This window comes from Acinonyx jubatus, chromosome B1 (assembly GCF_027475565.1).
Source record: "Acinonyx jubatus isolate Ajub_Pintada_27869175 chromosome B1, VMU_Ajub_asm_v1.0, whole genome shotgun sequence".
Lineage (NCBI taxonomy): Eukaryota > Metazoa > Chordata > Mammalia > Carnivora > Felidae > Acinonyx > Acinonyx jubatus.
In genome coordinates this window covers 134,918,269-135,171,285 of record NC_069382.1, presented here as the reverse complement: position 1 = coordinate 135,171,285, position 253,017 = coordinate 134,918,269, and the positions used below count along the sequence as shown (strand labels likewise).

General features: G+C 41.0%; 5 protein-coding genes and 2 pseudogenes across 19 annotated transcripts in view; 3 read left to right on the top strand and 4 right to left on the bottom strand.

Moving 5' to 3' along the window:
- Positions 1 to 15,999, bottom strand: part of HNRNPD (heterogeneous nuclear ribonucleoprotein D) — an 18,447-nt gene extending 2,448 nt beyond the window's left edge. The window contains exons 1-7 of one of the 6 annotated variants that reach the window (XR_003420210.2): positions 15,448 to 15,999; positions 13,556 to 13,612; positions 2,834 to 3,002; positions 2,096 to 2,257; positions 917 to 1,048; positions 358 to 457; positions 103 to 249 (exon numbers count right to left, since the gene is read on the bottom strand). Coding sequence is in view for 4 of the 6 variants with exons in the window: in XM_027059322.2 (XP_026915123.1) it covers positions 103 to 249; positions 358 to 457; positions 917 to 1,048; positions 2,096 to 2,257; positions 2,834 to 3,002; positions 13,556 to 13,612; positions 15,448 to 15,680 (1,000 nt within the window). In the remaining 2 variants the exon portion in view is untranslated. The remainder of the gene's footprint in view (positions 1 to 102; positions 250 to 357; positions 458 to 916; positions 1,049 to 2,095; positions 2,258 to 2,833; positions 3,003 to 13,555; positions 13,613 to 15,447) is intronic. The other 5 variants (XM_027059322.2, XR_003420212.2, XM_027059331.2 and 2 more) reach the window with 5 other exon arrangements.
- A 29,786-nt stretch (positions 16,000 to 45,785) lies between these two features.
- Positions 45,786 to 46,513, top strand: LOC106971286 (ferritin light chain-like). Its single transcript, XM_053216154.1, has one exon. It carries the CDS (start codon positions 45,808 to 45,810, stop codon positions 46,330 to 46,332), a length of 525 nt encoding a protein of 174 aa, XP_053072129.1. The 5' UTR covers positions 45,786 to 45,807; the 3' UTR covers positions 46,333 to 46,513.
- An 18,311-nt stretch (positions 46,514 to 64,824) lies between these two features.
- HNRNPDL (heterogeneous nuclear ribonucleoprotein D like) lies at positions 64,825 to 70,251 on the bottom strand. 8 transcript variants are annotated; one of them, XR_008296260.1, is made up of 9 exons: positions 69,611 to 70,251; positions 68,654 to 68,822; positions 68,394 to 68,555; positions 67,811 to 67,942; positions 67,556 to 67,670; positions 66,667 to 66,837; positions 66,237 to 66,329; positions 65,760 to 65,864; positions 65,072 to 65,089 (listed from the first exon to the last, which is right to left on the bottom strand). XR_008296260.1 is itself a non-coding variant. In XM_053217205.1 (8 exons), exons 1-7 carry the CDS (start codon positions 70,051 to 70,053, stop codon positions 66,259 to 66,261), a joined length of 1,263 nt encoding a protein of 420 aa, XP_053073180.1. In that variant the 5' UTR covers positions 70,054 to 70,251; the 3' UTR covers positions 64,825 to 65,864; positions 66,237 to 66,258. The 8 variants fall into 8 exon arrangements, 6 of the variants coding, with proteins under 6 accessions (XP_053073180.1, XP_014923561.2, XP_053073178.1 ...); XM_053217205.1 differs by having other exon boundaries at positions 64,825 to 65,864; XM_015068075.3 differs by lacking the exon at positions 65,760 to 65,864 and having other exon boundaries at positions 64,825 to 65,089.
- Positions 70,252 to 70,934: 683 nt separating this feature from the next.
- On the top strand, positions 70,935 to 107,735 carry ENOPH1 (enolase-phosphatase 1). Of its 2 annotated transcripts, XM_015068078.3 has the most exons (6): positions 70,946 to 71,310; positions 92,871 to 92,972; positions 96,246 to 96,448; positions 98,778 to 98,910; positions 100,772 to 100,895; positions 106,616 to 107,735. In XM_015068078.3, exons 1-6 carry the CDS (start codon positions 71,227 to 71,229, stop codon positions 106,753 to 106,755), a joined length of 786 nt encoding a protein of 261 aa, XP_014923564.1. In that variant the 5' UTR covers positions 70,946 to 71,226; the 3' UTR covers positions 106,756 to 107,735. The 2 variants fall into 2 exon arrangements, with proteins under 2 accessions (XP_026915215.1, XP_014923564.1); XM_027059414.2 differs by lacking the exon at positions 92,871 to 92,972 and having other exon boundaries at positions 70,935 to 71,310.
- On the bottom strand, positions 92,217 to 95,139 carry LOC106971288 (heterogeneous nuclear ribonucleoprotein A3-like; annotated as a pseudogene).
- A 13,572-nt stretch (positions 107,736 to 121,307) lies between the features above and the next one.
- TMEM150C (transmembrane protein 150C) lies at positions 121,308 to 198,391 on the bottom strand. 2 transcript variants are annotated; one of them, XM_015068081.3, is made up of 8 exons: positions 198,338 to 198,391; positions 138,700 to 138,789; positions 137,743 to 137,796; positions 137,594 to 137,626; positions 136,831 to 136,898; positions 129,727 to 129,854; positions 126,340 to 126,517; positions 121,308 to 123,556 (listed from the first exon to the last, which is right to left on the bottom strand). In XM_015068081.3, exons 2-8 carry the CDS (start codon positions 138,777 to 138,779, stop codon positions 123,348 to 123,350), a joined length of 750 nt encoding a protein of 249 aa, XP_014923567.1. In that variant the 5' UTR covers positions 138,780 to 138,789; positions 198,338 to 198,391; the 3' UTR covers positions 121,308 to 123,347. The 2 variants fall into 2 exon arrangements, with proteins under 2 accessions (XP_014923567.1, XP_026915247.1); XM_027059446.2 differs by lacking the exon at positions 198,338 to 198,391 and adding an exon at positions 198,064 to 198,216.
- Positions 198,392 to 247,912: 49,521 nt separating this feature from the next.
- On the top strand, positions 247,913 to 248,811 carry LOC113599397 (oligosaccharyltransferase complex subunit OSTC-like; annotated as a pseudogene).
- The last annotated feature ends 4,206 nt before the right edge of the window (positions 248,812 to 253,017 follow it).

Sequence of the window (253,017 nt, the reverse complement as noted above, 5' to 3'; positions counted from 1 at the left end):
AGGCAGTTTGCACTTGGCAAAGCTACACTAACCTTTCTACCTATCCAAATTTGTACAAAATAAATGTCAAATAGCAGTTAATATAAAAAGTATAGTACTTACTGCTATAATCACCATATCCATAGTAGTTGTTGTAACCAGTGTAGTCATATCCTCCATAACCACCGTAACCTTGGCTGTTATATCCATAGTTGCCATAGCCTTGATTCCAATAGTTACTATATCCCTGGTTCCAGTTTTGACTGGGGCCTGCAGCACATTAATAGGTTCACTAAAGTCAGAAGATCAGCAAAGATCTTTACTTCAGGATAATTAAAAAGCAGAAAAGCTTAAGAGTAAACTTAGACTCTAGCTTACCACCACCTCTTCCACGAGCTCTTCCTGCAAATCCTCCTCTAGATCCCCACTGTTGCTGTTGCTGATACTGTTCCTTCGACATGGCTACTTTTATTTCACACTAAAAGAGAAAATGTATGTTATTATACGGACTCACAAAGATACACCAAAATGTATAATAACCAGGAGAGCCAATAATGTCCAAAATACAGAGTTGACTAATTTGATATTTTCCTCAAAGTCAGTTTATCAAACCAATCATCAGTACTTTTAAAGAAATAATCTCCTCTAATGACATCCAAGAAGTTATTTGCTTAATATAGGTTGCTACATTCTACTCGTCGGGCCCTCAAACAGCATCTTTTGGTAAAGCCTAGACAAAAATACACTTAAAAACAAATGTTTTCCTACTGCTTCCCAGTGAAAGCAAAAAAATAGTGATCAATGACTTTGATAAGTAAGAAGCCCATGAGACATCTTTAAAGCACAAGCATGCAAACTGAAGCCTTTCAGAAAGCTAGATGATGAAACCCTCTATAAAAGCTAGTATTCTCTACAAGTAAATGGATGCTTAACTTACTTTACTAAGACCAACATTGTGGTATTTCTTTTCCATTATCTTCTTCACTGGTTCCTCTTCCTTAAAGGTAATAAAGCAGAATCCACGCCTCTTATTGGTCTTGTTGTCCATAGGGAGCTCTATGGATTCCACCTGAGATCAAAAATAAGTTTTAATACCTTAGTTTGCATGTGACTGACAATAAAAGCACAAGTTTAGTGGGGAAAAATGCACAGAAAAACATGTTTGGCCCTCAAATTCTATTCTGCAGTCTCTTTCCCTGTTTATTCTAATCTTTTGAAAGAATTCTTCCAATAAAAATATCCAGTCCACCGAAGTCTTCAAATCTATTTATAAAAATAAGCTTCCCAGGATACTGACATTTGCTACCTCATTCAAGGGTCACATATTCAAATACCAACCAAGAACAGAAGGCAACAGTCAATTTTAAGAAAAACAGAATAAAGATGACTGCATTTGGGAGAAAATGGGAAGTGGGGAGGACCACATATGACTAACCAAAGGGGGAGGCTACTACTCTCATCTTAGATGGCTGCTGCCCATATAAGAAGGCAATTCCAATGTTGCTTGCTCTTGCAAATATGTAAGAAATGCTACATATCCAGGTATTTGTGGGAAATATCTCAACCTAAATATTAACAAAACATCTTCTGTTTAAAATCAAGCAAAAGAAGTGTCTGCAGGCTGTATCTGGCAGGCAAGGCCACAAACTTCTCATCTTAGCTTTAACCCATTACTTCACAAAAGGAACTTCAGTTTCTCTAAGTCTGTAATTAGACATAAAAATTGCACATGTACGTTTTTAAATTGAGAAGGCACTACACCTTATTCTTAAGAATTCATTTCTTTCCTAGTCTCAACTGAACCATTTCCTTCTATTATCTCAGGTAATCCAACCTGGATTTCTTCCTCATGTTTATATTTTGATTTCTACTACTCATCTGGTAAGTTCCTCAAGGTAAGAACGTGTTACATCTTTGCGTACTCTGTACCTTCAATATATGAAAAAAATACAATCATCTAACCTTCAAAGATGTGCTAATGGAAGTATTTACAATATCCTGCTTTCAAAACAAATCACATAATCAGCCCAAACTTCAAAACAACTTTGAAAATATAATGTGACAATTATATTCACATTAATTTTGAAAACAATTGGGTCAAAACATGATCACATACCTCACCAAAACCACCAAAGTACTCCCTTATTTTCTCTTCAGGTGTATCTGGAGAAAGGCCACCAACAAAAATTTTTTTAACAGGCTCTTTTGTTTTCATGGCTTTGGCCCTTTTAGGATCAATCACCTTCCCATTCAATTTATGTTCTTTCTGATCCATGACCTAGGGAAATTGAAGTTTTTCATTTTAAGTATGTACCTTAATTTAAGTTCAGATTATTAACTTAACTTAATAATTATAGTTAAATAAATATAGCTAATGCCAGGTATATGCTGACTTGCTTATGATTAAAGAAGTCAAACTGTGGTGATGTGACATCAGCTAATATAGAACTGTTCAAACCTAAATGCCAGTTAAGAATGGGGAGGAGGGGAAACATTTAATTACTAGAAAACCAACTCTCCATTAACTGTCAGCAATATCAACGTGATTGCTATTTCCCCTTAGCCCAAGAAATTTCAAAATCTATACTTTTGTGAACTTGTCACAGATCATCCCTTTAATTAGGTGTCTTTAAGTCTCAGTATTCTTAAAGTTAATTTTTTCAATTTAGTAGAGCCTGGCATACAGAAGGTATTCAGTAAACAATTAAAGAGGACTCTTCATAAAATATATTGGTTAAGAACTATAGCTCTAGCTTCATATACTGCAAAAGGGGAAATCACAAATGGGCAAATTAGTGTTATCAAACTATCCACATATTATATTATTAACTGATCAGAACACGTAACACACTACCTTATCTACACTCTCCGACTCTTTAAATAGCACAAAGCCAAAACCCCTTGATCGCCCTGTGATAGGATCTAACTTCAGAGTGCAGTCTACAACTTCACCAAATTTGGAGAAGTAGTCCTTCAGATCTTTCTTTGTAGTGTCCCAGCTAAGGCCTCCTATAAACATTTTCCTGTAAAGACAAAAAGTAATATTAAAATGCTAAAAACAAATAAACTTTTCCACAACAGTAATACCTTTCCCAAACTGCACCAATTTATTGGGCAGTGTATTAAATAATGTCCTTCCTACATAATCATGTATCAAGAACACCCCATTCCAGTTGTTAGGTTTTGCTTATTACTGCTGCTATCTGCCTAATTACAAAAATAGTGAGCAAGCAGCCAATTCTTTTGACTTGCCAAAAAGATAAATGTAATCCCAAAGTAAAAATACTGTACATCTAAGTCTTCCTTAAATTACAGGTTAAGTATTGGTAAAAGCAAAACACAGAATTTTAGCTTCAAATTTCCCTTCCAATCATTAAACTTGTAAAAAGGCTACGTAGTCCCCACTGATCACAGCAACCAGCATATTTCTATGCTGAAGCTCCTTTCTATTTAACAGTAATTCTCTCTCATTAACAAAACTCTTAGCACATGAAATGGAAAATTCTAAGTCTCACAATTAGGTTTTAAGTTTTTGGATTGCTAAGAGTCTTTAATAAAGACAAAAATAACGTGAACAATTTAGTGAACAAGAATTACCCACTGAAGCACAATCCACTAATCAACTTATATGATTTATTTACAGTAGAACCTCAGTTAACCAGCAATAAAATATTTAAACCTTGAAGATGCTAAAAGTGACAGGTGGTAAGTGGAAACCACCAAAACACTTTAAGACTAAAAATACATACTCAAAAAAATTTTTCTCAGGTGAAGTATTATTTTTATTACAGCAAAATGCCATAATGCTCAGACTTGGCAGCTCTGATTCCTTTGACATCTGCCCCCTTTGCCACCCCCTAGCCTGCCCCAAAGAGCTTACACATACCACCTACCCTTTAAAGAGACAGGACTGGAGATTTTTTAAGGGTAAACTGTCAGAATTTGTTATGTGAAGGCTAAAACTTTTAAGGGAATAAAATCATGCTTGCTCAACAATTTCTCATCTTTGTAATTGGGGTGAGGATAGGGAAGTGATACTAACTTTTGGCTCCAGGTAGAAATTAAAGCAGGAAACATCTCCATCTTGTGGGCATTTAGGACATTGCCACTAAAGCCAATTCCTGCAACAAGAGGCCAATTGTGTCCCTGGAAGGAGATCTTGTTCAGCTTCTCCCCTAAAGATGCCAGATTAACTGAGGTGTTACTGATCTTACTTTCTCACCATAGACTTGTTTTTAACTTCTTACAACAAAGTTTAACTTTCAGTGCACAAGAAGCCCTTAAGTATATACTTTGTTTCCCATTTCAGATTAAGTTTTCAAACTAGTACATGTATTATAATGCGAAGCTGGGTCATTTATATGCTTAACTTTTAGGACTTCCTTTAATAAAATCTTCATGCTTGAAGTAACATTAACCCTTTTTATATTTATAATCAAATGAACATAAGAAAACACCCATAATATACAGATAATTTTTAATTATTGCAAATTTCACGGGAAAAAAGTTTTCTCAATACATTTTCTTTCATTAAAATAATGCATCTTTTAAAATCCAATCCTTGTCACTTAAATTTATGCCTTAAACACTTTACTTTTAATTTTAACCTAAAGAACCAGAGCACTTCCTTCAGAGATGAAAGTTCATTAGCAACATTTATCCTTTCAAGGTAGGGACACTGATATATTTTTATAAATGAGAAATAACAAACTATAATGCAATGACCTCTTGCTCAGGTATCAATGGCAATTCTAGAACAGAAACAACTTCAATTTGAAATTTAACTAATGAATTACCACCTTCTGGGATTAAAGAATTTTCCATCAATAATTTAACAATTTGAGATTTCAGCCTGAAGAGAATAAATAAATAACAAAAGCCTTTTTTAAAAAAACCAAAGTTGAGGGGTGCCTGGGTGGCTCAGACAGTTAAGCACCCAACTCTTAATTTCGGCTCAGGTCAGGATCTAGGTGATAGGGCCCCCTGTCTGCTTGGGATTCTCTCTCCCTCTGGCTCTGCCCCTGTCCCACTCATGCTCAAGTACTCTGCCCCTGTCCCACTCATGCTCAAGTACTCTCTCTCATAATAAATGTTAAAAAATAAAATAAAATAAATAAAAAGCTAAAGTTGAAAGGCATGAATATTGTCTCATCTGTTCCTCTGATATTAAGACAGAACTAAGTTTGACTTTAATTTCCAAGGCAAAGTTTACATAAGTGTTCTTGATTTAAAACTATTTAAGGGGCGCCTGGGTGGCTCAGTTGGTTAAGCATCAGACTCTTGATTCCAGCTCAGGTCAAGATCTCATGGTGAGATCAACCCCCAAGTTGGGTTCTGTGCTGTTGGCACGGAGCCTGCTTGGGATTCTCGTTTTCTGTGCCTCCTCTGCTTGCATGCTTATGCATGCTCTCTCTCAAAATAAAAAAACATACGTTAAAAAAACAAATTTAAAAAATTATAAAAAAAATAAAATTATTTCAGGGGTGCCTGAGTGGCTCAGTTAAATGTCCAATTCTTGATTTCAGCTGAGGTCATGATCCCAGGTTCATGGGACAGAGCCCCAAGTCGGGCTTAGTGCAAATCATGAAGCCTGTTTAAGATTCTGTCTGTCTCTCTTCCCCTCTGTCCCTCTCCCCAACTCATACTGAGGAAAAAACAAAGAAAAAGAAAAATTATTAAAAAAACAGAAAATTACAAAAAAATAAATTATAACCCTATGAATGAGACTGAGGCATGTTCCATTACTATTCACAAGCCCCAAATGTTTTTCACAGCATAGGAAGTCAGTTTTCTTAAATAGATAAGCATCCTAACCCATCAACTGGCCCAATAAAGAACTCTCTAAAGAAACTTCTCACCTTTAATACAATTGTTAGTTCGGGCTGTTCAATGTGTCTACCTTAAAGCTAAAAGGCCACTTGAAGATGTTGTTTTTCCTCAACAATCAAATCCCAAAATTTTTGGCCAACTATAATTTAAACATATTCCATAGGAGGATTATTTCCCCAAAAACTACAATGAAACACACAGTAAAACTTCAGCTATCCAGCACCTTTAGAGAATGAGCCAAATATTCCACCTTCTTTAAAACACTGCCTGCCTTCCAATTTCTACATTACTTGGGATGAGTATTTTTTCTACAACACACACTTCTGCCTTCTTAAATACAGTAATCATGATTTAACACTGTATGGGTCAGTCACCACTAATTCATATTAAGCTACTGTTAGCATGCCCAAAGGCTCTTCTGAAATGAGAGAACAATTAATACACTAAGTGCATCTCATTTCTTACTTCTTTTAACAAGTTCTATAATTCATTTTTGCCAGATTAATCACCTGTTGCTGTTAAATCCGCCCCCCACCACCACTTTGTAGGGTGGCTAGGTAGCCAGCACTTGAACTTTGCGAATTTTGTGTAAAGTAAAAAAAGTAAACAGTCTCTGAGCCTACATGACTCTTCTTTGAGACAAATGCATTACCATTTTGGCAGCCCAAAGCACTTTTTTTCCCCTACTCTAACAAGGAAGGCTGCTGCACAACTGATAACCAGACAGGTAAATACACTACAATGAACACAAACTGTTCCAGATGCATTCCATGTTAAATATAGCACATTCATAGGCACACCAGAATAGTACAGTAAGAAGGAGCCGATTATCTTAATTTTGGATAAATGGGAATTATTTTAGCCTCTCAGAACACTAGCATTCTGACAAGCTCTCCCTCAAATTATGAGATGGCAGAAGATACAATTTAAATTCTCTTTTACTTTTCTGTATTTTGCTTAAAGCACACCTACTGTTAGTCCAGATTATCTCTGCTGCCTTGGTTCAAGACTAAGTTTCAGGTTACTGTCACTCCTACAGAGCTGTGCAAACACTTACAATGAGATAGACTGAACTTCAGAAAAATCCTAAACAGCCAAGTTAAAATGTCACAAGACTTGTTCAAATAGCAACAAAAATGGGCCCCTAATCCTACAAGTTTAAAATTTGATCCTTAGTTGTAAGTGAATTGACAATCCTAATTAAAACAGGCCTTCATCTACAGAATGTTAACTCATCATTTAATTTTGTATTCCTATCTATAAATTACTGAGCACCCAAGAGGCAATACAGTATTCAATTTAAAACACCTACTCAATGAGGCACCTGGGTTACTCAATCAGTCAAGCGTCCAGCTCTCAATTTCGGCTCAGGTTATGATTTCATGGTTTGTAAGACTGAGCCAGGCTGAGCTCTGAGCTGGGCTCTAAGCTGGGCTCTGAGCTGACAGCAGACAGCCTGCTTGAGATTCTCTCTCCCTCTCCCTCATACTTTCTCTTTCAAAATAAACTTTAAATAATAAGTAAACAAGTAAATAAATATAAAAAAACACCAACTCAACAACTGAAAGCTTGCTTTTTACAGATACTGATATTACACCATGTTATAATATTAAATAACAGACATAAAGTTATACAACTCAGTGCAGATGACTCTCCAAATGCTATGCAATGTCATTTAGGAATTTAAGATTGCTTAGCGAGACATCCTCTTCTAGAGTAAGTAAATTTAGAGGTAGTAAGCCAAATCGCCTGAATTTATATACTACCCCCGCCACTTACTAAATATATGTATGACCCTCAGGAAAACAAATACCCATGACTGTTTCCACATCTGTAAACGAGAGGACTAAAAGTCTATTTCATGAATCTTCAATAAGGATAAAATGAACAAGTACAGGGGCACCTGGCTGGCTCAGTCCCCACAGCATGCCAATCAATCTTGACCTCAGGGTTATGAGTTCAAACTCCATGTCGCGTGTAGAGCTTACTTAAAAAGAAAAACAGCATTGGGGCACCTGGGTGGCTCAGTTGGTTAAACATCCAACTTTGGCTCAGGAATCTCAGTTTGTGAGTTTGAGCCCCACGTCAGGCTCTGTGCTGACAGCTCAGAGCCTGGAGCCTACTTTTGGATTCTGTGTCTCCCTCTCTCTCTGCCCTCCCCCCACTCATGCTCTCTCTCAAAAATATAAACGTTAAAACAAAACAAAACAAAACAACTACAAAAGGAAAAAATAGTATTAATAAACAAGCAAGTACACTTCAAGGGCACAGAACGTAGTCTGAAACATCCCACGTATTCAATATAAAGTTGTTATTTAAAAGGGGCAGAGCACAATTTAAAGTAACTTAATAAAGCAATGTTTTCATTTACTCACAGGCTTAATTTTTTTAAATCTGCATGAGCTATATGAAGTTGCCAACATTAACAGGAAAAGGCCAGAATGAGGTTTCATATAAATGGATCCTAAGGTTATTTTCAATATTAAATACTTAAAGTAATCCAGAGATGTTTAAATAGCCCATGTAAAAAATACAGACTAGAAATTAGATTGTCTAAAAAACTCAAAATGTAGTTAAAAAATCATCTTGAGGACTTGTCTGTACTCCACATAAACACCAAGTTTAGTAAGGAATTAATTTCAAATTATAAAAGAGGTAATACATATGCAACAGGGCTGATAGAAATATTGATTTAATACTGTTTTTCACACCCAAAAAAACATTCTCTGTACTGAGATCACTAGGTTTAACACTCCAAAGTCAATAGTTACTTTATTTAAAGTCCTTCTCCTAAGAAGTTGAAACACCTTTTTCAAGGTAAAATGATAAACACCATTACACTCCCAATTTTGAAATAGGGTCAAAAAAAATATTCTGTAATTTTCAAACACTTCCTAACAACTCCTGTATGTGGTTTCATAACAAGTTCTGACAGTTTAAAAAACACAACAGAAATGTCAAGTACATAACATGACTGGCCAATCACTGTCACCTTTCAGAATATTACTCAAGTAAGCCACCAATTCTTATTTATATTTTCTAGTGTGTTATCATTAAAATTATTCATTTAAAATCCTAAAATGACAAAATATAATGAAATCCCACCAACATGAGTAAAATCAGTATTTTTCCTTAGAAAGTATACATTTAAAGTTAAGTAACTAGTTACCTATAACAGGGGGCAGGGGTTACTTTTTACAACCAGATGACACCATATGGTAGGGTAATCATTTTACAATCTGTATAAAAAATACCTTTGGAAACAGACTGACAAACTTTTAATAAGTCAGTAAAGATTAACTCCTCTAGCCTAGTATATGAAGTCTCAGCGCTACTTCATCCTTTAGAATGAACTTATATGACTAAAAAAGAGAATTAAGTTGAAAACATAACTAATAAAATGACAGTTTTTAAATGTTCAACCCAAAAATCTCCCCTTTTTCCTTTCATTCCAAGAAAAGAATGACTTCCTGTAATTTTGCTTTTAAAATAATCTCTCGATCAGCTTTAAAAGGTAAACTCCCATCTACCTGAAGGTTAAGGAATGGGGTTTCCTTAACCTAGAGGTTAAAGTTCTGGTTAACTGAGATTACTACACACTCACAATTCTGTAGTTTTCCATTGGAAATCAATTTAGACATCAACACTGAACTCAGAAAATGATTTTTGCCTTTCTTGATGAAATTTTAAGACTCTTGCAATGCTTTAAAATCACATTACTTTTTAACAGTAGAAAAGAAAAATTATAGAAGATTGCTTCCATGACAATGCCTATTGGTTGCTTTTTGAGTACATTTGCTAGTAATTTTTCATTTGTGTTTCTTACAAGACTAAAGGGGGAGAGGGAGAATTTCCTAGCTTGAACTGTGTGGTATTTCAAATCCAGATAAGCAGGAGTTTACAAGACATGACCAATACTTAAACTATCACCTTGATTATTGGCCAAACACTACCAGTAATAAAATCTCCCCACCCCCAAATAGTCTTGAATATCTAGCTCCAATATACAATTTAATACTCCAGAAACTAAAACATGCTTACCTTTACTCCACAGGAGTAAATCACTGGCAGTATCAACTATTAAGGCACCGGATAAACACACACAAGCTATGAAAGCAGGCTATGTGGTCAATCTTCCTGTGATGAGCATTGTTTCCAACACATAGATCAGCAAACCAAGTAACAAACAGGTTATATTACCTGAAACCACACTGTTTGAAGTGAAGTAACAGAAAAAGATCCCACGCTTCCAGCATCCAGTTCAGTGCCCTATCTACTAAAATGTTGAAGCAGAACTAAAGTCAAATAAAACTTGGACTAACAGTTATATTTCATTCCATTTGTCAATCTGCACACACACTTGAAGTGCACAGCTTTGAGTGGAATAGGAAAAAAGTTATTATTCTACTCCTTTTAAAATGCTTTCAAGCGTAACACATTATCACCTGAAGACTAAAACTAATTCTCCATATTGGCCATAAACACAAATCCCAATAGTGGATTCAAAACTTTCTTATATTAGAGCAGCCTTACAGGGAACAGAAGAGCCAGACAATATTAAAAATACACAGTAAAGGGGCGCCTGGGTGGCTTAGTCGGTTGAGCATCCACTCTTGACAGCGGCTCAGGTCATGAGCTCGCGGTTGCAAGATCGTGAGATGGGCCTGCTTGGGATTCTCTGCCCTTCCTCCACTCACACGCTCTTTCACTCACTCTCAAACAGAAAACAGTAAAAAAAAAAAAAATACACAGTAAATATACTTATAGAAGAGATCACATGATTTGAGGGAAAAACCCAGGCCTAAGGCCAAGTATTTATCTCAAAAGGCAGCACTGAAAATCCTCAATGATTTTCTCTAATTCCAAACCCTAAAGGTCAGTGGATTTTTAGTATTTTCCATATTAAAGATTTTGAAATGAAAAGAATTTAATACTCCTCCTTTACATGTTCACCATCTTGAGACTTGGGAGCATTAATTTCTGCAATTTTAACACTAGAAACTTATCAAAGGTCCCAAAGAACACTAAAATGCAGACCATCTACTCAGGGTCTCAACTTTTACAGTAAACCCAAATTGACTGAATTAAAGGCCAGTAAATTAGGTATGAGATTGCTCTAAAAGTGTTTTAGAAAGCAACGTTCAGAATGCCCCAAAAGCAATAGGGTATAGATAATAATCTCAAATATTTAAAACAAAAACATGTATGACCATTTCTTAAAAATCAGACAGCAGTCAACCAACAGTAAAATTCACAAAATTCCCAAACAAAAAAAATCACACTTTAGTTTATATGCTAATGGTTATAGGACTAGATCTACTGCCCTGTTGTTAGAAAAGTACTGCTGTATTTTGGCTGATAACCAAATGGAACTATTTTTGCTCTCTGTCCAGTCCAATGCGGGCAAGTCAATGTACCTACCTTATAAAACTGTCTGAAAGCTAACACAGTATTATAGTTTCCCACTGATCTTGAAACAAACTCTCCTCCAGTAGCTTACTATATGACGTGTATATTTTGACCAACACAAAATTTTGTTACCTACTCTAAAAGAACTGAAGCCCAGTAAAGAACATGAGCCCACACCAAAATGGGAAATTCCAGTGCAATTGCTTAAAAGTAAAAACTAGGAATATTGAGTTGGAAAGATAAAAATACGGTGAACTGAGAAAAGCATTTTATTACAGAAATAATTACTCTAAAGGTCTTAAGTGTGGAAACATCCACAAGAAGTGTAACAGGCATGCCCTCCTAAGAACAACTGTTTATTCTTATCCTCAACATTAAAAAAAAAAAAAACTTTGGGGTATCTGGGTGGCTTAGTTAAGTGTATGACTCTTGAATTTGGCTCAGGTCATGGTCTCACTGTGGGATCAGGTCTCACTGTGGGATCAAGCCCCACGTGGGGCTCCACGCTGACAGGACAGAGCCTGCTCAGAGCCTGCTTGGGATTCTCTCTCCCCCTCTCTGCTCATCCCCCCACTCATGCTCTCTCAAAATTAAAACTTTAAAAAAACAAACTTTAAGTCCACAACAAACTCGTTTTTTAAATATTTTTAGGATTGAAATGTAATCACTTTATTCAAGTTAAAATTATAAAAACTAATGCAAACCAAATGTGTTTAAGAAACTAAATTCAGATGATTTTATATCTAGTAGACCCAGTCTTATCCTCACTCCTCAGACTATTATGAAACTGCTGCACGATATCCCTCAAACTGGGAGACAGAAAGGAACAGAGAGTGGGCAAGTACACAAACCAAAAAGAAAAACAATAGTATCTGAAACAGGATGAGGCTGGCTGATCAGGCAGTAACTTTAAAAAGTCAAATACTAAACTCTAAAACAAAGATTATTTGTTAAATATAAACTTGCTTAACTTAGAATGAAACTCTGTTAAATCCTACTTGCAGAAAATTAAGAGGTCATAATCTAAAACTTTCACTATCAATATTTAATTGTCCATTTTTCCTTAAGAGGTTGTTCAAAAAACTTGTAAAGTTACATTATTGGGTAGCAGGGCAAGAGTAATTCTTCCAAGAATCGTAACAATGATCTCAGACCTAAGTTTATGGTCCTTTCTAATCACTGAACTGCTTATGTAAGATTTAAAATATGTAATAGAGTAAAAAAGTCAAGAGTAACAGTTTAATCTTACTTAATTTGACACAATTAACAGTGAAAATGAACAATCACAGTGCCAAGTGGATTATTTTCATCAAAAGTGTCTTATTTTGTATGTCAAACTAACCCCAGTCTTTTTACTTTTCCCTTTTGCCTATTTCCAGTCTGCTTTATCTGCAATGTAAAACTGGACAGATTTCAGTAGATGAGAATATAGTAAGTAAAGCTCGTGTAAAATTTAAATGTTATCCCAATTGGATTCTTCAAATAGAATGTAGTTTGTACAGCTCTAAGTCAACTATCTACAAATTACTGGTCCTCTAAACTCCAGTGGTGGTGGATACAAACTCCTGGAAAACTCAAATATAATCAATCCTAAAAGCAGAAAGATGGACATTTAGGGGAAACGAGGGATAAAAAGAACAATAATCTACCAGCCTTCCAAGAAAAAGTCATGCAATTTCAGCTACATGTGAACCAACCAACTGTAATTAACATTCCAACCAAATCACACTGAAAATAAAAAATCTCGTAAGAGCTGAATGTAGTGAAAAGCCACATCAGCCCGCCTCTGATTAGTACATATCCAATCGTTATTCAAGTTCTACTTACAAATATGGCTGGAGATAAATAAATAAATTTTTGCACAATACATACACACGCTACTTTAAAAATTGTTTTACTTTTCACATATCCAAAATATTTCAGTAGAACATGCAAGACATTTTAAACACACAAGATTTTGTATCAAGTAACCTTCCCATTTAACATTAAACTTAGACATCCAACAAAAATATCTGTCCTAAAAAAAGAAATAAAATTTAAAATTACTGTACTATATTTTCTTGTTCAAATATAAAAATATTACTAATTATATTAAGTTTTATTTAACCAAACCACAATTACATGCATTACCACAGACCAAAAACCATGTAATGGCATTAATTTTGCCCAAAGATCACACACGATGCCTAAAAAGGTTTTATATCCCAGGCACAAGATATCCTACTGTACTATGTCTAGAATTTCCTGGGGATCAATGGGCAACTAACCAATACACAGCCTCTGCATGTTATGACTACTGAAACCTTTATAATACAGAAATAAAATTTAAAAGTTTTACCATTCTTCCCGCTGTGCCGTCGCTGCTTCAGAGTGTCGTGGGGAGGAGTTTGAATGGCTAGGGAATTAACAACCGGTACAGCAACCAATCAAAATTCTAGTTTTAGTTTTTGACATTGTTAGGGCTAAAAACTTTAATTCATTTACACTTCAGTTCAACAGTAGGAAACTACAAAGGCAGCTGCTTTGTGATTTGAAAAATCAGGGCTAAAGCCTGCCCCAAACAGCACGTTATACAATTAATCATTTTGGTGCCTCTGTCCAAAGAACAGAATTCAGAAATAAAAACCAAAATGTTAAAGGTTTAAGTTTCCAAATATTTAACATATTCCTTTCTTAAACCATATGCAATTCAACATTAACTAAGAAAAGCTAGTTTCCCATCCCACCTCCATTCTCCCAAAGCCAGCACAATCAGCCTGACAAGTCTGCCTAGGCTGAGATTAAACTCAACATTCTAAGGTGCTTCTCTTTCCCACCCTCCAAATCTAGTGTTCTTTCCCAATAAAGAAAATCATGTTTTCTAATACTGGATCAAAACGACATCTTACTGCTTTTACTTTCCACACCGTTCTCCTTGTTATAGTGAAGGAAAAAAAAAAAAAAAAACAGAATGACACACATAACCCATTACAAAAAGGAATGGAAGCGTTAACCCAAGAACAGCGGTCGGTAACGGGAGTAAGAAAACCTAACCAAGAACCCCGATTTAGTCCCTCCTGCTAACTCCTGTATTATGCTTCCGCTCCCAAATGCTGCACTCTAGTAGATCAAATGCAGCTTTAAATAGTATATACAACTTATTCCGAATGGAGGGAGGCAAGTCAGTACTTAAACCTGCAAAAAAAAAAAAAATCATGCCACAGCACAATAAAGAGTTCATTTTTATGAAAGAAGGCTGGTAGGCCTCCTTTAACAGTGGGTAAGAGAGCGGGAAGGAGAAATCAAGAGAGACCAAAAAAGGATCCTGGCCACGGGGATGGGGTTAAAAAAAAAAAAAATGGAAACTGCACATGAAAAGTAAGGTTACGATCAGTAAGAACAGTTAGGGAATCCAATAGCTGAGGGCGCGAAAAGGGTGCGCGGTTAGAATAACTCCGCGGGGTGGGGGAAGGGCAGCCAGCTAGCCGAGCTAGAAAGAGCTCCAGTCAAGTGCAGGCCCCGCCGGCAAGGAACTTAACCAAAGCCCATAAAGCAAAAGCCAACGTACCAACAAGCGATTCAGGGAATCTCACCAGGCCCAATATGTTCCGTAGGCTGAAAAGTAGGGCCTATGTACTCAAGCTGTAGTTCCATAACGTATTGTGGAAAATCGAAGAGACTGAAACCAAACTTATCCAAAATACTAAGAAAACATTCGGCCTGAAGCCGAGGCGGGAGGAGCTGAGTGGGCAGCTTACACGTTCCCCAAAGCATGCGCTTATAAACGAATCGCAACGTCTGGGGATGCTAAAGTGGACGCACCAAATAAACCTTAGATCCCGGCATAAAAGCTTCCGAGTCTACCTTTATGGTTGGGACTTTATAAAACAAGGAAGAAATGGGACAGTGGGGCAAGAAAAAAGGTACCCCTCGACAGGCGGGAAAAAATCCTGGCGGCTAAGTCAGTGGGAGGAGACCCAAGGCGAGGGAGGGAAGGAGGGCGGGCCAGGGAGCAGCATGGTGACGGCTAAAGGTGGAAACGTGTGTGATGGGGGAGGGGGCGATAAGCAGGCAGGGGGAGAAGGAAACGAAAGCCCCGGGGAACCCAGCATAGAGAAGAGAACTGTGCAAGAAGACTGCACGGAGGGCTGGAGGGCGGGCAGAGAGCGGGAACGAGGCCTAATGGCGGGGGGATAAGGAGGGGGAGGGGGACTAGTTGGGCCTGACTATCCCGGGTCGCCCCTTACTCACCCTTCATCCTCCTCGTTCTTACTGGCATCGATCTTCGCCCCTTCCGACTCGGCGCTGCCCCCTTCGGTGCCTCCAGCCGCGGTTCCGCCCCCGGTCCCGGCTCCACTTCCCGCCGCCGCCGCTGCCCCCTGCGCCGCCGCCACCATGGCTCCCTCTTGCTCGCCCGCCGAGCCGCCTACCGCCGCCGTTGCCGCCGCCGCCGCCCCGTCCCCGCCGAACTGCTCCTCCGACATAGTGCTTACTGCCTCCGCCGCCGCCGAGACTACACCCGCCGCTGCCGCGAACCGAAACTAGCAGCAAAGTAATCCCCGCCGCTGCCGCGCGCCCGCTCTACCGCGCGAGGCACACAACAAGACAGAGAAGGCGCGCGCGGCTGCAAAGGCTCCTGCGCCTCTCCCTGGCCTGCCCCCCTCGCCTCCCACACTCGCGCAGCGCGCACTCCCGCTCTCTCTAGCTGCACTAAAAAAGAATAAGCAGCAGCGGCGGCCGCTCTTGCCTCCTCCTCGCTTTAATGGCGCCGCCGCGGACCACCTAAAATGGCCGACGGAAGAACGGCGCGTCCCGGTCACGTGACGCGAGAGCGCGCCCTTTGCGCCTCCCCGCCCCCTCTACCGCTAGCTTTTTTTCCTCTTCCTTTTCGGTCCCGCCCTCTCGTTCCCTTTTATACCTTCCCCTCACGCGCCGCGCCGCACAGCTTGGGGCCTTTAAAAGGAACCGGAAGTTGCGTTCCATAAGACCGCTGCGCGGGGACCATCGAGAACAAGGAACGCTGTTTCGAAGACGCAGCTAGAGGGGCCCGCTCCCTCGCCCCCGCCCTTGCAAGGGTTCCTGGAGTCGGCCCACCCACCCCCCCCGGCTGCGAGCCGGAGTCGCGGCGTCGGGGTGGGGTGTGGCAGCACTTCCCAGTAGGCGACTGTGCCCCGTGCGCCTGTGGCGTAGGGGTGGGGGGGAGGGGAGGCGCACACCCGGCGGCTCCTGTCTCGTAGTGCCTAGCTGGAGGAAGGAGGCTACCTTGAGCTGGTGGCCCCGTGACTCTGGCTCTGTCCACCGCGGCACCTGGAGACGCTCGCCGTGCGCCAAGCGGCGGGCGTGCACGGACTGCCGCAGCTCCTCCGCCAGCGGTAGTTGCCCGCGACCGGGTGACATTGAGGTTTCCCCGGCTGCCGCCGCTGAGCTTCCCGACCTCAGGCGGGCCTCAGGACTGAAGCCGCTGAGGATTAGGGCTCCTTTTTCTTTTAAGTTTACTTTACAAGTAAGATTTTTGCTTGCCTGTTTTTCTCCTGAAATTTTTCGTCAAAAGAAGCAGGTAACTGGCATATTTCAAAGATCAGGGATTGTTTTGCTCGATTTACTTGAAGATCCTAAAAGCTCAATTCTTTGAAAAATACGGAATTAGGAAGTGTGTGAGGTCAACCAGGGGTTCATTTCATTTAATGTTTTTTTAGTCCTTATACTAATTAGAATATATAAATGCTGTGAGTCTTTACAAGGTTTCTGAGCTTCTTGTCTTGTGGGATCTGGTTTTTAAAAGAACCGCTAAGCGTTTCTTGCAGGATAACAGTAAAGTTCTTTAATAGACCTATTAAAAATCCCAGATGTGGTGGCTGGAAACTAGCTTATTTGGGCTTTCAGATTTGCAGCTTCCTCGATACAACTAGAAGAAAATTAAGTTTTTAGGTACTTCTTTAGTCAACAGTAATTATTTGCCGATTTCGTATGTGCCCAGGCTCTGGAGAGACAGAGTAGTGTAAAATACAGTAAAGAACTCTGAAAACATAAGTATTTTTTCCACTATGTAATTAAATAAATGTGTATTAATTGGACACTACCCAAAAATCTCAAGATGTTTAAAAATACCTATTTTTTGTTATTAATCAAGCTAGCCGAATTTACAGAATAATTAAAATTCAAAAATACAGATGAAATTCTGAAAATGTCTTAAAAATACAATCTTGGGGTGCTTGGGTGGTTCAGCTGGTTGAGCTTCTGACTCTTGGTTTCAGCTCAGGTAATGAGCACAAGGTTGGTAGGATTGAGCCCTGGGTGAGGCTCTGCACTCACAGCAGGGAACTGGCTTAAGAGTTTCTCTTCTCTCCCTCCTTCCCTCCCCCTCACATGCACACTCTCTCCTCTCTCTCTCTCTCTCTCAAAATAAATAAGCTATATACTCCTATATTCTCTTTTTGTTGTTGTTGTTTTAATGTTTATTCATTTTTGAGACCCCGCATGAGCAGGGGTAGTGGCAGAGAGAGAGGAAGTCACAGAATTGGAAGCAGGCTCCAGGCTCCAAGCTGTCAGCACAGAGCCCACCACAGGGCTCGAACTGGAACTCACGTACCTCAAGATCATGACCTGAGCCAAAGTCTGAGGCTTAACTGACTGAGCCACGCAGGCACCCCTATATTTTATTTATATATATACGTAACTGTATTAAGCAAATCATACACAGGCGATATAAAGAACGTATCTTAGATCAAGTGGTAGTGACTTCAGGTATGTCTCCACTTGTCAAAATAATAATAGCCTAGGAGAAAGTGGGTATTGAGCTCAAACCAAATACTTAAATTTAGAGACAACTAGGAGGTCTCTGGATATTTTCTGTCTTCAAGAGAGTATTTTGATTTTTTTTTTGTTTGTTTGTTTTTTTAAAAATAGCTCAAGCAGGGGAGAGGGGCAGAGGGAGAGAAAAATCTCAAGCAGGCTCCATGCTCAGCATGGAGCCTGATGGAGGGCTCAATCTCAAGACCCTGGGACCTGAGCTGGGATCAGGAGTTGGATGCTCAACTGACTGGGCCACCCAGGCACCCCAGAAGATTCTTTGGCTTTTAAGACAGCTTTAGACATGCCCACCTTTTAGTAATAAGACTTTTCCAAAAAGGTTCATTTTAATTCACAAGTAGTCCAGTAGCTTCTGGACTTCCTGGAAATTGTATTGAAAATTCCAGAAAACCTAGGAGTGATTTTAAAGCTAATACCTTTACCATATGCTATGTAAGTCTGGATAATGCCATATCAGTTATGTCCCTACTTATTATGGCCCAGATCTCTCTATTCTGTGCTCCTTCATTCACCTACATTCCTCTTAGAACTCATTTTACTTCATCCTTTGTTCTTTTCACGTTCTTCATCTGCCTAGTAAACTTCTATTCCTATTTTTAAAACCCAGTCAAATGTTACTACTTCTGTGAAACCTTCCCAGACTCCCTGAGGCAGATTTAATCAGCCAGTCCCACAGCCTTTTAGCCTTACTTAAGGTCTTCTAAATATGCAATTGTACTAGACCATGAGTTCCACGAGAGCAAAGATAATGTGTTTGGTGTATCCTCCCTACCTACACATACACACACACACACATAACAGACTCAGTTGCTAGTAGAATTACTGAATGACAAAATACTGGATTATTTCCAACTAGCTAGGTTCAGAGCCTCTTAGGCAAACTAAGTGTGCTTGCAGTGACTTAAAAGTCTTCTCTGCCCACCATCCCACTTCATCTCAGGCATAAAACCACTTGCTGATGCATGAAATTCCTTAAAAAGGAAAAATACAAACTCACTCCACATCACAAGAATGTAGTGTTTAAGAAGCTAAAGACTGTAGGGATGCTTGGGTTGCTCAGTTGGCTAAGCGTACAACTCTATTTTTTTTATGTTTGTTTATTTTTGAGAGAGCGCACGCATGCAAGCATAGGAGGGGTAGAAAGAAAGACCGAAGATCCGAAGAAGGCTCTACACTGAGAGCGGAGAGCCCGATGTGGGGTTTAAACTGTGAGATCATGGGGTGCCTGGGTGGCTCAGTTGGTTGGGCATCTGACTTCAGCTCAGATCATGATCTCATGGTTTGTGAGTTCAAGCCCCATATCAGGCTCTGTGCTGACAGCTCAGAGCCTGCTTGAGATTCTCTCTCTCTCTCTCTCTCTCTCTCTCTCTCTCTCTCTCTCTCTCTCCCCATCCCCATCTTATTCTCTTTCTGTCTCTCAAAATAAATAAATAAAACCGGAATCACTTTTATCCAGAACAAGATACACATAGAAGAGTCACAGTTTTAATCTGCTAAATACAAATGGCGTGAGCAAATCCTATGCTCATATTTTTATTTTAAGTGTAACATGCATTCCATTCAGCAACCTAGAATAAACTGTCCAGAAAAAAAACAGGAAGAAACCATTTCCTAAACAAGGTACACGTACTTAAGCCTCTTTACAACCATGTTAAACATTTACTCACTTGCAGAACACCCTCAGTAAGATTCAAGCATTTGGTTGAAGAATTATCTTGTGATTTTAGGTGAAGTAACCAATTGCCCAAACTGAACATTCTCATTTATCATCAGTCCTGGTTGTCAGGAAGCTCTCCCTTCACTTAGAGAAAATAGAGGCTCCACCACTGTGAATTTTCAGATTTTCAGCAAATCGGTTGTGGGATCTCGAGTTATGCTTAACCACAGAAGGGTCAATAGGGTGCCCTCAGACTCAACTGGAAAAAACCTAGATCAAAAAGGATTCAAACAATAAGGAAATTTAACCATCTCACTCCAGGTCTACATATTCAGCTGCCTACATAATGTCTCCACTGGGATATTCCACAGGTATCTCAAGCTTTAGATGTCCAAAACTGAACTCCACCTTCCCTACAAATCAGCTTCTTTAGTCTTCGTCTTCTCGTTAAATGACATCTCCACCCACCTCTGTGCTCCTGGCAGATATCAGGGAGTCATTGGTATCACCCAAACCACTCACATCCAATCAATTAACCAACTCCTACTTCCAAAATATGTCTTGATTCATCTAAATGCTTCTTAGAACATAAATAGCGGAGAGGCGCCTGGGTGGCTCAGTCATTTGAACGTCCAACTCTTGATTTTGGGTTAGGTCTTGATCTTACAGTTTGTGAAATCGAGCCCCATAACTGCCTCTGTACTGACAACGTGGAGCCTGCTTGGAACTCTCTTGTGCACTCTCCCTGTCCCTCCCCTGCTTGCTCTGTCTCTCTCTCTCTATGAATAAACTATGAATAAATAAACATTAAAAAAAACATAAATAGTGATGTTATTCCTAGTTTTATTCACATTCAACCATGCAACCCATGAAACAGTTACATTTCTGGTGCTGAGAATATAACTGACCAAAACAGCAAAGACTTTGATCTCACGGAGCTGACATTCTAGTAGGAGAAAGAAACAACAGACTAATATACAATAGGTAGTGATTGGAAGGAAGATAATGAGTAAGGTGCCAGAGATAGAGTTATGTACTATTTCAGGTAGGTTACTCTGAGAAGACTTAAAGGAGGTAAGTTTTGAGTAGAACTCTCAAGTAAAAGAGAAAGCCATAAACATAGGGAAGACTGTACAAGGCAAAGACAGGAGTGTGCTTGACACTTTCAATGAATGATAGAGGCCAGTGTAGCTGAATAGAGTGAAGGAGAGAAAGTGTAATAGATCATACCTACAAAGTATCCAGGAACAAGGTTACCCAGGGCCTTGTAAGCTGCGGTTAGCATTTTACTTTTATTTTAAATGTGACAAGAAACTATGGGAGGTTTTGAGCCAGGGAAGGATATGACCTGACTTAAATGTTAAGTGGCCAGAATAATCCAGATTATTCCAGATGTATGGACAGTGGACTGAGGTAGGGTATCAGGAAGATGAATTAGAAGGCTACTGTCATGAGGCCTTTCATGATTGATTTCTTCTGACAAGAGGCAAATCTACAAGTAGGGTGTTATTTCTATGTGGTCATATGACTTTATTTTCTTTAAAAGAAAAAGATTCTCGACATCACTCATCAGGGAAATGCAAATCAAAACCACACAGACACCATCTCACACCTGTCAGAATGGCTAAACTGAAAAACATAAAAGGGGTATCTGGGTGGCTCAGTCACTTGAACGTCTGACTCTTGATTTCACCTCAGGTCATGATCACAGGGTCATGGAATCAAGCCCCATGTCAAGCTCCATGCTGAGCATGGAGCCTGCTTAAGATTCTCTATCTCTGCCCTTCTCCCCGCTTTGTATGCTCTCTCTCTAAAATATAAATCAATCAATGAAATGTAAGAAACAACCAGTTATGGTGAGGATGTGGAGAAAAAGGAATCCTTGTGCACTGTTGGTGGAAATGCAAACTAGTGCAGCCCCTGTGGGAAACAGTATGGAGGTTCTTCAAAAAGCTAATAATTCTATTTACCATATGATCCAGTAATTCCACTGCTATTTACCCAAAGATTATGAAAAAAACTAATTTGAAAAGATAAAGGCACCCCTATGTTTATTGCAGCATTATATACAATAGCCAAAATATGGAAGCAGACCAAGTGTCCATCAACAGACGAATGGATAAAGAAGATGTGGTACATACACACACACACACACACATGCACACACACACACACACATACACTGGAATATTAGTCATAAAAAAAGGATGAAATCTTGTCATTTGCAACATGGATGGAGCTGGGGACTATGATGCTAAGCTAAATAAGAGAAAGAAAAATACCACATGATTTCACTCATGTGGAATATATGAAAAAAATGAACAAAGGGAAAAAAGACAAATTAAAAACCAGACTTAACTATAGAGAACAAAGTGATGGTTACCAGAGAGGAGATGGTTAGGGAGATAGGTGATATAGATGAAGAGGACTAAGAGTACACTAATCTTGATGAGCACTGAATAATATATAAAATTGTTGAATCACTGTGCTGTATACCTGAAACTAACACTGTGTGTTAACTATACTGGATTCAAAATAAAATTTAAAAATCAAAAGAAAGAAAAACATGCTCTAATGACAAGAGATCATTAAAAATGAAGTAAGAATTAGATTAATACTACTGATAACATTTGCAATAGAGAATAAGACCAACATTTTCATTAAATTCAGTACTTTTTTCCTTCTTTTTCTTCCTCATTCTGCAGCTCTAGAATAAAATTTTGGTTAAGTGCTGCAGTTAGGTTTTATCCAGAGCCTTTTCATAATCCTGCCTCAGGCATTACAATAAGTACAATATTTTTTAACTCTTTTTTTTTTCTTTTTAAGTAATCTCTACACCCAACATGGGGCTTGAACTCATTACCTTGAGATCAAGAGTCACATATTCTGACTGAGCCCACCAGATGCCTCAATAAGCACAATATTTTGACTTGAACTGAGTTCTGGAGTCTTGGATTCTCCAGACTTCTTTTTTTTCCCAGGGACCAAGGCTGAAGCCAAATAGTATCAGGTTTTGCTTCATAACATACTTTTACAGTTGTTTTAGCTGCTAATTTTAAAATTGTCCTACTTTGTAGAAGCTACAGTTCAAGAGAATACTTAGTGAAAAAGAACATAATCAGAAAAATTGGGATTTTCAGATTAAGGTTAACTAAGAACTATTGAAAACCTCTTTAAAAAAAGTTTAAGAACATGTATTTTGTCTTGGAGCTCTTTGGAACCTTTCCCTTTGTTGTAGTGGCTCTGAGTTATTCAATATTCCTTATTCCATACAACCTGCAGGAGAATAATCATTTCCTTACACCAAGGCTGAGAGTTTTCAGGTGCTCAGACGCAGTACAGTTGCTCAAAATTCACACTTTAAAAGTAGTGACACATAATGAAAAGTCCCTCTGGCCACAGTAGGAGGGGTTTATTCTGTTTAACTGGTTCGTGTCCTCCATGTTTTGGCTCCTGCAGTAGACATTTGAGGTTGGAGCCCCCTGACATCAGTTTTCCTTTCTGGAGTTGGCTAATAAGACCAAGGGTGACCATCACCCTTGGTCACATTGTTTGGTTTGGGGAGGGGACAGAGCCTAAGTCATCCAATTACATTGAGGAACTTCTTTTTGATGTTTGAGTGAAGAAATACTCTCCTACCCCCTGCTCATTCATAAACCGAGAAGCATGTAGCTGAGGGAACCACTGACATCCATTATGCAACAAAAAGATTCCCGTGAAGATAGGAATCAAAGAGCAATGAAGAGTTGTCAAGACTCAGGGGATGGGATACCAGGTCTTGGTTACATTCTTTGAGCTACCAGCTCAATTTCCCCCTACAGTTATCTCTACCTCTAGACGTAGTCACATGACTTAATAAATTCCCTTTATAATTTAAGCCAGTTTAAGTTGCCAGTTTATTTCTAAAAATTCAAAGTATTCTAACTATGCTGAATTGTAGGTTGTCAACTTTGCATTACTACCACCCACTTGTACCATCTCTGCTTTGCAAAGAAGCTAGAAACATTTTCCAGAATCCCCTGCCCTCTATGGTTCTGAGTTAAAGTTTGCCAGCGAGAGGTACTCACAGTAGATAGGAAAGGCAGAGAAAAGAAGCTTTCATTCTCAGGAGGCTGTGGCAGCTTCACAGACTTCTCTTCTCCCAGGAAACTGGCAGTTTCCAGCTTCTCAGATCTCACCACGAGCACGTGCTTTGCACTTATGGCAGCAAAACACAGTGCCTTCTCAGACTTCTGTGCAAACTCTTGCTTTGTAGTCAAGGGGCCATAAATGGCAGCTTCTTAGAGTACTCTACAAGTCCTGGCATCTTCTATTTCTCCATGAATTCTGGTTTCTTCATCTGCTCCAAAGCTTCAATCCGTCAAGTGAATGTTCTCTAATCCTTTGACTGCGGCTCCCAGACCTTCACACTTCCAGCTTTTGCTGCATTCACCTAACCTGCAGTTCCTATATTAAATCTCTTTGTGCCAGAATACTTGCAGTGGCTTTGCTCTCCTCACTACATTTAGTTATTAGTAACAGAAATGGTTTCCAAGAGGCACAGAACTTTAGGGACCAGAATTGATTCTCAGATCCCACTAGATTTAAAGGACCCCATTGCCAGTAAAAATAGCATTTTTAGTTCACAGCATATAGTGGCAAATGGCTAATTTATTATCACCTTGGATGACTAAGAAATTGCTGAAACAGGATAACGTAGTGGGAATAAAGGCTACAAGGACTGTGGAGTGGGTTGGTTATATCAAATTATACTGGGGAACTTAGAGAAGGAAAATGATAAACTCAAGGTTTGAAATTCCCACTTCAAGATCTGGTTAAGAAACCAGAAAGTTTCTTACCTTCCCTGGGGGAAAAAAATAATCCTTACTTGAAAAAGCTACAGGGTCAAGATTTCTGGGGGGAAAAACAACAATCCAAAATCTGACCATGAAGATGGATGAATTACCAAGAAAATTGAATTAATTTACGTTATCTTATGTTAAAGTATTGGTCAGGAAAGAATGGAACTGAACATTAGATGGGGACATTTGGACAAATTTAATTGAAACTGAAGACCTTGAACCCCGAAATATTGTGGAGGCTTCCTTGCCAGCAAAAAAACAGATTTTCCTCTAATGTGGTAGGCAGCATAATAGCCCCCACAGATGTCCATATCCTAATCCCCCAAACCTGTGAATGTGTTACCTCACATAGCAAAGGGATTGTTGACATGTGTTTGAGACTCTTGGGATGGAGAAATTATCCTGGACGATCTGGGAGGGTGCAATGTAATCACAAGAGTCCTTATAAGAGGGAGGTAGGAGGGCCAAAGTCAGAGAGATCTGAAGATGATATATTGCTGGCTTTGGGGATGAAGGAAGGAAGGAGGGTGGAGAGGGACATGCCCAGGAATGCATGTGGCCTCTAGAGGCTGGAAAAGGCAAGGAAAGAAATTCTCCCCTGATGCCTCTAGAAGGAATGCAGTCCTGCTGATACCTTAATTTAGCCCAATGAGACCTCCAGAACTGTAAGATAATAAATTTGTGTTGTTTTAAGCCTCTAAACTTGTGGTTATTTGTTAAGCAGCAACAGGAATCTGGTCTATCTACTGTCTGGAGATTAGCCTCTCCTCTTGCCTAAAGAACTTGTAATGACCTATCCTGAAATGGTTGCTTTGCAGAGGAATGCTGATTTTCTTCAAGACTCATTGCATTGCTTGTAGATGAATAACTAGACTCGAATCTTGGAAGACCCCGGTGGAGCAAGTACATTGCATAATATTCTATTGAGTTGACCAAAGTTTAACAAATTTGGAAAGCTATTTGTAAAGTTACTAAAACATTCCTCAAAGCAGATATAACATTTGTTCAAAAGGACTAGAACAAAGAATTTTTTGGTCTGCTGATACTTTATAGCTAACTGTCAGTCTAGGTGACATATAGCTCTATGTGTGGGGGCTGATATTTTTCTTTAGTATTGCACCATGACTGTATGATGATGGTAATGATCTAGTAGAAAGACAAAAACTGGTGATGTGGGGTAGCAGTGGGGAGAAAATTGCAGAAGGCAAGTTCTTTTTATTATTATTATTCCAGTATAGTTAACATACAGTGTTGTGTTAGCTTCAGGTGTGCAGTATAGTAAGTCAACAATTCCATACCTCACCCAGTGCTCATTGGAACTCCTTAATCCCCATCTCCTATTTCACCCATGCCCCCCCCCCACCTCCCCTTTGGTAACCATCACTTTGTTCTCTATAGTTAAGAGTATTTCTTGGTTTTCCTCCCTCTCTCTTTTTTTTCCCCTTTGCTAGTTTTTTTTTCTAAATTCCATGTATGAGTGAAATCATATAGTATTTGTCCTTCTCTGAATGACTTATTTTATTTTACTTAGCATTATACTCTCAACTCCATCCATGCTATTGCAAATGTCAAGATTTCATTCTTTTTATGGCTGAAAAATATTCCAGTGTGTGTGTGTGTGTGTGTGTGTGTGTGTGTGTGTGTGTGAGTGTGTGTACCACATCTTCTTTATCCATTCATCTATTGATGGACATTTGGGCTGCTTCCATTATTTGGCTATTGTAAATAATGCTGCTATAAACAGGGGAGTGCATTTATCCCTTTGAATTAGTGTTTTTGTATTTTGGGGTAAATACCCAGTAGTGCAATTGCTGGATTGTAGGGTAGTTCTATTTTTAATTCTTTGAGGAACTTCCATACTGTTTGCTACAGAGATTGCACCAGTTTGCATTCCCACCAAACTGCACAAGAGTTCCTTTTTTCCACATCCTCACCAACACTTGTTTTTTCTTATTTTTTTGATTTTAGCCATTCTGACAGGTGTGAGGTGATATCTCATTGTAGTTTTGATTTGCATTTTCTGATGATGAGTGATGTTGAGCATCTTTTCATGTGTCTGTTGGCCATCTAGATGTCTTCTTTAGAGAAATGTCTGTTCACTTTTTCTGCCATGTTTTTTGGGTGTTGAACAGCTATCAGTTCTTTATATATTTTGAATACTAACCTTTTATCTGATATGTCATTTGCAAATATCTTCTCCCATTCAGTAGGTTGTCTTTTAGTTTTGTTGATTGTTTCCTTCACTGTGCAGAAGCTTTTTGTTTTATTTTACTGGAGTCCCAAAAGTTTATTTTTACTTTTATTGCCCTTGACTCAGGAGACATACCTAGAAAAATTTGCTATGGCCAATGTCAGAGGCATTGCTGGCTGTGTTCTCTTCTAGGACTTTCCTGGTTTTATGTCTCACATTTAGGTTTTTAATCCATTTTGAACTTATTTTTGTGTATGGTGTCAGAAAGTGGTCCAGCTTCATTCGTTTGCATGTAGCTGTCCAGTTTTCCCAACACCATTTGTTGAAAAGACTTTTTCCCATTGCCTATTCTTTACTGCTTTGTCAAAGATTAATTGACCATACACTTGTAGGTTTATTTCTGAGTTTTCCATTCTGTTCCATTGATCTATGTGTCTGTTTTTGTTCCATTACCATGCTGTTTTGATTACTACAGCTTTGTACTTGAACTTGAAGTCAGGAATTGTGGTACCTCCAGTTATGCTTTTCTTTTTCAAGATAGCTTTGGCCATCTTTTTGGGTCTTTTGTGGTTCTACACAAATTTGAAGATTGTTAGTTTTAGTTCTGTGAAAAATGCTTTGGTATTTTGATAGGGATTGAATTAAATCTGTAGATTGGTTTAGGAAGTATAGACATTTTGACAATATTTGTTGTTTTAATCCATGAGCATGGAATACCTTTCCATTTCTTTGTGTTGTCAGAAGGCGAGTTCTTAAGTAAATGAGAGGAAATGGGATCTGATGCACAATATGGAGAAGAGACAGTTCATCTGATGTATAAGAGGAAAAGAAAATTATGAGCCAAATGTAGGTCAGTAGATAGGTTTGGTGATAAACATATAATTAGTTCTAAATCTTTCTTTTTTCTCAGCCAGTTATGATGTCTGTCATTAGCTGAGAGTGTAGATGGGGTGGAAACAGAGAGGACTTAGGACGTTAGGGAAAGTGGAAGCACAAATTCACTAGGCCCAGAGAAGCCAAGACTTTAATAAAAAGTGCTGATCAGGACAGAGCCCCCACAGAGACTTACTGGATGCTACTGGAGATCTACTTATAAGATCTGAAAGTCACTCTCTCCAGAAACTTCTGGCAGGACGTCACTGGTTTATTATCTTCTCTGGGTATGGTCATTTAACCAGTTACAATCTACCTCCTCATCTATTCAACCAACTCCTGTTTTTCCATCTGGATCCTCAGGACTTATGAGAAACTCAGGTAGTAAATAGCTTATGAGTTGTTTGCCAAGCCATGGCTCCCTTCTCTGAACTCTCCCCCATACCAAGGGTGGCCTGTATACAGCCAAATTTACATGACCCCACTTCCATTGCTGTAGCCAAGTCCTGGGTGGATACCTGACCCAAGCTGATCTATTGGATTTTCCCTCCTGGGATTGAAAATTGGAATACTGGGTCTCTGAGAGGTTAGCCAGAGGGCTGGAACTAGGGGGAAATTTGATTATAAGACTGAGCAGTTTTTTTGCGCCATATAGATCAGAGAACACAAGAACATGGATTTGAGTGTGAAAGGGGAGAGAGAGAATGAAGCAGACGTGTTGAAAGAACCAGGGACCAGAGGCCACATGGTCTTGACAAGCTATAGATGGTATCTGCCTTGGTCCTTGATGACAAAGCAGTTACTGACTTCTGTCCTCAGCTGAACTTCCTCCCTTGGGTTATAGACAGTGCTCCTGGTCCCCACTAGATTCACGTTTTACATGAACAAATCTGTGTAGATTTCTGTTACTGTGTAATCCAAACAACCATGATCAAGAGCAAAGATACATCGAATGCTATATCACTTCACTAATATAGGACAGTAACCAGTTCTGTCAGAAGGGGAAAAAAAGTGCCATGAGGCTGGATGATTATGTAGTGACTCCACGCAGACTCTTGGGAGACTTGGGAAGAGAAAAGCAGTAGCCATTATACACTATCTAGCTGTATTTTTTTTAAGTCATTACAAAAACTTCTTCAACTTGAAAAGCAATGGAAATAAATACAGATTACTCATAAGACTACCCTCCTAGTACAACCATTCAGAGCATTTTGACACTTTTAATTTATGTCAGTTTTCCCTTTTATGTTGTTTGCTTTTAAACAGTGAAATTAGAGTATAATATATGATTGCATTTCCTACTTTCTTCATGCTATGTTTCCTATGTTGTATAATCTCCATAGCTAAAGTTGTAATGGCTGCCTAATAATCTACTGAATAAATACACTATAAAAATAACGTGGTGGTGATAAGCTAGTGCCCTCTGGCCAGAAATTCCTAACTTAGTGAATATAGTTATTTTTATCAGGCAAGAAGTTCTCTTTTGTAAGGTTACAAATAATTAATCAGACTTTACCTCTTCCTGCCTACCTCAAGATTAATGTTTACCTTTTTCTTGGACCTATTCTGGATCAATCACACTTTGCTTAATAATTCAGCCTCCTAGTTACCAAGGATAGTTATATGGGGAAGGTGTTATCTTTTATGGTAGTCATAAATGTTCAGGCCACTGGAAAAGAAGCCTTTTATTGTTCCTAAAATGTTATATTAATAAATTAATAACTTGGTGTTTGGGTTTTTACAATGGCATCTGATGTGTTTGATTGTACCAGTGGCATAATCTATACCTATAAGCCTGAGAATAGACCTTGGTCTAGGGCAGTCATACTTAAGTACTTCCACCCTGAGGGCCCTTTTTGGGAAGTTTGCCAGCCCCCTTCATTCCAATCTCTGTATTCTGAGCTTTGCCTCATTGATTATGGAAGACATCAAACCTGAAACCACAATAACCAGCTAAGCAATTGTAATTTGCAAGAAGTACCCAAGAAGAGGATAGAGTGATGTAATCTCACTCATAGCTTCAGACACCATCTCATTTTGATAACTTTAAGACTTTGGACTTCTGGGGTGCCTTGGTGGCTCAGTTGGTTAAGCATCTGACTTTGGCTCAGGTCACGATCTCACGGCTCGTGAGTTTGAGCCCCACGTCGGGCTCTGTGCTGACAGCTCAGAGCCTGGAGTCTGCTTCGGATTCTGTGTACCTCTCTGGCCGTGCCCCTCCCTCACTCATGCTCTGTCTCTCTCCCTCTCTCAAGAATAAATAAAACATTTTTTAAAAATTAAAAAAAAAAAGACTTTGGATTTCTGTTCATTGTTATTTAATGTTAATTTAGGTACCTTCTGTCATATATAGATTTAACATTATCTAGATTTTTACCCCTGTCCTTCAATATTTCACTTAAAGCCCTCTTGATCAGTTAGGCATATTTCTAGGAAAATTCGTGTTCTTCAGTCCTTTAGGGATATGCTCTATCCCTAGGCAAGATACCAGTTTTCATTATCCAAAGATATGATTAATTCTATGCACCTAAATCTCTGCATGCCGTATCATTCTTCTTCTTTCCCATTGCCAACCTTCCATTGAAAACACTGGTGATAATGCTGTTTGTATTCCTAAGTACTTCACCTTTTGGTCCAGCACTTCAAGATATACATCCTAGGTTTCTTCTGCAGGGATGGATGACCTTCTCCACATAGAGTAAAAGCAGATAGTGACTGTCAAGTCTGATGAGACTGTAGACCATATATCACTTTTCTGCAAGATACTCCAGGAAGACAGCATACCTCCACATGGGCCATGGCAGGGAACAAGGCTGCCTCTGTCCTCTTAGGAAGTTGCCAAATGCTATTCAGTTAGCAAACAGTTCATTGTGGACTGTTGTGTGGCAAGCAGCCTGATAGGCCTAGCACAGAGTCATCTAACAATCTAACAGATCTAGTAACCATGTCCTTATACTGTCCACCACTTGTGAGGTTTCATTATTTCATTTTGTCCTATATTCTTATTTCTAAAGTAATATTAAAGTGCACAAATAATTCATAGATACAGTTTTACTAAACATCCAGACAAACAGAAATTTATAAAGAAAGTCCTTGGGGCACCTGATTGGCTCAATCTGCAGAACATGCTACTCTTGATCTCTAGGTCTTGATCTAGGTCTTGAGTTGGAGTCACATGTTGGGCATGGAGCCAACTTAAAAAAGAAAAAAAAATCCTGGAGTGCCCAGGTGGCTCACGTGGTTAAGCAAGCAACTCTTGGTTTTGGCTCAGGTAATGATCCCAGGGTCGTGGGGTCAAGCCTAGCCTTGAGCTCTGCCCTAAGCATGGAGCCTACTTAAGATTCAATCTCTCTCTCTCTCTCTCTCTCCCTTACTCTCTCTCTGAAAAAAAAAAAAAAGATATTCTGATCTACTCCTCTGTTTAAACTGTGTTATTCTCCAAGATTTTGTCCTTAGTCCTTTTCTTACTACAAACTCTGAGTGACCTCATATATAGATGAAGTATACTCATAACTTCAAACACTATCTCATTTTGATAACTTAAAAAAAATCAGTGTCACTTGTACTCACTCAGTGCAGTATATGATCTGAATTTCACAGTGGTTACTAACTGCCAGGCTATTAGTCTCTAGAAGCAAACATCTAAATTGATCAGGAAAAAAATATAGGTTTTAATTTTTAAAAATTACACCCTCCTTTACTTATACTAGAAAAGTTTCTTCACTGACTTCTTAATCTTTTTGACAGAGAATGTTCTAGGATTATTTTGTAAATTTTCCTATAATCACAACTCTGAGCTCAGATGACTGATTGAACATCTAACATCACATAAAGAATTAAAAGCTAAGAGGTTGATTATACAACATAAATTTGTTTGCCATATAAGAAATAGTAGATTTTTTTTAGCTTAATAATCAATTTCAAAAAGCTTTGTACAAGGAGAATTGTGATAACAATTCCACCAAATTTTCTTCTTCACTTGAATTTTTAATTGAGATAATTGTAGATTCACACGCAGTTGTAAGAAGTAACATAGAGAGATCTCATGTTCTCTATGTTCTCTCATTTTACCTGGTTTCCCCCAGTGGTAGCATTTTGTAAAACTAGTATAAATCACAACCAGGAAATTGACATTAATGTAATCCAAAGATCTTATTCACATTTCCCCAATTTTACTTTGTGTACATTATACAATTTTACCACATATGCAAGTTCATGTACCCATAACCATAGTCCAGACTCTATAAACAGTTCCAGGACCTTGTGCAACTCTCTTATAATTTACTCACCTTCTACCCTAACCCCTGGACTGCTAAGCAGCATTCCTTTTCTAAAATTTTGTCATTTCAAAATATTATATAAAAGAATCACATTGTAACCTTTTGGGATTGATTTTTTTCACTCAACATAATTCTCTGAAAATCTATCCCCGGGTTGTTACATGTATCAGTAGTTTGTTCCTTTTATTTTATTTTGTTTAATTTTATTTTATTTTGTGTTGTTTTATTTTATTTTACCTTATTTTATTTTGAGAGACAAAGAGAAAGCACAAGCTGGGGGAGGAGCAGAGGGAGAGAGAGAGAGAAAGAGAGAGAGGGAGAGAGACTCCCAAGCAGGCCCTATGCTCAGTGTGGAGCCATATGCTGGGCTTGATCTCACTACCCTTGGGATCATGACCTGAGCTGAAATCAAGAGTCGGAAGCTCAACCAACTGAGCCACCCAGGCACTTCTTTACTCTCCTTTTTAAAATTTTATTTGTTTGTTTACTGTCTTTGCATTATATTTTGGCTCTGAAGCATGGAGGTTAGTTTTTGATAACACAACCAGAAAGTTTGAGATCAAAACGGAGGCAGCTGAAGAGCTCTTTCAGAGGCCGCTTATCTAAATTATTTTAGGCAGAAGGGCGCCTTGATTTCGGCTCAGGTCATGATCTCATGGTTCATGAGTTTGAGCCCCATCTTGGGTTCTGTGCTGACAGTGCAGAGGCTGCATGGGAGTCTCTCTCTCTCTCTGCTCCTACCCCTTGCTCACTCTCTCACTTTCTCTCTCTCTCTCTCTCTCAAAAATAAATAAACATTAAAGAAAAAAAGTTCTTCCTGAGCCTGCTGGGCCTTGATTGTCTTCAGCTCAAAATAATCCACATGCCAAAGTGGCATATTTTGGGGTGGCAAGCCCTGAGCCCCCTCATATGGTTCTTTTTTTATCTCCTGAAGTCTACTGTTATCAGATATTAATGTGGTTAACTCAGCTAAATGAAGAAGAAACTTGAACACCAAAAATATATAATTTTTATTAATACAGTTCATATTTCCAAGTATTGAATCAGTGGTTTCTTTTAAGGAATGTGTGTCACAGCTGCTAAGTTGACGAGTTCCCTCTATGCTAGAGGAGAGAAACACATACATATGTGTGTTAATGTTTTTTAATGCATGCTTCTCTCCCTTTTTCTCTACATTATACCACTATCTGAGATCAAAAGGCTTCCTTTAGAATAAAAAATTGTACATTAAAAAGCCCCAGAGACTTCAGTGATGTTAAGCACATCACTCTTCTAAATTCAAAATAAAAGTGGAAATTTGAGGGGCTCCTGGGTGGCTCAGTCAGTGGAGCATGTGACTCTTGACCTTGGGGTTGTGAGATCAAGCCCCATGTTGGGCATAGAGCCTACTTAAAAAAAAAAAAAAAAGTGGAAATCTGATTTCTGTAAAGGCAAAATCATCTGTTGACATTCCAGTCCAAAATGCTCACTCTCCACTTCATAAAGAAAAACCTAGCCATCCCTGTGAGCACACCCAGTAAAAGAGCAGGGTAAGTTATCTTACACACCAACTTCCAGACATTCTTCTTGTCTTCCCTCGCATGCCAGACGCACTGTATCATTCACTTGCTCTGTGGTATATCCAAAGCAGTTTTTTCTCATTCATTTGCCTGTCAAAAATTAAGTTTCCCTAGAGTTTTTCCTAACATCCTCTACCTTCCACAGCCCAGAGTCCTCTTTACAACTGCAGATTCCCACAGGGCTTCCTTGCTCCTGTCATTCCTCCACAGTCCAAAAATTATCCCTATTAACTCTCATTTTCTTACTGGGTGTCTCCCAACTGTTGGCGTACCGAGACAGACTCAGACAAAGCAATTTAAATTAAATATGTGTTTGACTCATAGTCTCTTTAACTTTCTAATTGAAAGGGTAATACATACCTCTTTTAAAATTACTTCTTTTTACAATAAAAATAATATGAAATAAATTAACTTAAAAAATTAAAGCCCAGGGCACCTGGGGGCTCAGTCAGTTAAGCGTCTGACTTCAGCTCAGGTCATGCTCTGGAGGTTCACGAGTTCAAGCCCCACATCGGACTCTGCGCCGACAGCTCAGAGCCTGGAGCCTACTTGGGATTCTATGTCCCCTCTCTCTCTGCCCCTCCCCCAGTCACGCTCTGTCTCTGTCTCTCTCTGTCTCTCTCTCTCTCAAATAAAAAAAAAAAAAAAAGAATAAACATTAAAAATTTTTTTTAAATAAATAAAGCCTGGGTGGCTCAGTTGGTTAAGCGTCTGACTCTTGATTTCAGTTCAGGTCATGATGTCACAGTTCATTAGTTCCAGCCAGGTGTTGGGCCCCAGGCTGACAGTGTGGAGCCTGCTTGGGATTCTCTCTTTTCTTGTCTCTCTCTGCCCCTCCCCCACTTGCACTTACTTGCTCGCTTCTCTGTCTCTCAAAATAACATAAATAAATAAGCTTAAAAAATAAAAATAATATGTACACATTATAGAAAACTGAGAGTATATGGAATATATATATATAAAATCAAATATTATTCAGCCAAAGAAAAGAATAAAGTCTTGTCATTGCAACAACATGGATGGAGCTAGAGAGTAAAATGCTAAGTGAAATAAATCATTCAGAGAAAAGACAAATACCATATGACTTCACTCATATGTGGCGTTTAGGAAACAAAACAAATGAGCAAAGGGGGAAAAAAGAGAGGTAAACCAAGAAATAGACTATTAACCATATAGAACAAACTGATGGTTACCAGGGGGAGAGAGGGTAGAGGGGTTAAACAGGTGATGGGGAGTAAGGAGTGCACTTGTTGTCATGAGCACTGGGGTGTTGTAGGGAAGTGCTGAACCATTATATAATATGCCTGAAAGTAATATTACGCTGTATGTTAACTAACTAGAATTTATTTTATTTTTCATTTTATTTAAAAATTTTTTTATTTATTTTGAGAGAGAAAGAGAGCAGGGAGGGGCAGAAAGAGAGGCAGAGAGAATCTCAAGCAGGCTCTACGCTGCCAGCACAGAGCCCGATACGGGGCTCGAATCTACCAATTGTGAGGTCATGACCTGAGCGGGAATCAAGAGTTGGACACTTAACCAACTGAGCCACCCAGGTGCCCCTAACTAACTGGGATTTAAATTTAACTCAGAAAAAAGAAAATTCCAGTTAAAAAAAAAAGAAAATATTGGTAGCATACAAGGATAAAAAATATAAAGAGTATGGATTTTTCCCTTTTTTCTTGTTTTTTGTTTGTATTATTATTAATATTAGTCTTTGCTATTTGTGCAGGAAAAAGCTTTCACATAGTTTAAGGAAATTTTGAAGAATACAAAACAACCTAAATTATTTCCAGTTTGTCTTCCTTTTTGTAAGGTGAAGGAGCAAATTTTTGTGTTACCTGATGGACATTCCAAGAACCCTCAAAATATTTTAAGCACAAAAGACATCTTAATATTTTTTACTATTCCTTTGGGGGGGGTAGGCAGAGGGAGAGGAAGAGAGAATCTTAAGACTCTGTGCCCAGCTTGGAGCCTGACTTGGGGCTCAATCTCTCGACCGTGATGAGATCATGAGATCATGACCTGAGCCAAAATCAATAGTTGGATGCTTAACCCACTTAGTCACCCAGGTTCCCCAGTATTTTTACTATTCTGAGTATACAGTTTAAAACGGGAAAGAAAAGATCAAGAAGAATTATCAGAGGTGGCAATATATGAACAGAAGTCATAATTCCTAAAACTCAAGATATACTTATTATAAATACTTAAAAGCCACAGCAATAAAGAACAGCGAGTGCTAGGAATTTATTTTTTTTATTGTTAAAAAATTTTTACTGTTTATTTATTTTTGAGAGTGAGAGAGAGAAACAGAGTGTGACTGGGGAAGGGGCAGACAGAGGGAGACACAGAATCTGTGGCAGGATCCAGGCTCTGAGCTGTCAGCATAGAGCCTGATGCAGGACTCGAACTCAAGTACCGTGAGATCATGACCTGAGCTGAAGTCGGACGCTTAACAACTGAGCTACCCAGGCGCCTGGGAACTTAATTTAAAAGTAAAGTATTTTTGGTCAAAATTATTCAAGAGCATTCCAGAAGTCCAAAGAATTAGTAGGATATTTTGGTGATTAAAAAGAACATCTGAATCTATGCACGTATTAACTTGGTCATTTTCCGAAAAGAAAATCCAAATTCTAGTTTGACTCTTTTTTAAAAAAGAATATATCCAAAAAATAATACTAAAAATAAAAATAATGTTTTAAACAATATATCCATATTTATTGAAGCTTTGTTTACAATAGCCAAGATATGGAAGCAACCTAGTGTCCGCTGATAGATGTGTGTATACATACAATGAAATATTGCTCAGCCATTAAAAGAATGAGATTTTTAAAAAATTTTTAGTGACTAAATTTGTTTCCCACATACAAAACAAAATGTGTGCAGTGGTTACTTGTTTTTGTTTTGTTTTTTTAAATTTTTTTTTCCAACGTTTACTTATTTTTTTGGGGACAGAGAGAGACAGAGCATGAACGCGGGAGGGGCAGAGAGTGAGGGAGACACAGAATCGGAAACAGGCTCCAGGCTCTGAGCCATCAGCCCAGAGCCTGACGCGGGGCTTGAACTCACGGACTGCAAAATCGTGACCTGGCTGAAGTCGGACGCTTAACCAACTGCGCCACCCAGGGGCCCCTGTTTTGTTTTGTTTTAAAGAATGAGACCTTGCTATTTGCAATAACATGGATGGACCTAGAGGGTATTATGCTGCATGAAATAAATAAGATAGAGAAAGGCAAATACCATATGATTTCACTCAGATGTGGAATCTAAAAAACAAAATGAACAAACAAAAAAGGCAGAAACAGCCTACAAATACAGAGAACAAACTAATGGTTGCCAGAGAGAAAGAGGGTGGGGGAATGTGCAAAATGGGTGAAGAGGAGTGGGAGATACAGGCTTCCGGTTACGGAATGAAGAGAGCATAGGGAATACAGTCAATAGTATTGCAATGTGTTGTATATGGTGACAGATGGTAGCTTTACTTGTTGTAAACATAGTATAGTATATAGACTTGTCCAATCACTATGTTGTACACCTGAAACTCATGTTTTAACATTGTGTGTCAACTATAATTAAAAAAAAAAAGATTGGAAAAAAAAAGAAAAATAGAAAGATTATCATCCATGTAACAATTTGTAGTAAAGAAATTGTAGCAAGATGGCATCACAGGAAGTTCCTGAACTCACTTCTTCCATAGACACGAAGTCTACAGATATGTATGAAATAATTCCCCGTGAAAAGGACTTGAAAACTAGCTAAATAGCTTCTTTACAACAGATAGTAAAAAGGCCACATCGAGAGGGAGTAAGAGAGGCAGTCTTGCCAAAAGCCTCAACCCCCACAGTAGGGACGGATCTCACAAACCTGGAGATTCGGAGAAGGAGTTTATGTCCTATGTCAGGCACCCCAAACCTTGAAACCTGCAATAGAGAGCAAAATCCCCAATATGTCTGGCTTTGAAAACCAACAGGGTTCATATCCAGGAGACTCAAATATATGGAACTGAGATTCTTCTCTTATAGGGCTTGTGCACAAACTCACCTGACCCAAGGATAAACACTAAAGCAGTAGTGTGAAAAGCACCTAGACTATATGTGAAGGAGATTCATTTGCTAATCTTAAAGCATCTGCCAGAGGGGCAGAATTCTGTTGGGACTCTCTCTGGGGACTTACGTGCTGACAGGCACCATTTTTGTGCTCTCTCTCTATCTTGATAGTGCTTGTGGTCATGCCCCAGCCGTGTGCTCCTCCAGGCACCTGTGAAAACTGGCAGGCACATGCAATCCACACGGGGATGTTCCTTGATCACCTAGCTCTGATGGCTGTGGTTGGGGACAGGGCATGCATTCCTGGATCCCACAGGACTATAATAATCAAAGACAGTTCTTGACAGGATGCCACCCGTAGGGTATTACCCAGACAGCAGACTGAAACACATCCCCAGTATCCCTGTAAAAAAGGCCTATTTATGGGCTGCCTGGCTGGCTCAATCAGTGGAATACTCAACTCTTGTTCTTAGGGTTGTGAGTTCAAGCCCCACATTGGGTTAGAAATTACTTTAAAAAATAAAAGAACTTTTATTAAGAACTAAAAGGAGAAATCAAAAAATATTTGAGACAAATGAAATGGAAATGTAACTTACCAAATACAAAGGCTCATAAGAGGGGTACCTGAGTGGCCCAGTCGGTTAAGTGTCCAACTTCGACTCAGGTCATGATCTCCTGGCTCAGGGGTTCAAGCCCCATGTCAGGCTCTGTGCCAACAGCTCAAAGCCTGAAGCCTGCTTCAGATTCTGTGTCTCCTTCACTCTGCCCCTCCCCCGTTCAAGCTCTGTTTCTCAAAAATAAGCATTAAAATTTTTTTAATTTAAAATTTTAAAAAAAGCTCATAAGAAGCCACTGTGAACAATTTTACTAGCCTACTATCTTCCATCCTACACAAAAATTAACTCAAATTGGATTAAAGGCATGAATATACAATCTAAAACCATAAAATGTCTAGGAAAAAAAAGAAAACATAGGCAGTAAACTCCTTGAAATTGGCCTTGGCAATGATTTTTGGATCTCACACCAAAATCAAAGGCAACAAAAGAAAAAATAAACGAGTAGAACTACATCAAACTGAAAAGCTTCTGCACAGCAAACAAAACCATGAGCAAAATGAAATGGTGACCTACTGAATGGGAGAAAATATTTGCAAATCATCTATCTGATAAGGGGCTAATATTCAAAATATATAAAGAAGTCATATAACTCAATAGCCAAAAAAAAAAAAAAAAAAGCAATCTGATTAAAAAATATGCAGAGGATCAGAATAGACATTTCGCCAAGGAAGACACATAGATGGCCAACAGACACATGAAAGGATGCTCAATGTCACTAATCATCAGAGAAATGCATATCAAAATTACAATAAGATATCACCTCACACCTGTTAGAATGACCATTATCAAAAAGACAAGAGGGGTGCCTGGCTGGCTCAGTCAGTAGAGCATGTGAGACTTGATTTTGGGGTCATGAATTCAAACCCCACGTTCGGTGTAGAGATTACTTAAAAAAATAAATTAAAATAAATAAAAATTAAATTTTAAAAAAGTTGCTGTTGAAGCACTAATTTTTAAAAAATGGGGGCGCCTGGCTGGCCCAGTCATTGGAGTATGTGACTCTTGATCTCCGTGTCGTGAGTTCAAACCCCACATTGGCCACAGAGCTTACTTAAAAATAAAAAGGAAAAAAGAGAGAGAAAAGACAAGAAATAACAAGTATTGGTGAGAATGTGGAGAAGAGGGAACACTTGTGCACTGTGGGTGGCAATGTAAACTGCTGCAGCAGAACAATATGGAGGTTTCTCAAAAAATTAAAAACAGGGGCACCTGAGTGGCTTGGTGTGTTAGGCGTTCAACTTCAGTTCAGGTCATGATGTCAGGGTTCGTGAGTTTGAACGCTGCGTGGGGCTCTGTGCTGAGTTAGTGGGGCTGGATCCCACTAACCCTGAGGTCATGAACTGAGCCAAAATCAAGAGTTGAACATTTAACCAGCTGAGTCCCCTAGCCCCACACATTACTATTTTTTTGTTTTACATTTATTTATTTTTGAGAGACAGTGAGACAGAGCATGAGCAGAGGAGGGGCAGAGAGAGAATCTGAAGCAGGCTCCAGGCTCTGAGCAAGCATTTCGCACAAAGCTCCAGGTTCTGAGCAAGCATTCAGCACAGAGCCTGATGCAGGGCTCAAACCTACGAATCGTGAGATTATGACCTGAGCCAAAGTCAGACACTTAACCAACTGAGCCACCCAGGCACCACACACATTACTACCTTTAACCAAAGTAGCCAACTTTTGTTTTGTCCCGACATAGAGAAGCCTAGAAGACAGTAAACTAAGAAATATCTACCTAATTTTTGAGCACACATTTTAGATAATCTTTACAAATTTTAAGCTGATAAAACAAACCCAGGGATGCCTGGCTAGCTCATTTGGTGGAGTATGTGACTCTTGATCTTTGAGTTTGAGCCTCATATTGGATATAGAGATTACTTAAAAATTAAAAAAAAAATCTTTAGGGCACATACACCCCAATATTTATAGCAGCGCTATCAACAATAGCCAAATTATGGAAAGAGCCCAAATGTCCATCGACTGATGAATGGATAAGGAAGATATGGTATATATACACAATGGACTACTACGTGGCAATGAAAAAGAATGAAATCTTGCCATTTGCAACAATGTGGATGGAACTAGAGTGTATTATGCTAAGCGAAGTAAATCCGAGAAAGACAAGTATCATATGATTTCACTCGTATGTGGAATTTAAGAAACACAACAAATGAACTCATAGGGGAAGAGAAAGAAAAATAAGATGAAAAGAGAGTGGGAGGCAACCATAAAAGACTCTTAAATATACAGAATAAGCTGAGGGTTGCTGGAGGGGAGGTAGGTGGGGGGGATGAGTTAAATGGATCATGGGCATTAAGGAGAGCACTTTTCGGGATGCACACTGGGTGTTATAGGCAAGTGATGAATCACTAAATTCTACTCCTGAAACCACGACTACACCATATGTTAACTAACTTGAATTTAAATTTTAAAAAAATCTTTAAAAAAAATTTTTTAAATAAAAACCATTTTATATTTTTAATCTTAAACAATTATTAGAAAGGATAACTTACTTAACTTATAAGGTCAATATAAAAATTTATATAAATTAAAGCATGAGAATTTTAATTTTAGTCCTATAAAAGTTAAAATATAGTGTTAGCATTAATTTTATACAATAAAACACAGTTTACTTTTTCTTTCTTTTAGAGATGTTTGATTATTTACATGGACTAGGTATTCCTAAACTGCATAGATGGCAACAGAATTATTTTTTTTCTAGTCAATCCACCTTTAAAATTTCTCAAGTGAGGGGAAGAGGGATAGGACAGAAGGGGGAAAAAGTGAGTGGGAACAAGCTTTAGACAAATACAAAATTATCATTGGAGAAAGGCTAATAATCTTTCTGTTGCAAGGTGAGAAAAAAGTTTAGATTTAGAAAAACTCATTTCAACACACACACATACACACACACACACACACACACACACACACACACACGAGTCGTTAACAACTGGTTTAAACAGTAACTTGGGCTCTTGGCAATTTTATCAAGTCAAAGAATAAGAATGAAAATGAAGGATGTTTATGGAAGGAGGGAGTCTTCCTTAAAAGAAATCTCTTTTAGACAGATAAGATAGACAGTCCCAGGGTACCTGGGTGGCTCATTTGGTTAAGCTTCTTGATTTTGGCTCAGGTCATGATCCCAGAGTGGAGCACTGTGTTGGGCTCCATGCTGAGCATGGAGATTGAGATTCTCTCTCTCTCCCTCACTCTGCCCCTCTCCCTAGCTTGGGCTCCAAAGAAAGAAAGAAAGAAAGAAAGAAAGAAAGAAAGAAAGAAAGAAAAAAGTAAAGAAACAAAGAAAGAAAAAAACAAAGAAACAAAGAAACAAAGAAAAAAGAAAAGGTAGACAATCCCCTTACAAGAGGTTCTTTCCCCTTTTCATTCTAAGGCATCTCCAAAATGAAAAATATAATTTATGTCAAAATTCTTCAGAGTAGCCACTACAACTCCAAGCCATCCTCTGTGAAGTTATGTCAGCGAGCAGTGCAAATTCATTAGTAGGCAACCCATTAGAAGTTGGTTGACAGCTGGTCAAAAATAAAAGTATCACAGAGTTTTGGACCCTAACCCCAAGGATAAGTTGCCCTGCCTACTTACTCAAGAAATCAGCATGACCCTGAAGAGCCACAGAGATCATAAAAGTCCAGATATAGCACAAAATCCATGCAATCAAGGACAGAGAGCCCTCGAGCAGGGGTAACTCAAATGGTCTCAGATGTGCATGTTCTTACTGAATGGAGGTCCGAGTCATAGCAGGAGGGTCTTAGCCATCCGTGGTAGTAATTGTTCTGGCCCAATCAGCCAAAGACCATCTGGGACAAACCTGTAGTCAAACAAAGTGAGATTCACTCATTTGTTGCAATGAGAGACACTGCACATGGAGAAACTATGGGATGTCCCACTAAACAAAGGAGAAGATGAGTTATAGGATTTGGGGGAAGAGTGACATTTAGGCGAAATTTAAATGAAGTAGTGTTTTGATAGGATCAAAGCAAAGCAAGGTCATATATAAAGGAGGCAAGGTCAGATCTGGACTGCAAAATTGAACAGGCACCTGTTTCTTTGAAAATTGCAAAGTTGAAGTAAGGGTGGAATATTGTCTTCAGAAACCTCTCCTCTGAAGTTCCACACCTGGACTGCAAATCAGTTTTGCTTCTGTGGGCCTTAGATTCTCTGAGAAAGAGTGGGATATTTCATTCTTCTTGATGTTATTTCAAACAGCAAAGTTTCTAGTCTATGATTTCAAGGATCAAGTCACTCAGCATAGGGGGCTGTTTTGATACTTTACCACTGCACCATGTCTCTGGGGGGAACATTATTATTCCTTGTTAAATTTATGCTAACTTTATCTGTATCTGTCCTCCTAGACTGACACATAGCAGGGCATATTTTTACTTTGCCAGCTCCAGCCAATTTAATACTTTCTCAAGTTTAAAGCCTGCCAAAAAGTGATGCTCTTTCTAACACTATTCAGGACAGAAAAAAAATAGGATTGAGATATTCTAAATCAATTCTTACTGGTTGAATATACTTAAGGGGTATATACTGGTATATAGATGATCTTTTTTTTAAGTTTATTTATTTATTTTGAGGAAGAGAGAGTGTGGGTCTACAGGGGAAAGGCAGAGAGAGAGGGAGAAAGAATCCCAAGTGGGTTCCACGCTGTCAGCACGGAGCCTGATGTGGGGCTCTATCCCACAAACCATGAGATCATGGCCTGAGCTGAAATCAAGAGTTGGAGGCTCAACCAACTGAGCCACCCAGACGCCACTAGAGCATCTTGATAAACATTTCCATAAGGATCCAAGCTAGGGAAAACAACTCTGAATACAAAACTGCAATGTTGCACACATAAAAGGGCACAGGTTTCTACACATCCATGTTTGAAATCCTGGCTGTAAAAGGATGAGACATTGGACAAATTAGATGCCTTTGCTGAAGTTTTCATCAACTTGTACTCAGCAAGTTACTTCACACTCTAAGCTGGATTTCTCTCATCAGGTTAGTGTGAGAATTAAATAGGTTAACAGCTAAATATATCTAGCATTGTTCCTTGAAATGTAAAAGAAAGTGTGGAGGAGGGGACCCTAGAATTACAGATGTATTCCTCCTAGCAGATGGGGGGGGGAGAGAAATAATTGTAGCTTGCACAGGGGGAGCAGGGGTCTAAAAAGATAGTCTCTATGGTGTGTTGTCTTTTCTAAAATGATCTTTTTCACATTAAAACATTTTTTAAATGTTTATCTATTTTTGAGAGAGAGGGAGACTGAGCACGAGCGAGGGAGGGGCAAGGAGGGAGACACAGAAACTGAAGCAGGCTCCAGACTCTGAGCTGTCAGCACAGAGCCCGACGCAGGGTTCGACCTGGGGCTCGAACTCACAGTGTGAGATCATGACCTGAGCCAGAGTCAAATGCTTAACTGATTGAGCCACCCAGGCATCCCGATCTTTTTCATATTAAAACATTTTTAAAGTTAAGTTACAGGTTAAAGGCTGTATATACATTTAATACAGTATTTCTTAATTTCAACATGTTTGGATTTCTTAATGACTTATTTTCGTTTAATTTTATTGCATTGACGTTAGTGAAACTGGCCTGATTTCTGTGTTTTGAATTGTGTTTGGTTCATAAAGGCTCAAAACTAGTATATCTTCCTTGCGTTTTATACTTTTATTAATATGAGATATTTCACATTACCTTCTTTGCTTTTTACCTTGAATTCACTTTTCCCTTATACCAGTATTGTTAGTATATTGTTGTAATGCTGTATATTTTCTGATGTCAACATATATTTTTTAAGTTTACTTATTTATTTGAGAGATAGAGCAAGAGATCACAAGCAGGGGAGGGCAGAGAGAAAAGGGAGAGAGACAGAATCCCAAGCAGGCTCTGCATTGTCAGCGTGAAGCCCGCCATGGGGCTGAACCCAGGAACCCACAAGATCATGACTTGAGCCAAAGTCAAGAGTTAGACCCTTAACTGACTGAGCCACCCAGGCGCCTCCCCCCCCCCCCACCGATGTCACAATCTTTAATCTTCTTGCATCATTTTCTTTTGGATATATCTCTTATAAATGGCATCTAACGTGTCTTTATTTTACCCATTCTGTCTTATATCATTTGAATTTAATTCATCCATGCCATGGTTTCTGTTATGATTGGATTTACTTACTCCAGCCACCTGAATTTGTGCCTCGAATTTATCATTTTTTCTTCTAAGTATATTATCTTTCTTTTTAACTTTCTTTCTTTCCAACTATGTAGATAAACTCTAAGGTGGCAAACACCCCGTTATCCCCTCTTCCTCATATGCACGCTTTTTTGTTAACGATCTACCCTTGACTGTGGATGGGATTTCTTAATTGCTTCTAATGAACAGAATACGGCAAAGGTGGTGAGATATCACCCCCATGATTACCTTACCTTGCATAAGACTCTGTTTTGCTATCTGACTCACTCCAGAGACTCTTAATACGGGCTTAATGAATCTGAATGGATCATTTAGACAAAGCTTATCCTGGATTGGATATTTAATAATTTTCTTTCCCACTAAAGCAGAGGGAGGGTAGATTAATTTTAGGTTAAAAAAAATTGTGGTTGAGTGCCTGGCTAGCTCAGTTGGAAAAGCATGTGACTCTTGATCTCGGAGTTGTCAGTTCAAGCTCCATGGTGGGTGTGGAGATTACTTAAAAGTAAAATCTTAAAAAAAAAAATCCCAAACAAACACACAATTGTATTGTGCCCTACAGTGTTGTTTTATTGGTGGGAAATTGGCCAGACTTCAATATACATCAGTGGGGGTAACAAATGCATTATGGTACAGCCTTATGATGATTTATTACATAGCCATGAATTCTTATTTGGAACAAACAAATCACAGAATCCCAGAATATCAGGATTGACTAGAATGTCATATTTCCACTGAATAAAAGGTCCAGTGTAAGAGGAAAACAAAAAAACAACTTCTGTTTTTTACCCTGTACATCTGAATTGTAGTAGGAAATAAAATTTTGAAGTTATTTCACAAGGCTGTCATCAGGAAATGAAGACAAAAGAAAAAAATCAACAAATAAAAATAATATTTTTAACCCATTCACGCCCCAATCTAATATGAAATTAAGAGTTTGTTTTTTTTTTTAACGTTTATTTATTTTTGAGACAGAGAGAGACAGAGCATGAACAGGGGAGGGTCAGAGAGAGGGAGACACAGAATCTGAAACAGGCTCCAGGCTCTGAGCTGTGAGCACAGAGCCCAACACGGGGCTCGAACTCACGTACTGTAAGATCATGACCTGAGCTGAAGTTGGCCGTTTAACCGACTGAGCCACCCAGGCGCCCCAAAATTAAGAGTTTTTATACCATCTATAGACCAACTTCCCTGATGAACATGGATGCAAAAAATCTTCAACAAGATACTAGCCAACTGGATCCAACAACACATTAAAAACGATTATTCACCAGGATCAAGTGGGATTTATACCTGGGATACAGGGCTGGTTCAATATCCGCAAAACAATCAGTGTGATTCATCACATCAATAGAAGAAAGGACAAGAACCACATGATCCTCTCAATAGATGCAGAGAAAGCATTTGACAAAATACAGCATCCTTTCTTGATAAAAACTCTTAAGAAAGTAGGGATAGAAGGATCATACCTCGAGATCATAAAAGCCATATATGAAGACCCTCATTACCTCAGTGGGTAATGAGGAGACTTAGCTCCTCATTACCAACCAACCATGAGCTCCCAGATTCGTCAGAATTATTCCACCGAGGTGGAGGCCTCCGTCAATCGCCTGGTCAACATGCATCTGTGGGCCTCCTACACCTACCTCTCTCTGGGCTTCTATTTCGACCGTGACGATGTGGCTCTGGAGGGCGTGGGCCACTTCTTCCTCGAGTTGGCTGAGGAGAAGCAGGAGGGCGCGGAGTGCCTCTTGAAGATGCAAAACCAGCGCAGCGGCCGCGCCCTCTTCCTGGACATGCAGAAGCCCTCCCAAGATGAGTGGGGTAAAACCCTGGACGCCATGGAAGCCGCCCTGCTTCTGGAGAACTTGAACCAGGGCCTTTTGGATCTGCATGCCCTGGGTTCTGCCCGCGCAGACCCCCATCTCTGTGACTTCCTGGAGAATCACTTTCTAGATGAGGAGGTGAAACTCATTAAGAAGATGGGCGACCATCTAACTAATCTCCCCAGGCTATCCGGCCCCCAGGCCGACCTGGGCGAGTATCTCTTCGAAAGACTCACCCTCAAGCACGACTAGAAGTCTCTGGAGCCCAGCAGCCTTTGAGAGGGTCCCTCTGGCATTCCCCCCAGATGTCAGGGCTTGTGCCTGAGTCTCTCCTTGCAGCCACTAGGCAGCTTTTTAACCAACCTAGAGCCCTCTCCCAAGCCATGAACCAAATGAAAACAATAAAGCTTTTTTGCAGGAAAAAAAAAAAAAAGACCCAATGTTATTATCCTCAGTGGGGAAAAACTGACAGCTTTCCCCCTAAGGTCAGGGACAAGACAGGGATGTCCACTCTCACCACTGTTATTCAACATAGTATTGGAAGTCAGCCTCAGCCATCACACAGCACAAAGAAATAAAAGGCATCCAAATTGTCCAGGAGGAGGTCAAACTTTCATTCTTCGCAGATGATGTGATAGTCTATATGGAAAACCCAGAAGATTCCATCCAAAAACTACCAGAACTAATCCATGAATTCAGCAAAGTCGCAGGATATAAAATAAATGCACAGAAACTGGTTGCATTCCTATACACCAACAATGAAGCGACAGAGAAATCAAGGAATCGATCCCATTTACAATTGCACCAAAAACCATAAAATACCTAGGAATAAATCTAACCAAAGAAGTGAAAAATCTATACAATGAAAACTATAGAAAGCTTATGAAAGAAATTGAAGACACACAAAAAAATGGAATAAGATTCCATGCTCCTGGATAGGAAGAACAAATATTGTTAAAATGTCGACACTACCCAAAGCAATCTACATATTCAATGCAATCCCTATCAAAATAACACCAGCATTCTTCACAGAGCTAGAACAAACAATCCTAAAATTTGTATGGAACCAGAAAAGACCCTGAATAGCCAAAGCAATCTTGAAAAAGAAAACCAAAGCGGGAGGCATCACAATCCCAGACTTCAAGCTATACTTCAAAGCTGTAATCATCACGACTGTATGGTACTGGCACAAGAACATACACTCAGGTCAATGGAACAGAATAGAGTACCCAGAAATGGACCCACAAACATATGGCCAAATAATCTTTGACAAAGCAGGAAAGAATATTCAGTGGAATAAAGACAGTCTCTTCAGCAAGTGGTGCTGGAAAAACTGGACAGAGACATGCAGAAGAATGAACCTGGACCACTTTCTTACACCATTCACAAAAATACACTCAAAAAGAATGAAAGACTTAAATGTAAGACAGGAAGCCATCAAAATCCTCGAGGAGAAAACAGGCAAAAACCTCTTGGATCTTGACCACAGCAACTTCTTACTCAACACGTCTCCAGAGGCAAGGGAAACAAAAGCAAAAATGAACTACTGGGCCATCAAGATAAAAAGCTTCTGCACAACGAAGGAGACAATCAGCAAAACTAAAAGACAACTGACGGAATGGAAGAAGATATTTGCAAACGACATATCAAATAAAGGGTTAGTATCCAAAATCTATAAAGAACTTATCAAACTCAACACCCAAAAAGCAAATAGTCCAGTGAAAAAATGAGCCAAAGACATGAATAGACACTTCTCCAAAGAAGACATCCAGATGGCCAACTGACACATGAAAAAATGCTCAACATCACTCATCATCAGGGAAATACAAATCAAAACCACAATGAGATACCACCTCACACCTGTCAGAATGTCTAACATTAATAACTCAGGCAATACAGATGTTGGCGAGGATGCAAAGAGGATCTCTTTTGCACTGCTGGGGTGGGAATGCAAACTGGTGCAGCCAATATGGGAAACAGTCTGGAGGTTCTTTAAAAAATTAAAAATAGAACTACCGTACGACCCAGCAATTGCACTGCTAGGTATTTATCCAAGGGATACAGATATGCTGTTCTGAAGGGGCACATGCGCCCCAATGTTTATAGCAGCACTATCAATAATAGCCCAAGTATGGAAAGAGCTCGAATGTCCATTGATGGATGAATGGACAAAGAAGATGTGGGGTGTATATACATATATATACACACACATTGTATATATATACATTGTATATATATATATACATTGTGTATATACATTGTATATATACACATTGTATATAATGTATATACAATGTATATATACACAGTGTATATATACACAATGTATATATACACAATGTATATATATATATACACAATGTATATATCTTTGTATTTACACAATGTATTTATCTTTGTATATGTATATATATACAAAGATAAAGATAAAGAAGATGTGGGGTATGTATATATATATATATATATATACACATTGTGTGTATATATATATATATACACATTGTATACAATGTATATATGTATATATATACACACAATGTGTATATATACAAATATATATAATGGAGTATTACTCGGCAATCAAAAAGAATGAAGTCTTGCCATTTGCAACTAAAGGGTATTATGCTAAGCAAAATTAATCAGAGAAAGACAAATATCATAAGACTTCACTCATATGAGGACTTTAAGATACAAAACAGGTGAACATGAAGGGAAGCAAAAGTAATATAAAAACAGGGAGGAGAACAAAAATAAAAGAGACTTTTAAATATGGAGAACAAACAGAGGTTTGCAGGACAGGTTTCGGGAGGGGGGATGGGCCAAATGGGCACTAAGGAATTTACTCCTGAAATAATTGTTGCACTATATGCTAACTTGGATGTAAATTTTAAAAAATAAATTAAATTTTAAAAAAGTGTTTATACCACTATTTTGAAATTAGAAAAATTTTTATCATATATTTTTTATTAAAAATATTTCAATAGAGGGGCGCCTGGGTGGCGCAGTCGGTTAAGCGTCCGACTTCAGCCAGGTCACGATCTCGCGGTCCGTGAGTTTGAGCCCCGCGTCGGGCTCTGGGCTGATGGCTCGGAGTCTGGAGCCTGTTTCCGATTCTGTGTCTCCCTCTCTCTCTGCCCCTCCCCCGTTCATGCTCTGTCTCTCTCTGTCCCAAAAATAAATAAAAAACGTTGAAAAAAAATTAAAAAAAAAAATTTCAATAGAATGTTAATTTGATCAATTATCAAATCTCTAGGTGAATATAAAGTAAATTTAAATTTTTAATTTCATATGTAGAGCAGTAAAAACATTTCTAATGTTTTTCATTTTCTTTTTATGTCTCTGAAATTATTTAATCAGAATCAATTCTTTATTTTGAAGATTCAGTCATGTTTTGCCCATGTCTAATTTTATCATTGAAGATTTTGCTACTAAAATTTCTTTTCTTTTCTTCTTTCTTCTCTTTTATTTTCTTTTGTAAGTAAGCCCTACACCCAGTGTGGAACTTGAACTCATGACTCTGAGGTCAAGAGTTGCATATTCTATCAACTGAGCCAGCCAGGCACCCCACTATCATTTCTTTTTATGACCATAATGTCTACCAAATCACATTTTCCCAGCTCTAATATTCACATCTAAATTTTGTCAAAAAAAGATTTTGTTCTTCAAGTTTTAGTTAATAAAGGTTTTTCTTCTTTCAGTTGAAAGTTTTTAAAATAAAATTTTAAGTTTATTTATTTATTTTCAAGTGGGAAAGTGCAGAGAAAAAGAGAGAGAGATTCTTAAGCAGGCTCCCCAGTGTCAGCGCAGAGCCCCATGCAGGCCTCAAACCCACAAACCATGAGATCTTGAGCTGAGCTAAAATCAAGAGAAGGACCCTTAACTGACTGAACCATTCAGGTACCTTGAAAGTATTGTCTTTTAGTTCAATATTTCTTTTTTAACGTTTATTTATTTTTGAGACAGAGAGAGACAGAGCATGAACGGGGGAGGGTCAGAGAGAGAGAGGGAGACACAGAATCTGAAACAGGCTCCAGGCTCTGAGCGGTCAGCACAGAACCTGACGCGGGGCTTGAAATCATGGACCGCAAGATCATGACCTGAGCCGAAGTCGGACGCTTAACCGATTGAGCCACCCAGGCGCCCCGTAGTTCAATATTTCTAAGGTTTCCTGGGTCAATATGTAAAACTTTCCATGATATGAAAAGAGATGTGATTTTTAGAAATAAAATTCACATCATTAATTTCACCATATGCAGTTTTAGGTGAAATTATTTTTATTTTATGTCATTCATACCAGTAATATTCATTTTGGATTTAACAAAAGACTGATAATTTGTATTTCTCTCTTAGAAAATCCATGAGAATATTACACACTTTTTGTGTGTAATTACTCAAGCTTCCTCCATTGTACTGGATGGTCTAATATTTGGCCAGTCTAATTTCTCCACATACTTAGGTCAGTTTCTATATGATGTAACAACTTTCCACACTATGGCTAATACAAAGAATAAATATTGGTATATGAAAATATTCTGAATGTCCAAAATGACAGAGTCAAAGTATCCTACTTCAGTAACACAATTATAAGGTGGATAATAAAATTTATTTGCATTTTAGGAACTAACTAGTTCAGTCATATTAAGATATAATGAAAGCAAACTAAAAGGGCTTAAGCTAACATTGTATCTCTCTTAAACTAGAAAAAACAAGTAAAGACCAATGTTGGCACACACACAAGAATAAAATGAATTAGTACAAATATGTTATAAGTAGCCCTGTAGATTATTCAGCCTTTTTGGAGAGCACAATAGATATACAGTTATACTACTTTGAGAAATGTACAAGAATTACTCAAATCCAAAGGAATAAAAAATATTATGCAAAGCTATTTATAGCCTTCTTCATACCAACTGAATTCTGAAAACCCCAAATTGTAACCATGATCTTATAAAAATGGTGGAATGTATACAAGAACACATACCTCTTTATGAACATTTACTTTTCCTTTAAAAAAAATTTTTTTAATGTTTATCTATTTTTGACAGAGAGGGAGAGACAGAGTGTGAGCAGGGAAGGTTCAGAGCAAGGGGGAGACACAGAATCTGAAGCAGGCTCCAGGCTCTAAGCTGTCAGCACTGAGCCCAACTTGGGGCTTGAACCCACAAACTGGGAGATCATGACCTGAGCTGAAGTTGGACGCTTAGCCGACTGAGCCACCCAGGTGCCCCTATTTTTTCACAGTGAAAATTCATTTACATTTCCCCACATTTACACTAACTCTTTTCCGTTTCTTTTTGTATCTCAGGACTTTTCTCTGGGATTCACTTATTTTCTATATTTACTTAGGCTTTAACATTTCCTTTAGTGAAAACTTCCTCATGGTGAAGTGTTAATTTTTTTTCCAGAAAATATCTTAATTTCACCTCCAATCTTGAAAAAGGTTTGGCTGATAGAGAATTCTTGGTCACAGCCTATTTCAGCATAGTAAATATATCATTCCACTGTCGACTGGCTTCCATACTTTCCACTCACAAGTCAGCTATAAGCCTTACTGCTGCTCCTTTGGAAATAATACTTCTCTCCCTAGTTGCTTGTTATTTTACTCCCTTATTTATAGTTTTTTCATATTTTTAAAGGGAAACTTCCAAGAATACACTAGACTAGAAATAATCATATAAAGGACTCATGTACCCATCACCCATTTAAAAAAATTATCAGTGTTATTCCTATCTTTTTTTTTCTGTGTTTTTCTTCTTATGCTGTAAATACCATATACCATATACCATACCATGTTAGCACAAATGTTTTTTGTATGTATCTCTAACAGGTAAGAACTTTCTAAAAAATAACTATGTACTATTGTGATGTCCGTATTTTAACTTAATGTGTTTTAAAACTGTCTTGTCATAGTTGATTGAATCTGTTTCAAATAAAGGCATATAATTTGTACTGGATGGATTTGTATTTTTTTAGTAATAACTTGAAGGAGATATAACTCATATAGTTAAAAAATTCATCTTTTTTAAATGTACAATTTAATGGTTTGCAGTTCACAGAGTTATGCAACCATCACCACTTTACAACTTTTTCTTCACCCAAAAAGAATCTCATACATAAAAGCAATAATTTTCTACATCTTCTTCTAGCCCCTGGGCAACTGTTAATCTTTTTTAGGTCTTTATGGATTTACATAAATGGAACCACATAGTATGCGACCTTTTGTGTCCAGCTACTTTCAGTTAGCATGATGTTTTCAAGTTTCATCCATGTCGTAGTATGTACCAGTGCTCTATGATATTTTACAGCCAAATAATATTCTATCATATGGATATACCCCACTTTGTTTATCCATTCTTTAATTGATGAACATTTGGATTGTTTCTATTTTTTGGCTATTATGAATAATGTTACTATGAATACTTAACTACCAGTTTTTGTGTGGATATGTTTACATTTTTTTGGTATATATTTAAGAATGCAATTGCTGGGGGGTGGGAGGGAGAGGAGGGTGGGTGATGGGTATTGAGGAGGGCACCTTTTGGGATGAGCATTGGGTGTTGTATGGAAACCAATTTGACAATAAATTTCATATATTGAAAAAAAAAAGAATGAAATTGCTGGGCCCTATGATAATTCTACATGTAACTTTTTGAGGACTATGTCACATTGTTTTCCAAAGTTGCTCCTATTTCACATTCCAACCAATGATATATGAGGGTTCTAATTTCTCCATATTCTCACCAAAACTTGTTATTGTCTGTTTTTTTTATTTAGTTATCCTAGGGTGTGTGAAGCAGTATCTCATTGTGGTTTTGATATTTTCGTTTCCCTAATGACTAATGATGTTCAATATCTTTTCATGTACTTTTTGACCATTTGCATATCTTCTCTGGAGAAATGTCTATTTGGATGTTTTTGCACATTTAACAATTGGGTTTTTTTTTTTTCTGAGTTGTAAGTGTTCCTTATATATTCTAGATACAAGTCTTTTTATCACATATATGTTTTTGCAATATGCTCTCCCATTCTATGTGCTGCCTTTTTACTTACTTGATGTTGTCCTTTGAAGTACATGTTTTTAATTTTGATGAAATCCACTTTATCTATTTTTTTCTTTTGCATTTTTTCTTTCAGAAAGTGTTGCCTAAACACAAAGATTTACTCCTATGCCTCTACATTTTCTTCTAAGAATATTATAGTTTTAGCTATTGTATTTAGATGTTATATCTATCTGCAGTTAATGTTCGTATATGTTATGAAGTATGGGTCCAAATGCAATTTTTTTGCATGTTGATATCAAATTGCCCAATACTGTTTGTTTAATTTTTAAAAAATGTTTTATTTACTTTTGAGAGAGAGACAGAGAGACAGAGTGTGAGCGGGGTAGGGTCAGAGAGAGAGGGAGACACAGAATCAAAAGCAAGGTGCAGTCTCTGAGTTGTCAGCACAGAGCCTGATGCAGGGCTCAAACTTGTGAACCTCAAGGTCATGACCTGAGACAAAGTTGGACGGACGCTTAATATACTGAGCCACCCAGGCGCTCCAATGCTGTTTGTTTAAAATATTATGCTTCCTCCATTGAATTGTGTTGGTAACATTGTCAAAATTCAATTAATTATAAACATAATGATTTATTTCTGTACCCTCAACTCTATCTCATTGATCTATACGTCTACCTTTATGCCAGTACAACACTGTCTTGATTAATATAGTAGGAAGTTTTTGAAGGAAGTTTTGTAGGAAGTTTTGAAATCAGGAAGGGTGAGTCCTCCAACTTTGTTCTTTTTTTCCCCTAAGATTGTTTGGCTATTCTGGGTCATGTAAATTTACACAAGAATTTTAAGGTTAGCTTGTCAATATCTGCAGAATATGCAGCTGAGGTTTTGATAGTGATTGCATTGAATCTATAGATCAAGTTAGGGAACACTGTCATTTTAACAACATTAAGCCTAGTCCCTGAGCACAGGATTTCCATTTAACAATGTCTTCTTTCATTTCTTTCAGCAATATTTTATAGTCAGATATTTACAAGTCTTACACTTATTTTGTTAAATATATTCCTAAGCCTTTCACTCTTTTTGATGCTATTATAAAAATTATTGTTTTCTTAATTTTATTTTTGGATTGTTCATTGCTAATGTATAGAAATAAAGCTGATTTTCGTGTATTTATCTTGTACCCTGCAACCTTGCTGAGCTCATTCATTACTTCTAATATTTTGTGGAGTCTTTAGGATTTTCTATATACAAGATTATGTCATTTGCAAATAGAGATCGTTTTACTTCTTTTTCAATCTGGAAACCTTTTATTTTTCAATCTTGCCTAACCAGTTTGATTAGAAACTTCAGTACAATAGAAGCATCAAGAGTTGACATCTTTGTGTAGTTACTCATTTTAGGGAGAAAGCATTCAGTGTTTTTGTTTTTGTTTTCTTTTTTGCATCCAGTCTTTCTTAAGCATGATATTAGCTGTGGCGTTGTCTAGATAGTTTTTATCAGGTTGAGGAAGTTCCCTTCTATATGTCTGCTCAGGCTGCCATAACAAAATATTACAAACTGGCTGATTTAAACAGTAGGCATTTATTTTCTCACAGTTGTGGAGGGTAGAAGGCCAAAATCAAGGTGCCAGCAGGGATGAATTCTGGTGAGGCATTTTTTACTGGCTTACATATGTCCTCCTTCTTGCTGTGTCCTAGCGTGGCCTTTTCTGTGTATGTGTGTTGAGGAAGAGATTGATCTCAGGTGTTTCTTCCCTTTCATATAAGGATACCAGGTCTATCAGATTAGGATCATACCCTTATGACTTCATTTAACCTTAATTACCTCCTTAAAGGTCCTATTTCCAAATACAGTTGGGGGTTAGGGACTTAACATATGAATTTTAGCAAGGGAACACAATTTAGTTCATAACACTTTGTATTCCTAGTTTGTTGAATTTTTTTTTTTTATCATGGAAGGGCATTGGATTTTGTCAAATGCTTTTCTGCAACTGTTGAGGTTATCATATAGTTTTTGTTCTTTCATATATTAATACGGTATGTTATGTGGCATTGATTTTTTAAATGTTAAGCCAACCTTGCATTCCTGCGATAAATTCCACTTGGTCATAGTGTGTAATTGTTTTTATATGTTGCTGGATTCTCTTTACTAGAATTTTCCTAGAATTCCTAGAATTTTTTTAAGACTTTAGGTGTATAAATATTCATAAGAGATATTAATCTGTAGTGTTCTTGTTATATCTTTGCCAGGTTTTGATATTAGGGTAATACTGGCCTCATAGAATAAGTCAGGAAGTGTTCTCTCCTCTTTTGTTTTTTGGAAGAGTTCATGAAGGATTGGTTTTAATTATTGGGGGGGGGGCTGTCTGTTAATTCTTTAAACATTTTGGTAAAATTCACCAGTGAAGCATCAGGTTCTTCATAGAAAGTTTTTTTTTTAACTTAAAATTTTTATTTTTTAATTTTGTACTTTTTATGTTTAAAAAATTTTTATTTGGGGGCACCTGGGTGGCTCAGTTGGTTAAGTGTCCAACTCTTAATTTCAGCTCAGGTCATGATCTCATGGTTCATGGGTTCAAGCCCTGTGTTGGGATCCACACTGACAGTGGGAAGCCTGCTTGAGATTCTCTCTCTCTCCCTCTCTCTCTGTCCCTCCCCTGCTCATGTGCTCTCTCTCTCAAAATAAATAAACTTAAAAAATATTTTCTTCAATTTTTTTTAAGTTTTAAAGTAATCTCTATCCTCAATGTGGGCTTGAACTCACAACCCCAAGATCAAGAGTTGCATGCTCTACCAACTGAGCCAGCCAGGCACCCCTCTTCATAGAAAGTTTTAAAAAAACTATTAATTCAATCTCTTGTTCAATTTGTCTATTTCTTCTTATATAGTTTCAGTAGTTCTTATCTTTCTAGGAATGTGTTCACTTCACCTGGGTAGCTAATTTGTTGGTATACAATTGTTCATTATATTCCCTTAAAGGGGAGTTACAACACCATAAAGTTCTGAGTCAGTCATTAAAAAAAAAAAAAAAAAAAAAGAATCTTGGATTGTTGCAAGACTATTTCCAGAGACCTAAAAAAAAGTTGATTTTGACAGTTTTTTGCCACTGCCCTCGTTGCTTTTATAGTGAAATGAAATTTTGGATGTCCTCACTGCTGTTCTGTAAGTGCTTCTGATTACTGTCTGTTGTATATCTACTCCATATACACATACACATATATATTTAATAATGACTAATAAATTTAGTAATTTAATAATGACTATTTTAGTATCTCACACCCTCTAGGAGAGTTGGAAAGCCACACTTTGAAACTCTCATCCAGGAACAATTTCCAAATCATACCACAGAATTGGTTCCATAAGGATTCCTCTGTTTCTACTGCTGCTCCTGTTGCACACAGATGCTGCCACCTGAACCTTTAGGAAATTAGCTCCTTTAAGAAAGTACCTGCAACCATGGCTGCCACCTGTCCTAGCACTGACTCCACTAAATCACTTTGATTCACTAGCTCCCTGTCTCCAAGTCTAATGTAGGAGGATTTTGATTGATAGGTCACAAATCTGTGCTCTGGCTGTGAGCCTGGGAAGGTGATTATTAAATTACTATTTTAGGGACATCTGGGTGGCTCAGTCAGTTAAGTGTCTGATTCTGGATTTCAGCTCAGGTCATGATCTCACAATTCATGACCTCAAGCCCCACGTCTGCCTCTATGCTGACAGCGCAGAGCCTGCTTGGGATTCTCTCTCTCTCTCTCTCTCTCTCTCTCTCTCTCTCTCTCTTTCTCTCTCTCTCTCTCTCTCTCAAAATAAACCAAACCAACCAACAAACAAAAATCTTTAGTATTTGTTTAATATTTATTTATTTTTGAGAGAGAAAGACAGAGAATGAGTAGGGAAGGGGCAGAGATAGGGGGAGACACAGAATCTGAAGCAGGCTCCAGGCTCTGAGCCATCAGCATAGTGCCTGATGCAGGCTGGAACTCACAAACCATGCTCCTCTCTCACAAACCATGAGCACAAACCATGAGAGGAGCCGAAGTCATATGCTTAACTGACTGAGCCACACAGGTGCCCCCCAAAAATGTCTTAAAAAATTTTTTTTGAGTGTTTCTCCTTACTTCTTGCCAGGCCTCCTATGATAAGAATTCTCCAGACATGGGGAAGTTCTCTCCATTTTGCATATAATCCATACAATGTCATAATTAAGGCATAATGATTTGTACATTAAATGGTTGCTTGCGATAATAATTTTGCTTTCCATAAGTCTTCTTTACTCTTGGAACCACCTCACTGCACACTTTTTTCAAGTCACTTATTTGTTGAAGAAATGGAACATTCTAATTGTTGAATTTTCCATATTCCAGATTTAGATGGTTGCATTCTCATGGTAATTTAACATGTGTCTCCATTTCTTGTATTTCCTTGTTACTGGTGGTTGGATCTAGATTTAGCTGCCTTTAAGGTTTTTCTCTTTGTTGTTAAATATTTTGGCTTCACCAAGATGTATCTCTGTATAGATTTCACTGTATTTTTCCTACTTGCAATTTGTTGGTATATTGAATCTGTAGATTGTCTTTCATCAATTCTGGAAAAAATTCAGCCATTTTCTCTTCATATATTGCCTCTTATTCTGTCTCTTTTTCGGGGGAGGGGGGCAGGCCTCCCTGCAGGAAGACCTTAGTGCTCCTCTCCCATCCCTCAGCCATGCACCTTGCTCACCTTTTCAGCGGGCTGCTATATCCTTTATGTCATTTGTTTTCCATGGCAATTTTCATGTGTTTGTCTTTCCATGCTACATTTTAGATAGTTTCTTCTCATCTGTCCTTCAGTTTACTAATTTTAAGTTGCATCTACTCTTGTTTTCAGACTCATCCATTCTTGGTTTTTAATTTCATTTATTGTATTGTTTTATTTGTATAAGTTCTGATACTTTATCAGATCTACTATTGCTTTAAAAAAAAAAAATGTATTTAAAAAGAGGGGCAGGGGGAGAGAGAGAATCCCAAGCAAGCTCCAAGCTCAGTGTGGAGCCAACACCAGGCTTGATCCCGTGACCCTGGGATCATGACCTGAGCCAAAATTAAGAGTTGGACACTCAACCAACTGAGCCACCCAGGTGCCACTACTATGTTGCTTTAATAGCTTCCTCTTCTTTGGAGATATTTTCAAGCTTATATTTTATTTCAATGTAATAAGCATGGGGGTGCCTAATATCTGCTAGGTTTGTTCACTGTGTTCTCACTCATGGTGGATTTTATTATGTATTGGTTATTATGTTTGAAAAAACATTCATAGAAACAATCAGAAATCAAGGATGAAGAAATTATTTTCATTTGCTTTTCCAGGCACTTGAGGCCCCTTACTTTACTAGAACTATCTTAATCTGAATTCTGAGATTAAAGTTCCCTTAACTGCCCAGGTAAGGAAACTGGGTTCTCTTGTCTTTTGTAAGCCTTTAATTTGACTAATTGGGGTATCAGAGTCTCCCCTTGGGGGTGGCCTAGGGTTTTGACTTCTGTGCCCATTGGTAAGGCCATCAAACCCAACTTTGAGTGCTAGGCTTATTCTCCTGGTTTTAACATTCTCTTAGATTAGATTTTAGCCAGGTGAATTATTCATGATCTTTTTGGCTCTTTTAAGGATATTTAAAAATATTTTGCATCCTGCTGGTCTTCCAAAGGATTGGTTTGAATTACTTAGGCCATAATTGCTGAAAACAGAAGTATGGAATACTTTTTGAAAAAATTATGTCTGATAATTCTAATATAGTTATAGACATACACTTGAGTACATATTATTACCCTATATGGAGGAATGTGCTAATGCATGGAAATGTATGTACTACTAAATAAAAAAATAGAATATGATCTTAGGAGCATTTTATGGAATAATTTTAAGAACCTTTGACATCTTCATGTAATGCTTTTTCTTTTCTCATGGCAACAAATGTAGTTAATAAATTGTGACCACTGTTCCTAAATTGTACTAAAAATTTGCATACCTTTTCCAGAATTGCCAAGAGAACAGTAATTAATGCCTAATGCCTATGTATTTCCTGGTTAAGAGTATCTGATTGATTCTATTAAAAGGCAAAGGAGAGAAATTTGTCCCCTGTGTCTCTAAATGAAGAGAGGGATGATTTCATCAAGGGGCAAATATTTATACCCAGGAGAATTTAAATAGAAAGATTTAAACAACAGTAACACTAGTCTAGTAGTATTGTGGAACTTGGCTATGGGTCATTGGTAAATCTCTGTACCTGCCACTAACACCAAGACCCTCCTCTCTTGGGGTTGAAGATTTAAAAAAAAGGAAAGAATCCCACTGTCAGCAGAGAACTGAAAGTGATATGATACGGTGTGACTGAACGTCACTGTGTTGGTTGGGGAACAACAACAAAAAAACCCTTTTGTTGATGTATCTTCGTGTTCTAAAACATCATGCTAATAGTAATTAAAATAGCTTTTAATTAAACGAATAAGGTAAGACCTAGGCCAGGGTGAACTTATTCTCGGTTTTGACAGGCTCTAAGTCCTATGTTTACATGGATTATAACTAAAGAATAAATACATGAAAAACATAGAAGTGTATTTTAAAATTTTTTTTGCGTTTTTATTTTATTTTTGAGAGAGAGACAGACCACTAGTGGAGAAGGGGCAGAGAGGGAGACACAGAATCTGAAACAGGCTCCAGGATCTGAGGTGTCGGCACAGAGTATGACATGGGGCTCAAACTCACGGATGGTGAGATCATGACCTGAGACGAAGTCGGACGCTTAACCAACAGAGACACTCAGGTGCCACAGAAGTATGTTTTAAATAAGATCAAAAGTAAAATTGGGGAGTCTTTTTGTTTCTGATGCAGTCGTTCAAATGTATAATTTAAAAGAACTTGAATTGTATCCATACTGCATGTATTTTAAAATCACTTTTCATCCAGAATATGAAGTAATGCGTACTTGAAAATGCCTTTTCCTTTTCCTTATTTCCAATATGTTAAGTGCTGTGCTACAGTCCTAGAAAGTAGTAATGAAAATTCTTAGACTTATTTTCAGTATTTAAAAAAAAATTTTTTTAACGTTTATTTTTGAGACAGAGAGAGAGCACGAACAGGGGAGGGGCAGAGAGAGAGGGAGACACAGAATCTGAAACAGGCTCCAGGCTCTGAGCTGTCAGCACAGAGCCCGACGCGGGGCTCAAATTCACGGACTGTGAGATCATAACCTGAGCCAAAGTCGGACGCTTAACCGACCAAGCCTCCCAGGCGCCCCTATTTTCAGTATTTTAAAAGTCTGATAGAAATCACAGATTTTAAAAAATCTGCACAAGCCAATGAAAATATTATTGCTTTGATTTTGACTGGCAATAAATTTGGTGGTATGATGCTGATTATCACACTATGGAAATTCTGATTGGCTCAGTTGTTTAAGCATTGGACTTTTGATTTTGGCTCAGGTCATGATCTCACAGGTTCATGGGATTGAGCCCTGCAGCAGTCTCGGGATCTGCCAACAGCAGAGAGCCTACTTGGGATTCTCTCTCTCTCTCTCTCTCTCTCTCTGCCCCTCTCCCCAGCTTGTGCGAGCACTCGCTCTCTAAAAAAAAAAAAAAAGTATCATCACATGAGAGCAATATACTTGATAACATGTATTCAAAACATATAGTCCATGGAAGAATATATTTAAAAGACTTGTCCTGGTAATGGAAAATGTTGGAACTATCCTAAAATACCACTTAGCCCCCACTATCACATCATTCTTTCATCCTTTCACTTACATGGTCTATGAGAAACTTATGTCCCAAATGTCTCCTGGTTCAAGAGACAACCTAAATAATCACTGTCAATCCCATTGGACAGATCTGTCATGAGAATAAGGAGTTTGCTACAGATTATCAAGGCTTCAGTGTAATCAGAGGAAAAAGAATCAATCAACTGTACTAAAATCTTATTTTCCTACAAAAGATCTCAGTACTTACAAATTAATTGTATTAAAGACTGCTGACCAATCTTAATGCTAACAGATCATTCCCATAGGTGGCAAAAGCTTGTTCAAAATCTAGGACTCAAGAGATGCTTAAGGGAATAGAAATCTAAGATTCCAAAATGTAGTGCATTTTTTTTCTTTAAAGATTGTTTGAGAGAAAGTGCAGGCACACATGAGTGGCAAAGGGGTAGAGAGAGAGACAGCAAGTGAGAATTCCAAGCAGGCTCTGTGCTGTCAGCCCAGACGTCTGCACAGGGCTTGAACTGTGATATCACAACCTGAGCTGAAACCATGAGTTGGATGCTTAACTGAGACACGCAGGTGCCCTGTGAGTTGATATTTTTAATTAGCTAACTTCTACAATTGTAAAATCAGGAGATTAACCAAAATTTTGCATAGGGCCTTTTGTGGGGTTGGCAGCTCCTGTCTTTTAATAAAACTATCACCCTATGTAAGTGTTGACAACCCAAGACACAAATACCGGAGAACATCTGAAGACACCCCTTGTGCAACCTCATCAATGATAGCAAATTCAGTAAATTTTAGTCAGTTACCATAAAAGCCACCAACTGCAAGAGCCTTTTAAAGTAGATAGCTTTCAAAGAATTTCTCTGAATCCACCCTTAAAATATTTATGTATGGATAGGCATTTTTCTGTCAGAAGAGAATTCATTTTTGGTCAGATTCTCGAAAGGACATAACCACTGGAACAGCATAAGGAAAATTTTTTTTTTTTAGAGAGAGCACGTGCGAGCAAGCACATGAGCAGGGAGGGGCAGAGAGAGGGAGAGAATCCCAAGCAGCTCCACACTGTCAGTGCAGAGTCTGTTAGGGGACTTTATCTCACAAACCCTGACATCCTGTCCTGAACTGAAAATTGAGTAGGACGCTTAACCAACTGAGCCACCCAAGCACCCCTGCAAGACACTTTCTTACATATTTCTAATTTGTGTTGGCCTTTGATAAACTCTAACCATTCTGTTATTCAACATTTCTAGGTTTTAAGTAAATCTGAAATTATACTGAATATCCTTTTTAAAACTACAACTCCAGGCACCTGGATGGCTCGATCGGTCGAGTGTCTGACTCTGGATTTTGGCTCAGGTAATGACCTCACGGTTTGTGGGACTCTCTTCCCCTCTCTCAAAACAAACTTAAAAGAACAAACACCCTACAACTTACTCCCAACACCCTCTGACAATATACCTCCCCCCAAATGGGGGTACACCTTTTTAATAAGATTTTTAAGTTTTCTCTACCCCCAACATGGCACTCAAACTTACAACCCTGGGATAAACACACATGCTCCACTGCCTAAGCCAGACAGCAACCCAAAGGGGTGCACCTCTTAAATGACTCCTAAAAGAATAAAACCAGGGGTCAAACTGCCACATAAACACAAATCTTCAGAATGTTTATTTTCCTATAATCCCCAGGACAGCACTATATTCTATCCTAGTTTATAAAAAGCAGTGAAGTGTTATAGGTGGTTTCTTACCATTTCAACCAAAATTTGTTGCAATTCCACATCCAACCCAAGACAAAAATACGAAACCCCATCTAATCCTAACAGACCATATTTTATGAATGACTTCATAGAAAAGGCAATAAAAAATAGTATACAACTGCAGCATCCTTAAAAGTGATTCAGTGAAATTTCGCATCCCGTGGTTGACATCTTAACAAATCTTGGTATTGGGTAGTGAAGTTTTCATATATTAAAAAATTATTAAAGTGTAAGATTATCAAGAAGTCCAGTCCCTATCACCATTTTGAATGATGCATCAGAGAATGGAATAAAAGCTCTGCTTATCCACATTAGTACCCCAACACACATCTTAATTCTTAATATCCCCAATTATATAAATTTAACTGAAACTAATGAAATCAAGTTTCTATTAGGATGAGAAACACCACACAGAACTTGGTCAAAACCATTCAGATAGCATACTTAACAAAATACACAGGCTACTTGAATGTTTGTCATAGGCTTTCAGAATTTCCATCCTCACCCCTTCAATTAACTTATCAAATTAGTTCTAAATGAATACTTCAGGGTATCTTGGTAACTTTCATTCATCAAAATCAAGTGCCTAGAGCACTTTTCTTGGCTTATTTAAAATTTACATCATTTGGCACTTAAAGAGCCTAAATTCTTAATGAGTCCAAAGCCTCTTGAGGGGGTAAAAAACCAAGCACATTGTTTTTTGTAAACCTCAGACAATAATCTCTAGATGTAGTGTATTTTTTCAAAGCCATATATACCAAGACTTGATTGAAGAGTTTGGATTTTGTTTAAAAAGCCTTTATTCATTTTTGATCAGGGAAAGGACAATCTCAATGTCAACTTGTCACCTAATCATAAATTTGAACTTAACAGGATTCACTGCCCTAGACACTGCACCTACAGACTTTGACAACGTAACTTAAAATGAAAATCTCCCTTGTTCCCTAAGGTTGCATGTTGAAAGAATAAACAGTCCCTTGCAATAACCAACATTGGTACTTGGCCTAGGTTTAAGGTCAAATAGCAAAACAGGAGCAGAACAAGGCCAAGTGCATTGTAACTTGATAGCCAGCGAGTACAAACATCATTAAACACAGAAAGCTGCAGGCACCAAATAAAACAAAAGGCAGGTTCATCAGCATAAAAAATTTACATTTGGTTGAAGGTGAGGTCAACTGCTCTGCATATGAACACGTATGCCAATCCTAAAGGCTAATGTAGAACCACAGAAACAAAACTTAAAAAAAACCCTTAAATCCAACTACACTGAATGTAAAATTTGAAGCTTAGATTTACCCAGGAATTTCTCCAAAACCTAGAGCTAAAACTGCTTGATTCACCAGGAAAATCTGTTGTAATGACTCAGTCACCTTAGATTTGCATTGACATACATAAAATTTAAATTATACTTTTCCTCACTACTATGTCTGAATATGGAATGCTTAACTATGCAGCTCATGCACTAATGCATTAAAAATGATGGAATCTACTAGCATGACTTTTTCTAAAAACTCACACCACATTAACAGTTAACACCCAATATAGCTTCCTAAAAGAAAACATTTTGTTCAGTTTGGTGCTTGCTGTGACAATACCAATAGAATACAACTGACTTCCTCAAGTCACTACTTCAAATATCTGCATCTAACTTTTGCTCAAATTTTAACCACCTCATACCTATCTGCCAAAATCCTTGTAACGATTTCGGATACTCAAACTGTAGCTCCAACACACTGTTTAACAGTGCCTTTTCCCTGGGTATATCTGGATGTTTTAATCAAGAAAACAAGTAAAGTCATGGTATTACAATTAGCCAAAGCTCTAACAGACCAGATTCTGAATGAGCTTACCCTAATCAATGGCTTTCCAGAGACAGGAACAAAGCACAATCACTTCTATTTACGAAAAGGAACTACCAACATGCTTTGTGCTAAAAAGGTACAGTTCTTCAAAATATAATCCAGAAGACTGATGGTCTGCTAGAAAGCTTCCACTAATGACAACACTATGACAAGGTCTCCAAATACACAGAGAAACGTTACAGGTGTGGTGGAAACCTCAGCAGGGAAATGAAGCCTTAGAGCATAGACTACATCTAACAAAAAGGGGGAACAGGGGCACACTGTAGCTGGCTATTCGTAAAAGGACCACAGTTTCTCCCTATGGACCAATATTCCCTACAAAATAAACTGTGCCTCAATTATTGCTTATTTTAAATTACACTTTTACAGAGCTATTTAGTACCTGACGCAGAAAAACAATCACGTAAGGAAGCATTTATTTGAGGTTTAACATGAAATCATACAAATAAAATTTGTATAAACACAAATCCACATTGAGTCATAACACAGATAGCAAAAGACAAAGTAAAAACAAAGAAAACTAATTGGCGGCTATATACAGTTGGACACAGTTGTATCTTGTACACTAGAAAGTCTTTTACAAAATAATCATCTTAGATCAACAGAAGACCAATCTTCAATGTCGTCCTGCAAGATGGGTTAACTTTAGCAATCTCCTCCTAAAAACAAAAACAAAATAGCAATTAGATTTGTGTAACTCTGAAAGCTTTCAAAGGTCCACTTTCATGAATTGTTTTAAGTCCTCAATTTATTCTTTTCTTCAATAATTAAAGATCACATGCATATTCAATTGCAAAATGTAGATTGGGTAATTAATATTCACCCTGCAGTTTCCAAATGATAGTGAATTTAAATTTAGTAAGGAATCAGGGAATGCAATGTTCCCATATTCAGACTGAAGTATACTAGATTTAGGTCTACTAGAAGCATCTCTAGTAAGCCAAAAAATGCTCTTACAAAAATGAATTCCTAATAGGCTTATTATAAGACCACGAATTGCTGTGTGCATATGATCTTTAATTTATATCCCAGATTTTAAAGTTCTTGTTTTGGTTTGTAGATTTCACTATTAGCTATAAAAAGAAAAAGCAAGCATTAAATCTTAAAGAATGAACACTTAAAATGAGGCTCCACAATTGAAATACAACACTAAACAGAAGACCAAAATGATTAAGCTGTAAAAAGGCATTTATGTACTTTAACTCCTGTAAAAAACCATTTAAGTTAAGTTTAGACACTTAATCTTCAAAAAGATTAAAAAAGAAGCCAAAGTCTGAAGTTTTCCACTTTAATCTTTACGCTGGTACATGAAGTTGGAAGAGACCATACCACAGGACAGCGTTTTCTGGTGTATGCCTTGCGCTCTGCCCGCAACGTGCGACCCCCAGAGATAGACGTGGTCAGGGTGACACACGGCCTGCAATGAAGTTCCCGCTGGCGGGTACAAACAAGGTATAATGTCAGAGTTAGAAGACAACATTCTTGTTTTCCTTAAGTTGTACCCATTTCAGTACTTTACCTGTTAATAGTTCTAAAATGTTTAATTATTCCTCTAGACCACCTGGTACACAAAGCAAACAGAAAAACTCTTAAGTTTTTCTGTAATACTAAAGAAGGTGAGATAAGACTTTAAAGTTAAAGATCTATAGACACTTTAGGCAAAACAGGCTCATAAAGCAATTAAAAAATTAACAATTTAGTAAAAACAGACTACATAATATTTTGTTTTTACTTATTTTTCATTTGTCTATTGATCTTTAAATTAAATTAGACATTTCCACTGGTTTCTTGTACTCTTATACACACCTGCTTTCTCCAACGTCCTCCTTTAGTATGGCTGGTAATTGTTTTGGTGATTGCCACCCCCTCGAGACGCCTTGCCGTAAGTGCTCTGTTGGCCTATTTTGAAAACACAAAAAAATTACATTAAGAATGCTTTCTATAAAAGTTTCATCATAAATATTAATAGAAAACTATTAAATGTGTAATACTCTGCATGCCAAAACATCAAACCATGTATTTTAAATAGCTATTATAAACTAGTCATGTATCACATACTCCACAACATTTCTAACCAAAGTCTTTGTCAGTAACCATCCTATGACTATCAAATGCTCCAAAAACTCCCAAACACTTCAAAAAACGGAAAACCCACACACAATTGCAGAATGGGATTGCACTTTTAACACTGAATTTTAATACCATTGGTTTATGAAATTAAGTTAAATATTCTTACCACTGTAGTCTGCATATCCCTGTCCATATCCATAGTTCCCATAGTTATACCCAGTATAATCATAGCCGCCATAGCCACTATAGTTTTGATCACCACCATAGGCACTATTGTAATTTCCATATCCTTGATCATAATAGTTATTAAATCCTTGGTTCCAGTTTTGGCCCTGACCTGAAACAATGCACAATGATTGTTAGGAGACAACTTCTGACCCCCAATCCTAACATAAAATGTTGTGTTCCTGTCTCTCACTCCACAAATCTTAAACAAGCAGAATGTACATCTATATTGCTATCTGACTAGAGAAAATTATTATTTTAATTATCATAAAAGGGGGCAGAAAGTCCAATTGTGCCAGTTATCAAGCTTCCTACATGTAATGGAAAATCAGGACAGGGGCACCTGGGTGGCTCAGTTGGTTAAGCAACAGACTTGATTTCAGCTCAGGTCATGATCTCAAGGTTTGTTGAGTTCAAGCAGAGCCTGCCTTTGATTATCTCTTTCTGCCCCTCCGCCATGCGCACAGGGGCGCACTGTCCTTCAAAATAAATAAACTTTAACAGGAAGGAAAATCAGGAGAAGGTGAAAACAGGTAGATTGTTTAGCTTTAAAACAAGGACTCCTGCCCAAAAAAACCCCTATCATGCCATGATGTACCATGTAATCTTAACCACATTAAGTGGTATTATTTCTCCATTCGTAATGGCCCTGTCAGGCTGGCCATTCTTTGAAGAGGTGAAACCAGTAAACTAACAAAAACCCACCCACTAACCTGAAAATTTTTCATATTCAAACAGTTTAAAACTAGCTTTAGTTTCTTATGGGCTTATTCCTATTTAGCAATTTGCAGCCTAAACCACTGAGCCATCTTCAAAGAATTAAGTCTCACCTCGTCCACGACCCCTAGTACCACCTCGTCCACCAGCTGCAGCACCTCTTCCTCCTTTTTGTTGTTGCTGTTGCTGCCTATAGACCTCTTTGGGTTGTGCAACTTTGATTTCACACTATAAACACATTAAAAAAACAAATAGAATTTTTACTATGTCAAGCCCTTTTATTCTTCTCAAAACAAATTGAGAAATTCACCAGAAGAAACAAAAACCACCCTCAACATTTTCACTTAATAGAATCAAGATGGCTTTACCTTCCCAGAACCAATTTGATGATATCTGCTTTCTAACAATTTCTTTACTGGCTCTTCATCTGTATATGTAATAAAGCAAAATCCTCTTCTTTCATTTGTTTTTGTATCCATGGGAAGTTCAATATTTTCAATCTGAAATCAAGAAGCACACTCACGATCATCCAGTAATGATAAAAGCTACCAAAAGGTTTTAGAACACCCCAGGTCCTTTCCAAGTTTCAAACACATATTGCATGTTACTCTAGTCACATTACATCTGTATAAAAGCTCCTACTTTACTGTCAACTCAAACTGCAAAGATTCGTCTGTGAAGCATTTAGAAAGGAGAGCAAAACTTCATTTATTATTTTGTACCCAATAGATGCCATTGGTAGAAGTCCAAACACTGACCACACCAAAGCACCTGTGATTTGGCCAAAACAAATTCAGTATCGGTTTCCATCATAGCACAGTAAACAGTGATTAAGGTAGTGACTAAAAAGGACCTGAGTAGTTAGTTTAATCTCTTCCACATCGGATAATGTTCTTTTCTGTAAAAAGCCGGGATTACATAAACATACACAAAAGTAGTCATAAAGCGCACCTCTCCGAAGGCTCCAAAATATTCTTTAATTTGTTCTTCAGAAGTATCTGGGCTCAATCCACCCACAAAAACCTTTTTGGGAGGTTCTTTCCCTTTTAAAGCTTTGGCCCTTTTGGGGTCTATCAATTTGCCATCCAGTTTGTGTTCTTTCAGTTCCAAAACCTACAAGACAAATTTAATCTGACAACGCTATGCAAGGAAAATCCCCAGACAATTTGCAAAAATACACAGAAGGACTACAATGCAAAACCTGCTCCTACCTTATCAACACTAGCAGCATCTTTGAAAAGCACAAATCCAAATCCTCTTGATCTTCCAGTCACTGGATCTGTTTTTATTGTACAGTCTACAACTTCCCCAAATCGAGACAAATATTCAGTCAGATCTTTCTTGCTTGTATCCCAGCTCAAGCCTCCAATAAACATTTTACTAGAAATAAAGTTATTTTTTTAAAAAAGATTAGCAGCGCCTCACACGATTACTTCAGTTCTGGAGTTATGTTAACTACGAACCAAGCACGGGGAAGTTTAACTGTATATGCAAGGAATTCAATCCGGGTCTACAGATCAAGTATTAAAACAAAAAACACAAACCCTCTCCCCAATTCTATCGAGGTCGCTTATTCGAAACAGTGGACAGCGTGCTCGCCATGCTTCATGATACGAAGTTTAAACAAGATCAGCAAAGTATGTTCGATTGCTTTAAGATTTAAAAACCCCAACTTCCTAAGCTGATCCCTCACAACTTAGGTTCATCCTCTTTCACAGATGTCAAGCCAACATGCCACCTAAAGAACTCTTAACACGTCCTGGGGATCCAAGTACCACTCACACACCGATTCCAAACGAGTAATGCCGTAACACCGCCCAGGAAAACTGCGCGAGGCCCTAGCACAGACACAATGAAAAGGCGGCAGCAGCTGCAGCATGTGGCGCAGCGAGGCCGGCCCCTCCCCCTCGGGCCCCACGCGGCGCCTGCGCACTCGGGGCACAGACGACGCCGCCGCCGCCCTCCTCCTCCAACTCCTCCGCCCTTCCCCCACCCTCCGCTGGAGTCACCCCTCCGTTTCCTACTTTCCTCTTTCCTCTAAGCTAGTGGGGCCCGGCGGGCACGCGAGGAATCGACTCGGGGCAAGAACCGGGATAGCGCGCGGCTCCCGAAGGATGAAGGGCGCGTGCGGCGCGCTGGGGGAGGGGGAAGAGAGAAGCGTGCGGTACCCGTCATCCTGCTGATTCTTGCTCGCGTTGATCTTGGATCCCTCTGCGAATTCCTCTATGTTGCTGTACTCGTTCATGTCCTCCATGGTGGCAGAGCTGTCGGCCGGGGGATGCTGGCGCGCAGTCCGGGTCGCGGCAGCAGCGGCGGCGGAGCGTTGTATGGAGCTGGATTTAAAATGGCGGCGGAAGAGATCCGGGCGCCGCCTGCGCCCTCCCTTTATAGCCGCCCCTCCCGCCAATCGGGAGGGCTGCTGGGCGGTGACGTGGCGCTGGGCCCGGCGCGCCCCCTGCCGGGCGGAGCTGGGAGCGAGCGAAGGGAGGAGCGGGGCGAGCTGCCGAGGCGCCCGCGGCCGCCAATGGGAAAGGCTGCGGGAGGCTAAAGTAGCGGGAGCAGAGGGGAACAATGGCGGCGGCACATGGGAGAGCCGGGGCGGGACCTCCATCGCGGCCCTCCCGGTGAGGAGCGAGGTCGCGGGTGAGGGGACGCGGGCTTAAGATGAGAGAAGCGTCAGAAGAGAAAAACGAAGGGGCGAAAAGTCCTGGGGTCAAAAATCCCGAGCAGTGCCGTCGCAGGGCCACAGTCCCTCTTGTCTTGAGAGCCTTTGTCTCTGGCGTCCGGTCCAGCCCACTCCTAGTACAGAGCCATCAACCCCGCCTTTTTCCAAAGCCCTCGGTCCCCCAGTGCGGACTGCTGCGGTGGCGGCTGCTGCTATCGATTAGCACCGTGGCCGGGTCGCTCCAGAAAAAGGCGGACTGCGCCCGGCGCCGGCGGCTGAGACAGCGAGCGCGCTCCGCCGCGCGCACGCGTGTTTTGTCCTCGAGCTGGCTGGAACCAGCCGAACAGGAAGCGGGCGCGCGGTGGCCCCTCCGGACAGCGGCGCGGCGCGGGCGCCTCTTCCGCTACCGCCACAGGCGCGCGGGCCGAGGAAGCGCGGCGGGCCTCCCTAACCGATCGGCGGGAGCCCGGGCCGACGTAGTCAGGCAAACCAGTCCCGGTACGGCCTCTTTTGCTGGCTGAGGACGGGAGGAGGGGCGCAAGCCCGGTCAGGTTACTGTAAATATGCAAAAGCGGAGGCAGTGGGCGGGGAGGGGGCTAGGTGCCGTAGAGGGCAAGGGGCACTCACATCCCCGGCGCGCCACTCGCGGGGCTCCCGTCTGCACGTGCCCCGGGCCTCTCCCGCTCGCTCAACCAGTCTGCGGAGAGCGCGCGCGCGCCCGCGGACCCGGCTCCCGCGTTCGCTTCTTTGTTCCCGCCCACGCGAGGCCCATTTTGACGGATCGGGTTCGAGGCCCTCTGGCGGCCAATCGGCATCGACGCATTTACCTCCCCCCACCCCTTCGGAACCCTGCGAGGACCGCCCCCTTTCCCTGCCCACGTGGTCTCGTCCTCTGGCCCTTGGCAGCTCTGTACTTCTGGGCCCCTGTACGGCCGTGTGATCCACCTTTAGGGGCGTGGAAGTGGTCCTGTACCTTAAGCTTCGGGCCGCACGCGATTGCCGGGTGGGCGATTCTTGCGGGGCTGTCGGAAGCCCAGAACGGTGCTGAGGGCGCAGCCGGCGCCGCCCTCTGCCCTACCTACCAGTAGGCCGATTCTGGTAGTTGCATCCGGTAGGGAAATGGTCGTGCTTTGCGTGCCCGCCGAAGTCACTGTGATCCTGTTAGATATCGAAGGTACCACAACCCCGATTGCTTTCGTGAAGGTGAGGGGCGGAAGGGAGCGGGGAAGTGACTTGTGCTTAAAAGCATTAAAAACATTTTTTTTAGGTATTGCAGGCCTTGTACTACAGACGCGAGGCGTAGGAAAGGTGGTGTGGCTTTGCGCCGCTCTAGATGGGAGGAAGTAGAAAGGCTGCGGCAGGTTGCGGGGATCTTTTCGTCACCGCACCCTGTTCATCATCCTCGCCATTCCCTGTCCTTGGTTAGATGCTGATGGGTGGGGAATGGGTGGAGATGGTGGCGAAAAAGGGTGGAGGAGGGCAGATGCGCTCGGACTGGGAGAGGCGAGGTGGGCGCCCCCCGCCGGCCAGGTGTGCGCCCTGTCGCCCCGCAGGTGAGCGCCTGCTTGGCTCTCGGTTGGGCCTGGCTAGGCGGTGGCTGCCATGGAGTGGTCCTGGAGACGTCTAGTCGCGCAAAACGTAGGGTGAAGTGTCAAGATAACTTTTCAGGTAACCCTGGTATCTTGGACCATGGTGGTTATTCTTCGCCCCTTCCCACTCTTGCAACATTAGTGGCCAACTGCATGCTTCGTGTTACTGGATTGGGCAAGGTGGAATGTAGCGCTGATTTATTAAGCTATAGATCAAACATGTCTAGATTCCGTTCATTTTCCTCTGAACACCATGGAAACTTGGAGGTCTTACACAGAGCCTTTCTTCTAGGGTGTCATTATTAACCAAACACTTGCCTACACGTAATTCATAAGCATATAGCTCTGCTTTTAGCAGAGTTTTAAAAAATACATACGTTCTATCAGAGTAAGTAGCAAGCATTTGTGTAATTTGTAAAAGAATTCCTTGGTCTAGTCTACCCTTTATTTGATTTCTAGAGGTTTAAGATAAAAGCATTAACTAGAAGCGTTTACATACAGTAATAGGTTACTTACAATGTAGGAAAAACCCATCTTTCAACAAACAAAGCGATCTGAGTTTTAAATATTTTTACGTTTATTTGTTTATTTTGAGAGACAGAGAGAGTAGGGAAGGCGCAGAGAGAAAGAGGGAGAGAATCCCAGCAGGCTCAGTGCTGTCAGCACAGAGATCATGATCTGAGCTGAAATCCAGTCGGTGACTTAACTGACTGAGCTACCCAGGCACCCTGAGTTAAAAATTTATTTTATTTTATTTTATTTTTTTATTTTTGAGAGAGAGAGAGAGAAAGCACAAGCAGGGGAGGGACAGAGAGAGAATCTGAAGCAGGCTCCAGCTCCAAGGTGTCAGCTCAGAGTCCTAGGGTCCTAGGCGGGACTTGAACCCACAAACCGAGAGATCATGACCTGAGCTGAAGTTGTCCGCTTCACCAACTAAGCCACCCAGGCACCCCGTGAGTTTTAAAATTTTTTGTTAGTTTTATTTATTTATTTTTTTATTTTAAAATGCTTATTGGGGCACCTGGGTGGCTCAGTCCGTTAAGCAACTGACTTTGAGCCCTGCGTCAGGCTCTGTGCTGACAGCTCAGAGCCTGGAACCTGCTTCGGATTTTGTGTCTCTGTCTGCTTCTTCCTCGCTCATACTCTCTCAAATAAACATTAAAATTGTTTTTAAAAAATGTTGATTTATTTTGAGAGAGAAAGAGGAGCAGAGGGAGAGGGAATCCTCAGCGCGCTCCACGTTCAGCACAGAGCTGGAAATGGGACTTCATCTCACAACCTTGAGATTGTGCATGACCTGAGCCAAACAGGAGTCCCACTCAACTGACTGAGCCACCCAGGCACCCAAGTTAGTTTTATTTTGAAAATTACCTGTGAAGAATGATTTTCTTGATGTCAATCAAATAAACATTTTAGGACTTCAATATAGAACCACTTGCAAATTTTTTAGAAGAATCACAATACCATCTTAGCACATGTTCCTAAGAAATCTAATTTGACATTTTTTCTCAGTTTTTAATCATGTCAGAGGCCTCTGCAGAAATGTTCAGGATTGACCAAATGCTGTTAATGGAGTTGACTTTCTTTTTCCTACTGATTGTGACAGAACCATTGCTTTCTTAGAGTTTTCAGAGAAAAAATGATTCCTCATATTTGTGGTTTGTAGTTCACAGCTTATTATCTCCACCAAGGGTAATCACAGGAGAGGTAGTGATGTGGCATAAGATATATACATCCCATTCTTGGAAAGTTGGTTAGGGAATAGGATACTTCATGCAAATCAGTTTTTTTAATGCTTATTTTGAGAGAGAGAGCAAGAGCAAGGAATAGGCAGAGAGTGAGGGAGAGAGAGAGACTCCCAATCAGGTTCTGTGCTGCCAGTACAGAGCCCAATGTGGGACTTGAACCCACAAACTATGAGTTCGTGGCCTGAGCTGAAACCAGGAGTCAGATGCTTAACCTACTGAGCCACCAGGTAGCCCCATGCAAATCAGTTTTATAACAAAATATAGGTGCCTCTCCCACCTCTTCCCAATCCTGTCTTCTGCCAGATGACATTATGAGCCACTTCTTGAAATCTTTGTTTATGGTAGACTAATTCTGACATCTTCCTGAGAGTTAAAATGCCTTCATGGCCTAAATAGATTTTTCTTTTTTTTAAGTTTGACACTGATCTATAGGTAAAGTCAAGGCAGGCTACAAAAATGATTTGGGGATTTTATTCAAAGGATAGTTTCTTGTGCTTTGTCCTATAATCTATTATTATTTTTTCATAATGATTATCGATCTATTGTAGTCTAATAACCTGTTATTAATTTGTTACACATTACTTTATCGAAACTGGTGTTTCTAAAAGTATGTTCATCACTTCTCTGCCTTTTGGCTAAGATCAAGTATAAAAGTATGTTGTGTTTTTTTTATTTAAAAAAAATTTTTTTTAACATTTATTATTGAGAGATGGAGAGACACAGAACATGGGCAGGAGAGGGGCTGAGAGATGGAGAGACACAGAATCTGAAGCAGGCTCCAGGCTCTGAGCTGTCAGCACAGAGCCTGACACGGGGCTCGAACTCACAAACCGCAAGATCATGACCTGAACCGAAGTCAGACGCTTAACCGACTGAGCCACCCAGGTGCCCCAAGTATAAAAGTATGTTAAGAAGAGCATTAAGTCTGTGTGGATATTTATAGTAACTATGCAAAAAGGATTCCATTATTAAATGCACTTTTGGGAAATGTTAGGCTATACATATTCAACTAGGTTTCTTCATTGCACAGCTTCTCTGAGCTTTTCTATCATACGTACACACACACACACACACACACACACACACACACACACACACACACGTTTTATAAGTCTTCAAGAGAGTGGCATTTCACAAATTTACTTGAACAAAAAACTTTGAAGACTATGTCAGAGACTAACTTTTGGACATCTTTTATTTATTTATTTTTGTTTGTTTTTGAACATCTTTTAAAGAGGTACTAAATTATGTCCTTCTTGAATCTCTGAGGATGGAGGTGGGAATCGGACTTTATTTACTTTGGACTTTATTAGTCACATTAGGTGTATGGAACATGTAGCCCCACTTCCTATGGAAACAAACATTGAGTATTGTATATAGGTGACTTGTATACTTGACTCATTCTCAGAAACTCTGAGGTGTGTGCACTGTCTGAATTTTACTGATAGGAAATTAAGGTTCTTAAAAGTTGAACTATTATACCTAGGATTTGAACCCAGATTGTCTGTCTGAGAAACTCTTACATTTTACATTATTGCACTTGATCTCTAAAATGGAAACCACAGTGCTTGTTCCGTGACTTTGCTTGGCTTCTGTGTATGTTAAATGACACAGTTGATATGATAACACTTCAATCAACACGAAGTATCGTAAAAGGATATGGTAACAAATTTTAATTTATACTACCTCTTGGAGGGACGCCTGGGTGGCTCAATTGGTTGAGCGACCGACTTCAGCTCACGTCATGATCTCATGGTTTGTGAGTTCGAGCCCCATGTCGGTCTCTGTGCTGACAGCTCAGAGCCTGGAGCCTGCTTCTGATTCTGTGTCTCCCTCTCTCTCTGCCCCTCCCCCACTCATGCTTTGTCTCTCTCTGTCTCAGAAATAAATAAGCATTTAAAAAAATATATATACTGCCTCTTGGTGATAGGTTTAGGAGTGAACCCTTGAACCATAATAACTATAGTTGAGTCTTTATTTGCAGATTTGGTTCTGTAGTTGAATATACTATGAAAATTGAGTATTGTCAAAAATTGCTCTTGAAGCAATTAGGAATTAGGAAGCAATTTAAGAAGTCATTCCTCTTTATAGGCTGATTTCCATTTTCAGTAAGTCATGCATTCAGTTTTCCTTTAGGGTGGAAACATATCCCTGCTTCTTCCCTTTAGCATCAGAGGAAGTAGTTGGTTTGGGATTAGGTGATATAAATGAAAAATATGTTGTGTCAAACATTGGCCTCATACTGAGCCACTCACACTGTAAGAGACAGTGGGAAACTGAGACTGTTTCATTGGGCAACAGAACACCCCCATTAAGTGGAATAACAGATTGCCAGCACTGGCTCTGGTTATTTTTTCCTCCTTTTTTTTTTTTTTTTTTTTTTTGGGCTGAACACTTACAGTTAAATGTGTATATGATGTACCTTAACTATATAAGATAGCACTTTTTAAAAATAAATTTTATTAATGTTTATTTTTGAGAGAAAGACAGTGTGAGAGAGGGAAGGGCAGAGAGAGAGGGAGACACAGAATCTGAAGCAGGCTCTAGACTCTGAGCGACATGTCAGCACAGAGCCCGATGTGGGGCTCGAACTCAAAATCCGCAAGATCATGACCTGAGCCAAAGTTGGATGTTTAACCAACTGAGCCGCCCAGGCGCTCCTATGTAAGATAAAACTTAACAGTTTGCAATAGCTCATGGGATTCCCTAGACTCCTCCCAGTCTGGGAAATGGTGTTCTCTGGACAGCCTGCTGCTCTATTACGACATGCCTCAGCCCTTAGGTGTCAGACAACAAAAACAATGGTTTTATTTACCAGCTAGTGTATCTTATTTTCTCTTGAGTCATAGCATTGTCTAATTTTTAGAACAGGAGGGGCTCCTCGATGGAATCATGCAGTGAATGTTCAACCGACTAATTAATTTCTCATGAGTTGATGCCTGGAGGGATGTCCTGTGTGAAGATCATTACAATTTGTTGGAGGCAGAGCAGCGGTAGAGCCCAGCTTTCCTTAGATATTCACAGTGCATCTGAATTCTCAAAGCCTCTAGCCCCGCCCCTCACTGCAGGCAATATGCCTCTGGAGTTTGTTTTCTTTTCGGGTGCTGATTCTGATCCTTTACAGTGCTGATCTCCTAACATTTTTTGGTCATATACACCATCAGCAGAATTGGAGCATGCATTGCCAGTAGAATTTATAAATTGTGAACACATTTTATGGTCTAATTTGAAGTTATAAAACACAGTGGAATTTGAAGATGAGATTAAAGTAATAAATGTAAACAAAGGTTGTTACACTCTGTTCCCTTACCCTGTTGAATCATCTTGCATGGCCGTGGAGCCACCACTTGATTTTTGTCCATGTGTTGTAATACTCACTTTCTGACTTTGCATGGTGTATTATTCCAGTGTTTTTAATCTATAAGCCTGAGAAATAACACCATCACCTGTCTCTGTGGTTATCCTGTCAAGAGCCTTCAACTATTGTTTCTGGGTTTGGAGACAATTATCCTCTTGTTTCTGAAAATACTCTTTAATTTGGTGGGTTTCCTGTTGTTACGTGCTGAATCTGTACACCTAACAGTTGACGTAGTTATGTTCTATAAAGTCACCGAGAATCTTATATTAGCAAATAATGAATCATTGCCCCTAGAGAAAATACAGGGTTAGGTTCCTGTGAGCCTCTGGTCATAGCGTTTCTGTGAGCTGATCAGTAGTAACCTTGTCTTATGTGTGTTTCTGTTTCCCTTAATATATGTTACTGATAGATTAACATTGAACTCACAGCCAGTGGCACTGTAACTCATGCTGTAGTGTAGCCTATCTAAACACCTGTATTTTCTCCCTAAGGCACATCACAGTTTCTTGGGCTTAGGAACATTAGGCAGCACTTAGGCACTTTGCTTGGGAGCCCTTTTGAAGTGCAAGGTCACCAACAAAAAGCACAAAATGCAAAAAATATGTCAGTAAATCGACTCTGAAAAGGACACTGGTTTAAACTATGAGAGGTGAAACAAGTCAAATCGTCACTTTGTGTGGGGGAATGTGTACATCAAGTGTTTACAGATTTTTGCCACTTTGCACGTGTACCTGTTTCTGAATGATCAGGAAAGTGCAGCAAGTATTGATTTTGGGGTTACAAATAAACTTTAGTGAGTAGGAGAATTTGTAAGTATGGAACCGACAAATAATGAGGATTGACAGTACAGAGTAGTAGTTACAGGGATAGGTTTGGAGACTATACAGGTCTGGAGTAGCATTCTGGCTTCTCCCAAATGTTTTATGACAAGTTAGTTAATGTCTCTGAGTGTAGGTACATATTTCCTCAGCTATATTGTGTCGATCTCTACCTCATAAGGCTACTGACAACATTTAATGAATGCTTAACCCTTGAAAAAACTTTGTAAAATAAATGAGTATGTTTACATCAATATTTCATCCTGCCCCTCCAACAAATTGTAGTAGTGAATAGTGGGCAGGGAGCATGTTTTTCATTTATGCCTTAAGAAAACTTTGTGCTTGAAAAGAAAATCTTGGTAATTAAGATTCCATTAACTGAAAATAAGAACCTGATTGGGATTTTTGTCCCTAAAACATATTAAGTGGGGCATGGTGGGTACCCTTGCCAGAGGCTCTTTGTATTTGTGCTTCTCAGACTTGAATGTGTATACAAATAATTTAGGGACCTTGCTAAAATGTAGTTGGCTCTTTTTTTCTTTCTGAAGATTTATTTATTTATTTAAAAAACATTTTTTTTTTCCAGTTTATTTTGAGAGAACACACAAGCAGGGCAGGGGCAGAGAGAGAGGGAGAGAGAGAATCCCAAGCAGTCTCTGCACATCAGTGCAGAGCCTGATTTGGGGACCGAACTCATGAACCTATAGATCATGACTTGAACTGAAACCAAGAGTCGCATGCTTAACCGACTGAGCCACCCAGGTGCCCCCCCCCTTTTTTAAATTAAAGTTGTTTTTTATTTTTATTTAGAGTGAGAGAGAGAGAGCATGAGTGGGGTTAGGGCAGAGAGGGAGACAGAGAATCCCAAGCAGGCTCTGTGCTGTCAGCGCAGAGCCTGACATGGGGCTTGAACTTGCAGACGGTGAGATCATCACCTGGAGCCGAAATCAAGAGTTGGACACTTAACTGACTGAACCACCCAGGCACCCCCCTTTCTAAAAAATTTTTAAAAGATTTATTTATTTAGAGAGAGCATGAGTGGGGTTAGGGTGGAGAGGGAGAGAGAGAATCCCAAGCAGGCTCCACACTGTCAGTGCAGAGCCCGGTGTGGGGGAACTCATGAGCCGTGAGATCATGACCTGAGCCGAAATCAAGAGTTGGACACTTAACTGACTGAGCCACCCAGGTGCCCCTAAAATGGAGTTTCTGGTATAAAGATCTGGAACGGGACTTGATGCTGAGTTTCTCACAGATGCCCAGGTGATGCCACTGCTGCCGTTCTATGTACCACACTTTTAAGGATTTAGGTGTCATAGAAATTTGCAGGTTATACCTATGTGTAGGCCTGTTAGCACTGCTCTTTTCTGATGGCCCATTTGATATGGTAAAGCAGACCAAGAAAGAGTATAGATGAATTAGAGATCTATCACCATTAACAGAACCACAACCTCTGAGAGAGAGGTTAAGTAAATTGATTATGAATCAGTAAGGCTGTATACAAGGGAACAAGGTCATGCAGTAAGCCTGGTAGACACCAAGGATTAATAGCAGGTCGCCACTTCCCCAGCTTTTTTTGCAAATCGCCTTCCAAAACTGAACTGTAAAGCAAAAGCCCCTTTCTTAAAGGACAAATAGAATTGTTAGCAAGGAGTTATGTGTACTTACAGGAGTAACTAGATAGTACACTTAAGTGTTTATTTAGTTGAATGTGTATGTATAATAGGGACTTGCGTATAATAAGCCTTTGGATATCCTGGCAGAGGGGCAGGTAAATAGTGCCTTGCTAAACCTGTTGTATTATTTTCCTCTGGTCGCTGTAACAGAATTACCACACACATAGTGGTTTAAGACAATACAGATTTATCATGTTATACTTCTAGAGGCTCAACTGAAGTGGATCTCACGGAGTTAAAAAAGGTATTGGCAGGGTTGTGTCCCTTCTGACGATTTTAGAAAATTCTAGAAAAATTTCTTTGCCATTCCCAGTTTCTAGAGGCTGCCCACATTTCCTGGTTCTTGGGCCTTTCCTCTGTCTTCAGAATCAACAGTATGGCATCTTCAGACCAGCCTTTCAGTCTCTGACTTTGACCTTCCTACTTCCTTTTACCTGTAAGGACCCTTGGGATTGCATCAGGCCCAACCACATAATCCAAAGATAATCTTGCCATCTTGAGAATCTTAATTTATTATATCTACAGTCCCTTTGCCATATAAAGTAACATATTCATAGGTTTTGAGGTTTAGGATATGGACATCTGAGGGTGGGGGAATTTTCCCCTCTACCATGCTTGGTTAGCACAAACATCTCTAATAGATGCCTTTAGAGGATCTAGGCTATAAAGGAATTAGAATTTATATTTGCTCCACTTGTCAAATTTATCATTAATGGTGTTGGATACAATCTATAATGTTTTCTTTAAGATTTGACAGTTTTTTTCTTATTTTTATTAATATTTATATTTGAGAGAGAGAGTGTGCACGAGCAGGGGAAAGACAGAGAGAGAGAGAGATGGAGACAGAATCTGAGCAGGCTTCAGGCTCTGTGCTGACAGCTCGGCCTGAGCTCAGTTCAACGTGGGGCTCAAACTCATGAGCCATGAGATCATGACCTGAGCCGAAGTCGCACACTCAACCGCCTGAGCCACCCAAGTGTCCCTGACAGTTTTTGTTTTAAAGATTGTGTTGATATTTAAGGATTGTGCTGGTATGGAGGTTGGTAAAGACATTGTTTAAGGGCTAGAGTTTTACCTTAGAGAATGAGGTATTTGGCAAGGTTTTGAGTTAGATTAAGGGGAAAAAAAGATCTCAAACTAAACCTTCTATGTTTTAGAAAATACGAATTAAACAGACAAATCCTTGATCCTATAAATATTTGTTTGAGGTAGTGGATACCCGTTTTTTTGTTTTTTGTTTTTCCAGTTTATTTTTGAGAGAGCATGTGCACACGCTAGCAGGGGAGAAGGAGAGAGAGACACACACATACACACACAATCCCAAGCAGGCTGTGTGCTTTCAGTGCAGAGCCTGACTCGGGGCTCAAACCCATGAGCTGTGATATCATGACCTGAGCCAAAATCAAGAGTCAGACACTAAACTGACTGAGCCACCCAGGCACCCCAGCAGATACCCATTGAGAGCAAATGATTGAGATCAAAATGATACAGGTTTTGATTCTATTTACTTATTTATTATTTATTTTTAAAGATTTTATTTTTAAGCAATCTCAGCACCCCATGTGGGGCTTGAGCTCACAACCCCAAGATCAAGAATAGAACAATCCACCGACTGAGTCAGCCAGGTGCTTCTTGATTCCCTTTAGAAACATAATCCTGCTTATATACTTTTCTAGTGTTAGTTTAATATGTATATTTTTGAAATATATTTTAGGTTAAAACACTTTTAGAAATGACTGATGTATTCTTGATTGTTTACCGATGCTTGTAATTTACTCTTATATGTTCTTTTATATTTCAGCAGTGTATTTTAAAAGATAATAATTGAGAAATGTTGAGGTTGACATTTCTTTCTCATGAAAGCTGCTATGTTACTTTTTTTTAAATTTTTTTTTTTTTAACGTTTATTTATTTTTGAGACAGAGACAGAGCATGAACAGGGGAGGGGCAGAGAGAGAGGGAGACACAGAATCGGAAGCAGGCTCCAGGCTCTGAGCCATCAGCCCAGAGCCCGACGTGGGGCTCGAACTCACAGACTGCGAGATCGTGACCAGAGTTGAAGTCGGACGCTTAACCGACTGAGCCACCCAGGCGCCCCAACTGCTATGTTAATTTTATGGTTTTTCTGGGAAGAGAGCTTGTGTTGTCTGACAGTATATCCCAACTTTGGTTAAACATCCAAATGATAAGTATTGTCACTTCTACCGTTTTTAGCACTGAGAAATATATGATGCCCATTCTGCCCTCAATATGAAACCGGCTAGAAGACAGCCCTCAAGGGACAGCAAACTAGAAAATTCCTTCTACCTATACTGTTTATTATTGACACCAGTAACTGCAATTGAGTTACGTTCCCCATCTTCATTGAATCTCTGAATTTAGGCTTTTTCATCTGCAAGGATGAGATAGTAGGATCTGGTGTGCTTATCAGGTGGTGATGAAGACTGAATGGAATAGAACGCAGAACACTTTGAAAAATTATAAAGCTCTGTAGAAACACTGATGATAATGCAAGAAGTATCAGACTAAGGGATACAGAGAGTGCTTGTGAAGATTCAGTAAGGAAAAGGGGCAACTAACATTTACTGACACCTGCTCCACATATTTTCCCCACCATGATTACCTCCACCTCTACTCCTTATGGCTCTAGTCAAAAATACAGTAAGAATGAGACCAGTGTATCTACTTTCAAAGAATTTGTGGAAGCACTAGAATGGCAGGACCGTCTTGATAAGTAGCTGTTGGGTGGTTTACTTAACATTCTCCCAAACCTTCCCCATTCCTTCATTCTGTTTCCGAAAGGGACATATACCCATGTTTGGTACATGAGAGGATTTTTGTTGACTCAACCAGAAACAAAGGGAAGAGGCTTTGGAGAATCACTGTATTAGGTCTGAGTATATCAAGAAGTGGATGGAAAGCACCCCTGGCTTGACTTTCTGGTCTCTTACTCTAGAACCTTTTGTGTCACTGCACTTGTATGATCTTTCCTTCCTTTCTCTCACATTTATTTAAATACCAATCATGTGCCAGGCTCTTCTAGGATCCAGAATCCTTAAGACCCAGCCGTCACCCTCACGGAACCTGGTAAGGAGGACAGGTACATACATAGGTTGTCTTTACACCATGGAAATCCTTTCTGGTTTCCTGTTGGCTGAGAGATAAAGTTTCAACTTCTGCACTTCAGTGAACAGGATTTTCCAATTTCCTGTCCCTTTATTCTGTTACACGTTTTATAGCTGAAAATGCCCATTCAGGTCATGCCCTTTCATGCCACCACTGTTTCTTCAGCTTAGAATGTAATACTTTTTCCTCTCCAAGTGCAGGTTGGTTCCATGTACTCATTAACTTAAAAAATATTTATTGTGCTAGGCTATGGAAATGCAGAAGTAAGATCTGCTTCTGCTCTCAAAGGAGTTTTGTTTGAGCAGGAATTTCAGAATCCTCTCCCTCCTTTGTAGGGCCGTATATTTGCCACTGCAGCACATGCTGCCTCTGGTGTTAAATTTGTGTCCTGTCTCCCAGCAATGTTGAGAGCTCCTCATGGACAGAGACTGAAGCCTTTCTTTCCTTTTTTTTTTTTTTTTTTTTTTTTAATTTTGATAGCAACTGTTTACTTATTTCTTAGATGGAAAACCTGGTAGGTTATTTGGGTAATGGTCGACAATTACATAGCGTAACTTTGTATGTATGAATTGATTGGGGCCCAATACAATCTAAAACAAGAATTTTTAAAAAAGGCGCATAAGGCATTCAGTAAATGCTCTGTGATGGTGGTATGATGTGTTCCAGAATGGTCATGGGCAGGGTTGGGACTGAGTTTTTCCCCACCTTGTCTGTCCTTGCTATTTCACATTTCCTCAAGGTAGTACTTTATCTCATTTGAACAACATATAACTTATCTGAAGTGTTTCTAGAGTGACATTAGAATTTTCATTGATCAGCATTTCTAAAACCTATAAGTCCGAAGGAAGAAATCAGCAAAAAATGGACCTTAAAAACTATGAAAGAGGGGCGCCTGGTGGGCTCAGTTGGGGAGCATGTGACTCTTGATTTCGGTGTAATGAGTTGGTGTCATGAGTTCGAGCCCCGTCTTGGGGATAGAGTTTACCTAAAAAAAAAAATGAAAGGTAGAAATTTTATTAACAATTAAAATTAAGTTAAAAGGCTGTGGGGTTGGGGCACCTGGGTGGCTCAATCGGTTAAGCATCCTACTTCAGCTCAGGTCACGATCTCATGGTTCCTGAGTTTAAGCCCTGCAATGGGCTCACTGCTGTCAGCACAGAGCTGGCTTGAGATCTTCTGTCTGCCGCTCCCCCACTGGTTTTCTTTCCCTCTCCCCCCCCCCCCCAATAAATAAATAAACTTAAAAAAAATTGGAGGAAAAAAAGCTATGGGGCACCTGGGTGGCACAGTTGGTTGAGCATCCTATTCTTTTTTTTTTTTTAATTTTTTTTTTCAACGTTTATTTATTTTTGGGACAGAGAGAGACAGAGCATGAACGGGGGAGGGGCAGAGAGAGAGGGAGAGACAGAATCAGAAACAGGCTCCAGGCTCGGAGCCGTCAGCCCAGAGCCTGACTCGGGGCTCAAACTCACGGACGGTGAGATCGTGACCTGGCTGAAGTCGGACGCTTAACCGACTGCGCCACTCAGGCGCCCCGAGCATCCTATTCTTAATCTCGGCTCAGGTCATGATCTCACGGTTCATGAGTTCAAGCCCCACATCTGCACTGGGGGTGTGGAGCCTGCTTGGGACTCTCTCTCTGCCCCTCCTCAGCTCTTGTGCTCTCTCTCTCTCTCTCTCTCTCAAAATAAATAAGTAAAAATTTAAAAAATTAAGTTTAAAAGTTAAATATATTCTCCTATGGAAACTTGTATCTGTTATTGTGAGAATAGAGGAAAGTCTTTTCCCCCCAAGTTTTTCTCAAAGTAATTCATGCTTGTTATAAATTGCACACATCATGGAAGAGTATAATATAGTAACAGAGAGAGTGAATGTCTCCTTTTGCTCCTGCCACCCAGAGATGACCGTTAAGAATTTGGTGACTATTCCTTCTGGTTTTTTTCCTTTGCGTAGAGCAGTTGAGATTATTGAAATAAATGTAGTCTGATCTACTCCAAAAAAAGGCACCAATTATAATATCTAACTCCCACTTTTTAAATATGTAGGTAGGCCTCTATCTTGCCCAGATAAACTTTTTAAGTATATCCTGTATTTAGCTTTGAGAAGTCCTTCTCTGTTTGATGATTCTTTTAAATTTTATTTTTTATGTTTATTTTTGAGACAGAGACAGAGCATGAACAGGGGAGGGGCAGAGAGAGAGGGAGACACGGAATCGGAAACAGGCTCCAGGCTCTGAGCTGTCAGCACAGAGCCTGATGCGGGACTCGAACCCTTGAACTGTGAGATCATGACCTGAGCCGAAGTTGGATGCTAAACCGACTGAGCCACCCAGGCGCCCTCCCGTGTTTGATGATTCTTAACATTTTCCATTCTTACAGCTTACCCCCACGTTACTCCTTTACTAAAGAAAAAAAGGTATTCTTTTTATAGTAAAAAAAAACAAACTTATTTTTGTATCATACTTTTGATTTTCATAATTAATTGCTCATTTAATTTTCAAAATTGGCTTTGGTGTATGTAGGGGTCAGAGAGGGGTGGAAGGCAACCCCCGGTGAGCCTGTTGTACCCAGTTTTCCATCACTCCTCTACAGAATGTGAACATAGTCAATAGCTCTGTCCTTAGAGGCCCAACTGGAACCTTTTGGGACCTCTTCCCAGGGGATTCTATTTCAGAAACACAGATTTCTTTTTAAAGACAGAAGTCTTAAATACAGAAAAAGGTTCTTTGTCTTCTGGGTGTGTATATGAGGGGTTCATTAACTTGATTTTTTCCCCAGTGATTCATTATTGTGACCTTTGAACAAATTCCTTTTCTTAAGTCTAAAAAGTGTGGAGCTAACACCCTTCACTGAGGAAAGAGACTAAGACACATAGTTTGGAAACTAGTGGTAATCCCGAGAGTGGGACCTGGGTGGGACTTTGAAGAGGAGCCGTGGTCAGGCCAGTGTTCGCAGTTCTCTTGGTATGCTCCAAGAGGCTGGCTGACTCCTGGGCTGGACCTTGTGTGGGTCTAAGTCACTGTAGGTTCAGTTAAGCTCATTAGATCCCTGCAGCCAGGGTGATGAAGCTCTGGGATCTGGTTCTTCAAACAAAACAGAACAAGACCTGATTGGTAAACTGTTACCATAGTCTATTAACTTGTACTTAACCTTTATGTGTTTGTGTAAAATGGGAGAAATAATAATACTTGTGTCATTAGGGTTATTAAGAGAATTGAAATGAGATCATTCAGACCGTTCATTAACCCATTGAATAAATTTGGAGTGCTTGGTAGTTCAGGGAGAAGTTATGTGGTAAAGCTGTGGATTTGAGGGTCAGTAGCAAGAGATGGTATTTGAAATCATGAAATTAGATAAGAGGTCACTAAAGATTGACTATAGATAGAGAGTGCCTGGAATAATAAGGACTTAGTAAATGTTGGCAGTTACTCCCACTATTATAAAACTTACTTATATTATTACTACTGTTTATTGGAAATGTTATAGAACTGCCAGGTGAACTCACATCTCTCATTTTCTTTTTCTTTTTTTTTCTATTTTTTCTATTTTGTTATTTTCTTAATGTTTATTTATTTTTGAGAGAGAGAGAAAGAGCGCAAGCAGGGGAGGGCAGAGAGAGAGGGAGACACAAAATCTGAAGTGGGCTCCAGGCTCTGAGCTGTCCACACACAGCCCAATGTGGGGCTTGAACTCACATGATCTTAAACTGCAAGATCGTGACCTGAGCCCAAGTCAGACGTTCAACCGACTGAGCCACCCAGGTGCCCCTCAAATCTCTCATTTGCTTTGTACAAATGTCTTTGAGAAACCAAAGGTATATTAGAATTATCTGTAGAGAATATCACGATCCCCAGGGTGTTGGGTGATCCCAAGAGTAGTGCTCCCCAACGTCATCTACCCACAGAGCTGGATAGACTCAGGCATTGGGATTTCATAGGCCTGGGTTTGAGTTGTGCCTTTACTTTGTACCAGCAATGAAACCTTTTAGAACCCAGGCTTCATCATGTGTTCAGAGGGGTCGCCATCAGGGATGGTAGGTGGATTCAAAAAGCTAATTGTCAATTCCTTTCCTTTCCCTTCTACTGTTTGGGGCTAGGACTCCAGGCCAATCTGGTTTCCTTCTCTGAAATTCATGAGATACTGATAATTCTGTCTCTGTGCGTCTTTTTTAAACCTTATCCCAGCTACTAGCCCCTTGTAATGACAACTTTCCCTTGTGTGATGTGATTCATTGCAATTAATTAAATTATAGTTTATCTTTAATTACAGTTTAATCTCCTTAACGGGATTTAGAAGACACTTTTTTTTTTTTATCAGCAACATATTTAATCATTTTGAATTCAGGTGATGAAATCTAATGTTTATTCCCAAAGTCTTCTGCTTTCAAAGAGGAATGGTTACATCCCTTCCTACCTCACTGAAGATAGGGACACCAAAGTCATAATTTCTGAGCTCCTGTGGCCCCATGTAGCAGCCAGAGCACCAAACTTTTGGTAGCTCCTAGTAGGGTCTTCAGGAAGGATATTGAAGGAGCAATTTTAATACCACCACTGCTGAAGCTGTCTTAACAGGTGGCATGGACCACTCCAAGAAGTAGTAAATTCCCAACATTGGAAGTGTTCAAGCAGGTACAAACTTAGAGTTATAAAATAAGTAAGTTCTGGAATATAATGTACAGCATGGTGACTGTATTGTATATTTTGAAAGTTGCCAAGAAAAAATCTTAAAAGTTCTCATCACAAGATAAAGTTTATAACTGTGTGGTGATGGATGTTAACTAGGCTTATTGTGGTGACCATTTTGCAGTATTATATACATGTATCTCCAAACTAATATATGTGTTGTACACTCCAAACTAATATATGTCAATTATACCTCAATTTTAAAAAAAGATTATATACTGTCATTGTAGAAAATGACCTCCTGACCCAGTGAGAATGTAATGTAGTGTAAATGTCCATGTTCCCCTCAATTTTGTTCTGTGCATTAGATATTCCCCAGAATGGGATTATGTTCTTTATTTTTAACCTGTTTTATTTGTTATTTAGAGAATGTGATTTGCTTAGAGAATTAAGACCCTACTTAATTTTCCTTTGCTTTTTATCTTCTGAGATTAATAGAAAAATAGTAGCCTAAAAGTATTGCCTTCGTGTTTAATTTTCTGGCCGAAAAAGTTCTAAGTTCTCAAATACTTTGAATCATTTGTCGTACTATGTGGTTCATTGGAAGGCTTTTAAAATAGTTTCTTTAAATAGCTGTACTCTAAGTATTACCCATTACCTTTTTATTACCCATTTTCCTCAGAGGAGTCTTGAGTAAACATTATAGCAACTATTTTATTTTTATTGATTCTATGACCTTTTTATTAAAACGACCAGACCACTTGACTGTAAAGCAAATCCATATTTGGACTTCTAGACATTAATGAGGCAACTTCTTTAATTAGATGTTCAGAAATTTTGTGGCCCTTCAGGAGCCTTAATGGAGCTCTTTCAGAAAGCTACCATTGAGCTGTGCAGAGTAATGTAAATTGCTGCTTGCATAGTATCCCCTCCAGCATTTAGTGGAATTTAATCATAGTCGCCTGAAAGACAAATACTCTCATTTAGTTCTATGGCCTTTTGTTATATGTACTACTAAAGCATAACAGCCCCTTCGGTGCCTGGTGGACTAAAAACATTCACACACTTGTAGAATCCTGGGTTTACTGCAGCATTGTTTTCATGCTATAATATTCTGAAATTATCCATAAATGGATTATGACTGAAGTTAAAGCGTTTATCGTTACAGTTCTTTCTGGAATTACTTTTAAAGCCTGAAAATGTTCAATGGGCAGGGTTGGGCAAGAAGCACTAGCTCTTTGAAGTCTATTTTTAGAGCTTTCTTATATGTTATCATAGCATATATAATCGATATCGTTACTGACTTTAAAAATAAGCAACTTGAAGGCATTTTATTTGTCTCACAGAATAGATTGCTCAGAAAGTATGTTGAAAGAACAGGATAAAATCTTCACAATTTAGTTATGTGCCCCATGTACTTTTATACGATGCAGTAACACTTTTGCACTAAAATAGAAGTCTGCTAACATGTCAGCCCCAGGTGGTCTTGTTGTTCCATGTGTCATACTAAGTTCTGCTTTCATTGCCTAGCTTTGCGTGTGTACTTAGTGCAGAAGGGAGTTTTATGTCTAGAGGAAAGGGGCAAATTGGATGAACAGGAATTCCAAAGTAATGTTTAACTTTTAAAGCTTTTCCTAAAAGTTCAAAATTGTTTGAAACCTTGCACCTGTGAGTTCGCTGAGGCGAGGCTGTGGTTCGTAACTCTGTTATCAGCGGCGTCTGTCACTCAGTAGGTCCTCAGTAAAACTTGAATGTATGACTTGATTGTGCTTGTGATTTATCCTCTGGGAATTTCTCTGCTATTATTTGTCACTCAGTTTGGGTCAAAGGTGATCCTTGTCCAGTTTAAATGTTTGTCTGTGCTGGAGAATATGATAAGTGGTAAGGTCTAGGTGCTTTCTAGCTAATTATCTCTAATTTCTGCAGTGACTGCTTGGTATTATCATTCCCATTTAACAGGTGAGAAAACTGAGGCTCAGAGGGGGTAAGTTGAATATGGCAGTAAAAAGCAGAGGTAGGACCCCCTGGCCTGGCATACTGCCTATAGTCTATTTCTTCTCTTCTGCCAGAGAGGTTAAAGACTTGGGCTCTCAGGATTCACAATTCAAGAATTGTTCTTGGGGTCAGTAAAGCTGGATATGGGAAATTGGGCTTTGTGAAACACAAAGTACTATAGCATTGTATCTGTTTTTATACCTTTCAAGTACTTCAACTTTTCAGTTACTGAGAGGCCATGAATCTAACCCAATAGTTTTTCCCCAGGAATGTTTCCAGTTGCTTGGGAGTTGAGGAATAATGGAGATAGGACATTGGAGGAGGATGACCAAGTGAGAAAGAAGCAGGTAGAGGATGAGGGATCAAAGTTGCCTTGTGTTTTAATTGTAAAACATTATTTAAATAAGCAAGAATACGGATTAATATAATGACCATGCATCCACCACAAAGCTTTTTAAATTTGAGACTATTTTGTTTTAGATCCTAAAGAAATAAAACATTATAAATATAAGTGAGACTCTTGAGTACCTCTCATTTTGTATGAATTTTATTTATACATTAGGGTTTATATTCACGTTTATAATCATAATTTCAGTACATTGATGTTTTTTCAAGTATTTTATTTTTTTTATTTAAGTAATCTCTACACCCAACGTGGGGCTCAAACTTACCCAAGATCAGGAGTCATATGCTTCTCCGACTGAGCCTGCCGGGTGCCTGCCGGGTGCCTGCCGGGTGCCGGGTACATTGAGTTTTTAACTGCTGTATGTTGTTGTATTTTTTATTTTTATTATTTATTTATTTATTTATTTACTTACTTATATGTTGTTTTAGAGAATGAAAGAATATACTGGACTTTATTCTCTAGCTAATAAAGATTTAGATTGTTTCCATTGATTTTGTTATTACACCCAGTACTAAAATAAACATTTTTTTTACTTCTCTCTTTGTGTACCTGTGTTAGAGTTTGTCTATGATATATGCTTAGGAGAGGACTGGCTGTGTGTGTACCTTCAGTTTTTGTGTATCTTCTCAGCATTCTTGAGTAGGGGGCCAGCTTGCAGTCCTGCTACAGTATATGAATCGGGGAGAAATTAGTAGGTGAAAGGAAGGATAAGGAGGGGCACGATGTAGGGCATGATGGGAAAACCAAGTATTTAAAGAACAGAAGCCTATCAGTATGGTAAAAGGAGTCTCTTGCGGAAAAAGCAAGCTGTCAATCTCAGCTCTTCATTTTCCTTCTTTTAGATCAGGATTGAGTTTTTATTGAGTTTAAACAAGGCTGTTCTGTCAAGTATGCTGAACAATTTGCTTGATTACACTGTACACTTTTGAATCTGCTGCATGATCCATTACTTACTGGAACGCCATGTGGGAACAAGCAAAATTGAATGACTTTATTTTTACTAGGCCAGGTGAAATTTGAATAATGTGTTATGAAGAGAGGTACACACATCAGCCCTACTCTTCATTTATTTTTCTGTTGAAATGCATGCAGTTGACATGCAATATTATATTAGTTTCAGGTGTGCAATGTAGTGATTGGACATTTTTTTACATGAGGAAACCCTCACCATAATAAGTTTAATTACCATCCATAACCATATAAAGTTACTACAGTATTATCGAGTATATTCCCCATGCTGTACTTTATATCCCTGTGACTTACTTATTTTGTAACTGGAAGTTATAAGGGCATTCTGTAAATATTTGAGTAAAGAAATAAGTGAGTGAGGGGTGCCTGGGGGGCTCAGTTGGTTGAGCATCCAACTTCGGCTCAGGTCATGATCTCGTGGATCATAGGTTTGAACCCCACATAGGACTCGCTGCTATTGGTGCAGAACCCCCTTCGGATCCTCTACCCCCACTTTGCCCCTTCCCTACTTGCGCTGTCTCAAAAATAAATAATAAAAACATTAAAAAAATAAGTGGATGAGTTTAGATAAACAGACTTCTTTTTAAAAAACTTTATTTTTTTTAGAGAGAGACAGAGAGAGCATGCGAGCAATAGAGAGGAGCACGGAAAGAGAGAGAAATTCAAGCAGGCTCCATGCTCTGCACAGAGCCTGATGGAGGACTTTATCTCACAACCCTGGGATCGTGACCTGAGCCAAAATCAAGAGTTGGATGCTCAACCAACTGAGCCACTTAGGTGCCCCTAAATAAACTGACTTCTTTTTTAATGTTTATTTATTTTTGAGACAGAGACAGGGACAAAGAGAGAGAGGCACAGAATCCAAAGTAGGCTCTAGGCTCTGAGCTGTCAGCACAGAGCCTGATATGGGACTTGAACCCATGGACCCTGAGTTCATCACCTGAGCCGAAGTTGGATGCTTAACCAACTGAGCCACCCAGGCACCCCAATAAACTGACTTATTGAGTTCAACTTGATTATACAGTTTCCTTAAAGTATGAGACCTTCTCTGAATTGTATACTTGGGGTGTACATCATAGTGTATATTAAATTTTCTGTATTTTTTAGAAAAATACAATATTTAGAAAATACTGGTAATTGCTAAGACTCTTGCAGGTTATCATACTCTGGATTTGTACAGCATTCTGCTTATACTCTGCTTGTCTCACCCTTTGCCCCATATCACAAGTTTTTGTTTGCTTGCCATCCTCCTGTCCCCCCACTAAATTCTTAAGCTTTTGGAGAAAAGGGACTCTGATTTATTTTATCTTTTCAATTCCCTTTTCTGTGCCCCACTAGTAGACACTAAAAAAACAAAAAAACAAAAAAAACTTATTGAATGTACCACATTTACTTTGAAAAGATACATAGACTTGGAACATCTGGGTGGCTCAGTAGGTTAAATGTCAACTCTTGATTTCGGCTCCAGGTCATGATCTCATAGTTTATGGGGTTAAGCCCCGAGTTGGGCTCTGCACTGACAGCATGGAGCCTGCTTAGGATTCTCTCTCTCCCTATCTCTCTGTCCCTCCTCCCATTTGCTCACTCTACTTCTCTCTCAAAATAAATAAACAAAAAAAAAAAAAAAAAAAGAAAAGATACATAAGCTCAGTGGTAAGTAAATAAAAATTTTGACCTAAGAGAAATCATGGTCCTAGTGTATGGATTACCGACAGGGTATTTATTTTTGAATTATTTTGCCCATCGCTGTCTTACAGGGTATTCTATAGGTAGTCTGATTACCAAGAAAAAATCATGGTGATCAAATTGTCTTTTTTTTTTTTGAATATTTGTCATCCATGGACATGGGCCAAATAGTGTGTGTGTATTGATGATAACAGCTGTGAGCAAAGTATATTTGATCCCTACCCTCAAGGACCTATGGTCAACAATCTAGTTTAGGAGTCAGTGGACTTTTTCTGTAAAGGGCTGAACAGTAAATGTTTAGACTTTGCGGACCATATGGTCTTGGTTACAGATATTCAACTCTGCTATTGTGGCCCCAAAGTAGCCACTGACAATGCAAGCAAGCGAGAGTGGCTGTGTTCCAATAAAACTTGCTTTACAGGAGCGCCTGGCTGGCTCAGTTGGTAGAACATATGACTGTTGATCTTGGGATTGTGAGTTCAAGACCCATGTTGGACATAGAGCTTACTTTAAAAAAAAACAAAAACAAAACTTCATTTACAAAAACAGAAGGTAGACTGGATTTGGCCCATGGGGTATAGTTTGCTGACTCGATCTAATTCATTTGTTTCTTGGTCTCTGTTTCTGTTTCACACCTATATCCACAGCAGTAATTTTCATATTTTCAATGGCTTACATGCCACAACTAGCAAAGTGAGATTGTTGAAGAACTTGATCTCATACAAATGACTGAAGCTAATTCTTTTTTTTTTTTTTTTTAACTCATTTACCCAGGACATTTTATTTCCTTACATCAAAGAAAATGTTAAAGAGTATCTGCAGACACATTGGGAAGAAGAGGAGTGCCAGCAGGATGTCAATCTTCTGAGGAAACAGGTTGGGACACTTCTCTTCCATTGCTTCCACATTCCCAAGTGTCAGAATTGAGGATGCCTGGAGACTTAGAATGCGCTCTGAGCATGTTGTAAAAGAAGCTCTCTGGGCTCGCAGGGCATGGCAGTTGCAGTGACTTGCCTGCTTAGGAATTCACAGTACATAAACGGGCAGATCATGGCAGTTCATTGTCTCTACAGTTGCTTCTCTCTGGAGCTATTCCAGAAGCATAAAAATGTCATGTATTTTTAAAACGAAGCTTTTTCTGGGTAGTGTGTAAAAGGTTTTGTGCTGTCTTGTCACATTTTTCATCAATGTCTCCCAGTGACAGCACCTCAGCACCTCATTCTCCACTCTCTTCTGCCTCTTGGTAGGAGCTGTGCCGCCCCCGCTCAGTCCTCCTCGGGCTTCACATCCACACAGCCCTCTAGACCTGTCTCCCTGCTCATGGGCCAGCGTCTGTCTCTTGTGGTGCTCTGCTCTGTTCTCCCTCCGGTTTACTGTCCGTTTTTCCCTTCCACATTGTGGAACTGGGAAAGAACTGATTTTTTCCTTTCTTTCTTTCTCTCTTTTTATTTTATTTATTTATTTTTATTTTATTTTTATTGTTTTGAAAAGTTAAAAATTCCTTAATTTTTTTTTTCCTGGTACCAGTACCACAATTTACAGAGCAACATACCTGATATAATGAAAAGAAAAAGACAAAGCTACAACAGAAAGAAGACCTCAGGAATACACATCTAATTGACACTACATTGCATTAATCAATAGCTGCACTTTTTGCCAACTGTGGCTATGACCGTCCTGAACAAGAAGGGTTTCCTGTTGAAGCTGCAGGAACTTTTCTGACTATGGAGCGTCGTTCCTTCTGTGGCAGATTTTTACAGTTCTTCTAATGCAGTTGGGACGACTGTCTCAAAGTAACCTGAAGCTTTCCTGACAACTCCTCGCTCTCCTGCTGAGAACTGTAGCCTTTCTGAAAATTTTTAGAACCTTCTGCTACCGCATCCACCACTTCCACTACCAGATCCATAACCACCACCTTAGGGACTGCCCGAGCTTCTTCCACCAAAACCGCCCCCCTTCATGGGTCCGTAATTTGATTGCTGTTGTCCCCTATAATTTCCAAAATTGTTAGTTCCCACCACCACCATACTTAACCACCTCCAAAATTTCCTCCTTCATTGTAACCATCGTATCCGCCACCACCGCCACCATATCCACCTCCTTGGTTTCCATATCCTGGTCCACCACCACCGTAGCCTCCTCCACCTCTAGAACCAGGACCACCACCATAGTTGCCACCATCACCTCCAAATCCATTATATCCACCATCACCTCCTCCATAACTACCCCTGCTGCCACCACCTCCACCACCATAGCCTCCTCTTCCACAAGAGTTTCCACCACGGCCAAAGTTACCACCACCTCCCAAGTTTCCTCCACAACCCATAAAGTTGCCAGATCCACCTCCACGACCTCTTTGCGATCCAGCAGACCGCATTTCTTGTTTGGAAAGGGCCTTTTCCACTTCACAGTTATGCCCATTAATTGTGTGGTATTTTTGAACAACAGTTGTATCAATTGTATCAGAAGTTACAAAAGCAAATCCTCTCTGTTCCACTCTGCCTGTCCTCCATAACTTCTGTGGTTTCCATCTTGCCATAGTTTTCAAAGTAGTCTCTCAAATTATATTCTTCTGTATCTTCTTTAATACCACCAACGAAAATTTTCTTCACAGTTAGATGGGTGCCAGGCTTTACAGAATCCTCTTTAGAAACAGCTCTCTTTGGTTCCACTACATGCCCATCAACCTTATGTGGTCGAGCACACATTGCTACATCCACCTTCTCCACACAAGAGTAAGTCACAAAACCGAAACCTCTGGAACATTTTGTTTGGGGGTCTCTCATCACCACACAGTCTGTAAGTGTGCCCCATTTTTCACAATGTTCTCTTAAACTATCATCTGTAGTTTCAAAGCTGAAACCACCAATAAACAGTTTTCTCAACTGCTCTGGTTCCTTTGGATCATGGCCTTCCTCCTCCCGGTGGTAGCGGCGACGGACAGAGTTGGGCTGGGGGCGACTGGGCGGCAGTTTTACCTCCATTTTGAGACCGGACTCGCCTCTTCCAACTTAAGTTCAATATGGGACTCTTTCTTTCTCTTTCAAACGTTTATTTATTTGAGAGAGTGAGAGAGAGTACACGCACATGCACACGAGTGGGGGGCAGGGGGAGCAAAATGAGGGAGACCGAGGATCCAAAGTGGGCCCTGCATTGAGAGCAGAGAGCCCGATGCGGGGCTCTAACACAAACTGTGAGATCATGACCTGAGCTGAAAGCAAACGTTTAACCTCCTGAGCCACCCAGCCACCCCTCTGTTGTTGCTGCTTTTTTTTTTTTCCTTATTAAAATTGCCTCAGTGGCAAAGATCTTATATGCTGTGCAGGGTGAACTCTGGCAGTTACTTTCTAGTTAGTTTTCTACATCGGACAATGTGGAACGCTCTGGAAATGTTTTAATGGTTGAATTTGGGATTGGACGTACAGTCCCTTCCTTTGGGCCGCGGAGTATTTGGGTTTGTTAAATATTCTAGATAACTCAGGGTTCGTCTGAAACTCCCCTCCCTCAGCTTTGTCTTCTCTTACAACTCTTGTTGTTGAAACATACATACATATTCCCCCATTGTAGTGTATAAATCATTGGAATATGCTTACTCACAGTCATTGTTCTAAATAGCTGTTAGGGTTTTGTTTTGTTTTTTTTGCAAAGAAAAAATTCCTTTCATATTGACAGATACTGAAAAAGAACCAACCCCAGACATTGCTTTGCTAGCTTCTTTTCATTGAATTCCAGGCAGAAACGGATTTTGTTGAGATTTTGTTTCTTCCTCAGTTCATTATAGTGCAAAAAAAATGATCAGATGTAATTAAAGTCCTGGTTTGTTGATCTCAGTAAGTGAATCAACACACTGGGTCTTACTATATCATTTTACCATTATATGCTGTGTCTTTTCTCATGTACAACATGCCTCTTGATTTAAATTTCAGCTTTAGCAATATAGGAAAGGTAATGTAAATTCATTAATTAGAATCCACTTTTCCTTTAGGAATCGTTCACTATCCTCCTCCAAAGTGTAAGACACTTTAATTTGTCACAGTGCTAGGTGCTGATGATAGTTGGAGAAAATTGTTCAGCTTGGTTTTCAGGTCTCATTTTAAGTGATCTTTTTAAAAATAAGTCCGAACCAAACGTCTTGTTTACGACTTCAAGGCTGAAGAGGATTCCCACCTGGATGGGGCTGTTCCCATCCCTGCTGCGTCTGGGAATGGAGCGGATGACCTGCAGCAGATGATCCAGGCCGTGGTGGATAACGTGCGCTGGCAGATGTCTCTGGATCGAAAGACCACGGCGCTGAAACAGCTGCAGGGCCACATGTGGAGGGCGGCTTTTGCAGCTGGGCGCATGAAAGCAGAGTATGTAACTCAAAACATTTCACCAGCCCCAAAACCGAATGCGTTTTCCACTAGTCCTCTCTGTCCAGTGTTCGTTGTGTGATTCATAAAATAGATAAAGTCAACATTCTTTTTATTTTAACAAGTGAGGGTTTGTTTTGTTTGTTTCAGAGCCAGGGGAAAGCGTTCCATCCGGCTAAATTCCCCAGACCAGTATGCCTGGCTTTGTGGGATGGCTGAAGGACTTTTTATCCCAGTGTAAAACAGCTTCCTAGAAGATGGTGACTTCCTTGAACTAAGTCCTGTTTGATCCTTAGCATACGAGTGGCGGCACTGTCGGGCTATGTCTCAGGACCGTTCAATCACTTGCTTTCTGCTCTGTTAGAGGAGAAAGATGGGTGCCATTATTTACGTGTTACTTTGGGGTTACTCAGGGTGTTAGGAGTACCACCCTGACTGGAGTCTTGGCTGTGGTGTTCTGGGAGCGCTCCTGCCAAAGGAGACAGGGAGTCCTGTATTGCTCAGAAATTCTTTTTTTTTTTTTTTTCAATATTTTATTTTTAAGTAATCTCTACATCCGATGTAGGGCTGAAACTTAGAACCTTAAGAGCAAGAAGCTCATGCTCTACTGACTGAACCAGCCAGGCACCCTGCTAAGAAATTCTTTTTTAAGTTTATTTATTTTGAGAGACAGCGAGAACGGGGGAGGGGCAAAGAGAGGGAGAGAAAGAATCCCAGGCAGGCTCCACACTGTCAGTATGGAGGCAGATTTGGGGCTTGAACCCACGAACCATGAGATCATGAGTTGAACTGAAATCAAGAGTCAGACGCTCAACTGACTGAGCTACCCAGGCGCCCAAGAAATTCTTAGACACTGCCAATTAAGGGTTTTAGGCCATTGCCTGATGTAAACCCTAAGATCCAAGTCTACTTCTAGCTGTTGTATTTCTTTTGTTTTTCTGTCAAATGAGATACAATTCCTTTATGTACTTTACAAGGGGCTTCCACTTTTTAAAGGCTGCATTAGAATTTCCAGATAGGCCGGGGAGCCTGGGTGGCTCAGTCGGTTAAAGGGTCCAACTTCGGCTCAGGTCATGATCTCACAGTTCGTGGGTTTGAGCCCCGCGTCGGGCTCTGTGCTGACAGCTCAGAGCCTGGAGCCTGCTTCTGATTCTCTGTCTCCCTCTCTGTCTGCCTCTCCCCTGCTCATGCTGTCTCTTTCTGTCTCTCAAAAACAAATGTAAAGAAAAAAATTTTTTTTTTAAATAAAAAATAAAAAAAAAAGAATTTCCAGATCGGCCAATGATCTGGGAATGTCTGCTGGTTCACTTTGTAAAACACAAGAGTGGAGCCAGGAGAGAATGCTTGAAGTAGTTAGTCCTTTCTTCTCTTGGTCTGGTTTACTTAATTATAAGAACCAGAGACGTGAAATAAGTTCTCTTAGACTTCTAAGCCCTGCATTGGCAACGTGGAAGAAATCCTGTCTCTAGGAGTATAAAGTAATGCACAAAGTAACCCATAATTATGTATACTGGTTTTGAACTAGTTGATCTCTTTCCTTCAATTAGTATTACATATTAAGCTGTTTTATCCAGTAGGAGACTTCTCTGACATTTTCCAGTTAATCTTTTAGAGATGACTGGTTCCACATTCCAAGTTCCTTGTGCTTCTCTTTGCACCTATTTCCTGCGATATTATTTCCACCACCGGATAGGGAAGACCTTGTGGAACGGGTAAGCAGGACTTAGTGTCAGGAATCAAAAGCTAGACACTGCTGACCTGCTAATGTGAGATGGTACAAGTCTCTTAACTGGTTTATTTTGTAATTTTTTTTCTATAGAGTAAAACTTTAGGTTTTCTTAGTTCTCAAGAAGTGAAGTTCCATTTTCTAGCTGATCAGATATTAATAGCTATGAACCCGCAAATGTTTTTCTTTTAATTGTTTGGAAGCACATCTTTTTAAAGGCATTGCCATGCTTTGTGAAGACACACTGGACATAATTTAACCTTTCTTGTCATGGATTACATCAAAGATTCCATGATTGTTATTTGCTTTTTGGAGTTCCTTGGGAACTTTAAAAAACACTGTTATTTCATCCCTTATTTGTAATCACTATTTACTGTCATTAGTGTGGCTGTCTGCCCAAAACTGTCCTCTCCACCTAAGTTGTTGCTTCTAATCCACTGTGATCCTGAATCTCTAGTGATAGGCTTATCAGACCGGACTCGAAGTCTCTTGGAGGTGCTTCTCATGGGCACAAATAGAGAAACTTGTTCCAACTATTTTGCCTGGTTTTCATCTGGTTGAATAATGTGTTCCCTCACTTGACCTTGGTGGTCTTCCCTCCAGGTTCTTTGAAGATGTAGTTCCAGCAGTCAGGAAATGGAGAGAGGCTGGAATGAAGGTGTATATCTATTCTTCAGGGAGTGTAGAGGCCCAGAAGCTATTATTTGGGCATTCTACAGAGGGAGATATTCTTGAGGTAGGTTAACTGAGGTAGGTTACTTTGTTTTTTGACACTATCAAAGCATGAAATAAAGAATCTTAAAGGAATATTCTACAGTTATAAGCTAAATCAACAATCAGATCATTGCATGCATATATGCTAAGCAGGTGGTAAAGAGACGTGGATAAACTGGAGAATACATTCGAAGGAAGGATAAACTGTTTCTGTGGAGCCAGTCTTGGCATTGGAGGTTCTTAAGCTATTGTGAATAGCGATCACCTGGGAGTCTGTTAAAAGTGTAGATCCCTGGGCCATGCTTCCTAGCAGATCTGAATTGGCAGGTCTGGGATGGGGTCAGGAATATATAAATGTATATTATATATAGATGTATATGTAATACAGCTAATAAGATAGGAGCTGGCTTATAAATCAGCTACCTTGCCAACATCAGAAAATTGTCAACTCAGAGGACACTAATGGCCCGCTTCTTTTGGTTGTTTAAAGTCAGGTAAGTGGTCCATAGTGGCACATACCCCATCCAAACACATGCACACATAAACTTCTTTCATGAAGCAGAGTGCAGTGTGGGTTCATTTGTTTCTGGCGATTTGGAGAGACATTTCAGAAATTTCATTCTCTGTAAGAGAGAACTGGGCATGTTATTGAAGAGTGATACGTGCAGGCCACCTATTACGTTTCTTGTAGATGAGACAATTCCTGCCGGCTCCTCTGTCCCACCATCCCTACACCTTCTGGAGGATATGGTGGTCAGTGGAAGAAGGCAGGGCGTTTAGGACCTGAAAAAGAAATGCCAGCTAACCAAATACAGGCCGAATGTAGTGAAATATAGTAGGTCATTCAGCCAGCTATCTTTTAAACAAGTATTCATTGAGTCTGTACTGTGCACAGAGAATACTTTGGCTTTGGAGATTGTCATATTCTCATTTTAGTACTTCCCTGTGTTTTAGTTTAAATCAAATATTAAGTCAGGAATAAAACCCTTGCATTATTGGTGTACAGATATCTGTATCTCTGAATACAGATGTAAACTACCGTTTTGCTCTCTCTAGTGGAACAGACATTAAGGTGATAGTAGATAAGACACAGTAATTACTGAATTCAATAATAAAAAAGTACTAAGTGAGGCAGACTTGAGAAAGAAAGAAAATCTATAAAACCGATCTTAACTTTTTAAAAGTTTTAAAAAATCATTAAGGTAATTAATATTACCTTAATTTGTCTTTGAGTGTTGTTAGGCTTGTTTTTAGTTTGTGAAAAGTTCTGACAATATTCAAAGTATCACATAATAGCTGATCCTAAATGTGGACTTATTTTGGTTCATGTTAGTTAAATAAGCAAGTTACATATTTTGATCCCAGTTATCTTTAAGACAGGAAGGATATATATACTAGCTCTTGGGTAGAATTTCAAAATGTAAAAAATGAAAGTTTCTTGAAAGTTAAGTAACAGCTTATTAGTGAGACAGGTTAGAGAGATCTATTCATTCTGGGATCAGAGGACAATGTTCAGGACCTGTCATCAGGAGTGAAACCCAGTCCAATAAGTAGTTTTTGAGTATAAATGGGGTTTTAAGGATAGAAAGTAGGGCATGTGTGTTTTAAAAGATTTTGGATATAAAATTAATGCTTCTCAAAGAAAACTAAGTAAATTAAAACATGATCTTATATACATTGAATTGTTTACTTCTTCCAAATGTTTATTTCTATAAAATCTTACCTTATGTTTTCTTTCTGTAGCCTCCATAAGGCTTTCAGGGATTATTTACTGAGGGGACGAAATCGCTATGATTGTTATGTATCTCCGAGAAAATGGAAAGACAAAGGAGTTGGGTTGCAAGTGTATTTATGACGTCAGTCTTTACTTTCCCTTTGTGCAGCTTGTTGATGGTCACTTTGATACCAAGATTGGACACAAAGTGGAGAGTGAGAGTTACCGAAAGATTGCAAACAGCATTGGGTGCTCAACCAACAACATCTTGTTTTTGACAGATGTTACTCTAGGTGAGTGATTGGACTCCTTTTTTTTTTTTTTTTGACAGAGAGAGAGAAAGCACATGCATGCATGAGACAGGGGGGCAGGGCTGTGGTTAGGAGAGGGGGAGAAAGAGAATCCCAAGCAGGCTTCTCACTGTCAGCGCAGAGCCTGATGTGGGGCTCGAACTGTCAAACCGTGAGAGATCATGACCTGAGCCAAAATCAAGAGTTAAGACACTTAACCGGCTGAACTCCCCAGGTGCCCCGAGTAATCTGACTTCTTCTGTTGTATACTCCAGGGTAAGTGCTGGGTCTGGCGCTGTAAACACGTGGCCTCTGTAAAGAAAGTTTGTGTGGATCCTCGAAAAATGAAACAGGTTTATAAAAGGGAGCAGTGAATCAAATGACCCATGTTTCTCTCCATTTACCCTTCCTTGGGGGTTATGCGTGGGCAAGTGGTACTGGAAAGATTAGATCTTCTCACTGTAACTCTTATCCATGGTCTCCTACCCATCCTTCTGTATGTACACACACATGGATGAAATGGCAAAATAACAAAGGACAACTTAAGGGGTGTCACTGGGTGATGGAGCATGCAGACACGAGTATGAGGGTAGGTGCGTGGTGAGGGACATCAGCTTACAGTAGACGTGATCATATGTATTTAACAGCACTGAGATGAGCTATGCACACTCAGAAAAATACCAAAAAAGAAACAAAAAGCTAGAGGGGAGGAGAACTCTGAATGGTTTGAGAGCTTTTGTGTCATTCTTGTTCCAGTTGATAAGCACTCTCCCCTGGTGACTAGGAGCCTCCTCTCCACCTTCCCTCAGGTGACCCCAGTCCCCAGGCACCCGTCATGCTCTGAACCTCAGGACTTTCTTGGCATGATCCACCTGTTTAAAGATACACATCTTTTTTACCCATTATAATAGTACTTTATTATATGGGGTACGTTAGCCAGATGCATTATTATTTTAAGGATTAAATCCACGTAACAGTATATACTGTACCGTACTGGTAATATAAGTGACTTCAAGAGTACTTTGGGTCAGAATAGAAAGCTCACACTCCAGTTTCTGTGTACGAATGTAGATCCTCTAGAGATTTACAGAAGGAAACGGTAGTGAATGAGGAAACAAGCAGTGGCAGGTGAAGAGATAGTGGGTGCTGGGGGAAGGTTGGTCTCTGGTTGTTCTGTGAAAGCCTCTGCTTGGTAAGACTTGCCAGACGCCTTCACCTGGTGCCAGCTGTTGATTGCATGCTCATTGTCCTTAGAGTTTGTGCGTCTTCCAGGGGGCCTAATTTTGGTGTGTTTATAATTGCACCTGTATTTGAGGGCAGTTTTTTTTTTTTTTTTTTAAGATTTATTTATTTTTGAGAGAGAGCGTACAAGTGGGGAAGGGGAAAGAGAGAGGGAGGACAGGATCCAAAGCGGGCTCCGCACTGACAGCAGTGAGCCAGATGCGGGGCTCGAACTCATGAGCCGCAAGATAGTGACCTGAGGTGAAGTTGGACGCTCAACTGACTGAGCCACCCAGGTGCCCCATCTTTTTTTTTTTTTTTAATTTTTTTTTATCTTAGAGAGAGACAGCCTGAGCGGGGGGCGGGGGGCGGGGGGGACAGAAGATCTGAAACAGGCTCCCTCGCTGATAGCTGTGAGTCTGATGCAGAACTTGAAACTCATGAGCCTTGAGATGATCTGAGCTGAAGTCAGATGCTCAACCGACTGAGACACCCAGGTGCCCCAAGGGCAGTTCTTTATATTTGTTTCTTCTGTTTACCTTGGATTGGAAGTTTCATCTTTCGTTTATCCCCAGAACAAGACTTTGTGTATTGTATGGCTGCCCTGACACACTGTTCCCCAGCAGGCTGGGAAGGGCGTCAGAGAGAAGAGGTGCAGGGCTGGGTGCTCTCTTGCCTAGTTGGCTCCGTGTGACTCCAGAGCCCTTCGGCGGCAGCTACAATAGTCTGCAGGCCAAATCTCGCTCTCTAGTCCTTCAAGAAACCCCCACCCACTAGGACTTTCAGAGATAGGGCCCAAAGGCAAACCCAAGCTGCTGACAGAGGTATCTTAGCAGAAGAAGTGTGTATGAACTATATTCTCTCTCAGCTGCTGACCCTCCAGCTTTTGGTCTGTTCTGTTAGGCAAGAGTTACAGGTATCTAAGCAAGTACTAATTTGCTAAGCGGTTTAAAAAAGATCCTAACCAGTGTAGATCACATATAATGCCTTCCAAAAGTTATAATAATGCTTTCTAGAGAAAGAGGAACTTAATTTTACTTAACATGCAGTAGACATTTAGTAATTGTTAATATTTCTGTTAAATTTTAAGCCTTGGTGAATGTAGACTGAAATTTTGATCCAGGTGGATGGTACCAGATCACAGCCATTTGTTATCTCGAGTTTGAAAACTCAGCAGATGTCGTGGGGATCAGCCCCTGTCTTGCATATCCTGGCTTGGGTCAGTTCAAAGTCCAAGGGTTCCTACAAACTGTTGTCTTGTTTTTCCCTATCCTGGAAAACTTTACATTTACTGCTTGACTGCACCGAGGGAGAACAGAGACAGATGTTTCAACGTTTGCTGTGTAACTAGGTGGCCAGGCCACATAAATGTACCGTCGACAAGTATCAACCTTGATAACAGCCATTTTATCCGGTTTCTCCCCCCGGACTATAAATATACTATAAATATTCGCCTATCTTATTTCTGTACAGAAACTTCTTCCAATTTAAAGTTATGATTTACCTTCTTTTAAGAATGGCTTTTGGGGACTTAGAGTGGTGGGGTGGGGAGGTTGCTCTACTGTCTACACGGGTTAAGGGTATGAAAGCCAGCAGTTTCTGTGAGGATGATAATTTGAATACCTTTTATTTTGCTTTGTTCCTTATGGAAAGGAGATAGGCCCTGCTCTGCTGAGGTTAGCTGGTTTAATTTGTGAATTCCTTTTCTGTCATTCATATAAATGAATGGTTTGCCTTCTATTTAATTTCCTAGCAGTTTGGATGATAAGTTTCTGCCGGCTTAGCATCAGAGATCTGCTTTGTGGCTGGAGCTCTGCATGGAGTCTGTCTCGAGCATTCTGGGATTGAATGTGTTATGATCCCCAGACTTTGCCCCCTCCCTCACTTTATGGTTACTATTAATAATTATAATCCTTGCCCTAGTAAGATTGCATACAGGTTCTTCATAGTCTTGTCTGTAGCCACATTTTTTTTCTAGTTGTTATCATAGTACATCTATAATTTTATGTCTTTTCTCTTTTCACTGAAGCGATTTCCTTAGGCTGCAGTCCCAGAAACTATTCTTAACTTTAGCGAATAGAGATAATCCCCAAGTTGGCCTCAAAACAAAATTGACTTTCTCCAAGGCCTCCGCACGGAGGTTTTGTTCTTGTCCCTCATCTTCTGCCAGCTCCACACCCAGTGAAGCAGTAGGGCCAGAACTGGGCTCATGTGTAGCTGGGATGCGGCCAGGCAGCTGGCTGCTTGCCTTGTTCTTTTTTATGTTATTTCTGATCCTGTGTTTTTGGTACCACATGCCCAGACTCCACTGCCAAGACAGAATGGAAGACTAACTATTTGGTATCCCAAATAACATCCAAGTATGAAAAAGAGACCCTGAAGGGCTTTTTCCTCTTGGAGGAAAGGAAGGAGGCCCAGGGTTTCAAGTCAATATTGTGCCAACAGGGCAAACAGATGCACAAGGACAACACTTGCCCCGTGGTGATGCCGGTAAGAGGCTGAATGTGCAAAAGTCATTGGCTAGTGTCAGGTCCCACGTGGATCGTGGATTGTGATGGCTCAACTCAGTTGAGATCCTGGGTTGCTAGTCAAGAGGAAAGCTTTGCTTGAAGCAGTCAGGCTGGGAACTGGGGGTGAAGGGGTCTGCAGAGTTTGCCTGAGGATGGGATTTCCACACGAAGAGGGGATTGTTGAGCACTTTGTTTGCTCTGGGAAGTGACAGCCCTTTCACAGGAAGAGCAGAAGGTGGACATGGAAGAGATGGCTCTGCCCCATTCACTCCCTCTGGGAGCTTCTTTCTCGCTCTGCACTGTTGCCCTGTAACCCATTTTGATGGTGCAACTGTTTTCCAAATGATAGGAAATGACTGTGGTTTCGTATTACATCAAGTCTAAACTCCATAGAATGTGTTTCAGATTCTTCACCAGTTTTGCTCTGTCTGACCTGTGTGCTGTCTCCCACACTCATTCGCTCTATTCTTCCAATATTTATACATGGCTTTATGTCTGCCCAGAATGCCTCCTCTCTTGCCAGTTTTCTTTCCTTGAGACTTCTGATCAAAACTTACCCTGTGTGCTCAGAAGTCAGTCATTTGTTAAATTGCAGATCCTAATTCAGTAGTTCCATGTTGGGGACTTGAGATTCTGCATTTCTAACAAGCTTCCAGGTGGTTGCCCCACTCTAAGTACATAGACCACACTTGGAGTAGTATTGCTCTAGAGCAGGAGTTGGCAAGCTTGCTCCGTAAAGGGCCAGTAGTGTATTTTAGGCTTTGCAGGCCCTACAGCCTTTGTTTCTACTCTTAAAACTCTGTCCTGGGAGTGGAAAAGCAGCCATAGACAATGCACGAATGAATGGGCATGGCTGTGTTCTAATAAAACTTTATTTACAGAAGCAGGTGGTAGGTCATAATTTTTTCACCCTTGTTCTAGAGCAGAGACCATAGAGTCAGGTTGACACTTTGAAACGTTAGCTCTGCCACTTGCTAGCTCTCACTTTCCATGTCTGTAGAATAGGGATAGTAATACTAACTACCTCAGGGTTGTTGTGAAGATTTAAATGAGAATGGGAGCTCCATGAAGACAGGAGCTTTGTTTTGTTCATATGTCTGTTCCTAGAATAGTACTTGGCACATAGTAGGTGCTAAACTAATATAAGGTATTAGCTGTTATCTTTCACATGGAAACAATGGAGAGAGGACTGTAACCCAAGGCATATTAGAGATGTTTCCTGCTATACCTAGCTTACCTAGTTTCATTTTACTAGTCCTATTTTCACTTCTGTCCACATGCAGTCACTGATCGTAAGGTACTCACTAAGTCTAATGAGAAGAGAGACAACAGATAATAACATGTCAATTCATATAGTCATGAGAGAGCTAAATACAAGGTGTTAAAGGAGCACATGGGATGCTCTAATACACATGGTAGGAATCTTATCTGGAAGATATCTTATCTGGAAGATAAGATATTTGAGCTGAATTTTGAAGAGTAGGACTTTTCCAGGCCAGTGACAGCAGGAATTTTGGCCTGATTGAATCATGGGCTTCCATTTGTCCCATCTCTGCCTAACTGGTATTATTACGGACAGCCTGCCTTTTGGGAAACCCTCAGTTTTATGTGGGACTGATGAGAGGGAATGGAGGAGAGTCGTGGACAGAACATGGCCTTTACCTTCTGCATTCATAAGTACTTAATAAAAGCTCGGAAGTCTAGGGTATGCTATACACTATACACTGGGACAGGGAAGTCTAAACCATTCTAGTCTGTCAGGTATAGTTTTATAGTAAGAATAAAAAAAAAAGCAACTCTATTATGGAAACATTAAAAGTTACATAAAAGAGAATAATGTGGCCAGACCCCCATGTTGCCAACTTCTAGCTTCAACAATGATCAAATCAGGGCCAAACCTGTTTCCTAGTTTTCCACATCCCCCTAATTACTTTGAAGCACATCTCAGACATCATATTGTGATGTCTCTGACACATACTTTGATTTTCACAGAGGCCAGTGCTGCTGAGGAAGCAGATGTTCATGTCGCTGTGGTGGTGAGACCCGGCAATGCGGGACTGACGGATGATGAAAAGACTTACTACAGCCTCATCACATCCTTCAGCGAACTGTACCTGCCTTCCTCAACCTAGAGGACGACTCATAGGGAAGACCAGCCTGTCTTCACAGAGTCGTCCCTGTAGTCTAGTTGTATTCCAATGGTAAAAGTAACTTACTTAAAAAAGACATATATACACACACGCGCGCGTGTATATATGTGTATGTTTAAATTGCCTTCCACGGGCACATAAGTGAAAAACAAGTCTCAGTTCAGTGAAAAGGAAACTTATTTAAAGATGCTTTCTATGTAGAAATTGTTTGAAACGACAACCCTAACCCCAACTGAAAGCAAACTATAGCTGATAGAAGAATTACTGCAGTGTAGATCACACGTGTTAGGTTTATCAAGTCGTGTACCAACACGGAAAGGTAGGGTTGAGAAGTTATTCAGAAGCCTTGTTATTTTAAAAACTGGAAGTGTTTCACAGACTTACTCCTAATAATAATTCATTCCCCTTTCGAATTATAAGTTAGAAGATTGCGGCAGCTAAATTTCAAAGTATTAGCCTCCTTCTCTACAGAAGTCAAAGCCATTTGTTTCGGCTTCAAAAGACAGCAAACCTGGGAAAGGAAACTCATTTGAGTCTTGATGACGCAAGCATCCATTACCAAGGAAACTTGCTCATCATTGTGGCGGCCCCAGCAAACGGTTGCCTTACCAATGATAAAGGTGCATTGATGTAACAGCTAAAATAGGAATGTGGTTCTTAATGTTTAACAGAATAGCACTAATCCTGCCGGTTGTTACCATCATACGTTTTCTGGTTGCCTTTCTAACTACTTTTTAGCAGTTTGAGAATATATGTTGCTATTTACTATTGAAAAGCAAAAGGTTTACTGAAATCATTCTGTAAGACCCTTCTAGAAGAGCCCTAATAATGTAATATTTTCCTCTGAAATGGATATGAAGAGTGTAAATTTTATAACAGCATTATTTATCCTGGTTCAATCCTAATGGGATGTCATGTCAATTTCATGTTGTGATTAATAAAAACATTTTCTTCTTCACTCAGTTTTGTGTAGGTTCCTGAACCATGCCACCTATTGCCGTAAGCAAAAGAGAAACTGAAGAGAGATTGAAAAAATAAGAGCTTCTGGTTTTTGCCTGAATCTTGTGGATGGGAGGTGTGTGTGTGTTGTGTGTGTATTTTAATGCATCGCCCGTGAAAAGTCATTGACTACTATTTGAGTTATATACACATACATGACCTCACTGGTTATTATTCCATTTGGATACTAAGCATTCATGTTATGAGTGGGGTTTCTTAGATTTTTGAGACTCTTACGTTTGAGGTATATAAAATAATGTTAGAAGGAGGCAAGTATTCTCTTAATTAAGAAAAGCTGTAATGAATCCTGGAGGAATAATTTTGGAAATGCTTTGAATAAGAAAAAGATTACAAATATGAGAGGACAGGGAATATAAAAGATTTTATGTTGATATTTTTTATCTTACAGTAACTAATTAAAGAAGTCTAAGGACTATGAAAATATAGAAGGGTAATAAAAGGGAAATGAGTTTAAGTAAATTTTAGAAATGGTAGTAATTTGTAAATGATAAAGCTACAAATGACAATAAAAGGATGAACTTCCTACAGTTTTTGAAAAAGCTCATGAGAAGATGACAGGTAAGATGTCTCTTAATGCCAGTAAAGGAATAATTGGAAAAGTAAGGAAGAAATGAGAGAAAATTATGCACCAGAGTCTAGATGACAAAGGAATTAAAGGAAAAGGGTGTTCACTATGTAGCTGACAGAGAGTTGGGGTGGAGAGATTAGTCTGTTTGGACTGCTCTAACAAAATCCCAGGACTTGGGTGGCTTACAAACAAAATTTTATTTCTCACAGTTCTGGAGGCTGAGAAGTCTAAGATCCCAGTGCTGGCAAATTCCTTGTCTGGTGAGAGCCCATTTCCTCACAGACCAAGGTCATTTTCCTGTAACCTCATGTGGTGGAAGGGCAAAGGGGCATTCTTGGGCTACTTTTTTTTTTTTTTTTTTAACTGTTTACTTACTTATTTTGAGAGAGAGAGTGTGAGCAGAGAAGGGGCAGAGAGAGAGAGGGAGAGAGAGAATCCCTAATAGGCTTCAAGCTGTCAGCACAAAGCCCGATGTGGGGCTCGATCCCACAAACCGTGAGATCATGACTTGAACTGGAATCAAGACTTGGACGCTTAACCGACTGAGCCACCCAGGTACCTTGGGGTACTTTTAAAAGGGCGCTAATCTGGGCTGCCACGCTGGCTCAGTTGGTAGAGCATGAGACTCGATCTCAGGGTGGTGTATGGGAGCCCCACGTTGGGCATAGAGATTGCTTTAAGATATATACATACATAAGGGTGCAAATTCTATCCTTGGGCTCCACCAAAGGCCCCACCTCCAAATACCATCAATTTGGAGGTTAGATTTCAACATACAGATTTTGAGGGGGACACAGATATTCAGTCTACAGCAAGAAGCATTTCTTGTCCATGATGAAAAGGGTATCAGAAAAACTATAATTCATTTTGAGTAATTGAGGGTGGAAATAGATTCAGGAATAAAGAGAAAGTTCCAATATTAGATTGAGTTTGTCAAAAGAGCAAGTGAAAGGAAGGGAAAAAGATGAGTGGAATATTTCTTAGACCCTAAGAAACTCATTCACAGTTAAATGTGATGGAAAAAAGATCTTAGGAAGAACTTGAGGTATAAAGTAGATAGGTCGTGAGGGAGGAAACTGCCTAGGAAGAAGATAGTCAGGTAGATGGTGCATCCGTAAAAATTCATGGTCCTTAGTAAGGGAAGGAGGAAAAATATCACCTCTGGAATATCCAAGAAGAGAACAAATGCACTAAATTTTGTCAACATTTTGTTTGCGGAGAATGTAGGGAACAAAGACCTCTTAAAACTGTGGCCCTTTTTATTCCTGTTAATCCACATCTACCTCAGTCGTGCTCTTTCTCACAATGGCACTGATTTCCAGTCTTGGATCAAAACTCAAGTTGATTTCCTAAAGTTGTTTTTGTTTTTTTTTTAAGATTTTCTTTTCAAAGTTTATTTTGAGAGAGAGTGAGAGAGCGAGAGAGTGCAAGTGGGGGAGGGGCAGAGAGAGAGAGAGAGAGAGAGGAGAGAGAGAGAGAGAATCCCAAGCAGGCTCTGCACTGCCATTGCAGAGCCTGATGGGGCTCCAACTATGAGATATGACCTGAGCCGAAATCAAGAGTCTGACGCTTAACTGACTGAGCCTCCCAGGTGCCCCTAAAGATTTTAAAGTACTCCGCAGCCAGCGTAGGGCTTGAACTCAACCCGGAGATGGAGTCGCAAGCTCTACTGACTAAGCCAACCAGGCATCCCAAAAACCTAAATTGATTTCTTAGAAGGGAATCCTCAAAGGGGCTTCTCTAATCTTATCAGCATTTCTGGAGTATCAGGGCTTCTTGGCTTGGCTTCCTGGAAGACTAGCCTTAGTTGCTAACTCTAACTGATGTCCAGTTTAGAATTGCACAAAGATTGAGAGCCACTGGCATAATGCAGAGAAAAATGCACAGCAGCCTTTGCCCAGCAGATGGTGCTGTTGACCCAGAGACCCTGTCAAGTGTGAGGCCACCAGATAGATACAGCAGATGGAGCTAAGAGGTGGCATTTAGAGAGAATAACGAGTATAGTTCATTATCTTTAAAAGCCTGTAGCATGATGTTGCAAGAGTCAGAATAGTTTGGAAAAAATGGCAATAATCCTGAATGAAATCCACCCACTAACATTCCTCTTCTCCTTTTATTCCGCAAGTCACATAAAAAAACAAAAGCCCAAAATGGTCATTTTTGGATAGCTAGTTTTTCCAGTGGTAGTGTTAAAAAGAACTTGTTTTCAGGTTTTTAAAATTCCTATCAGAGTACCAAGTTGAATATAATATGTGCCCAATTTATTATCCCACCACTTGAGCCCCAGATGGGGAAGAATAATTTGCAGTTTTTGCTAACACATCAGAGTAACCAAGAGAAGTAGAATTCACCTTCCTTGCCCAAGTTACTTAGATTTAGGCCAAGTTATTCATTCAGATATTGATAGGTATGTGTTAAAAAATATATAAATATGTGTGTGTGTTGGGGGGGTGGTGAATGCATGCATAAAAGAAATCCTGGGGGAGAAATGCATGAACTGTTAACATTTGTTCGATTTAAGGGCATCTATATTGTGCCCTGGAGCTGCTGTCAGGGGTCAAAGTCCTGTCCTACTCTGCAGGTACATCCGTCCTTGGGGGAGGCAGTCTATAAACAGTGAGCAAAAACAAAGCCACGAGATGTGGCCACATAAGAAGAGTCTGTTGATAGAGAGCCTAGGCAGAGCTCTTGGTTTCCAGTATTAGGGAACAAGTTAAGGAGAGAAGCCTTAGGAGATATGAGGAGAGAAGCAAAGGAGATATGAAAGGATTGGGCATCAAGGAACGGAAACCAAGAGAGTGCCAGGACAGTCCAACGAAGAAGGCAGTGCTCAGGTGCTCAAATGCTGGTAAGAGTTCAAGTAAGTTGTGAACAGCAGTGGTCCTTGGATGAGACAGGTGCAGTCTCGAGTGGTGGGAACAAAAATTAAGTTGAGAAGGGAATGTGAGGCCAAAGGTTTATCCATTTTGTTTGTATCAGTTCTGTTTTCAAAGAACCAACTTTCGGTTTTATTGAGTCTCTATTTTATTTATCTCCACTCTAATCTTTCTTTCCTTCTGCTTGTTTAGCATTTAGTTTGCTCTTGGCCGTTTCCTTCAGGTGGGAGATTAGGTTATTGCTTTGAGATCTTTCTTCTTTTTCAAAGTAGTCCTAGCTTTATATTTGTCTCCCAGCACTGCTTTCACCCGCCTCCCATAGGTTTGGTATGTTGTGTTTTGGTTTTCATTGTCTCAACGTGTTTTCTAGTTTTTTTCTTTAGGTTTTTTTATTTATTTTGAGAGAGAGAGCAAAAGAGTGCGTGCATACACAGTGTGTATAAGGGAGGAGCAGAGAGGGAGAGAATCCCAGGCAGGCTCCTCTCTGTCAGTGCAGAGCCAGACGTGGGGCTGTCTCACAAACCATGAGATCGTGACCTGAGTTGAGATCAAAAGTTGGACACATACCCAACTGAGCTACCCAGGCACCCCTCAAAGTGTTTTCTTTCTTTTTTAAAAAATGAATATATATATTTAAAGTTAGAGAGAGAGAGGGAGGGGCACAGAGAGAGGGAGACACAGAATCCAAAGCAGGCTCCAGGCTCCGAGCTGTCAGCACAGAGCCCAAGTCGGGGCTCGAACTCACCAACTGTGAGATCATCACCTGAGCCCGTCAGATGCTCAAATGACTGAGCTACCCAGGTGCCCCCCTCAAAGTGTTTTCTAATTTCCCTTGTGATTTCATCTTTGACCCATTAGTTATTGAAGAGTGTGTTGTCTAAGTTCCACGTATTTCTGAATTTTCTAAATTTCCTTCTGTTATTGATTTCTCATTTCATGCCACTTAGTGAACGTACTTTGTGTGATTTTGATCGTTTAAAATGTATTGAGATTTGTTTTGTGGCCTAACATATGGTCTGTACTGGAGAATGTTCTTTCTGCACTGAAGAAAAATGTGTGTTGTGCCGCTGTTGGGTAGAGTGTTCTCTGGTGTTTGTCAGAACTGGTTGGTTTATAGTGGAGCTTCAGTCTTCTGTTTCCTTACTGATCTTCTATGGAGTTTTTTTGTCCAGCATTGAGTGTGGAATACTGGATTCTCCATCTCTTATTGTTGACATATTTCTCCCTTCAGTATTGTCTGGTAACAAGATACAGAAGTTTGCTCCCATCCAACTTTACTCACCCCCTGCTTATGTGGTGTTCCAGGTGACATCTTTGAAATTTTTTAAGCTTTATTTATTTTGAGAGAGAGAAAGAACATGAGCAGGGGAGGGGTAGAGGGAGAGAGAGAATCCCTCACAGGCTCCATGCTGCCAGTGACACAGGGCTCGAACTCACGAACCATGAGATCATGACCTGAACCAAAATCAAGAGGTGGACGCTTATCCGACTGAGCCACCCGGGTGCCTCGCTACATCTTTGTACATTGTGTGCCCGTCGCCAGATTTATAATTACTGGTCTGGGTAGTGTCTTAAATCTGAAGAAAAAAAGGAGTTACAAGCAACAAATACATTTATACTTTCTTTTAATATTGACCTATTAGTTTCTTGGAGCTTCGAAGTACTACTAATAGGGTGGTTTAAAGAGGCAGAAATGTATTCTCTCACAGTTCTGGATCCCAAAAGTCTAAAATAAAGGTGTTGGCAGGGTCAGTTCCTTCTGGAAGCAATGAAGGAGAATCTGTGCCATGCCTCCGAGCTTCTGGTGACAGCTAGAATCCTTAGCATTACTTGGCTCGGAGAGGCATCGCTCCTGTCTCCACCTCCATCATCATGAGGCATTCTCCCCGTTTCTCTGCATCTTTGCATGGCTGTCCTGTAAGCACTCGGGTAGTATTGGATTAGTGGCTCACCCTAACCTTCCAGCATGACCTCATCTTAACTAATTACGTCTGCGATGATTCTGTTTCCAAATAAGGACACATTCAGAAGTTTTGGGGATTAGGACCTCAGCTTGTCTTTTTGGGGTGACACAATTCAACCCGTAACACCAGAGATATGTCAGAGCTTTCCAAAGCCATTACTTGCCAAAGCATCTCATCTTCTGCTCTTTCCTCTCATGCTTTTTGATTAGTCCGTTGTTTGCCCCAACTGCTATCCATTGTTCTGGGTAGCTGTGACTAGCACATCTGCCTTTAAATGTTTTTGACAAATGTCTGAGGGTAGCTGCCTCAGCACTGGGAGAATTTTTAGTCACCTAAGATAGAAGGTAAACCCTTTGAGCCTGTCCTCCAAGGTGCCACCGAACAGGCCGCTATGGACTGAACTGGGTTTCTCATGCCCCCCCACCTTCACCCTTCTCAAATTTGTGTGTTGGGAAGCCCTAACCTCCAATGTGACTATTTGGAGATAGGGCTTTTAGGTGGTAGTTTAAGTTAAGCGAAGTTATAAGGGTGGGGCCCAAATCGAATGGGACTGAAGTCTTTAAAAGAGGAAGAAGAGATACCAGGGAGCTCTCACCAAAAATCAAATCAGCCAGAACTTTGATCCTGGACTTCTCAGCCTGCAGAAGTGTGAGATAACACATTTCTGTTGTTTAAAACACCCTGTTTGTGGTTTTTTGTTATAGCAGCTCAACCTAACACACACAGTTCAAAACCACAATTCCTAGTGAATATGGTCCATTTCTCTCCTGGTACTCTTTTCTAATTTTTTTTTTTTAATGTTTATTTATTTTTGAGAGAGACAGAGACGGAGTGAGAATGGGTTGGGGGCAGAGAGAGAGGGAGACACAGAATCTGAAGCAGGCTCCAGGCTCCGAGTTGTCAGCACAGAGCCCAAAGCAGAGCTTGAAGTCACAAACTATGAGATCATGACCTGAGCTGAAATGGGATGTTTAACTGACTGAGCCACCCAGTAGCCCCTCCTGGTACTCTTTTCTGTGTTAGAAATACAGACTGTTACTTTTGAGGCCACCACTGAGCTGGGGGCCTGGAATGGGACCAGGGTAAGTTAAAACACCACAAAGCTATTTTTACTGAGATTCAGCTAGCTTTTTTTTTTTTTTTTAATGTATTTTGAGAGAGTGAGAGAGCACACACAAGTGGGGAAGGAGCAGAGAGAGGGGGAGAGAGAGAATCTCAAGCAGGCTCTGTACCACTGGCTCAGAGCCCAATGTGGGGCTCAAACTCCCAAACCACATGATCATTACCTGAGCCAAAGTTGGATGCTCAACCAACTGAGCCACCCAGGTGCCCCCAGCTAGCTTTTCTTGATTAAGCATGCTCCTGGTTCCTGCGAGCTTTTACTTAGTTTGCAGAATTCTGAAAGCGTTGATTTTGGTGGTTTTTGCCAGTGTATATATTGGTGTTTTGGAGGGCAGGACTTTGGTGTTCCTTAATCCTCTATTTTCACTGCTGTCCTCCCACATGTTCTTTTCACGTTGACTTTGACACTCCTCCCACCAAGAGGTGGGGGTTTGTCTCCTGCCGCCTTGAGTCTGGGTGGGGGCTTAGGACTGCTCCAACCAAAAGAGGACAACTGAGGTGATGCTTTGTGACTTTCCAGGCGGGGTTATAAAAAGGCTACAGCTCCCATATGCCTTTCTGAGGAGCCAGGGTTGGAACACTTGCTCTGGGGAAGCCAGGTACCATGCTGTGAGGGAGCCCAAGTTCACTCACTTGGAGAGACCAGGTCAACAGGAACCAGGGCCCCAAGCTGATGGCCAGACTCAGTCTTTAGACAGGAGTAAATTAGCCTTCAGACACTTCCAGCCTCCAGCCCTCAAGTCTTCCAGCTGAGACCCAGACATCATGGAGCAGAAATGAGCTGTCCCCGCTGTGCCCTGTCTGAATTTCTGACCCACAGCATCTGTGAGCATAATAAATAGTTATTTTATGCTGTTGCATTTTCTGGTAATTTGTTCAGCAATCAACAGTAACTGGAACAGTCGCCAAGTGAATTAAATGGTACCAGGCAGCGGACAGCCTTTTTCATCCCTTTCAGTGTAGCTGGGCTGTGAAAATGCTGTGCTCAAGTTGCGGTTAGGAGCATCGAGATGATCTCATTAGTCACCCTTCCCTCCCTCCACACAGTGGCGTCTCTTGTTCTAGATTTTACAAGTGTCGCCATCTTCCCAACCATCCGGGACTGGAACTGCAGAGTGTCTGATTTTTCCTTTCCCTTCCCCCTTCTGACAAAGGCAACAAGTGATGCCCATTGTCTTTTTGCTAGTGCCTCACAAATGTGTTCCTTCCATCCCGTTCCTAACAGAATTATAGACAGGATACAAAAGTCCCCTGTATTTAGAGACCACTGTCTCCTCCCAGGGCAATGCAATACATGAATTGCCCGGTCTCTCTCTCTGAAATACTGCTAGCCCATCAATCGACTGTCCCTGTGTTCAGTCCAAGCCCTTTTCCTCCGGCTCCTCTTAAGTCTCCCTGCCTGCAAATCTAAATTTGGCTTACAGAAATTGAGTGGTGTTAGACAGTATTCTAATTGTGACTGTTAAATAAATCCCTCTGTTCTGCTTTCTATGGAAATACTCATTCAACGACTCACAGCTTTTTCTTTGTCCTGACTCAAACAGCATTTGGAGGGAGGGTTTTTGATGAGTTCAATTCAAAAATCTGGGTAGAGCCTACAGGGTCAGCTCAGCGTCTTGTCTTAAAAACATGAAATACATGCAGTTTTCATTAGGCACGAACCAAGCTAGCCCCACTGTTTTTTTGTGAAGCTGCACGAGAGGAAGTCCAGTACTCACACAGAGTTGTGTAAGGATTATTTCAGGCCCTCTTAAGAACGTAGGTATTTAACATGTGCTAGTTACTACAGACATTATAAGAAATAACCCTTTTTATAATCTAGAACTTCCTCCTTACGACACAGAAAGCTGTTTCCTATAAGAAGCCAGAGGATAATTGCATCCTCTGAAATCTGACCACATTACCATTGTCTCCTAAATGCCTTGTTGAACAGCCCATATTTAAGAGATTAAATCTTTAAAAAAGAGAGCGAGAAAAGGAAAAGAGGAGGGCAGCTACTGTCATTCATTTATTTTGCAAGTATTTATTAAGCACTTAACTCTGTGCCAGGCACTCTTTTAGTTACTAGGTGTGTGACAGACTCGGGTCCCGGGGCTCGCTAAAGCAGCAGAAATTGACAAGAGGCCAAAAGGGAATTCCAGGCAAGGCTTGTATTAGGGCTCATGCATGAGGGAAATGGCACAAAGGGAAAGTGTCCTTCAGGCTGACTCTCAGAACAAAGGCCGGGGAAAGTTTTCCAAGGGACTGAGGTGGGAAAGGGGTAACATCAAAACATGTTGGGGTGGGGAGGTATAGGAGGTTGGGTGGGCAGGCACAGTGGACAGAACGTTTCTACATGCGGCTTATGTCTCATTAGCATGTTAGATCTGGGCATGATATTTAGTATTACAATGAGGGAGAAAGTAGGTAAAAGTTCAGTACTGGGGTCCATCTTGGCACAGACTGGTTTGGTCCGGTCTGGGTTTGGTTTTTTGTTTTTTGTGTTTTTTTGCCCAATTTTTTTTTTTAATTTACTTATTTTTGAGAGAGAGAGAGTGCACGCGAGAGAGAGCTTGAGTGGGGGAGGGGCAGAAAGAGCCACAGACACAGAATTGGAAGCAGGCTCCAGGCTCTGAGCCATCAGCACAGAGCCTGATGCAGGGCCTGAACCCACGAACTGTGAGATCATGACCTGAGCCGAAGTCAGATGCTCAACAGACTGAGCCACCCGGGCACCCCTAGTTTGGTCCAGTCTTGACGAGTCTCCATAGTGAGCATTCCTGCAAGATATTACTGATCAAGGGGCATAGAGTTTTAGCTATCCTAGAGGATGTACTACTCAAGGGGCATCGCTGTGCAGGAATGCTGGATTTTGGTGGTTAGGGTTGAGGGGATCTGAGTCCAGGCCCTGCTCTACCTCAGGTACATGACAGGTAAAAATCTGTGCCCTCAAAACAAACAAACACAACCCCTGCCCTCATGGAGCTTACATTTTAGGGGTAGAGAAAATGACATAATAAAATAAGTAAAATGTGTTAAACAGTGTTATGCATGTTAGAATTTTAACTAACCCAGGACCATGTTTAGAAAATGCTAGCAAGCAAAATAAAGCTGGAAAGAGTAGTAGTGCTGGTTTGGGCTTGAGTTTTAGAGGTCAGGTAGGCCTCAGTGAGAGGATAACATTGGAGGAGGTGAAGAGGGTGAGAGATTTCATCAAGTGCAAAAGTCCTGAGGTCAGAGCATGCCTGGCTATTGGAGAAACATAAGAAGGTTGAGGGACTGGAACAGAGGGAATGAAAGGTGGAAAGGTGGGTCTTACTGGCCCTTGCAGGGCATTTTAATGATTGGGGTTTTTAGTCTAAGCACAAGAGAAGCCATTGGAAGGTTGTAAGCAAGGGAGTGATGATCTCAGCTTTTAAGAAGACCATTTTGTGGTGTTGAGGACAGTCTGAAGGGGACAAATGATGGAAGCAGACAGACCAGTTTTTGTGGGCTATTATAAGAGCCCATGAGAGATGGGAGGTTCCTGGACCACAGGATAGCAGTGCATGGATTCTAGAATAATGTGAAGATTGAGCAGACTGGATTTGCTGACAGACGTGGGGTCTGAGAGAATGAAGAGCTACTTTAAGATTACCTATTTAAGGTTTCACTCTGACAACTAAAAGATGTGCTGTCCTTAACTTAGATGGGAAGATCCTGGGAGGAATGAGGTTAAGGGGAGAAGATCAGGGCTTATTAAACTCTAGATGACAAGTGGAGATGTCACACAGGTAGGTGAATATACAGGAGAGAAGTCTGGGCTGGCGAAGTTGGGAGAGGTCAGCATCTGGTGATATTTAAAACAAGAAGACTGGATGAAGTCACCAGCACAATGAATATAGAAAGGAAGGGAAGAGTTCCAAGGACTGGGGCATGGGACACTCCAGTGTGAGGGTGTCAGGGAGAAGGCCCGGCAAAGGAGGTGGTGGTGTGAACAGTGAAGCGGGAGGCAAATTAAGAGGCAACGATTTCTGGAAGCCAAGTGAAGAACATGTTTTAAGCAGAGAAGGGAGGTAGGGATTGATCAAATTGTAAAGTATTGCTTATGGGTCTAGATAAGGTAGTAAAAGAACTAATCATCGTATGTAACATCACAAGATCTCTGGAGAACTTGAGTAAAGCAGTTCCGTGAAGTGATAGAAGCAAGCTCCAAAGACTGGAGTGGGTTCAAGAGAGAACTGGGATGGAGGGCCTAGAGACAACAAATAGGGACTTTTTTTTTTTTTTAAGTAATCTCTATGCCCAAAGTGGGGCTCAAACTCATGACCCTGAGATCAAGAGTTGCATGGTCTACCGACTGAGCCAGCCAGGCTCCCAGGGACTTTTTTTTTTTTTTTTAAGTTTTATTATTTAAGTAATCTCTACACCCAACGTGGGGCTTAAACTCATGACCCCGAAATTAAGAGTAGCACGCTCCACCGACCGAGCCAGCCAGGCGCCCTGGGGATTTTTTTTATCTTTAAAGATAGGAGAAATAAAAGCATATTTTATGCTGATGAAAAGATCTTTGCTTTTCCAGTGAGAGACCTAGCCTTCTCACCCACACTCCCTTCTTTGGACTTCATATTTGGATATTTGCTATTTCTTGGAAGAGTATAATTGGAATCTGAACTGATATGAAGCTGAGGATTGTGAAATCCAACTTATTTCATATGCAGAATTCTTCTCTCCCCCCAACTCTTGATTCCCATTGTTCGGGAGAAACACAACGTAGATGGGGTCAAGACTGTCCTTAGGTTCAGTGGAATTGCTTTTCTCTCATTTATTATTTGGATGGTTCTTCATATTTGTAATTTGGTGCTCTATGTCAACTCCATAGATAGGGCCTTTCCCCTATTTCTGTATGATGATGGTTCTTTACTGATTCTTTGTTACTCCTGCTTCAAGGGAATGACAATGACCAAAGAAGTCTTAAAAACGTAAGGTGAACCCTGTGGCAGTCACTGGGCTGTTCACAGAAATTCCTCCCATCTGGACACATGGGAGAGCGACTCTCAGATACGACTGTGCAATTTGCCCTAACCAATGAAATGTAAGCTAAGTGATGTCACTTGGTAGCAGAATCTTAAGAACCAGTGAGCAGTCTGCCACATTTTCTTGGTTGTTGGCAATTGTGGAAGCACATGTTGAGATACAGCCCCTATCAGCCAGGGTCTGAGTCCTAGCCATGGGCTCCCTTGCTAACCCCGGAAACACATCTAGTAGGAGAAATGAACCTTAGTTTTATTCGTTTTATTTTGGGACAGCAAAACCCAACCTATCCGGACTGACACAACGTCTAAGCAAAAATAAACGTTGGTGTTCCACTCTCCATTACAACCAACAGACTACAAAATCCAGGATATGAAAGTTTTACTTTCCCATCCCAGCAGCAAAGAAAACCCAGGAAATAACACAGGTGGTAAAACTTCATCTCGCTGTCAGTTCCCCATTAAATAAAAAACAACTGAACCTTTAAAACGTTAACATTGTTTCAAAAATATTTCTCTCCTGGGGCGCCTGGGTGGCTCAGTCAGTTAAGCATTGGACTCTTGGTTTCGGCTCAGGTCATGATCTCATGATTCATGAGATCGAGCCCTGAGTTGGGCTCTGGGCTGACAGCATGGAGCTTGCTTGGGATTCTCTCTCTCCCACTCTCTCTACCCCTTCCCTGCTCATGCTCTCTCTCTCTCTCTCAAATCAATAAAAAAAAAAATTTAGGAGAGAACTTTTCTTCAAGAGACCTAGTCAGACTACCAAAACGAAGTTCAGTGTATTTCAAAGTTTGTTCTCCAGGCCATCTGTGTTAGATACTCCAGGGGTGCTCATTCCAAATGCAGATTCCCTGGTCTTGGCCTCCAAGAGGAGTCCTGTGGTTCTTAATTCCTAGAAGGTTCTGTAATCTTGATCTGTATTTATATGTGTGGTATAACACAAAAATATATTTGGTGTTTGTCCTAGGTTCCTGCCCTAGAGCTGCTAAAACTTGAAATCTCCTGATAGCAGTGACTTTTGTTTCATAAGGAGCCTGAGTTTATGCCAATGAGGTCACTTATCGTGGGGCCCCCAAACAGCTCTACAATAAGGGTTGAGCTGGTCACCAGAAAGACCAAGTGATTAGACCTCCTGACCGGCCTCTAGGAGCAGATGGAAGGAGGGTGTTGGAAACTGAGCTCTATAAACTCTTTTTCAAATTTTTAAAAATGTTTATTTTTGAGAGAGAGAGCATGAACAGGGGAGGGGCAGAGAGAGAGGGGGAGACACAGAATCCAAAGCAGGCTCCAGGCTCCCAGCTGTCCACACAGAGCCCAACGCGGGGCTCCAACCCAGGAACCACAAAATCATTATCTCAGCTGAAGTCGGACGCTCAACCAACTGAGCCAGCCAGGCACCCGAGCTCTATAAACTCTTGAACAGAGTTTAGAGGATTTAGAGATTTAGAGGGCTTCCGGGTCAGTGAACACATCCTAATGCTGGGAAGATGGCAGGCCCCGCATCCCTCCCCTTACTTGCCCTATTTGTCCCTTTCATTTGGTTGTTCTTGGGTTATAGCCTCTACAATAAGCAGGCAGATAGATGTAGCATTTTCTGGAGTTCTGGGAGCCATTCTAGCAAATTATCCAACTTAAAAGAGAAGGGAGTAGCGGGAACCCCCCTAATTTTACAGTTAAGTTGGACAGAAGTGTGGGTAGCCTGGGACCTAATACTTGTGACTGGCATCTGAAGTGAGTGAGGGCAGTCTTGTGGAACGGAGCCCTTAAACCTGAAGGGTCTAACAATAACCCTGGGTTGTGTCAGAATTGAACTGAACTGTAGGACATCCAGTTGATGTCTAAAGAATCAGAGAATTGATTTTTGGTGTTGGAAAACACCTTAGAAATAGGCTACCAACGTAACACTGAAGTATATTTTCAACAGACTGTCTGATGGAGTTTACACATGCTTCGACATTACAGAAGAAATGCTGGTGTACGAGACAAATCATACTTCTGCATAAAAGAATTTTATTTAGTGGTCAGATCCCGATGAATAATGCCAGTCACTGCTTGATTCTGCTAAAATGTGCTATTAGATATACTCTTAAGAAAATGTACAGTGCATCACCAAAAGCTGTTTAATTTGGATTGTGTAGAGTGAAAGAAAACTTCAGAAATCTTTGTTTTCTGGTAAAATCTTTGAGATACAAAAATGAAAAAAACAAACCCAAAAGCAGTATTCCAAAATAATAAATGTCACCTTGGACTATTTACAGTAAGATGCCTTTTTCCCAGGAGGATGCTCTCTGCTTGATTCTTTTCCTCACGTGTTACCCGTCTCTTGTAGGTATTCTCACCCCCGCCTGCCCCTTCTCGAGGATTTCTTCCACTCCTGTCTCGCTTGAAGCAGCCATCTGTTCTTTCATCTTTGAATCTTTCTCGGATACTCCTTTTTCCCACGCTTGGATGACCAGTAATTCTACTGAACAGATGTTTGCTGAGCACCTATATGTGCTAGGCACAGGGCTAGGAGGCAGAGAGACATTACAGAGATGCAAAGTCATGGACCCCTTCCTCAAGAATCTGAGTTCGGGTTGAATTAAAAAAGTTTTGTTTTGTGTTGTTTTTTTTTCACATTATATTCCACGAGATTCCAGCCCCCGGTGAAGTAAATGTGGGGACTTCTTGAAACAAAGCGCACTCACACAGGGTCCGCCAACTTGGCCCATTCCAAGACATTTTGAACTAAGAATTCTGCTCTTTGTGAAGCCCAGGCCTACAGTCTGCATTCTAAACTCTTAGCAGGTAGAAAGCAGGTGTGCTGGGCAGTAGAGCATCAGCTATGCCAGTCTGTTTGGGGGGGGGAAGGGTAATCTTTTAATTGGTTTCTACAAATTCCAAGTATGAAAAAGCCCTTAACTCCCCCACCCCCCACCAAAACACTAAATCGTAGCTATAGATACATATTAAGCTCTTCCTTGATCTTGACTTGTAACAAGTGTTCTAAGACTCTTTTTATAATGTCCAGCAGGAGCTCTTTTTATTACCTCCACAAATACTTCTTTGTGCTTTTCTGTGAACATTTTCTTAGCTTCAAACATAAAAGCAGCGAAGTAAGCCTGCAGGTGACCTTTTTTTTTTTTCCTTTCATCATGGTTAACCTGAAACAAATTCAGCTCTTGCATTTGGCCTACATCGTCTCTGTCCACAAGGCCTTGAGAGACCCATGGTAGTTACTTAAAGAAAAAAGAAGACAAACCATGAAATATAAAACAAAAGCTGTGCCTAGCATACTATGGAAGCAAAAACAAAACCATGCCCTCGCTGCCCCCCATCTTGTTCCGTGCCTGGCAGACCATGTCCCTACAAATATTCACATTTGGAAATATTTCTCAGTCACAATAAAGTCCAAATCGTGGTAGTGGGCTTGCAGCCTATTCCTTTCATTGACTCTGCACAGCCAACCACCGAACGATGATGAAGGGAGTTTTCGTGGGGAAGTTCTTGACCCCATGCCATTCAACAGGTTACACGGGGTCACGTCTCTGTACAGTTTCCATCCAATTAGATGATACTCAATCTATTCAAGCGCCAGATGCAGAACTTCCTCATGAGCTGGTTCCAAGCCCTTTGGATCTGAAGGCAACTTTGGGAGTTGGCATTATTCCCATGTTACATTTGGCCTGCCCTACCCTGTGGTAGGGGGAACACAATGCCTGAAATGTGTGAAGAGAATGAGAAGAGCAGGGAGAACTGGGAGAGAGAGGGAAAAGAGAAGTGATCATGCACAAGCTTCTTGCTCTGTCGTGCATATATTTTCAGTGTAACAGCGTGTATTTCGACACATAAGGGCTTGTGCTTTTTCGTTAAAGAAACAACTTGCCCTGAAAAGCTCATTTGGCAAATGTGGCCAAGAACGTGTGTGTGTGTGTGTGTGTGTGTGTGTGTGTAAAATGTGTTATGAGGCTCTGTACCAAGTCCTGCGGGTGTATCTTGCTGGCCCCTCCCTCCACCACACCCACCTCGCTGGCAAGGAAAAACTGGTGGGTTACACCTGGTCGGTTTGATATTCAGAGGCTTCGGACAGGCTTTCTGAGAAGCTCAGGAAATTCTCCTGGTATTCGGAACAAACAATCTCATAGCGGTAATGCCGGAACTCTACAGCAAAGGTGCCAAAATAAGACAGGAAGCACATGACCAGACCCCACTGGACCCTGGCTGCATACATGTGGATGCCTTGGGCCATGAGGATGAAATCTGGGGAGGAGCAGTCAAGGAAAGTACCCCCATAAGCCACATTCAAACCGGGCTCTTTTCTGGACAAGGACAGGTTACAAGAAAAGTCTTACTCTCCGCCCCCTCATCAGCAAAACTTAGCTTGACAGCTTCCTGAACGCAACACTTGCATGAATAATACGAAATAACATTGCTGAGCTCTTCGTTTGTGCCAGACGTGCTTCTAGGTGCTTTCACAGAAAATCTAAATCCTCACAACAATCCTATTGTTATCAGTTCATTTAAAAATAGGGGAATTGGGGCGCCTGGGTGGCTCAGTCGGTTAGGCGTCCGACTTCGGCTCAGGTCATGATCTCATGGTCCGTGAGTCGAGCCACACGTCGGGCTCTGTGCTGACAGCTCGGAGCCTGGAGCCTGTTTCAGATTCTGTGTCTCCCTCTTTTTCTGCCCCTCCCCCCTCATGCTCTGTCTCTCTCTGTCTCAAAAATAAATAAACATTAAAAAAATTTTTTAAAAAATAGGGAAACTGAGGCCAAATGGTTAAGTAACTTGCCTGAGGTCACAAAGATGTTCACTGGGACAGCTGGGATTCGAATACAAGGACTCTGGCTGCCAGGCCAGGCATTCAACTCTACAGCTACCTTCTCAACTGTGAGATTAGCAAGAGGATTAAAATTCCAAAGAAATTAGTTGGCCAGAAGAATAAATTTCTCATTTAAAAAAAAATCACTGCAAATGACTATGGCTTTATAGTCATCATTTTATCTGCAGAAATAATTTTGAACATATCAAATCACCAATTACCTACATATAAGCTTTACCTCTGCAGTGCTACTAATGTGTAAGTGGCTCCTTTTCCTCTTCTGTCTCGTTTTCACTATTAAAACAAACAAAAGAGACTCCTATGCCTGAATATATATCGAGTGTATACACACACACACACACACACACACACACACAGCATACATGAGGTTGGAGCTAGGAAGGAAAATGTTTCAAAGCATGTTTCAGCGAAAAGCCAAGAGGCCAAAGACTAAATACATTTTTAAAGAAAAATCAGAAATGCTCCCTTAGAATTAGTGCTATCTCCAGACTTAAAATCTTGGGAAATTTTCAGAGAGCAAAAGAATATGGTGAAACTACTTCAGCCAAACTTTGTTCTCCTGACGAGGCCTGGATCCATTCACCTGGGAACCTAGACAGGGTTCCAAATGTTCAGAAACAACATGGATCAGAATTGTTTGGTATAAGCTGTAAACTCAAAATAATTTAAAGTCTGTACATTCTCTTCCCACTGAGGGCTCAAAGTACTGGCAAAGCAATATTATTACTTAATGAGGAAAGGATAGATCTTCAAATCTCACCCTGGCAGAATTCTGACCTTTTTACTCATAAAATATTTCATCACGTGCTTAGCAGTCAGCAAAATTTTTGGCTTGATTTTCCAGCCCTTAAATGTTCTCTAATGTGCTGAAGAACTTGAAAACAAACAAACAATTAAATGTTTGGCAGTTAGTGAGGGAAGAAGAAATAAAGATCCCCAATACTCCAGTAACTACAGGATGTCTCTGAACAATAAATATTTTCATATTTTAAAGCCACTTTCCCTAAGGCAAGAGGGTTTGGGGTTGAGTTCAAGAACTGTGCCTGAGTTTAAGTCGAGATCACTGCATACAGAGTGTGATCTTGGATAAATTAATCTCTGTTCTTACTATCATACTTGTTAAATGAGGATTAAAAGGGTTGATACATTTAATGTATTAATGTGCTTAGAACAATGCCTAGCACATTATAAGTGCCCAATAATGTTAGCTATTACTTGACCGAAGATGTGTAATTGGGTTAGCTACACATTCTACCACCTAGGAACCTTATTCCCTTCCTCTCTGGTTTCCTGAGGAGACCCTATTGGAGTGAACACTTGAGATCATGCCTCCCAGCGGAACGATCGGCTGATCTGACTGCACTGGAATTGGCCAGCTTCTTCTTTTTTTTTTTTTTTAATTTTTTTTTTAACGTTTATTTATTTTTGAGACAGAGAGAGACAGAGCATGAACGGGGGAGGGGCAGAGAGAGAGGGAGACACAGAATCGGAAAGCAGGCTCCAGGCTCTGGGCCATCAGCCCAAAGCCCGACGCGGTGCTCGAACCCATGGACCGTGAGATCATGACCTGAGCTGAAGTTGGACGCTTAACGGACTGAGCCACCCAGGCGCCCCGGAACTGGCCAGCTTCTATTGGGCCATGTTACCAGTAGGTGGGGTCACTGAGCTCCCTCCAGGACTAGTCTCTCTGGGATCTGTTTGGGGTTAAGCAGAAGCGCTCTCCTCTGCCTGTTTTTGGTTTCTTTCCTTGTTACTTAATGGGTAAGTTGAATTCCAGAGTGTGAGATCAGAGGCCTGACACTTTCTCCTTCACAAATTAAATTAAATGAAATAAAAGGGCCATTAATAAAGTCACAAATCAACTTTTTTTAAGACGGAAGGGGAAAAAAAATCACAATTCCCATTACGCATTCTGTGTTTTTCAGACAGGGAATCTTTTCCATCACTAATGACAAGGAGAATGCATGACACCATTCCTACAGATAGAAACAAATTTTGAGAAGGCAGAGCTTGTTTTAATTTTAGTTCTCTATCTCTTCACGTCTGAGAGTTTTTGTTTTTATATCCATTTACCTATTTTGTCTAAGATTTTGAGATAATCTGACAGTACATGCTAACTAATCGGAAATGGCAGTTTTCTCATCTACATATGTGTGTTTTAATCTCCCTACCAAAGAATCTTTTCACATTCAAAGGATACAGAGGACCACACACAGAGTGATAGATGCTGAGAGAATAACTCGTGGAATCCCAACTTTCCGCCCTTCATTCTTGATGTTGACTTTGAGTGTCAATGCAGCCTGGATCCAGCAGGTCAATGTGCCAAATCCAAAGGTCAAGGAAGTTCCGACATTATGGATTTCTTCATCATTCGTGAGCTAAGGGATGAACAGATAATGACAAGGAGGCCTATTTAGAAAAGACATGATGGGAGAAAAAATAGGTGAAGTGGTATCTCCATAACGGGATGGTGGGTTTTGGAAAGAGTAGAATCATTCATCTGTGCTGGCTCTTTGTGTTTGTTCTCAAATGGTTTGAACTCTGAGGGGGAAAGGGAGATAAACAGCACTTCCAAACCTCAAAACATTTCTTTAGAATAACCACTCAGGCAGTGGTAATCTATTCCTTGAATTTAATTTCCAGAAAAGCGTGGAGAAGTCAAAGAAAAAAGCAGGAGAGTTACACAAAAAAGAGAAATGTCAGTTTCTACAAACATACGCTGCAAACTTTGTTTTCCAGACTGAGAAATGAGACTTGGGATCTGGCTGTGTATTTAATGATTGAAGAGGACCAATTCTAAGAAGGTCAAGATTTTACTGTCATAGACAGCTAATAACATTTATTCCCACGTAATGTGATCAATTCATTGTTAATGGGATTTTGTTTTATTTTCCTCTTATAAGAAAATTGCCACCTAATAGCTTTTGCCGTATTTGTAGACCCATTAAACGACATTAGTGTTTGACGATTCCTGGTCAAGGCTTTTATAGAATTAATAGGTTAAAGGAGACCCATTCGGGTTATTTCATTTGAAGGTTAAAAATGTAAACTCTCCATTACCTACTGATTTAAAAAAATATGTTGGTCACTGGGGTGCCTGGGTGGCTCAGTTGATTAAGACCTGACTTCAGCTCAGGTCATGATCTCACGGTTCTTGGGTTTGAGCCCTGCATCGGGCTCTGTGCTGACAGCTCTGGCTGGAGCCGGCTTCAGCTCCTCTGTCTCCCTCTCTCCATTTGCTCTCTCTCCCTCTCTCTCAAAAATAAATAAACACTAAAAAATACACTGGCCACTTAAAACACTTTTAGCAATGATCTATGTCTATATAATCTCTCTATCATCTGTATGTTTTTTTCAATGCTGGGCTTGAACTCATGACCTTGAGATCATGACCTGTGCTGAGTTTAAGAGACAAACACTTAACTGACTGAGCCACTCAGGCACCTTGTTTTATATATATATTTTTAATTACACGTGGGAAAATAAAATCTATAGTTGAAGAGATGGTTCTTACAACATGGTAAAATATTGTTTTGAATTGCCATTACCTTCAGATGTTTTATTGTTTGACATTTCTGGGAATAATGGTTGCCTCAAGTCAATACTGCTTTCCTTTGACAACTTTTTCTATTGTTTTTGGCTGTAGTATTTTTTCCTCTTCTTTGGAAGAAGCCACTTTTTTCTTTCTTATTCGGAAGGCATATTTTCAAAACTCATTTTAAATAACGATTCCTCAAATTAAATTTTACTTTTAGGAAATTGGTTGTCCACACTAGACACAGTCTATTCACTTATTAGTTTAAACTTGATTTTAAAAATAGATAATATAATTACCTGGTTCAAACTTTAAAAAATTATAAAAAGAGTATGGATGGAAAAGTCTGTCTACACCATAGACTAGCCACCTGGCTTCTTCACAAGCAACTAACTTGTGCTTTCCTATGTATTCTCTGTAGATATTCTAGAAAGCGTTCTTCATAAGCGGTGTTGAGCATCTGTGGTTCACCAAAACACTTCAAGTTTCTGAGCTTTAGGAAAGAACAAAATGTCTACTCAGTAACTTCCATCCAAGCCCTGGTTGAGAGAATGGAGAGTGAGCACTTTACAACATCCAGAACCGGCAGCACAGAGCAGAGCAATAGCTCAGTCAGTCTGGCTTGATACGGGATGAGACCTAGAACAGAACGAGTGGGATGGCCTGTCAAAGAAGCCATCAAGTCAAAAATACTCATTCAGTTGCTACTGTGTGCCTGGAGAAGTGCTGGGGAATGAGCTTTCCTGGTTTAATCAATTATCAGGACTGAGGGTTCGAACAAGAGACAGTCTTAGAAAATCCACTAGCATATTTTCTTGAATGCCTGTGCCAGCTGGATTTCACTCCACAGACAGGGAGAGAAGTGTCAGGATTCATGTTTGACTGCAGGGAAGAGGTTTCTAAACACAGTACAAAGCACAGGCTGGAGGACTTTGGGAAGAGAATGCAGGCAGGGAAACCAGACAAGTACTCTTCCAGTTGGTTGTCTATCTCACAAGTGGAGTCATTCGAGTCAAGAGCTGGATAATGGTATTGGCAAGGGAAATTATTCTTAAATGTAGTGACCTTGGGCTTCTGAATTTCTGGGAAGAAGACTTAGTGTGTCTTTACACAAGTCATAGATGTTCTAGAGAAATTCTAGGCTTTCTTTTTTTTTTTTAAATTTTTTTAAAGTTTATGTATTTTGAAACAGAGAGAGAGAGAGAGAGAGAGAGAGAGAGGCAGAGAGAGCACAAGCAGGGGAGGGGCAGAGAGAAAGGGAGACACAGAATCCAAAGCAGGCTCCAGGCTCTGAGCTGTCAACACAGAGCCTGACGTGGGGCTCAAAGCCACGAACCGCAAGATCATGACCTGAGCTGAAGTCAGAAGCTCAACCGACTGAACCACCCAGACACCCCAAAATTCTGGGTTTTCAAACTTGATTCCCACACGAGCTTGCTAATATGAAATGCAAGCTTTCATCCAAAAAGGATGTTCAGTGTTTAATTTTAGAAAGGCAATGATCCTATTAGTTTTCTAGAAAGTTACATTAGGAGACAATTTGTTATGAAAAAAAAGCATAAAGCACTTTGAAATCCTTTGTATAAAATACACAGCTATTTAAAAAATTTTTTTAAGTGTTTATTTTTGAGAGAGAGACAGAGAGACAGAGTGCGAGTGGGGGAGGGGCAGAGAGAGAGGGAGACACAAAATGCAAAGCAGGCTCCAGGCTCCGAGCTGTCAGCACAGAACCCGAGGCGGGGGGCTTGAACCCACAAACCCCGAGATCACGACCTGAGCCGAAGTCGGAAGCCCAACCAACTGAGCCACCCAGGTGCCCCTGCACAGCTATTTTAGTAGCTCCTTTTCCCGTAGCCATGCGGCAAGCACCCTCACATACGCAGTTCGAATGCAGGCAGGCCAGGCTGAACACCAGAAGGGCTGACTGCTGGAGAACCTGTGCTTATCAGGAACCACCGTTAGCACTTTTGAAAAGATCTGTGCAGAATCCGCGGCTATGATACCCATACAGGTGAAGGGTAAGAAAGAGGTGAAGAAGGCCAAAGGAAGTACCTGAAAATTACCAAGTAAGGTCATTCCAAAGGAAGCCAGACACAGCGCCACCAATCCACTAATATTCAGCCATGGATTTAAAACCTTTGGTTTCAGTTGTATGAAGCGCAGAACAGCTACCACAAGTGCTGGGGACAAAACAAAATGTTAAAGTTTAAAAATCTCAGTCACACAGCCAGACTGTGAGGCAGAGTTCTTCTAAAGCCACAATGTGCAAGATTAAAGTTTTTGCCATGGTGCATTTTTATTTTGTATTTATTTTTTAAGATGTTTATTTAGTTTGAGAGAGAGAAAAAGCATGAGCAGGGGAGGGGTAGAGAGACGGCAGAGAATCCCCAGCAGGCTCCACACTCTTTACAGAGCCTGACATGGAGCTCGATCCCACCAACTGTGAGATCATGACCTGAACCAAAACCAAGAGTCGGATGCTTAACCAACTTGAGTCACCCGGGCACCCCTCGTTAAGGTACTTTTTCAAGTCTCTGAAGTGACAATTAAAAACAAATTTTTTTAAAACTTTATTCATTTTTGAGAGACAGAGAGAGACAGAGCATGAGCGGGGAAGGGCTAGAGAGAGAGGGAGACCCAGAATCCGAAGCAGGCTCCAGGCTCTGAGCTGTCCGCACAGAGCCCGACGCGGGGCTCGAACCCACGAACTGTGAGATCATGACCTGAGCCGAAGTCAGACGCTCAACCGACTGAGCCACCCAGGCGCCCCGACAGGCAATTGTTAAAAGAAATTTTTCATGCAATGCTTATGATTATTTGGATGTTTTATCATGCCTAACAAGAGGGAAGGAGAGAGGGGCTGAAGCCGCTGGGGCTGTATGTTATCGGGCGGTGCAAGGGTGACGAGCTACTATTAGCGTTGTCCTCGGGGTTTTCAACACCAGGTCAGTACAGGACACACTGGCTTAGGAGAACATCGCAGAGGCCTGACACAACAAATAAGACAGGGATAAAGACAGCTGGCACGAGAATTCACTAATTCAACCACCCTTAAGTTTAACCGTGTCAGAACAGACATGGCAGGAAAGCAGAGGAAAGAAGACACGGTTCCACCTCTAGACAAACCTGCTGGTCCCTGCACCAGAAATCATTCTCAGGGACAGGAAGGAAGACAAGGCAAGTGTACAGCTCCCTTCATTACTGCTTTACCCCTTCTTCCCTCTAATTCTACTGGAGGTATCCATTGTCAAAGGACAAAGATAGTTGACCTAAATTAGAGCAGTTACAGTAACCAAATTACGAAATGTGAATTTTAACATGGCCGATTTGGGAGTTTGGTATGTACTAAAAATCACACTGATTATACTAATAAAGCTCAATTCTTCTATGATGGTAATTACTCATTTAAAAAGACCACCCCATCTTTTGAAGCATATTGTTATGAGGGAATCTGAGAGAGAATGAAGGAAGTTACCTAAATTTCAAGCCTGACTTCTAATAGTAACCCTGAGGGCAGCCCATACTCAAGCCACTCATGTAAGAATCCCCTTTTATTAATTGCTTAGTGCAGAGATACTTTCATGTTTGTACAAAGTGCTGGGAGAGGTTAGTCTACAAACAAGACAAAAAATACTTGCAGTTAATATAAATTATATCTACATATAAGGAAATGAACTTACTACTTCCTAAGGCAATTTATTTTGACATTAAAGTTTAGCAGGGAAGACAATTAGAAATCCAAGAATTACCCTATTGATACAGCAATTAAGTAAGTAATTATTTGCTAAATGTTTTATCTTCATTATAGGCCCTTATTAATAGTCATTAATAAAGAAAACCCATCCATAAATTTGCATTTCCTAAATCTACTGAATTTCATAGTTTCAAGCTACAAAGTTAAGCTCAGCAAGTTGATTTTCAGTTCCAGGTACCTCGATCAAAGAGTGGTATGCAACTTGGTTAATATTTGGATTTTAGAGGGGCGCCTGGGTGGCTCAGTTAGTTAAGCATCCGACTCTTAATTTCAGCTCAGGTCATGATCTCCTGGTTCATGAGACAGAGCCCTGCATCAGGCTCTGTGCTGACAGCATGGTACCTGCTTGGGATTTTCTCTCCCTCTCTCTTTGCCCCTGTCCTGCTCACTCTTTCTCTCTCAAAATAAATAAATAAACATTCTAAAAAATACTTGGACTTTAGAAACAAAATAACAATAAACCATAATTTATTAAATGTCAAATTGTTCAGCTCTGATTTAGCTTTTAGTATATTCACATTTTATCTAATTCCCACTAGTGGTCATAGAATTAGTAAATGATACACTTGAGTTGACAATAGTCCAACCCTAATGGTTTGAGTGACCTAGTTAGAAGTTATATCTGAAGTCTATTAATAGTGGCAAGTATCCTAGAGGATGAAAAAAATCAGCACAACGTCTTGCTACTTTTGAGGATGGGAATCGGAGGAGGAAGTAAGGAGAGGAGAAATTCCATGTAAGCCCTCTGACACAAAGTGATCATCAGATAAAGAGGTCACTAGATTAAGACCAGAAGCCTCAACACAGGGCACCATGGGAGACACTTGCTATTAATTGTGTATGGATATTAGGGCCTAATGACAAAATACCAAGGCAGCACATTTCATTTCTTTTAAAAATGACTAGTGAAAAGTTTTGCTCTGGCAACCATCTTGATGTCATTCAGTTTGGGGAGATAGGATTGTACTAGAATTTGGCTTAAGCCCTAAAACATGGCTGAAGCAGACACAGAAGGCTCTTCATGTTGACCCATCCAGTCAATTTGGTCCACTGTGCCCAGATGATGAGGGTCAGGCCATTCTCTGTTAGTCATTTCCGCCCAGGAAACACAGGACATGTATCATCTTTTGGTCCCAGCACTGGTAGCCTTCCCATTTGTAATATGATGATAAATCATTTTATCATGAACAGATGATGAAATTAAGCAGGAAACAGAAACCTACTTGGAGACATGAATTTGAGTCAACACTCTTAACTTCCAGAACAACAGTCCCAACACCACACTCTGCCCTCTCTACCTATTAACCCCATTATTAATCACCTTGGACTAGGCAAAATTTCCTTTAAAAATAGATTCTGTGGGTGCCTGGGTGGCTCCGTCAGGACAGCATATGACTCTTGACCTCAGGATTGTGAGTTCCAACTCCATAAAGGGCATAGAGGGTTACATTAAAAAAAAAACAAAAAAAAAGATTCTAGGTGAAGGTTTAAGGTGCTGGAATTAGTAAGATTCTGGTCCTTTAACAGTTTTATTAACAGGTTTAATGGAGGCAGATTCAGATTATTGGTTACAAAGTCTTTTTTTCAACCAAGTAGTGATTTATACACCCTTGAAAAAGACTTATTGGCAGTGGGGTGATTTCAAAGCCGTCTTTATATATGATGACTTTTTTTTTTTATAACTACATTGATGTTCTAATCAGAAGATACATCTTTCAGTTTCATTAAACATTTTAGATTTCATGAATAGTTTTAGAAAAGATTTTTTTAAATTTTTAAAGTTTTTTAGTTTTTATTTTTTTACTTTGAGAGAGACAGAACACTAGCAGGGGAGGGGCAGAGAGGCAGGGAATCCCAAGCAGGCTCTACACCATTGGTGCAGAGCCAGACGTGGGGCCTGAACTCACAAACCGTGAGATCATGACCTGAGCCGAAATCAAGTCTGACGCTCAATTGAATGAGCCACCTAGGCGCCCCAGAAAAGATTTTTAAAACCCACCTTTCTGTTGTTTATGGTATTTAGAACAGTCTTTTGCTGTATGTGTCCCCTGTTTATCTATTTAAAAAAAACACAGATATTAGAATAATTGCTTATTTTCTTTACTAACCTTTTTCTTTTGAGGCTAACTGGGTTTTATTTATTTATTTATTTATTTATTTATTTATTCATTTATTTATTTATTTATTTGGCTCCACACCCAATGTGGGGCTTGAACTCACAACCCTGAGATCGAGAATTGCATGATTCACCAACTGAGCCAGCCAGGGGCCCTTTGTTGGGCTTTTAAAGTTCAAACTCAAAATAGCAGCTCTTCATTGCAGTTCTAAACTGGTGTCTGGCCAAATTCTTTTCTGATTTGTTTAGTTTTATTGTTTATGCATCAATAATTCCTATTTATGACCGCAATAGAACACGGGAATCAATGTGCTTCGGCTGAAGGAGGGGGAACAGCTGCTGTTGGGTGACCGAAATCATTCAGCTCTCAGCTTTATCCTCACAACCTCTCCCGGGCAGAAAAGAATATTCCTTTCAAGAAATTTGTCTCAGGTCTCTTTTCTCCCCAGGAGAGATCGAAAGCGTGGATTCAGGACAAAGTGCAAAACTAATTGCGTAGAGAAAACAACTGAGTTTGATCTTTGATTAGTACATCAAAAAGACAGAAGATCTTTGCTAACAGATTTTAATAAATGCTACACTGGCTCATTTGTAGACTGTAAATTATAATCCATACGGCTGCCAAAAAAGCAATGATTTATAGGCAGTCCAGGTTGTTTCTTAAAGTCAGTTATGCCGTCTAAAGTAATAGTCCGAGGTCTGGCAGGGACAGGCCTGGGGAGATGGAAGGCCTCCGCCATTTCGAGCAAGAATCATTCGTAAATGGATTCCTCCTCACTCCCAGAGTTGATAAATAAATGATTGTTGGTTTCCTCCCACTGCACACTAATCTTCATCAGTTTTGTGTCTACCAGATGGCACTACAAATGATGGAAGATAATAAAGAATAAACCCTGGATACTGCAATACCTCAGAGCAAGAGCTAGTAAAGGCTTATTAAGTGCTTCTTGCTGGAACAGGGGAGGACCAGGGAATAAGATGATGACGAATGTCATCTGGAAGAGGGGAACTTGTTTTCATTACTCTGTCTTTGGAAATGCTTTTACAATTAGTTAATCATAAGCTTTATAACTGGATAAATGTGCGAGCTGTGCAAATTGACATTTTTAAGATTACACACTAAAGACAACTGGGAAGTATCAATTTGTCTTAAGCATATGAGGGAAGCAATATGTAGCTTCCAACATGTTCATTGGTTTCTTTAAAGCCCAAATGGAGGACAAACAGCTTGTGACAGCTTTTTAATAAGGACAGTCTCCTGTGTATCGTGATTAGATGAGGTAGTATTTGCAAAGCACTTAGCACTGTGCCTGGAATATAAATGACTGCTATTAATTACTGGTATTATTGCACCCCATGGGGAAGACCATATGACTAGGTACCAACCTGCAGGCCTGTGTGGTGTGACTGCAGACTGGCTGGGAAAGGTCCCTGACCCTGCAATTCAAGATCCTCTCTCAGGGCTTTGCGTTCTGTTAAATGCAGAGATCTCCTCAGCAGTCACTTATGCTTTGGTATGATTAGGTCTTTTCAGAAAAGTGGTGTCAAGGGTAGAAAAAAAAGAGTGAGTGTTAAAGCTCATGGTAGCTGAGGCTGAAGGCAGTGAAGACAAAACTCGCCTGACTGGGGCAGGCACTGGTGCCCACATGGGCACCAGCTGCGGTAAGAACTGCCCTTTGAAGAGTTGGGGAATAGCTGGGACATGAAAATCCTATTAAAGCTAAAATCCTGTTAATGCTGCCTATTGAGGGCATGAAGAGAAGAGCTTCTTCAAAGACTCAGCAATGTCAGCATTAGGGTTATATCTAACCTCCTTAGTGGTGGCATAGCAGCCCATGCCTGACAGACACTTCCTGCTTAGACAAATGGGCTATATGTTTTGGGGAGGCTGGGTGGTGAAAGGCTTTGACCCAAATAGAGTTAGGTCCAGGGAGGAATCTTATTAACTGCAGGAAAGCTCTGCAGTGTGCTTCTCGTCGAACTCTGCAGGTTCCAGAGAGGCCTCTTGGGCCTCACTGGGAACATTCTCCATGTGTCTCATGTCTTGAGCCTTCTAAACTAAGATTGTGCCTGTGTTGCATGTTGGACCAACTATCTCCCTTGATTTTCCAGGGGGTTTTATAGGACTTTCGTTTCCCAAAGCAAACATTTAAAAATAGCATCTTAAGGGGCACTTGGGTGGCTCAGTTGGTTAAGCATCCAACTTCAGCTCAGGTCATGATCTCACAGTTCATGAGTTCGAGCTCTGCGCAGGGCTCTGTGCTGACAGCTCAGAGTCTGGAGCCTGCTTCGGATTCTGTGTCTCCCTCTCTCTCTCCCCCTCCCTCGCTCATGCTCTGTCTCTCTCTCTCTCAAAAATGAATAAACATTAAAAAAATTAAAAAATAAAAATAGCATCTTAAGAATGAGTGGAACTCTTTGCAGGTGGAGTTCTACATAAATTAAATAACGGGTCACCTTTTGGGGGAGAGATGCCACAAACGCCGATGATTCCCTCAGGAGTAACATCATCTTTCTTTCTTACTTGGAGTGAAACTCTCCCCATCCAAAAGAACCATTTCCAGAAAACTTTTGTTGAAAATTTCACTGGCCCATCACCCACAGTATGCCAATGATGATAGTTAGCTGACGCTTTGAAAGACACTGAGGAGACTGGCCTTGGGGAGATGGTATACAAGGTCAACATGGACAAGGACAGAGAGCATGGCTGGTTCCCTCGACCCTCAGGGAAGCACTCACAGAACAAAGGGGCCAGGATATGAAATGACGGTCTTGGGCCCTGAAGAAAAGGTGTGGAACTGGGACCAGACATAAGTACTAAAGGTTTCTTCCTTTTTTTTTAAACCTACATCTCCATTTGCCATCTTGGTATGCATTTGTGTACGGAAGACTGAGTCACCCATGTTAATGCTGACCTTTAGATTTAAAGACCATATCTACACACATCAAGATTTATCACAAAGCCTATGCATTTGTCATCCTTGCCAGTGAAGAAATAAGTGTGGCATTCTTTTTAATGCAAATGTATTATACAATATTATATTCTTCTCATGCTGGATTTTATGGCACGTGAAATATATTATTTCATGCGGCAAAAGAAGTAAAGTCGAGAATACACTGAAACGATGAAGATGGTGAAAATGTAAGGTAAAACAAAAAGCCAGCTTCAGCATGTTGACATGATACCCAATTATCAACTAAGCTAACCATGCTTTTGATATAGGTTTGGGAGAAATAAAGAAGAAATGTACCAAAGCATATAAAGCATTCTTTACTTTCTTCTTACCTAGGAATGCTGCCATGTTCATAACTTGACTAAACACACAGCTTGCAGGAGGTTCATCACCTGCAATACTTAAAAATTATGACATGTTTTATTATTACTGTATTAAAATCTGTCACCTACAATATACTGAATGTCTGTGTGTCCCTTCAAAATTCATATGTTGAAATCCTAACTCCCAATGTGATACTATTAGGAGGTGGGGACTTTGGGAGTTACTTAGGTCATGAGGGTAGAAGCCGTTCCCAGCGGGATTAGTGCCCTTGTAAAATAGATTCCAGGGGCACCTGCGTGGCTCAGTCGGTTAAGTGTCCGATTTCAGCTCAGGTCATGATCTCACAGCTCATGAGTTCGAGCCCCACATCAGGCTCTGTGCTGACAGTTCAGAGCCTGGAGCCTGCTTCAGATTCTGTGTCTACCTCTCTCTCTGCCCCTCTCCTTCTCATGCTCTGTCGCTCTGTGCCTCAGTCTCTCAAAAATAAATAAATGTTAAAAAAATTTTTTTTAAAGAGAATCCAGAGGACTGTCTCATCCTCCTTCTGCTGCATGAGGACATGATGAGAAGATGGCCATCTGCAACCCAGAAGAGGGCCCTCATCGACACTTGACTGCTGGTACCCTGATGGACCTCCAGTGTCTACAGCTGGGAGACATAACTTTTTGTGGACAAGCCTCCCGGTCTATGCTACTTTGTTACAGTAGCCCAAACTAAGACACTCTCTCAACCTGTAAGATCCAACAGATCGGAGGAAAGCTATCCAGTTACCTTATATATGGTGCGTGCTTCACACCAGGTTTCCTGGAAAACAAAAAACACAAGTTAAAGTACAGTCTGTGCACAGTCTAACCTCACCAGCGGCAAAATTTTTGTTAAGTCTATTAATAAATAATCAATTACCCAGAGATCAACTTTACCTTTCAGCTGAATTTAATGGGAAAATTTTGTCATCTTCCACAGCTATAAAGTATCTGTGAAGAAAAAACAACCTAAGTTTATAAAACAAAGACATTTTTTTTAAAAAAGACTTGTTTCCCAGAATGACTAGACTAACCACATTAAATCATATTCATTGTTTTTTTTTTTTAACTGGGAAAAATCTCTTTTACTATGTTTACCTATACTCTGGTTTCTCTTCAGATCGCATGACTCTTTCACCTTTTACTATGTTTACTTATAGATCACTTAGCTCTTTAAAGTTCAAATGTGATTACTAACACTATTTCTTTAATTTTTAAAACACTCCCCAAATTAATGGTAATCATTATAATCTGGAAACTGGAAAACAAAGAAATGAGACCTTATAACCTTGGGCAAACTGAAGTACAATTAGAATTCAAATTTTCTAATTTCTCAGGAGTATGTGTTCACCTCTATTAGTGAACTTCAAGGAACCAAAATAATTTGCCGGAAGGGAAATAGTACTTGAAATAATAAGCAAGTGTAGGAGTGTTCTGTGATAAGCCAAGACTTATAATGTAATGATACCCATTTTATAAACATACCAAGCCCAGTCACACACAATAACTGGACTATGAACTGGACTGTGAGTGGAATCTTTGGCATGTTAGTATAATGAGCAAATCTTGCAAATAATGAATCCGTATCATCAGTTTATAGAATGTTCGTTACTGAAAGAACACAGGAACACAAAATAAGACCAGCAGTCTTCACTACCTGCTTTGCATTATTTATTACTCACTCTAGCTATTTACTTTGAGTAACAGAAGGAGGGAAGAGAAATGGAGACTTTAGCAAGGTTGAATTAGTAAACATTATTTTAAAGTATTTCTAAACACGTTTCTACATCAAAACTACCTTCCTATCTACATTGCAACCCAAGTCCTTAAATAATGAATGAAGAGAATACTCACACTATCCATAATCCAGCTGAAGTAAACAAAGTAAATACAAGAGGTAAAAACATCCATACGCTGCATTTCTTCCCATCCATGCCTGTACCACTGAAATGAAATCAACAGGTATTAATAACCAAGGCAAAAATTTATCTCAATCGTTCAGGACTGAAAGGAAGTTCACTCTAACTGAAAAGAATTTATGAATAAAAACTGAAAGTACTTTATGAAATCATGATCCAAATCAATTACTGCCACTTACTCATGTGGAAATCCCTTGAGCAGTTAATGTGGATGATTGTTATCTAGAATTGGCTTAAATATTCCAGAGCCTTAGTTGAGAAACAAAGGGGAAATTTCTCACAAACACATTTATCCTTATACAAGCATCAATGTTTTTTAAAAAGGACAAAAGGGCTTGGGTTAGGACTTTCAGAAGGGCTAGGTACCAAAGGCTTATTCCAATCTACTTTTAGTGCTGTTATTAACATTTATGGATTTATGGCTCTATGGATCTGGCATGTACATATGCCTACAGCTTGGCAGACAAGAGTCCTGGAAACAAATGGTTACTAAATAAATTAGCAGTTCAGGAGGAAATGACAAATGCTTTGCAAATCTGAACTTTTCTCATGATATGTTATTGAGCAACTATCTCAGAAGACTCTAAAGATGAATGTTCTGGAAAACAGTGCATTGTGTATAATTTTAAATGAACTCCAACGAACACAGTGGGGAAAAAGAGCAGATGCCAGGCATTCTGGATGTTATATTTGAAAGCAAAAATAAATGAATAAAAAAATTCCCCACAAAAATGAAGTAAGAGAAGCTAAGCTGTAAGAGTGTCTATGAGAAAGCGACCTGGCACACAGACCCGACACACAGAAGAATAATGTAATTAATAGGTTTCTCTAAAGAGGTATCACTGCTCATTATTTTGGGTGATTATTATAGGGAACTACAACTTGTAACATATTGTTACAAGTTTGAACCAGCACTGCCACATATCTGAGCGCCTCCATTTGCTTTTGCATGCTGACACTCCCTGGACCTTCCAAATACTGAGGTCAGAGAAAAAACATGGCCCTCCCTTGAGGATGGCCATGAGGTGTCAGAAAGGTCTTGGTTATCAGAACTGACCTACCTGATAAGGCAGATCTTTCAGGTGAGGGGACAGGCACCTGACCCTAATAATATGCCTTTGAACAGTCACGCTGTAGCCTAAACAGCTATCTGGGTAGGGATGTTAAATAAATGACAGAATCTAGGAGTTGAAAGACATTAGAGCCACTTTCAATCAATTTAATCCAGTCTAATCCAATCCAATCCAATTCACGAGTATTGACATTCTGCGTGTGCCAGGTACGACACCAGGTGGTGGACATGACTGAGGTAAAGTCTAATGAATATAACTATACACAACAGTCTATACAATATATAAAAGCTATTGTATGAACTGATGATGCATGGCTACCCAGTTTATATAATGTAGAAGGATGATGAACATTTTAAGTATACCCACTATGGCTAGTCAAGTCAGTATCTATTCATTTATTTATGTCCAGAAAATCGTGGGTTTATAACAAAGCTATCAATTTTGCTAACAAAAATAATTTAATCATTAGCCAAGAAGTAGAGTGAGTACAGAAAATGGGAATGTTGACTGAGCATGTAAACCAACTATTCTAGATCTGCCCCTAATAGGATGCTCTGACAGGATGAGTGCAGATGAAATGGTTACACTGGAATAAGAGTCAAGAGACCTAGTTTTCAACGTTAGCTTTGCCCATAATCAACTCTATGGGCCTTGGCTAGTTACTTAAATCTGTAATACCATCTCCCCATCTTGCTGCATGAAGACCGAATTTTAAAAGAGGCATCAAAGACTGAGGCCTCACAGGGTGGTAGTACTCTGGAGGTAACCCATGCCCAATATTTTTGCTGTAACAGAATGCTCCAATGTACCCAGAATCATCAGCCCATGAGGAACTCACCCCTCTTAACCATTTTGACAACAGACTGGTAAATAAACCAAAGCCAACTGGTTAATTACAGTGAAAAATACAACTGCCAAATGGACAGATACTCACACTGGTTTCCCTTATAGGAACAGCTATATGGGAAATCAAAACTTGGAAGCAGAAAAGTAGAATGAAGAGAGTTATCGAGATAATTCTAAGACCGTGGCATCAAGCTCCAATAGTTTTATGCGCTCATTTCCTTTAAAGGGAAGCAGTTTAGTGGAACGGAAACGGTATGGCAGTGCATTGGACTGAAATCCACCTCTGTCGCTCAGTACTTGTGTGATCTCTGGCAAGTTATGTCATCTCTTAAGCCTTTGTAATTGTGGTGATGACTTCTATTTGGTAGGGTTGTGCTGAAGATTAATGACGACACAGGTAGAGCACCGCACACATAATACATGCTCTGTAAGGGGCAGCCCGGCCAACTAGACCTGATATCTTTCAATATGCATTGCTCTTCTTATTTTATCGTGAAAGCATCTAAGGTGGCTAGTGGCTACCCTCCTAAATTATTTTATCTTTACTAGTTTAATTCTCATACAGCAAACTTGCATCCAAATTCCAGGAAAACCATACTGTATTGCTTGCCTAATGATAGATGAAATTGCCCTTTCTTAACTTAAAGGGATGCGTTGGAGGTGAAAAGAGTAAGTCGATGGATAATTGTATTATTACCTTCCAGTGGAACTACTTAGGAGCTTCTTCAGAATTTTCACATTAGTTATGCCTTTTTGGGGGGCAGGTGGTGGTAATGGCAAACTCACATGCTGTTGTAAGAAATAACACGCAGAGATCCCGTATATCCTTCACTTTATCTCTCCAATGGTAACATCCAGTATAACTACAGTACAACAACCAAGATATTGACATTGATACAATCCTTGACTTCATCCATATTTCACCAGTTTTATATGTACTCCTTTCTGTGTGTGTATTTAGTGTTATGCAATTTTTCATGAGTAGATATGTACGATCACCACCACGTACGATCACCACCACAGTCAACTTATAAAACATACAGTTGTTCCTAAAAGGGGAGCAAATATGACATGAGTTACATCACCTCAAAAATTGCTTTTGTTGCCCTTTTATAACCACACACACTTTCCTCTCCCACACCCTTCTTTCTAATCTCTGGCAACCACTAATCTTTTCTCCATTTATATAATTTTATCATTTCAAAATGTTATACAAATGGAATCATATAATATGCAACCTTTGGGACTGGCTTTTGTCACGCAACATAATTCCCTGGAGATTCATCAAAGGTTTGTGTTCATTAGTAGTTTGGTACCTTTTATCATTGGGTACTATTCTATGGTATGGATCTACAAATTTGTTTATTCATCCATTACAGGACATCTGGATTGTTTCAAGTTTTGTTTGTTTATTTGTTATTAAAAAAATTTTTTTAACGTTTTTTCATTTTTGAGACAGAGAGAGACAAAGCATGAATGGGGGAGGGTCAGAGAGAGAGGGAGACACAAAATCTGAAACAGGCTCCAGGCTCTGAGCTGTCAGCACAGAGCCCGACGCGAGGCTTGAACTCACGGACCGCGAGATCATGACCTGAGCCGAAGTCGGATGCCTAACCGACTGAGCCACCCAGGCGCCCCATGTTATTTTAGAGAAAGAGGGAGAGAGCACGCATGAGTGGGGCAGATGGGCAGAAGGAAAGAGAATCTCAAGCAGACTCCATGCTCAGCACGAAGCCCAACATGGGGCTGGATCCCATGACTCTGGTATTATGACCTGAGCTGAAATCAAGAGTCAGACGTTCAACTGACTGAGGCACTCAGGCACCCCTCAAGTTTTGGGTTATTGCAAATACAGAAGCTATAGAACATTAGTGTATGGGTGTTTGTGCCAATGTAAGTTTTTATTTCTCTGGACTAAATGCCCACGATTGCCAAGTACTGGGTTGTATAACTGCATGTTTAGTTTTAAAGAATCTGTCAAACTTTTTCCAGAATTGTTGCATCATTTTACAATGCATATGGACTCCAATTTCTCCACACCCTCAGCAATATTTATTTTCTGTTTATTTAGTAGTAGCCGCCCCAATGGGTATGAAGGGGTATCTCATTGTGAATTTGATTTCCATTTCCCTAATGATTAGTGATGCTGATTATATTTTCATGTGCTTATTGGCCATTTATATTTCTTCTTTGGAAAAATGTCAACTCATACCTTTTGCACATTTGTATTAAAATTTTTTTTCATGTTTGTGTGTGTGTGAGAGAGAGAGAGAGAGAGAGCAAGCTGGAGAGGGGCAGAGAGAGAGGGAGACACAGAGTTGGAAGCAGGCTCCAGGCTCTGAGTTGTCAGCACAGAGCCTGATGCGGGGCTCAAACTCACAAGCCATGAGATCATGACCTGAGGTGAAGTCAGACACTTAACCGACTGAGCCCCCCGCCAGGCGCCCCTGCACATTTTTAAATTGGGTTGTTTGGTTTTACTGTTGTTGAGTGGTGGGAGATCTTTATATATTAATATATATTCATTAATTCCTGGATATTAATCCCTTATCAGATATATGATTTACAAATTCTTCTCCCATTATGTGAGTTGCCTTTCACTCTATTGATAGTGTCCCTTGATGCACCAAAGTTTTAAATTTTGATGAAGTCCACTGTATCTATTTTTTCTTTTGTTGTCTGTGCTTTTGGTATTCTACCCAAGAAATTATTGTCAAATCCAACATAACTTCCCCCTATGTTTTATTGTAAGTGTTTTATAGTTTTAGCTCTTCCTATTTAGGTATTTGATCCATTTTGAGTTAATTTTTTGCATATGGTGCAAGTAACTTCATTCATTTGCATTTCCAGAGCCATTTGTTTAAAAGACTCATTTCCCCCATTGAATGGTCTTAGCACTTAACAGGGTCTTTTGCAGAGCAAAAGTTTACATTTTTTTTAAATTTCATTTTTTAAAATTTACATCCAAATTAGTTAGCATATAGTGCAACAATGATTTCAGGAGTAGATTCCTTAGTGCCCCTTACCCATTTAGCCCATTCCCCCCTCCCACACCCCCTCCAGTAACCCTCTGTTTGTTCTCCATATTTGTGAGTCTCTTCTGTTTTGTCCCCCTCCCTGTTTTTATATTATTTTTGTTTTCCTTCCCTTATGTTCATCTGTTTTGTCTCTGAAAGTCCTCATATGACTGAAGTCATATTTGTCTTTCTCTAATTTCGCTTAGCACAATACCCTTCAGTTCCATCCATGTAGTTGCAAATGGCAAGATTTCATTCTTTTTGATTGCCTAGTAATACTCCATTGTATATATATATACCACATCTTCTTTATCCATTCATCCATCGATGGCCATTTGGGCTCTTTCCATTCTTTGGCTATTGTTGATAGTTCTGCTATAAACATGGGGGTGCATGTGTCCCTTCGAAACAGCACACCTGTATCCTGTGGATAAATGCCTAGTAGTACAATTGCTGGGTCATAGGGTAGTTTTATTTTTAGTTTTTTGAGGAACCTCCATACTGTTTTCCAGAGCGGCTGCACCAGCTTGCATTCCCATACATTTTTTTTTTAATTTTTTTTTTCAACGTTTATTTATTTTTGGGACAGAGAGAGACAGAGCATGAACGGGCGAGGGGCAGAGAGAGAGGGAGACACAGAATCGGAAACAGGCTCCAGGCTCTGAGCCATCAGCCCAGAGCCCGACGCGGGGCTCGAACTCACGGACCGCGAGATCGTGACCTGGCTGAAGTCGGACGCTTAACCGACTGTGCCACCCAGGCGCCCCATACATTTTTTTTTTAAGTAAGCTCTATGCCCAACATGGGGCTTGAACTCATGACCCTGAGATCAAGAGCCACATGGTCTATTGCCTGAGCCAGCCAGGTACCATTAGCTGTGTCTTTTTAAACTATAGATCTCTACTGTCTTACTGAAGTGGGTTAGACCCTAGGCAGTTTACAAATGACTTTGACAAGGATTAGGAAATATGTGATGATCCAAGTCAGTTTTCTGAAATAAGTAAAGGAAGATTCTTGTAATGAAGAACATATACTTTAGTCATATACACTCTACTATGCCAGGTTCTTTTGGCAACTGACAAATATGAGCTTAAGAACAGAACAATGAAGTGTGTATGTGAAGGTGGGGAAAGTTCTCTTCCCTATATCTCCTTCCTATCCATCTTTGTGTTATCATGGAGACCAGAAGATGAGAGTAAAAAGCTTTCTGGACCAGTTTCTGGTATTGTTAACCTATCAGTGCCCCATCTGACATATCTTGGTCCCGTTACTTCTTTCTCCCTCCCTGGTAGGGCTGTATTAACCGAAGAAGAGGACTCTGTTACATATATTTTTCCTTTCTTGTCCAAAATAATTTGTTTGTCCTTCCTTAGCCCATACACAGCTTATAATGTGACCAAAGAATCTGCAGTACAGAAACAACACCGACACATTCTCTACTCTCAGTGCTGGAGGAGGATTCTGGAGATGCCAGGAAATAACATTTGCTTTGGTTAGGTTTCCTAATACGTTGTGAGCTGTTCTGGATCGAAAAGTTTCGATATTTGACTGGAAGTTCCTCTGCTAAGAATAAATGAGTAGATCGATTAAATTAACTCTCTTCACTGCCTCAATCTTATCTGAGAATTAAAAGTTAAAACTGAGATGAGTCTCTTTCTTCTCTCCGTCCAGACACCATTAAAATAAACTGGTCCATTGCTTCCAGTCCCATTAGAAAATGTCACTAAACTTTACTTACGTTTCTTAGCAAGGACACATTCCACTCTTTCCCTGAGCTGTAGCAACACAGTACCTACCAGCTAAGAGAGTACATTTTACCTTGACTTTTTAAGGAAAGGGGGGAGTGTGGAAGGAATACTCCATACTCCCAAGAGAGTTTTATCTTTGCATTCTGAATTATACTTCTTTTTTATTTCTGTGTACTATTTACTCCAATGATGTTATATTCCAATAATACTTCATAGTAAAAAATTTAGGATTGTTCCCACATCCAAAATGGTAAAGTATATCTGGAACAATGGCACCTAATTAGTTTCTAATAAAAGGAGGAAAAGAGCCAAAATTGCACAAACCTTCTTGAAAGGGTTCTGGCATTTAGATTTGGTTTGGGAGGCTCTCCTCCAAATGGTATCATTTATCCAAATGATTGGCAAAGCTGTTATCCAGATGGCCAAATCCTCCTAGAGAGCCAATACTAGCTCTCTGTACTCTCTGTACATTTCTATTGTGTGTTCTTTTCTCCCAATAAATATTCCCAAAGTTTGAGTGATCTTCACTCTCTTTCACCCACTCTGTGGCAAGAGTGAGACTCTTCAACACAGAGTCAGAAGCTGCAAATCCCCATCTGCCCCCTGAAGCTTTCATTCTTCCTCAGAACCTGAACTGTATCAAACATTTGTGGTGGCTCCCACTGCTAACACTTCTGTTCTTCTGTAAGTCTTCTAGCTGTAAACTCTCAAGAGAATACCTGGCCATTTGAAAATTTACAATCTCGTGGAAGCAAACAAAGTGTTACTTTAAGCACACTTTAACTGGGACGCCTAAGACTCCGACTACTTTAACTGATTCGAAAAAGGGGTCTTGATAAAGTTGAGGTCATATAATTACGATGTACTTTTATCATCAAATTCCAAACAGATGGTTCTTACAGTAGAACCTCACGAAGCTACTGAAGTCAAAGAATATACCACTCTGTTCCCAGTGATACACCTTGAAGACAAATTTCCTATTCTATCAGGCGATGGTAAAACCCCTCCAATCCACAAACGGAAAAGTAAAGCCCAATTGGATCATCTTCATTTATACATTTTGAAACCTTACTGGTGTGAAACCACTTATAATAAAATGACCCTAAAGTTGAGATAATATTTTCTGGGGCTGGAAAGGATTTGTCTGTTATGATTCAGAAGGATTTTGCACAACCTAGGGTAAGTGAGGAGGTAGCTATAGCTCGAGGAGTCTGGAGCCAGATTCACCACATCTTTGAATTCCAGCCCTGGTGCCACCTACTGGTTGTGCGGGCTTGGTTGGTAAGCCCTCTCTTTGCCTCGGTTTCTTCATCAGTCAAGTGGGAATAATAATGGTACTTACTCATGGATTTTTATGAGGGTTGGAGATATACTTAAAGCACTGATAACTACCTAGCATTTGATGGCTTTTCAATAAATGTTAACTATATTCTGCTGCAAGTGATGTTTGGGATCTTTTTTTCACTTTGTAATTTATCAGGAAATGAGCTCCCTGCCAAAGCAATTTTTCTTTCTCTTCTCAGGGCCAGCTGGAATGGAACAGGAAAGATTAACGAGTCACCCACTAAAAACTGGGATTATCACAGTGCCTGTGAACCATGAGCATCCTTGCTTTTTTTTTTTTTTTTAACCTTCTGGGAATCTTATTTTCCAGTCGTATCATGGAGAAATGTGAAAGGCTTGTGTTATTTTGTAATTCATTTACAATTATGAGGGGTAATGACAAGAACTACTTGTTTTGTTTTGCTCAAATGTTTACAGGCTCTCAGATAGAAATCAGCATGGGCAACCAGCTCTTATGCTGAGAGTAAATTCTGCTTTCACTAAGTCCTAAGTTTGGGAAAGCGTAGTTTGAGTGACCTGGTGTCACCCTAAGATATATGACTTTCTTTAATGGGATGTACACAATATTTTTCAATCTATGAGGTCAATTTTGTCCCAAAATAATTTTCATGAGCACTGGCAAGAGACGATATATTAATTAGTAAAAGATTTCTACAAAATATTACCATCTCCAAAAGAACACGATGATTTCTTTTTTATTTTTTTCATGTTACTTTTATTTTGAGAGAAAGAGAGACAGAGCATGAGCAGGGCAGAGGCAGAAAGAGAGGGAGTACAGAATCTGAAGCAGGCTCCAGGCTCTGAGCTGTCAGCACAGAGCCTGACACGGGGCTTGAACCCACGAACCGCGAGTTCATGACCTGAGACAAAATCATACGCTCACCAGAGCTGAGCCACCCAGGTGCCCAAGAATATGATGATTTGTAAGTAAAACCATGGCAACTGGTTTTTCCCCAGTGCTCTCTTGATTTCTAAAAGCAATCACCATCATTCAACTGACAGATCACTACAGGGATCCTCTCATGCTAGTGGCCCAAAGAACTCTTTCTCTCAGAAATAGATGGTTGACACTGTCCCCACACCATTTATAGAGTAATCCCAGAAAGAATCCCCTCCTACCAGTATTTCAGTTTGATATCTTCTCAGAATTTCTATGCCAAGATTCTCCCTGGAGTTCACTTATGTCTTTAACAGTATTTCAAAATATCGCCCACGTGACAGATTTATTGCCAACCCACCAGTCATTTATCCTCTTTTTCTTAGCTAACAGAGTCTTCTTTTATTCAGGACTGCAATGTGTTCATCCCTGACTGGTGTAAGTCATAACTGGTGTAAGCCAACCATAGCTATCTCACTCCTTTGATGAGTATCTTCCCAGACCCCTTGAACCTGGCCAATAAGAGTCAAGGGGCAGTCTACTTACTGAATAGCAAATGGGAAGGGTCTGCATCCCTGACAATGAAAAGCTTCTTTTCTTCCACTCTTCTCTTTTCCTACTTGGGAGGCTGGTGTTAAAATATACCATATAGCCATTAGCCATAAGACAACAAACACGAAGATCCAAAGACGACACACTGAGGATGGCAGAGGAGAAGATGAAAAGAACTGACTCCTTGATAACAACATCGAGACATTGCCCCAAGCTCTCGATATCACCAGACACCAAAATTCTTGTAATGTGAATCAATTAAGCCTTTATTACATTATTACTGCAGGTTGGAAAGCACCAGAATCCATTCTCCCTTCTTCCATTATAACCGGGCAAGTGACTGCTCAGCTACACTCTAACGAGCAGCCTCCCTCTCAAGTAAGGGGGGGGGGTGGGGGGGTGGGGGTGCTATTTGTAGGTTCTCTCCAATGGATATGAGTGAATAGTATTCATATGATAATAGTGTAGCATCATACGATTATAGCATTGTGTTATATAGGAAAAGGTCTCTATTTTCTAGAGACGCATACCGAAGCCTTTAGGGATTGACTGTAACAATGTCTAAAATTTACTTTGAAAAACTTCACCAACTGGGTGATGAAAAACTTCTGAAATTGAGTGGTGATGGTTGCACAACTTTATGAGTGTAATTAATGCCACTGAGTTGTGTTCTTAAAAATGGTTAAAATGGCAGAATTTACGTTATATATATTTCACCATAATAAAAATAAGTATAAAAAATAGCACATCAAAAAAAGACACACATTAGGATATCTATTATCAAAAAAACCCACCAAAAAAAAAAAAACCCAGAAAATAACAAGTGGTGGCAAAGAAACTCTTGTGCACTGTTGCTGGGAAAATAAAATGGGACAGCTGCTGTGAAAAACAGCGTGGAAGTTCCTCGTGGAACTTCCTCAAAAAATTAAACATAGTATTCACATATGATCCAGTAATTTCATTTCTGGCTATATACCATAAGGATTGAAGGCAGAGACTTGAAGAGATAGCTCCACATCCATATTCACAGCAGCGTTTTTCACAAGAGCCAGAAGATGGAAGCAATCTAAATGCCCACCGATGGGCAAATGGATAAACAAAATGTGGTCTATGCATACAATATAATGTTACTCAGCCTTGGAGAGGAAGGAAATTATGCCACATGCTACAACATGTCTGACCCTTGAGGACATTATATTAAATGAAATAAGCCAGTCACAGGAGGGCAAAGAATGTATGACTGCACTTCTAGGCTACTTCCAGGGTAGTCACATTCATAGAGACAGAAAGTAGAATGGGTTGCCAAGGGCTGGGGAGAAAGGGGGAATGCGGAGTTCACGTTTAATGGGTACAGAGTTTCTAGTTTTGTAAGACGAAAAGAGTTCTGGAGACGGGTGGTGGTGATGGTTGCACAACAGTGTGAATGTACTTAATGCCACTGAGCTACGCACTTAAAATGGTTAAATTGGTAGATTTTATGTTATGATATTTTACCACAATTAAAAAAAATAGACACAAGGAAAACGTCTTGCAAAAATCTGGTCTTGGGGGCGCCTGGGTGGTTCAGTCCGTGAAGCATCTGATTCTTGATTTTGGCTCAGGTCATGCATGATCTCATGGTTTGTGAGATAAAGCCCTGTGTCAGGCTCTGTGCTGATGGCATGGAGCCTGCTTGGGATTCTCTCCTTCCTCTTTCTCTGCCCCTTCCCTGCTCACACTCTGTCTCTCTTTCAAAAATAAACAAACATTGAAAAAACCCTGATCTGAGAAAACAAAGTTTCTTGATTCTTTAAAAAGAAAAAAGAAAGAAAGAAAGAAAGAAAGAAAGAAAGAAAGAAAGGAAGGAAGGAAGGAAGGAAGGAAGGAAGGAAGGAAGGAAGGAAAAGAGAAAGAAAGAAAGAAAGAAAGAAAGAAAGAAAGAAAGAAAGAAAGAAAGAGGGAGAGAGGAAAAGAAAACAAAACTGTCACCTGGTATGTCTGACTTGGAAAGCAGATCATCTTCTTATTTTGCTTATAACTTTGTGAGAAATGGCTGAAAAGAGCCTGCATATTAATGTGAATTATCTGTTCTTGTTCTTAGTATGAATTATAAGAAAGAGACTAGCCTAGGACAGAAGAGACTGCTTTGCAGAGAGACAGATGCAAAAGAAGGAAGGAGTTTAGAAATTTGGAGCTTTGAAAGGCTGGAAAAGCCAGTGGCTTCTACACCTCAAATGGCATGAGATTAGAGATGAGAAAAAGCATGTTGCCGTCTTTCCAAAGTCTTTTGTCTCAGAGACCCCAGTACAGCTGCCATTAAATTGAAGGAAGGAAGCATGGAAGCAAAGAAATAAAGCAAGCTTGAGACCCATGACTTGGAAAGAACTTTGGGAGAGATTGCTGGTATGTGAACTGCCTGAAAATTAACAGATCAGAAGCCAGCAGAGTTTCTGAGAGAATTGTGGTATTTGTGAAGGTGCTACAGCCAAGCCAATAAAACCGTGTGACCGCTACACTCTCAGACCTCCAAATTCGCACCAGCAGGCAATTAAAGCATTGCAAAAGCTGTATAGTCACCAAAGATGGGGCATATCCCAACACCCACTTTAGATTTGGCTAAAGAGGATAGGCAGATGCTCCCCAAGGGCAAGGCCAAGGGGCACACAGAGCCATGATGAAGGGGGTCCCCCTGAAGGGCATATCTGGGGTACCATCAGGAACCATCTCCTCTGCCAGGGTGGGAAGCCTTCCCATCACCTGTTCCAGGATTCCAGCACTGCTATGGGCTGGGGGCTGCTGTGTACATTCCTTTCCCCTCTTTTGAATGGCAATTTTTAAAAATCATTTAATTGCATTTATTTAAAAAAATTTTTTTAATTTACATTTATTTATTTTTGATAGAGAGAGACAGAGCACAAGTGGGGGAGGGGCAGAAAGAGAGGGAGACACAGAATCCAAAGCAGGCTCCAGGCTCCACGCTGTCAGCACAGAGCCTGACGCGGGGCTTGAATTCACAAACCACAAGATCATGACCTGAGCCGAAGTTGGGTGCTTAACCAACTGAGCCACCCAGGAGCCCCTTGAATTTATTTTTTTTTAATTTACATCAAAGTTAGTTAGCATATAGTGCAACAATGATTTCAGGAGTAGATTCCTTAGTGCCCCTTACCCATTTAGCCCATCCCCCCTCCCCCAACCCATCCAGTAACCCTCTGTTTGTTTTCCATATTTATGAGTCTCTTATGTTTTTGTCCCCCTCCCTGTTTTTATACTATTTTTGCTTCCTTTCCCTTATGTTCATCTGTTTTGTCTCTTAAAGTCCTCACATGACTGAAGTCATAGGAGTCATTTCTCTTTCTCTAATTTCTCTTAGCATAATACCCTTCAATTCCATCCATGTAGTTGCAAGTGGCAAGATTTCATTCTTTTTGATTGCCTAGTAATACTCCATTGTATATATACCACATCTTCTTTATCCTTCATCCATTGATGGCCATTTGGGCTCTTTCCATACTTTGGCTATTGTGGATAGTACTGTTATAAACATGGGGGTGCATGTGCCCTTTCAAAACAGCACACTTGTATCCCTTGGGTAAATACCTAGTAGTGCAATTGCTGGGTCATAGGGTAGTTCTATTTTTAATTTTTTGAGGAACCTCCATACTGCTTTCCAGAGTGGCTGCACCAGTTTGCATTCCCACCAGCAGTGCAAAAGAGATCCTCTTTCTCTGCATCCTCACCAACATCTGTTGTTGCCTGAGTTGTTAATGTTAGCCATTTTGACAGGTGTGAGGTGGTATCTCATTGTGGTTCTGATGGTTTTGATTTGTATTTCCCTGATGATGAGTGATGTTTGAGCATTTTTTCATGTGTCGGTTGATCATCTGGATGTCTTCTTTGGAGAAGTGTCTATTCATGTCTTTGGCCCATTTCTTCACTGGATTATTTGCTTTTTGGGTGTTGAGTTTGTAAGTTCTTTATAGATTTTGGATACTAACCCTTTATCTGATATGTCGTTTGCAAATATCTTCTCCCTGAATGGCAATTTTAATCGTGGTTTTCTACCCCCTGTTCTACCATCGGACACGGACTGTGAGTGTGAGTGCAGAGGGGAGATAATTTGCCTTTCAGTTCACAGGTTGCCAGATCATTAGGAACCACACCCAAACCTGATGGAAAGGACAGTGCATTACCCAGAGATCATGGACTTTCAGGTGGTGCATTAATGGATGGATTTTGTTTGTCTCCCTGGGGATGAAGTGAGTGTGTTCTATATTGGGAAATAGGATATTCACTGATATTTGGTGGCCGGAGGGACTGACTGTGCCCGGACTGTCAGCTGTCTAGGAAAATCTATTCTCCCCTTCTTCCCCAGTGTTTGAAGAAGAACAAGGCCTTTGGCTGCCCCAAGCCCTCTGCCCTGTGAGGCAACCATGTGACTAAATTCGTGCCAATGGGAAGGGAGCAGAAGAGATGTGTGTCACTTCCCAGCCCGGCACACACACCTCCCAAACACTCATTTCCCTCGGGTTGAGATGGTGATGACTGCAAGAAAAAAGCTATGTTGAGCATAGCCTGGAGGTCATGAACCTCTCCTCCTCCAGTGAGAGGAGACCCTCTCACACAAAGAAAACAAACTTCATTTTTAAGCCACATTATTCTTGTTCAGCTTGTTACAACAGCTGAATCTTTTATTCCAGCTGACATTCAGATACTCTGAATACATTTACAGATGCTCTGTTTACAGGCCAAATACCTTATCCAATACTCCACATTATTCCATATAAAAATGACAAAGTCACTCTGTCCATGAGCGACTCGAGAGATACATGGATTCTCAGGCAAGAATAATTTACTAGAATTCTTCCCTGGTGAATCAGATGTTCCAAGCAAAGAGGTGGTTCCTCTAAGTCTGTGGAAGGATTAAGGAAGGGAATGGCTTCCTTACTTAGCAGTGACCTATCTTTCATATATAATTATCACAAAAGTTTTATAAATACACACATACCTTCCCCCTAAAGAGCTAGGTCTAGTTGCATTTTATAGATCTGGAATCAAATGAATAAAAAAGGCTGGGTAACATCATTAATTTTACTTCACAGATGGCAATGAGGTGTTTACTCTCAACATGCCTAATGCAGCAGCTCTAAAGACTCTTTTCTAGATCCTCCACCATATGCAATTACTTCATGTGCCTTCCCATCCCTCAGGCAAAATACAAACACACAAAAACTCTCTAAAGCGTCCGACTACATCTAATTGAAAATGAAATCTTTGTGCCTAAAAGTCCCCAGCCTACAACTTTGAAAGAGCATCACAGCAAACTTTCCTGGCCCACAGTCCCAGTTCCAAGTGCCAAAAAAACCTATGACTCCTCTCGATGCTGACTCTCTCTTGCTACTCTCTGACACTAGCGCCTCAGGCTGGTTCAATGAAGAGATGCAACTAAACACTAAACAAACCAGAGCAAACAAGAAAGCCCTAAAGGACAGATAGGTCCACAAAGTTCAAGAGATGGGGGCCTGAGAAGGAAATTCAGGCAGAATCCTATATGGCTAGTGGTACAATGCTAATGCGGAGAAACGCTAGGCTACTGCACGTGACCCTCAAATCCCAAACCCTGAACTTGGATGTCCTCGTCCAGCAGATTGGCAGCTGCTCAGTGGATGCTTTACACCAAAGGTGATGGCCCTAATGATAACTCAGCCACTCTCCAACGGAGTGGGAATGCAGAACACAGCCAGAACCGTGAACCCATGTCCTGGATCCAGATTCTCCGGTTTCAAATCCAGGCTCTGCCACTTAGTTGCGGGGGGATGTTTCGCCAATTGCTTACCCTCCCTAAGCCTCGATTTTCTCCTCTATAGGATGGGATCATAATAGTACATATTTCCTAGGGTTGTCTGCCATGAGGATTAAGGGCATTAATCCATACATATATGTTTCTTTTATAAGCCTATGGCAAGCGCTCAATAATTGGAAGTCTATTATTATAAATAGCTGTTTTAATATCACTGATGTCCAACACATTTGTGATCCAAGAGAAACAAGTAGAACTATAGATTTATTCCAGCTTCACGGTGACTAGGAATTCAGTGAGGAACTTGAAAGAGAATGTAGGAGAGGCTTTTTATGTTCTGTCGGTGACGCAGGGTACGTCCTTGTACAAAAATCCTCCAAACGGTCCCTCAGAAATTATGCTGATACTTCTTTAGAAAGACAACAACCACACGAAAGATAAGGGGCCAGAGGTTACTTTGTGGGGTCTGGACTGGTGCTGAAGAAGTTTGTACGTCGTCCCGCAGCCCTCCCACAGCCGGAAGTATGAATCAACAACTCAAGAGCCCAGACTCCCTGAAACTTCACCAGAATGAAAACCAGGGAAACCAGGGACTCGTAAAATGTAGTTAACCGCCTGATGCCTGTTCTTCCGCAGCCAGGCTGCCATCCACGCACCTTGTACAAGGTGACCTAAAGCAGTTTCTCACTTCGTACAGTTCCCTGTCCAAAAATCTACCTGGACCAGACCTCATAAATTATCTGCCTTCTCCGTCTTCCTTGACCCCTCGTGCCCACAGAGGAGGTCCCCTGACGATAACTGTAAGGCTACAGGGTATAAGTGAGGATGCATCTGCAGGATTCAGAGCAAAACGACAAAAACGACTGATAAAGGTGGCTCTTCAGTTAAGCAACGAAGTGAAGCACACAGAGCCGTAACACAAGCCAGCCAAAGGCTTGCCAGTGTGCCGCTGAGAAGACCGGCATGTTTCTCAACTGTCCAAAGCAGCGGCTGGGGGGCCCCTTGGTGGCCATCCAGTGTCCCGTCACCAGACCGACGATACCGTGGCTTTGGTCCTGCGTTAGCCATGCAGGATGCTGCTCTCCCACGGTCGCTTTGGCCACTCACATGCCAGCTCCCTTCTGTGGCACGTCTCTCCCTTCCCGTGAAGATGGGTCACGGATGAAGCCCCCCTCCTCTCCCGGGACAGGAAGTGGGGAGACACACATGCAGTCTCCCCCAAGTTCCTCCATCTGTCCCTTCACTGCACCTGGACCAACAACCTCTCCCCCACCATGGCCTGGCTGCCCGGGTGCAGGACAATGAGCACTGAAGAACACGGTTCTACCTTTCGGGACTTGCCCCCTGCCTGTGCTACTTCTCTCTTCCAGCTCTGGAACCTGTAGTTCACCTTCACCGGCTCCACAGTCCTCGGTCCCCTTGCAAAGGATGGCCTGAGGAAACAGTTTTCTTTCAGAAACAGCTCATCAGGAAATAGCCTGTTCTCTTTCCATAGAGAAGGAATTTATAGCATGTTATTCAGATTCTCACATCGGCCACACTCCCCCTAACATCGTGAATTGTTCCTTGCTCGTGTGAATGAACTCAGTGAACTTTCACTGAGAAGGTTGAACCATTAGAGTTCTCAGCGTGTCTGAACACTGCCTGACAGGGGCAAAGCTGCTCTGATTCTGAGGATGATAAACAACCTGACAGTAAGAATAACAATTCGCCAAACTAGTCTTGCTTGACAGAAATATCCTCACTTACCAATCCAAATTTACCAAGTCATCTATGGGCCTACGATATGGGTTTCTGGATGGAGTTACTGCCAAGACAGGATTTTCCTAAGCAAATAATGTTACTTTAATCCACAGTGAATACATTTCTATTCTGGTGGTTCTTGTCAGTTGGCTTCCAGGGTTTGAGCTTTCTGGTGAATGAAGAAGGAAACGTGCAAGGCTCAGAGCCGAGGCCCGGGACGGGGGCAGACTAATGGGGTGCGGTCACCCTACTTCACCCTCACCTGCTCTGCTCTCTGCCCTCTTCCTACACACACTGAGGCCCAGGCCAGTCTTACGCATCTTGCTCTCCTCAAATCACCTGGACTTGGGGATTGCATGCATGTGGAATTAAGAGTCAGAAAATGGGAAGTGTAAGTCCCCAGCAATGCCATGCCTGAAACAGTTGTTAACAGTTAAATGTACATCCTTCCAGGCTTGTTGCCCCATACCTGTACGTGTGAAATCTTGTACTTAACCAACTGTGGGCACCTTTAAGAGTCAGTAGACACAGATGTCCTTTTGATCTTGTTCCCCCAAACTTGCAGTCTCTACTTCTCCATTAATGGCGGCCCCATCCTTCCTGCTTCTCAGACCAAAAGCCGCAGGGTCACCTTAGACACTTCAATTTCTCGAACACCCACATTTAATGTGCCAGGAAATCCTGATCTAAAAGTGATCCTGAACTTGGCTACTTCTCACCACAGTGGTCAAGGAGATCCTTTTAAAACACAGATCAGGTAGATCATGACATTCTTTAGCTCAACTCCCTGTTAAGGTAAACACCCAGACCCCAACCTCAGGGTGCACTCCCCTCTGACTTCGTCCACTACTTGCCCCTGGCTCGGCTACTCTGGCCTCCATGAGGACCTTGGATATCTCTGGCACCTCCCTACACTACCTCCCACAAATGCATATGGCTGATCTCTTACCCCCACAAATCGTCATCAAGGTGGTACCTTTTTGGGGAAGGCCTTCCTGAAAACCATTTATTTTATTTTTTTAAAGTTTATTTTTTAAATTTATTTTGAGAGAGAAGTAGAGAGCAAGCGGGGGAAAGGCAGAGAGAGAGGGAGCAAAATCCCAAGCAGGCTCCGCGATGCCTGTGCAGAGCCCGATGAAGGGCTTGAACTCACAAACCACGAGCTCATGACCTGAGCCTCAACCAGGTCATGAATTTCCTTCACTGGCCTGTTATCTACCTTATTCTCTATGGCACCTGGTACTATATTTTATCTATTTATTTTATTAACAAACCTTCTTCTTTCACTAAATGTAAGCTCTGTGAGGGTAGAAATTTTATCTTCTGTTTCCTGTTTTATCCCCAGTGTCTAGAGCGAGGCCTGGCTCGTAGTAGGGTGCTCGATGAATATCTGGTGAATGAATGAGATGCGCTATGCTTGGAAATGGGAAACATCAGAATTAAAAGAGCAAACACAAAAGCAGCAATCTTGGCTCAAGGGAACATAAACATGGACACAAATAACTACAGGATAAGGAGCAACCTGATCATTGCTATGCATACACTGAAAACAAAGATCTATGTCTAGACTACAGTAAGAGTGATTAATTCTGACTATGGGGATTTGGACAGGGTCTGTGGAGAGAGTGGCATCTGAACTGGGTCTTGGACAAACAGAATTGCAACATACTGAGAGGGAATGAAAGGCTCTTAACAGAGAAACTGCCTGAAAGGGAACAGAAAATATTTGTGAAGAAGAGTCTGTGGGGCAGCAGGACTGATGTGAGGAGCATCTGATTGAGGAGATGTGAGGTGGGAGGCAGGGCTGGGGCGGGGGGGGGGGGGGGGGGGGGGAGGGGGGGAGGGAGGCGTCTGTAGTCAAGCTGTGTGGAGCCCGGCACCTTAGGAAGGGGGTTGTGGGGAATACATTCTCAGGTAAGGTGGGCGTGGGAGGGGATGGGCATCACTTTATTGAGCAAGAAGGTGAAAACAGTGTTTCAGGAGCATTAACTTCACTGTATGTTCACAGTATTGTCCAGAAACATAAAGACATGGCAGGTAGAGAAAGAGGTGAGGAGGCCACAGGAAGGATTCCCATGCCTGTGTGTAAGACACTTCTCTTTGGGAGTTCTCTGCTTGGGAATGGTGAGCTAGCCATGGTGTGCCCGGTCCTTGTTACCTCACCAAAATCCACAACTGACCAAAGGTGAGACAAGGTAGAGAGACCACAACACTGAAGATTCTTGGAATGGTTGACATGATGGGAGTAAGCTCCAATAAAACACCACATGTTCTGGAACCAAATAAAACACCAAATATGTTCTGGAAATCAGTTAGGGGTCCCTAACATGCACAATTTTCTTTCCTGATGAGTATTAAACGGAAGATTTACAAAGATAAGGAGATGGTTTACATTGAGTTGGGGTACAAAGAAATTTTGGCATCTTAATGCATAGAATCAATATGTGTACTGTCTTGAGAGGCCATTGGATCCCCAACTACCTGGTCCTGAAGCATTCTACATGATGTTAAAAGAATGAGGGGAAAGGGGAACCTGGGTGGCTCAGTCAGTTAAGCTACCCACTCTTGATTTCGGCTTAGGTCACCATTTCATGGTTTGTGAATTGAAGCCCCACGTCCCAGGTTCCATGTTTACAGTGTGAAGCTTGCTTGGAATTCTCTCTCTCTCTCCCTCTCTCTCTGCTCCTCCCCTGCTTATGCTCTCTCCCTCTCTAAAAAAAAAAAAAAAAAAAAAGAAAAAACCTTAAAAAAAAATGAGGGGAAACAATGTGTGGGACTCCTGCTGGTGGCAAGCGAAGAATCTGCTTGGGATTCTCTCTGCCCCTCCCCGACTCACGCTCTCTCTCTGTCTCTCTCTCTCTCTTAAAAATAGACTAAAAAAAAGAAAGAAAGAAAAAGAATGAGGGCAAAGAGTGTGTTGGGTCAAAATGACCTATTTTATTAAAACACAATAACTAAACCATGGCGGTAACTTAAAATTAGGTTGCAGAAGCTAAGATTTTCTCTGAAGTACCATTTTATTCTTTGATTTTCTTTTTTGGGGACAGCAAAAAAAAAAAAAATTTTTTTTTTTTTTTTTTTACTTTCTTCAAGACATTCATTATACATTTAGGTAGGCAGTATACATTTGCAAAGAGAGAAGCGTGTCTTGGGAGCCCTGAATTTCATCCTCTAGCTGTGAACGAATAGCTCATTTCTTTTAAATTGCAAACGAATTACTTGCAGCTTTCTCTAGTTCCTTCAGAAAAATATCTAAGTCATTGTCTTCTTTATTATGTCTTTCCTTCTTATTTACATACCTACCTAAAAAAAGGAGACTGTATTTACATCCACCCAACAATTATTTACCAAGTGCCTCCCTGCGTCAGAGAAGGCCCTGGGTAGTGACTGGAGAAGGTACAATTATGAAGGCAAGGATTCTGCCCAAGGCATCGAGAGAAGACAGACACAATTAAATAATTACAAATGCAAATGTAACAATGTCTATAATCCAAACAAGCTACCAGGCGCAAAGTAAGGCTGCATACTCCCAACTGAAAAAGCTGGAAAGAGATTAGAGGAGGAGGTGACATTTAAGATGGTCTTCGAGGAATTCACCAAGCAGACAAAGCTGAAAGGGCATTCTGGGCAGAGGGAGAGCTTGAACAAAGCCATGGAAACACAATTCAGTTATGAACCTATTTTGCCAGTGAGGAGGATTTCAGTTATACTTCAGGATTTCAGAAATACTTTGGGGGGAGGGGTGGGTCTAGAGGCAAAAGCAGAAAGCATGCTTGATGTGTTTCATTCATAAACACATATCCGAGGTAAGATGAACAGAAACCTGTTAATTTATTTCCACTGAGGGGATTTTTGCATTTGGAGTAAAGTCAGCTTGGGCTTGGTAAAGGAGAAAAAGTTGTCACATTGATGGGATCCATAGATTTTGTTCTAAAAGAGAGGTATGTAAATCAAAGTATGTTCTGGGGATCCAATCAATACTGAAACTGAGTGATAAAACCAGAAGGGACTATCATTTCCAAATTATACTTCAGTGATTTCTCTACAATTAAAATGGTCACAAACCAGAAAACCTAATTAAGATGGGGGTGGGGGAAGAAAATGAGACTGTAGATTCATTCATAGGAGATAAAGATTTATGAAGACTCATGATAGGGTAAGGAAAGGGGTTAGAATAGCTCTTTAATTAAAGGATAACATTCCATTCTTTGTTTTTTATTGTTCAACAAAGATAAAGAGCTATCCAGTTCTCTCTCTCAGGCAGAGAAGTGCTTAACAGCTCCTGTTTACTGTGATAAAATGACACCCAGGGCTGTGGGTGGACACCAGTCTGTTTTTCTGTGGCCTCACAAGTCCCCAAACTCTGCTACAGGGTGGCCATCGATCATCACTTCAACCTCATCTCATTCCTTCCAGCTGGGACCTGACAGTGGGTCAGGTGACTGCAGCGACCGCGCACACAGCTGCCCACGTCGTGAACTGGCAAGGTGGCTGTGGCTCCAGCCCTTACACTCTGGGTCCTGAAACCATCCTTGCTCAACGTCTGGTAAAAGCAGGTGGTACAGAAAAGCTGCAAAGCCCGTTTCTTAGACAAGGGAAAGAGAACTTTCACAGGCAAGTGGAGGAATGCATTTGGGGGTTGGGGCTGAGGAGACAAGGGCAACTATATTTGAATCTAAAGGAACCATAAAAATACAGCAAATTTCTTCTAATGGTCCTATCTGCTAATTTGGCCTGCCACTTTTGAGTGATCAAAGGTATCAGTGAGATTTTGGAATCAACCTGCCTGGGAAGTATTTCCTAAGTAAATAATAAAATAACAATAGCAACAACAATGATGATAAGATATTGGCAGCAGTTAATATATATGCACCTAATATTCTGCTAAGCCTTTTATGTGAATTCACAAGTCCTCATAAGAACTCTACGAGGTAGAGACCATTACTATTGCCAATTTACAAATGAGAATACAAAGGCTTGCAAAGGTTTAATATCTTGTTCAGGGTCACACAGCCAGTAAGTAGTTGAGTTCCAGGACTTGCCCACCACATCCTACTAAACTCACTCACCACTTACCGAAAACACTCCATGAACTATCATGTGTGGATGATGTTCTGATCAATTAATTTTGATGGTTTTGCTTTTAAATCTTACTGATAATCTTTCAAAAATCTATCTTACCTCAGAAAAGACAATATACTCAGCAAAATAATGCCTTTTACTGGTGACTGAGGGTCTTCTGTTGAGGATCATGATTTGTCTCCTCTGGGATGTCTTAGCCTTCCCCCATGTAATTCTTAACCCATCTTTCTGGAACCAGCCAATCGGCAAAAGGTTTTCCCTCACCACCAGCTCACAGTGGATTTTGGGGAAAAATATTGCCCATATTTCAGGTTTTTCAGTTCAGGGAGTAAAGCTCAGGTATTTCAGAATCAGACACGTGGATATTGTGGTGGCTTTAGGTTTTCCAGAATTCCCTTCCCTGCAGGTTTCTGGGTAAGAGTGGGCCACAAGAGATATTTTCACAAGATTTAGAGGTGAAAGTGAAGCAGTAGTTATCAGAAAAAAAACAAAAACAAACAAAAAAAAAACAACCAAACTTTATTCTGGGATAATTTTAGATGCACAGAGCCTTTCTGTTTTTATGTTGGAAGGTTGGGACAGGTGCGTTTGTAGCTCCCACACATGGTTGTTCATCTGTGGCTCCCTTCTTGCTGCAGGACAGCCGCTGGGCCTGCAGCTACTCCCGTTTGCCCAGATCCCCCTTCAACTCTTCCAACTGCTGGGTCAGTAGTGTGTTACTCCCATGATGGAGTCACCGGCTTCTCTGGTGGGACAGCCACTTCATCAAGGTTGGAGTCACGAGAAGTGACCCGGTCCCCAGTCCGTCCTCATGAGTTCCACGGTGCACCTCTGGGATCAAGTTTTCCTTTGACTTCCCCAACACCCCCTCTTCATGAATCTTTCCCTTCACAGTGTCTACCCAGTGGACGTCACGCTCCAGCATGGAAGTGAAGACAATAGCTTTGCACAGACAGTTCAACCAGTTCTACAGTTGTGCAAGTTTAAATCCTTGTAATCGATCTTAATATATCTCTGTATAAATCCCTGTTAATCAATCTTAATATATCTCTGTACCCATACATCTCCATTTCTGGTTTTGCTTCTCTCTTCGAACCCTCCCTGACAGACATGAAGGGGTTGAAACCTTGAATCCAATGAAAACTTTGCTTCTGGATGGAAGGATCTCATACTGATGATTTATTCATACCCAGAAGCCAAGATCAAGGAAGAGAAAGAACAGGTAAAAGAGAGTGAAAAGGGGTCATGGAAGCAGAAAAAATAAAAGTTATTGGTGATACTGTAACATATGTCAACTTCATGCCAGGCACTGTGCTTGCTGCAAGAAAATAAAAAGATCAATAATAACCCTAGAATTTATAATCTGTGGAGGAGGAGAGACTCTTAGCTAGCTATAAAGAAATAAGTGCTATATAATTGGCATGAATAAAGTACTATGGGCAAACAGAAGAGGAAGTCATTAATTTTGTCTGAGAGGATCAGGGAGGGTTCTGCACATGAGGTAACACTGACGCTGGGCCATGAAGAATGAATAAGAAACTCACTAGTTCCAGGATTCTCAAATTTTAGCAGGCATCAGAATCAAATGGACTAAATTCAGGAAGAAACTGAAAAATTACTTGGCACTAGATACACATGCAAACTTTTGTTGAATGAATGATTTCCTTAGCTGTGCTAATGTGTCATTTTTGTAGGAAAACAAATTGTGTTCAGTGGAAAACCATGCATCATCTAGAGAAGAGCTCCCCTTGTTATCTGATTCTACGGGAGCTATCTTACAACTGTAAATTCTAAGTAACTGAGAGCAAGGCAAAATAATTCTTATCTATAGACATGCAGATTATGTTCTGTCTGGTAGAAGTTCAATTGATTCCCTTGTGACAAAACCACTTTTGTGTCCATGTGCACATTTACTCATTCATTTCAATATTGCTTATCTATAATTCAACATTGTTGGTCTATATAAATTTTTAAAAATTCTCTTTGAGCTGGTTATAACACCTGCCTGGTTCCATTACTGATTAATGACTGCAATAAAGTCTGTAACACGTGTTCCTTTTTGTATCTTTAAGAGAGTCATGAATTTACTAAACTCTAAATATTACCCTTTAACAGTTTCAAACTTTTAAGGAAAAAGCCAATTTTAAGGCTAAATATATTACACTAGAACATGGAAAAATATGAGAAGCTGCCCAGATTTTTTTGAAAATAGAATACTTCTGATACCAAAAACTGTGAGTACATCTCCAAAAAAAAAAAAACAAAACTATAGACTAATTTTATTTTTGAATAAGAAGATACTAAATCACTCTCACATTTTTGGATAAGTATTTGAATAAGTATTTTTGATATAAAAATTCATAAAGTTTTGTAATTCTTTGCTAAAACTGACAAATTTTTTTATTTTTTTAACATATCCACAGTTTACGCCCTTAAGCAAACAAACAAAAACTAGACAACAACAACTGTTGTTTTTTGATCTTATAGGTACGTCTATTGAGTGGATCAGAAAGATCTCTTCACTCCATCTTCTCTATACATGGATCATTCATCAGGCAGTCTCTGCAAAATATGCCAGTAAGTTTTTCACTAATTTTCTTAAATGGCCATAGTTTAAGGAATATTTAGCCAAACTTGTAAAAACAAACAAGGGAGATTTCAAAGCATGTGCAGTTTCTCGGTGAATTATGAAATCACAAAAATGTTTTCTGAACAATTAGAGAACATGAATCAGGAAGAAAGTTACCTATCAGCACAGGTTTTATTTATTTATTTTTAATTTTTATTAACTAATTTTATTTTTAAAATTTTATTTATTTATTTATTTATTTACATCCCAGTTAGTTAGCATATAGTGCAATGATTTCAGGAGTAGGTTCCAGTGATTCATCCCCTATGAATAACACCCAGTGCTCATCCCAACAAGTGTCTTCCTTAATGCCCCTTACCCATTTAGCCCATCCCCCCCCCACAACCCCTCTAGTAACCCTCAGTTTGTTCTCTGTATTTAAGAGTCTCTTACGTTTTGTCCTCCTCGTTTTTATATTACTTTTGCTTCCCTTCCCTTACGTTCATCTGTTTTGTATCTTAAATTCCACATGAGTGAAGTCATATGATTTTTGTCTTTCTGTGACTAATTTCACTTAACATGATACCCTCCAGTTCCATCCATGCAGTTGCAAATGGCAGGATTTCATTCTTTTTGATTGCCGAGTAATACTCCATTGTATATATACCACATCTTCTTTATCCATTCATCCATTGATGGCCATTTGGGCTCTTTCCATACTTTGGCTCTTGTCGACAGCACTGCTATAAACACTGGGGTGCATTTGTCCCTTTGAAACAGCATACCTGCATCTCTTGGATAAATGCCTAGTAGTGCAATTGCTGAGTCATAGGGTAGTTCTATTTTTAATTTTTTGAGGAACCTCCAGACTGTTTTCCAGAGTGGCTGCACCAGTTTGCATTCCCACCAGCAATGCAAAAGAGATCCTCTTTCTCTGCATCCTCGCCAACATCTGTTGTTGGCTGAGTTGTTAATTTTAGCCATTCTATCAGCACAGGTTTTAATATCACCAAATTTGGTTTGTTTGGGAAGAGCTTGCCACCTAGAACTTTCCCTTTACTGAATTTAGTTCATATTCAAAACTGAAGCCAGTGCCTTACTCTAATCTTTAAAACCTAGGTTTTGACAACTGTAGTTTGGCAGGCAAGCTACTTTTTAGAATGAAAATATCTCACAGTTAGAGACTGCAGCTGTAGGGAATAAAATTCAGAATAAATGAAAAGAATGAGCCACAACTAAGTATGAGTTATTTCAGAAGGGTGAAGATGGGTTAAGAATTTTATTAATATCCTTAACAAAAAAAAAAAAAGAAAAACAGTATTATTCCTTAGACACTGAAAGGCACTAAGTAGCAAGACTTGAAGGGGATCAGGATATGCCACCTCAAACCATGACTGTTTTACATAAGAATTGTTTCAAGGTGAAGGCATTGGACTTCCTGAAATCCTATCTGCCTACAAGAAGAGCCTCCCCAAAGAACTCAATTGTCATATAAATCCCCTACCAGGAGTGACTCTACACCCAGACACTGTCACACATTAGCAGGACTCCTGTCTATTCTCCCCAGGGCCCCCTGGTCTTCCCAAAAAGTTGTTTGCTTTTCTGGAAATGCCCCTTCTTCCCCTCTTCTAGGAGGTTAGATATATAGACCCCGAATTTGTTTTTCTTACTGAGGTATACATGACATACAATGTTATATTAGACGTCAAGCTCTCACCACCCTTTCAAGTTACTCATCTCTGCGACCTCCCAAGGGTAAGTGGGATTCACATGCTAATAAACTGGTTTGTTTTCTTTTGTTCATCAACCTTTTGTCATCCCAATTTATAGGGCCCAGGAAAAGAACCCAAGAGGGGAAAAGGAGAAGGAAAAGAAGACAGAGGAGAAGCAGCAGCAGCATTAAGATCAGGAATAGTAAGCTATTTCCTTAACATAAATTTTAAAAGATCTTTCTAAAATCAATAGCCAGAGCCATTCTTAACCATGGAACCATAATAAGGCATTGCCTTAAAAATCAGGAACAAACTAAGGGTGGACTCTGAGTGTTTATTTAGCAATGTTCTGGAAGCTCTGGACAATGCAGTGACACATAAACTAGATATAATAGGTATAATGTTATAAAGGAGGAGGCAAAATCAAGTGTTCCCTGATGCTGGGCTGGTTTACCATTCTCACCCTCACCTCACCCACGCATAAGGTATAACTGAAAAACTATTAGATTTAACAAGAGAAGTGAACAAAATGGCTGGATAAAAAACAAACATCTAAAAATCAATAGCTTTCCTGTGTACTAGCAATAACAATTACAAGATATAATAGAAAAAAACCCCACATTCACAGTGTGCAAGATGTTAACATTTGAAGGAAAAACTTTGCTAAAAGGTAAAAGGAAGACCCAAATACATGAAGAGACGGTAAAAAGTTGTCAATTCTGTGCAAATTACTCGCAGCAGTTTGTCTCTAAATGGGGTTGTAGGGATGACTGTTTTAAAATCCCTTGATGCTTATTAAAATGCAGATTCTTGGGCTGAACCCAGACTTAAGAGAATCACAAGAGGAGGAAGGGTAGGTTTTCAAGAAAACTGTCTTCTTACCAAGCTCCCCAAGTGATTCTAGTACACATTAAAGCTTAGCAACCACAGCTTTATGTAGGTGTCGTAAAATTTCAATAAGATTCAAACTTCATCTAGAATGAAAGCCAATAAGGGGGCTGCCCTAACATATGTCAAGTAGATCATAAACTTAAAGTACATATATAAGGTACATCATAAACCTCAGTAATAAAAATAATGTGGTCTTTTGTAAAAAACAAACAAACTTAACAGAGGAGTCCCAAGACAGATTTCTGCATTAAGTTACAGAAGTCAAATTGTTTCCATGTGTCAATTACTGCATCTCCAGAAAATGGCTGCGTCTTTTTAAACGCAATATGGAGGATATGTTTGGAATAATCTGATGCTACGTGAAATAAAAACAACTTGGCTGGGGAGACCACAGGTACATGTGTGTAAGGAGTAACTATATCACTTAAATGGTTTTTGTTTTGTTTAATCAGTCAAGTGCGGACCCAGAATAATACCATGGAGAGAAGAATGGAAATGAAAGAAACTGATTATACTCACAGGTCCCAGAAAACCGAGGTATGGCACTCCAACAGGAGGCCACATGGGAGGATGCCCAGGGAGTTGGCTCAACCAAGCAGGTGGGGAGCAGGGAGAAGAAGCGGGGAGAGGGAGAACCCATAGGCAAGTGCCTTAATTGGGGGTCAGAGGGGTGATCAAAAGCAAAAGGAGTGAGGGAATTTCACTGGTGCATTTGAATGTCACTAGGTCACAGTCGGGAGGGTGAGAAGGGACTAGCTTTATCACACATGTGTACCTGGCTGCCTGGGCACGGTACTCATAGCCTGTTGGTAGGGATGTTGAGGCATCAGGAAAATATGAAGTTTTTAAAAGTTATAATGCAATTGATCTTATGATGCCTTAACATCATTAACAATAGTAGCTGGGATGGATAACACTTGCATCTGGGTTGTGGAGATGTTAAGTAAGTGGGACAGCTTGACTTAGCCACTGGAAGACACACTTTGATAAAGGTGACAGCTAGGAAAAGTCCTATGAGGCATATGATGAAAATATGTGCCACCCCACTCTATGGGCAATAGCCAAGAGAACAGTCATCTCTGATTTTAAGAGAATCTCTTGGAAGATGTTGGTTACATTATGAGGGATCTTAACCTCTTGGCCCATTTCTCATAATTTGGCCTGTACTGCCCAGAGTTAATAATGTCCTATAGCAAGAGGTTCCCCGAATGGACAAACTCTTCCTTCCCTAGCTAGTAGATAGTCTAGGGCCAGTCTGTTACCATTTGGGTTAGAGACTCATGGAATTGTTGCATAAGGGACAAAGTGTTGTGTAGCCTTTAAAGGATTTGAAAAGACTGGTGAAAGGTGTTGGTTGGCAGTTATAATCTGATTTTGTTTGAGAAAGGCTGCTATACTGGTGCTAATGTTGGCTGCTCCTGTGGTTATGACAAGTCCTAATACGATGGGAATAAACATCATCTGTTTTGCCTGGCATTCTTGGGTTGATGGAAATGGGGAAGTACCTGGTAGTTAAAGAACTATGGGAATACCCAGTGAAACCACTGCACCCTGGGGTATGGTGGTCACGGCTGGAGACACAAGGCAAGAGATTGTGGTGGAAAGCTAGGGCAGGGGTGGATAGAAAAGGAAAAGGCATCAGGGAGTGGGTGGTCCTCTCCCCAGGGAGTCAAGGGGGGAGTGACTGATATCTGGCAGGTGCCTCTGAGGGAAGCAGGATCTCCATCAATTTTAGTAACCTCTGCCAAATTTTCCTTTAGGCATGGAAATGCAGGGTGTACATTTTAGGAGAGAGCAAGGAGTAAACTAGAATCATGGGCCAACGGAGACAGCAAACTCAGGAAGAAAAGCAAAAAATATCCTGTGTCCACGTTGTGCCATAGGAGAGGTGGGCCGTAGGTGTCCCCGGGGTGGAGATTTTAGTGTAAGAAATGAAATCACTTCTAATGGTGAGGTCTTGGATTGGAGCAATGTCACCTGGGGCCATGTCGTCTCTAGCTGTGAGATTCTGGGCCAGGGCAATGATGTCTGGCATGTGGGATTGGGCTCTCTTTTCCAAGGGAGTATCCACTGGAATCACTGTGAGTCTCCAGTCTGTAAACCACTGAACCACTGAAAGCACCCAGACCAGCAGTAATCAGACCAACAGTCAACAGGATGGGGGTACAGCTGCACTTGGCAGGGATTTTGTTTTACTTTTTGGTCGAAGTTCAGATTGAAATGGGTCCCCTATCAGAGGAACCAGCTGTCTGGCCAGTGGGACAATCTATGGTTAATGAGTCCCAGGAGAGTATGTGCCTTTGATCTGGCCTCCAACCCTATAAGATGGGGGTGAGATTGAACATTCATAAAATTAAATTAAGGTCTGGGGCAAGATAGAGAACTTTAGAGTTTGTTGTATTTGAGAAGGAGCTGAGAAGACCATATGCCTCTCAATTAAACCAATTATCTGGCACCTATCATGAAATTCTATTGACTGCCCTCTTTCAAGAGTTCAGCATTATGTATTTTGAAAAGTGAAAATATGTGTCTTAGTTACTACCAGTAACGTCTGTAACTCTGAAGGGAAAAAGGAGTGTCCTGGCAAAGCTGTGTACTGTGGCCTTAATATATGCAGAGACACGAGTTTTTAGGTTTATATTTTGGCTATCTGTGAGGCAAGAGATTTCTAAAATATTTTCCTTGAAGGAGATAATTTTTAGGCAAAGGTCCAACAGCTCATAATAAATGTGGAGATGGGGCCATAATTGGTCAGGGCATTCAGCGCTAAGATGACTACCTGAAGTTTGGCTCAGTATGTTGTTCCTTGGGTCCCATTCTTCATCAGGGACATTCTGACTAAGGGATAGAAAGCATCAACATTCCACTGACATCCAGCATGTGTGATGGCTGGCAGTTCCATTTGCATAGGACATGAACTCTCACTGCTGTTCACTCAGTTAATCCCAAGAGGCTCTCCAGGTAGCCAAGGGGTTTGGGGAATGGTGCCCTCCTCTAGCACCCTGGCATCTGGCAAGAAACTGAGGTCAGGGGCCGCCCCCTCCTGCAGGTGGAATATGCTAGAGGGTCCAGGTTTGGCTCCATCTTGTCTTAAGGAGGCCTCAGTAGACATGGCAAGCTTGTGGAGTGTTGTTTTAATCCAAAGCATAAGATGCCGCTGAGTATGGTGGGGCACAGGCTCAGGGTCTGTGGCAGTCTCTATTTCCAGGACAGCCCAGTAGGTAGCCAGTCATTTGTGTACAACACGAGACTGAGAGGAGCAGTTTCTTTCATCAGAAACCCTGGGTCAAGCAGCGGCCATCATAAATGGTCCGGAGACTCCAGGAGGTGTGAAAAGAGCCTCCTGGAGCCTCTACAGTGAAGGAGTTTTTGAAGGCACTAACAGAAGTGCCTGCTGATTTTTTTTTTAAGCTTTTAAAGTTTATTTATTTAAATAATGTCTACACCCAACATGGGGCTCACACTCATGTCCCCCAGAACAAGAGTCACATGCTTTTCCAACTGAGCCAGGCAGGCATCCCCCTGTTGAGTTTAATTAAGGGAATACGTTGTTACCAGAACCCCAAAAGTACTAAATGATATTAGACCTAAGTGTCGTTAATATTTGTATCAAATGAATGAATCTTCTTGAAAAAGGATGTTATCTGGAGCACCTGGGTGGCTCAGCTGGTTAAACGACTGACTTTGGCTCAGGTCATGATCTCACGGTCTGTGACTTCGAGCCCCGAGTAGAGCTCTGTGCTGACAGCTCAAAGCCTGGAACCTGCTTCGGATTCTGTGTCTCCCCCTCTCTCTGCCCCTCCCCCACTCATGCTCTGTCTCTCTCTGTCTCAAAAATAAATAAACGTTTTAAAAAATAAATAAATAAAAGAAAAAAAGAAAAAGGATGTTATTGATTTAATGTCCTGGAGAAAGGTGGATGTAGTTAAGGTCTGCAAAGACTGTGTGATAGCAAAGCTGTTAAATTACCCCACAGGCAACCCAGAAAAGGTATATTGTGTCCCTTCTGAGGTGGACACAAACTGCCACTGGGAGACTGTTGAACAGGCACTGAATAAAACACGTTAGCCCATCTGTAAGAGCAAAATATTTACTAATTGTTGATTAAATAGAATAAGTAATGTTTTTCTTTTATTTGAGAGAGAGAGAGAGAGAGAGAGAGAGAGAGAGAGAGAATCTCAAGCAGGCTCCACACAGAGCTCAATCCCATGACCCTGGGATCATGACCTGAGCTGAAATCAAGAGTTGGATGCTCAACCCACTGAGCCACCCAGGTGTCTCTAGAATCAGTAATTTCAATAATATTGGGTAATATTGGCTTTGGTGGATGGGACCACAGCACTAAGGTTACAGTAATCCATCAGAAGGCACCATTAGTTATTTTTCAGATTTAAGAACAGGCAAAATTAGATTGTCAAATGGAGAAGCTGTGGGGATAATCACTCCTTTATTTATTAAGATTTATATAATAAGTTTTCATCTTTGAAGGTCCTATTTTAATTTATTTTGGGCTATATTAACTCTCCTAACGGTGATCCATGGAGCTCCATTTATCAAGCCAATTTTTTTTAATTTTATTTTTTAAAATTTACATCCAAATTAGCATATAGTGCAATGATTTCAAGAGTAGATTCCTTAGTGCCCCTTACCCATTTAGCCCATCCCCCCTTCCACAACCCCTCCAGTAACCCTCAGTTTGTTCTCCATATTTATGAGTCTCTTCTGTTTTGTACCCCTCCCTGTTTTTATACTATTTTTGTTTTCCTTCCCTTATGTTCATCTCTTTTGTCTCTTAAAGTCCTCATATGACTGAAGTCGTATGATTTTTGTTTTTCTCTGACTAGTTCACTTAACATAATACCCTCCAGTTCCATCCACATAGTTGCGAATGGCAAGATTTCATTCTTTTTGATTGCCGAGTAATACTCCATTGTATATATATACCGCATCTTCTTTATCCATTCATCCATTGATGGACATTGGGCTCTTTCCATTCTTTGGCTATTGTTGATAGTGCTGCTATAAACATGGGGGTGCATGTATCCCTTTGAAACAGCACACATGTATCCTGTGGATAAATGCCTAGTAGTGCAATTGCTGGGTTGTAGGGTAGTTCTGTTTTTAGTTTTTTGAGGAAGCTCCATACTGTTTTCCAGAGTGGCTGCATCAGCTTGCATTCCCATATCAAGCCAATTTGTAAAGGGACAAAAACTTATGTTAATTTTATTATTCATTATATTAGAGCATCTGTGTCTAACATGGAATATTTTAGGGCATTGAGTACTATGAGTATGGGAAATTTAGTCAAGGCTACAGCTAAAGTGTTGCATCCTTATTTTTTCCTCTATTTTATCTTTAGTTACCTATTTTATTTATTACCTTTTAAAAATTATCAGGGAATATATTTAAATTCAGCAGGATGCCCAGGTATAACTCTAACTTGAGCCCCAGTATTAAGCCCAAGAAGTTTGTCAACTGGTGCATTTTAGTAAATGTTAAAGTTAATGAAAAACGTAGGTTATAGATACATGAAAGCCAATCAGCACCCTTTTTATCTTTCTGTTACAGAGAATTTTCTGTATATAGAAACTATATACAAATTTTGGATTTCCAATTGCATCAAATTATAGAAACTTGTTTTAAGTTAGTTATACACACACATACACATTATTTATTATAATACTTTAAATTTATTTTTTTCCCTGTATTTAGGGTTTTTTTGTTCTTGTTTGTTTGTTTTTTAAATAAGTAATCCAGGACTAGCACTGTTTGCTAGACCTGGCATTTGCTCAGTACAAAAGGTTTAAAGTTCCTGTTTTTCTTTTCTTTTTCTCCCTTGGGCTTGTAGCTACCTTAAGGGTGCAGTTTCTTCCCCTCTCCCCCCACCTCTGCTTGCCCCCTTCTCCCCCTCCCTCATTTTAGGCTTTTAGCCACCTGAAAGCCTAGGTCTTTAGTTTCTATCTCTGGTTGATAACAATAAGAGGAAAGAGAGAGAGGGAAGTGGTGTCTCCAGGCAGTACCCTCTCTCTAGGACAGCGCACTCCAACCACAGGATAATCAGCCTTTGCATGCCACCCCCTTCTGTTTTGTTAAACAAAATCTCCCTATCTCTAGGTAGCTCAAACTTTTTACGCTATTTTTGGTCGTTTACCTGACAAGTTCCAGGTGGTCCCCAGTGAACCCTGCTGTCACGATCTCCCGCAGGGGGTCCCAATCAACTTCGGAGGGGCTAGGATCCACGAGTAGTCATGGCCTCAACTTGGTCTTTTAAATGCTTTGTGTTGTGATCATTCTAAGGACACTTTCAGCAGGTCAACTGGTAGCAGCACTTGAAAGTGCCCAGGCACTGAGATTTGTAATTTCACGTGGGCTGAGACACCTCCTCCTCCGGTGTTTTTGGGGCACAGGATCAAAGCGCTCCTTCCCCTCCTCCACCTCCTTTCTTTTTTTACATTGAACCACCAGTTTGCGAGGATGGGATCCCTGATACCCTGTGGCTGAGGCCGGAAAGGACAGCTGCGTGGGACGCAGCCGAGAAGGGGTTGCCAAGCCCAGAGGCGTGGACTCTCCCGGGGGGGGGGGGGTCGTCTGACACCCAAAGGAAAGGGAGCAGCACTCTCCCTTCAGGAGTGTCACTCAAAGACACACTAGACGGCGCGGACGCGGTCACCAGCTCGCACTCTAGACACACCAACACTCCACACTCCCGCCACTCCGCAGGGGCCTAACCAAGACACGTGCAGGGGCTTTTCGCTAACAAGTCCAAGCTCGGGAACTGCAAGCGATCTGCTCTGCGGCTTTGAGTCCCGGAGCCGCAAGATGACTCCACCCCCCCCCCCCCCCCCCCCCCCCGCCTCCCTTCCCTCGCCTTGCCCGGGCTCAGGCTGGAAAGCGGGATCCTGGGACGTTCCTCTGGGGCTGGGGCAGAATCCGCACCTTAGGAGGACGGGGGCAGCGGGCAGCACTGCCCCGGGCGACACCAGGCAGCGCACGGGAGCTCAAAAACACCCACAGTCTTCCCAAAAGGTGGGGCCCAGACGCCACAGCCACGTCTTCAGCCGCGAGCATCCAAGGGCATCTCCGTGGGGTTTTCCGTCCTTACTCAGAACGGCCCATCCTCCTCGCCAACTGTGTTGTAAGGAATTATTATTGTTACTGAAATCTCCCCCCCCCCCACCCCCGGGACGGGGGACGATCAACCTGGTACGGACGTGGAATAACACCACGAAGAGGCGTATGAAAGTTGAAAGAGATTGATAACATGCGCAAATCCTAGAAGAGGGAGGCGGCAGGACCTGCGGGTGTCCGCGTGGGAAGGGAGCCCAGGGAGCGGCTCCACCACCCCAGGGGTGCAGAGGGAGCGAGGACCTGCGGGCTGGTGCCGCTATTAGGGGTTAGACGGAAGGGCACAAGCAAAAGGCGGGAGGGAACTTCGCTGAGCGTCTGGTTGTGCTAGGTCACAGTCAGGGGAGGTCCTGAGAAAAGAACGTGTGGCAGGGACCCAGCCCACAGCACTAAGCCACTAAGCCGGTCGCCTTAGCAGGGTTCCTACTGCCTGTCTGTGGGAATGCTGGGCACCAGGAAAATAGGAAGATGAAAACATTCACAATATGGTACACATTAAAACCAGAATGCAGAGACAGGCCATGAAATTTCCAGGCAGGAGATGTGTTGTATATGTAAAAAGATGTAATGAAACATCAAAAAGGGGATCCAATTTGGAAAAAAGAAAGAAAGGCGGGAGGAAATGTAAGCACTGATCGGGGACTGAGTTGTTTATTATTTTTGTTTATTTGAGAGAGAGAGAGAGAGAGAGAGAGAGAGAGAGAGAGAGAGAGAGACACAGCTCCAGCAGGGGATGGGCAGAGCGAGAGAGGGAGAAAGAGAATCCTAAGCAGGCTCCACACTGTCATCCCAGAGCCCCATGAACAGTGAGATGACCTGAGCTGAAATCAAAAGTCAGATGCTCAATCGACTGAGCTACCCAGGCACCCCAACATCTAATATCTAATATGGTGACAGCCTGCTTGTCTAAGATAAGCTTTAAAATAGGGGTTTCTTGGGGCACCTGGGTGGCTCAGTCGGTTAAGCGTAGGATTTGGGCTCAGGTCACGATCTTGCAGTTTGTGAGTTCGAACCCTGCTTGCAGGCTCTGGGCTGACAGTTCAGAGCCTACTTCACATGCTGTGTCTCCACTGTCTCTGCCCCTCCCCCCCCCTCTTTCTCTCAAAAATAAATAAAAATAAGCATATTGACATTTTGAGCTGGATAATTCTTTGCCGTGGGGGGCAGATGGATGCATCTGTAAGACGTTCAGCATCATCCCTGCCTCTAGCTATTAGATGCTCACAGCATTCCTATCCCTGTTATGACAACCAGAAAGGTCTCTTCACATTGTCAAATGTCCCTGAGAGGCAAAGATCACTTCTGCTTGAGAAGCACTGCTTTAAAGGAATTAGTGAGGAATACGGGAATTATTTAATAAATGTGCTGGGAAAAATCAATTTTAAAATGGGGCAAAGAGGGGCACCTGGGTGGCGCAATCAGTTAAGCATCCAACTTTGGCTCAGGTCATGCTCTCACACTTCATGAGTTCAGAGCCTGCTTCAGATCCTCTGTCTCCCTCTCTCTCTGGACCTCCCACGCTCATGCTCTCAATCTCTCTCAAAAACAAACATTAAAAAAAAATTAAAGATAAAAATAAATAAAATGGGGGCAACACCCACATATCTAGATCCAGGTGAAATAAATCAATTCCAGGTGAAATAAAGAGTAAAATATAAAACTTGAAACTACAGCATAGTTAGGAAATTTAGGTTAATATTTAGCCAATGTCTGGATAGGGAAGCATTTTCTTTTCTCTTTTTTTTTAGTTTTTTTTAATGTTTATTCATTTTTGAGAGAGACAGATCGTGGGGGGGGGGGGGGGAACACAGAGAGGAGACACAGAATCTGAAGCAGGCTCCAGGCTCCAGGCTCTGAGCTGTCAGCACAGAGCCTGACACAGGGCACAAACCCAAGTGGTGAGATCATGACCTGAGCTGAAGTCAGTCGCTCAACTGACTGAGCTACCCAGGTGCCCCAGCATTTTCTGAAGTTTAGAAACAAAAGAAGAAATCACAAGAGAAATACTGATATCCATGACCCTACATAAGGCTAAACTTTTGTAAAATTAAAAGGTAAGTGACAAACTGGGAAAATATTTACAAGCAATATGACAAAGGGCTAATACTCTTCATATATGATGACAGTATCAATAAGAAAGCAACTAATGTGTCAGAAGGAAAATGGGCAAAAGGCTTGAAGAAAGATTTTATAGGAGAATAATTACAAATATCCATATTAAGTACATAAAAATTTTGTCAACTTCCCCAACAATTAATGTAATAAAACTTAAAAACAGCGAGTTTCCATTTTTACTCTATCCAAGAGGCAATTTTATTTTAAAAAATGTTAATACTTAATGCAGACGTAGATGTAGATAAATGAGTACTCCCTATACCACTGATGATAAATGAACAAAGCCCTCTTACACATTCTGGAAAACAATTTGGTCGTAAGTATTAAGAGGCTTCAGAAGGTTCCTATCCTTTCACTTTGTATTTCTACTCACAGATTGTATATGGAGTTGAAATGTGTCTTCCTCAAAAAAGACATGTCCAAGTCCTAACCCGTCGCCTTATCTGGCAATAGGGACTTTGTAGATGTAATCAAGTACCTTAAGAAGAAATCATCATGGATTTAGGGTGGGTCCTAAGTCCAATGACTGGTGTCCTTATAAGAAAAGGAGGGGACACAGGGAGACACACACAGGAAAGAAGTCCACATGAAGACAAAGGCAGAGAATGGAGTGATGCTACCACAGACCAAGGAATGCCAGGAGCCACCAGAAGCTGCAAGAGGCAAGGAGAGATTCTCTCGCTTGGGCCTTCAAAGGGAGCATGACCTTGCCGACACCTTGGTTTTGGATTTTTGGCCTCTGGGACGATGTGAGAGTACATTTCTGCTCTCCTAAGCCACTAAGATTGTGGTGGCACTTGGAAACAAATATACGATGGAAACAATCATTAATATGAATGAAGGCTTATATATAAAGATCTTCATCTCTGCAGTATTTACAATAGCAAAAATTAGGAAAAACTTAAAGCAATAAAAAACAAAGAAAGGGTTAAATAAGCCATATCTGTAATATATTGTCCAGGCATTAAAATGTTTTGAAGAATTGATTTTTTTTTAAGACTACAGCATTTTATTTTATTTTATTTTTGAGAGAGAGAGAGAGCAAGCAAGCACACATGAGCAGGGGAGAGGGGCAGAGGGAAAGGGAGAATTCCAAGGAGGCTCCATGCTCAGCCTAGAGCCTGACACGAGACTTGGTCCCATGACCCCATGAGTTGAGCCAAAATCAAGAGTCAGACCCTCAACCGATGGAGCCACCCAGGCACCCATTTTGAAAAATTTCTACCGTGACAGGAAAATGGTTACAGTACATAAACAGACAATTCAGAATACAAAAATATATATACAATGTGACCCCCAAATACAAATGTGTTATAATATGCATACTTAGGTGTATGAATAATCCTGATGGATAATGTGAGCAAAAAGTCCCAAATGGAAAACACCACATAAAACCCACAATGTACTAAAAGAAAAATAAACCATAACTTAGGAGAGTCTATCCCAGGATATATTGGTATTATTGATGTAATACAAATGTTAATAAATCAACTAAGAAAAATCCTAAGAGGATCCTGAAAAGACGCCTGATAAAATCTGGTGCCCATCCCTTACAAAATATCTAGGAAAATTAGGAATAGAAGGATTCTATAATGAGTATCTCTTACAAACCATCAGCCAATATCGTTCTTGGGTGTTAAAAGAAAGCCTTCCTATTAAGCAAAACTAGCATGAATGAATACTGTTACCATGATTATTAACAATGTTTTGGCAGTTCTTACCAATTCAGTAAGAGAAGAAAGAAATAAGGGGTCTAGTTATAAGAAATATAGAAATAGAGTTATTTTCTGTAATAAAATTAGTACAGGATCAGAGAATTAATTAAAATATTATTGGAATTAATGAGTGTTCATATAAAGGGTTGGATAAAAGATGAAAATTAAAACAGCTTTTAATTATACAGGAAAATGGAAACAAAAGATTTATAATAGCATTAAAAAACCATAAAATATCTAAGACTATCTATAATAAGAGATGGACATGGAAAACCCCACAAAACTCTGAGACACACAAAAACTTAAATAAATGTTCCTGGAGGGTTAATTAGAAAACTGTGAAGAAAGTCATTCTCGCCACATTAATTTAGAGATATCCAGAATTCAATTAAAAAAGAAAACTCAAGGGAATTAATTTGGAATTTGACAGTGTTTCTAAAGTTCATCTGGAATAGCTGTTGAAACACAACTACGTATAGAAATTTGTGTCTATGACCCTCTTTAAAATCTACTTAATAATCCTGAGGAAACTCGTTTTATTTGGAGATTTACAAAACAAGTCATTCAGTGTCTCTGCCTGCTCTTTCAGCTATTAAATTAATAAAGAAGAGATTAGCATTCATTACTTTGGAGGCTTCAAAACTGAAGGATATTTTCTTTAAAAAGTTGTTTTTTTCTGCCTGTTATTTCTTTGCATTTTATTCCTTTTTAATCCTAATTTCCCCTAGGGCAATGTAAGCCCCTGCAAGGCTTTGTGGCTACTTAAAAGTACCCCTTGAAAGCTTTCAATTTACTAGAATTCAATCCCAGCTGTGCCTCTTTTGCAGTCCGTTCCAGCTTATTTTTGAAAAGTAGATTAATATACTTACCTCCAATATTTGCTGTGAGGATACAGCCACAAATTATTAACTAGCACAGAGGTTGGCACATACCAGAAACTTAGTAAGTATGATTTGTTGTAAATTATATACTTTCCAGGCTTCCCTTTCTCTCTGTTTTCCCTGGTTTGTGTATGTAACTATTTACTTTTATTTAATTCAACCTCATATTCCGGTTAGAACACAGTTGTTCACATGTGTGTCTCCTGTGCTAGGCTGTGATTTCTTAGAGCGAGAAGGCACTATTTTACTCCTCCACACATCCACACAGCTCCTAGCCCACAACTCTGCATTTCAGATGCCCACTGATGAGAAAGAGAGGAAGAAAAAGAATAGACCGCGGTGTGTGTGTGTGTGTGTGTGTGTGTGTGTGTGTGTGTGTGTGTGTGGTGGGGGGGAGGGGGTAGAAAGGAGAGGAAGAAGATGTTGATTTTTCATGATTCACGGAATATGTATGTACTCTAGCAATACAATTTTTTTGATGTTTATTTATTTTGAGAGGGGGAGAGAGAGAGCATGTGCACGCGCAGTGGGGGGCAGAGAGAGAATCCCAAGCAGCCTCTGCACTGTCACGGCAGAGCCTTACTTAGCGGCTCAAAGTCACAAACCGTGAGATCATGACTTGAGCCGAAATCAAGAGTGAGATGCTTAACCGGCTGAGTCACCCAGGTGCTCCTCTAGCAATACAATTTTATTTCATTGTATCTTAAGTTTAATAAAATATCGGTATTGTGGAAGATGTACTATATTAGTACAGAGAAGTGAATGGACACATATAAATCAGACTCCATCAGTGAGGACCCAAAAATAAACCACAGACTAACATGTTCACAACATTTACTGGATTCCCACTATGTACTTAAATGATCTCAGGGTTCTGGCTCTTAATTCTATACTCTATCCATGGCTTAATAGAGAAGAAATGTTGATATACTGAAGCAGCCATAGTCTCATGTATTATAAAAGTCAGGAAGTAGTGACTTATGAGTCCCATAATAGCAATAGTAGCCCTGCTTGCTCTACAATATTATTTTGTTTTACTGCATATGGTCTGGGCTCCAGGGCTTTATTTATGTGCAATGGGGTGGAGTTATAGCTGCCAAAAGGAAAATGTTAATTTATTATTTTTTTTTACTTATGCATATAAAACAAGTACAATTTTCCTCAATGCTTAACTGGTAACCTTATAATATTATTAAGTTAATAATCTGAGTCATCAATGAGAATTTTTAAACAGCACCTAATAAAGCTCTAAATTAAATATAAGCAAATGCAAAAATATAGGAAGAAGCCAATCAATGTTCAAGAAGAGGTAGGATTGGGGCACCTGGGTGGCTCAGTCAGTTAAGTGCCTGACTCTTGACTTCGGCTCAGGTCATGATTTCATGGTTCTTGAGATCCAGGCTCCGTGTTGGGTTCTGCACTGACAGCATGGAGCCTGCTTGGGATTCTCTCTCTCCCTCTCTCTACCCCTCCCCTGCTTATGCTAACTCTTTCTCAATAAAAATAAATAAAAAGCAAGAGGTAGGATTGAAAAAGCAGGTAGGCCTTAACAGAACGGGTCAGGTAGGGCATTTTGCAGTGAGAACCAGGAAAATGAAAGTAAGAAGACTGTGTTCAGGAAAGTGGGCAGAAAAAATCTATAGTAGAGAGGAATGGGAAGAAAAACAACAGATAAAACAATGGATAGATAGCATGAGTTCCGATTATGCATGGCCTTGAATGTCAACACGAGTACTTGGGTTTGGTCATATAAATAAGATACTTTCTCAGGAAGGTTCCTGGGTGGGTGAGACCATTATGAAAATGAAATGCTGGGAAGATGAGCAGACAGCACTGTGCACAAGAGACTCAAGGAAGCAGGGAAACCAGTGTGGAAAGTACTGCAGTGTGTTCACATATGAAATCATTGCTATTTAACATAATTTTAAAAATGTGTAGTGCCTGGGATTTGGCCACAGTTATTTCTGTATAACAGACAATGGAAAAAGAGAGCAAACATCAGTTCTAGGTCAAGGCAGCCTTTCTTTGAACCTTATATTTTATATCAGGGTGATCATGGGTGTCATTAAAAGGGTCCACGTGAGGGTTGCCTGGGTGGCTCAGTCGGTTAAGCTTCCGACTCATGGTTTTGACTCAGGTCATGATCTCATGGTTCCTACGTTTGAGCCCCCATGTCGGGCTTTGCACTGAGCATGGAGCCGGCCTAAGATTCTCTCTCCTTCTGCCCCTCTCCCCCACTCGTGCACACTCTTTCTCTCCAAATAAATAAATGAATTTAAAAAAGAAGGGTCCACATGAAAGACACCCTACTTGGGATATAGAAAATGTGAAATAGGGGTGTCTGGGTGGCTCAGTCGGTTAAGCGTCCTATTTCGGCTCAGGTCATGATCTCGTGGTTCGTGAGTTCAAGCTCCACATTGGGCTCTGTACTGATAGCTCAGAGCCTGGAGACTGCTTCAGATTCTGTGTCTCCCTCTCTCTCTGCCCCTACCCTTCTCGCGTGCTTTCTCTCTCTCTCTCTCTCAAAAATAAATAAATGTTAAAAAAAAAAAAAAAAGAAAATGTGAACGTAATGGAATCACCACTAGATAAGATAGGGAAAGACACACTACTGAAAGTATTTCAGAGCGTCCAATACGTGGCAAGACCTCATTGAACAAATATCACCTTTATATGAACAGCAATTTGAAAAGCCTTTCACATGTCATATCAATAGCTGGTATGTATGGAGCATTTGCTCAGTGCTTACCAGCCACAACTCTAGGAGGCAGGTACCATCACAGATGTACAGAGGACAGTAACCTGCCCAACATCATGTTCCTGGGAATGCTGGAGCCAGGATGGGGATGCAGGGGACTAGCTCCAGAGCCTGTGCTGTCAACACTACACTAAATTGCTGTTCATCCCACCTGCTCTTCAAAACAACCTATGAAGTAAGTAAGATGAATCTGATTTGCTCGACAAATATTTGCAGAATTCTTACCTTAGCAGGTAAGTACCTGTACTGATTTGCTAAGGATGTTATGAGCCACAACCCCTACTGTGAAGAAGCTTACAGTCTATTCGGCAAGGCAGACAAATAAATCCACATTTTACATGGATGAACAACAGAAACTCTAAGTTGTTCTGATGAACAACAGAAACTCTAAGTTTCCATACATTAAATAACCTATTCAAGCATGCAGCTGGTATAGAGGGCAGTTAGGCTTGGACTTAAAGGCTGCCATTAACATCTCCAAGTCTAACGCTTCATCTGAGTCATGTTACTTCCTTTAGTTGCCTACTGGGCAAAAAGAAAAGAAAACAATACAACAATATCATAACCAGGGCTATCTAGTCTGGCCAAGCTTCTCTAAAAGAGCCTGATTTGGATGAGATGGAAACACGAAAGGACCCTATTGTGATTCTGATGCAAACAGCACAGGCCAGTGAACCACATATTGGTTCAACAGCTGAAACATGTATCATTTCAAACACTAAATGTCCTATCATTAATAATTTTTGCTAAAATTATTTCAGATGCTTTGGTGAATCACTCACATTGGGCCATTTTCCTTAAGAAAACCCAATATAAATCCTTGTGGGTTGAGAAGCTGAAGGTGGCCCCAACTGATTAAGTTCCCCAGTAATTATAACTATTGTTCACTTTCCTTCTGCCCCTTTCATGCCCCCTAACAGAGGCCTACAATCCCCCTTTTATATGTAAGAGAGCTATCCAAAACTACTTAACTTTACCAGCCTGTGAAATGTGTTTTACCAAATTTGTGTGGCCCATTAAGGTTTCTTACTGTGAACAGCTGCTGCTTACAATACGATGTTAGCTGCCAGTCCAGTGTAGCTGGCAAGATCAAGGGTAGCAAGCATTCATTCGCTGTCTCTACTCACCAGGGTGTTCAAAGCCATGCCAGGTGTACATCTTTTTACTTCTTCATGTCTCCTAAGGGTCCTGATCGGGATCAGTCACACATGTAGTGTAGGCAGCGAGTCACTATTATATAACATGGGGGATGAGGATAAAGGCCTCCCATGCCCCCAAATAACTCCTGTTCCAGCCCGTCAAAGTAGCTGAATTTAAGGAACAGAGGTTTGATCATAGGGAGCTAGGAGGGTTATCAAGGAGGTTAACAGGTATTTACCAAACACACGTTTATAAGCCCAACACTATAGGAGATCGGGCATGGTCGATGTGACCAAGGACAGGGGCCAGAGTTCACCAGTATCATTAAGATAAAAATGTAGTCTTTTACAATGATATTAAAATCAAATTTATTTTTAGGAAAATGTAAAGTATTTTTAAATCTTTACATTGTTTATCCAAGGGGCAGCAGTGTGTACTGGAGAAAGGGCCAGTCTTTCATCTACTTTTCCAACCTCATTTCTGAGCATCCTGTGATCCAGCCCCTCTGAATGACCAGTAGCCCCCTAAGCTGCTCAGCTTGTTTGCCAGGCTCACTGCTGAGCATACACAGATAAATGCAGAGTCCCGGCCCCTAAGCAGCTCATAGTTAATCAGGAAAGAACCACAGCACCAGAGATTGGTATGGGGAATTAGGGAGCTCCAAAGGGGGAAAGTGACCCAGCACTGAGGGCAGGGGGTAGGCAAGCAAGGAGTAAATGATCTTGGGCTGAGTCTTCAGAGATGTGGAAGTCTCCTATGCAGCTGCAGTGAGTTGCATGGGCAGGGGCTCCCAGGCATCCGACCACTGTGTATGCAGGAAGCAGGGGTTTGTGGTGCTCAGATCGGAGTGGTGGAAGATGAGCTGGGGCAGGGGAGCAGGGCAGGTACCCATCATGGGGGTGACTCCACTGTAGCTGATGAAGGTCTGTCTCTTTGGCTCACTATAAATACTTTAGAAGGTACAGATCAAGAAAAAGATGAAAAGTTTCCAAACTTCCAGGATTTAGAGTTAACCACTATTAACATTTTGATACAGTCACTCTTCCCAACCCCAGTGCAGCTCTTTCTGCCCTTGGGTCCTGTCCCCATTCTTTAATAAAGTCATCTTTCTGCACCAAAAAACTTTGATATATAATGTTTATTATATTGATATTTATTGATATTATAAATATTTATTGATATAATATTGATTTATTATATTGATATTTAATGTTTATTATTTTGAGAGAGAGACAGAGCGTGAGCAGGGGAGAAGCAGAGAGAGAGGGAGACACAGAATCTGGAGCAGGCTTTAGGCTCTGAGTTGTCAGCACAGAGCCCGACGCGGGGCCCAAACCCACAGACCACGAGATCATGACCTGAGCCGAAGTCAGACACTCAACTGACTGAGCCACCCAGGCGCTATATATATATGATATATAATGTTTTATATATATGTGTTTATACTACTACTAATTTCAAAAATGGAATCATTTAAAAGTGTGGCATATACATACAATGTAATACTATTGAACCTTAAAAAGGGAATTCTAATACACCCAACATGGAGAAACCTTCAGGACATCATGCTACATGAAATAAGTCACTCATAAAAAGATAAATACTGCATGATTCTACTTATATGAGGTACCTAGACTAGACAAATTCGCAGAGAAAGCATAATGGTGGATGCCAGGGAGTGAGGAAGGAAGAGGAAGGAGGAAGTTGTTTGATGGGTACAGAATTTCAATTTTGCAAGATAAAAAGAACTTTGGAGGGCTAGTATCCAAAATCTATAAAGAGCTCACCAAACTCCACACCTGAAAAACAAATAATCCAGTGAAGAAATGGGCAGAAAACATGAATAGACGCTTCTCTAAAGAAGACATCCAGATGGCTAACAGGCACATGAAAAGATGCTCAACGTCGCTCCTCATCAGGGAAATAGAAATCAAAACCACACTCAGATATCACCGCACGCCAGTCAGAGTGGCCAAAATGAACAAATCAGGAGACTATAGATGCTGGAGAGGATGTGGAGAAATGGGAACCCTCTTGCACTGTTAGTGGGAATGCAAACTGGTGCAGCCACTCTGGAAAACAGTGTGGAGGTTCCTCAGAAAATTAAAAATAGACCTACCCTATGACCCAGCAGTAGCACTGCTAGGAATTTACCCAAGAGATACAGGAGTACTGATGCATAGGGGCACTTGTACCCCAATGTTTATAGCAGCACTCTCAACAATAGCCAAATTGTGGAAAGAGCCTAAATGTCCATCAACTGATGAATGGATAAAGAAATTGTGGTTTATATACACAATGGAGTACTATGTGGCAATGAGAAAGAATGAAATATGGCCCTTTGTAGCAACATGGATGGAACTGGAGAGTGTGATGCTAAGTGAAATAAGCCATACAGAGAAAGACAGATACCATATGTTTTCACTCTTAGGTGGATCCTGAGAAACTTAACAGAAACCCATGGGGGAGGGGAAGAAAAAAAAAAAAGAGGTTAGAGTGGAAGAGAGCCAAAGCATAAGAGACTCTTAAAAACTGAGAACAAACTGAGGGTTGATGGGGAGTGGGAGGGAGGGGAGGGGAGGGGAGATGATGGGTATTGAAGAGGGCATCTTTTGGGATGAGCACTGGGTGTTGTATGGAAACCAATTTGACAATAAATTTCATATATTAAAAAAACCAAAAAACAAAACAAACAAAAAAGAAAATAGGGTTGAATCTTGGCACTATCGTGTACTAGCTCTGCAAATTTTGGAAAATTTCTTACATTTGCTAAAACTCTGTGTAGTCATCTGTTAAATGGGATTAAGAGTTCCCACTTCATTAGGTTGTTTTTAGAATCCATAGCTAATGCATCCTGTTCATGATTTAAATATATACCACCTTCCTGGTCTAAAAAAAAAAAAAAAAAAAAAAAAGAACTTTGGAGATTGAGTGTGAAACAATGTGAATACAGTTAACACCACTGACTGTATACTTAAAATTGGTTAAAATAGTAATTTTATTTATATGTTATATTATACATATTATATTATATTATATTATATTATATTATATTATATTATATTATATTTTGAGAGAGAAAGAGAGAGAGTAGGGGAGAGGGAGAGAGAGAATCCCAAGCAGGTTCCGGGCTGTCAGCACAGAATGCGACACAGGGCTCAGTCTCAAACCGTGAGATAATGACCTAAGCCGAAATCAACAGTTGGGTGTTCAACCAACTGAGCCACCCAGGTGCCCCTGTAATTTTATATTGAGTATTTTACTACAAAAATAAAAAAAAATTAAAACAAAATCAATAAATCTGTCTTAATACTTTTTTAAAAATGTTTTATTTATTTTCAAGAGAGAGAGAGAGAGAGAGAGACAGAGCGCAAGCTGGGGAGGGGCACAGAGAGGGTGACACAGAATCCGAAGCAGGCTCCAGGCTCTGAGCTGTCCGCACAGAGCCCGACGCAGGGCTCAAACTCACGAACGGTGAGATCATGACCCAAGCCGAAGTCAGACGCTCAACCGACTGAGCCACCCAGGCGCCCCTGTCTTAATACTTTTTAAACTTATTTTTGTGATCATTTTTCCGTGTGAGAAATACATTTATATACCTCCAACAATATTTCACAAGACTGTATAGTGTTCTTGTAGAGATGTTCTTGTAGAGATCTTAATGTACTAAACATAAGAGAATTATTTTTATGGAAGTAACCTGCGAACGCTTCGCTAACAGGAGGAGACGGTAAAGGGAAGAGATAAAAGACCACAGAAAAGAAAAGAGGAATACAGAGCAAAGGTCTTGAAGGAAGCATGAGGAGATGGTACTCAGGATTCAGGTAATGTGGTGGCCTTAAACATGCAGAAAACAGGATACCACATCCTCTGAGGAAAGGACATGAAGACAGATATGACTCTATTTGCATTTATAAGGAAGAATTAGGGCAGCTGAAGGAAGTCAAGAGACTGGATGCCTCAGTGATGTTAAAGAGGTGGAGGGAGTAGGGTATGGAACAGCTAGAAGGATGTATAGTGATGTTCAGAGAGAATGGGACACTGAGGTTGAGATTTCTGAGGGGGCGCCTGGGTGGCTCAGTCAGTTAAGCCTCCAACTCTTGATTTTGGCTCAGGTCATGATCTCAGTGTTCATGGGTTCAAGCCCCACGTCAGGCTCTGCACTGACAGCATGGAGCCTGCTTGAGATTTTCTCCTTCCTCTCTCTCTGCCCCTCCTCCACTCGCGCTCTCTCTGTAATTAAATAAACATTAAAAAAAAAGATTTCTGATGTGAAAAGTATTTTGAACAAGAATTTGTGTGGAGGGTTGGGAGTGAGCAGCTATGGTTTAACTGGAGATGAACTTATTAAAATGGTCCTGGGGATTTTGAAGCCAGATTTATGGTCAGATATTCCATGATGGTATCATTGTCAAGGGTTATGACAAGAGTTGGGGAGCCAGGGAGGCAGAGGAGACGTGGAACCTGGTCCTCAGTTCCTCAAGGAATGAATGAAGTGAGTAGGAACTGGATGGATAGGAGTGCTGAGAAGGGGTGGAAGGTGCTCTACCATGTTTGCATGACACACCTTTTCATGCAGTGGCCCATATGGAAGAGTGAGAGAGCAGTCAGCCAAAAGGTCAAGGTCATTATTAGACATGGATTCTCTTGGGGCAGAGGAAAAGAATGGGAGGAACCAACAGAGGACGAGAAAACATTAAAAGGGAGTGAAAACACAAGATGTGATATGTAGGGGAGGTGGGTGTGAAAGGTCTTGTTGACACAGTTAGGTGGTGGAAGAGGTAGGAGGTCATGGGGTTATGGACACAGGTGGATGGCCAGGCTTGAATAAAAGAAAACGATTGCAGGATCCAGGTCTAGTTTCAAAAAAGAGGTAGGAAATGCTAGTAAGTTTGTAGAGAGAGAGCATGCTACAAGACTTCTAGTTCTCAGAGCACTTTCTTGGGTATTTCCAAACTCTTTTTCTCCATAACACATTTGTCACACACTATACTATTTCCTTATTTATCTATTTCTGGTTGGTCTTCTCCAATAGATAATAAAGCCCCCTGAGGGCAGAGATGCTGTTTTGTTCACTGTTCTACCACCAGCACCTAGATGATGTCTGCATACAGTAACACCTCAATACGCCATACTTGTTGAATGAATGAATAAATGAGTGAGTGAATGAATAAATGATAAAGCCCAGTTAGGATAAGGATATCCCATGAGGTTTGCAAAACTGCAGGGAGGGTCTTCTCTATGAGGAGGGTATCTTATGGGGTTCAGTCTTAGATTTTTTTTTTACTTAAAAAAACATTTATTTATTTTTGAGAGAGAGACAGAGCATGAGTGGGGGAGGGGCAGAGAGAGAGAGAGACACAGAATCTGAAGCAGGCTCCAGGCTCTGAGCTGTCCGTACAGAGCCTGACACGGGGCTTGAACCCACTGACTGTGAGATCATGACCTGAGCTGAAGTTGGACACTTAACCAACAGGCATCCTTTAGAGGAACAGAAAATTTAAGCCAGGGCTTCCTCCCAGGCTGTATCTGCTCTATTGTTCATTTTCCCCCTTCTTCATGTGACTACTCCGTTTTATCCGTAAGACTCAGTTTGGGTGTCACTATCTCTGTCACCCTGGGTGCTCCTGGGTGCTCTCAAGGCACATAGTGATTCTTCTCTCCATATTAAGCTTACCCTGCTGTAGGATAACTGTTTACATGTCGGTGTGCCCCATGAGACTGAGCAAGCACACTTTACCTCAAACATACAGTAGGGCCTCTATAAATGTTTGCTGGATATATAAATGGAAAGAATTGCACACATGAATTGGTCAATAAGAGCCTATATTTTTCTTTCTTTGAAGCTCAATTCTGTTATGCACAAATCTGCACTTTGGCCCCACTGAGCAAGGGGACCTCTGTTGCAAGGGCAACCGGGTGGGAAACAGCTCAGCAATCAACACCAAAGATAAGTTGGAGTCTTTCTGTTTAAGATAAGGGAGGGGTCCACTGTCTTTCATGTGCCCATTTCCCTGCCCATATGACCACAGGCAAGCCTGTGATAGCGTGATGGAGCACTGAAGTGCACAGGCTGCCCAGCAGACGGAATGAAAGAGCACCCAGGGAACTTTTAAAAAATGTCTGATTTGGTCTGAAATGCAGCCTGAATTTTTACAGCTCTTCAGATGATTCTACTGCACAGCCAGGGTTGAGAATCTCTACCTACAGCTCCTTGACATTTTCTCCTGGTGTGTGGCGCTGTCCAAGGTAGCAACTCCTCAAGCACTTCTTCACCCAAATGATTGCCCAAGCCAGCCATGGGCAAGGGTCAATGGTTGTTTGAACAACCCAGTGGAAGGGTGCTGTACCCTAGGACAGTATCAGAAGCCAAACCACATTGTTAATTGTACTGGAGGAAATGACAACCTTGTGTTGTCTAAATAAAACTGTGTTGTCCAACAGCCTCACATGGCTATTTAAAGTTAAATTAATCCTAATTAAAATTTTTAGTTGGGGTGCCTGGGTGGCTCAGTTGGTTAAGCATCTGACTCTTGATTTCAGCTCAGGTCATGATCTCACGGTTCATGAGTTCGAGCCCCGCATCAGGCTCTGTGCTGACAGCATGGGGCCTGCTTGGGGTTCTCTCTGCCTCCTTCTCTCTCTGCCCCTCCCCCATTCATGGTCTTGTTCTCACTCTCTCAAAAATAAAATTTTTTTACACTTAAAAATTTTTTTAAATTTTTAGTTAAAAATTCAGTTCCTTAGTTGCACATTTCAGTGCTCAACAGATAGTGGCTACTGTACTGCACAGTGCAGAAACAGAACATTTTCATTAACATAGAAAGTTCTATTGGATAATGCTAACATAACCACAAAAACACCCTTCCTTCTGAAAATAACCTGTGGCTATATTCATTTTCTGCTATCATGGGCAAAATGAACCACATGGTTTGCAGACGGTAAACAAACTGAATTTCAGGTCATTCCTTCTCAGCAGTCACACCTAGATGAGGGAGAGTAGCCTTTTATGCCCCTTTTCCAGAATGAGAACTAAGACAGGAATTCTATGGTCTCATGAACAAAAGTTTTCTGTATAGTTCCATATATGTGTTAGGGCAGCAGTGGCTTTCCAACTTCTTTGACCACGACTGACAGTAAACAAAAATATTTTATATCACAGCCCAAAATACACACACACACACACACACACACACACACACACGTATATAACTGAAACTAAAGGTTTTACAAATCAATATTTATCCTTACTACATATTTTGCACTTGCATATTTTAATATATTCCATTGTATTGTATTTTCTGTTTCATTACAAAAATTAATCTACTTCACTGTTTTCACAGCTCTGTCGACGTACATTTTGAAAAGCCACTATCTTACGATATAAGTTGTCCACACAAAACTGGGACTCAACTTCATACCTCAGAGTTAATAACCAGCTAGAGAATAATAGCTAACATTTATTGGGCACTTACTATCTGCCAGGCACTGTGTTAAATGTCTAATATTCACTACCTTATTCAAGTCTCATAATAACCCCACAGAATAGGTGTCTGAGAATTGGAAAGGTCTGGGATTTTATGCTATTTGCACAAGTTATCTGCCACAGTTTCATGGATGCTGGCATAAGACCCAAGACTCTCAGGTCAGGGACAAAGGACTTTATTACTCTCAGCAATAGCAGTAGCTGGAGTACCTGCATTTTCTTGTACCGTTCTCCAGCTCAATTCCTGCAAGGTGCCACAAAGAGGGTCATGTGATACCTGCACACACAGTGAGCAGCATTCCTGGAGAGGAACTCTGACCTGGGGAAACTCAAATCTATTACACTAGATGTAAGCATGCCTGCCCCTTGCTTCTGAGGGCAACACTACCTCTATATCCAAGACTGTTCATTACACAAACATCCTTGAAAAGACAACCCAGGACAAAAGCACAGTTGGTGCCTCTCTTTGTAAAGACCTGTCAAAATGCACAGGACGCTCAGAGGACTATCTTCCAACAGTGGTGCCATAGTACCTATAATAGCTTAAAAAGGATTAGGTAATTTATTCAAAGTTACACAGCTAGCGACCCAGGTCTATATGATACCTAAGCCTATGGTGATGACACCTTCTTGCATAGGCAATGGACAGTGCAATAGGAAAAGAGAAGTTTTTGTCACTCATTTAGTCATTCACATGTGTAATCTGCTCCTACAGGAAGCAATTAACTGTGTATTATTAACTATATATGATAGGCCATTTTTTCCACATTTTCTTCACGGATCCCATAAGAAGAGTATCATATGAACAGGGGTTGATAAGTTTTTCCTATAAAGGGCCAGATAGTACAGATTTTCATCTTTATGGGCCAGATGGGCTGTTTCAACTACTTGACTCTGTAGCGGTAGTACAGAAAGAGTCTCAGGTAATATGCAACCAGCAGGCACGGCTGTGTTCCAATAAAACTTTATTTACAAAATAGTTTGCCAACCTCCATCCTCAGACAATTGGGTGGGATACAAAAAGATTATGTGACATAATTCCTACACAAAAGAAACAATGATTAAACTGGAAAGTCAAGGTACACATGCCACAAGCAAGGAAACCAGGAGATACGCGAAACTGAAGTCAGCCTAGGTTCAACATCAGAGTCCTGTTAAGTCAGCCTTAACAGAGACAGTATGCCAAGAACTAGTGTAAAATATGCATAGGCCGTAACAGTGAAAATAAAAAAGTTACCTGGGCCAGGGGCCACGCTAAGGATTTCACAAATGGTGACCAACAGCTAATAAAGAACACCATTTCCGAATTGCCAAATTTATGGCCCTGTAACTGTACGCTCACTTGGTTCAGTGGTCTGATCTTAAAAGATGATCATGTGGCCACCATTTGATCATAACAGTATCCCTTCTCCCAAATCAGTTAATGGAAAACTGTTGTCTTTATTTTCACACGCATACAGAGACCATCAAAATTTCGGTATGCAAATGGCAACCCTCCCCTTTTCATAGAAGTCAATTCTTATGCCACATATAAGCTCAAATGAAAATGGAAAAACACCAATCAAAATGTCATAGAAAAAATAATCTGCTCATTCAGGAACAATTCTATTAGCTGCTAAAATTACAGGGCGATAAATATTGTTCTTGTGAACACTGCTGTCATTGACAGGACTGGTAAAATTTTCAAAATGACATAAGTCTAAGATATGTGGGAACATAATACCACAAGAAAGAAAAACTGTCATCCATAAGTGAATGTTCCTGCTACTGCATGTAGGTATATCTTAGTTACTAGTGTTTCTATGTAAATATAATTTAAGTTTTAGTGAAAAGTAGAATTTAGAAATTCCAGGAGATATATTTCCCCTAGAAATTCCAGGACAATTTCATTACAGAATTCTAATTTACAAAACACTTCAGTAAAAAATAATATTTCTATTTGAAATGCTGTACAATGACATCAATATTTCTTAATTAACACCTTCCACTCATGAATCAATAGAATGAAAACTAATTTGAAAGACTGTCTTAGTAACCAGCCCCGTTTAAATAATATAATTTCCATTTTGCCTATGTACAGTTTTGTTTTTGTCTTTTTGTTAAAGTACTCTGTACCCCCAACATAGGGCTTGAAGTCACAACCCCGAGATCAAGCATTGCATGCTCTAACGACTGAACCAGCCAGGTGACCTCGGCTATGTATAGTTTTAATTTATTCTTTAAAACTTCCAATTATTACCACTTAAAATATTTCTTTGGCAGCTAAGCCATTATAAGTGTAAAAAAAAAAACCCAGGAAGAAGTCTACTTTGTTAATAAATGAAATGTTTGATGTAAGGCTATATTATTTCTGGAGACATTTATGTTTACATTCAGTTGAAAACCATTATAATTCATTATAATTATTGCAGAATTAAATAACACCATTTAAACTACAGACTAATTTCCTCTACTGCCACAGTTAATCACAATTACTTTTTTTTATTGTAAAAAATTTTTTTAATGTTTATTTATTTTTGAGGGAAAGAGAGAGAGATAGCACAAGCAGGGAAAGGGGAGAGAGAAAGGGAGACACAGAATCTGAAGCAGGCTCCAGGCTCTGAGCTGTCAGCACAGAGCCCAACGTGGGACTCGAACCCACGAACCGTGAGATCATGACCTGAGCCAAGGCTGGATGCTTAACCAACTGAGCCACCCAGGCGCCCCCACAATTACTTCTTAAGCTTTGTCTACACTTGCCTAAAAGTGTTACATGACCTTCAGTGGTTTTTCAAAGACTGAACTCCTTTGTATTCCACAGGTAGAGTCTGTATCACTGTCTTCAGAGATGGACGACTCTGCAGCCTTGAACAAATTTGAATGTCTCAAGGACATTCGGTACTTTTTAAAGAAGAAAGTAACCACAATGACAAGCCATTGCCTCTCCTATTCTACCTGACAAAGTCTACGGGCATGTGATCGCTTATATTTGGTCTGACCTTTAGGGAAAACCGAAATCTACTTCCAAAATGAAATTAGTTTTACTTTCTAGATTACACTAGGGGAGAAAAAAAAGATTTCCAGACCCAATTTTAAGACATCTCCTTTTATATAAAATTCTTAAAACAATATTGTTTTCCATTTATTATATTAAAATTTAAATCAAAAGGTACAAACTTCTAGTTATAAGTAAATATAAATCCTCAGGATATAACATATAGCATGGTGACTATAGTTAATAAAACTGTTTGTATGTATTTGAAGGTTGCCAAGAGGGTGGATCTTAAAAGTTCTCACCACAGGAAAATTTGTAACTATATGTGGCGATGGACTTTAACTAGACTTCCTTAGTCATTGTGCAATATATGCCAATATCTCATCAATATGTTGCACATCACAACCAATATAATGTTATATGCCAATTATATATAAAATATATATACACACCATGAAGCACCTACAGGCAAGAAGTGATTCTGAAAAGTTTAGAATGCAGCAAAAAGTGGGGGATTTATAGGATGGACATATCTATTTAGACCATTTGTGACTATTTGCTACAACCAGTACGCAGAAGTTAGCAAGTGGTTAGGTGGGAAGGAAGCCTGCACAATTTGTAGGCAGTCTCAGGGTCATTCGTGTTTCTTTGGTCACCAGGCTGCCTGACCAAGGGCATTAGCTTTCAGAGGCCATGGACTGGCAGCAGAGAGGTCTCCCCTAGTTTACACATAATGCAATGACCACCTCTCACTATTTAGGACTTGTCTTCCACAGAAAACACCTGTGGTCTGCTCATTTCTGTACTTGTGCAATGCTGTATAATGCTTGAGCCTCACAGGTCTGCAGATGTCCGTCTATGTATCACTGTTACACTGCAATACGGGAGGTGAGGGGGTTGAACTAAATGGGTTCTGTTACCAGACTGCCCGGGGTCCAGATTCTGCTTCTATGACATCCTGGAATATAGGTACTGTGGGATTGTGGCAGTGCTTATATATATCAAAGGACTGTTGTGAGAAACAAAATAATACATGTAAAGCATTCAGCATGGGGCCCTGTAAGTACTCAGTGATGTTGCTTGTTAAAATTGATGATCACATTTGTCTCAGATCAGTGTTTTCCAAAAGTGGGTCCCAAGCCTAGTTTCAGAGGCAGTATTTTACATCATGATCTAGGATACACACACTTATATATTAATACTACAAACACTGGGCCTGCTTATATAGTCCTTACTATATATGGATTGGGCAGTGCAGAGTCAGGATTTGAACCCAAGGGTCCTGTTAATGTAGTGCTTTTAACCACTATCCTCCTTGTGGCCTTGTATTTGCCACATGTGGGAGAACCAAAAATTTCGTTAATCACTAGCAGCTCCTACTCAGAGGGACGCATAGTGAGAATTCCTATTCTACTACTACATATTCCATTTCATTTTTTAAAAATGCTGATTCTAGGGGCGCCTGGGTGGCTCAGTCGGTTGAGCGCCCGACTTCGGCTCAGGTTATGATCTCACGGTCCGTGAGTTCAAGCCCCGCGTCGGGCTCTGTGCTGACAGCTCAGAGCCTGGAGCCTGCTTCGGATTCTGTGTCTCCCTCTCTCTCTGACCCTCTCCCGTTCATGCTCTGTCTCTCTCTGTCTCAAAAACAAACATTAAAAAAAATTTTTTTTAATAAAAAAATAAAAATGCTGATTCTAACCTTTTAAATCAATTTCATGACTTAGGACACATGATTTGAAAAATACTGTAAGTGTTATATGAAAAATTTTTGGAAACACTAATAAAAAAGTTAAATGAGTATATGTATCTCATCTTAGAGGCTTCACCATGTTATTGTGAATTGTAAATCTCAAAAAAACAAAGGATTATATGGAACATTTCCTAAGTGTATTCAAGCATCCTTAAGTGATGCTCTAGGCATTCCTTGAGGCAGGGGTACTCATTTATCAGATTTATGGGAATTTTAAAGGGGGAATGGTTGTGTGTCACTGTCTACCTCCTACCTCTCTCCAAATGTCCCTCCCCTGGAAAAATTTAAAAGTGCAGAAACTGACTTTTTTTTTTTTAATTTTAGAGAGAGCCAGAGAGCCAGAGCCAGAGTGCATGCACAGCAGAGGAGGCAGAGGGAGAGAGAAAGGGAGAGGGAAGTGGGAGGAAGGGGGGGGGGGGGAGAGGGGGAGGGGGAGAGAGAGAGAGATGGCTCCACACTCAGTGCAGAGCCCGATGTGGGGCTGGACTTCATGACCCTGGATCATGACCTGAGCAGAGATCAAAAGTCAACAGACTGACGGGGCGCCTGGGTGGCGCAGTCGGTTAAGCGTCCGACTTCAGCCAGGTCATGATCTCGCAGTCCGTGAGTTCGAGCCCCGTGTCAGGCTCTGGGCTGATGGCTCAGAGCCTGGAGCCTGTTTCTGATTCTGTGTCTCCCTCTCTCTCTGCCCCTCCCCCGTTCATGCTCTGTCTCTCTCTGTCCCAAAAATAAATAAACGTTGAAAAAATTTTTTTAAAAAGTCAACAGACTGAGCCACCCAGGCACCCCTAGAAACTGACTTTAAGAATAAGTGATTCTATAATGTGCAAGAGAGCAAATTTAAGCAAGTTCAAGAACACAGACACATGGTGCCAAGCATCCAAACAACTCTGGGTGATGCTTTTTTTGTGGCTACCAAATATCTATAAATTAAAAAGGGAAACTTTTTTTTTTTAGAGTGGAATGGAACTTCAGCAAACACATCCTTTAGAGTAGATGCTAGTGTTTTTTGTAATAACAGGATGACAGAGTGAAATCTTATTTCCTGGTTCTATCACTGCTTATTTCCACTTTCTTCTAAAGAATAATCACCATCAAATGTTATCTCTACAGGAAACAGGTAAAGACAATTCAGAGCTGGACTATCCAGTATGATAGCCACTAGCCCCGTGTGGCTATTCAAATAAAGTTAAATTAAATAAAAATTAAAATTGAGTTTCTCAATAGCACTAGACACATTTCAAGTGCTCAATAGCCACATGTAGCTCGTGGCTAGCACTTTGGACAGATTATGGAACATTTCCATCACTACAGGAAGTTTTATGGGACAGTACTGATATAGAGAAAGACCATTTACAGATGCTTAAAGAAAACTATTCATTTCTTATTTGGGAAAAGAGTTCTAAGCCCTACTCAGCAGAGGTGGCTTGACTTAAACCACTGTGGGATTAAATTTGAAGGCTACTGCCCAAAGATTCTGTTATTATCTCAAAATACCATTCCAACGGGCCTAAGATCTCTTTGCATTAAGACTTTCCATTGCTGCAAGTTATCCTTTAAAATCCAAACGTGACAGGAAATGCTGTTTGGTGACAGCAATGACTTGTTAAAGTGCTACTAACTCATAAGCGAGTTTGAAAGTACTTAGAGCAGTTTATGAAAAACCATAAAGACACACAGCACTGTCCAATCCAGGAAGAAAAGTCTGCAGTTACAATAAGTAGGGATGCACTTCTGTTGTTACCCTTAGGATAAGGAAAATATGTATTACATACCTGAGTCTGTTCCTAGACTTCTCATGAATTTAGACCCAGATTTGGTAATGGTCTTTGTATCTCATTTTGAGAACTTTAGTACATATCTTATTTGAGCCTCACAGAACCTAATTACCACTGGAGTGTGGATTCTGAGTGCTATAGATCCTTCTGGTGAAGGGGAAGACTGAGAGGTAATACATTATCTTGTCAGTGTCTGTCTTGCTTAATTGGTTACTGAAATGATCCCTAGTGGCCAGATTATAGTGAAAGCAAATGGCTAAAATTGCAGGGGCCAGCTAGCTTTTCCTCTTTCATGACTGCGGGCTGCCCTATTAATCTGGCCATTGTACTGCAGAGGTGTGCTTGGGTCACAGGGGAAACAAAGCAGGGGTGCAGACAAGAGTGTAAAGCAAAGTGCTGTCCCTGTTGGTGATCACAAAGCAGGTAAAATGAGTATAAAAAACAACAACAACCCTGCAAGGTCATTGTAAGCATGATTGTGGTCGTTCTATGACAAAGACTAAACATTAGGCATTATTATGTTCATACAAAAAATTATTCCACAGAGCAAACTATCTCCTCCACAAAGCAATCTGTGAAAGGCATTTGATGAGAAATACGTGAGTTAAACAATTGCTATAAAGACACCAACATCAGTTTAAATAATCCAAACAAATTGCCTATGGCTAAAGGCAGATTTAATAAACATGCACTTTCCAAATCCTTTAATATGTTTGTTCAATGTCATAACATCTACCAACCAGTTATTAATGGTAGCAAATTTTCTTTATCCTTTTATTTACCATGTCCAGTTTTTGAGCTTCCAAGTTGGAGAGCTTGCAAAACATTTATTAAATAACGTATAAATAAAGGATACACCATTAAAATTCCTGTGCTTATGCCTTGAAGATTAAACTCACATTTCTAGTTAAGAGATGACAGCTATAGCTAATCTTAGAAACATGGTGTCTCTAGGACACATAGAAAAAAAAAAGTTTCGGATTTAATGCATGAGCGCTAAGACAAAAATTCTTTGATCTGCAAATATCACATATATGAGCCTAACAATTTTTCCTTGAAAACTTTAAGTAGGTCAACTTATTAACTGCTACCATGGAGTTTACATATTCACATTCGCCTATCTTTATGATGAACTGCAGCCCAGAATGGAGTTACAGCCCTGCACTATAAAAAACTTGCCTTTGATTCGAGCAGAGAAATGAAGAAGCTGAAACTAATATTACCATTTGGCTTTGTTATGTTGTAATGGATCCAATACTTTTTTTTTTTTTTTTTAACATATCATTATATTTGGTTCTCAGACAAGACCTCGCATGTAGTAAGAGGGAATGGGATCATTCGAGGAGAGGCTTCCATCCCAACTGGGCTATGTTCTCCCATTTGCAGTCAAAATCCTGGCTCAGCCATGAAAGACGGTCTGGCCGGAATAAACCTGACAAAAAAATCAGTGGAGCGTTTGTGATATAATAAAGTGTTCTGGAGGGAAGAGTGGACAGAGAACGGGGATGGGTAGAGAAAAAGGGAATATGTAATTTAAAATGGGAAAAACACTCTTCTTCTCGATTTGATTCATTTATGGAGGAGGAAACCACTAAATAAGGTCTTTCTACATAATCCAAAGCTAATCACTTTTTTTATTGCAATGAATGACCAAACGGCCTCGGTAACCACCCCCCGCCCCACCGCTGCCTCCGCGAAGAAACCGAAAACCCCATTTCTTTCCAAGTGTGCACCCCGGAGAGGAAAGCCAGACTGTGCATTTAGAGTGGAGGGCGGTGCACAGGGCAAAGCAAGTTAGTGCCTTCTTCCCGGCTACCTCGCTCCCCGAGCCAGCCTGACTTGGCTAACGGTAAAGTGAACAGCGAATGGCAGAGAGACCCGGGGGCCAAATTTGGGGTCGCTTCTGACCAGAGTCCTCCCGACAACAAAAGGCCTGGGGTTCCGAAGGGGGCGGCGGGTGGGGACACCTGTCAAAGGACGGGACGGAACCGCAGCCGGCGGGCGGCGCAGGGGCTCGGCGGACAGCACTGCGGCGGCGGCGGCGGCAGGGACCGAGGCGCGTCGGCTCCGCGCTCGCGCGCGCGGGGGAGAGCCGGCGGGGACCACGCGGCGCCGCCGGACACTCGCGTCTCGCCCGCGGGGGCTCGGGCGGGCGGCTCCGCGCCCGGGGCGCTCCCGGAGGGGGCCCGAGCCGAGCAGGGCCCCCGCGGCCGGGAGGACCCCGCCGCAGCGCCCGCCGCTCCCGGGCTCCGCCTCCGGGCTGAGCGCGGAGCCGGGCCCGACGCCCCCACTGGCTGCCCGGCGGCCCGGGCGGAGGAGGGGGCGCCGCGGGCGCCGCGCCTACCTGCTCCGGTGCGGCGGGGCCGCGGTCGCCTCGCGGGGCCGTGACCTGCGGCGGAGGCAGCGGCGGCGGCGGCAGCGGCGGCGAGGAGGGCGCTTCCTTCAGGAAGGGGTGGGATCTGCTCGGCCGCCCGCCCCCGCCCGCCCGCTGCGCCGCGGCCCGCCCCCGACTTATTCTGGGGTCCCCGCCGCGAGGCTTCCCACTGAGAGCGGAGTCCCCCACACCCCCGCCCCCGCGCCTCTGGCTGCCGCCGCCCTTCGGCTCCCCTAATAGTTACCCGGGACTGGAGCTGCGTGTGGACGGCCGGACCGCTTCTTTCCAAAGCCTTTGTGGACGCGTTTGCCTGGCGCTCCTCACCCAACAAAAGGAAGGGCAGAATCTGGGATCCTCCGCCTGGTGGTTATTTATTCTTGACCTCTTGTAACCTTCTGGCTGGCTCCCTTCTGTCTACACACCTAGGGTTTTTGCACAAAGCAGCTAAAATTCATTTTCATATCCACTGGCTGAATGTAGTTCTCCGCCACTCTGCGCTCTCCCGCGGTTTTCTTTCAGCGTAAAGAACAAACACCGGGCCAACTTCTGACCCTTGCAAGGAACAGTGGACTCCAAGGCCTCCCTCCCGGCGCCAGCTTGCTCTCTTCTTTCCGGTGTCTCGTCTGCGTCTGTTATAAAACTGTATTCATCGGCATTTTAATAGTTTCCCCACCTCAGACTTCAACCTACCAGTGGTACCCTGTCAGTGACCTCCAGAAGAAGCGTGGATCAATGCCATTTTTATCGCACGCTCACCCTTAATTTCTATTCCAAACGCAGCTTTGCGGAGCTCCCACAATAGGACCTCCTTTATCAACCTGCCTTAGGATGACTGCCATTCTTTTGGGGGGACCCCCCCTTACCACGCCCGTCTTTTCATCTGTTGTTGCCTCTCAAAGCACACGGTTCAAATTCTCCAACATTCCTTGCAACTCTTGCAATCCTTGCTTACCTATGTGTACATCGATTTATTGTTACTGTTTTCTCTTGGCTGTTGGACCGTGAGCTTCTTGAGGCCAGGGACCTTACCTTAACTAATGAGAGTGTTATCTCTCCATCTTGTTAAAACAGCAAAAACAAAAACTGAAGTCTCATCTAGAAGCCCTTGAGAGTATGTGCTACATTTTTTCTGGGGTTAGCCTATGTGTATTTTTCTGAGGAGAGTAACTATATCTTTCATCAGACTCTCAAAGTGATCTGTGAGTCCTCATAGTTAAGAGTTGCCTGAGTCCTGGGGCACCTGGGTGGCTCGGTTGGTTGAGTGGCAGGCTTCAGCTCAAGTCATGATCTCCAGGTTGGTGAGTTCCAGCCCCACATCGGGCTCACAGCTGTCAGCCTCTTAGCGCAGAGCCCGCTTTGGATCCTCTGCCCCCCTCTCTCTACCCCTCCCTCACTTGCACTCTCCCCCTCCCAAATAAATAATTATTTAAAAAAAGAATTGCCTGAGTCCCATCCATGAATGAACCCCAGCTCTGATGTGAGAACCTCCCCACTCCATCCCCTCTATGCCACACATTTCTGTCTACAGTACCTGGAAGAACCCTCTAGCCAGACCTTCTTCCAGTCCATTTTTAAAAAACTTCTGGATCCATCCAAACAATTGGTGGTCCCTCTCAACAGTGTCTGCACATCAGAATCACCAGTGAGGGCTTTAAAAAAGACAAGTGCTTGATTCCACCTCAGATACACACGTCAGAACCTGGGGAGGCAGGGAGGGCTGGGAGGGGAGAGGCATGGGTATTTTTACAAAGAGCCATGGGTGATTCTGACCTGCCCATGACTAAAGTCACTGCCTTTCCTGGAAAAAGGGTCCCCAATTTATAAAATATCCTCACTTTTCCTTTCCTCCATGGAAAGATTGAGAAATCTTGCACTATGTTTAATTTATTTGAACGTTTTCATTTTCACTTCGAACCAGGCCCACTTTTGCTTAAGAAACTAACTGGAATTTGTGAGGATAGCAGGCTCAGTGCCATTTGTCAACAGCACTAAATCACTGCCACCTTCATCTCCACAATGTCCATCCAGATAAACCCAAAGCATGAAATAAATTGTATTCCTGACAGTGATATTGACAGCTGAAATATTATGTTAAAATACTGGCTGTGAAGGAGAGCTGGGTGCTATAAGTTAACGTCATGAGAGTTTTAGTGAAGCTTCGAGGGAACGGATGACAAACAAAACATAAGTTTACCTATGCTTTTATTTTTCTTTTATTGCTTTTGGAATCCTACCCATTAAAATTTGTTCTCTGTGTACTCAATATGACCTTCGATGTTTTAAATCATGTATGGGTGTAAGATCGAAATACTTTCCTAGAACTGGTTGTCTTTTTAAAAAATGTATAGAAAGATTCATCCTGTATTCTTAAATGATTTGTTGACAGTGTTCCAAAATGCTTCAGGCTTTGAGGAAAGGGCCTAAGTACAGAACAAACAGGGCTTAAGGTCTGGTGATAGACGCCAACTATAAACTCCATGGGGGTAGGATGAAGATCAAGCTGGTTGAATTGCAATATATCGTGTTATAATAAAAATCTCTGTATAACAAAGTTATTGCCAACTCTTCTCCAACCAGCGATAATTCAAGTAATCTCTGATAAACAATAGAATCATGCAAAGTTTGTTGAAACGGCATTTGATCTTTCCCAACGTCTACCTAGTAAAGAAACTTTATAGGGGTAATTAGAAAGAGAATGAGAATACATTTGGTAACAGGATGTTAAATTGGAGCTATTATTTAATTTCCATTTTGACAGAGGACCCAGATAATATCTGTCAACCCCTCTCACATTCCAAGCAGGTGCAGGACTGCTATGTAGGACTTGCAAAGGGGTATTTCCTTAATGTCTCACTTACCTGGAAAATGTGAAAAGGTTGAGGTGGATGCTGGTGAGAGTGCTTGGATCAGAGAAGGGTTTCCGTAGAGAAATTGAAGGTATTCTAAGAGATCCCTCCTATGTACCCCCAGGGGCATGTTGGAGGGAGCTCTTCTCTCACCTTAAGTCTGGTGAGAGGTACTTCAGGCAGACCTCTTGGAGAGCTTAGGACGCGTTCCCTGCAGTTTGGGGAACTGCCATGGGCTGGTGTCTGCCTAATGCTGGAGAAATCTTAAAGGGCCAGAGTTGGCAAGAGGGATCTGAACACGGGGTAGAGTCCACGGTAGGGGAAGTCATTACTCCCAAGGAAGACAAGTCTAAGAGAGTGAGGCAGACAGTGTGGGCGGGACTTTGATCCTACCCATGAGGATTGCCTAGAAAGGCAGAGATCTGAAAGAACCCAGAGGTTTGTCTCCAGATGGCCAGGGCCCAGAGGAAGAATCTGAGGCAACCAGTCACAGGCAAAATGAACTTGCTTGTGTCAAGGAAATGGGTGTTGAGAGATGCCTCTGCAGGATGGTAATGGTGAGAGTGGTTCTGACAAACCTATAAAACTGCCCACGAAAGAAAGTATCAGTTGGAAACATCTGCCATTGCTGGAGAAGCTATGCCAGTTAAAGCCCCGCCCCCCCCCCCAAGGCCTTTCTGCCTCCTTAGCTCTCTCTCTTCCCTGCTTTAACCCTGGAGGATTAGGCAGCTTCATGAGAGAAAAGGAGGGGAGAAGACCCAGGATGGGAGAAACACAGAAGAAACCTACTATTACTCCGCTTTGCCACTGAAGTTGGAGTTTTTTTATTATGACACTGTACCAGACATGTTAATTACTGATATAAGACTGTATTTTTGACTAAAATAAATCAGAAATGCTTTTTATTATTTGAGCATGACCCCAAAAGTCATAAGGCTTACACATTAATTCATCCAAGGGCAGGAGAAACATGCAGCCCCACAGAGCAGGTTTGAACAGCATGATGGAGGAGACTAAGGCTGTTTTCTGATTATACCATGAGTCCTGCTGGGTCAACATATCAGTGGTACATTCAGATATATTGTATTCCACCTCACACCTTATACCTTAAAGCTTCCGGGGCGCCTGGGTGGCTCAGTCGGTTGAGCGTCCGACTTCGGCTCAGGTCATGATCTCATGGTTTGTGAGTTGGAGCCCCTCATCGGGCTCTGTGCTGACAGCTCAGAGCCTGGAGCCTGCTTCTGCTTCTGTGTCTGCCTCTCTCTCTGCCCCTAACCCACTCGCATTCTGTCTCTGTCTCTCTCAAAAAAAAATTAATAAATAAACATTAAAAAAATTAAAAAAAAAAACTTCTGAGGATGTCTTATGTTGGCATCTTACCTAAACTACAAACAAGTGACATGTGACAAGAAATTCCTTCACATGTATATACATTATAACTTAAGCTTTCCAACAAGAAAGTTAGAAGTGAAGATACTAAATTAAAACATCCAAATGGGGGCCGCCTGGGTGGCTCAGTCAGTTAAGACTCTTGGTTTCGGCTTGGGTCATGATCTCATGGTTTCGTGAGTTCGAGCCCCACATCTGGCTCTGTGCTGACAGTGCAGAGCCTGCTTAGGATTCTCTGTCTCCTTCTCTCTCTGCCCCCCCCCCCCACTCACACTGTCTCTGTCTCTCTCAAAATAAATAAATAAATTTTAAACATTTTTAATAAACCCCCCCATCCAAATGGATCTAAATGTTGCTTTGACTTTCTATTAAATAGTTGTCTACCACACATCCCTCACCTCTATCTAAATGGCTAGAATTAGATAAAAGGCATCTCTCAGTCAGAAAAGTCGATGTTTTGAAAGGCTACAGCCACGTGCAGCACGTCCTAGATCAAGGACATATTAATTTTTCAGAGTTTACTCCACCAGGCCAGCGGCCTCAAACCAGCGTATCTGTAGTGCCCTGGAGTGATAAAGGAGAAAGATTTCCAACACATAGACTAACACATACAGGGGTGCCTTCCTGTGGGGGCTGACATGTGGCTGCTTGATATGATCACCTTGGTGACGGTTTCCATATGATGTACTTGGCAACCGTGGGAATCCCCAAGCACTTCTCTGTATTCTCTTGAGTGCTAGGCAGCATCATCTCATTCCCGTCCTCCAGTGGGAGAGCAGAGTTGCCAAGAGGTCTGTGACTGGTGCTCAGAGGGAAAGCCTCCAATAAACACCAGATTCTGGGCTCTGAAATTCACTGCGACCCCGTTTTCCCTCTGTGAACTAAGACACTGTGCTTTGTAGCAAGAGAATAAGCCAGACAGTGTGAACAGTTTTGATTTCGCTCAATCCCTTCTCTTTTAGACCTTTTGCCAACATGCATTAAGTGTATAGAAGCTATTCATTATTTATATGATAAAAAAATACTTTCTAAATCAGAGGGCTACAGATTAATCATTTTATAGCATGATATTCTTTTGTTGCAAATGACTGTTTTGAGGAATTTAGATGATTCTTAGTCAGTCTTCTAAGTTCTACCCAAGAAATGTGGCTTCAGCTCTAGAGTTGTCTTGCTCCACTCTGCTGCCTGCCCCTTAGCTGCCCCACCCTCTACCCTCAGACCTTGTCATGATCAGTAACTAGAGTTAACATGGCACAGAGTAGGTGGCCTGCTGGATGCTGCTTCAGTGCTTGTGAACTATTTTAAATATCACCCCTGGATACAGGCTCAATTTCCCTTCACCAAAAAAAAAAAAAAAAAAGTATCTTTTTATCTTCTATAATTCTTTCTTGCTCTCTCCCCACTCTTAGAATATGAAAGTTTGCATTCTGTTTCCAAGCTTAACTCTACCAGTTGTTATTCTTATTTCTGTCCTTTCCCAAGACTCTCTCTTAAAGGTATCTAATCCTCCCTTCTCAAGTGCCTATTAAACATGGGCATATTTCCTCCATCCTAAAAACGCCTTCCATAGGGGCGCCTGGGTGGCTCAGTCAGTTGAGTGTTGGACTCTTGATTTCAGCTCTGTTCGTGATCCCAGGGTTGTGGGATCAAGCCCTGCGTTGGGCTCTGTGCTGACAGCATGGAGCCTGCTTGGGATTCTCTCTCTCTCTCTCTCTCTCTCTCTCTCTCTCTCTCTCTCTCTCTCGCTCCTCCCCCCTCCCTCTCTCTCTATCTCAAGACAACAACAACAACAGCAACAACACCTTCCATAGATCCTGTTTTCTCAGTCAAATTCCTATTTCATTACTTCCTTTCCCTTTAATGAGAAATTTCTCAAAAACATTGTGTTCACTTGCTATTTCCACGTTAGTCTGGTCTTTGATGAACTCTTAGCCCCCAGAAATCTGGAATCCACACCCTCTGTTGAAAATGCTCCCTTGTAGATGCACAAAGAATGACCTTCCAGGCACCAAGAGCCACTGACTGCTGTACAAACCCCTGCTTCATCTCCCTGTCCTTTTTGAAACTAGCTGGTCTTTCCCTTCCTGGCATGTCCTCACAATCCCCTGGATTTCCTTCTTCCTCTCTGACTACTTCCTCACATATTCATTCTTCCACAGAAATGCCCATATGGAAATGTGGTCTTCAATATCCTGCCCTTGGTCTTCTCTCTTCTTGCACTGTGTAATTTTACCTCTTTCCAGATGACTCCCCCAAAGCACTCATCTATCATGGGTCTCTATCTGATGAGCCAGTCAATACTTCCAACTCAAAGCCAGTCTAGGAACATCTCCTTATTTGTAGACCAACCTGGAATCTTCAATTAGCAACAACTCATTTTCTCTTCGAGTGATCTCATCTTCACCTAGTAACTAAGTTCTATTTCTTGCTCTACGAGAAATCTACAAGATTTTACAAAATCTTAGGAATCTGTTTCCTTTTCATTTCTACTGCTTTTGGGCAAGACGTCATCACCTCCAGCAAGCCCAATTATCTTATTTCCTCCTTCTGCTTCCATTCTCTCTCCTACTCCAATTCCCTTTCTCCCTGCCTCCCAAGATCTTTTAAAATAGTTTAATTTTATTCTTTTATTTCACTTCTTTTTGATACATGATCCTATATACCCAATTAAAAAGTGAAAAGAATCCACATTTGTATAAATAAAAAGTTTATCACCTCCCATTGTCTCCAACCTCTTTCTTCCTACTCCCCAATGTTAACAGCTCAGTATATAGCTTTTGGAAATTTTTTCATGCTCATGCAAACATATTTTCACATTTTTAACCTAAAAATGGAGTCATAGTATATATATTACTTTAGAACTCTCTTCTTATTTAAAAGTGTATCAAGGTCATCTCTCCAAGTCAGTAGATATAAAGCTAACTCACTTAAAAAAGAAATCACAGCTTTATTGAGATGTCATTCACATACCATATAATTCATCCATTTGAAGTGAACAATTCAATGATTTTTAGTATATACACAGAGTTATGCACCTATTACCATAATTAATTATACAACATTTTCATCACTTCAAAAAGAAACCTCATACCCATTATCAGTCATTCCCTACTTTTCCCCAACACCTCTTCCAGCCCCTTACCATTACTAACCTACTTTCTGTCTCCATGGATTTGTCCATTCTGGATATTTTATACAAATGGAATCATATAATATGTGGTCTCTGGTGTCTAGATTCCTTCACTTAGCACGTTTTCAGGGTTCACCCACGTAGCATCTATCAGTACTTAATTCATTTTTTTTAGTCAAATAATATTCCAATGAATGGATGTACTACATTTTATTTTATTTAACCATTCATCTGTTGATAGACATTTGGATTATTTCTACCTTTTGGCTATTATGAATAATTCTGCTATGAACATTCATGTATAAGTTTTTTTAGAGATTTTGTTTTTAAGTAATCTCTACACCCAACATGGGGATCAAACCCACAGCCCCAAGATCAAGAGTTGAGCGCTCTGTGGACTGAACCAGCCAAGTGCCCTTCATGTATAAGTTTTTAAAATGTAGATATATTTTTAAATTTCTCTTGGGTGCACACCTACGAGTGAAATTTTGGGTCATGGTAACTATATTTAACCTTTTGAGGAACTGCCAGACCACTTTTCAAAGTGGCTATACCATTTCACATGACCACCAGTGGTGTGTGAGGGTCCCCATTTCTTTACATTCCCACCAGTGCTTGTTATTGTGTTTATTTTAAAAATTGTTTTTAAAATTATAGCCATGCAGTCAGTCTAATTGCTCTGATTGGACTGCTAGTACAAAGTTGAATAGAAGTGGCAAGGGCAGACATCCTTATCTTGCTCCTAATCTTAAGGGGAAAGCATTTAGTACTCCACCATTGAACATGACATTGCTGTGAGTTTTGTAGCTGGCTGCTATCAGGTTGAGAATGTTGCCTTCTATTCCTAGGTTGTTAAGTGCTTTTGTCTTGAAGGGATGTTGGATTTTGTTCAATCTTTCTTCTCTGTCTATTGAGATACTCATATAATTTTTGTCCTTTATTCTATTAATATGACATTATATTAATTGAGTTTGGGGGTACCTTGCTTGCTGGCACAAATCTCACTTGGTCATGGTAGACAGTTCTTTGAATATATTGCTGGATTCATTTTGCTAGAATATTGTTGAAGATTTTTGCATATATTCATAAGAAGAGATCCTGGTCAGCAGTTATCTTTTCTTGTGATGTCTTTGTCTGGTTTTGGTATCAAGGACCAATATTGGCCTCAAAAACTGAGTGGAGCTAAGTTATTTTTTCTAACAGTTTATAAAATATTTGTAAGTATTTCATGATTTGGGTGTATCACAATTTACTTAACCAAAGCCTTATTTATAAATATTTAGTTTGTTTCAATTTTTTTTTGTCTCCATTAACAATGTTTTGGGGAACCTGGCTGGCTCAGTCAGAAGAGCATGTGACTCTTGATCTTGGGGTTGTAAATTCAAGCCACATGTTGGCATAGAGATTACTTAAATAAATAAACTTAGAAAATAATGTGTTGGATATATATGCTTATGTACTTATGCTTTCATTCCTGAAAGAAAATCCTAAATGTGAAATTTCTGATTCAAAATGTATGTACACTTACCCTAAATAGGGCGCCTGGGTGGCTCTGTTGGTTAAGTGTACAACTTTGGCTCAGGTCATGATTTCACACTTCATGAGTTTAAGGCCCTCACTGAGCTTCGTGCTGACAGTGAGGAGTCTGCTTGGCATTCTCTCCCTCTCTCTCTCTGCCCCTCCACCACTCTCTCTCTCTCTCAAAACAAATAAACTTAAATATATATATATATATATATATATATATATATATATATACATTAATTTATAGATATTTCCAGATATATTTCCAAAAAGGTTGTAATGATATGGACCCGCCATCAATGTATGAAAATATCAGCTTCTCTACATTCCACCAAATACTGAATGTTATCACTGTTTCAAAATATTTTAAAGTTGCCAATTTTATGCTTTCTTTTCATTTTCCTCATTGATATTTTTCTGTTATGTAATTTTTAAGAAGTCTTCATACATTAGGGATAATAATGCCTTTTCTCTTACATATCTAACATTTTCCTCCTGTTTATCACTTTTCTTTTGACTTTGGTTTTGATGTTTTTAACATTAAAATATTTTTAATTTTTTAAAGTTCAAATATTCCTCTTCTTTCTTCCTAAGGTCAAAGAGAAATAGTTGACCTTAAAAAAATTCCTTCCTTCCTTCTTTCTTTTTCTTTAAAAATTTTTTTATATTTATTTATTTTTGAGAGAGAAAGACAGAGCATGAGCAGGGGAGGGGCAGAGAGAGAAGGAAGACACAGAATCTGAAGCAGGCTACCCAAAACCATAAAATACCTAGGAATAAATCTAACCAAAGAGGTGAAAAATCTATACACTGAAAACGATAGAAAGCTTATGAAAGAAATTGAAGAAGACACACAAAAAAATGGAAAAAGATTCCATGCTCCTGGGTAGAAAGAACAAGTATTGTTAAAATGTTGATACTACCCAAAGCAATCTACATATTCAATGCAATACCTATCAAAATAACACCAGCATTCTTCACAGAGCTAGAACAAATAATCCTAAAATTTGTATGGAACCAGATAAGACCCTGAATAGCCAAAGCAGTCTTGAAAAATAAAAGCAAAGCAGGAGGCATCACAATCCTGGACTTTAAGATGTATTACAAAGCTGTAATCTTCAAGACAGTATGGTACTGGCACAAGAACAGACACTCAGATCAATGGAACAGAATAGAGAACCCAGAAATGGACCCACAAATGTATGGCCAACTAATCTTTGACAGAGCAGGAAAGAATATCCAATGGAGTAAAGACAGTCTCTTCAGCAAATGGTTCTGGTAAAACTGGACAGCGACATGCAGAAGAATGATCCTGGACCACTTTCTTGCACCATACACAAAAATAAACTCAAAATGGATGAAAGACCTAAATATAAGGCAGGAAGCCATCAAAATTCTCAAGGAGAAAGGAAAAAAACCTCTTTGATCTTGGCCACAGCAACTTCTTACTCAACACGTCTCCAGAGGCAAGGGAAACAAAAGCAAAAATGAACTACTGGGACCTCATCAAAATAAAAAGCTTCTGCACAGCAAAGGAAACAATCAGCAAAACTAAAAGGCAACCGACAGAATGGGAGAAGATATTTGCAAACGACACATCCGATCAAGGGTCAGTATCCAAAATCTATAAAGAACTTATCAAACTCAACACCCAAAAAGCAAATAATCCAGTGGAAAAATGGGCCAAAGACATGAATAGACACTTCTCCAGAGAAAACATCCGGATGGCCAACTGACACATGAAAAAATGTTCAACATCACTCATCATCAGGGAAATACAAATCAAAACCACCATGAGATACCACCTTAACATTAACAACTCAGGCAACAACAGATGTTGGCAAGGATGCGGAGAAAGAGGGTCTCTTTTGCATTGTTGGTAGGAATACAAGCTGGTGCAGCCACTCTGGAAAATAGTATGGAGGTTCCTCAAAAAACTAAAAATAGAACTACCCTACGACCCAGCACTTGTCCTACTAGGTATTTATCCAAGGGATACAGGTGTGCTGTTTTGAAGGGACATATGCACCCCAATGTTTATATCAGCACTATCAACAATAGCCAAAGTATGGAAAGAGCCCAAATGTTCATCGATGGATGAATGGATAAAGAAGAGGTGGTATAGATATACAATGGAGTATTACACAGCAATCAAAAAGAATGAAATCTTGCCATTTGCAACTACATGGGTGGAACTGGAGGGTATTATGCTAAATGAAATTAGTCAGAGAAAGACAAATATCATATGACTTCACTCATATGTGGACTTTAAGAGACAAAACAGATGAACATAAGAGAAGGGAAACAAAAATAATATAAAAACAGGGAGGGGGACAAAGCATAAGAGACTCATAAATATGGAGAACAAACAGAGGGTTACTGGAGGGGGTGTAGGAGGGGGGAATGGGCTAAATAGGTAAGGGGCTTTAAGGAGTCTACTCCTGAAATCATTGTTGCACTATACGCTAACTAATTTGGATGTAAATTTAAAAAATAAAAAAATTAAAAAAAAATCTGAAGCAGGCTCCAGGCTCTGAGCTGTTAGCACAGAGCCTGACGCAGGGCTCAAACTCACTAACTGTGAGATCATGACCTGAGCCAAAGTCTGGACGTTTAACCAACTGAACTACCCAGGCACCCCTCTTTTTCTTATAGGTTTTTATAGTTTATAAGTTTCCAGTTTCACTTGGGAAGGTCTCTTCCAATCCAAGTTTACACATTTTCCCAACTTTCTGTTAATGTTTGTATTGTTTTATTTTTTTGCTTTTAAATCTCTGATACATTTGAAATTTTTTATTTATGTTGCAAGGTAAGGGTTGAATTTGGTCTCCTTCCAGTTTAATTGATAATTATGACAGTATTTTAATCAAATAAACCATCATCAAATTACCACCTTTGTCATGGACTAATTTTTTTTATTTAAAAAATGTTTTTTAATTTTTATTTATTTTTGAGAGAAAGAGAGAGAGAGACAGAGCGTGAGCAGGAGAGGGGCAGAGAGAGAGGGAGACACAGAATCCAAAGCAGGGTCCAGGCTCCAAGCTGTTCGCACAGAGCCTGACTTGGGGCTTGAACCCATGAACCGTGAGATCACGACCTGAGCTGAAGTCAGAGGCTTAACCAACTGAGCTACCCAGGCACCCCTGTCATGGACTAATTTTAATGTCAACTTGGATTTATTTCTGGGTTCTTTGTGCCAATACCGTTGCACTTTGATAATTTTAATAAAGTCAGGCAAATTGTCCCATGTCATTCCTTTTCACAAATTTCTTCCCTACTCTTAGACATTTATTTTGTTATAGTACAGTGAACGTTATTGGTTGCCTTCTCAGCTTTCCAAATACCCTTTCCTACTGGGTAGTAGCCATAATTGGGTGGACGGATCCACTCTTAGCCATAGAGGTGGCCTCGATTGGCCTAAGCCAATCAGTTTAATCCTATTTCTCTGGCTCTGGCTCAAGAATGTGTGCATGGGAGAGTGAGACCTAAATTAGTCTAATCAGAATGAAACTTTGCATTTTTCATTAAAGGCTGAGAGAAATAGCAAATAGCTCTGGTGGCAACAATCTTGCAACCATGAGACAGGCCAGTCTGAACATGATGCCAACACAACCACCAAAGTCCCTTTTGTAAGTTCATAGGAATCAGGTTTTCTGTTACTCCCAATGGAAAACCCCCTAACTGATACACATATGGGCTTTTCAAAAATTTTTCTTTCTAAAATCTAACATGAAAATGATCTTCCACTGTCCCACTTCCATCTTTCCACTGGGTACAAAACTAGATTATAGCCCTCTAGCATGGCTTTAGGGCTTGCTGCAGTCTGATTCTATCCACTTCCCAGCCTAATTTCCCATTACATTGTCCCTCCCCAAAACCGATCACCTAAATCCACCTCAAATGCATCTCCCCATCCCCGTTCCCCTACAGGCATTCTCGCATGTTCAGCCTTCTATTAAAGTTGTGTACGGGGGCACCTGAGTGACTCAGTTGGTTAAGTGTCTGTCTTCAGGTTGGTGAGTTCAAGCCCCACATGGGGCTCACTGCTGTCAGTACAGAGCCCACTTCAGACCCTCTGTGCCCCTCTCTTTCTCTGCTCCTCCCCCACTCTCTCTCGCTCTCAAAAATAAATAAACATAAAAAAATAAAGTTGTGGGACGCCTGGGTGGCTGAGTCGGTTAAGCATCCTACTTCTGCTCAGGTCACGATCTCATGGCTGGTAAGTTTGAGCCCCGCATAAGGGTCTGTGCTGACAGCTCGGAGCCTGGAGCCCGCTTCGGATTCTGTGTGTGTGTGTGTGTGTCTCTCTCTCTGCCCCTCCCCGGCTCATGTCCTGTTTCTGTCTCTCTCTCCTTCAAAATAAATAAACATTAAAAAGTTAAAAAAAAATAAAGTTGTGTATAGATTTTGACATACAATTCTCCAAACGTGTATCGAATGCTTACTCCTATGGAAATGGCCTATGCAAAGTGCTGGGGACACAGCATGAGTTACAGAAAAATGCTGCCTTCAAGGACTTACTGTGTGGTGGGGCAGTCAGACTCCTAACCAGAGGGCTTCAACGTGGTGTGGTGAGCACTCTCATAGTCAGCTATACAATGCCTTGTATATGGTAATGGTGAATCAGCATTTGTGAAACAGAATTGGATTTAAGGCCGTGTTAACACAAGCATATCCACAAAGATACATTAGTGCATTTGAAGGAACAAAACTACCGTGCAGAAAAATAAAGTAAACACATGAAATGAATAAGAACTTTTAACAAAGTATAGTCATCTATAACTCTTGTGAAGTCTTTGTCTGGTTTTGGCATCAGGGTAATACTGGCCTCAGAAAAGGTGAGTTGAGCTAAGTTGTTTTTTAAACAACTTTATAACATTCCATGAATTGCCAGTACAACCCCCCCTTTCTCCACACACACACACACACCTTGGGGCTGTGGCGGGCCCCGTGCTTCTGAAGATGAAGTGAGATGAATAGAACCAATTGATCCGAAGAAAGAAGTGAGTTCCAGACACATACACTCAGACTAGAGCTGGGGCCAGTGAAAAGAGGGCTTCTGCTTTGTTCACCTTAGTACCTCAGTCACCTTAGATACCCCAGTAGAGGGGTGCCTGGGTGGCTCAGTCCATTAAGCGTCTGACTCTTGATTTTGTAAGTTCGAGCCCCACTTAGGGCTCGGCGCTGACAGTGCAGAAACTACTTGGGATTCTCTCTCTCTCTTCTTTCTCTGCCCCTACCCTGCTTACTCTCTCTCTCTCTCTCTCTCTCTCAAAATAAATAATAAACAAACTTTAGATACCCCAGTATCCTTGCACACATCTTGACACACAGAGCAAGTGCTCAATTACTGCTCACTGAATTGTAAAACACTCCCATCTCCCCCACCCACCCCCCCGGCCCCCTTAAAAAGCTGGGACTGGCCCCTTGCTAACAAAGTCCTCTCTTATCTCCAGGCTCTTTGTTACCTTCTCCCACATCTCTTTCCAACCTTTCCTCTTTAAAGGCTGTGTCCACCTTCGTTCAAACCACAGTGACCTGTGAAAGAAGGTGAGCGGGGCCTGTCAGTACAAGATCTGATCCACCCTGGAATTCCAAACTCTCCTGGGGCCTGCCTGTCTCCTAGGACAAAATTAGTAACAAATCTCAGACTGTTCATTTCTGAACAGTTTCCTGAGAACCAGGCCTTGCAGTCTCAGACCACAGCCCCCAATGCGTGAGTCTGCCCAATCTTTACCTGCTGCTCAGCATTGATATACACACTTTATTAGCTTCCTCACCTTTTGCTCCTTCAAATGCACTAATTGAAAGGTAGGTGTCCAACACTACCGCCTGACAATCTCAGTCCCTGGTCTCTGCAGATCCCATCTCCACAATGCCAGCTGCCCAGTCTCCCTTCATACAGTGCTTCCAAACCCACAGAATTCTGAGCTTCCAAGAGGCAGGCTGACCAGATCTTTCCCCTGGGGGTGCTGGCTGGGCCTCTCCTCGGCTGCCCTTTGCTAACAGTCTCTGTCACTCTAGATCAGTATTTGAAAGTAACAAAACAATCCTTGTTTTAAAGCTGTCTTCAACGTTTCGCTGGCTCAGTCTGCTCTCCCCCTACTTGTGGGTTCGTGAGACTAGGTTTAAGTTCAGGATTCACAAGCACAACTTGGCAAGAGGCCATCTTGCATTATAAATAGGCATGACAGGCCCCCAAGTGCTGGGTGAGAAGGAGGCCCCTGCGGGAGTGGAGTCAATTCAATTAAACTCCACCCAGCAACCTCCTGTCAGGGAACATACAACTCAGGGAACAGTACAAGTCGGTTCTTATGCCATCAGCTGGTTGTGTCACCTTGGGCTAGCCAAATTCTCCGGGTCTCCGCTGTAAATTAAAGTTTTGGACCTTAGATGATCTAACTCTCACAGACTGTGATTTTAGATATAGGGTCACGCATCACACATGCAGTCTGGAGCTGATGCAAGTCGCTGTGATATCCCCTGTCCTTTTCTATTAACAGATTTACACAGACAAACCTGATTAAAAATCAAGAGCAGTCTTGGGCGGTTAATTAAATCTTCTAACACTAAAAGGGGAGGGAATCACTGTCACCAAACAACCATCAACTGTCCTTGGTGGCAGTGGTGGGGGAGGGTTCTGGCCTTGGTTTAGCTGCAATTGGTGGGGCCACGGTGGCCTTCTCCCCAACCATTGCTATTGCCATTCCATGGAGCTACCCCTAAACCAGCCTCATGGGAGTTTAAGAAGACTCCTGCCCCCTCCTCATTCCCAAAGTTTGCAGACTAGAGCAATGGAACCAATTTCTTATTCTGTAAGAGCAGCTCTACTCATATTTCTGTTGTATACACAGGCATGTGTCTGCGTAATACTTGAAAGAAAATGTTAATTAATGCAATCTCCCCTTTATCTTACGGAATTCTTCCTTATTTGCCCCATTTAAGACAGTTGCTCTTTCTCTGCTCTGTCTCACCACCTTGTTTATTTCCTTCACAACACTTATTATAATCTATAATGATCTTGTTTATTTATTAACTTATTTATTATTGGTTTCTCCCATAAGAATCTACTCTCAGCAAGGTCATGAAGCAGTCTATCTTGTTCATAGTTTTATCTAAGTGTCTAGCTTGCTACCCGGTACATATTAAATATTCAATAAATATTTGTGGAATAAGAAGCATGCCACGATAACACATTTTCATGTAACCACACACATACATAAAAAAATCACTCATCAGTGCTTACTACATGTCAGGCATTGTGCTAAGCACTTTACATGGATCAACTCATTTAGATCTCATATAACTGTATGAAGTAGGTGTTATTATTATTATTTTTAAATGTTTATTTATTTTTTTAAAGAGAGAGAGAGACAGAGCGTGAGCAGGGGAGGGGCAGAGAGAAAGGGAGACACAGAATCCAAAGCAGGCTTCAGGCTCTGAGCTGTTAGCACAGAGCCTGATGCGGGACTCGAGCCCATGAACGGTGAGATCATGACCTGAGTAGAAGTTGGACGCTTAATCTACTGAGCCACCCAGGTGCCCCAAGTAGGTGTTAGTATCCCCAGTTTACAGTGAAGTCAACAGGGGCACAGAGTGGATAATTAACTCACTTAAGGTCACAGAGTGAGCTGGGTGGGGCTAGAACTGAATCCCAGCAGTCTCTCCAGAGTCTGTGCTCTTAACCATTATGCTATAAAAACTCTGAACAAATAATACCGTATTTAGCACATTTGGAGTCTCCTGGCGTGGCAGACACTCTTGGCACCTCACTCGATATCTATCTCAACCCTCCCCGCCTTTTTCTGGCCAACTTCTTTATGGTTCAGAAAGGCAATGTGGCCAACCCTAGCACTAAGCCAATCTTGATAACTTCATGTCCATTTAGTATTTACACATCCTCAACCTTTTTTGCATATAGGGAGCATGTGACCTGCTTCTGCCCAATGAGAGACCAGAAGAAGTCAATTGGGGGGATCTCCTCTTAAAAATTTTTTTTTTAATGTTTTAATGTTTATTTATTTCTGAGACAGAGAGAGACAGAGCATGAGTGGGGGAGGGGCAGAGAGAGAGGGAGACACTGAATCTGAAGCAGGCTCCAGGCTCTGAGCTATCAGCACAGAGCCCGACGCGGGGCTCGAACTCACAAACTGTGAGACCATGACCTGAGCTGAAGTCGGTCGCTCAACCGACTGAGCCACTCAGGCACCCCCCAATTTTTTTTTTAATGTTTATTTTTGAGAGAGAGAGAGGGAGACAGCACGAGTCGGGGAGGGACAGGGAGAGAGGGAGACACAGAATCTGAAGCAGGGTTCAGGCTCCGAGCTGTCAGCACAGAGCCCGACATAGGGCTCGAACTCACAAACCGTGAGATCATGACCTAAGCCGAAGTCGGACGCTTAACAGACTGAGTCACCCAGGTGCCCTGAGGGATCCCCTCTTAAAATGAGACTGGCAGCAGCTAAGAACTCACTGACGCCATTTTTCTTCTTGTTGTGTACGTGGAGTTACAAAGGCCATGTTGGGACCATGAGAGGATGAACATGAGGACAAAATGCCGACATGCTCAGGATGGTAAACTAAAAACGCAATAAAAACATGAGTCTGATGACATTGTGTTGCTGCTGAACCAAGCTGGGAATCACCTTCTTTCTGACCTCTTATTATAAGAGATAATTAAGTATCTGTATGTAAATGTTTTTTAAAACAGGTTTGTTGCGGTACAATTTAATTTAGGCACCATAAAGTACACCCACGTATATAGTTTTAGTAGATTTGCAGAGTTGTGCCATCACCACTACAAACCAGTGTTAGAACATTTCCACCACCCCACAAAGATTCCTTGCACCGGTGTGCAGGTGATCCCCATTCTTACAACTGTAGCAGCCACTAATTTGCTTTCTGTCTCTATAGATTTGCCTTTTCTGGGCATTTCATAAACACCTATTTGTTTGTTTGTTTTAGCTGAAAATATTCCTCATTGCCGTTCAGAGCATATGGCTATGCAGCTGGTGATGGAGCCCACACTCAGGTGAAGGAAATGAAGGAAACAGGATGGCCAACAATATGGCATAAGGGAAAGAGCCCTCAAGACCAGGAGACCATGTTCTGGTGCCAGCTCTTTTCCTAACCAGCTGTGTACCTTCAATATATTTTTAAGCTTCTCTGAGCTGATTTTTCTCGATCATGAAATGGGAAAATCCAAGTGAATGGCTTTTGAGTTCCCTTCGAGATCTCAGATTCTAAACTATTTTCTTACAAAAATAAAGGTGGTATTTGAGTTATTTCAGAAAAAAAAAAGACTCTGTTTCATTCACCTAAACCGGTGAAGACAATTCCACTCTTCTATACATCTAAACAGTCATGTTAAGGTAGATAATTCTAGTAAATGGGAGAACTGAAGATATTATGCAATGTTATCAAAGAAAGTGATCTGTACTAGGCAGGAAGGTTGTTGTTGCAAAAGACAATGAATGAATTGTTACAAAGGGTCATGTTTGTTTGAACCTCTTGTCAGCGACAAGGGTGAAGGATGCTTAGAACATGTTCTATGTACGATACATATGAATGCCTATACATTTCTTTTGCAAAAGGGATGCTGTGAATCAGTGTGTGTTATCTCATGATTGTAGAGAAATAGGACAATATTTATCCTTAAAAGCGTATATATTATTGTCAAGTTTTTTTAAGAAGCTCTATGCCTACTGCGGGGCTTGAACTCATGATCCCAAAATCAAGAGTCACATGCTCTACCAAGTGAGCCAGCCAGATGCCACTGTGATAGTGGTATTGTGGTTACAGATCAAAAAAAAAGAATCCTCTAGGGCTGACGGGACTATTCTGTATCTTATAATGATGGTTACATGAATCTATCCATGTGTTAACATTTTTGGAACTATCCATTCTACAAAAGGGAAGTTTTACTGTATGTAAATTTAAAGATTAAAGTTAAAAAAGAGTCCTTGCCTTTTAGAGATACATGTTGAAATATTCATGGGTGAAATGATACAAAATCTAGTGTTTGCTCCAAAATAATATGGGAAGGAGGGAAATGGTGGGGCATAGATGAAACAAGATTGACCATGAGCTTATAATTGTTGAAACGATTCATTATAGCTCTCCAAGCTTTCGTTATGCTTTCTTATCTCTTTCTGTAAATGTTCAAAGATTTTCGTCATAAAAAGTTAAAAATAAAAAGCACTGGTGAGCAAGAATGAAGTTTCTTCCATTTGCATGCTTAAAAGAGGCTTATTTCTGATTTCCAGACTGATGGCCCTCCCAAAAAGAAGGAATTATCTACACAGGTGAAGTGATGGAAAAAATATATACGATGTCTCTATACAATTTATGCACATTTCACAATAGGAGAAAAGATTTTTTTGGGTATATGGTTCCCCAGAGCTGACTACATTTTAAAAGTTATCTTTATATCAAATCAGAACTAATAGCTACCATTTATTGACCTGCTTACGACAGTCAACAAAATAATCTTCCAAATAAAACATCTTGAATCTTTACACCTCCTCCAGAAGATGTTATTCTCATTTTACAAAGGAGATAACCAAGGAGAGACAGGCTGCACATCTACCATTAGTGCAGTTGGAATGCAAATCCAGATCTATTTCCAGAGATTGCCTCTTACCCAATGGACTTCTGGAGCGGACTCTCTACTAAGCGGAATGCCTTTTACAGGTTCCATGCACCTATCCCCCTACTTCTGCCTGCTTCTCTCCTAGTATCTGGCACCTGTGACCTTCTTCAGAGGACTCCTCAGGGCTAGTGGGTCAGCTTTGCCCCAGCCCAGAGAGCCGAAAGTGCACATAGTTTTACATCTCCATAAGTGGCACAAAGTCAGTGATTCACTGCTCAGGAGTACCAAAGTCAAAGTCCCTTGTTTGGATGGAGACAAACTCTGAGGTGTAGTTAACCCTCCAGAGCCCCCCTGGATATCAGGCAGAAGCAGAACAGGCACCTGAGATCACACTCTCGCTCAGTGTTTTTCACTTCCCTGTCCTGCTTCCTTCACTGGCTTCTCATGAGAGTATCTGCTTCATAAGTCCCTTGCTCATGAACCCCTGTCTCAGGGACTGCTTCTTGGGAGCCTAGTCAAAGACAGCTTCTTTTTCCTATTTAGATGCAGTTTCATTGCTAATAATTCCTTACCTAGGAAGCATTTATGAGAATGTTTGTGTGTTTGTACACAGATAAAGTCTTACGTACTGAAATGTGAGTTCAGTTACTACAGTCACTGGAAATAGAGATGTCAAAGAAGAAAGGACCAGCATTACTGTCTATAAAGATCACCCTGACCTGTGATAAGAAGCCAAGGAATGTGGTCTCATCTACCACAGTGTCCATGCAAGTACTCCAGGGGCAGAGCTGTAGTAGAGTGGTCTTCCAGATGATGATCCAAATACCATCTGCTGAAACAACAGTGCTTTAAACCCATAAAGGTGGCCATGAGTGTTGGGAAGAGAGTCTGATAGTGTGGGTTGAAGAAGAAAGGAAGAATACTTTGAAAAAGCTTACAACTGGGTTCTAAAGGCTTCAAGAACAATATAAGACTTTCCTGTAAGCCCCTTGCTGGAAAGCAGCCATGGCATTTACAGGGAATAGAGACTACCTGTGTTGCATCCCCAGAGACAAGAGGATTTCAGTTTGACAAGGATTCTCCTAGCTGTAGTGTTATCCTATCCACAGGAGAGTTTGGCTCCGTACCTAATCTGGGGCAGTTCGTATTCTGGCTAATGGGAAGTAACAACGACCTCGTACTGTTGTGAAGGGAATGTTATTAGAGCCATACATTTTATTAGATACATAAACCACTGGAACATGATAGGAATTCAGTGAATGATACTTATTCCTATTAGCGGAGCTGCAAATCTTCTTCTTTGAATATCTTTCGTAATGACCTGAGGCTGGGAGGTTGCAAGGCATACTCACGCGCACTGCTGGAGGCAGGGAGCATATGCATTCTTTAGAAAGAGATATGGCGAGTTAAACACCCCTAGACAAAGTCAGTCAGGGCTTCCATAGCAGTTCGTTCTTCTCTATGATATATTATTTCACCATGGTACATGCCCATTTTTTCTGTTGAATAGGGCTCTCTCCATCACCAGAAAGACAATTCTTTGAGGGCCATGGAAAATAGTTATGATGAATTAAGTGAAAAAGAAAAATAATTTTATCTAGATAATCACCATGACCCTGTAAAAGTTATATAAAGACATGCCAACAAGGGCTAGAAGGGGGTGTGAACATATGAAAACAGGTTACTTTACTGCAGTGACACTCTTATGGGTAAATTTTTAAAATTTGGCTTTTTATTAATATTTCTACAATATTGTGTGTAGGCCTGTGAAGTTAAACTGTTTTTTAATAAAAAAGTGTGGCCGATCTTCCACTGTGGAAGTATCTCAGGTTTTCATAGAATGACAGCCTCTCAAGGTCCCTTGTGGCCTGGAGTCTGGTATTTCCCAGCTCCTAGGACCACACTCTGAGACTCGCAGAACAGCTCAAAAGCAATTGCCTGTGTGTAATGTCGATGTGGTCAGAACCCAGTGGAAAAATAGTTACAATAAGGTGGAGTCAACACAAGTTGTGAAAGAGTTGACCCCTAACTCTAAAAAATACTTTTTAAACGTTTACTTAATATCTGCTATATGTTAGTCACTCTCCCAAGTGCTGGGGATCCAAAAGATGAACAGGACACTGTTCTTGCCTTCAAAAGAATTCAAAGCCCAACAGGGAAGGGAAACAGCAAATAACCAGCTACAGTATAATATGGTAAATGCCAAGATGGAGCACAGAATAAATGCTGTAGGATGGTTAATTAGGGCATGTTTGGGGGCACAGAATAGGAATGACTTCAAACTGGCTGAGATCAAGAAGGGCTCATTATAAGGATACGGGGAAATATCATAGAACCCAAGGAGGAAGCACATCTTGGCCCCTCAAGATGTAAGAACTGCAATTCCTAGATATAAAATTCCTTTGGAACTAGGGGTGCCTGGCTGGCTCAGTTAGTGGAGCATGCCACACTCTTGATCTCAGGGTTGTGAGTTCAAGCTCCACATTGAGATTGCTTAAAAATAAAATCTTAAAAAAAAACACCTCAGGAACTACAGTAGCTAATAGTCTCACCATCTCCCTCCCTCTCTCTGTCTCTCTCTCATATATACGTTTCTTATCCTTTCTAAAGTAATGGGGACTGTCATCTCCACTTCCCTTGGCACATCTATTCCTCTCTCTCTCCCTCTCCCAATAGACTAATCCCATTGCTCTGTTTTCACATGGTTCACCATGGCTTCCCTCAGATGATACCACGCTCCAGAAGCTCCAGACTCTACGTGACCTTCAGATCCAACACTTACAGTTAATTTGAGTCACTGGGTCCTAATTTCAAATCCCTGAGAAAGAGAATATATTAGGTGAGTCCTGAGTCAGGTCAGAATGTAGCTGAGGGCAGAGTCATGAGGCCTATTGTCCACTTACTCAGAAAGAGCCCTGGGGACAGACTTCCTGGCAAGGGGGTATCATGAAAGCAGACAAGTTGGCCGACATCTCTCCTTTGTGAGGAAGCGGAAGACCTAACTCTGACTAGGACTCCACAGTCAGAAAGGTGCTTTTGAGTTGACTTTGGGGGTGACAGTGAGGTAGGGTGCAGATTTCAAATATAATTAGGCGGTAGAATCAATAAACTTGATTGGATAGTAGGAGGAGGGTTGCAAATTGAATCTCAGCCTATCATATAATTGCCTTAGCTCACTGTATTTGTTAAGAAACCTTTTGGACTTCACTGTCCTTGGAACTATCAGGGGTTTCTTCTATATTCAGACCCAATGAAGTCTCACCTACTCTGGCTATGGTCCTTTGTGTTTATCACTAACCCAGACTGCAATAAGAACAGAGTTACAGAAAACTGTGATTCCCCAGAAGAATTTGAGAATTCCATGTATAGTCTAAGCTTTTTGCTGCATACTGCATTCTGAGTCCACGCACACACACACGCACACACACACTTATGCACACACACATGCACACACATATATGCACCCCATGCACCCATTTCCATGGAATGATACAGAGCATTTTTGCCTGGCTATATTTATTTTATTTGTTTTGCATAATGTATGGAACAAATTCACTGCTCTATTAGTTAGAGAGAATTACAGCCAGCATATGTGGTGTGTTATACTCTATATATGTAAATATAGCCCATTTATAAACACAGTGATTGTGTGCATATGCGTGTTTAAAGCTAGCTTCTTAGAATTTTTTTAAGCAGAGAAGCCGTCAGCTTACAAATCCTTATTTATGTTTTGTACATTGTCCTTTCCATTCCCGTTGCCTTCAGCCTGATTCAGGACATTCGCAACTTATCCCAAGTTATTGCGGCAGCTTCCTAACTGTCCATTCCATCCACGGCCGCCAGATTTAGCATCTTAAAGTGCCACTTGCATGACGGCACTCCCTGCTCACAAACCTTCCTTGTCTCTCTATTACCTACCGAGTAGAGTCCAAAGTCTATGTCCCAGCACGAAATGTTAGTAGAGTTTAGTACACACCAACTTTACGGGCTGCTTTGCTTCTCCTCCATGCTGCCGCTAAATTTAACTACGTTACTACTGGATTCCTAAATATGCATGGATATTTCTTTAACTTTTTTTAATGTTTATTTATTTTTGAGAGAGAGAGAGAGAGAGAGAGAGAGACAGAGCATGAACAGGGGAGGGGCAGAGAGTGGGAGACACAGAATCTGAAGCAGGCTCCAGGCTCTAAGCTGTCAGCACAGAGCCTGACACAGGGCTTGAACTCATGAGCCTTGAGATCATGACCTGAGCTGAAGTCAGATGCCCAACCGACAGAGCCACCCAGGTGCCCCATGTATGGATATTTTCAATGAGTATATGCTTTTCTTCTGCCTGGAATAACTACTCTTTTCTCTCCTCTTCTCCCATGATCAAGCTAACTTTCACCACATCTTTGCTAATACACCCAGCAGGAGGTGATTATGCCTTCCTCTGTACCCCCAAAGTATTTATTAGCATGTACTTTTTTCCTACCATATATATATTTGCATACGTCTGGCTGCTCCTTCTAGATGGTGCTACCCGTAATCTTTCAGCCTTCTCTGTCTTGCATACACTGTGATTGTCTCACCTACCCTCCTCCCCTGCCTAGCTAACTCCTGTGTCATTCAGTCACTTCAAACAACACAACCCAAGTTTGGCTCTTTTTTAGGGATTTTCTGGAAGGGTTTTTGGGACTCACAAAATAATGGGAGGCTAGGGAACCAAGATTAGAATACAGACAGAAAGAAGGAACCGAGGAGGACCAAGAGCAAGAAATACAGCTGTTTATCTAACAGGATTCTGCCACCACGGTTGCCATTGCTGCCATTAGCCACCACTGTCACCACCATTGCACCATTCCAAATCTCTTACAAATGAATTCTTCCCATCCTGTCTTCACTCCTCCAGCTCTAAATTCAATATCCTGGGAAGGATGCTGACTAAACCCAGGTTTTGCACTCATGCTCTGACTTCCAGAAGAAAAGAAGCATAAATGGAGCCTCTTACCTCTCTGACTTCCCTTGAGGGGACACAGTTCTATGGACCCAACAGGACCACACACAATAAAGAACTTCCCCCAGGTAAGAAGGTTAGGCAAGTTTACACTCCCCAAAATACAAATAATAGCCACAACTTCTATTCACCCTTCAAGCCATGACTTTGATGTCACCTCCTCCAAGAGGTTGATGTGAACTTCTCTTTACTCTTTCCAAGAGGAACTAGAGACTTCATCTCAGTTCTGAGAACTGATAAAAAAAATCATTTTTCTGTCTTAAAAATAATGCTGAGGCGCCTGGGTGGCTCAGTCAATTAAGGGTCCAACTCTTGATTTCAGCTCAGGTCATAATCTCACAGTTCGTGAGATTGAGCCCCACATTGGGCTCTGCCTTGACAGCATGGAGCCTGCTTGGGATTCTCTCTCTCTCTCTCTCTCTCTCTCTGCCCTCCCCTGCTCAAGTGCTCTCTTTCTCTCTCAAAATAAATAATAAATTAAAAAAATTGTTTAAGTAATGTTAATTTTTAAAACAAAGTATAAAGAAGAAAGGTCCCCTCATAATCCTATAATTAACACTTTGGATTGTATATTTTCATTTTTTATATTATACACATATATTATTTATCTTTTACAGAGCGTAAGCCAGGTTTATTATGTGACATGATAATATTACGTTCATATCTCTTTCCCCTACTATACTCTGAACTGTGTGAAGGCAGATGCAGTGGTGTTTTCTTTTTTTTTTTTTAATGTTTATTTTTATTTTTGAGACAGAGAGAGACAGAGCATGAACGCGGGAGGAGCAGAGAGAGAGAGGGAGACACAGAATCCGAAGCAGGCTCCAGGCCCTGAGCTGTCAGCACAGAGCCCGACGCGGGGATCGAACTCACAGACCATGAGATGGTGACCTGAGCCGAAGTCGGACGCTTAACCCACTGAGCCAACCAGGCGCCCCGCAGTGGTGTTTTCTATTTTTGTATCTGCAAGCTGGTAGCGCCTCCCACGGTATCTGGCACATGCTTGACCAAAGCTTGCTAAGTCAACTGAAAGCTCCTTGAGAACAGAAATCTTGTTTTGTAAAACTTGATAGCTAATATAACATGCATTACACTCTCTTGGACATAGTAAATATTTTAAGTAAGCATTCAAGTTAGTAAATATTAACTTAAGATTTTTGAATTAAATAGTTTAAGTCATATGTTAAGCTTAAATTCTGAAGCTTTGGGGTATAGATATGTATGCATTCTTTCCCTGGCTGCACAAATTTAGGAACAAGACCAGGAGTGTGAATTACAATAGCAATGATAATAAAAATCGCCTTTGTCTCTTCTTCCTCCTCAGCAAATCACCAAAAATATTAAACTTTCCAAGTTTCTTTTTCCTTCCTCCTTGTAGGACCAGACACTTTCTCATTGACAACCTGCAAGTTCTCCTTTGATAGCCATTTGTTCTGACATGTTAGGGCTGACCTTTTCCAGGGCTCATGAAGTGTATTAAAGATGGCGGCAAGGTCTTTGTCACTTTCATCACTGAGAGGTGGGACCTATTTCTTCACCCCTCTGCATATGGGCTGGGCCTGTGACTGCTTTGATCAACAGAATACAACAAAAGTGATGCTGTCCCATTCAGACACTTGCCTTTAATAAGACTGTTAACTTCTTTTTTTTTTTTTTTTAAGTAATCTCCACACCCAATGTGGGGCTCGAACTCACAACCCCAAGATCAGGAGTCACACACTCCACTGACTGAGCCAGCCAAGTGCCCCAAGACTGTCAGCTTCATTTGTCCCTCTTGGATCCCAGCCTCCATGCTGTGAGGGTTCCTAAACAGCCACTTGGAGCCACAGGTTCATGTGGAAAAGAATCAAGGCCCCTGGCTTCTAGGCCCAGCTGAGTTCTCAGCTGACAGCCAGCCCCAACCTGCCAGCTCTGGGAGCGGGCCAGCTTGAAAATAGATCCTCAGTCAGCCACGCTGTCCTAGAAGATGCTACATGGAGCAAAGGCAAAGTGTCCCAGCCTAATCTTGACCTAAGAAATGGTTCTTGTTTAAGCCCCTATGTTTTGAGATAGTTTGTTACACAGCAGTGTATAATGGAAACAATTCTTAAAGTTGACTCTGCTTCTCTCCTAGAGGTAGAGGAGAGATCGCTTGCTTCTGGGGCAACAGCAAGAAACTTGCTCTTCCAGTTTCTAATTCCTTCTTGACTTGTGTCAGAGAACCCAGGAGTTTACATGGCACCTTTCATTATCTTATTCTAAAGCATTCCTTTTCTTTAAAAACTGACCAGTGTTTCTAGTGAGTCCTCAGGCCCTTTAGCTTTGCCCTCCCACAGAGTGATCTAGATCTCTCTAAACACCTAAGGTATTCCCTGAGAGAATGAGGGTAGCTCTGATGGCCCCTTCCTGTTTACAAGTTTTTATTGTAACTTCCTGGAGCCCAACTAGCAATCCTCCAAATCCTGTTTGTTTCCCACCCCCAAAGGTTTGACAGATCTCTGTGAAATTCGGACTCCATTTGGCTGCCCTGGTAGATAGGGCTGACCCCCTCTGATGCCCACATCTAATCTATTTGCACGATTTCCAAAGTGCCTTAGCTAATCCTGCACAAGGTTTGAAACCTTCATTAGGTCATAGCAAAACAACTCAGTATCTTTCCCTTGGTTTTGCTTTCCCTACCTCTCAACTTGCTTTGCTCCATGCTTCAGCTCTCCACTTTGAATATCATTCCAGCATCTTAAATTAAGAGATCTCTTCTGCTTCAGCAGCTCTCATAGTGTAATTTCCTCTTCCAATTCTGAAGGGCTACAGCAGAATGTGCATTATCGGAACATCCTGGGGTTTGGGAGAAGCTAGGGAAATCATTTAGATCATTCCTCTTCCTTCAGATGGGACTACATGCACACAAATAGCTTAGCACCTAAAAATAATTCAGGAAATACTTAACTTTCTACAAGACATCTGAGATTCTCTTGCAACCTTCAGTCTTCCACCTGAAATTGAAAGCCTCCAGGGTTGGGACTGAAGCACTTATTATAAACTTCAGCAAGCCAATGGAGTTCTTTGCAAACTTAAGCCTCCTATCAACCCTGGAATAGGCATGCACTTATCCAAAATAGGGAAAAGGTGTTAAGAGTCTTGATTAAACTAGCTCCAACAGTCCTTTTAAGTAAGGGGACCAATCATGCAAATTAGGATATTTCTTAAGGTAAGGGGGCTTGCAACTGATAATTATATCATGGCAACAGTTATAAACTAGGATTGTCCCAGCTGAGCCAGGATGCATAATCTCCCCGTTTGAGAGATGCTGAGAACATGATGGGGGAGGGAGGGGTGAGAGGCAGGACAGTGGTAAGAAGGAAAAAGTATCCTAAAATATATCTTCTGTGTCCTTTGGAGTCTTTAGACCAATGGTGCTCACTTTAAAATTGCTTGGAAAACTTTTAAAAAGTGTCAAATTGCAGACCCTAGCCTCAACCAATTGTGTCAGAACCTCTGTGAAGGCCAGCATGTCTTGAATCTCCCCAGGTGATTTTTTTTAAACCTCTTTTAAAAAAATGTTTACTTTTGAAAGAATACAAGTGGGGGAGGGGCAGAGAGAGGGGGGCAGAGGGTCCAAAGCAGGCTCTGTGCTGACAGCAGTGAGCCCGAGGTGGGGCTCGTCCTCACAAACTGTGAGATCATGACCTGAGACAAAGTTGGACACTCAGCCAACTGAGCCACCCGTCCCCAGGGTGATTTTAATGCACAGGCAAGGTTGCTTGGGACCTTAGGTGAGTACTAAATTTATATGGGTGCAGGTTCAGTGGTCTCTTTGGAGCCAAAATACTCAAACATACCATGCAGAACATGGAGGCCTAAAGTAGGTGTATCTAGGCTTGCTTAATTCAGTGGCTCCATCATCAAAGACTTTTGTTCTTCTGTCTTTTCCCTCTGTTATCCTAACTTGTTGACTTTCTTCCGGGCTAGTTCCCTACATAGTCACAAGATGGCTTCCACAGTTCTAGGCCTCTACCCCAGGCTTGAGGTCTGGAAGGAATGTCTCATACCTGTGTCTTTCTTAGATCCAGAAGACTTTCCCAGAAGCCCCCCAGCAGACCTGATCTCCTGTTTCATTAGCTACAACTGGGTCATATGCCACCTCAAGAACAATCGTTAGCAAAGAGTATAAAGTCACGATTGACTTGGGTTGTTCAGGGCTTACCACTGAGCTAGATGAGGGTCTTTTATCCCGAGGGAGGGACACCTGGAAGATGAGAATTCTGTTGGCAAGGAAGGAAAAGCGTGGAGGAACCAATAGTGTCTGTGGCACCTAGCAGGGCCCGGAATCAGGAACATTTGCAGCAAACCTGGTCAAATTGGCTTGTGGATAGAAATACCCACCCTAACAGGGTTATTTTAGGATCAAATGAGATGGTACGTGCAAAATTGCTATATGTTAAGTACTATTTTTAAGTGATATACTTCTTAGAATTTCATTTTACAGAAGAAAAAACCAAGGCACAGGAAAGTTAAATGCCATTAGCAAGTTTACCCAAGCAGTCCTGGTCAGAAGCCATCGGAAGTTTGGCCCGTGTTCTCCACAGGAGTCCAAGTGCTACTTAAAATACTCCACAAGCACTTGCCACCATCTGTCCTCCTGCAACTCAGCCAGGGGGTCTTCCAGAAGGGACATGAGAATGAGGTACAATGTAAATATAAAATAGAAATTGAGTCGATGTTGGAGAAATACTATTTATGGTATGTGGGGAGAGGATGGAGGATAGGATTGTGTACAGTATTTGCTATGGCCAGGAGCCACAGAAGAGGAGTGAAAACCCAAAGAAGACCAGAGAATATATGCGGATATCAAAACAAAACAAAACAAAATTAAAAACAAAACCTCTGACAGGTGAAGTTTGGGAAGCAGGACACATTATTGCTTAATGTCTGTCAGGCTCACGAAGGGTTCATTGCACATGGTGTCACACGATGTTTCTCCCCCTGATTCCTAGAAGTTGATCTGTCAAAACACAGATGTTGCATTAGGCGGCTTTGCCATTTATAGGGCAGCTTGGCACCTTCTGTTAAAGACTTGAGGCCATTTGGGGAGTCTTTGGAAAGGAGAGGATGGGGAGCTGAGATGTGCTTGAAGCTGAGATTCTGTGCTGTTGAATCATGTTGGAAATTGTTAACTTAGTTCTTTGAAAATGTGTGTATTGCTTTTCTTCCCCTCACTCCATCCCTTAAAAAACATCTTTGCTCTAGTTTAAGTTGTTTCTTCATGTTCTTGCTGTGGGCGTAATGATATGTTTGAGAATTTTGAAATTCAAACCATGAAACAAAATACTCTGTGGCTAAACCACAGTGCCAATAGGATAGTGAGGATATTACCAACCAAACAACCACATATACCAGTATCACTTTCTGATTGTACCTTGTTCCGCCATCTCTAGATTCCAACTTACAGTTGGAATAGTAAACACAAATAAACAATACAGAGGAAAGATCCTGAGGAAGCAATTGATGCATTCTTGGTAATTGTGTCCCAATAAGCAGGGCTATTCTTGGGAAAGATTGCAGAAAGGACAATGCCTCTTTGGGGCCCAGCAGACTTCTCTTCTGCATGTCTCTCTTCTCCACTTACTCCCCTTCGAATAATGAGATCAGAAGAGTTCTTCAATTCTGGCATCCCAGAGTCTTTCCCCCGCCGCACACTTCCCACTAGTCTCTCCCAACCCCATTCCAAAATTACCATGAGTATCCCACCTCATTGCCCACGTCCCCCCTCCCCCCATCCCTGCCTTCCAGCCCTCAGTACATGGCTGACCCACATTGGGTATCAGGACAAGGTAATTGAGTAAGTAAATTTACTTTAAGTCATGAATGACTGAAGATATTTACCTTTTAAATGAGGTGCTTTTAACCCAAGTGAATCTGTAATTGGTGGAATTTTAGGCAGTAACAAAGAGAAGTAAAAGTGAAGGCTTTCACACAAGGACAGAGAGAAGAGGGGTGAAGGAAATCTGGGGACGTTTTTGATAACACCCACTTAGGCCACAACACAGTCAACCTACTTAAAAGGAGTTCTAGAATCTCCTCCTCATCTGGGACAGAGTAGAGAAGAAAATAGGGAGAAGCTGTTCTCCTAAAATCATGAGCTACCTGCCTTTTGCCTTGGATTTTGCTTCTTACCTCCCTCAATTGTGTCAGCAATCATGGACATATCTGGATTATGTCGTTTCTCAATCCAGCATAGGTTTATAATTGTATGGACTGTGATAAAGGAAACACATATCCCAAGATACATTTTTCTAGAAGCTGTTCTTCTAATAAATAAGATCTTGGACCAATATGTTCACAAGGATCTAGTTGTATAGGCAGAGTTTTAAAATAAGCAAACCCAGGACAAGATTAGTAAAAAGTGACAATGACAGTGATATATCCACGGGGCTCTAATTCTCTGGTCCCTCGGGTGTTCCTGATAAGAAGACACCGTTAGAGGGTATAGGTTCTTTTTTTTTTAATTTTGAAGTTTATTTATTTACTTAAAGAGAGACAGAGACAGTGTGAGCAGAAGAGGGGAAGAGAGAAAGGGAGAGAGAGAATCCCAAGCAGGTTCTGCACCATCAGCACAGAGCCCAATTGGGGTGAATCTCACCCCATGATTTTGAACTCACAAAACCATGAGATCATGACCTGAGCTGAAAACAAGAGTCAGACGCTTAACCAACTGAGCCACCCAGGCGCCCCAGAAGGTAAATGTTCTTTAAGTTAAGCCTGACAAAATTCGTCTTGTGTTAAATAACAAAAATGGGTAAGGAATGACAGCACTGAACAAAACAGGGAACTAAGAGTTTTTCCTATTGACTATTCCTCTTATAATATAAGCACACAGGAACTCTGTATCTTTGTTTTTCCACAAAAATAAAATTCTGTGCTTGTGTTGTCTGCAATAGCAAAAGATTGGGAAACAAATCTAATGTCCATCAATAGGGAACTTGTTAAATAAACAATGTTACATCTACACCATAAGGTACTAGGCAGCTACCAAAAAGGACAAGGAAACTCTATTTGCTGGCACAGGATTATCTTCCATAGAGACTGAACATATGAAGAAAGGGGAACATAAGAATGCACTATTCCCGTTATTCATTGATTTGCGTAAGTACATAATAATTGGATGGTTTCTTGTACAGAATGGGAAGGGGAGTAAGATAAACAGGAATAAGAGTGTGAGACAGATTCTTCACCATTTTATATTGTTTGGATTTTTGAGCCATAAAAATGGGTTATCGATTCAAAAGCTTTTGTGATTAGAATTCGAAATTTTTTCAGAGAGGTTTGTTGAGCATTTAATATATTATTCTTCAATGAAACAGGCTGGATTTGGGACTCCATCGGATGGAGGAGAAAATGGAGCCTCAAATTGATTTGGGTAAGATTCTACCTCTGCCACTCTTTGATCCTGGGCAGGTTGCTGACCCTTCCCAAGCCTATCTGTAAAATAGGAATAACAACAGAATGGAAATGATGGAGGTGGACTTGCAAGTGAGGAGTCAGTACAACTTAGCTACTATCACATAGCTGGTCAGTGGCTGAGACACTAACCCAGGTCTCCTGACTCCTAGTCCAGTTCATGTCTCATCAGAAGCTACATAGGAAAGTGGACGCTCTTTGCTGTTCAAATACTTAGTAATTTCTTGGAAGGAAGTCATCATCTTCTTTTTTTTTAATGTTTATTTATTTATTTTGAGAGAGACAGAGAGAGCACAAGTGGGAGAGAGGGGCAGACAGAGACAGAGAATCTTGAGCAGGCTCAGTGCAGTCAGAGCAGAGCCTGTCCCGGGGCTCGAACTCATGAAACTGTGAGAAAATGACCTGAGCCAAAATCAAGAGTCGATGCTTAATGAACTGAACCACCCAGGTGCCCCAAGAAGGCATCTTCTAAGAGGTAAGAACAACTTGGTACTAATAAAAGAAAAGCCTTTGAAATGAATAGATTTTCCCTCTAAAAGTTGTTCTGTCATTTGTTCATCATGTCACTTTACAACTTAGCATTAATGGATGAATTAATATATGTTTGAGGTTTGATTTAAAATAATATAGGTTGGGGTGCCTGAGTTAAGCGACTGACCCTTGGTTTTGGCTCAGGTCATGATCTTGCAGTTCACGGGTTCTAGCCTTGTGTTTGGCTCTGTGGTGGCAGTCTTCCCCTCCAAGGAGTCAAGCATGTGAATGAAGCTCTTCTGGACCTGCCAGCCCACCCCCGTGACAGCCTCGGTGCATACTACCGAATGATGTAGTCGTTGCACCAAATGGCATAAGAACTGTCCAGTCAAAACCGTGCCCAAATTCCTATTACACAGGAAGTGAGCACAGTAAAATGATCGCTGTTTTAAGCCCTGAAGTTTTGGGGTTATTTGTTACACGACACTAGACAATAACCAGAACACACACACACACACACACACACACACACTTTAAAAATTAAGTGCAGGAAGGCATCCTGGGTGGGTCAGTCAGTTAAGCATACGACTCTTGGTTTCGGCTCAGGTCATGATCTCATGGTAATGAGATTGAGTTCTGCACTGGGTGTGGGGCCTGCTTAAAATTCTCTTTCTCCCTCTCTTTCTCTGCCCCCTCCCCGCTTGCACACAATTTCTCTCTCTCTCTCTCTCTCTCTCTCTCCCTCTCTCTCTCTCTCAAAAACAACAAACAAAACAAATGAAAATAAAATTAAGTGCAGGACATTTAAACATCTGGTTACTCAAAATGTTGCAGCATGACCGAACTAAAGTATAAAATGGTGAAGAGCTTGGTTGTTAGTGTAACAAAAACATTTAAGTATGTGATATCCAAGACAGCATTTTGAAGGCAGAGTGGGTCTTTTTAGTAAGTAAGTTGTAATAAGTTGTGAAAGACTCACTTTTAGAGTCTGGGTAGTTCTGCTGGTCTTCATTTGGCACCAATTTTGTTGACAAAACTATTGAAGGGCAAAGGGTGTCAAATCGCTTCAGAAAAAAGAATAGGTTACAAATAGATGCAGTCGTATCAAAACTGAACATGGTTTGGCGGCCGCTTTTCATAGCTTTCTATGTCTCCTTTCATCTGGCCACTCACCATATTTCATCAACTAGACATAATACTAATCGTAGTTTTTTGAGCAGCCGTTACCTTTTAAATCCAGTTTATTCATTATTTGCGGGTGCAAACTGCACTCATGTTGATGTAAGTGGTGCTCTCACTTAATGGAAAGATCTCCAATTTATTTATATTCATTTGTGATGCAGTTAGGAAACCAGCAAGCAATAAAAACAAAAAAGACAGACCTTCATGTGAATGTTGCTGTGCTTTTTAAAGAACCGATCCAGTTCACCAGAATGGGCACGTGTATCATAACCAGCTTTTCGATAAGGCCCCTCCCACTCATCCCATCTGGAATAGCAACCCTTGTGACTCCACCACCTTGCTCCGCCTTATTTCTCTTCATTGCAATTATGAGGGCATACATTTCACATGTACTGGTTTCCTGTCATCCTTCTCTGTCACAAAATTGTGAGCTCCTCAGAAACAAGACCTTTGGCCTCTTTGGGCCAAAAATATTGACTGACACCTGGTAAGTGCATAATAAATACTCATTAAGAGGATGGGGATTTGTAGCCAAGTTATTTAAGGATGGGAAATCACCTTAAATGTATCAAAATATGGGAACAGTTAACTAAGTTATAGTATATCTCTGTGAGAGGGTGGTATGCAAATTATGATGTGATGCTAACTTTCAAAAGCAGCACATGGTGATGGTAGTTGGGGGGGGGGGGGACATTAAAATTATGCCAGATACCTCTAGGTCTATAGGAGAACACCAGCCTCCTGACACATACTTTCCTTTTTGTGGGAAAAATTATTTAGTAGTCCTTAACTTGTTCTGAAATGTAAGAAGGCATTCGGGCGGCTGTTGCCTGAGGGAAGGACAGTACGTTTTGTGTGACTGAGCCCAGGTATCTCTCTCAGTGCCTCCTAGTGCAAATCATTCCAGGAAGGAGGTGCTCTCATTTGCCCAAGGAGCCCAGGGGTCTTCTGAAGGGAAACTGACAGGACTCCAATAACTTATCCCTGAAACTCAACATTAGAGAAATCTTTTGGGGTAGATTGCGAGGGCCCTAACCTGAGGCTCATGGTCAGGTTAAGGCAAAGGGTCTTTTGAAATGAAATCACCTTGAGTGTGGAAAGAAGTAGGACTGGTAGTGTGTTGTGTACTGTGTGAACAAGTGCCAGTGATCACTCTAGGCCCATAAGTATGAAAACATGAGTCTATGCTAGGGCAGTTCTTAGGAGACAGGCATGTGCTCAGGAAGTGGCTGTGTGAATGCTGACCTTACAAAATGGGGCCGTCTGGTGGCCAACTCTTAGGTCAAACTTCACACTGTGAAGTGGCTAAATCCAGACCATAGTCTCCATGATTCTAGGGAGACTGGATTATCCTCCCTGGGTCCTGGATGATGTCAGAAACATCCTGCCCTACCCCAGAAAGTAAGCAGACATTCCTAGGGGGAAGTATGGAGGGAAACTACGTTGGACTTGGTAAGAGGAGACTCAAATATTTTGTTTTGGGCTACCACAGGATGAGGGACCATAATGCATCTTACATGGGACAGCCATATATCTTCATCACATGCCGTGTGGGGGATGAATGGTGTCCCCCAAATATTCAAGTCCATATGAAACCTTGGAATACGACTTTGTTTGAAAATAAGGTATTTGCAGATGGAATTAGTTAAGATGTGGTCATAGTGGACTAAGCTGGGCCTTCAATCCAGTGACTGGTGTCCTTGCACAAAGGCCATGAGAGCATACAGAGACACAGACACACAGGGCAAGAGGCCACATGAAGACAGAGGCAGAGGCCAGAGTGATGCTGCCACAAGTTAGGAAGCCAGGGACCGCTGGTCGCCACCAGAAGCTGGAAGAGTCAAGGAAGGACCCTTTCCCAGGCTCTTCAAAGGGAGTGTGGTCCTGCCAGTATTTTGATTTCAGGCTTCTAGCCTCCAGAACTGGGAGAATAAATTTCTTTTTTTTTGAAGACACCCAGTTTGTGGTACTTTGGTTTTGGCAGCCCCAGGAAACTAATACACATGCATTTATAGAATGATCTGAATATTGAAAAGATGATAGATAGATAGATAGATACATACATACATACATACATAGATGATAGGCCTATCTACCTACATGTGTGTGCGTAAGAGAAAGCATATAGAAAAGTGGCATATTGCATGCAAGAGCACATGGCAAAATGTGAGTGGTGGTGACTTTTAGTCGAAGGAGAATGAATGACTTTCATTTCCTTCTTTTTTTCATTTTCAAAGTTTCCATAACCAGTGATTATTATTTTAATAATCAGAACTAAGTGAAATGCACACCTGATGGATGCTTCCGACAGACTAACACCCAGATCTGTAAGTCAGATGGTTTTAAATCCCATTTTAAAAAGTACTTGTATTAGCATTTAACCAATACTGGCCACTAAAGGTATTTGTTTTTCTAAGCACAGCTGTAGTTTGCATTTATTTATTTATTTGTTTATTTATTTATTATTTCTTTGCTTAGTTTTCAGTGAAAAGATAATCCTCTTCAAGTTACGGTACGTTCGAGTCTGACACCGTTTCATGGAGTTTTAAACATTCTCAATTGTCCCTTCCAACCACGTCGATGTTTACAATCAGCTGGCGATTCTAGTCTTCTTCGGAATAAATGAAAGCATCTCAGTAATGACAATAGCCAGGCTTACTATGCGCTGGACACCATTCTAAGCGCTCTACACACATCAGCCTACGCTACCACCCCCTTCTGTCTCCCAAACGTACAGTTTGGATAATTAGTTATGTTGCCACCCTGCCTAGGAGGTCCTATTATTATCTCCTGTTTCACAAATGCTGGAACCAAGGCTCAGAGAAATTAAGTGACCTGCCCAGGTTCACTGCCCAGGAGGTAAGTGACTGAGCTGGACTTTGAGCCCAAGCTCCAGAATCCATGCTCTTCTAAGTGCTATCCCATACTGCCTCACATGGAGTCTGGTAGGAGAACATGGAAGAGTATAGATACTACAGGTGAAATAGAACTTTTTTCCTACTTACTTAGCAGGTTCTTTAAGTGTTATTGAAAATCTATTTCATATCCTACAAATAAACATGATAGATAGTAAAATGGATTTAATGTGTTCCCCTAAAGTCCTGGAAAATGAGTCTGGAATTGTTCTTACATAACGGCACAGCAATTAGGCAAGGACATGGTCAGAAAATCAAAAGGCTGCAGAGACTGACCACAGGGCACACAGATCAAACCAGCCTCTGATAGGAGACTCTCCTGCCTTCCCTTTACCCTTAGGATCAAGTCTAATAGTCCTCACCCGGACTCCAACCGTGTCCACCTTTGTAGTCTTACAGGTTTTCTTTCTGCTTCTGGAACACTTCATCCTTTTGCTCCATTAGAGTATTTCTCTGCACATACTGTTCCCTCCGTCTGAAAAGTCCTTCCTTCTCCATTGCCTTTGCCAAGAAAATTCAAGAATTAAATCTCACTTCTCAGAGAAGTGTTTCCTGACCTCTCCACCCGAGGGACCCTCTCTGTCGCACACTCCAAGGGCTCATTCTGCTCGCTTTCATAACGCTCACAGCTCTCTACCAACCTCTGTCTTCATTATGCTGGAGGGGTCCTTATGCAGCTCGCCCAGTGCTGCACCCCGAGCATCAGCACACATCTGGAAATATTTGTGTACTGAGTTCCTGACTGCCAGATAGACTAAGGGAAAGAGAAGATTCGTTCCCCGCCACACACACATACACTTTGGGTTTGAGACGTTTACAATTAATGAAAGCTATAAACAAGAATATATCAGTCATAGTACTGCAAAATTAACAAAATAGGGGTAATGCTGTGGCTGAAGCTATACAATTTAGTTATCCAGAAAAGCAAATGGTTAAATTCTTTAAATTTTTTTTTTCAACGTTTTTATTTATTTTTGGGACAGAGAGAGACAGAGCACGAACGGGGGAGGGGCAGAGAGAGAGGGAGACACAGAATCGGAAACAGGCTCCAGGCTCTCGGAGCCATCCGCCCAGAGCCTGACGCGGGGCTCGAACTCAGGGACCGTGAGATCGTGACCTGGCTGAAGTCGGACGCTTGACCGACTGCGCCACCCAGGCGCCCCCCTCTTTAAATAGGATTTTAAGAAGATGTCTGTATTAGTTATAGTATGTTTGATTTTATTTTATTTATTTTGTTTTTTTAATGTTTATTTTTGAGAGAGAGAGAGAGAGAGAGAGAGAGAGCAAGCAGGGGAGGAACAGAGAAAGGAGACACAGAATCAAAAGCAGCCTCCAGGCTCGGAGCTGTCAGCATGGAGCCTGATGCAGGGCTCGAACCCACAAACCGTGAGATCATAACCTGAGCTTAAGTCGGACACTTAACCGACTGAGACACCCAGGTACCCTAGTTATAGTATGTTTTAATTTGCACATAAGAATTCACATTTTTTATGTCTCATATTTCGCAGAAAGATCCAGAGCCCATCTAACACCAGGATATGATCCCCATCAGGAAGACACAAGAAGAGCTCAAATTAATGAATGATTATCTTTCATAGTGGCTAATTGTTTTTCCCTTCCAGAGGTATTAGTCACGACATATATAAATATCAATTATAGCTCTTTCTACAGGGAGAGGTCATTAAAAAAGCAAGCAAATTAATTTTTTAATGGCATTTATAAATTCTATTATTAGTTCCTATAACTCAGAGATCAGCTGCCTGGTTACTCCCTAGGTGTCCCAGAGTTATGGGGGGTCACTCTTCTACATGATATTTAAACAAAAGCTGTCAACTATACAGCATATCAGAGGGTGATAGGTTGATAAATGCTGGGGAGAAAAGTTAATAGGAAAGAGAATAGGAAGTGAGGGAACATTGAGATGTTAGGGTGGGCAAAAAAACCCAAAACAAACAAAGAAACAAACAAAAAACAAGCCTCACCAAGAGGATGGCTTTTGAGAAAAGATTTGAAGTTGATGAAAATGGGGTGGAGGTAGGACAGAGAGGGCGCGAGCTTTCCAGGATAAGGGAACAAGTACAAAGGCCCTGGGGCAGAAGCATGCCTGGTGAGTTCAGGAACTGCACGGAGGCTGATCTAGCTGGAGTGGAACCAACAAAGAGAAAAGAAGCAAAAGATGAAGTCTGAAATATTTGGGGGTAGGAAATGGGAGGAGGAGGCCTTGTAAGGCTGTTGTAAGGTCTTGGTTTTTATTTAAAGAAGAGGAGAAGTCATCAGAGGGTGTGACAAGAAGTGTGGTGTCCTCTGTTTCTTGAGTACAGACTGAAGAGTCAGGGGTCATCAACCTGGATTCAAGTTTGGAAAAGCAGGTGAGAGGCCTAGACCAGGGACGTGGCAGTGGCTGATGAGAAATGGACAGATTATAGTTACAGCTGCTTCTCTAATTACAGTTGACCCTTAAACAACATGAGTTTGAACTGCACAGATCCATTGATAGGCAGATCTTTTCCAATACAGTACAGTACTGCGGATGTATTTTCTCTTATGATTTTCTTATATCATTTTCTTTTCTCTAGCTTACTTTATTTATTTACATTTATTTATTTTTATTTACATACAGAATATGTGTTAATTGACTATTTACGTTATCAGTAAGGCTTCAAAGTCCATAGTAGGCTATTAGTAGTCATGTTTTGGGGGAGTCAAAAGTTCTATGCTGATTTTCAACCATGCAGGGGGTCAGGAGCCCTAACTCCCATGTTGTTCATGGGCCAGTTGTACTTCCCTTTAAATATCGATACACATAACCTCATTTTCTTCCAGGAAGCTTGTATCACCAAAAATTTAGGGAGCACTCATTTCTCCATACCTTCACCAATAACGAATTAATGTACTGCTTATAATTAAAAACAAAAGCTAACTCAAATTATTTTTATTAAAAAAATTTTTTTAAGGTTATTTATTTTTGAGAGAGAGAGATAGACATAGAGTATGAGCAGGGGAGGGGCAGAGAGAGAGGAGATACAGAATCCAAAGCAGTCTCCGGGCTCCAAGCTGTAGGACAGAGCCTGACGCGGGACTTGAACCCACAAACCACAAGATCATGACCTGAGCCGAAGTCGGGCGCCTAACCGACTGAGCCTGCCAGGCACCCCCAATTATTTCTATTTGAAGGGAATCAATCATTCCCTGACATGACTGGACTGTCGTCATGCCTTGGTAGACGGCAAAGGTTGTGAGCTCTAATCTGTCACCATGTACCATCCTCACACTCAGTTGGAGAGAAAGCGCTTCTGGCTGCGATGAGGATGCCGTGAGGGCAGCCAGCCCCGCTGACCTGACTGCAGGCTGCAAACTCACCTTTGGCCTCCCAAACCACATTAGAAAGTCACCAGGTGGAATCACACAACAGAAGTGGTTGACTACTCTGGACATCCCACTTCCCCCGCCCCCCCTCCCCCCCCCCCCCCCCCCAGTGAGAGGAGTGTAACTTTTTGTGGATTTGCTGTTATCATGCTGTTGTTGAAGTTGAAGAATATGAGAGGAAATAATTCACAGTGCTTTCCTTAGGCTCCGTGTTTCAAGGACCTGTTGAATCTTCTGCATTACAGGCCACAGAGGCGACTGACAAGCTAGTGCTTAGCAACTGCCCTTCTGCCCTCAATTTCTGTGTCTGCCCCCATCCACTGCAGTGGGTGTGTGCACTGCAATTTCATTTCTTATTCCATTCTGCTGAGATAATTGCACATTCGGGGGAAAGGCATCTAAAATACCGAGGAGAAAACAAGACAAGGGAAAGGTGACTTCTTAGAGTACTTTTGTTAATTTAAGTCTTTATTTTGGTTTGTGCTCTCTGGCGTCTTATTTTCTGTATTTATTCCTCAGGGTTGGAGTAATTGCTTTTCTGGTCTCTCTTATTTGGGTGGCCACAATTGGCTTAGTAGTTCTATTATAACGCCTCAAAGGTTTCTTCTGTTCCAACAGATTTGGTTCTTTCGTGCTGTTTATCCTTACTGCCGTTCGTTGCATCTCTGTCCCCTTTTCAAATTTTCTACCATTGGTACACAGGTTTCTTTCTGCACCTGGAGTTGCTTGCTGAGATATCTGTGTTCTGCAAACAAATGGCAAAGAGGCTGACGCTGTAAACTGTCGCTTTCTTGTGCTCGCATTTCTGTGACAGTTTGGGCTATGAACTAATTTTCTAGTGTTTGGCAGCACGCCAGGATTGTTGAGGCATCCACCTCCGCCCTTCCCACACACACACAAGGAGATTTTCTTAAAGAGCTGAGATTAAATCTCGCACAGCTCCCTTTCCTCTGCCTCTTATCTCTGGCTGGCTCCCTCCTGCTTTCGTCGGGGAGGGGGGGGGGGAGTTTGGGTTTTAAATGAGAAATAATTATTTTCTAGGTTAGATTTTCCAAGGTTGTCATTCAACTGGGGTTGTTATCCTCTTCAAAAGGCGGTTTCTTATTTTGGAACTGAGAAAGGAGAAGGGGAATTCCACAAAAAAACAACGGTGAAAAAAGTGAGGTTTAAAACACATGCCCACCCAAATATTCACTTACATTTAGAAATGTTCACACAGTGTCATCAAATCACTGTCCCATTTTTAGATAGTAGGGCCTGATGGTCAATTAGTCTTCCTCATTGCTTTGTTCGAGTCTGTCTTTGAAGCCTGGTTCTATGGGAGCGGTTGTCAAGGCAACCTGGACCACCGGGCTGGTCTCCTGAGTTCATCCTGCCAGTCCCCAACTCCCAGAGAATGGCTGTGTGATGGGGGCTTTGTTCCACACCTTATTATAGCTTTACCTTGATTAAAATGAATAATCGCTTGGTAATTGGGGGAAATGTTTTACATCTTGCAATGAGGTGCTGGAAAAATGATACCATCATTTTGTTCACCACCTGGGTTTTAAATCATGTGCCACCTAACAGTTCAGTAAGATTGTGTACAATTTGTCACCCCCAGAGACTTTTGTATGTGGATTTAAAATGGTATCTGAATGAAAGTCTGAGTCAGGAACACTACCCAGATTTTCAACTCTGCAAAAAGGAAAATTGTGGTCTAAATATTATTCATAGTCTCCATTTCTCTACTGATGTCAATGTAAGACTCAAGGAATAAGAGAATCCTCACCCTCTCCGTATAAAATTTTAAATGTGTCTTTCAGGACAGTTTTTAGAATTTTCTTCCCTTAAGCCATTGTCTTCTAATGTAAGGGTTTTAAAACAGATAATTTCTCATTTGTTTTGTTTAGGGAAAATCAGTAATACTCCATCATTTGACTCTATTCTGAACTTAGTTATTCCCTAAAGTCATCTTTTAAATGGAACAAGGAACTTGGAAAAATATTTTTGTTTCCTATATAGTAAGAAATTAGTAAATCAGCTTTCCTAGCTCAGCAACTTTGTACTAACAAAATTATTAGGGAGCATGCAGAGATGAATATGATTCAGTCGCTGCCCTCAAAAAGCTTGTAGTCTATGGGGTACCTGGCTGGATCAATCAGTAGAGGGGGTCAGTGACTTTTGATTTTGGGATTGTGAGTTCAAGTCCCACACTGGGCATAGAACTTACAAAAAAATCTTTATGGTTTATTGGAGGAGACAAAAATTTGTATTTATTCATTCAATAAATATTTATTGAGCATTTATTATGTACCAAGAATTATGCTAAGTCTTAGATTGAATGTTCAAAAACAAGATATTCGTGATCCCTGCTCTCATGATATTTACATGATAGTTGGGAAGAAGTAATTATAATACAAATTAAAATAAGCAGCAGTACAAGAAAGAGTTCAGAGAGAATCTGGTGCGGCAGGTTTTAAAGAATGAATGGGAGAGTGCTAGATTTGCAAGGAAGCTAGGCATGCTGTTGATGGACCACCTAGTACACGAAAGGAACGGGGTGTTTGAGGAATTACACGTTTGTATTGCTAGATGATAACACTGCAGGCAAAGAGGGGTGGGGGTGGGGTCTCATATGCAGTAATAAAGGGTTTGTGTCCTTCTTGCAGCAGATGAAAGCCACTGAAAGATTTTGATCCTAGGAACAACCTAAGTGACTGAGAGCAGCATGAAGGACGAATCGGAGATGCAGGAGTGGAGGTGGGCAGACCAAGGAGAGGGTGCCAGTGGTCCAGGCAAGCCTGATAGAGGACAGGATGCTCAGGACGCCGTAGAGATGTTTATCAGGTAGAATTGTGGAGATCTGAGCGATACCCTGCAGGCACGGGGAGAGGTGGAGTGGACTTCGAGTCCCAAGCAGTAGAGAACAGATTCTGGAGGGAGGGACACACGGTCATCCATGAGAGATGTGGAGCACGAGCTGCCTGAGGGGAAGCGAGGCAGGGCTAGCCAGCCGCCGAGCCTGGGGTGCGGGGCTCTAAGACACTCACATCCCACTGCCATCTTCACTCTTCAGTCTTGGTGCTGGGTCTCTGCTTCACAACCCTCACTCTCAACTCTCCCGGGCCCGCTGCCGTGATCTGCTAACAGGCCTTGTCCGGGCCTCAGCTCCAGTCCCTCCTCCCCGAACCTCCCTCTACATGCTGTCCCCAGTGTCACACAACTGAGATGTGAATCTGTCAGGTCCTGATTAATTCCTTAAATGACATTGGATGTCGTCTCCTGATTCATTCCTTTCGGAGGCCCACACCTAGCTGCTGTGATAAAGGCCAAGCTTTCAGCATAGCCCACAAGTCCTCTGTAAGTGGTCTTGCCCACGTCACAAAACATCCCTGGTTCACACGTTTTGTTGACACACCAGCCGCACCAACCCCCACTGCACTGTTTTGTGCTCCTGCTGTTACTTCTTACCTGTGGGGTTGAAGAAATAGGAGCAAATGGGCTAATCGTGAGGCCAGGATCTGGAGGAAAGAGAAAGCAAGCAGTCAAGGACGCAGGAAGAAAGGTCTGCAGAGAGCCAATGCTGGCATTTTAGGGGGCCCGTCGATTATAGGAGATGTGGACAAATGTATTGAGAGGATGGAAGTTGGATGCAGAGGGAACGTTTGCTCTGGGCCATTTCTGCCAGACACAAGATCCCTCTGAGGGGCAATTTTGGCTCAGGGACTTTCCCATGACCTGACCTTGATTCTCTCAGAATGATGTTGCAGTCGGAAGCTCTTTCGTCTCGACCCTTCCTGCTCTCCTTTCACAGATGTCAGACCTGTGTCCTGGTTGGAAGCTTCTCCCCCATTATTCCTGCTCCCTCCCCCGCTTTATCTTCACAGGCATTTCTCTCCGTCAACCTCCCATATACCTAATTCCATTTTGGTGTCTTGCTCTTGGAGGACCCAAAAGAAAATGAAGAGATAACCACACACCTAAGGATTGGGAGGCGAAGGCCACTAGTAGAGAACCACTGAGCTTCATTTATTACACAAAACGATCCAGTCACTGAGATGATAGGAATGAATCTTAGCATTTTGGAAGTTTCTTGAAGAATATTTGGAAGAATATTACAGCCATACTTCCCCTCCCACTGTTTCTTTCCCGCTCCTAAAAATGCTGCGTGAACAATAGGACCAAATTTTCTGAATCCCGAAGGAAAGATACAGTGTGATCATAAGTGTATTTTTGTCAAGAGGCCGAAATTCTTGAAATTAGAACAGTCGTCAAAAATGTAGCCTCGATATTCAGGTTCTTCATGACATTTGCTTTTTATAAGGAAGTTAATTTTGTTTTTGAGATTTTGTGGCACTCATCCTATCTTAAGAGAATTAGAAAATGTGTACAGAGCTGCAAGTATAGGAATTACTAACCAAGATGTCTCCCAAAAGTGTGTTAGACATCCCCTGTCCCAACCTAGGCAATTCAGAATCATCCTGTCTGCAGAAAACCCCCACTTCTTAATCTGTACAGCACAGATTGGCCCGAAACAGCCAAATAGCCCAGTTCCCAGTTAAGTAACAAGTTTAAGTTCCAAGGTTTATGAAAAGACTTAGGGCCTTTCTTAAATTTTTTTAAACATTTATGCATTTTTGAGAGATGGAGAGAGACAGAGCGTGCGTGGGGGAGGGGCAGAGAGAGAGGGAGAGGCAGAATCGGAAACAGGCTCCAGGCTCTGAGCTGTCAGCACAGAGCCCGACATGGGGCTCGAACTCACAGACTGCGGCAATATCATGACCTGAGCTGAATGAAGTAAGATGCTTCACCGAATGAGCCATGCAGGCGCCCCGACTTAAAGTCTTTCTGATGCTATTTTTGTCTCACTGCTTCAGTGACTTTGGATGTTTTCTTCCAATTGATTAAGATTAAATGCATTTTTCTAAGGTTCTGTTGAGAAAAGCCAGGGACCTGCACTTATTACAACCACTGCTTGTTCCCTATAGTCCTATCTTTCAAAAATAACAAATAAACATAAAAAAAATTAAATAGGCCTGTGTTAGTTGGATTTCCCGGAAAGCAGAGGCTGGGGCAAGAGTTAGGAGTGTAGTTGATTTGAGGGGATTATGCCTGTGGAGGATAACAAGGGGGGAAGCAGGAATGAACAGGGAAAGACTTCATTCTCTGATGCAGATTGGATACCTATAAACATTTTAAAAAATTATTATGTGTATTTATTTTGAGAGAGAGAGAGAGAGAGAGAGAGAGACAGAGTGTGAGTGGGGAAAAGACAGAGAGAGAGGGAGACACAGAATCCGAAGCAGGCTCCAGGCTCTGAGCCGTTAACATAGAGCCCCACGCGGGGCTCGAAGCCATAAATGGTGAGATCATGACCTGAGCCGAAATGGGACACTCAACCACCTGAGCCACCCAGGCGCCCCTGGATTTGATACCTATAAAAGAAAAGAGGAAAAAAGTACAATTGGGCAGAGGAGACTCAGAGCACGATTCAGATCTGACAGAGTTGTAGCAGGCCCAATGGGGGCTGGGAGCCTGCCAGTTAATGGAGTCTCTCTTTTTGGGCAGAAATAGTGGCAACCATGCACAGTCATGGGCTAGGGCTGTTCAGGAAGAGCATGGCAAGCAAACAACCAAGCAACAGGTTCTGAGGTGTGAGGGCCATCAGTTCACCGTGACTTTGTTCAGGTACAGCAAGTTCTTTCTTGAGAGAAGATCTGACAGGTGCACTTCCACGGCTGTCTTATGGGCTACTCCCAAAAGCCCAGGTTGAGTGCTGAACAACCGCAAGCAATAGAGTAGAGTTGATCAGAGAGGGGCACCATTACTCTTTTAGCTCCAAGGACACAGACAGGATCATGACTGTCGGTTCAGGGGCATCCAGTCTGCAGGGAGAGAATCTGGAAATAAATACCCAGACCTCCCCTCCTCCCTCCATCCTGCTGGTGCTTCTCATTCTCCATGCCAGCTCACTGATATGATGCATGCCTGACAGCCTCTCTGAGCAGAGAGCAGGGTTGAGGGGCAAATAAAATGCCCCTGAGCATCCAAGGGCAGACAAAGAGGAGAAACGAAGTCTCTAAGGGAGAGAGAATCCAGCCTTGGAGAAGGCATGAGGCAGGGAAAGAGGTTGCCTGGCTGTGCTTCTCCCAGCTGTCTGCCTCCCAGAGTCACTGGAGCTTCCGGATTACTCCCCACCCCCTCAGCAGCTCCTCTTGCGAAAGCAAGGGCCTTAGGAATGAGCAAGTAGTTTACTGGAAGTTGAGGAAGGGAGGGAGGGAGGGGAGGAGAGAGAGAGGACAGGGAGATGGAGAAGGAGAGGGAGAAGAAGGAGGAGGAGGACAAGAAGAAGAGGAAGAAGGGAAAAAGAAGAAAGGGGAAGAGAAGGAGGAGGAAGAGAAGGAGGAGGGGGAGGAGCAGGGGAAGTAGGAGGAAGAGGAGGAGAAGAATGAAGAGGAGGAGGAGAGATTAAGAGGGAAAGGAGAGGAGGGGGAGGAGAGGGGAGAGAAGAGAGGAGAGAGAGATCAAGAGTCCTCATGCACACATATCACACACATGCACACACACTCTGTTCTACTTTTTTAGCTCTCACATCAGAGCTGATGAAAGGACCAGAATCTGAATCCAGTGACACTCCCAGATTACTTATAAACTTGTGTACGCAGTCCATATTCCCCAGTTCTGCCCATCTTTCGGAGGTCTTGGTGCTTTGCAGAGTGACCTGCAAAGGTACTCTGTACACTTGGCCCCTAAGGTCTTCCTTATCACTTCCTACAGAAGCCTCCTCTGTTATCAGCTCACTTTCTCCAGCAGCCTGTAGGCATTTATCTCGTGATGTTATTTCACAGACGTTCACAGCCACAGGAAACATTACTTCTGCTTCCGAGGAGTGGACAATGCTGGGCAAATTACTTTTGGCAACAAGCAGTTAAGATAATTTGTTAATAATTCAAGCCTCAGCCAATGGTATTCAAAACAGGTCTTCTGGAGCTGAACCTGAAGCTGACAGATGGTTTCTCTCCTAACTTAGTTTGACTGAGTGAGACATTTGATTTGGGCTTCTATTAAAAGGAAATAATGTATTTAATTGCTTGATGATGCTTGGTCTATATTCAGTGAAAGAATGTAACTCCTTTTGTCTATAACACTGACCACCTCCCTCTCCCACCCCCTATGTAATATGTCCAAATTCTTAAGTGCAGGCTTAGAACTTACTAAGTCACTTATTTATCTACAACATTTAGAAAAGCTGTGTGAAGGGCGCCTGGGTGACTCAGTTGGTTGAATGTCTGACTCTTGATTTAGGCTCAGGTTATAATCCCAGGGATCAAGCCCCACGATGGGCTCCTTGCTGAGTGTGGAGCCTGCTTAAGATTCTCTCTCTCTCCCTCTGCCCCTTTCCCCCACTTCTTGCGCATGCTCTTTCTCTCTCAAATAAAATTAAAAAATTTAAAAAAATTATTGTGAAAAAAATGCCCAAGTGATGTGATTGTACTTGGATAATGGGATGGGAGATGGGGAAGGTTTGATTCCTTACCTTCCAGGTGAACTTGTCTCCTTCTTAAGAGCCAGAAATAAGATCCATCTATCTCCCCACAGTGCTCCATCCTATGCCTTCCCTATAGTGGAAACTAAGTAAATTCCTGTTGATTATTAAGAAAGGCAAAACATTCTTTGGTGATGTGATGCTAGTTTGAAGGCAGCCCTCTCTGTGGAATCACTTACAGTGCAAAATGAAGAGAAAGACCCAGTTGAGACAAGGCTTACCTTCAACACCTCTTTAAAGATTCTCTCTCCATATGCAGTCAGGGGTCAGCCCCTAAAACCGTCTTGGCCTGTTTCCCTTCTTACATGATCTTGTTCTTGTGGCTTCATGGGTGACTCCTCAGAGCAGACGTGCAACTTTCTAACTCTAACCATCTCAGAGTGGCTCTGTGATTGGACAGTCTTCACAAATTTAGGTGCACCTTGTGTCTCCCACCACATGTATTTCTTAAAAGTTGGTAAAGGGGGCGCCTGGGTGGCTTAGTCGGTTAAGCGTCCAACTTCAGCTCAGGTCATGATCTCCCGGTCTGTGAGTACGAGCCCCTCATTGGGCTCTGTGCTGACAGCTCAGAGCCTGGAGCCTGCTTCGGATTCTGTGTCTCCCTCTCTCTCTCTGCCCCTCCCCTGCTGATGCTCTGTCTCTGTCACTCCCAAAAATCAATAAACATGAAAAAAAAATGTTTTAAGTTGGTGAAGACTTTTAAAAGTTGAGCCATGTTTTCAAAGCCTGCTTATGAAAGGAAATCTGTACCAAATACTTTTGTAAAATTAAGAATTGTCTTTTTTTCTTTTTTTTTGACTTTTGTAAGTTTGGATTTCTGGTTCAACCGTTGGTGAAAGTAGGGCCTACCTGTGTTCATATACAATGACAGCTCAACCAAAATTTTAGAGGTCCTGCTTACATGGCAAGCTCTCTAATGGGAGCTTACGGTACAATTGTGTCCAAGACAGACAGGGGCTTGCCTTCCTGGGGTCTCACATTTAACAGGGCAAACAAAGGAACAAGTTACAAAGCTAAGACCCAGCAACGCTAAATAGGGTTCTTTCTGCATTGCACTACATTGTATCCATCCACCCATGCATCCATCCATTCACCATCCTTCCATCCATCCATGTATCCATGCATCCATGCATCCATGCATCCATGCATCCATCCATCTATCCATCTATCTATCCATCTGTTCTTCCAATCATTCGTTAACACCTATCAAGCACCTCTCCTCTCTCTGACCCTGTTCTGTGGATTGGGAAAACACTTGGCAATCAAGACCAGCACGGTTTGCATGGCACTTAAATGTGAGTTGCGAATTCTTTGTGCATCAGTTTTTGATGCCATTGTAATAGATTTATAAAATTGAGCCAATTATAGTCAAAACTAGGTGTAGTTTGGGAAAATACTTTCCTGATGAAGATTTTTTTCTTTTTCTTATTTTGGTCATTATTTTTTTCTAAAGGTGGTGGGTTGAGTGAAATTGCAGTGACTTGAGGTGTTATTTGTGGGCTGGTTTGCTGAGGTTCTATGGTAATGCCAGTGGTCTTTCAAGTCTGATGTGCTTTCATTTGATTTTGTTTTTTATGCAAAAGAAATTAGTAAAATGCATTATGATAAGTGGCCTAGAAACTGTAATAAAGGATGTTCTTCTCAATTAAAAGTAGCCTGTAAGTGCTATATATACACCAGCCCAGGAGCACTCATCTATTTAGAGTGGGAAAGCCAAGTGAAAAGGGGGTAGCAGAAAAATAGATAAATATGCGTACTTTCAAAAAAGTAATTATATTTTTACACCTCTTCAGGCTGTCCCATTTTCTCTTTCTGTCTTCTGTGGCAGCGCTGAATTTAAAGCAAATGGAAAAACAACAGACCGAATGTTACAATCAGATTCTATCAATCAGATGAACAAGACAAACTTGTTGGGAAGGTTTAAATTATCTCTCTGTGCACACTCAGCCTAGTTCTAACACGGAGTGTGAATCTTTGGCAGCCAAATCATTATGGCATGTGATGGTTGGTGACCTTATTTTGACGTTTGTTCTTCTTTCCAAGATTTATAATGCTGGAACTTTTGGACACAGCAATGCTCAATTTAAGGCCATCCCTCAAATGGAAACTTAAAAACAAAACAATACAAAACAAAACAACCCCCACCTCCCACAATTGTTGAGAAATATTTAGCCATTGCAATGGCATTCCAGAAAAATCAACCAGCCTCAGGATTCTGCTTTTCCATCTACAAGTGTTTACTTTGCTTCGACAGAGGCAATTTTCTAAGACTACTGTGGCCTGCAGTCTCTTCCTTTTTTTTTTTCTTTTATAAGGATACAATATTGGGATGGCTTCCAACCACATGTTTTGCTTGGGTAGAGCAGAATCTGACATTTTCTAAGCTTGCTTGCTATTAATTCCTGTAGTTTTTGATCAAAGAAGGGACCTAAGTAATCATTTGTTTCAGCGGTGACATAGATGCAGAAGTGGAAGTTTTGCATGTTTCTCCTTAGGCTGTTTATCTCCCAACAAAGTAACAATCTAACCATCCCTGGGTTGTGTAAATGTAGGCCACAGAGCCAAATAATGTAAAAAATATATATATAAATAAACACATCGAAATGTCCTGTCCAGAGAGCCGCCCCTGCCTCCACCAAGATGGAGACTTTGTACTGGGTCCCGATCTTAGCGCTTGAATGCCCCCAGCTGAAGTTGAAGGTGGTGGTGTCTTATGTCCTCATCACGGGAGGAATGCTTTATGACGTTATTGTTAAACTTCAAAGTATTGGCTCTATGACCGATGAACATGGACATCAGAGGCCAGTAGCTTTCTTGGCCCACAGAGTAAATGGACAATATATTATGGAAGGACTCACATCTAACTTCCTATTTACAGCAGGAGGTTTAGGATTCATAATCCTGGACCGATCAAATGCACCAGACATTCCAAACCTCAGTAAGATTTCTCCTTCTATTCATTGGATTCGTCTGTGTCCTGTTGAGTGTTTTCATGGCTAGGGTATTCATGAGAATGAAACTGCCAGGCTATCTGATGGATTCAAATGCCTTTTGAGAAGAGATCAGTGGATATTGGATTTGCTCCTGTTAATGAAGTTTTAAAGGCTGTACCAATCCTGTGATGTGAACTATGGAAAAGAATGAAAAGCGGCAGAAAAGAAGCATCTAGTGAAAACATAGGAAGCATGTTAAAGCTTGAACTAGAATGTCTTCTTGGTCTCAAAGAGACAAACTTATCACAGTATTTTCTCCCTCTGGCCTTTACTGACCTACCACTGATGTTAAGTGGCATTTTCTTCTTAGTTTTTCATTTCTTAGAGAAAATAGACTCCATTTCCACAACTATAATATTGAATAAAGTGATTACTTTTTACAGCTCCCTTAATGTGTTTTGGAAATGACATTTCTGACTTTCAAAAATTAATATAAAATCACAAAGCAAGATCCCATGGGCTGAGAGAACTCTGGAGAGATGATCAGCTTTACTTATGGTGCTTTGCCTTTAAACAGTACATTATTTCAGATATGTATGCCAGACTGTTTCATGCACAATAAGATGTATGAAAGAAGCAGAAATAAATAATGTTTCTAATTAAAAAAAAAAAAAAAAAGGCCTGTCCCTTTCAGTGTCTTGAAACTGACCCAAGCCCCTGGCTTCAAATAGACTTTAAAAGGTGGTTGGAAAGAGTCCAATATATCATTGCTTAAAACTTCCCACGTAAAGGCAAAACCAAGGTCTTCACTTTTAAAAATATTGACCTGAATCCATAAAGGGCAAAAGATCCACTTTGAGATCATTTTTCACCTTGGTTGGCTATGGAGCGTCTGTGTGTACATTCTCGCTAACAAGATGATTTGCCTTGTGTTACAAATTGCTTGGTCCAGCAGGGCCTGTAGAGAACAGTGCACACACACATGCTCATTGGTTGGCATATCTGGAAGAACTTTGTGACGCTGGGCTTTTAAATTCAGAGAAACGCGTTGTTGCATTCACAGGCAGCAATTTTGGGACTGGGAGAGAAGTGAGTGGGTCTTCTGGATCCCTCCACCTGAAGTGTGAGAAGCCTGCTTGCTGGCACTGGAAAGTCATCATCTACACTGATGATTCACTCTTCCTTTGAGACACTGGATATCCCAGTTTGACAGTTCGTCCTCACTCAGTGATCACAATGATCACAACATGTACCAGAGAGGGTCGCCCCTTCCCTCTCTCTGCCACCCTCACACATGACCTTGTCATACAGCCTGGAAAAAGGAGTGCCCTCTACAAACACCTCTTCTGTTTTATGATCCATACACTGTGAGAACCAGCTTTTAAGAAATCTGATAATAAAAATACAACCATGCCCTGCTCCAGTGGGACCCAGCTACTTTGTCCATCGACAGCATAGGATTTGGTGACTCCACCCAGCAGTCAGTGCTTCTATCAGAAAAGCAACTTTGGAGATTTCTCTCAATGACATGAAAAGTAGCCTTGCGGAGGATCAAAAAAGGGAAGGACAGGGACATAGATTTAGTAAATCCTGAGTTGCAGGGATTTCAACCGTCAAAGGCCAAGTCAACTTTTTTGCATAGTAACTGTAGGCCTGGAGCTGTAAGGATGGAGACTTTCTCAGGACATAGGCCTCCTGGCCCTAGCTAACTGGGGCAGCTGTCTGCTGGTCTTTTCCTCTTTAACCCATGGGAAGTGAGGCAGTCTGCCTTTGCTGACTGGTCTCCCAGCTGCCCAGGCAGAAGCGTCACGGGAGAGCAAAAGCAAGTGAAAAGAGTGTCACTCAGCCACAGTAGCTGCTGGAACACAGGCTTGCAGCCTTGCCTGCATTCCCCCTCCCCCCCCCCCCCCATCCCCCAGCAGCCGCAGGCCAGTGCTTTCCTTCCTCTTGCCTCTGATTTGCAAATTCACAAGTCAGGAACATTCCTGGGGGTGGGGGCGGGATGGTTATGAACTCCCTAGCCCAAGGAGAGAGAGCAGGAGCAAAGTTTCCTGGTCATTTATAGCAGTTCCTTGACGTCGAGGAAAGGGAAGGAAAGGATTTTGACAAATACCTTGAACTAAAAATGGGGAAATTAAAAAAAGGGGGGGCTTATAAAGGTTAGGATACTTCTTTGCTTCCTTGTTTCACATGAGCAGCCACCGAGAAGTCAGCTGGCTTCCAGTGTCTTCTATAATTGAGGACTGGAGTGACATGGATAAATGAACGTCACAGATAATCCGCAAAGCTCATTCTTATCCATTAGCTTCAGCCTCTTCCCTCTCTGGGTCTTCTATCCCAGCTCCTGATAAGAAGAAAAGCAAGTAAGGCTTGTCCTCTGATGAGGGTGTGAAGGCACAGGAAGGAAGCCAAGGTTCAGAAGGACTCTCAGGGGACTGGACAAAAGGCCTGTGGGTGTGCTGGGTTTCTTCACACGGAGGGGAACGACTCCCAGCTGGCGAACTGGGCGGGACAATCTAATCCAGTCCAGTTCCTTTACAGAAGGGCTAGCTGAGGCTCCATTGTAGAGGAGGTGGAACTTTCCTTCTAGCCTCTTAGGGTCAGGCTGGGTCCGAGAATTAAGTTGACATTAAGGTTAATGAGAGAAGAGCATATAGATTTTATTATTACATGCTCATGGGAGCCTTCATGGGAAAATGAAGACCCAAAAAGTGGTTGGGCCCAAGTGCTTATGTGCCACATTGGACAAAGAGTATTAATTGTGAGAGAGTGCCAAAAATACATGGGGATGCTAAAGGAAGCTAAGAGTTACTTGAACAAGGTTTGTTTGCACTGATTCTCTTGGTGCCTTCTCCCTATCTCTGGTGAGAAGAATGTTTCTTTCCTCCTGATATAGAGAAGGCAGCTCTCACATCAGACTTTCATCTCTTGCTTTTAGGGAGAAAAAGGGAGATCAGAGGGCCCTTTTTGCATCTGCTGTTTTCAAGTGCTTTATTTATTTATTTATTTATTTATTTAAAATAAGCTCTACCCAGAAGGTGAGGCTTGAATACATGACTTGGAGATCAAGAGTCACATGCTCAGGGCACCTGGCTGGCTCAGTCAGTAGATCATGTGACTCTAGGTAACACACCAAGTTAGGTCATGAGTTACAATTTGAAATCTTGCCATTTGTGACAATATGGATGGAACTTGAGAGCATTATGCTAATTGAAATGTGAGACAGAGAAACACAAACACCATATGATCTCTCTTACATGTACAATCTAAGGAAAAAAAACCAATGAACTCATAGATAACAGAGAACAGATTGGTGGGGCATGGGGGTTGACAAAATGGTGAAGGTGGTCAAATGATATATACTTCTAGTTATAAAATAAATATCATGGGGATGTACAGTATGGTGACTGTAACTAAGAATATTGTATATCTTATTTGAAAAGTTGCTAAGAAAGTAGATCTTAAAAGTTCTCATAAGAAAAAAATTTCTAACTACAAATGGTGAAAGATGTTAACAAGACTTAGTACCGTGGTGATCCTTTTGGAGTATACACAGACTTAGCCAGCCAGGTGCCCCCCTCCTTTTTTTTGCAATATATACAAATATCAAATCATTATGTTGTACACTTGAAATGAATATTGTGTTGTATGTCAATTATACCTCAATTAAAAAAAGGGAGGAGAATTCAAACTGAAATCTTGAACTCCAGTCCAGTGCTATTTCTACTACACCACCAAGCCAAAGCTTTTTACAGTACTTTCTTTCATTAAATTGTTTTTCATGGATTAAGTTCACTTTTGTTGTTTCATTATATTTTGAAAATAAATGAAACACATGCATGTTTTTTTGTTTTGTTTTGTTTTGTTTTTTTACCAAGAACATTCTTTTCAGCCTCAGTCTGTGTTCTCTCACTCAGACTCAATTATTTCCCCCTCACTTTTCACCTCCCAGATTCCAAAAAGGATGGGCACAACTTGAGAGGTGTTTCAAATCCCAAATCAGGCACGTTCCTATCTCTGTTGCTGTTGGTGACCATTAGGGCTTGGTGGAACCTTAGCCAGAGTCTGGTTTCATCCTCTCTCTTTGTAGAGGAGAAAACCGGATCCAGAAAGACTGGTTTTCTCAAGGCCACACAGCTGGCTAGTAGCACACTTGAGTTGACTCTGCCATTTATCAGGCTAGCTCCATGTAGCTGCCATGACATACATGGCTCTCTTCCCCTTGTCTCCCCTCACCGGGATGCATGGGTGGATGCTTCTGAAATAGGCCTTGGAGGACACGGGAGATCAAGGGCAGGACCAACCTCTCTAAGGCCACCTTGGATAGTCTAGGGAAACACCACCCTCTTAGATGCTACTAAGATCTGCAGGGAATGTTAATATGGAAGACTCTAGAGTGATCTAACCTTCATCTAGCCACTCCGTCAACAAAATTATCCCAATCCTCATTCATTGGCACTATTGCAGATATATATGTGGCACTCAGGTTCAGAGGAGTGAGGTTCTGGATTTCTTTTGACCACCTGGGGAATGTCCTCCTTTTGTGAGAAGATTTCAAACAGTTTTTCCAAATGTAGCCTTTTCTATTAATGGACAAGCAATAAGTTTAGTACATT

Excerpts from the sequence above, each read along its gene's own strand:
- HNRNPDL (XM_053217203.1), bottom strand. The coding sequence starts at position 70,053 with ATGGAGGTCCCGCCCCGGCTCTCCCATGTGCCGCCGCCATTGTTCCCC. Across the intron at positions 68,556-68,653 it reads ATGCTGCTAGTGTTGATAAG|GTTTTGGAACTGAAAGAACA; the intron begins GTAGGAGCAGGT and ends TTTGTCTTGTAG. Across the intron at positions 66,330-66,666 it reads GGGATATGCAGACTACAGTG|GCCAACAGAGCACTTACGGC; the intron begins GTAAGAATATTT and ends TTTTCAAAATAG.
- ENOPH1 (XM_015068078.3), top strand. The coding sequence starts at position 71,227 with ATGGTCGTGCTTTGCGTGCCCGCCGAAGTCACTGTGATCCTGTTAGAT. Across the intron at positions 96,449-98,777 it reads GCTGGGCGCATGAAAGCAGA|GTTCTTTGAAGATGTAGTTC; the intron begins GTATGTAACTCA and ends TCTTCCCTCCAG. Across the intron at positions 100,896-106,615 it reads TTTGACAGATGTTACTCTAG|AGGCCAGTGCTGCTGAGGAA; the intron begins GTGAGTGATTGG and ends TGATTTTCACAG.
- TMEM150C (XM_015068081.3), bottom strand. The coding sequence starts at position 138,779 with ATGGATGGGAAGAAATGCAGCGTATGGATGTTTTTACCTCTTGTATTT. Across the intron at positions 136,899-137,593 it reads AAGCACGCACCATATATAAG|TATTGCAGGTGATGAACCTC; the intron begins GTAACTGGATAG and ends ATAATTTTTAAG. Across the intron at positions 126,518-129,726 it reads CCTTACTTGGTAATTTTCAG|CTCACGAATGATGAAGAAAT; the intron begins GTACTTCCTTTG and ends TTCATCCCTTAG.
- LOC106971286 (XM_053216154.1), top strand. The coding sequence starts at position 45,808 with ATGAGCTCCCAGATTCGTCAGAATTATTCCACCGAGGTGGAGGCCTCC.